At 37.5% G+C, this 288,358-nt stretch overlaps 1 protein-coding gene, 1 long non-coding RNA gene, 1 other non-coding gene and 1 pseudogene across 13 annotated transcripts; 2 read left to right on the top strand and 2 right to left on the bottom strand.

Moving 5' to 3' along the window:
• Nucleotides 1–120,913: 120,913 nt before the first annotated feature.
• Nucleotides 120,914–133,501, bottom strand: LOC118626027. Of its 2 annotated transcripts, none has more exons than XR_004958834.1 (6): nucleotides 133,428–133,501; nucleotides 131,606–131,704; nucleotides 128,820–128,972; nucleotides 128,454–128,515; nucleotides 124,760–124,917; nucleotides 120,914–121,081 (listed from the first exon to the last, which is right to left on the bottom strand). It is a non-coding gene; the product is annotated as an uncharacterized LOC118626027 (long non-coding RNA). The 2 variants fall into 2 exon arrangements; XR_004958835.1 differs by lacking the exon at nucleotides 120,914–121,081 and adding an exon at nucleotides 123,272–123,411.
• PKN2 (protein kinase N2) lies at nucleotides 132,838–258,560 on the top strand. 10 transcript variants are annotated; one of them, XM_036255203.1, is made up of 22 exons: nucleotides 132,838–133,224; nucleotides 183,190–183,490; nucleotides 199,572–199,726; nucleotides 208,895–209,012; nucleotides 209,327–209,472; nucleotides 209,565–209,778; nucleotides 218,738–218,923; nucleotides 220,429–220,538; nucleotides 235,778–235,921; nucleotides 236,229–236,304; nucleotides 237,042–237,216; nucleotides 237,432–237,558; nucleotides 238,433–238,563; nucleotides 238,647–238,722; nucleotides 238,801–238,892; nucleotides 240,591–240,767; nucleotides 243,695–243,757; nucleotides 245,221–245,297; nucleotides 251,959–252,101; nucleotides 255,398–255,505; nucleotides 255,715–255,795; nucleotides 255,883–258,560. In XM_036255203.1, the coding sequence occupies exons 1-22, from the start codon at nucleotides 133,180–133,182 to the stop codon at nucleotides 256,084–256,086; spliced, it is 2,949 nt and encodes a 982-aa protein (XP_036111096.1). In that variant the 5' UTR covers nucleotides 132,838–133,179; the 3' UTR covers nucleotides 256,087–258,560. The 10 variants fall into 10 exon arrangements, with proteins under 10 accessions (XP_036111096.1, XP_036111095.1, XP_036111098.1 ...); XM_036255202.1 differs by having other exon boundaries at nucleotides 133,165–133,224; nucleotides 199,572–199,741; XM_036255205.1 differs by lacking the exon at nucleotides 132,838–133,224 and adding an exon at nucleotides 153,919–153,940 and having other exon boundaries at nucleotides 199,572–199,741.
• LOC118627307 lies at nucleotides 158,744–158,849 on the top strand. Its single transcript, XR_004959071.1, has one exon. It is a non-coding gene; the product is annotated as a U6 spliceosomal RNA (small nuclear RNA).
• Nucleotides 168,208–168,824, bottom strand: LOC118626026 (annotated as a pseudogene).
• Nucleotides 258,561–288,358: the final 29,798 nt, after the last annotated feature.

Here is a 288,358-nt window from a genome sequence, read left to right as displayed (position 1 = left end):
TGTAGAAAGATCTACTAGGATTTCATTTGCCCACCTCCTGATTTAAATGTGAACATTATTATAAACGTCTCCGTACTCCTGTTTTATTAAGAAGCTCAGTGTTTTCTTGGCTGCCCCTTCAAACCAAGGTACTTGCTTCTTCTGGTACTCTGAAGCTTTATGATCCTGTAATCATAACAATTATGAGGGCATCTGATCACACTGTATATATTAATGACAAGACCTATCTGGCCACATGTCTTCACAGCTTACTGATTTCACTGATGAGAGCTGTGAGGCTGCCTCCTTGCAACTTGTATCTCAAGGTTATTAGCAAACCAGCTTTTTTTTTTTTAGCAGTTTGAAATTCATTTTGCAGTGAATTAGAAATACTGCATGTTGTAGAAAGAATGTACCAGTCACCTGCTCTGTTCTGCACCAGGAAAGGTGTGAAAACAGGTACAGGAGTTAATCATGTACCTAGAGTGAGGGCTTTCAAGTTCTTGCATGTGATTTTTTTTTATTCACTGCTTTGCTTAAAGAAAGAATGATAAAGTGCAGAGCTGAGTGTCATCCTCAAACTGCAGTTCAGGCCCTTGCTTCACAGGTCAAAGTCAAGGTAAAGCCAAGGTGAAGAAGCAGATAGGGGAGCTTAAACAGGCACCAGATGCCCAGAAGAATCTTCTGGGAACAGAGAGGGGCGGCAGGGAGAGGGAGAATTTCTTTTTTGCTGAGTTCTCTTTCATTCCGTTTGAACATGTTACCTGATGCTCATGTTACTTTAAACAAACAAATCAGAGTAACTAAACAGTATTTGTCCCCTCCGAGTACTGTGACAGCCCACGCTGATCCCAAAAGTCAGCACCAGCGACAGGCTCGGCCCCTTACTTCTTTCCTCCTGATCCCTTGTGAAGGCTCACTTCTCCCAGTCCTCGCGCTCAGCCAGCGTCCTTAGACTTTCACCCGTTCAAAGCGAGTTTCCAAGAAACTATTTAAATCATTGAATATAAATCAATGGTAATAGTTTTGCTTTCAAACACATACATTAAAATGCAATGTCAGACTGAAAGAAACCATTCAAATCTTCATTGTGAGAACAGTAGAAACAACTTTCCTTGGATTAAACCATTGCTTGGGGAAGACGGCTGGGTATGTTCTGCTTTGTGGGGGGAGGATGTTCCAGGAGGGAAGGGAAGGAGGGCTGAGATCATGAGCAGAAGGGTTAGCAAGTGTACGAAATGCTGTGCTGGAAAATGGCCCACAGGGCAGGCAGCCCGGCCTGACTGAGCGCAACTCTGGGCAAAAAACTAAGAACACAGAATCCTGCTCCTAGCCCCTCCTGATGCTGCTGGTGTCTGCTGGAGCCCTGAACATGAGGATATGCATAAAACTCTACCACTGAATGTCTTTGAAGTGGTACAGCAATGTCACCTAGTTGGACCCTAGCAGGGGTTAAAATATACTCTGCAGGGGTCTTTGAATGTTCTCCACGAGGTTGCCCTAACCTTCTTTAGCTGCCTGACTTTACCACTTCCCCTTCTCAGTGCCCTATTTTGAAACTTCAAGCCCCAAATTTCTTCTCCTATTCACACATACATGCATTAGAACACAGTAAGACAAAGGACAGCCTACTTGAGAATTAAATGGTTCACCTTTAGGTGGTTAGTAAGGCCAAACTCATTAATCTCCTATTTGCTGTTTTCCGCAGTATAATTATATGGCACCACCAGTGAAAGTGCTGGTTCAAGGCTGTGTTATGACTCCGTGGCTGCCTTTCATGCCCACGTCATTCTGCAGAGCAATTGGCATGAGAATACTAGCTCCTGCTACTGAACAGTACGTGTAAGATCTACTCTAAGACATCTGCTTTTGTGTCCAGCTGGGAAATTATTACATTAAGATGAAGCATAGTTGATACTTTTTTTTTTTCCAAAATGGAGATACCTTTACTGGTTTTTTTTGTTCTTGTTGTTTTAAAATAATAAATACCCACTTTACAAAAGTTTAACACTAAAGAACCATTCAAAGTTGTAACTGAAAGTCCTCTTTATAATCTTCCCTGACTGGCATATTCACTGTCACTGGTTTGATATATATCTTTAGAGATACCTGTTATGCACAAACATTAATAAAAGTATACTGTACATACTATGTCAGAACACTGTTTCAAGTGACAAAATCTAATTCATGCCAGTTTGAGCATGAAAGGTCTTACGTAACTAAAAAGTCCACTCAGTTTCAGGCATAGCTTGATCCAGGGACTCATATGCTATCACCAGGATCTGGTTTCTATGTATCTCTCACCCTTGCCGTTCTCCAGGTTGGTGTTACTCTGGGGCTCCATGTGTGTCCCCCAGTAGCTCCAGGATTGCCTGTCCTCAGGTTAGATTCTAGCAACAAAAGGCAGAGAATCTCTTCCTGCTGTTTCCTACACAAGTCTTGTGGTTTGTATGGATCAACATGGCTGAAATGTTCATCTCCAAACCAATCAGTAGGACCAGGAAAATGAAATATTCTGAGCTTGAGTCTCACATGCATCCCTGGAGCCAGATCTGAAATCAACTCCGTCTTAAACACATGGACTGAGGGGAAATGCGTCTGAAAAATCAGGGACTGTTCACAGAAGAGTAAATGAATGCTGATAAACAAAGGCAACAGATGCCCCCAATACCTTTGCTTCTTTTATCATTGGCATCAGGGCCAGTTACATAATTTGTGGGGCTTAATTCAAAAGGAAAATATGGAGCTCCTTGTTCAAAAAGCAGTAAAAACTTGGCGTTAATGGTACTACTATATACCTTACTATATACCAAGGGTGAGAGATACATAGAAACCAGATCCTGGTGATAGCATATGAGTCCCTGGATCAAGCTATGCCTGAAACTGAGTGGACTTTTTAGTTACGTAAGACCTTTCTGTTCTTCTTCTGCAGTCTCTCCTACAACTAGTCATGGTGTCTGTTTGGTTTTTTGTTTAGTTTTTTTTGTTTTTGTTTTTTTGCTATATAATGTTCTAAATAAAGACAATTAAAAATAAAATGTATTAACATGAATGTTACCATTCATCTTTATATTTTTCTGCATCAGTTTTAAATGGAAATATAAAACTCTTAACTCATAAATGGATCACCAACATTACAACATTTTGTAGCTTATGCTTGCATATCTACTTTTATTCTTAGCAGAACAGCAAAAACAAACTCAACTGTTTTAATTTCACCTCTTGGCCCTGAGTAGTGATGTACCTTCTACAATATTGTCTACCTTCAGCTTACTGGTGAGTTAGCAAAGACTTAAAGGAAAAGTAATTATGTGTTGTTCTTCTTTCATTTTACTTCTCTGTCTTCACTTTCAGCATCAGTGGTTGGCTATGAAAGAATACGATAGGGTTTCTTGGTCTTGCATGTTTCTTAAAATGCCATTAGCTTCTTTCTGCATTCAAAGCAAGTTCTGGTTTGAATAAAAAGCATGGCCTCTTGGAACTGTCAGGGACCTGCTTGTTCTGTCATAGATAAAACTCTCTTTGTGCTCGCTTTGAGGCTCACAAACTCCCACTGTCATGGGTTAACTGGAATTCTGTGTCCAGGAGCATAGACAATGTTATGGGCAAACAAGGTAGCAAAGAATACAAGACATGTATATTACATGTATCTTCTCTTCTCCTGCACATGCTTCATTGTCTCATCAAGTTTCACATACAAAACACAAATTCAAAAATACAGTTCTTAAGAATTCCAAGAGAGCAACAACTGAGTATTAAACCAAGCTCAGGACTCTTCTGAGAGTAGGCGTTTTTGCAACTGCACAGGTCACAGGCCCATGAAGCTGGCCCTGGGTCTCAATAACAGAATGAGACTATTTAAATAACCAAAAGTGATTGAAAATTCTATGAGAAGACTGAGATGTGGTTAAGGAAGCCAACTTCTGATAAAGAAAATGTTCCATAGACAGCACTGGTAATAGCTATTGGAAAAAAAATAAAAATCATTTCAAATACCTGCCCTGCAATTTATGACTACTCAATCAAACCTATTACACATGTAAAATTCATTCATTTTTAATGGTTATGTAGTATCTCCTTGTATGATTGCACTATAATTTATTTTAACAGGCCCATATTAACATTAGGTTCTTCCTAATTTTTCAGTGAGACATTTATGAATGTTCTTAAAAACTTATCCGATTATTTCCATAAGATAAATTTCTAGGAGTACAATTGCTGAATCAAACAAGATGCATGCCTTAAATTTGTTACACACAGCACCAAACTGCCTGTCAAAATGGTATGCAAGTTTATGCAGTAGCCGCATGTGAGAAAGCCTGTTTCCCCATAGCCAACCCCAATATTACCATTCTTTTTCATCCTCGGCAATCTGGATGATAAAAAATGATATCATTGCATAGTTCTTGAATCATGGCTGAGGATGAGCATCCTTTTTATACATATTGTTAAATTTCATTTTTAACATTTCTGAACATTCAAATTCCACTTAAGGTGCCCTGTCTCACACTTTATGAGAGATGAAGGAAAGGAAATGAATTGAAGCAATATGCTATTATTTCCTAACAAAATGAGGGATAAAAATAATAGCAGCCATTTATTAAGTGCTTGCTACATATCAATCATGTTATATATCTCATCTCTTTAAATATTCACAATCTCATTGAAACATAAAAATCAGAAGGACTATTATTATTCCAATTTTACAGAGGAGAAAATATAGGTTTGAAAAGTTAAGTGGCAAAACATTATTGGAATGTAGGTCTATCTAAAATCAAAGTCCTTACTTGGAAGAGCCTTCTATAAATTATATATCCCTAACCTCAATCTGATATCTCTAATTTTCACATGAATATGGCAAACTGTCCTTTATCTAGTTGAATTAGATCATAAAATAATCCTTAACCTCAGAATGACATTGTTTAATGCCCAGGAAACCCTGAGGATGTTAACCCAAAGGAAGAATGTTACCTAAACTCTATCTGTCTGGCCAGGAGCTGAAAGGCAACTAGGAAAGCTGAGTATGTATCATTCATCTTGAAGCCTCATAAAAGGAGGGAAATTATATTTGCAAGTCCAATTTCTGAATGTTTGCGGGAGCCTCGCAGGGACACCGCAGTGAGGAGTTGAAATGAGGGCCCTGAGAGGGGATGTGGATAATACAGTGTCTGAGGCTCTCCACTGCAGGGAATGTAAATGCTTTATACACTAATTCAATTACAGTTTCAGATTATGCAGGAAGACTGATTTAAGCAACAGCCCAAACCATTGTCCCATCACCCATACATACATGCAGGAGAACAGAGCTCAAAGAGCTGGATCAAACTTAACTCTGGATTTCTTGACTTTTATGGGCTTAAGTTGGAACTTTAATGTTTTATTAATGTCGAGTTTTTGGAGTTGGTATTCAAAATGTTTCAAGCAGAGATATGATGGGTCTCAAAGACCTAGAAATGTTCACAGTGGCAGGTCATGAAAAAGAAATCTACTATTTTAGATAAATTATCAACCACTCAAAAAACTCAATGGGATTGTTTTGCATAAATAATTAACCCTGCAAAAAAGTAAAAATATTTAACTTACAATTATTGATAAATGCATGACTAACGTATATAATTATGAGTTTTTGAAATTTCTTGTTCCAATGTATAACTAAATACTTTCTTAAATTGATCATCTTCAGAGAAAGGACAATAAAAACACATAAATTGTTTTGCTCAAAGCACAAAATAAATAAGCTAACCCTTATACATGCTTCGAAGAGTCAAGAAATTCTAGAGTGTCTTTCATATTAATTATACCTTATATTGATTCATGTAAGAAATCCCTTCAAAACCTTAAGACCCTAATTGTATGTGTGATTTTCTAGAAGGAAATTCAAAGGTGACACAAGGATATAACTTTCGGTAATAAAAACTTTTCTACCACACTGGTTATCTTCTATTTCAAAAGGTTTTGCCTTTGAAAATAAGTGAAATTTATGTAATATATTTTTTAAGGAGAAGAAAAGAGTGTCATTGAAAGTTAATTTCAGGATTCCAAAATGGCAGCAGAGTGAATGGAAGCTACAGAGATCATCTCCCAGGACCAAACTGGAATTACAACTAAAATAAAGACAAATCATCAAGGAAAAGCAACCGAAAAACAGCTTGTGAGAACCATATAACCAAGGACATTGACGAGATCCTGGTAGAATCGAGGAGGCATGAGAGGGGGGCTGGGAGCCCACGGACAGCAGCAGTCTTAGCTCTGAGCAGCACCCAAGAAACTCCACAGCACAGAGTTAGGACAGACGCTAAAATAGCCACAGCCACTCACCTTGGGCTCCGGCAGAGGGAGGGTGGACTGGACTGAAATTGAGAGGGAACACTCGGGATTTGGAGGGCACTCAGAGCTTTTGCTGCTTTGTGGCCACGCAGGATAGTGGTCATCTTACTCCTTCCCAGGGCTCTGGGGAGAGGCAGCAGCCCCTACCTTGAAGATTCAATCCCATCTGGTGGGCCATTAAAATGCAAATTGAGGCTCATTAACAACAAGCATCTGCCCCAACCTAGGGAAGTCCCCTTAATCTGAACACCTGAGGGAGTTTTTCATTCAACTGAGAACCCAATGCTCTTCAAGTAACCATGACTAATAGCCTCCAGGCAATAAGCTAGAGAATAACTGAACCATTCATGGGCTTGCAACTCTACCCAAGAAATTAAAATTTGATAGTGGTGTTTAACATGGATCCTTTCATGCTCACCCAAACCCAGTAGAGGGAGCCACAAACAGCAGAACACCAACACCCACAGGGAAAATTGGGCAGGCTCCAAAGCCCACCGTGATAGCCAAAATGGTGAAACAAAGACACAAAAGCCAAATGAAAGAACAAGAGACCTCTACTGAAGATGAGATAAATGAGGTGCAGTTAAGCAAGTTAACAGAGCTAGAATTCAGAGCCATGATCTTGAGGAAGCTCAACAGCATGAGTAAGGACATCAACACCATGAGTAAAGACATAGAAATGTTGAAAATCAACCAGTTGGAAATTAAAAACCACCAAGAAGAAACAAACAATGACATAGCAGAAATAAAGAACACATTGGAAGGTCTAAATAGCAGAATAGAGGAAGCTGAGGACCAGATCAGTGAATTAGAAGACAGGGTAGAAAAAATCAACCAATCAGAAAACCAAAAGGAAAAAAAAATTAAAATAACAGAAAGACAGCTTAAGAGAACTGTGGGGCAACTGGAAACATAATAACATTTGCATCATAGGAGTCCCCAAATAAGAAAATGAGCAAGGGTTACAGAATATATTTAAAGAAATAGTGACAGAAAACTTCCCTAATTTGGTGAAGGAAGAAGGCATTCAAGTTCAAGAAGCACAGAGAGCCCCAAGTAAGAAGAACCCAAATAGGCCCACACCAAGACACATAGTAATTAAAATGCCAAAAATTAAAGAGAAAGAAATAATCCTAAAGGCAGCATGAGATAAGCAACAGGTTACCTATAAAGGAACCCCCATAAGGCTTTCAGGTGACTTCTCAACAGAAACATTACAGGCCAGAGGAAATGGCATGAGGTAATCGAGGTCATGAAGAACAAGGCTGTCATTCAAAATAGAAGGTCAAATAAAAAGCTTCCCAGACAAAAAAAAAAAGGCTAAGGGAATATATTAGCACCAAACCAGCATAGCAAGAAATGTTAAAAGGACTGATGTAATTAGTAGAAGAAATAGGAAGAAAAATATAACCACACTAAACAAAAATGGGAATAAATAAGTACACATCATTAATCACCTTAAATGTAAATGGATTGAATGCTCCAATAAAAAGACACAGAATAGCTAATTGGATAAGAAAGCATGACTCATCTATATGTTGTTTAAAAGACATCACCTCACAACAAACAACTCACATAGGTTGAAAGGGAAGGGACGGAAAAAGCAAAAAAAAAAAAAAAAAAAGCTGGGGTAGCAATAGTCATATCTGATAAAAATAGATTTCAAAATGAAGGCCATAACTAGAGACAAAGAAGTCCACTAGATAATATTGAAAGGATTTATCCAACAGGAAAATATAACTTAATAAACATATATGCACCCAATATAGGAGCACCAAAATATATTAAAAATCTTCTGGAGGACTTCAAAGGAGAAATCAACAGCAATACAATCATAGAAGGGGACTTCAACACCGTGCTGTCATCACTGGATAGATCCTCCAGACAAAAAATTAGCAAGGAAACTGAGACTCTAAATGAAGCACTAGACCAAATGCATTTAATAGATAGCTATGGAGAATTACACCCCAAAACTAGAGAATTCACATTCTTCTCAGTACACATGAGACATTCTCAAAGGTAGACCACATGTTAGGACACAAACTAAGTCTCTACAAGTTCAAGAAGATTGAAATCATATCAAGCATCTTTTCAGATCATAATGGCATGAAACTAGAAATCAATTGCAACAAGAACATGCAAAGACATTGGAACACATGGAGGCTAAACAGCATGTTATTGAACAATGAATGGGTTACCGAGGAGATCAAGGAAGAAATTAAAAACTTCCTGGAAACCAATGAAAATGAACACACAACAACACAAAATCTATGGGATGCAGCAAAAGCAGTTCTGAGAGGGAAGTTCATAGCACTACAGGCCTACTTCAAGAAGCAAGAAAAATTTCTAATAGACTATCTAACCTCACAACTTAAAGATCTATAAAGCAAATAAAAAGAAAACCCCAGAGCAAGTAGAAGGAAGGAAATAGTAAAGATCAGAGAAGAAATAAATGACATGGAGACCAAAAAAAAAAAAACAATTCGAAGGACCAATGAAACAAAAAGCTGGTTCTTTGAAAAGATAAAAACAAGATTGATGGACCCTTTGCTAGACTCACCAAAAAACTAAGAGAGAGAACCCAAATACACAAAATCAGAAATAAAACAGGAGAAATAATAACTGACACCACAGAGATACAAAGGATAGTTAACAAATATTATGGACAATTATATGGCAATGAATTCAACAATCTAAGTAAAATGAACAAATTTCTAGAAACACATAGTCTTCCAAAACTGAATCGGGAAGAGATAGAAAACTTGAACAGACCAATAACAACAAAAGAAAATGAAGATGTAATCAAGACTCTCCAGCAAACAAAAACCCAGGCCTGGATGGCTTCACGGGGGAGTTTTACCGAACATTCAAAGAAGAACAAATACCCATTCTCCTCAAACTATTTCAAAAAATTCAAGAAGAAGGAAGACTTTCTAACTTGTTTTATGAGGCCAGCATAATTCTAATTTCAAAACCAGAAAAAGACATTACAAAGAAAGACAACTACAGGCCAATATACCTGATGAACATAGACACCAAAATCCTGAACAAAATACTAGCAAATCAAATCCAGCAATACATCAAAAAAAATTATTCACCATGATCAAGTAGGATTCATCCCAGGGATGCAAGGCTGGTACAATATTCGCAAATCAATAAATGTGACACACCACATAAACAAAATGAAGGATGAAAATCATATGATCATATCAAAAGATGCTGAAAAAGCATTCAACAAAACCCAGCACCCATTTCTGGTAAAAATGCTCAACAATCTGGGAATAGAGGGATCATATCTCAACATAATAAAGGGCATGTATGAAAGACCTACAGCCAACACCATACTCAATGGGCAGAAACTAAAAGCATTTCCCTTAAGAACAGGAACAAGACAGGGATGCCCACTTTCGCCACTCTTATTAAACATAGTACTGAAAGTCTTAGTCACAGCAATCAGACATGAAGTAAAAATAAAAAGGATCCAAATTGGAAAGGAGGAAGTGAAACTGTCATTATTTGCAGATGACATGATATTATACATAGAAAACCCTAAAGACTCCATCAAAAATCGACTAGACTTAACAAATGAATTTGGCAAAGTAGCAGAATACAAAATTAACATCAAGAAATCTATGGCATTCTTATACACCAATGATGAACTCACAAAAAGAGAAACTGAAAAAACAATCCCATTTACCACTACGGCAAAAAATTATGATACCTAGGAATAAACTTAACCAAAGAAGTAAAGGACCTATTTGCAGAAAACTACAAGACATTGAAAAAAGAAATAGAGGAAGATATAAAAATGTGGAAGCACATACCTTGTTCATGGATTGGAAGAATTAACATCATTAAAATGTCCATAATACCCAACGCAATCTATAGATTCAATGCAATCCCCTTCAAAATACCAACGACATATTTCACAGAACTAGAACAAATATTTCAAAAGTTCATATGGAACCAAAAAAGACCCCAAATAGCCACAACAATCTTGAAAAAGAAGGACAAAGTAGGTGAGATCACAATACCAGATATCACGTTATTCTACTAAGCTAGTATAATCAAAACAGCCTGGTACTGGCACAAGAACAGGCATATAGACCAGTGGAACAGAACAGAGAACCCAGAAATTGACCCAAGACATTATACTCAATTAATATGTGACAAAGGTGGCAAGAGCATACAATGAAGTAAAGACAGCCTCTTTAATAAATGGTGTTGGGAAAATTGGACAGCTACATGCAAAAAAGAAAAAAGAAATGAGACCATCAACTTACACCCTATACAAGAATAAACTCAAAATGGATAAAAGACTTAAATGTGATTCGTGAATCCATAAAAATCCTAGAAGAACATGTGGGTAACAAAATCTCAGACATCATACGCAGCAGAATTTTCACTGATACATCACCTAAGGCAACAGAAACAAAGGAGAAAATGAACACATGGGACTACATCAAACTAAAAACCTCCTGCAAAAGAAACAACCATCAAAATGGAAAGGGAACCCACTGTATGGGATAGCATAATTGCCAATGATACATCAGATTAGGGGTTAATTTCCAAAATATATAGAGTACTCATACAACTCAACAAAAGGATGACAAAGAATCCAGTTAAAAAATGGGCAGAGGAGCTAAATAGACACCTCTCCAAACAAGACACACAAATGGCCAAGAGACATATGAAGAAATGCTCAACATCACTAATCATCAGAGAGATGCAAATTAAAACAACAATGAGGTATCACCTCACACCTTTCAGAATAGCCGCCATCAACAAATCATCAAACAAGTGTTGGTGAGGGTGTGGAGAAAAGGGGACTCTAGTGCACTGCTGGTGGGAATGCAGACTGGTGTAGTCACTATGGAAAACAATATGGTGTTACCTCAAAAAAATTAAAAATTGAATTGCCATTTGACCCAGTGATCCCACTTCTAGGAATATACCCTAAGAAGCCTGAAACACCAATCAGAAAGAATATAAGTACCCCTATGTTCATAGCAGCACTATTTACAATAGCTAAGATCTGGAAACAGCCCAAGTGTCTATCAGTAGATGAATGGATAAAACAGCTGTGGTACATATAAACAATGGAATACTATGCAGCTGTAAGAAAGAAAGATCTCTTATCCTTTGAGATGACATGAAGGGACCTAGAAAGTATTGTCCTAAGCGAAACAAGCCAAGCAGAAAAATACAAATACCACATGATCTCACTTATTTGTGGAATATAATGAACATAAGTCTGAGGTATTGGGTAGACCCAGAGACGTGGAAGTAGGGTACAGACTGAGAAACCTCAGAAGAGGGAGTGGTGGGGGGAGGGAAGAGATAAACCACAGAATTTCTATGCATGTATGCATAACCAATGGACACAGACAACAAAGCCGAGGACAGGGTCGGGGGATGGGGAGGAGGGTGTCAATGGGGAAAAAAGGAGAAACATCTGTAACAAAAATAAAGTAAAAATAAAAAAAGAAAGAAAGTTAATTTTAGCTGTTTTGCATTTAAATAAATAAATGTATTTATGGTTTATGTCTTTTTAAAAAATATTATTTAGCCCTGGCTGGTTTGGCTTAGCAGTTAGAGGGTTGGCCCACAAACAGAGGAGTCACACGTTTGATTTCTGGTCAAGGGCATTTACCTGGGTTGCAGGTTTGATTTCCACCCCCCGCCCCCCAGTTGAGGTTGTGTAGGAGGCAATCAATTGATGTGTTTATTTTGCATTGATGTTTCTCTCTCTCTCTCTCTCTCTCTCTCTCTCCCTCCCCCCCTTCCTTCCCTTCCACTCTATCTAAAAAAACAATGGAAAAATATCATAGGATGAGCATTAACAAAAAATATATATATATAAAATTTAACAACATATTTCCCTTTTAAAAGACCAAGGATCAATATGCTGTGAAAATTTTAATCAGATTGTTAGCATTATGAGTCTTAACACTTTTTCTCAGTATTACTTCCATTTTGCCACCGTTTATCTGACTTGCTTCACCCCGTCCCAGTTCGTGTGCAATACTCACAGGTTTTACTGGGGAGATTTTTATTTTTCTGAAAACTGAAGATTTTGAGTAACATGTTTCCATATTTATAAATGTCTTGACTGTGAAAAGTAAAGTGAAAAGAGATTTAAGCTAGGCAAAAACACTGCTTATAAAACAGCCATTCAGGAATAATCATCTCAACTAAAGCAACTATTTGTACAAAGACAAAGGAGCCAAATTCTGTCCTTGGATGTGCACACACAGCTCCTATTAGCTTTAGAAAACAGCTACGTGAGTGTAGCCAGTGACAGTGTTTAGCCCAATTTGATCTAATTTATCCAGACCACTGCAGCCATGAAAGATAAAGACAGATTATAAGACATTTTGCATGTCAGTACAGCAGCAGGCTTCGTGTTTTTCCAGTCCCCAGGGGTTTCCTTCATCAGGCCAAATGTCAGTGATCACATCTGAGAAGTTTGAAAAGTATATAGATCAAATTTACTTGCAATGCTACTTCCCATAGCTGGCCGCCCTATCTCAGAGGATGCTACTTTTTCTGCGTTGGGGGCCAAACTCCATCAAATTAAATTAAAAAAAAAAAAAAAAAATACTCGGTCATATGCAAATGAAATTAAATGCCAAGACAAAAATTAAAGGACATTGATTTTAAACAGTTTTTTAAGATCAATCAAGAGATTGAGCCCTGGCCAGTTCGGCTCAGCGGTTAGAGCGTCGGCCTGCGGTCCGGAGAGACCCGGGTTCGGTTCCCGCTAAGGGCACGTATTTCGGTTGCAGTTGTCCCCGGCCCTGGTTGGTCGTGCGGGTGGCAGCCACTCGATGTGTCCCTTCACATCGATGTTTCTCTCTCTCTCTCCCTTCCTCTCTCTCCCTCCCACGCTATCTGTACAAAAAATGGAAAAATATCCTCGGGTGAGGATAAAAAAAAAAAAAAAAAAAGAGATTGAATGAATGAAGATGAAGGAACGAGCCAAAGAACACATATGCTTGACCCATAAACACAGATAACAGTGTGGTGATGGCCAGAGGGAAGGGGGAAGGGGGGGCTGGGTTAGGGCAGGCAAAGGGGGGAAAAGAAGGACATCCGTAATAGTGTCAACAATAAAAATAAAGTTAAAAAGAGATATTGAATGGATATGTTTTAGACAGTTAAAATGAGATTTTTTTTCCATTAATTTTCAGGTAGAGTGGAAGGGAAGGAGAAAGAGAGCGAGAAAAACATCCATATGAGAGAGATACGAGAGACACATCAGTTGGCTACCTCCCACATGACCCCAACTAGGCCAGGGATTGAACCTGTAACCCAGTCAGGTAAATGCCCTTGATAGGGAATCAAATCCAAGACCCTTCAGTCTGCGAGCCAACATTCTAACTGCTAAACCAAACCGCCCAGGGCAAGAGTGTTTATTAATAGTTTACTAAATTAAATTTTCCTCAGAAATTCTTATACCTATATACACGATAGTCTACAATGGCTAATTACTCTAGAATGGAGCCACAGATTACAGGATTGGCTTTGTCTACTGCAATGTTTAGAACATTGATGAAATAGGTGTTGATTCCCCTGCCAAACTGCTGTCTCTGTGCACTGTACATATCATGAATATCAGAGGACCATCCTTATTATAAAACATGATACACTTATCCAGCAATGAGACCACCAGCCTCCTCTTCTTTCTTTTATTGAAATTTTATACAGAAAAAAATAGTTTGGCGAACTACTTTGTAAACCCATGTCAAAAACCACACTGCCAACTGCACTCTGATTATTGCAGCTAATGGGTACCCTGGGAAATTTGCTCTTGGCGTAAAGACTTATTCAATACCTCTTAATTCTCTGGTACCTTTAGAATGCTTCCAGTCTGCTGCACATAACTGGGGGCCGGACCCAGGGCCTTTTACATAGGTAACATTTCTATCGATGTCAACAAAATGCTCGATATGAGTGTAAGATGTATCACTAAGCCATCTCAGAACTTCTCAGGATGTTTCAAGTACAGATTAAAAGAGGAAGAGAGTTTTATGAGCAATTTTTCAACTTTCACACAATGTGAACTGATATATTATGCAAATGTTCTACTACTTTTAGTGTTTGTGTGTGGAGGGCTGGAAGTACATGTGTGTGTGAATCACACAGTTACACTATGTGCCCAGACTAGTCAAGTTTAGTACATAGCAAGGAGCTTAGCTAAAAAAAGAAAACTGAACCTTTTAGCCAAAATATAGCAACTAAATGTGGTTTTCACTTATTCATACTCTGCTTCACTCTTTTCTGAAGATAACGAGTTCAACATGCCTTGTAAAATGCCAGGTGAACAGTAGGTTAATAATGATGATGGTGGTATGGAGGAAAAGGGATGGCACAGGAAGAATATTAACCTGTACCTTTCCTTCTTCCCTTAGGAGAAGTAACATCCAAGAACCTCTATGGTTCTTTGTTATTTCCTTCCCCTGAATTTGCAAGTTAGCTGGAAAAGTCAGCTCCCAGGATTTAACGCCAAAATTGGTCATCTTGATCATGAATAAACATAAGATAATGGTGTGTCGGATGCACTTGTGAAACAGGAACCAAGGTCAATGCAGGTGATACACAGGAGGCTCAGAATTCAAAGATATGGGGAGTCAGAAATAGCCTCAGGAAGTGAAGAGCTAGCAATCCAAAGTCAAACCAAAGAAGGCTGGAAGTCCAAAAAATTGGGTTATCTATGGAATGGGTGAGGTGTTCACTTCTCTGAGACATTAGCATCATCCCAAAGGGTTGTTTCTTCTCTGCTCTCTCCTGATCTTTGCTAGGCTTGAGTAGCTCTGGACCACAAACAGAGGAGTGAAAAGACTCTCCTGCTTGGTACAAGGACAAATGTGCTAACTTGACCAGTTTCCCCAAAACCACTCCAGTGAATTGTACAGTCTCAGAATCTGAGCCAGTCCTCTCAAAGTCATGATCGTGTAGAGTACAGACTGGATCTCAGTGGACAAATTACACAGCAAGTAAAATGGACACCTGCAATTTTCTTTCTTAACTCTATGGTTTAGGATCCATGTTCAGCATAGTTTTTGCCAATTTCTCAATCTGTGAATTGAAGGTAATAATAAATGTACTAAAGTGTTTTTGCACTTTTAGGGAAGAGTTTGAAAAGCATATTGAAGTTCTTTTCTATACAAAAACAATAATGGTAGAAATAATAGTCTCCATTGAGTGAAAACAGACCATTTACCAGATAATATGCTAGGTATTTGACACATGATTTCATATGTGCAGCAATTCTAGGATGTGGGTTTTATTTTCCCAGTTATAAATAAAAACAATTAAAGGTTCAGAGAAGATAAGAAACTTGCCGAAATTCATACAGCTGGTGACTCAAGATAGAGGTGGTAGAGCTGTTTGTTGTTCCTATATGAAAACTTCAAGTTTGTGCTTATCAGTTCCCAGGGTAATATAAACCCAGGGTTAATCCTCATCAAGTAGCATGCTGTTTTTATTCATATGGCCACTCCTTCTTACAGTCATCGGAAAGATTCCTAGTTCCACAAACATGGATTTGTCCCTTTTTCTCAGTATCTTCATGGATACATGTGTTTTTTGTTCCCCGTAATTAGGTATTGTGATTTCTTTGTTTCTATTTTTGTTTTTCTTGAAGAAGAAGGAGAAGGAGAAGGAAAAGAAGGAAAGAGGGGAAGGGAAAAGGGAGGGGAAGGGGGAGGAGGAGGAAGTAGAGAAGGAGGAGGAAGAAAAGGAGGAGGAGAAGGAGGAGGGGAAGGAAGAGGAGGAGGAGGAGAAGAAGAAATGGAGAAACACTCACATGTTTGTATCCTCAAATGAAGCAGAATTGAATTAGCAATAATGCTAGTGATGCACCTAATGGCTGACAATTTCCTCATTTTTATTCTCAAACAAGGTCAATGGCATTGGTGTTGTTTGCATTGTATGAAATAAAGACAAAGTCGGGAATTTGCTTTTATTTGATTGTCAAACTGATTTTTCAAAATTGGCCATTTGTATTCACACCTTGGTATTCTTTGGGAATTCATCAGGGGCCTCCGTTACACCAAACAGGGCAATAACCCAAAAGCAAAGAACTACTCACCATTCATTGTGTCACTAGATATGTTCCCAACATACCATACAACAAACTGAAACTCTGCCCGTTGAATTTTTAAAATCATCTTTGAAACTTTCTCCTTGGGCTTATTGTTTGTGAATTCTCCCTTTCACTTTGCCAAACTTTTTGAAAAATGAAAACTCACAAGCGTTTCATGAGAGTAACTCCCCAATCCTACCTACCTCTGTGGGCCTATCTCCCTGCTAAGTCAATTGGTCAGGACCATGTCTCCTCTGGGGTCTCTTCTTGAGCCCCAGAATTCAAGGCTGCTTTTCAGGAAGAAAGAAAAACTGGTGTGGGAAGCTCTCTAAGCACTTTGATCCACAGAAGAAATGACCACCTCTTATATCTCCTCTTTTGCCCTTTTACTCCTTTGTTCCAAAGTATGGGGCAACGAGGAGAAGCTCTGAGAAAACGAATCGGGTGTGCCTGACGCAGCCCTCTCTCCCTCGTGCATGGAATAGTGCCTGACAACCTGGTGGATACTTCTTACATACTTACTGAACACATGAAAAGTCATATCTGAATAAGGAGATTATCAGGAAATTTTGATTATCCAAAAAGCTGATTTTCCTCTCCTCATCATAACAAAATCACGTGATTGGTACGATTACAGGAGGCTCACGCCGCTTCCCCTTCCATTCCCCAGAGCTGAAAATCTTTGTCTAAATGTTTCAAGTCACAAAATTAGATTGTGTGCATCATTGGGATATTACCACCTAGGCATCTTGGCTACTAAACATCTGACCATTTTCCCGTTCATCACCGTAGTTTTAGATAGAAGAATGGAAAGATTAAATAACCAGTAATCCTAAAATTTTAATAGATAACAAGCTAGGCAGATAGATAGATAGATAGATAACAGATAAATAAAATAGATGGACACTTATCGAGAAAAATCATGCCAAACACTACTGATTAGTTCACAATATGACATTATAGTGATTTCTACTTATTCTATAATTTTTCCAATTTGAAAACAGGATGTGGCAGACATAATTTCTAAAATGGCCCCCAAAGACATCTTGCCCTAATCCCCAGACTATGAATATGGTTAAATATGACACCCATGAATATATTACATTACATGGTAAAAGAAACTGTAGATGTAATTAAGGTTACTAAACAGATGTATTTAAAATAGGGATATTATCCTGGATTATCCAAGTGGGCCCAATGCAAACACAAGAGAACAGAGTTAGAAGGAAAGTCAGAGAAATTCAAGGCATGAAAAGGACTTAACTAGCTATGGAAATTTCTTAAGTGTTCATCAACAGATAGATTAAAAATGTGATATATATAAATATCTATATAAATATAGATATGTATGTATATACAATGGAATATTATTCAACTTTTAAAAAAGACAAAAATCTTGTCATTGTCATGAACATAGATAAACCTGGAGGGTATTATGCTAAGAGAAACAAGGCAGAGAGAGAAACACAAAAACTGCACAGTATCACTTACATGTTGAATCTAAAAAATAAAAACCTCAAACTCATAGAAACAGAGTTAAAATAAATGGCCGTAAGGGACTGGGGGAGGGAGAAATAAGGAGAGGCTGGTAGAAGGGTACAAACTTTTAGTCATAAGGTGAATGAGGTGTGAGCAGTTCATGTATAACATGGTGACTATAGTTGATAACACCATATTGTAATACTGAAATTTGCTAAGGTAGTGAACTTAAATGTTCTCACACACAAAAAAATGTGAGGTGATGAATGTGTTAATTAACTCAGTGGGAGGAATCCTTTTGTAATGGGTATGTATACCAAATTATCACTTTGTGCACTTTAAATATCTTACAATTTTATTTGTCAATTACACCTCCGCAAAGCTTAAAAGGAAACAAAAAGTACTTGACTCACGTTGCTGGCATTGCTGGTTTGAAGAAGGAGGGGCCCTGTGAAAAGAAAGGCCAGTGGCCTTTAGCAGCCAATAGCAACCCCTGGCTGACGGCCGGCAGGGAAGTGGGCCTTCAGTCCTACGCTGCAAGGAACTGAATGTGGCCAGCGACCCAAATGAGCTTGGAAGCAGATTCTTCCCAGAGCTTTCATAGAAGAGCCCAAGTCAGCTAACATCTCAATTTCAGTTTAGGCATAGAACCCAAAAAAGCCTGCCTGGACTTCTGGTCTACAGGAACAGTGAGATAATACATTTGTGTTGTTATAAGCCTCTATGTTTGTGGCAATTTTTATAGTAGCAATTGAAAGCTAATAAAAAGACAATAGTGTGTTTTACTTCACATTATTTAAAAAATATATTCATAATGAGATTCAATGTAAGAAAAAGCTTCATTTGCAACTTTTACAAAAACTTTCAATAGGTGAAACCAGCTTCTATAGCGGTATAACAATGGGAGGGTGGCAGGTATGGTGAAAATAATGATAGCAATAAACTGAAGACAATGGCGGGGGATAGTTCAATCAATTACCACATCTTTCTCATTATTTCTTCTTCTTCTCACTAAAATCCATCACTTTTTTCACCGTTTTCTGTCTGCATTATGATTCTCCTGCACTGAGCCTTTTAACCTACCAACCTGCCACCACTCTTATCATCACCCAATTCATTATCTACTCAGCAACCAAAGTGATATTTCTAAAATGTGATTCTGATCATTTTACTTCTGTATAATATTTTTCAGAGCTTCTCATTGTCCTTACATAATTTTCAAACTCTTTACAATGCTTCATGTGGCCTTTGACGACCTGGCCCCTGCCTTTTCCAGCTCCATTTCTTACAATACACCCACCAAATCCTTTGCTACAAGCACACTGCGTATCTTGAAGTTATCTGAACGTTCATGTTCTTTTTCCTTTGGACCTTGGCATATACTGCTGCTTCCTCCTGGAATCCTCACCCTTGGCCCCATCCTACCTAGCTCCTAGTCATCCCTCAAGCCTCAGTTCACGAATAAGTACAGTCTTCTTTCACCCTATCGGCACAGGAATGAGCACTCTTCCATACATAGACTTTATTTATTTCCAGGTTTGTACTTGTCCGTTTACGGGTTTTTCTTTACCCTTACATTTTAGTGCCTTTGGGGGCAGAGCCCATGTATTATTCCTCATTGTATCCCAAAAATCAGAGCAGCAAGTATTTAGTAAAAATCTGAATACTGATTGGTGTTCTAGAAGCCAATGGGAGGAAGGCTTCGAAAAGTCAAAAAAGTCAACAGTGTTAAAAAGCTGAGAAAATGATGAAAATTAAAATGGGCCATTGGATCTAGTTATTAGGAAGTCATCCGTAATCTTAGTAAGACCAGGTGGTTCAATGGGATGAGAAGTGAGTGGGAGCTGAGGAATTAGAAATAGTGTTTTCAAAGTGCTTCATAGTATAGAAAAATGTCCGAGACCCCCTTGCCTAGCAGCAAGGATCAACCGTTGGCCCACCAGGTCTGATTGGGATCCAGGAGGTACATGCAAGCTAAATCTAGTGAAGCACACAAAACCAAAATTTGCAGACCCAGAAACATCTACCTAAAGGTGGTTTTAAGAATAAGAAAAAAAAGAATAAGGAAATAGAAAACAGCATGATGAGCTGAAAAGAAGAGTAAGTGGGCAAAAGCCCCCAGGTGACTACTTGGAATAAGAGTGACTTTCTTTTCTTTATCCCCAGTGCACAGAGAATGAGGAGAGGAGTTGCAGGTGGATGAGAGAGTTGGCTGCACATAAAGGCCAAGAGTGAAAAAGACAAGAATGAGTTAGGGAGGTTCAAGCAGTAGTAGATGGTGAAAACCAGACTTGATTGTGTCTGTAGGATGAATAGAGGGAGCCAGAGGGGAGGGAAAGAAAGAGATTGACATCTAGAGAAGAGGCCAACAGAGACAGACTCCAATGCACCTAACAGGCTAATATTAGAATGAAGGAAAAATTCTTTCTTCAAGACTGAGGAAGAAAGGGGTTAAAATATGTGTGTTTCTGTAGGTGAGTCTGCAGGTAGAAGCAAAGAAAGTCCAAAGAGACTGTTCAGAAACTTTTATATTTTCTGTAAATTCTAGAGAAAGTCTGAGAATGAGGAGGATGAGGAGAATGACACAAGTGTATCATTTTTTGTTTGAAACAGCTGCCTCAAGAGGAATTCTAGAAGAAGTGGACCAGGAACAAGTAAGAGGATTGCGCAGCTACATGGAGAACCCAGCTGAGGTCAGATCATTAGAGAATAATGGTATTTTCCTGAATTTTAATTTTCATACACATGTAGAAAATGTTGTCCTGTCTGTATATGTTCCCACTTCCATAAGAGAAAGAAACTGAGGTTAAAAGAAAGAAAACTCAATTGAATTTTTTAAATTAAGTTCTATACTATAATGGTTTTGTGGGTATTTGTAGTTCATTTCCAAATGTTGGAAAATCAAGCATTTTTGTAAATCACAACTGTATGTATTTTCTGCTTGTTTCTATTCATTTCTACCTTTTCACATTTGGTTTTAAAAAAATATATAGGTTGGGACACAGGGGACATCGGCCAACAGGGTTTGGTGGATCACATAGCCCCATGCAATTAAGGCGCCATTGTTAATTTTCAAATTGTCATAATCCATTTGAGAATTTAAGACAATTCAAAAAACAATTATGACTGAATGAAAAGTGAATTGGGCAATCAACTGAGATGAAATTCAGCCCAGAGAAACAAAACACTGAGAAAAACAAAACAAAACAAAACAAAAATGTAGAGTAAGGAAAGAATAAAAGGCATATGGAAGCGACTCCACGGATGGTCTTTAAAGACCAAGGTTACTTGACAAGAAGGTGGTTGCAAGTCGTGTTATATTGAATGAGATTTCGCTGTTTTGTTAAGTGCAGCAGATCTGGTTTTTCATGTTTAAGTGGCATAATGAAAATGTTGAAGCCTACCCAGATGCACTTAGATATAGCTCTGTGTTGTTTACCTAAGACTATCCTAAAGCGGCAAATAAACAAAACCAGTCCCCACAAACATTATGGAGCAGCTTGCAGCAAAACAGAATTGCGTCGGCTTGCTCTGATTCTATGAAGGAAGATTAATTTGTGAGGCAGCTAAGGGAATGATTATGCCCTAAATAAGCAAATTCAAATCATCACATCCTGTGATTTAATTTTTTTTATTTGAAATCAATGTAGGTAGCTGAATCACCTTTATCATCAACCAACTTCAAACCACCCTGGAAATACTGTGTGGAAGGCTACTCTAATGTGTCCTGAATGAATTAAAAGAAATTACTGCTCTCTGAAATCTTACATTTCACCCAAGCAAATAGTCCCATGTAGGGGAGTCGAATATTTTTGCATTATGGCAAAAATGTCATTTTCAATTCTTCTTACTAAACCTTTATTCTCCTCCACGTCATTTCCTCTTGTTCCAATCTTTAGTCTGTGCCTTTTTTAAGGCATTAGCCAAGATTTGTCTCCAGTCTGATGCTTTCCTTGGTAAATCACATCCCATCATGATCTTTTTCATAGTTTGAATTCCCTCTGATCTCATTCATTTATTCACTCACTGATTCATGCATCATTGTTCACATACCATATAGGAGTCCCATAGCATCGAGTTCTGCGTTCTCCATGCAATAAAAGTGCATATACTCTATGCCTCCTTAGGGCCCTGGACCTATGCTAGGCTCCATAAAGTTTATAGAAAGAAGCATATGTAAGTATCTGTTTCTCTGAAAAATATTTAAAGCAACTGGTTGTTTAAAACAAATTATAGTACAATAATATAGTCCACAAAATAAAAAGAAAAATCAAGTAATAAAAAGAAAAAATTATATCAAAAACTTCCTCTGAGCTTCTAACAGCTAAAAAGGGGAAATTAAATGGATCACAATGCTCTCATTCTCTAATAAAAGAAATGCTATCACTAAAAAAAGATTCTAAGTTGAACAAGGATGACAAAAACATGGTAATGTTGATAGTAATAAACACAACCTCAGAATCCTTCTTTGCACAGCATTCCAGTGAACAACTACACATTTATTGGAGCTACCACTCAAAATAAATCCTCTTGTATAATTTCTCACCATCTCCTGTACAAATGTTCTTTTTCCTCAAGAAATTTGCCATTTAAAAATAATAATAAAACATGCCTGCCTATAAAAATCGAAGAACATTTTAGAGTTAAACTGGGTGGTGCTGATGTCTTAAAATCTGTGTACCCCTGATAGCACTGAGTATTGGCCTTGCCCAGAATGAGCATAACGCAAACCTTTTCCTGGTGGTCTTATAACACAACACGGATTCAGAGAAGGAAGATTCTGGTAGTGAGAATTCTGCCTTGAAAAGGAGCTGAAGCTGAGCCTTGCAAGACAAGTGTTTGTTGAGTGAGTGAACTAAGATTTTGAATCAGTTAACCTCTTGAAGAGACTGCTTTAAATAAGTAAACCTATTGAATCTATACCCTTGCTTAGTGACTTTTTCATTGATGGTGCATTTTCCTGACAATCCTTTGTTCTTCTCATATTGAACCCTTTCTTCTTCTCTTTTCAGGCTTCGATACATTAAAAATCCATAGTTAACAACCCAATTTTATTAGCCTTTATCAGCCACCAACTCAAGAAGTTGGGGCAATTTTGTTGATGTCTTCAACTTTGTCTTCCTGAGATCCAAACAGGTTTTGTGTCATCTAAGGAAATAGAGGTTCCTTGTGAGGTAAAGATTTCAAGGAGCAAAAAGACTATTTTAATTGCATCCATAATCCACTGACAGCACCTATTAGATTTGTCTCCTAAATCATCCTTTAGTTTTCACCAAAAAAAGGAACTCATTCCCATTTCCCTCCTGTTGCTGGTAGTTAGAGGCTGCAATATGCAAAAACCTATATGCTATAAAACCCCTTAAATCAGTAAGTACTCAAAATTGTGTGCAAAATATGAATAAAATATTGATTTCATTAAAAATGTTAAGGACTACTTAATTCAAAAACATTTTATATGTTTGCATATTTATTTCTGAATTTGCATATTTGTTTGCATATAACTTATAAAGATGAATGTTAATTATACTTTAAAATCATTTATAAATTGTAACTAAGAATGTTGTATGAATTTTTAAAACTGCCAAATTCTCAAGTACCACTAATTATAAAGTGTCATGCAAAGTACACTAGAGCAGGCCTCATATTGAAAAAATATTGAGATCTTGACAAATAGAAAAAGCAGGATTATTAACTGTGCATGATGATTAAATGATACCTGAGGCAAGTGAAACGTTAGTGACACTCGGTGCTTTTCCAAAGCATCCATTTACCTGCACTGAATTATGATGAGAAACTCATGTTCCTAACTAGACAAATATTCTACTTGCTGCCTCCACATTATTCCACGTTTAAATGTGAGCTTCTGAGAATTAGTCTATATTTTAGCTATACGTATTCTGAAAATGACAAAACGTAAGTAAATAAGAATCACAATACACAGTAAGGCTACCTCAGCAGCTCCTGTGTCAAATGAGGTGAACTGAGAAGATCTGACTGTCACTAGTTGGATTTGTAAAATGTTTTCAAGTAATTTAAAAACATTTACAAAAGGTCAGATCTGAACCGGTGTCCAAAAAGAACCATTGAGAAGAATGAAATATCCTAGTAATTACACTGGACATGGAGATCTAACACTCTAGCCACTAAATTGGGCATGAAATTGGACTTCTTAAAAGTATAGTAGGTCTTACACTATAAGTCTCTAGATAATTTTCTGTATTTTTGATAAAACGTTTACCCCAAGCACAGATATGCCATAGATAGGAATTATGGCTCATGTATCACTTTTCCTAAATTAGTAACTACTGTAAGTCAATTTCTGTTTAAATGTTTTTAAAGAGTTACAGCATATTGAAAATTGTCGGACTCATTTTAGCTTATTCCAACACCTACAGTCTTGGCAGTAGAAAGACAATGTTACCATTTTCTCCTCCTCCACCACCACCATGCCCCTTGTCTCTATCAGTTTGGGGTTGATTTGAAAATGTCTTACTACAGGAAATAATTATGTTCAATTATTCCATGTTGTTATATTATCAGTGTCCTATCTGAACCCATACTAATATAATTAGAGATAAACTCGGCATCAAAATAACAAGTAGCTCTTAAAGTTCCTTGCTTGTTAAGTAGCATTTACTGTGCTGGCAGAACAGAACTTAGATCTTGAAAATAATTTGATACTAAAAGACAAAAGTAAACAAATTAGATTGTAAATTTGTTCTTTTCCTCTGGGTATTAATCATCCCTAGTAATCCTTGTATTGTTCTCTTCAAATCTGTGTTCATCAGAATTTAGGTTTTAAAAGAAAAAAGGAAAAAAATTGTCTCCCTCTGGTGGGGAATATAATAAGTTTTTCTTTTCTTCCTTTTTTTTTTTTTTGTAAATATTTCCCTATAGCCAATGTCAAATAAGTTTGAAAGTTTGATGATGCTCTGAAAGAGTATCCTTGAATAACCAGATTTTATCAGCTTTTGAACAGAGTTTATTATGTTTTGAACATGGCTATCACTCAGAAAATTCCGATTCAAATGTGATCTTTACTTCTTTCACTATTTTTTCTGAAGAAAATAAAAGAATAAAACAAGGAAAATATTAAACCAGCATCAAGAATTAAGAAAACTTGGCATTTACATGAAATACCCAGCATCTAAGAAGATTGGATTGCAAAAATTCACTTTAGAATCTGTAGTTTTGAACTCACACCTCTGAATGAGCAGTTTCAGAAGAGGAAGTTCTAGAACGCCACCTCTCCTTCCCCGAGATCATCTCTCAGGAGTCCCCTGGCCTTTCTCCTTTCTCTGTGACCCTGAAACTCTCCCCACAGCCTCCGTTATGTCACCTGTCGCCATAGGTTGTTTGTACATCAGTCTCTTCAGTAAAACTACGGGTCCCTCAGGCCTTAGGCCTCTCTGAGTCACCAGTGTTAAGTCTGGTATTCAGCACAAGGAAACACATCTGTACCATTCAGTGTGCAAAGCCTTGGTGTCAACCATGGACAAGACATACCTGGTACCTGCCTTTATAAAATAAAATCTAATGAGAAATAATGGGTTGACCTGAAGTACCTTTTAGCATAAAAACAATATATTAAATAGTAGCTACAAGTCACAAAAGCCTATGTAATCCTTTTTGTAGTTGAAATTAATTAAAATTTCTCTTAACGTTCTATAGCATTATTCTAATTGTAATGTGTAGAAAGAACTTTGAACTAGAAGTTTGTATCCCTTGATCCATTCACTCAACAAACATTTACTGAGTACCTACTATGTATCAGGCACTGTGTCAAACCATGGAAAGACATTCTGGTCAGGAAAGCCAGACAGTAAATGAGTAAAAAAAAAAAAAAAATGTAAAGTTGAATACAGCCTATAATTTGTGTTAGAGGGGGAAAACGTAAGGTGATGAGGATGGGGTATAGCAGTCAGGGTTCAAGCAGGTAATTGATTTTTATTTTATTTTATTTCTCTTCATTAGGGTAATTGAAGAGAATTTAATAAATGGACCATTTAAAAAGTGTGAGTGCCCAGCTGGTGTGGCTCAGTGGTTTAGCATCCACCCATACACTAAGAGGTTGCTGGTTCAATTCCCAGTCAGGGCACACGCCCATGTTATGGGCCCAATCTCCAGTAGGGGGCATGCAGCAGGCAGCCAAATGATGTTCTCTCTCATCGATGTTTCTATCTCTCTCTCCCTCTCCCTTCCTCTCGCTCTAAAATCAATAAAGAAAAAAAAAAATTTTTTTTTAAGTGCCAGCAACATTAAGGTGAACCACTAAGGGGCAGTGAAGTACCTTGGGACTGCTTAAAAGTGGGAGCCAATACCATCCCCAGGCCTGTAAAGACAAAGTTACCAGAACTAAAAGAGACAGCTATAGCTGAAGGAGGGTCTCCCAGCAGGAAACGTGGTTTTCAGTGGTGATCACAGCACCAGTGATGTGCAGTCCAGGCCAGCACGGTAAGAAATGCACTGCCCTCACGCTCCGCCTCTTGCCAGTTCCCTGCCTCCGAGTCTCCCGTTGGCCAAACCAAACCAGAAACCAGAGGGTGACAAGCCTACTGATTTTGTCCCTAAAGATAACTCCTGGTTGGGTGGAAAGAGGTTCTCGAGGGGCACACTTGAACATATTTATAGTCATTAACACATCCAACATTGGGAGAGGCGATATCAGAGCTAAAACCTGGATAAGTAGTTGCTGGTCGTGGTGATAGCGGTCGTAGTGCTTTTTAATGAAGACCACAGCCAAGTAGAGGTCTTGAGACAGGAAAAATCTTGGTGACCTAACTCTAGAACGAAGTAGATGTGTGGTCTTGTACCAGTCACTTGCTATTTTGGGACTACATCAATAAAATGAACAGGTTGGGCCATTCCGCTTGAACCATTTGTGATGCTCTAAATTTTGTAATTCCATTTCCTATTATTGTCCCTCATGCATCAATGGCATGAGTGTAAATTGAATGTTTATAAATTAGGGCCTGCCTAGATTTTCTGAGAGTTGACAGTCCCAGACATAAGGAAGAAGGAAAATTTTAAAACTGCCTATGCTGATCTTACAGGTGGAGTTTGGAGCAAAATCTCTGGCCCATATATAAAATCTGATTAGACCTGGCTCATTTCACAACCTAAACTGACACCTCTTCATGGAAAATACTTTAATTAAAATTATCCCAAACACATGATTTAGTCCCTTTAAAGATTTCACCAGAGTTTTTCCATTTTCCGTCAAAATTCTTTAAAAAATTACATTTTTAAAGTTAGTGAAAGAAAAATTCAATAACATGGGTCATCTTTTTTTTTTTTTTTTTTTGTAACTAATATATGTCAGGATTTTATTGTGACAGTCACAAGTGAAGTGCATTAAATTAAGTATTCCCATCTCAACTAACTCATTGGGTGAGAACAAGTTCATACACCAGTATGTGAATTGATCCACATGACTGTATCACTAAAATATGTAAATTAGCATAGCATTTATGTACCAACTAACTAAAAACTTGTAAACTAAAAACTTGTAGACTTTTCTTCTATGTCTTTTACCTTTGTCTTGTTCTTATGGAGCCTAGATTGCTGGAGTTCTATGTCACATGTCAGAATACAGTGGTAGAAGTAGCCCAAACTTTATTCATACATTTGCTTATTCAATATTGCCTTACTAAATACCAAGTGTCAAAGTTGGTGTTTGAATGGTAAAGAGCATTAAGTCGTCATTAAGTTACCCATCTAGTGGGAGTTGCCACCACCAGATGTCACTAACTCCACTCCTCCCTAATCATAGCCTCTGGGAGGCAGGGAACCGCCTCTATTTCTAAAAAGCTTCATATTCACCCACACTTACTAAAAAATAGGTACATTTTAGCATCTGTTAATTGAAAAATATATAATGACACAAGCTACTATAAACTCAGTAATCCTTCCAGTAAATTTGCATTTATTTATCATACCAGTATCTATAAAGGCATTTGAAAGAAAATGGTGCGTCCATTAAGGAGACATATAATTTTGCTCATCAACAATGTTTCATGCATGTATGAAATTGTGATCCTCTTGCCATGGAGCTGAAGTCCTCCCCCAGGAATCTACAGACTTCAGGTACAAAGATTCTCTGCTGAAGCCTGTGATGACCTTAAAGCCAGATTACAATCTTCATAGTCACAATGCACTTGCTGTCGCATGCCATGGGAATGACACCATGTTCACACAGTATTACCCTGTATGTCAGCCTCAAGCAGTGGGACTTTCTTTTCTCAAAAATCTCACAGAGTTTGTATGAAAACAGCTTTCAGATGTTTTAGTTATAGCCTCATCCACATCCAGCAACCTCTGACTCAGACACAAGTGGATACGGGCAGGAGGAAGGCTGGACTTGTAAAGGAAACACATCCTCCTACCACAAAGATGATGTTTTTTAAACAATGAATGTGTTTCTGATTCTCTGTTTTAACCAACATTATTCCTGCCCCCAAATGAGACTTCTTCATCCCTCAGATAAATGGACTCCCAATAGGTTCACTTCACTAGTTTGACAGATGTGCCCAGAGATGTCCAACTCTCCAATGAAAACACAGATTTATCTGCTACTAGGATATTCCTCCATGCTAGACAGTAGGTAACAAATACCAAATAGATGAGTTGACAGAAAAGAGAGAAGATAGTACCAATTATGAGGGAGGAAGAGCTCCCAGAAAGTGAATTTGATCTGTGCCTGAAAGAGTAAGAGAGAGGACATGCCATTTGTGGAAAATAGCATTCCCAAAGGAGCAGATGGAAGAAGAACTAAATGCCATGATGAAGACAGAGCCTTGTGGAAGTGATCTTTTACTCCTTCAAACCCTTTGGTGTGTTTTCTTTTACCCACATGATACTCATCACAGATTACCTTGGCATTGGTCCTTTATGTTCTTATCTCTTTCTCCTCTATTGGATTGTAATTAAATTCACACAGGGGACAGCAATGTGATAGAGTGGGAATAGTAAAGGATTTGTAGCCAGACAATTACATTCACACCCTAACACTTCCATGTATATAACCTCAGACAAGTCTCTCAATATCTCCTAGCCTCTGTTCTTATAAAATATGAATAGCAATGTCTACAGCTTAGAGCATGTCAAAGATTAAGGGAACTAAGCAAGGCATATGATGTCTAGTGTACATTAGATACTTTTCAAATATGTTTCTTCCCCAATCCCACTTCCATGCTTTGAATAATTTGCTTTGGTTTGTAACCTACATAAAATTTACTCCAAAATCATTTGTTAATCACCTTCAATATCTGGCACTGCTAGGGCCTAGGATCATAAGTGTATGTTCAACACAGGCCCTTGGACAAGAAGTTCAAGTTTAGTGAGTTATTCCTTCATGGACTTCATCATCATCCCTATGGAGGGACTTTTAAGGAAACAAGTTGATGATGTGGTGAATGCAGCCATTAAACCGGAATAATCCAAAAACATATTTTTAGAGCCAGGTAACTAATGGTTTGTCAATACTATGAAGGCTTTAGATAAAAATTAATACCACAGGTAAAATCAAGATCCTTAACAGAAATAAAAATCATGGAAGAATAGGTTTTATTCTATACTCACAAAATCATGTTTGATCTTACTAATGAATTGGTCATTTAAGTATGATATGGATGAATAGATTAAAAACTGGTGCAAGGGCATTACAAAACTCCTGTTTATATTCTTTTGTATAACCTCAGCAGCTTGGAAATGACAGCCCCAGAATGTGATCCCAGATGAGATAAATATTTAAGGTAGCACCATGCAAGCTAGATGCTTAGAGGAAAGAGGCCCAGTGATAACTCAGGGAGTGGCCACAAGTCCTTTCTCCAAGACAAAAGTTCTCACAATTCTAGGAAGAGCAGTACTAAGTGAGGTGGTTATCATGGACAAACACACAGAACAGCAGGAAGATATATGAAAACTCAAGCATGCCCTAGATAATCAAGATTAAGAGATTGTCTAATAAGAATTGAATTGGAGTGGCTCAAAAATAAATTATAAGTCAGTAAAATGAAAGAGAAACCCTCTCCCTCACACAATCACTAAGCCTCATTCTTTCTCCTCTGCCTCACTCTCTAGGATCTTGACCCACTTCTTTATTCTCTTCTATATCTATGTGGAAAGAATATATATATATATGTAATCCCTCATATTGGCCGGGCACTGTGCAGGCATTCCATATACAATATTATTTTGTCTTACAATTACCCAGGTAATTAAGTGTTGTTGTTATTAGCCTCAATTTACAAATGAGGAAATTTAAGGCTTAGAAAAAGTAAGGACCTGCCCAGATTCACACACAACTCACTGGAAGAGCCAGGATTTAAACTCAGGTCTGTCTGATGACAAAGTCTGCACTTCTTAAACTGCTCAAGTTTAATATGTTATCCCTCAAACAAGTACTTATATTTTATAAATTCATAAGTGTTTCTTCAAGGGTAATCTAGTCAACGCTTTTGGAAATGAAAACCCCTTTTAGGCCCAAAGGAAAAAATGTCAAATAGTAAGATTTCAGCTAACGTCCGGTGATAACTGGAGACTAGGGAGGTAAGAAGGACAGTAGAAAACCATCCTTGTTGAACACAAATTATACCCCATAGGTGCTAATGCAACCAAGACATAAGACTAGACATGAACAAGAAAGAAAATAGGCATGAACTTGCAACAGAGCCTCAAAGTTGTAAGGTTGAAGGAGAATGATAAGGTTCAAGCAAAAACTGTCTCCAATTTAACCTCAGGAGAGGGAAAAAAATGGGGATACACTTCAAAATAGGGATAAGAACTAGATATACTGGTGCTGGGTTTCCCTTCTCCCTAAACTACATCCCATGACTGTACTATACATGAATATAAATGTTTTCTAGGTCATTCCCAGTTTTAAGAAAAGGCAATTGACCATATCCTTTTCACCATTTTAATGTTGAGCTATTATAATCTCACATTCCAGTGGCCTTCTAACTGCATGGTTATAGTCTCCTTACACTTACTCTGAAATTGTTTTTCCATTGTTATCTTACATTATAGTCGCATCGTAATGTCATGTTTAAAGGTTCCCCATACACTTGTAATGAAATCGTTTTGCAGTTCAGAATGGCATCATATTGGCACTTTAAGCAGGGTATCCATCACCCTGTATTGATAGTTTTCACAACAAAACACCCTATTTTAGTGACTGTGAAAGTAAATAGCTGTTGCCAGTGATCTGTTCTTCCATTTCAAACTTAAATGGTCTCATCTGTTTTATTTTACCTTGCAATTTTCACACCCACTGTGGTATGGGCCAAATTTATACTGTTTGCTTTCAAATGAGGAGTGTCATTCCATTGGCTCATAAATGTTTATATGACAAGCCACTTATCTGTTTTGGTTTGGCCTTTGTGTCACAGATAATTCTTTACAGTCTGATAATCGATAGTTTGGCCACTACATTTGCAAGGCTTACTCATATTTTCCAATCAAACTACCTGAATAAAAGTGATGTATGTAGCTATGAAAACTTCATTACACAATAACAACATAGGAGATTTCCATTTTCAAATAGCCACACGTGAAATACTTGCGTAGTGTTTTAAGACAAAGGCTGAAAGACAGAAAATTTGAGAAGAAGAAATGTTCTGTTATTATAACTAATACAAAGAATCGGGTATTTTTTGTTTAATTTTTTTTTCAATGCCCTCATCACCCGGGGGTAGTTAAATTTTGAGAGGTTAACAATTTGGTTCAAATCACCATTTCAGAAATTAAATGTTACCTAACCCAAGTCTAATCTAAACTAACTCACACTTGGAAGTCGGCCAGAGCGGGCACAAGTCTCCTGACAATAGGCTTCACTTTTGAGATCTTTCTATTCTCTGCTGTTAACAGAGCCATTACTGCCTCCCCTACAGCGGTTTTGACATTTTTTTTCACAGGTCCAGCTAGAAGTCAGAGGAGCAAAAAGAATAAAAGTGATAAATTTTTACAGGACAAGATTTCTGCTAGCATTTTCAAACTCAAAGAAATTTGGCATTCAGTTGGAGCTGGGAGCAAAGCTCTAGCTAAGCCTTTATTTTATATAAAACGACTTCTCTGTCTTTAGGCGTTAACACAGATAATGCAGATGACGCAACCAGCAAATCCGTTGGACCCAAGTGTTAAATACTGTAAATCCACTTGTTTCAGGCATGTGTGCCTGAGCTAATGCTTGAATATATTTTCTGTCAAGAAGCAAGTGGAAGTAACTGAAGCAATGATTTTTTTTTAATTCTCCCACGAGGATATGTTTATTGATTTTAGAGAAAGGAAGGGAGACAGAGACAGAGAGACAGAGAAGAAACACTGATGTGAGAGAGACACATCCCTTTACGTGCCCTGACTGGGGATTGGAGGATCGAACTCACAACCTAGGTATGTGCCCTGTCTGGGAATCAAACCTGCAACCTTTTGGTGTAGAACAACATTCCAACCAACTGAGCTACCCAGCTAGGGAAGAAGCAATAGTTTTGGTTCTTGAATAACCCAAGGTACCCCAAAATATGATAATAAATTCTTCAAATATCCTCCCAAATTTTAATTTGCTTTATTTAAAAACCAAATAGTTGTGCTCCACAAGAGAATATGGTATAAATTGGGGGGGGGGGGGGGATGAGATGGGGTTAAGAATCATTCCAGAATGTCCAGTTTGAGTATCACCATCTCTGTTGTGAAGCCCTCCCAATTCTCATTTCAGAATTGCAATTGGAATGAATCCAAAGAGGAAAATGCATATTTGAAGGACCACACATGAAAAACTTGAGTGCTATTTTAAGATACAAGCTTAATTATAGGCATCTGAATGCTGCCTGGAAAAGAAATCAAATAACCTTGCAAAAGGGCTCTACTACTCTTTCATGTCTCTGAATTTCTGTGCCCTCTGCCTCTGAAAAGCATTTTATCTGCTTATAATCAGTTCCCTGTCTCATTCCTGGAAGTAACTGCTAATTTCAGGCCTTCTCCAATCTTCTCAGTTGAGACTCAACTGTGTATCTCACTCACAGCAGTTGACATCCCCTCCCTCCTCACTGGGAAAATTACATCCACAGGAGGACCCCACTGTAGCTGCCACAACCTACAAATGTATCTGTGGACACACACATTGACACTTTTCCTCTGGTCTCAGAAAATTAGGTGAGTTTTTCTTTAAGACTCATCTTCCTCTGGGACCTCATTTAATTTGTTGAATTCTGCCCTGGCCGGTTTGGTTCAGCGGTTAGAGCGTCCGCCTGCGGTCCAGAGAGACCCGGGTTCGGTTCCCGCTAAGGGCGCGTACCTCGGTTGCAGTTTGTCCCCGGCCCTGGTTGGTTGTGCGGGTGGCAGCCACTCGATGTGTTCCTTTCACATCGATGTTTCTCTCTCTCTCTGTTCCTCTCTCTCCCTCCCACTCTATCTGTACAAAAAATGGAAAAATGTCCTCGGGTGAGGATAAAAAAAAATAATAATAATAATTTGTTGAATTCTGTCTCACTTATATCTCAAGTCAAACTCCTCTCTCCCTACTGTCTCCTCTTCAGTCTATTAACATCTTCAAGCTGATCCCATCATTTGAAAAAAAAAAAACAAACAAACAAATTCTCTTGAGTCCGTCAGTCACTTGACCCCCATATCTCCTTCAACTATGGCCCAGCCTCTCTCACACCATAACTCCAGCTAAACCATCCAAAAAGGCAGTATCCATTCATTTCCATTCACAGCTGCATTGCAATATCTTTGAAACCCTCCCTTCTACTGAAACTTCTCAGTAGCCATCATTCTGTTTCATTGCTACACTGAATTGATAATTACTTTCTCATTAACGAAACTCAATCCTCTTTTGACATCAATTTTATCATCCTCTCCTAATGTTCTTCATAATACTCTGCCTATTCATTTTCTCCTTCTGACATGGACTCCTCTCTATCTACTCTTTTATTGGTGTTTCTTCACCTCTGGGTGCTGGTCCTCCTCTGCCCTTATATAACCTCTTCCATCCTTGTGGCTCCAAATAGCACATACAAGTTGATTTGTTCCTACCTCTAGCACTCACTTCTCCTCTAAATTTTTGATTCATACATAGAACTGCTTCCTAAACAACTCTTCCTTGTTGCCCTGTAGACATCATAAACAGCATGTCCAAAATGGCATTTATCATCTCCTGACTCCATCTCCTGTTCTCTTTCTACTTGCGTATCATCACAATCCCCTGAGACACCCAAACTGGAAACTTAGAAATGACCCCTGACTGCCCACTTCATTCTTAATTAACCAAGTATTTCTGAGTTAACTAAAAATTTATTGAACACCATACCTTCCCCCCTATTCCTACTGCTGCTCCCCTGTTTAAAACCCTGGTGATCAGAAACCAGTCTACTTAAGACTCCACATCTGCCTCCCTTTATTTAACCTTGTTACCCTAAAAGTATTTTCCACAAAACCACAAGAGTGATCTTCCTACAAGAATATCTAACCATATATCCTCTTTCTTAAAAATCCTTTAATGGCTACCTCAGCTCTAAAATATTTCCCAAGCTCCTCCACTTTTCATACTTTGCCTTAAAGACCTTGCCCCTGCTGACCTCTCCAGCTTCATCTCTCACTTCTCCCTGACTCATTTTATGGTCTACAAACAACAAATCCTTTACCGTTTCCCACAAATACCACACTGCTTCACAGATTCATGGCTTTGCTTTCATTCTAGGGAAAATACTCGGGGTCCTTTCTCTAGGTTGACTGTGATCTACAGAGGTTTTTCAGACAGCACACTCCATTTACCTCGGTGATTGTAGCATACCTGGGAAGTGAGAGACAGGAAATCTCTGTCTCTTATACATGTTCCTTACAAAGGAAACAGAGCCAGACCAGTGGGAGAACTGGAATATCATTCTAGATGCAATAGTAACTCTATTAGGGAACACTCCACAGCTCCTCATAGTGTTGCCTCTCCAGAAGACGTGTCTATTGCTCTTGGCTCAGGTGTTCCATCATTAGTGTGGCCCAGGTGTTTAGAGTGGTTCTACTTTACTGCTTTTGCCACAGCTAATCCATGTACTATCACCATATTTTGGCTTCTCTCTACTCTTCTCTCTAGCTCGCTGCCTTCTCTCTATATGTCTTTCTGTTTTTACCCGCATTTGCCTTATCATTTTTTGTATGACTCAAATTTAAACCTCTCATAAGAGAGGATCAGATTGATTGGTCAGACATCATTTGCATGGATACCATGGCTATCTGTTTGGGCCTCATTGTCCCCCTTGAACATTTCATAGGCCACTTTGTGTAAAGTGTCCTTTCCTGGGTGTGAGAGTCATACAGAGAAATTGTGAAGATTTCTGAAGTCAGTACCAAGAAAACTGTCAATACAAGTATTGCCTGAGACCTCTCAAAAAGAGGTAATATAACTGGCAGAAACTTTCCATGACTTAAAAATTTCACTTTTTAAATCCCTTACGATTATACCACTCTAATGCCACTCACCATTTATTGAGCAACTACTATGTGCTAAATACTTTACATACATTGTTTTTAATTCTTATAAAAGCAACGGAAAGACAGTGTTTTTGTAAGCATTAAAAGTCACTATTAACACCCGGCTAAGAATCAGCAAGGATAACTAGTGTGCTTGAGGTTACACAAATGACCTAATAAATGTAAGATCATTTGAATCCAAAAATGCCTGGCTCTGAGGCTAATACAATTCCATCAGTACCTGCTGCTTCTAGACTACGTTGCTCTGGCCTCTTGTCTCTAATTTATTACAGACCACACTGTGATACTACTACTTCAGAGCCCCTCTCATCCCTCAGCCACGTCGTTATACTACACAAGAATGAAGTTGTATCTTTTGACATGCGATAATCCAGTCTCACTGTCTAATATATGTGCGAACTTCCCTTCCAAATGTGTCTTTATCACGCTCAGTCAAGAATAGATCAAAGTTTAAGATTGGCAGGACGATGTCCTCATTAGCCCGGCTCTTCTCTCATTGAGAAGATGGCTTCAGTGTAGAAAAACCCAGAAGCACTTTTTCCTTTAGAATGTAGCTGTACATTAAATATACAAGTATGCTGACACCCAAGTAATTTTTAAAAAGAGAGAAATGAATGTGAAGTTTTAACTTCTGTTGGCTCAGTAAGGAGGATGGAAGAGTTCATATTTTTAATAAATTCAGATAAAATAAAAATTACAGTTGAAAAGAGTAGCAAATGTGTGTACCATAGTGGGAATGCAAATATTCCCTTCTTTTGTGTGTGTGTGTGGAGTTTTTAAAACTGAACAGCAAAAGGCCATGAATAACTAAACACAGCCCTGCTTAGCCTAGTTCAAATACCTCTCAGAAGTACTAAGTGGAGAGGAACCCATCCCGGAATCAGGATGCTATACAACTGAACATGACTGCCAACATTTTATTTCTACCCTTCTTTTCAAATTGTATTTACTTCCATAACTGTTTTCTTCCATTGAAGGTAAGAGCAATAATATTTCTTTTTTTTAAATAGCAATAATATTATAAAATAAAAATAGTCAACGTCTGCAAAAAAAAAGAAAAATTAAATTCTCAATGGAAACCAATCTTTATTTAACTTGTCCTAGAGCTGGCATCCCCAAATCACTACCTGGGAATAATAGCTTAAAATTTTTACATTAAATAAATGTAAAGCATTAGAACTGGTGCAAGGTACCATTATTTTGACATATTCTAATTTGAAAAGGGCAAATCAATTTAAACCATTTTTGTTTAAAATCAGCTCCTTAGGCTGTGTACTCATAGTGGTTGCCAAGTTTCAACCCAAAGCGAATGTTAAGGTCTATGTTATTAACCCTTGAAAAATGAGCTCTATCATGGAAACAATGACAGACCTGGGGACTACCAGGTGCAGCTGCTGAAGCTGACAGTCAGTCAAGTAAGAGTAATGCCTGGTTTCTTCATATGCAAATCACGTAATATGTGCTTACCCTTAAAGGGCAATGTCAGATTATTGTAAAAGTGTTTAGATATAAATACTTTTTTTTTTTAAGAAACCAAATTCATTTATACTGAACTCTCTATGGCTGACATACCATGATAAATCACCTCATTACACAAGAAGCCACAAATATGGCTACTGAGGATGAGTGTGATTGTAAATGAGACTGCTGAAACTCTACTGTGGCTCGCAATGACCCTCAATAAAATACCTGTAGATCATGGCAATAGTTTCCCTGGGAACTATCTAGAAATAATGAGCAGCTATTACCCCACACTTTAAATGTTATCCAAAAAAGTTTTCTAAGGGCTTGGGGTTTACTCCTTAATATGAAAATATTGGAAGATATATATATATAGCAATATCTGTGAGTGAAACAACTATAAGCCTTCTTCTGGATGGGATTACAAAATAATAGTCTGCTGGGGTGTTGAGGATATTCTAAATCTTTATTAATAGTCATTATAAGGAATGTGTGGGTGTGGATGTGTGCAATTACAGAGCTTATGTTTTGTGTACTTTATCCTATGTAAATTATTTCACAGTCTAAAAAAAAAAAGTTAAAAAGCAAAGCAAAACAAAGGCATTCTGACATCACTGAGTCATTTTTTTCAGTGATGACATAGGACGAGAGTTGCACACGCGAGCATTGATGTCCCTCCCCAAGCTGGGAACCCACGCCCCGCTCTGCAGCTCTAGTCTCCCAAGTCCTTTCACGTACTTCAGGTGCAAAGGCGTCAGGGCAGAATTCTTTCTGATATGGACTGATTATTCAAATCTGGAAATATTCATGTTAAAGTTAGATTTCCCCAAAAAAATGGTAGTGTCTGTATAGAGGAGTAAGAGAAGAAATTGCCTGAACATCTAGCAGAGGGAGTAAAAGGACAGAGAGGAGGGAAAAGGGAAATGTTCTGAAGGATGGTCAAAGCTGGAGATGAAAGATCTCTGGCTTTCCTAGCTCAGGAGTCCCCATAGGCTTCTTGATCCTTGCTTCATCAGTCCCCCCACTATTTATAACCTGCGCCTCTCACTTCTACCTCACCCCCTCTCAGCGGCTCAATCACCAGGCACTGGGCAGAAGGAACTGAGGGGTCCCCAGCTGTGCTGCCTGGCACAGGCAAGGGGTGCTGTAACGATAGCTCAGCTCATGTTTAAAAATCAAATCATCCATTTGGTTTTCTATTTATTTTCAAGTTAGGAATGTTTCTGGATCTTGGTAAAGAAAACCCCAAGCATATTTAATATCTGTGTTTATGCAGTACACGAACACCTGAGTATATGGTAAATGTAGTTTCAGTAGCACGCGTCATTCCTTATTTAATTCATCTAGCCTGACATAGTTGGTAAAAAGGAATGCAACAATAGTAACATTTCATTTAGGTCCCCTGGCATTCTTCATGAGGTACATTAAAAGGATATAATACATATTATAAATGTGGGAGCAGGTAGATACACAGACATGCATTTCACTCCAAGGTACATTAATAGATTGACAAATTCCATGTAGTAAATCTACGAGAACCAAAATACTCTGAGTTAAGACATCTGTACAGAGTTAGGTGCCAAATGAAATGCCACAATAAAAAAATTTCCTTTATGAGAATCATAGGATTTTTTAGGGCTAGAAGGAGGCTCTGAAATCATCTAGTAAAGCTTGTTCATTGACAGACCTCTAATCTGAGTTTGAGAAAGATTAAGTGATTTACAGAAGGTCACAGCTAGTTAGTGGAAAAGCCATAACTAGAATCTTCTTTCTCTAGGCACAGTGCTCCTTCCACTACATCATTAACACCAACTGCTTGTGAAGCAAAAAATACACAAGGGCTCACCATAACATCCTCCTGGGTTCATTTCAGTGTATCCGTGGATGTTCTGTGTCGTGTGCTCACAATCTGTGACACTTTTGCTAACATGGTCCATTGCTTTTCTTCTTGAAAACTGAGTCTGGAACCAAACTGCATTCTTTACACCCTAAGCACATAATATAGATCCATAGACCCTGTGAGTGTCGATAAAGTTATTGACTGAGTCAACTATTATACATTTATATTCCATATGAATATTCTCACGGAGCCCACTTTTCCAAGCAAGCAAGATCGAAAATATATTGATTTAATTTCTAGTTAGAAAGTACCTCCTTTCTAACTAGACCAAGCTAATCTGAACACTGAAATTAAAGAGAAGTAGTAGGGCTGAGAATGTCTCAGCACAGAGCTCAGAACCAGAACAGACAAATGCCAGGGCAGTAGGAAGGATGAGGAAGTGGTCATTCCAAGCTCCCAGCCCCAGAGCACATGGGGGGAGCCCCTGTCAAGCCATGTCTGCATAAAAGATTCCAAACTGAATCACAGATCTAAAAAGTTCTTCAGGCATAGTCTAATCTGAAAAAAAGTTTGAATTGAAACTGAAATACCTCGCCAAATATCTGACATGAGATCACTAAAGACTCAAGCTAAAGGCCAGAAAGAACATTAAAACAAAACATTCAGCACAGCCCCTGCCCAATTTGCCTTTGAGAAATTCAGCTGGAGGAACACAGACCCCAGATGACCTCTGTACAGCAGCATAAAAGTCAGAACCTGTATCTCAGCTGAAATGTTACATGAACTGAGCATTAGGGAGTAGGAACCAGCTTAGACAACACATTCTTAAAACAACTCTGACCCACAAAGACAGTGAATACCACACAGTAGGAGCAGGTTGCTAACTAATGCAATTATTACAAAATTCTATGTAAAAGACTAAACTTAGAAAATTATTCAGGAAACAGAGAAGACTAAAAGACAAGCCTAACACAGGACAGGTGGTCTTTTGTTCTTTTGTAGAAATGTGTAGCTGGAAACTACTAGCAGTACTGCTTGGACAGGAGTAAAATTCCTGTAGAGTGTTTTAAAAAAGGTAATGAACTTGTATGTGCCTCACTGAACAGGCCTGCTCTTAAATCCTCCCTAAAAAAAAAAATGAGATGAGATGGCTGGGGTGTTTTGTGAGCAATGTGAGCTTTGCCTGTAGCATAGTCAGGAATTTTAATTGCTGGCTCCAAAATTATGATTTCCACTAAGTAAAGTGAAGTGGAAAACAGTCCAGTACACACTCCACATCAATTTTTAATCGACCTTATTTTTGAGATTTCCCTTGTTAGGAGTAGATTTGGATGAAAGGAGTAAAAAAGAAACCTCAGATGACAAATGTCCAGCCCTGACAACCCAATCACACAAAAATTAAATGTCCATCTCTGTCACAGCTGGTAACCCCAGTCTGGCCTGGGGGAAATCCTCCATGTAGTTCAGAACAAATGTATTAGACGCTAATCAAAATCTAATGAATCCCTCAAGAAAGTGGTTTCCTTCGTTCACATCTATAAGAATTGTACTCAGTTCGGGGGAGGTATCTATCAGATGTTTTCTGGTATGACTATTGGTTTGTAAGTAACAGAATTAGACACCCCCGGGAAGACATTTCAGCTAAGTCCATTATTCAAATCTATGTCTTCACTCACCAAAGTGTCAAGGTGATGCATTTGTTGATCTGTCCCACAGTACATTTTATTACTGACACGTAGAGAGTGAAAAGACCAGAGGAGAAAATTTTGTTGGGCAGGGCAAAAAGGAAAAGGATCATTTTTGATTTCCAGACAAAGCCTGTCTGTAACTACTTGGTCTGACCAGCTCTGCCACTTTATTTTGAATTGTCTAAAAGGATGAAAAGGAAAAAACAAAAGAGAGGGGCTGATAAGGGCAAGTTGGGAATATTAATTAAACTTGAGGAAGGCCAGGGACATGAGAAGGGCAGAGAAATAAGAAATATATACCAAGAGAGTTATCATCACCATGAATTCGATTTGTCCTGAATCCCGATGCTTTTCCAGACCTCTCACCCTGACGAAGGACAGGCTCTTGCGGTAAAAAGTAGAAACTATCATAACTGTATCAAATATTTCTCCTAGGTACTAGGCACTTTACACTCATTATCTCTAAAGCTCATGGTCACCTGGCAGAAGGAGTTATTATCCCCAATATAGACGAGGAAACTGAGCTTCAGGGAGGGCAAAACCTTCCTGAAGGTCAACCACAGAGCTATTAAGCGGCAAATCAAAAGTCAAACTCAGAAGCTGAGCTGTTTCCCCTTACCACAATTGATTGACTCCTTTCCTATTTCCCTCTTTTTCTGGTCTTCTCAATCGCTTTTTTTCCTCCCAGGAAACTTCTATTGCTTACAGTTCCAACTTTAAGGCAAATTAAAAGCTACCTCATGCCAAAAGCATCCCTTCTCCAAACCATATCATCAGCAAAATAGGTAAAAATCACTTGGCTCTCTTACTTTGCAGATTATATCATTAGTCAAAGCAAAGTGGGGCAAATGCACATGGAAGCCACATAGTTTAGGGCTGCACCTCTCATGTATATTCAGCCTTTGCACAAAGACTTATTGTTCTCACCTTTCTTGGCAGATGGAAAAGTGCTGGGTTCCAACATCGCTTCAAGGTTTACAGTTGCTGGAAGGTCTCAGATGAAAATGAGGCAACATCCATATGGTTTCAGTTTTGTGCTGTGTTTGTATTTTTTTGTTTTGTTTTGTTTTTAACGGAGAAACCTACTACACAGCTCTGATTTAAAGTATGTGCATTAGCATTGTAAATGGTAAATGGTAATTAAAGGATTTATAACCATCTAGGGTCCTCTGACAACACACACTTATTCGTTACTATGTCAAAGTTTGATTTGTTCCCATGGGAATTTATAAGGAGAATTTGATTCTATGGTCCATTTGAAAGGTACATTTCAAAGGGGGTGAAGATATCCTTGAAAAAAAAATGTAGAAACTTAACTAGGTTGAAATGATGAATTTCTTTTTTAATTGCCTGTAATCTTTCTGAGAGAACTGTATTAGTAATCTTTGGTAAGAGTCATTTTGGTGTCCACATTTAGCACCATTGAGAACAATGTGATGATGTCTCTGAGCATCAGGGTAGGAGCAAGAATCTGGGAGCTGGAGACAGAAATAAAACAGTTTCCAATTCTAGCTCTGACTTAAAGTACATGATTTAAATTTCCTGAGGCTCAATTTCCTCCTGTGTACAGTGAGATCAATATATGTTGCTCAGGGTGGTTTTCAGGATTGAATAAGGTAAAGTACATAAAGCCCAAAAGAACGTCTTGACACATAGCAGGGTCAAACCCTGTTCCTCTCAATATTTTTTTTTCTAGATTCTAGTAACAGATTCATTCAGTGTTTCAACAAATTTTTTTTACATTTCTCCTAGGTAACAAGGCACAAGTCTAAGACTCTAAACACTAAAATGAGTAAGTTATTATCTCTTCTTATTCTTAAAGAACTTAGACTAGTGGAGGAGTATTCATATCTTACACAGATTTAGAAATGTTTCTTTAGTTAGACATTATGTGATAAAGAAAACTAATAACTAACATGTATTGAGCACTCTCATTGTGCCAAGCACTGTGCTCTATACTGTATAGTTTAATGCCTATAACCTCACTGTTATGGAAAGCATAAGTAAAGTGTTACGAAAATCTAGAGAAGGAAGTTATTATTAATACCAAGAAAGAATACCATGAAGGCTCTTTAAAAATATTTGCCATATGTGCCCTGGCCGGTTTGGCTCAGCAGTAGAGCACTGGCCTGTGGACCAATGAGTCTTAGGTTTGATTCTGGCCAAGGGCACGTACTTTGTTTGCGGTTCATCCACAGCCCTGGTCCAGGTTGTGCGGAAGGCAGCCAATAGATGTGTCTCTCTCAGATCAATGTTTCTCTCTCTCTTTCTCTCCCTCTCTCTCCCTCCCACTCTATCTGAAGATAAATAGAAAAATATCCTTGGGTGAGGATTAAAACATATATATATGTGTGTGTATGTGTGTGTATGCATATATATGTATATGTATATATGTGTGTATATATATGTATATATATTTGCAATATGTAAATCAGGTCTTGGAAGATGAGTAGGACTGTAATAGCCTGACGTGTTTAGCAGCCTGAGATGAGAAGCTATCCCAGGTGGAGGGAACAGCAAGTGCAAACACGATGATCATGAAAGTGCACCCTCAGTGTGTCCAGAAAACCCTGAGTGGCCACTGGATAAGGAGATGAGGCAGCAAAGATAGACTGTAGAGAGCACAGAGGCCATGCTATGGACTTCAGTTCCTTCTCCACTGGAGAACCTGGGAATTGCTTAATCAGATCTAACTTTTAAGAAGACCATGGCAGTGGGTAAGGCACATTAGGGAAAGGACTAACTAAATGGTGGGGCCTCATTCTGAGCCTGGAAGTGAGGGTCAAAACTGGATATGCTCACTGCTACAAGTGGGATAAACATGATTTTTTTCTAGTGGTATTGGTTCGTAGAGAGGAAAAGAAATAATTCCAGCTGTCATTGGCTGTCATTGTCTTCCAGAAGGTTCAGACTCCTAAACCTTAGATTTAAAGGGGCTTCTGGTATAAAATCCAATAGGCGAAGAAAGGGTGTTTAATAAAAGTTAAGACCCAAAGTCCAGCCAGTGGGGCTCACCAGTTGAGCATCAACCCATGCACCAAGAGGTCACCAGTTCGATTCCCGGTCAGGACACATGCCCAGGTTGTGGGCCCGATCCTCATTGCAGGGCATGCAGAAGGTAGCCAATCGATGTTCTCTTTCATTGATATTTCTATCTCTCTCTCCCTCTCACTTCCTCTCTCTCTAAAAATCAATAAAGGAAAAAAATTAAAATAAAAAGTTAAGACCCAAAGAGTAGATATGAGCCTCGTGTCGGCCTCAGGAAGATTTGTACTGATATTTTTTACATATCTGGCCTTTTTTAGCTACACATCCCAGTAGTAAAAGGCCAATCCAGCAACGCATCACCTCCTAAAGACTTGATAGCCTTTTCTGTTTCTTTTTTGCAGTGGGCACAAGGGTAGTGTGTACTGTTTACATGTTAAATGCCCTTAGCTCCTCAAGGAAAGCTGGTTTTTTCTCATCCTTGTTCTCCCAGCTCCTGCACAGAACGGGGTACCTAGAGGATGCTGTTTAACTCAACAAGTGGTTAATTATTTAATCAATCAATTTAAGTCAGGAGACAATAATAAGCTAAACCAGACCTTTTCTGGTTCTACTTATGTGGGACCTACTTGTTCAGCATTTTAGACAAAGGGAGCTCAGTAAGGAGCTGAAGTCCATTTCTAGGTAGTCCCTGCATGCCTTGGAGAAGCTATTTCCTCCTCTCAAATCCTATAATATGTATATGAAAGTACATAGTACAACAGGATCTTTGTTCCAAAATAGATATTTATTCCACTCCTGTGTGTCTTCTAAGCATAGAATATTGGCATTTGTGTGAATTGGTCTTTCCTAAACAGGTAAATGCCTGACATATGACATATATCTTTTTCGATAGATAGGCCTGTACGTGAAGTCTACAAGTTGTTGCAAAACTCGTTTTCCTCCTTGAGACTCCTGTCAGTCTATAATTGAGTCCCTTTTCTCTGGTTTCTCTCTGTCTTTACCTTTCATTTATTCCTGACCTCTCTGTATAGTGTCCCAGCTCTTTCCCCTTGACCCTGAACATGGGATTTCAGTCCAAGGATCCTATGCAGCTTTCTCACAACTGGGGCTGCACATGGCCCTTGACGTTTCAGGGTAACTGAGAAGATGAAGGAAAAAAAAAATCATTCCTAGTTAAAGCTCAGAATTAAATATGAAAAAGACAAATCTCTCTTTTGTTTGGTGACAAATGAAAGCAGGCCTCTGTTGTTGTGCTTAGAGTCTTTCTGCTTTGTTTTTTCATTTGTTTGTCTGTTTTAGAATATCTTGTCATCGTTGGTGGGTATGTGCGAGGACTCCAGAAAGTATGATTTAGAGTCCTGGCCCAAAGTGAGGTGGAGGAAAACATGCTGTCTTGATACAGTAGTATAAAGATATAAAGTAGCAAAAATAAAATAATTTTCATGATTTCATGATGGGATTTTATGTACTTAAAAATTACTCATCTAACAAATACTGCTCAATGGCTCTGCTATCAAACTAAGCTTAACCAGCTGGGACATATCATGAACAGTCCTGACATGCTTCAGTTGAAAACACGGGCTCTAACGAACATAATCTGGTGACAAAAAAAAACGGCTGGGGCACAGGGCACTTGGGATAAATTATGTGCCATGAAACATGACATTGCTTTTAATTTTACACTTACTGAATACTTTTTTTTTTTTTTTGGATAAAGGATGATTGCTGAATCATCTCCTTTTTAAAAGAACAAAACCAGAGAAAGTGGAGCTAAATTTCAACTGAAAAGATTTGGATTAAGCATGTAAACCAAAATTAATTTTATTTGAGCAAAAGGGAGCTGCAGCCTTGGAGACACAGATTCAGGGAGCAACCTAAATTGTGTTCCACATTTTACAGCAAAACTTCCTGCCAGGTGCTAATTATGCCTGTTTTATGCAAATTGTGCAGTTCTGATTGGACGGGATGGGTCTCAGTCCATTGGTAGAAAGAGGAAAGGAGGTTTTCCCTGCAGTTGTGGACTCAGTTGGCTTTAAAAAACTGGGCATAATATGGGAAGCAGAGTTCAGTCTGAGGTTCTTTCTAGTACACAGAGTACTTGAGAAGCCCCTGTCAGCAAATGACCACTAGGCTATTATTATTTATAAAGTGTGAGCCCTCATTGACCATGGGGAGCCTATCTCAGCAGATAAATTTCTCCTCAGAGTTCACATCAAATGAATTTTTCTCCTTAGGGTCCACAAGCATAACACAGAGTTTCAGGGCTGAATTTGAGGGTCCTTTAAAGATTAAGATAAAGAGAAGGGCTAGTCACAGAGAGATAGGACTTCAAGTCTTGTAAGTATGACGTGAGTGGAGAATGGATCGTAAGGAACAATGAAAGGAACACAGTTCCTTGGACACACCAGGCTTCTGTGCATTCCATTCTCACTACTTAAAATGCTTTCCCCACCCAGATCAGATGTCACTTTCTTGAAGTGACCTTCCTACCCCTCACCCTAGTTGTGGTATCAACTTCTTTGTGCCAACCCTTTTCTATAGCTCTGTTAATGCACTTATTATGCTGATCAGTATTTGTCTACACGTCAGCTTCCCTACTAGAAATATTATTCTGTTGAAAGAAGGCCAATGTCTTATTGATCTTTAAGAAAGTAAAATATCTGAAACATAACAAGCACATTTTTCACTTTGTGGAACTGAAGACACAAGAACTACATGTGCAAAATTACTAAGCAGTTCTTCTTGGAACATGTCTGGCACAGTCTGGGAAGTCACACAGATTTCATCCTCGCCACCCTTGCTCTTCTTTGGCAATTCCTTTCACTCCCCTGTTTTGTTTTGTTTTGTTTTGTTTTGTTTTTACCTTGGTGGGGGAGGGGTTATGATTACCAAATCTATATCTCTATCCCTGGACTTTTCTCCAAGTTCTAGACTCACATCTCCCACTCCCTGCTAAACATTTCTGCAAGAATAGTCTAGGAATACCTCAAAATTTCAATATACTCCAGCAAAACTTAGAATTCCTTTGTCCCAGATTTACTCATCTTGCTGTGTTCTCTGGGTTCATTTTCTCTGTATGACAGCTTCTCTACACAAGCTAAACATTTAGAATCAGCTTTTCTCCCACCCCCTCCATTATCTACCCTATTCGTTCAATCACCAAGTCCTTTCACTCTGCTTGTCTTTGTCTTTTGCTTGGGTCTTCGCTTTTCCACTTCTGCTGGATTACTTCAAGCTCTCAATGTATTTCTCCTGACTGGTGCAATAAACTACTAAAAGGCTTCCTGCTTCCAGACTTTTTAACCCAACTCCCATTATGCTGCAAATTACTTTCTTAAACAAATATATTTATGTCAGTTGCCAGTTCAGAAACATCACTGATGGCTCCCCACTGATCCAGTTCCTCCTCTGGCATGCTTCACAATCTCCTTTTCCTATTCATCCATCATTTTCTCATCCTACACCATAGTGCACATGCCACACACGCACACACACACACGCACACGCACACACACACATACAACTTAGCCATACCTAGATACTCCACAAACATTCCCTGTACTGCCCTGTCCCTAAGGTCTTTGCTCAGGTTTTCTACCTGGAAGGTCCTCCCCTCTCTCATTTCTCTCTTCTTTCTCCATGTCCCTCTTACTGTTTTACTCATCCTCCTAGGCCAGCATTTCTTTTTTTTTAATCAATTTATTTGTTTTATTATTTTTTTTTATTTTTTATTCTTTTGTTGCAGATGTTTCTCCTTTTTCCCCCACTAATTCCCCCCTCCTCCACCCTCCCTGCCCTGTTCCCAGCTTTGTTGTCCATGACCTTTGTTCATGCATACATGCATATAAATTCTGTGGTTTATCTCTCCCCACCCCCTTTTCTAGGAATTGTCAGTTTGTACCCCACTTCCACCTCTCTGGGACTACCCCATTCCTCAGACTGTTATGTTCATTATATTCCACAAATAAGTGAGATCGTATGATACTTGTCTTTCTCTGTTTGGCTTGTTTCACTTAGGATGATACTCTCCAGATCCCTCCATGTCATCTCAAAGGATAAGAGATCTTTCTTTCTTACAGCTGCATAGTACTCCATTGTGTATATGTACCACCGCTTTTTTATCTATTCGTCTACTGATGGACATTTGGGCTGTTCCAGATCTTAGCAATTGTAAATAGTGCTGCTACAAACATGGGGGTACATATATTCTTTCTGATTGGTGTTTCAGGCTTCTTAGGGTATTTCCTAGAAGTGGGATCACTGGGTCAAATGGCAGTTCAATTTTTAATTTTTTGAAGTAAGACCATATTGTTTTCCATAGTGGCTGCACCAGTCTGCATTCCCATAGGCCAGCATTTCTTAATCTGTACTCCACAGATCCTCAAAGGGCCCAGAAATAAAATTAAGGGGATTTGTGAACTTGGCTTAAAGAAAGATTAAATATTTATTTTTACTAACTTCTAACTGAAATGTAACAGTTCCTTCTGTTAGGAATATGGGCCACACACTGTAGAAATATTAGACAGAGATGTGACTTGGTAACAAATAAAAACCAGGTACATACATATCCCATTATGCTGCTGCAGATATCTTGAATTATAACTTACGCTCATTGCCACTTCAAAAGTACAATACTTATTACACTTGCAATGAGAATCTTTTATTTAATGCCTTAATAAAGAAATGTACTTATGATTTCACAATTTTTTGCTATTTTAACAATTATGTTTTAAGAAAACAAATTTCCATTATAATGTTTTATGTTTTATTTTAGACATTTCAGAACATTATTATGGAACAAGTCAATAAGTACAAAAATGGTGAAGGATGCCTCTCTGGGTTTCCTTCCTGTAAGAAATTTTCCCAGATCACCCCATCCCCACTTCACACAGTTTAAATTAATATCTCCCTCCACCTTGAACCCATCAACTAGTTGTAACTCCCTCTGAGGCACTCATCAACCTGCCATTCTTTGTGGTTATTCATTATTCATTTAGTAGGTTTTGAGGTCCTAAGGATAGGAACATTTATTTCCTCTTTTTGAGTCTCTTGTGTTCATGGTAGGTGATGAACCTGAGTTGCGCTGAACACATTGCTTTTTCAGGGACTGTTTTAGGTTGAAGGAATTCAAATTGAGAAAATAGACATGTTGTTGATGTATTTCTGTGGCTGAAGTAATCTTGCCAACTTGTAATTCAAACTGATCAGCTCTGTCTTCCTACCTGATTTCTGTGTCTCAGAACAAGACGGGGAAACATGGACAAGGACAGAAAAGGTGACTCGAGAAATTTTCCTTTAGTAATCCAGACACATGGCAATGAATGATGTATATATATGTATAGTTTTCTTTATAGCTCCATCACACAACTAACCGTTTAAATGAGTTTGATTTGAACACTCACAAGATAACAAGAAAACATTTGGAATACCGACCATTCAACAACCATCTATCCTTCAGTGTCAAAAATGTATTTTTGGAACAATGATTTTTATTGTTACTTGCTATTGCATGGCATAGGTCTTTGTGTGAGGATATAAAATAGTTCCTCCCAAAGGAAGGTGTTTTATGTTCAGTGATATCATATCCATAGCCTTAACAATGTGGCTTAAAGAAATAATGTACCATAACACAGTCATGGGACACTCACCTCTGAACAATTAACTGAAATTGATAAAAATGAACACCAGAAAAGTACCCTTTAGACAATCAGCCTCATTATATGATGACTAAAAGAAACAGAAGTTATACATGATAAAAAAAAAAACACATGAAAAAATGCCACAAAAGATTTAAATTGAATACAGAGATAAATATTACAAATATATGTTTAACACACAGTCAGGATTTGAGCCAATTTTATATTGTAGTCCTAGTACTCAGCCTAAGACATAACAAATGGCCTCCAAACTGTCTGCCAGGAATAGACATCTGCATGCTGATTTTTTTATAATTCATAGTTTATAGTTACTTGTGCAAGATCTCTGCTCTTCTTCTAATACTTTTAGCCATTTTAATGTTAAAAGTATTAACATTTATGTTAATAAATGCACTCCTCCTTCATATGATGACTAGCAAGGGTACTACTAATATTAGTAGTAATAATAATAAACAGTAGTAACAATAATAACAATTAATATTAATAATAAATAACCCGTATCTGCATAATGTTTTATAGCTGTCAATGTTATAGCTACTAATATTTTAGTTTAACTCTCGTAAGGACACTGTGGGGAAAAGAAGAGAGGTATTATACAGAATAGATAGAAGGACCAAAGCTAACAGAGGTTAAATACTTTGTCCCATTCCCCACAGCTTGTGAATAAGACAGTCAAAGCAACCAGGCCTACTTTGTCCAAATTCAGTTCTCTTCATGTTTACATCCAACCCAGAGAAGGGAAGATAATCAAATAATTCCATTTAGATTATTTATAAATCTAATTTCACCTCTTCATCAATCATTGTGGTTAAGGGCATGATTGACCACAGGTATGCAGTAGGCACTTAATCACCTGTTCACTTATTTGAGCAACAAATAATATTTTAGTGCCCTCATATTTGCAAAGCATATAAAATCAATTGGCAGGTCCAATGGCCCTTAAGCACTTAGGGTGTTTACATTACAAGGGAACTTAGATTGGTACATTTTTAATTTTTCAGGATAATTTTCAGAAAGGAGTCAGCAGGATAACTTTTTGGGCATCTGCTTCATTCTTGTATCTGTTCTGATTGCAAAGGGTAGAGGGTGAAGAGGAGACCACATGGAAAATAAAACACTGTTGTAGTGAACACTGTGGTGCCCCACCCAGATGCCGCATCCTCCCTTAATACTGAAGCACTCATTACCCCAAGTGCTGGAAATATTGGCAACGGGCAGCTTGGAGCTTCCCCGGATATTGCCCTCACCAGAAAAGAATCACTTCATCCAAAGCCATGCTCCCAGGGACAGCCTATATCTAATATCCAGTCTGTTCTCATTCAAAGGCCCAGCCTTACCTAGGGCCAACTGTGCTAGACTATCCCAGCCCCCCACCGCAGGTTGGCTACCCAACCCTGCTTTCTCTGTCACATGTGTTAATCCCATGGTACAAGAAAGAAGACTCCTAAATAGGATTGTGGAGTTGAATCAGCCACTGGGCAACTCACTGGTGGTTGATGGAGCATGGATAGCCCCTGACCTGTGCTAGTATGAAATTGTTAAAACTTCCATCATTGGGGAACTGAAATAATAATCAAGTGGAGGAGAATTCATGGTTCATGTAATATCTCATGCACTGGAGAAACATGAAGAAATACTAAGTATAAAGCTAATAGAATCAAAGGTTCTTTCTGGAATCACTCAATGCTTTTGGGAAAAGATAATAGAGGCTGAGGGTGATTAATCAGCAATTAAAAGCCAAATATCAAAGTCGGAGCACCTCTTTGCAGCATTTAAAAGAGACTCATCTCCTGAAGCCAAAAACAGGAAAGGCTGAGGACCAGGACCAGGACTTTATTACATAAGTAGCAGAGGTACAGAGAGGGTTGAATTCTCAGCTGCAGCAGGTCTGCCTTAGTGATTGGGAAGAAATGGGTCCCTGAAATATGGAATGACAAATCTTCAAAAATCACGAATTTCCAAGTTCTCCTGAACTCTCTGGACTTGAGGAAATTACCCACCCTCACTGTTAAAATCTAACACTCCTCCTGCCTGTGCTCGAAGATGCTTTAGAGGACTCTGTTTTGCAAGACAATGTGTGTCCCTTTGGAATATTTTCTCACCTTTTTCCCTTATTTACCCAACCATAACCTAGTATTAAGTCATAAAAAACCTAACTGAAGTTGTGTTCAGAGTGCTGGTGGGAAGGAGCTGCAGGATCTAGACAATGCATACCAGCGGGAGACAAGAAAGTGCTTGAGGGATGGATTCTGAGTGGACCCAAGGAAGGTGGAACATAACATTGGAGCAGTTACTAATCTGGCAGCCCTTTCTCTGGATTACATAGCAGGCAAGGATCCTGGAAAGTCAGGTTAACACTACCAGAATGACCATTTGAAATGTGAAGAAAACAATGGCTCATACTAATCTAGTAGAAATGCCACAATTGCAGTGACACAGAAAAAGAGGTCAAAGGCTTAGAAAAATGGACATGCTAGAATACAAATAGTAAGACCAGAAAAACCAGCAGCTGATTATGGCAGAGTGTGTTGTTTACCAAAGAATAAGAAATGCACTGGCTGGAGAAACACCAGCTTCACTGAGAATCTCAGTAGTAGCTGTCCCTTGTTGGCCAGAGCTATAAAACCAGACCCCTTCATAGCAGATAGAGTGATAATACCCCAAAGTAAGAGAAGCCAAATGGTGGAAGATACCCATCAAAAGAAAGGTGAACACAGCAGCAAGACTGCAATGGCAGCCTCGAGGGTCTGACTCACAGAGCACTGTAGAGATGATTAACAGAACATAGTATCCCAAGGGGCAAGACAGATGGGCAGCCAGGAAAGGTGCTGCTTACTGTACAATCAAAAAAAAAATCAGAGATGGATGATCGGGAGGCTGAAGGCACATAAAGAGTTGCAATCCTTTGCACAATTTCTGGAACTGAGCTAGTTTTCAGACCCAGAACTAACGGACTGAAGGAGATGCTTGTCTCTAGGAGGAAGGCTTCTGCAACACTATAGCAAGTACACATAGTAATGATTTCTCCATCTTTTTTCCAAAAAAGGACCTACAGTCATTTGCTTAGTAACTCCATACTGGAGACAGGGTAATACCAAATATTTTTGAAGATTGTTGGATCCAGGGCCCATGTTGACATTTATACCTAAGGACCCAAAGCATCATTGACAACTGCCTGTTAGGGTAGGAGTGTATGGAGACCAGGAAATGAAAAACATGTTCAGCTCACAGAAGGTCCACCGGGTCCACAGACCCACTCGTGGGTCCTCTAATGGGAACTTTCTTAGCACTTGGTACAATCCCAACATGGTTTATTGGCCAGTCATTGGCTGCCAAAAACAATAATTGCATCCTGAGGGGACTGGATACAATTGGTCCCACTCTGAAAAGACCTAAGGCCTTAGAGGTGCTGGTCCTCACCATATCTTCATTTAATTTGCCAGTCTGGTCCCTACAAAATCAAATATATACTAAAGGATTAATAGACTACCACAAACTTAACCCAACAGTAGCCCCAGTGTAGCTACTGTGCCAGGTATGTATCTTTGCTAGAGCAGATTGGCACAGCCTTAGGTACTTAGTATGCAGCCACTGATTTGGCTTATGTATTTCTCTCCATCTCTATCAAAAACAGTTCTCACAACAGTGTACATTCACGGTCTTGCCCCAGGCTATGCTAACTCTCTCACCCTACATCACAATATGGTCTAAAAGGACCTAGATGCTGGTCCATCTGGGCATGCTGCAGAACAGAACATCACCTTTGGTCTAGCATATCAGTGATAAGTAAATTGGACCAGAATATCACCACAGCAAGTATGTTGGAAGCTTTAGTAATAAACATGACACTCTGGTGGGTTAAGATAAATGCTACAAATATTAGATCTGCAATGTCAGCAAAATGTTGGCCTTGCTGTTGTCTGAGAGCATGCCAGCACATCTCCTCAAAATAAAGAAGAAACTATTGCATCTCCTAATTCATACCACAAAGAAATAAGCAGAATGTCAGGCAAGTCTTTGTGAAAGCCTACAGTATATTTCGCACTTGGACTATTGTTGTGACCTATACACAAGAAACATGGGAGAGAGACAGACCATGCTTCTTGCCCGGCCGGTATGGTTCAGTGGTTGAGCGTCGACCCATGCACCAAGAGGTCACCAGTTTGATTCCCGGTCAGGGCACATGCCCAGGTTGTGGGTCCAATCCCTAGTGGGGGACATGCAGGAGGCAGCCAATCGATGTTTTCTCTTATCAGCGTTTCTATCTCTCTCTCTCTCTCCCTTCCTCTCTCTCTAAAATCATTAAAGAAAAAATATTTTAAAAAGAAAGAAAGAAACATGGAAAGCTGCCAGGGCTGAATGCAGCCCAGAGCTGCCAGGGGCTCTGTAGCAGGCCCAGGTCAGTACAGGTTGACTTGCCACTTGGGCCAGAGGACACAGCAGATCTTATGGGTTTACAGGTATCTGTGGGGTGCCAGGAAGACAGTGTGTGGAGTTCATGGCAAATTCTAATGTGAGAGTCACAGAGAAGAATCCTGGGATTCTGGAGCAAAGCCACATCACCAGCAATGGAAAGTTAGACACCTTCTAAAACCACAGCTCTGGGCATTAGCAGCAATGGGTGCCTGACTGCAGGACAGCAGGAACCACGCTGTCAGGATTGCGCACCGTGAGTAGGGTTGGTTTGGCCTCAAGGCCACCTGAGCAGTGGGAGCTATGGTTCATCCCACTAACTTTCCTCTTGAAAGGTTTCACAAGGAAGAGTAGCCCACCAAAACCCTGAAGAACCTGTCTCTAGAACTTTACCAGCCACGTGGATCTGAGTGGCACAAGGAGCGGACCTTGGTGAACATTACAAAGTGCTGCCCAGATCATCCCCGAAGCACTCTTTCCCCAGCTGCCAAGTGTAAGTGATGGGCAGCTCATAGCTGGTTGTCCTCAGCGAAGGAGAACCCCCTCTGCCAAAGCAGTGCTCCCTTCCCAGGGAAACTTGAATCTAATGATTGCTCAATCCCCTTGGCTCAGGGCCATGTTAGCTCCAGAGTTCCTGATGGGCAAGCTGAGGTCTCTGTTGTGACAATTTCGGAGCTTTAATTTTTCCTCTACCCCATCCTGTAGTCTTCACTGCCCTGCGAGTGTGTTGACTTGAGAATGCTCCCAAGTAAACTTTCTGCATGCTGATCTTCTCAGAATTTTCTTCCCAGGGAATCCGACCTGTAGCACCTGTACTTCTAATGGGCAATCTTTCTTTGAAATACTCCCTTTAACAAGAAAAGCTTCTTATAACATGGGATTTGAGGAGAGTTTTGAAAAATAATACTCACACAGCTTCCCCTCATGGTCAACTCACAATTCAAAAATTCAATCTTTCCAACTGCCTTTGACAGACTCAAGTTAAAATTAAAAAGTCATCGAAAATATATAAATACCTATACTTTATATCTTTGCAGCTCTTTATTTAATAGCTGTTTTATTACTTTGCAAGCACATTTCCCCTTCTATAAAAACAAAATTATTGTAACATGTCTGTACCTTTCTTTTTTCATAAAAAGTATTGCCTTCTATTTCATTCAGACTTTAAGTCTCTCTGCTGTGAAATAATTACAAATTCCTAAACCTACAGTTGCCAATATTACCAATCTACAGGAGCAGACGTTAAACAGATAATGACGTAAGTGATCATGTAAATAACAGTTGTGGTAGGTGATCTGAAGGAACAGCTTAGATGTTGTATGCACACACAACCGAAGTCCCTAGCATCATCCGAGGTGCCTGGCATCCCTGGAGGCTGGTGTTTAAGCTGAAATCTAAAGAATAAATGAGATTAGCAACATGAAAAAGGGAAGAAGAGATGGATGGTGCAGACAAGAGAATAAGATATAATAGAATTTCAAGATGAATGGAGGAGATGGATATCTTCATTGGCGCTTCTTTCTTAGCCCTTCACAGTATGTTTCAAAATACTGAACATTTGGGCTTAAGGGGCCTCGTAAAGCTAAACAAAAGTATTTCATCGTCTTTGATTCCAAATGCAAAATGGTATGAGTCACTATATTCTTTTGAATGCAGGAAATGTCCCCATCGTGTTGGATTTTAGAATATTGCTGCCACAGACCACTTTGACCATTTTACATTTTCCCAACCACAGGCTTTAATTCCTTAATAGAAGAGTCCATTGTCTATATTCAGATTGAATGCCAAAGAATAAAGAATTTATATTATACAGATGTGGAGATGTTCCATCACATTTGCTTCTCTGGTTAAGAAGAGAATTCTATCCCACACACTGTATACACTATGTTTCTTAAGGACAAAAGTCACACAAAAACCAGGTCTTGCCTACCCCTGTATTCCCAGCATTCAGCACAGTACTTGATACACCATACATACTACATTTAATAAACCAGTTAAATCAAAGCTTTAATAATATTCACTTGTATTGAATCATAGATTCAAATAATAACAGTGATTAAGCAGAACAGGACAATATTTTATCAACTGCAAAATTTAAAGACTCTTTAAAACATTTATTAAAGAGCTAAGCTTAATTTAAAATAATTTTGTAAAAAGCATCCATGCAATCATTTGTAGATAAATATTGCTTTTGGGTACATGTGGTAATAACTACAGGAAATAGCCAATGCTTTCTCTTAACATTAATTTATCAAAATGAATCCAAGCTAGGAAAATTCATCCTGTTGATTCCTTAGCAGAGATTTCAATAAAGAACTCCTGACTACCATTCAGGGACTCATATAATTTCAGCATCCAGTTATGGCGGTGGAGGCTTATCATACCTGGATGGTATTTCAGCTCTTCACTAGCCTGTCCATCACTCCTCCGTCTGATGACAGGTGCATGTCTTCTCAAAGTGCCACCACACCTTTATGCCAGTTCTTTATCATTTTCCTTAAAGTAGGGAAACAACTGCTACATGATTTCCATCATTGTCCTGTCATCACATTCTCAGCAAGTTATTTGGGGGCCCAAGTGGCATTTTGTGCTACTACATATATTCTAGCAAAGTGTGATTCTCCTTTTTAGTGACAACGCAATATAGAAAAGGTATCACCGGAAAGATCACTATGGCATTATAATAAAAGGAGTTTGTATTTTAAGGGAACAGAGAAGACTCATTGCTAAAGTGACGGCAAACTTTCTTGGGAACAAAAACAAAAAGTAATTATGACCATGAGAACACTGTATGTTTACAGGCAGCACAGTTTCACAAAGTAAAAATCTTATGTCAAATATTAACCCTAAATGTGCATGTTCTTCAAATTAATTATTAACAAGTGATCTAGTAAGTAAGCAAGCAATGTTGATTTATTGCCCTTATGCTATAACAGTACAGTACAGCTTCTTAAAAGTTAAATAATGTTTTAAACCAGAATTCCAAGAATAAGCTTGCTGGTATTAAAATCATAGACAAAAATGCAAGAATAGAAGTTACCACAGATGGTCTGTGTCCCACTTAACAAAATGACCAATAACATTTTTCTCTCACACTCATACATATATAGTATGTATAATATATTGTACATATCTGTATGTGATATATGCATACTCACTTAATAATCAATTCACAAATTAAAAACATCAATTTAGGGTGTTCTGTTTTAAAACTCCAACATAACATACTTTTGATACTGGGGAATCTACTGTCACACAAGAACACTTACTGAAACACACATTTTTAACACCAGGGCAGAGCAGACAGCTTCGATTAGGAAGCCTGGAGGATGTTTCATTTGATTGCTCCAAAAGATGAAAGACAAGAAAGAAAAAGGATGAAACAATTTCAGGTGTTTTCAATGCATTTATCAAATCAGAATGAAATGCTTTTGACTATGGGTGTAGTGAGTCAGAAGGCATTCTCTAAACCAACAGGCAAAAACTTCTGTTCCACTGTGATTAATTCAATTTAATGAAATTATTCTTTTTAATCGCACATATTAGATATAAGAAGAAAAGGGAAGATGATAGAAAGGCAAGCAACAGCTAGTATATTTCATGAAAAGACAATAGCCACAATTTTTAACCTATTCATGTTAACATTTCTGCCTGACCTTGAATTTGACAAAATTCAATATAAAGACCTGGCTTATGAAAGGACTCAATTATAAGAGGTTATCTAAAGAGTGCTTAAACTGAGTCTCAAGATGAAATACTAACTGGTTTGTATTTATTTTGTAAACAACATGTTAACCTTGCTATTTGCAGTGCCAAAGACATCTTCCCAAGACTATAGAATCCCTGTGCTATAAATCTTTATAGATAAGCAGCTCATTCCTTGTTTGTCAAAGTGTGGTAGGAAGTTGTACCAGGAAAATCATATAGAAATGAATCAAATGCAATACTGTATATTACAGAAACAAAATATATTATAGCACATGCCATATACTTCATAATAATCCTTTATCCCCTAGAAACAAAACTGACATCACAGTAACCAACACTTATACCTCTGAGAATGGTCTTATAAACTAATAAAAAATAATAATAGTATTAATAATACCTTCCATGTGTTTATTGCTTTATTGTTTACAAACTTCTTTTGCCAGTGTTCTATCAGTTGATCTTTATAACAGCCCTGTGTGACAGATAAGGCATCTGAGATTTAGAGGGTGACCTGATTTGCCCAAGGTCGTATGGTTAATAAGAGGCAAATTTAGAATTCAAACTCAGTATGGTTTTTCTAGGACAATTGAACTGTTTCTCTGAAGTTATTGTGTCTGTTGGGGGATAAGAGATATGCAAAAAGAGAATATTGCAATGTCAACACTCATAAGATTTTATTTGATCCATTATAAAGAAATGGAAGGCCACAAATCTTTCAGACTTAATATTCTTTCAAATTATCTTCCATATATTTAAGGTTTTAATCAAGCACTGTTACATAGAATTTCTTATACAGTAGAAGCCTTCTTATCAAATGTCATCAGGGCCAATATTAGGTTGTTAATTGAAAAACATCAGTGAAAATAGGAAATAATTAATAATAAATCAAGTATTTTAGTTTGTTAAAACATTATATATAACATATATAAAATATTTGTTCACCTTTAAAAAAACAACAACATAGAGCCAAAGTGTTTTGTTTGAAAATGGACCCAGTGATCGTCATATCCTAAATATGTCTTATATCTATAATTTATCATACATAATTTTCAGTTTCAATTTATTCCATTTGAATCAAGAACTTAATTAGTTGAGGAGAAACTGGTTTTGCTTAGCCCCAAAATATCTCCTCCAAGACAGACAAAATTGCCGCTTGAACAACACCGGTTTGAACGGCTCAGGTCCACTAATATGTGAGTTTTATTCAATAAATATTGTAAATGTATTTTCTCTTCCTTAGCATTTTTTTTCTCTAGCTTTGTTTATTGTAAAAAACAGTACATAATACATAAAACATACAAAACATGTCAATCAACTGCTATGTTATTGGCAAGGCTTCTGGTCCACAGTGGGCTATTAGTAGATAAGTTTTTCTGGAGTCAAAAGTTAAATGCAGATTTTTGACTACATAGGACATGGTGCCCCTAACCCCTATGTTAGTCAAGGGTCAACTACAGTAACTAGAAAGGGAAAGACAGACATTTACAGAAGAGAAACTCAGCAGACACCATCTTAACCAATGATAACATCAGCAGCAGCAAGATATGGCAACATCACTGACCCTTTGATATGATACGCTGACAACGACAGAACATCATTAATTCATAACCTAATTCCAATCATGAGAAAGCGTGGGACAAACACAAATTGAGGGACATTCTACAAAATAACTGACCAGTTCTCTTTAAGTGTCATAGTCATAAAAGACAAGAAGAGATAGTGGAGCAGTTATAGATTGGAGAAGGTTAAGGAGAAATAACAGCTACATGCAATGTGAGATCCCGAGTTGCACGCTAAAACAGAAAAAGAAAATTAGTGGAAGAACTAGTAGAATTCAAATAAGGTCTTTAGTATAGTAAATAACATTGTGCCAATATTAAGTTCCTTGTTTTGTTGATTGTACTGTGGATAAATAGGATTCACACATTAGAGGAAGCTTGGTTAAAATGTACACAGGAACTCTATGTTCTATTTTTATGAACTTGTAAGTTCAAAATTAAAAGTTAAAAACAAGAAACAAACAAAAAACACTTGCAAAACAATCTGCTTGCAAATCAGTAAAAAGGCAGCCAAAACCCCAATATGAAAAATAAGCAAAAAGCAGGAATAAGCAAGATATTAAAGAAAAGGAAACAAATGGCAAATAGAGTAAACACGGAGAAAGAAAATTCTAACTCAGTAGTGAAACAAAGATATGCACATTAAAACAATGAGGCAGTTTGTCGCATTAGTGTTATGCATAAAACTCAGTGTTTTGTATATATTCTGTGTGTGAAAATATGGAGATAAATGCATTCATAATCACTACAGATGGAAGTGTAAATTGGTACACACTTCTTTGAGAGAAATTTATTTTTAATTTGTTTTTCTTTATTGATGTTAGAGAGGAAGGGAGAGGGAGAGAGAGCTAGAAACATCAATGAGAGAGAGATAGAAACATCAATAAGAGAGACCATCGATTGGCTGCATCCTGCATGCCCCCCTACTGGGGATTTGGCCAACAACTTGGGCATGGGCCCTGACTGGGAATAGAACCTGCAGCCTCTTGGTGCATGGGTCGACGCTCAACCACTGAGCCACACCAGTCGGGAAAGAAAAAATTTTAAATTAAATGTGTATATCCTTAGGACCAGCATTTCCATCTTATCAGAATTTATTTTAAAGAATTAATGTCAAGCATACAAAAAAACATTCATTACAGTGTTATTTATGGTTATGTAAAATTATAAACTACCTAAATGTTCATCAATGAGGAAAGGTTAAATTATTATGATGTAATAATACAATATTATTCAATAATTTAAAAATATAACCTAGATTTATATTCCTTGACATAAGCAGATATATATGGATTATTATTATGTAAAATATGGCTATAACATTTATGGTGATTATCAATTACAGTACAATTCATAGCATAAAATATTTATAGTATAAATACATAGAAAATGTGAGGGAAATATATTTATATTCCTGGTCTATTTGTATTTCCTTTTTCCATATTTGTATCTTCTACATTTTCTATAATTAATAAGAACTCCACCCTGGCTGGGTTTGCTCAGTGGTTAGAGCATCGGCCTGAGGACAAGAGAGTCCCAACTTCAGTTCCTGCTAAGGGCACATACCTCAGTTGCAGTTTGTCCCCAGACCCAGTTGGGGTCGTGCAGGTGGCAACCAGTCGATGTGTCTCTCTCACATGGATGTTTCTCTCTTCCTCCCTCTCTCCTTCCTGCTCTATCTGAAGATAAATGCAAAAATGTCCTCAGGTGAGGATAAAAAAGAAAAATAAAATAAAATAACTTAACAAGAATTCCTTTTGCAATAATTTTTTTTTAATTCATGGCCTATCCAAATATCATTTACTTTTCAGGAATGCGGTATCTGTGAGCAAGACCACTAGTTTCATTCAGGGAAGGAATGGAGAACCACCTGTGGGAGATGCCTGTACTTTCAGGAATTGTTACCAGGTGGTACACTGTTTTTCCAGCAGATATTCAGGACATTTCAATTTGTTTGCTCTACACACTTAGTGCTCTGACCCCCGAGATAATAACCCAGGCCCATTTTTTCTCTTTCATTTAAAAATTATTTTGTCTTCTCCCAAATCACTAGTAATTTAAAAGTTAATTGCTCCATTGCCTTACAGTAGGCACTCAAGAAATTCTTGTTGGGCAAATAACACAATTAAAAATAGAAATGACAGACTCATCCAAAATTGAACAGTTTTTTCACATCATCTTGTTATCTTTATAAACAAAGTCGACATGAAGACCTTTAACATAATATTCTGCACCGTGAAGCTAGAATCTACCAGAAGAAGAAAAAAAAGGAGAGGACCAGCATTTCCCAAACGTATTTTAATTTCTTTTTTTATGAAACATCTTTGAAGGAATGACATTCCGAGGAATATGATTTGGGAAATCATGTCCTCAACACTTGTCTGTCTTGTTTAATGTAATCACCTGAGTGTCAACCGAGCTGAAGTTTCAATCTTCTTCACTCCTTGTTGTGGACTTCATCTTGGTTGCTCTCATATTTCCCACACCTATCAAGTCCCATACTGGCACTTGCTAAAATGCCACCAGCCAGGTGCTGAAGTCTGTCAAATACAAACTCTCTGTACTTAAAGCTCTTCTCGCTGAGTGTTACCACTCTCATCACAGGTGTTGATTAAGTAGATCCCTTTTCTATTCACACCTGATTCCAGTCTGAACTAAACTCAGTTCAAAAGCAAGAACATGCTTATTCCCCAGACTCCAGTTCATGTGAGAATAGAAGCTCATTTCCCTGGAGTGCCTGAGAAATAGAGCTAAGTAAGTTAACTTACTACTCATCAAAGCACATTTTGAAATGTCCTCATTATCTAAAGAAAAGGAAAAGGGAACCAGGAAGATAGACATCCTTTATTAAACATAGTAGTGATAGTCTTATCACTACTAATAGATGGCTTACAGAAGCAAATACTATTGTCCAAATATTGGTTTGTCTCTTCCACTAGACTCTGGGCTCATTGGGAATGAAACATATGTATAGTTCACCTCAGTTCCCCCAATAACTAGCAGGGTATCTGGGACATCACTGGCCTTATTAAATATTTGAAGAATGAATAAATTAATTAATAAATGAATAGAGTGAGATGTTTGTTAGTAAATATTAGAAGGAGCAGCTTAGTTCTAATAATACCCAAATTACAAACCTATATTAATATATACTAACATTAAAATGGCTTTCTCATTCACTCAAAAAATGTTTATTAAGTACATACTATATTTCAGAAACTGTAGTGTGAATGCAAAGATAAATAAAAATATTCTGTCTTCAAGAAGTGCACAGTGTAATGGATAAAAATAACATATTTATGTAATGCTCCTTCAAATACTTCCATATTTGATATTCACAATACTCCAATGAGACTGATGTCTTCTATTTCTACATTTGAAATCTTTTAAGAGCCATATGTAGGTACAAAAATAGTATAAAGTATGAAAAGAGGTATTAAGTATAATGATATTGCAGCTTCTGTGTAGACACCACCCAATTTGAGAACAAAAACATTTAGGTCTTCTATGTCCCCTAAAAGGAAATGCAACTCTGAGTTTTCTCTCTCTCTTTCTCTTTTTATTTACATTTAATCATGTTTGTATTATTAAGCAATATGTAGTTTGCATGCTTTTGTATTTGTTCAAGTGGAAACATACTGAAAACTTACTATTTCCTCTCAATCTTATACTTTTGCTTTGTACATCTAAGTCTTAATCCGTCAAGGTTTTATTGTTTTATATGCAGTGTGAGATAGGTTTCCAATTTCACTTTTTCACATTCAGATAACTAATTTCCCAGTGTCACTTACTGAAAAGTTTATCTTTTCCTAACTAACTTGCAGTGTCATCTCAGTCATAAATAAAATTTCCATTTTTGTATTGCTCTATTGCTGGGCTGTCTTTTCTATTTTGTTGGTCAATTTGTATAGCTCTGTACCTAATTCTAGACCATCTGAAGAAATAGAGCTTTATGGTAAATTCTCAATTTTTAATAAGGAAGTCCTTCTACCTGTGCTTTTGTAGGAATGTCTTATTTATTCTTAATTATTTGCTCTTGGATAGAAATTTTAAAATCAGTTTGTCTTATCTCCTTTTTCCATGTAATTGGGTTGAAGCTCAAAGTGGCTCACAGTGAACTGAAGTGAAACCAATATTTGAATCCACACCACAACTCTGTTCATATATCATCCAGCATTTCAGGGGATAACTGCCCTTAAATATTCCCATCAATGGATAAACTCGTACAGCAATTTCAGAATATATCATGTAACTAACTCATCAGGAGATCCATCAACATTTAATGTTCTTTAAAAGAAGGGGTTCTGTGGGTGCATTCTGAAGTTCTTTAATGGATAGTTATGGCAAGACTGCTAGATGTTCACTCGACATCCATTCCTTCTCCCATTGGTCCACTCTGATTGGGAGCTGAGGGCAACTGCCCAGCTAACAAAAAATTAAATTTCCCAGCTTTCGTTATAGATAGATGTACACATGGGCAGAGGTATCCATGTATCACAGTTCTGGCCAAGGAGCTATAAGTAGGTATTTGGGGGCAGGAAAAAGAAAATACCTTAAAGAAGGAGAGGATAGACTGGGTGGGCAGTCCCTTTCCATCCTTTGAGCCCTTTGTTCTTTCTCCATGGGCCTGCACTTGCATTTGACCACAAAGGAAAAGCTAAAAGAAACTGCAAAGATCTCTGAGACCTGATAACCTTGAACCTTTGTACCATCCCTACCTTCCTCCAGACTTTTTTTTTCATGAAATTAAGATAAACTCCTGTCTGACTCAAGTCACCATTATTGAGTTTTCTGTTTCAAACAGCCTGCTTTAATCCCTACTTGATGAAAGAGTAATCATATTAGACATTTGCGCTAAAATTGTATCTGCTTATATTTATCTCTTCCATAGTATACACTACAAAATGTTAGGACTTCAACCAGCCATTAAATTACACCTTTCTTCCAAAGCACAAAAAGGTTCCACCTTCAGGTCCTCCTGCTATTCATGCTCATGCTGAAATGGGTTAGCCACCTGTTGAAGTGAGAATGCATTCCCCATGTAAACTTCCAACATTACTCCCCTTCAATTTCTCTCATGCTGGATTTTGACGTGTATGACTCTACTTTAATAAACACATACCAGCACTTCAAGTACTTTCAAAAGAATCATAGCCTCTTAGAGGTAGGCAGAATAGTAGAAGGCATTTAGCCCAGCTTCCTTTGCAATGCGTAGAAGCACAGATGTGTGTCATTCTACAGACACTGACCATCTGGCAAGGCATTGTGCTAAACTTTGTAAGGAATTCAGACATTAAGATATAGCCCTTGTTCTGAAAGGGTTTATAATGTAATAAAGAAATCAGACCTAGTTGATGATTCAGCTTGCTGAGGTTGGGACTCAAATACCCGGGATAAGAGATTGAGTGCCCAGGTCAGTGGGAACCTGTTTATTTTTACCAGGAAAAGAAGAATTCTGGCAACATCTTTGCTCATCTCAGACATCAGAGAGTACCTAATTCCTTAATTTTATATGTAGGATCTCTGTTCTCTTTTATCCTTATTTGCCTTATTTTGCATAATCAGTCATCCCCTTCCATTAAACTTGTAAGTTCCCAATTTCTTTTGAAAAAGAGGATAAGACTAATTTATGTGCTATAGTAAAAAGACACTTTGTTTTTAAATCACAAATATTGGTTTCAAGACACATTAAGCTCTGCGATCTTTAGCAAGTCATTTAACCTCTGTGAATGCCATGAATTTCCCCCCATCGCCTGAGGTTAAAGCCACTTACCAGGCAGAGTTCTTATGAGAATCAAATGATAAAAACATGAATTCAACAATTCATTGCAGGTCTAACATGAACAAACACTATATTCCAGAATAGTGAGCAAAAAAAGACACTCTCCACAAATGGTTATTATATAGTGGGTGAAAAAAAAAGATATATAGTATCAATGGTGAGCGTGTTCATAAGAAAAATAAAGTCAATATATAATTATCATTATCATTGAAGATTGGAAATTAGAGGGTAGGAGGTACCTTTTCAATAGGCTTAACAGAGAGGAGTATCATTTGGGCAAAGTCCTGAATAAACAGAGGGAATGGCCATGCCGATATCTGGAGGAAGATTATTTCAAGCAGAGACAAAGAAAGAAAGATTATTTCAAGCAACGGCCAAGAGGCAGAGTATGTTTGGCCAGACAAGAGCTCAGCGGAGATCTAGCACTTCATAGTTCCTTTGCAGCAGCGGTATTTCCAGTTGTCTGCTCTGCAGTACAGTTGTACCATCTCTTCACTTCCCTTACTCTGCGGTCTGTGGACCATGCCAGAAACTCTCTCTCTCTCTTCTAGGTTCCCGTAACTCAAGCACTCTGTCTTTCTCTTCTTTTGCTTTTAGCCTAAGCCTAGATTCTTCCCACAAAAGAGCTAAATATGTGTCGAGCACTATCCCTAAAGAGTTTGTGTGTTTTAACTTATTTGATCCTCACAAAAATTCTAGAATTCTTTTAAAATTTTTAATGATTTCTTCATTTTAAACTCTTTTCTAATGTATTAAATGTTTAATTTTTCTTAAATATTTAAAATCTGAGGGTTTTATTGTATCCCAAATGTGGAAACAGTTTCAAGAGGTTAATATGGTCAAGTGCCATGGCTAATCAGAGGCTGAGTTGGAACTTGAACCCAGGCCATCTCACATTTATGTCCATTAAGTTAACCACTATTCTAGGCTGCATCCTTGTTAATTGAAGAAGAACCCTGCAAGCCTACTGATGAATAGGTTCAAAATAGCCTCGTTCAAAGAAAATCTATTTTCCTAAAGGAATGATTCTCAACCCAGCCTTCCAGAACTTCTAGGGCATCCACACCCATCCATTTACTCAACCTTTGTTGAGCTCCAGTTAGGCTCAAGGATAATTCTGGGGAGAAAACAAGCTGTTAAGAAAGGCCCCAGTGCTATGAGTCGAAGGAATATCAAAAACCCTGAAAATGGAATCCATCTGCCCTGCATTAAGAGCACAGGGCGCCATACAAATAGAATAACAAAATAATTATAAATAAACCTTTACTACCAGGGTACCTTAATTGTAAAGAGAGGTAGGAAATCACCTCTTTAAAGAAGAGGCAGAGTCTAAAGTAGTCTGGCTTTGTTGTAATTAGGTCCTATTTACTCTCCCCAAGACAGTTCTTTCTACACTAGATTTTCAAGTACCCCATCACAAGAATTAAAAGACATTGGGTCCAAACATGTTCTTTATTGTTTAAGGGTTTCCATCTATTTGGATTTTTACTTCTTGGGATATGAGAGGCCCCAAACCTAATTTGAAAAACCCATGAAAACTTAAAATACCATTAACTGACAATGAACCTACTTTTTCATTTCCTGCCTCCCTTGCCCTTATTAAAGTGTCACCTTTCTCTTTTCCTGTCTTCCTACGAGAGCTCTGTGTGCCTATGTGGTGAGTGACTTGCAAGCACCAGACTACATTGGTGCTGTTCTTTTGCTCCACAGAAGATTGAGTCCTGTTCTTCAACTGCAGGCTGGCAAAGCCAAAAGCACACCGAATATCACATTCTGCCAGCCAGCAACAAATTTTATGCACTTTGAATGATCCCTAATGATTTGGGGGGAGAAAATCCCAACTAACACAATCAGCACTTTGGGATAGAATTTTCACGATAATAAAAAGCGTTCTATGTCTGTACTGTTCAATACAGTAGCCATTAACAATGGTGATAGAGCATTTGAAATGTGACCAGTGTGACAGAGGAACTGAATTTTTAATTTTATTCCACTGTAATTAATTTACATTTTAAAATCCACATTTGGTTGGTGGCTACCAGACTGTTCAGCATGAACAAATAAGAGGAAGATATCCTATTATTTTAAAATAGTCTTAATGGCATTGATTGCTAAAAGTTTTTAACTGACTTTTTTCATAGAACAATAATTTCATAATCCCATTTTAGGACTTCTGTTGCTAATAAAAAGTGGCAGTAATTTGATTTGTTATAAAATTGCATTTTCTTCTTGAGTGGCAATTGCAGATCTTATAGCTTAATTAATGCCACAGAGCTAAACGCCTTAATTTAAAGCATTTACATTTATTAGTGCAACATTTTGGGCACGTAGGTCTTAGTATTCAAGATGAGACTCCACCTAAAGGCAGGAAAAAAACATTTCCACTTATTAATGAATGAATAGATAAACAAAGTGTGGGATAGTCATACAGTAGAATGTTATTCACCTTTAAAAAGGAAGGAAATTCTGATACATGCATGAATGAACCTTGAAGATTTTATGCTAAATGAAATAAGGCAATCACAAAAGACAAATACTGTATGATTCCACTTATATGAGGTACCCAGAGAAGTCACAATTATAAAGACATGAAGTAGAATCGTGGTTGCCAGGGGCTGGAGAAAGGAGTAATGGACTGTGCTTGTTTAATGGCTACAGAGTTTCAGTGGGAAAGAAGAAAAGGTCTGGAGATGGATGGTGGTGATAATTGCACAAAAATGTGAATGTACTTAATGTCATAGAACTATACACTATAAAATGGTTAAAATGATAAATCTTACGTTGTATGTATTTTTACCACAATAAGAAATTTTCTAATAATTCTAAGAAAGTAAAAAATGTTTCAAATGAGGAACTCTTACAGAGCAAATCACACATTACAAGGTAGTTAACTCTCAGTCTAACCAAAGCTCATGAAGAAAAAGAAGAGCTCAGATTCTGAAAACGCGGACATTCTGCTTAACTTGAGATTCTGTGACTGGGTGATTTTTACCTTTTGTCTCAGAAAAATCTTCATCAGTAGGATTTGGCCTACACAAATATTGAACTGCCTGAGTACACACCACTGACAGCAAGTGGGTAAGAGACAGTCTGGTCTCACTTACAGACTTCCGAGGAAAGAATGGACAAACCACACAGTCCACAAACTGACAGTGTGGAGGACAGAGCTCTCATCACAGCACCTGTTCGATTGTGTAGGTAAAGGTCATGTTAGTGCTGCTCACAGGTGCAACTCGAAGACCCAAAACACGCCTTTATGTAGTAGACATTCAATAAATTTACTGATTGAATAAATAAGTGAAAATAAGAAATGACTGAAAGGAGTGAATGAATAAATAGATAGCAAAGGATTCCAATTTGAGCCTAAACTGGATCCCCACATATTCGGCCTGGTCAGGAAAACCAATGGGACATTTTACCTGAATTCTATTTACGTGTGAGACTGAGAAATAATTCTGCTAAGGGAAGTGTCAAGCATATAAGCTTGATTCAATAACAATGTTTCCATCATCAGAGAATAGAAGCATGATTTTGAGCACATTGAAGTTATTCAGAATTGTCTTCCATCCCAACATGTGCAGTCTAGCTGGAAGAAGAAAGCCATGTGGGAAAAGCTAGATTCACTAAAATGTTTATAACGTGTTGAAAGCCCTCATTAGGTCTGCAATAAGACCAAAGATTGGGGGTGGGAAGAGATTTATAAGGTAGCAGATGGCTGGTGGCTTTACCTGGCACCAATGACTATAGCATTAATGCAGGCATAAGGCTGCACCTACAGCTGTGGAGAGAAAGTTTTGAGAGTGACTGAAACTCGTACTTGACACAGACTTCAGTGCCCTTAAAATGGACACCAGTGAAAACATCATTTGTGAGATGCCTACATATAGTTTCATGGATTTCCAAGTTTTCCATAGTTAAAGTCTAAAATGATGCTCACAAGTATGAAATACATCCTAAAGATTTTTCAGAAATATTTTGGGAAATCCTGGACATGGATGAAGGTAAAAGCTCAATAATTATTTTTTGTTACTGTCATTGTGCCCTTAGGTTAATATTAACAGAGGATGATGTATTTACACTTGAACCTTGTGGCAGAGAATGTTATGGTGTCATTCTTGAGACACAAAGCCATCAAGAAAAAAAAAGAAAAGAATGGACCACTTCCTAGTCTTCTTTGTAGTTTTGGTGACCATGTGACTCAATTCTAGCCATAAATGTGAGCAGTACTAAGATACTCCCACCCCCACCCCAGGGGATATTTGACAAGTCTGAAGTCATTTTTGATTGTCACAACTTAAGGGAAGAGAGATGTTACTGGTAACCAGAGGATAGAGGCCAGATATGCTGCTAAACTTCTTCTAAAGCATGGGACATCCTCACACAACAAAGAACTACCTGGCCCAGAATGTCAACAGTAACAATGTTGACAAATTCTGACCTAAAGGGAAGAGCCACACCCTCCCCTTCTTTGCCCCTTCTATCAGGTTGTAATTGAGACACAGGCATGATGCATGTTGGATCCCAGAGATGGAAGCAACGCCCTGGAGATGAAAGAGCAAGATGTGAGCCTGGTCCTTCATAATTTCACAGTGCACCGCCGCCATACCATCTCAGACTTTAATGACAGCAAAAAAAAACTTCTATCTTGTTTAATATTTTGAATCTCTGTTACATGCACCTAAAACTATTCTAACCAATACAGAAGTTAAACTTGACTGAGAGTCCTCTTAAGTGAAATGCCAAAAAAAAGAGAGAAGGAAAAATAACAAGGGTGGCAAAAATATTTTCTTTGAGGAACTTCCAGTCAAGATGGTGGTATAGGTAAACATCACATCGTGTCCTCCCACAACCACATCAAAGTTACAACTAAACTACAGAACAACTATCATTCAAAACTGCCTAAAATCAAGCTGAATGGAAGTCCTACAGCTACAAAATTAAAGAAGAAGCCACATAGAGACTGCAATCAATTACAACAGAAGTCCACATGAGGGCCTGGAGCGCCCAGCTGGGAGATCAGGGAGGCTGTGCCACTGGAACCTGCAGGATACTTACTACGTGAGACCACCCTAGGAAGCGCAGGAGACATACCAACTCTACCTAATGCATATAAACAAACACAGGGAGGCAGCCAAAATGAGGAGACAAAGAAACAGGTCCCAAATGAAGGATCAGAACAAAATTCCAGGAAAAGAACTAAGTGAAATGGAGATAAGCAACCTAACAGCTGCAGAGTTCAAAACACTGCTTATAAGGATGCTCAATGAACTTAGTGAGAACATCAGTGAACTTAGTGAGGACCTCAAGAGCATAAAAAGGACCAGTCAGAAATGAAGGAGGCACTAACTGAAATAAAGAATAATTTACACAGCCCTGGCCGGTTTGGCTCAGCGGTTAGAGCATCCGCCTGCGGTCCGGAGAGACCCCGGTTCGGTTCCCGCTAAGGGCATGTACCTCGGTTGCAGTTTGTCCCCGGCCCTGGTTGGTTGTGCGGGTGGCAGCCACTCGATGTGACCCTTCACATCGATGTTTCTCTCTCTCTCTCTTCCTCTCTCTCCCTCCCGCTCTATCTGAACAAAAAATGGAAAAATGTCCTCGGGTGAGGATAAAAAAAAAAAAAAAAAAAGAATAATTTACACAGATTCAATAGTAGAGTAGGTAAAGCCAAGAAGCAAACCATAGATTTGGAATATAAGGAAGCAAAAAAACACCCAATCAGAACAGTAAAAAGAAAAAAGAATCCAAAAAAAAGTGAGCGTAGTGTAAGGAGCCTCTGGGACAACCTCAAGCGTGCCAACAGTCACATCATGGGGGTGCCAGAGGAGAAGAGGGAGAACAAGAAATCGAAAACCTATTTGAAACAATAATGACAGAAAACTTCCCTAGCTTGGTAAAAGAAACAGACATACAAGTCCAGGAAGCACAGATAGTCCCAAACAAGATGAATCCCAAGAGGCCCACACCAAGACACATCATCATCAAAATGCAAAAGAGACAAAGAGAGAATCTTAAAAAGCAGCAAGAGAAAAGCAATTAGTTACCTACAAGGGAGTTCCCATAAGACTGTCAGCTGATTTCTCAAAAGAAACTTTGCAGACCAGGAGGGAGTGGCAAGAAATATTTAAAGTGATGAAAAGCAAGAACCTACAACCAAGATTACTCTATCCTGCAAAGCTGTCATTTAGAATCCATGGCCATATAAAAAGTTTCACAGACAAGAAAAAGCTAAAAGAGTTCATCACCACCAAACTATTATTATGTAAAATATTAAAGGGTCTTCTTAAAGAAAAAGAAGATCAAAAATATGAACAAACAAAATGGCAATAAATACATATCTATCAACAATTGAATCTACAAACAAATATAAACAAGCAGAACAGACACATTCTCATAGATACAGAGAACATTTTGTTGGTTGCCAGATGGGAGGGGGGTTGGAAGAATTGGTGAAAGAGTTGAAGGGATTAAGAAGTACAAATTGGGCCCTGGCCGGTTTGGCTCAGCGGTTTGAGCGTCCGCCTGCGGTCCTGAGAGACCCGGGTTCAGTTCCCGCTAAGGGCATGTACCTCGGTTGCAGTTTGTCCCCAGCCCTGGTCGGTTGTGCGGGTGGCAGCCACTCGATGTGTCCCTTTCACATCGATGTTTCTCTCTCTCTCTGTTCCTCTCTCTCCCTCCCACTCTACCTGAACAAAAAATGGAAAAATGTCCTCGGGAGAGGATTAAAAAAAACAAACAAACAAACAAAAAAAAGAAGTACAAATTGGTTGTTAGACTGACAAACTTCAAAGGGAAGGGGGGTGGGAGTGGAAAGATATAAACCAAAGAACTTATGTGCATATATGCATAACCAATGGACACAGACAACAGTGTGGGAAAAGGCAGGAGGAGGGCAGGAGGAGGGGGGAGGGGATTAATAGGGGAAAAAGAAGGAACATCTATAACACATTCAACAATAAAGATGTGTGTGTGTGTGTGTGTGTGTGTGTGTGTGTGTGTTCTTTGCTATTTAGTATCAATTTCCCCATTCATCCACTAGCAGAATTGGGAGGGGGGATATCTTCTCTTCCAAGTCAGCTGGATGGGAATCATCCCACTCCCCACCTCCATGGAGGACCCTATTGACTTAAGCAAAACCTCAACCCCAAGTCCTTGGCCTTGGTGACTGACTTTAAGAAAAAAGGTTTTCACCCAGCCAGTGTGCCTCAGTGATTGAGCATCAACCCATGCACCAAGAGGTCACCAGTTCAATTCCAGGTCAAGGCAAATGCCCAGGTTGTGGGCCCAATCCCCAGTTGGGGGGCATGCAGGAGGCAGCCCATCAATGTTCCCTCTCATTGATGTTTCTATCTCTCTCTCCTCCCTCCCTCTCTCTCTAAAATCAATAAAGAAAAATAATTGAATAAATAAAATAAAATAAAATAAAACTCAAACTTTCTTTAAAAAAGAAATAAAGGCTGCCACCATCTTGTCTCATTAAAGAAGGAACCCAGAGATGGAGCTGACACACAAAGAAAGAAAGTGTTGAGAATTGATGAGAAACCCAGCATTTGATCCCCTTAGATCTACCTTCATCTATGACAAGCCTTACCTCCAATACATGAGGCAATAATGCTTTGCTTACACAAATTTGAGCTAGGTATTCTGTGACTTGCAACTGAAAGGTTCCTAAAAGATACAAAAAGTTTTATGGTAGAAAACAAATCTGCTAAGAGAAGGTTCACTCTTAGGACCTTTTCATTTCACTGGAGGGTTTGGACATCATCTGCAAAGATTGCTGTTGCAGGAAAACAATTACAACAGAACTTTCGCCATTGTCTGAGGTATATGTACTAGGGGAAGTGGATGTAAAGAGATCTGAATCATTAATGTTTCTCTGTGTAATATATATCTCTTAGACTTTAGAAGTAGCACTACTACCTTCACACATGACATTCCTGCTTTTCTTGACCATACCTAACCCAGGTATTCAATAATCAGACTAAAGAAGGATTTTTTTCTTTTATGTTGTTCTTCTTATCATTGGTTGTTAGTCAAGGCTGGAGTTGCTTAGCAATCATTCTGATTATGCTTTACTGTTCAATTTCCCTAGGAATCATAAGCTGTCAGTCCTAGGTAAATAGAAGTTTGTATGTGGATTTCTTATAATTCCATTTTATTCGTCTTTTTCTTAATCCTCAGTTTCTATCTTTAGTCCAGATTTCTCTCTTTCTCAACCATTGCCTTGGAACTTATTTTGAGCTCAACTATCAACATCAAGAGAACTTCAGAAGATAATTATGCTTTCTAGACCCATTTATTTTAATAATAGAATGTCAGAAAGGAGCTATTGCAGGTAATATTGACAATTTCAGATTAGAAGACTTGATCACTTAAGTCAGGTAACAGTTTGTATGTGTGTTAAGAGTCTTAGTTGCCTTGTTGTCTTGTATTGTTAAAGGTAGTATTCAGGCTCTGCAGTTGTTCTTGATCTTTGTGTATTATAGTGGTCATATTTCTCCCTATTCTACTATGAGGAGACCATTCCCAGGGCTAGCCTATATTCCATTTAATAGCTGCAACTGAATGGTTGGATAACCTAGGGAACGGTACCTAACCTCTCTGAGACCCAGTTTTCTCTTCTTTAAAATGAAAACAGAGAGAAATATTCTTATCTGAGTTATTAATTATCTGATCACTGTAGTGTTTCCATTCAAACTGCCATGTTATAAAAACCAAAATCCTTGAAAACTTAGTAATCCACTGCCCAAAGCTTTGTTTGTAAAAAAAAAAAAAAAAAGACAAAGAGAGCTGCCAGGGATGGTACAACTGAATCTAAGACTTGATGCCAAAGAACAGCTGCAAATAGGTGAGCCCCACACCTTTCACACTTCAGATACTCTATGGAACTAGCTACTACATTGTTCATAAACAATCTGAGTGGAAATGTCTTACATTGCAGGACAGCTACCTGGACATTTGTGTTGAACTGCACTGCCCTTGTCTCAGGGCCTTTGCACACAATGTTCTCTCTACTCGTAACATTCAACCACCTCTCTTTGCCCTGCTATTACCCATACTTCCCATGAGACCGAAAATAGTTCCCATGAGAACTAAAGCATTAGTTCTCAGCCTGGACATCACTTTTTTGTAGAAAACCTTTCCTACCCACCACTCTACCTAATCTAACCATCCCACCGTTCCCTTCTCAATTACAGACTTTATCAAATTTAAATCACCTATTTACTATTTACACAAGAGTGCAAATATTAAGTGCTTGATAAAGACTTGTTGAAGAAAGAGAGGAAAATCAGATGGATGAATAGTTGAATAGTAAGAAGGATAAATAGATTGATACAGTAAATCTCCGCATGATTGCCTTTTGCAAATCTGAAAGATGACTGGCCCGCCTATGATTGCAAAACATTTTTAGTTTTCAAAGGATTTTTCACATCTATCACTATATATACCTTCTGAGCAAGAAAGAAAACAGCAGAAAAAAAAATCTCTTTTAAAATATAAGTGTAAAGATTGTTTAAAAGATAAGAAAGTTCAGAGAATTTAAAATGACTTAAGAAAATATAGCTGGATAGAAATCTGGGTTTCTAAACCCTAACTCTATATTTGTTTTGTTAATCCACACTCCTTTCAAAGTTTTGACACTCAGGGCTCAAGTACTAAGGAAGGCCACTTGAGAAAGCCAAGTGGTGTGGTTCGCCATACTCAACAAGAAGTTATGCTACTGCCATCTTAAAATCTTCAATTTGCATTAGTAAAAATAAAGATATAATCAAGGATATCATCAAGAAAATAAACTTTATTATTTGAATATGACCAACCTATAAATGTATATGATTGCTTAGATTGTACATAATGGCCATTGGTTTTGCATAATGTTTTGTAAGGGACTGTGGATTGCAGTTTTGATTAATTATACTGATTCTCTGACTTAGAATCAAACTGCGAGCTATATAATTTTTAGATCTTTTTTGTGAGCTTAATAAGCCAGCCTTCTTTGGAGGTCTTGAAAATGACTTTCAAAATGTGAAATTAGTTTTCTTTCTAATCCCTAGAGACTAATGCAGTGAATTTCATCCTGCAATGTTGATTAAAAAATGCTGAAATGAGTCATGATGTAATAGTAATTTCTTTGTCCAAATCAAGCCCCATCAACTACATCTAACACTGGTTCAGTCTATAAAAACCAGTCCATTCTTCCTGATGCTGAAGATTAATTTTGGCATGGAGACATAAAAGAAATCTCATAACTTTAAGTATATTTATTAGTCAGTCAATTTTTTTTTTTAAGGAAATGGTGGTAAAGGATCTTAGGCAATTTGGCAGCTTATACAATAACATAGTAGCAGAAAACAAGAAATATTATGAGAACTGCAGAAAAACCAATATGGCTGAAATACTTGTAAGAAAATGAAGAAGCTTTTACTCTCTTAGCAACTTGTAGAATAACTCCCCTGGGAGTGTAACACTAAAGTTTTAAAGAAAGATTTTAACAAGCTACTTGGGATGAGAGGTGAGACCTTAGGGACATATTCAAGCTAACAATGATGGCAATATGCAAGAATGGAATCTAGAAATAGAAGGACACTTTGTTTTGTTGAGTCTTTGGGTAGAGTTGGGAATGTACATTTATAAACAGAAGCTGAGGCAAAGCCAAACTATTCAATCTAACAATCTAAGGAGATGAATGTAAAGAGCTTGGGGGGCAGGGGGGAGAGAGTAGGTCCAGGAAGACAGGTTTACCTTGGGGCAAAAGCAAAGACCAAAGCAAAAAAGTCCCAGCAGTGCCACCACTGAGAAGAAACTGTGTAGAAAAAAATGTCAAATGGTCAAACGGTAAACTGAGTGTTGTTACTCCACCACATGTGATAGGATATCCTCTTCATCTCCCCGGTGAATTTCATGCTTCTCACTGAGACTGCAGTGAAAGCAGATTTGGGAAAGAGGATGTGAGGACATAAAGAATTCTATGTCCACGTGGGTGTGAAGGCTGCCTTTGTGGAGGGGACAGCTGGCATCTGGGCTCACAAGCAATGTCAGGGGGAAGGGAGAAGGGGATGGATCTAGAAAAATAAGCAGGACGGTTTTATGAGAAGCCATGTGAGCCCTCTTGAAAAGTATGCCCCTTATCTTAGGGTAAGTAGGAAATAGCTTTATATTTTTAAGAAGAATGACATCCTCTGATTTAGTTTAGAAAGATTGCTCTGGCAACAATTCCAAGAGGAATATAGGGGAAGCAATGATAGAGGCAAAGGGAAAGCTAAAAAGCTTCACGGAGCTCTGGCTTGTACTGGTTAAAGGGGCAGTGAAGCCCTGGCCAGTTTGGCTCAGCGGTTAGAGCGTTGGCCTGCGGTCTGGAGAGACCCGGGTTCGGTTCCCGCTAAGGGCACGTGCTTCGGTTGCAGTTTGTCCCCGGCCTTGGTTGGTCGTACGGGTGGCAGCCACTCGATGTGTCCCTTCACGTCGATGTTTCTCTCTCTCTCTCCCTTCCTCTCTCTCCCTCCCACTCTAGCTGTACAAAAAAATGGAAAAAATATCCTCGGGTGAGGATTAAAAAAAAAAAATTTAAAAAAATAAAAAAATAAAAAAAAAGGGGCAGTGAAGACAGAGGGAGCAGGGCAAGCTAGTTAGAATCCATGGGTCTTGATGATTGATTGGATGCCAAAGAAAGGGTGACCAACCTTCCTGGTTTACCCAGGGCTGAAAGGTTTCCCCAGACATGAGATTTTTTTTCTTTACTGAATTTTTTGTTTTAGAGAGAAAGGGGAAGGGTGAGGGAGAGAGATAGAAATATCAATGAGAGGAGGAGCATGGCCACTTCCTGCATGCTCCCCACTGGGGATCAAGCCCAGGACGTGGGCATGTGCCCTGACTGGGAATCAAACTGGGAACCTCTTGGTGCATGGGTCAGTGCTCAACCACTGAGCCACACCAGCTGGGCTCCTCAGACATGAGACTTTTAGTTTTAAAAGTGGGACAAACCAGTCCCGTTTTCATAGGATTGCAAGAATTCCATGGATGTGGGATGTAAAACTAAGAAAATTCTAGGGAAACTAGGATAAATCACTAACTCTAATTGGGTTAATGTTGTGGGTGAGGAAGGACAGCATTTAATATCTACCTGACTTGGGAATGGAGGTACCAGTCACTGAGACAGGGAAGGCAAGAATTAAAAGATTCAGGTCAGAATAGAATGCTGAATTTCATCTTTGGATATGTTGAGCGAGTGTCAAGCCTATAGGACATCAACAAGGATATTTAGTATGACAGATCCTTTTTAAAAGTTGGTATACAAATAGATTCAAAATATAATTTTGAAGTTACTGCATATATATGGCACTTGAAGTGATGTGAATGAATAAGACTGCCCAGGGAAGGGAAGGGAAGGGAAGGGAAGGGAAGGGAAGGGAAGGGAAGGGAAGGGAGGGGAGGGGAGGGGAGGGGGAGGGGGAGGGGGAGGGGAAGGGAAGGGAAGGGGAAGGGGAAGGGGAAGGGGAAGGAAGAGAAGGGAAGGAAAAGGGAAAGAAGGAAAGGGAAGAAAAGGGAAGGGAAGGGAAGGGAAGGGAAGGGAAGGGAAGGGAAGGGAAGGGAAGGGAAGGGAAGGGAAGGGAAGGGAAGGGAAGGGAAGGGGAGAGGATATAAGAAAAAGGAAGGGAAGGGGAGAGAAGGGAGGAAATGGAAGGAACTAAAGACAGAACCCTGGAAAACATCAATATGCACAGGATATATAAAGGTGACTAAGATGGAGTAGCTATGACAGCAAAACAAAAACCAAGGGTGCATTGTCTAGAATTCAGGGTAAGACAATGTTGGAAGAAGGAGGTGAGGTCAGTGTCAATGCAAGCAGATCAAGTAAGATAGAAGCTGAAATTATCCTTTGGCTTTAACAACAAGGTCATTATTAACCATTGGTCAAAGCAATTTTAGAGAAATGGTAGAGAGGAGTTAAGCTGAGAAATAAATGGCAGACAAGAAAACAGAGATAGGGCCCCAGGATGGGCTACGTGTGCGTAACAAAGACTGGGAAGAAGAGCTTCAGCTTCCTGGGTTCAGTCAACTCCCAGCCGCGCCAGGCCCTTCCAGCTTCCACATGTATGGGACTCATTTCCCATCTAGTTTCATGAGGAGCCACACAGGTCCTCATCCAAGAAGACACTCAGCAGGACTTCCGGTCAAGATGGCGGCGTAGGTAAACACGGTATCACATCCTCCCACAACCACATCAAAGTTACAACTAAACTACAGAACAATCATCTTTCAAAACCGCCTAAAATCAAGCTGAATGAAAGTCCTACAACTACGAAGTTAAAGAAGCAGCCACATCCAGACTGGTAGGAGGGGCAGAGGCAGACGGGCTGGTCCCACACCCATGTGTGGCGGATAAAAATCAGGAGGACACCTCAGCTGGGAAGGTCCTCCCTGAGGACTGAGGAGTCCCTGTCCCACACCAGGCACCACACTCAGGTTTCCAGTGCCCGGAAGAGAAGTCCCCATAACTTCTGGCTGGAAAAACCAGCGGGAACTGAGGCTCAGGGAGGCTGAGGCGGCTGGAGCCCCAGGCAGCTCCTTAAAGGGCCCACGCACGGACTTTTTGGACTCTCTCCCTCTAAGCTTGGAGGGGAGGCAGCTCGAGGGGCACCAGAGACATACAGGGAAGAACTGAGCTGTTTGGCACTGGAGCGAGGGCTGGAGAGGGGGCTTTCTCTGGGACAAATGTGCTGTCAGAGGCCTTTGTTCCTTTGGTGAGCACTTCCCTTGGGCGGCAGACAGTCGCCATATCTGGGACTCCAGCAACCTGGCTCACACTGGTTGCCCTGCCCTGGTGATTCCCTGAGGCCCTGCCCCACCCAACTTTCAGGCCCACCCAAGCTGTTGCCAGTTGTTTAACCATAGGATTGGCCTGTCTTGCATCCTGCTTCAGATTTTCCTAAATTTTTTCAAACAAGCAGCATCTAGTCTCAACTAGTCCATGCCACTCCTTAAGTAATATATAGAAACAAACACAGGGAGGCAGCCAAAATGAGGAGACAAAGAAACAGGTCCCAAATGAAAGAACAGAAAAAATCTCCAGGAAAAGAACTAAGTGAAATGGAGATAAGCAACCTACTAGATGCTGAGTTCAAAATATTGTTTATAAGGATGCTCAATGAACTTAGTGAGAACCTCAGCGAACTTAGTGAGGGCCTCAAGAGCATAAAAAAGGACCAGTCAGAAATGAAGGAGGCACTAACTGAAATAAAGAATAATTTACACAGATTCAATAGCAGAGTAGGTAAAGCCAAGAAGCAAACCATAGATTTGGAATATAAGGAAGCAAAAAAACATCCAATCAGAACAGCAAAAAGAAAAAAGAATCCACAAAAATGAAGATAGTGTAAGGAGCCTCTGGGACAACTTCAAGCGTGCCAACATTTGCATCTTAGGGGTGCCAGAAGGACAAGAGGGAGAACAAGAAATTGAAAACCTGTTTGAAACAATAATGGCAGAAAACTTTCCTAACTTGGTGAAGGAAACAGACATACAAGTCCAGGAAGCACAGAGAGTCCCAAACAAGATGAACCCCAAGAGGCCCACACCAAGACACACCATCATCAAAATGCAAAAGGTTCAAGACAAGGAGAGAATCTTAAAAGCAGCAAGAGAAAAGCAGTTAGTTATATACAAGGGAGTTCCCATAAGGCTGTCAGCTGATTTCTCAAAAGAAACTTTGCAGGCCAGAAGAAAGTGGCAAGAAATATTCAGAGTGATGAAAAGCAAGAACCTACCACCAAGATTACTCTATCCTGCAAAGCTGTCATTTAGATTCGATGGCCATATAAAGAGTTTCCCAGACAAGAAAAAGTTAAAGGAGTTCATCAGCACCAAACCATTATTATATGAAATGTTGAAGGGTCTTTTTGAAGAAAAAGATAAAATATATAAACAAACAGAATGGCAATGAATACATATCTATCGACAATGGAATCTACAAACAAAATGAACAGGCAAAACAGAAACATTCTCATAGATAGAGAGAACATTTTGTTGGTTGCCAGATGGGAGGGGGTTTGAGGGAATGGGTGAAAAAGGTGAAGATATTAAGAAGAACAAATTGGTTGCTAGACTGACAAACCTCAAAGAGAAGGGGGGTTGGGGGTTGGGAAGAAATAACCAAAGAACTTATATGCATAACCAAGGGACACAGACAACAGTGTGAGAAAAGGGGGGAGGGGGGGAGGGGGATGGGAGTGGGGAGGAGGGGGTCAATAGGGGAAAAATGAGAAATATCTGTAGTACATTCAACAATAAAGATAAAAAAATACAGAGATAAAAGTTAAAAGAAAAATCTCGTTCAAAATGTTTCAAGGGAAGAAAGATATAAGTGGAATAGACAGATGGAGGGAGATGTGAGGTTGATAAAAGGTTTTTATGATGGATACCTTAGCCCAGGTTTCTAGGAAACAGAGCCTGAAATAAAGATTAAAACACTATTCTTTGTGGTATGTAAGCCCAGGAAAGTAAGGGTAAGAAAAAGGGGTGTGGGGAGCCTAGGAGAGATTCAAAGCAATGTGCCGGCTGCATTGAAGCACTGTCATTTCATAATGATTCACAAAGAAACAGCAGTTTCTCAGCAGGTATACCTGCAAGCCTTGGGATTCTCAGCAGGTATGTCTGAGGGCCTTGGGTTTCTCAGCAGGTATATCTGAGGGCCTTGGGTTTCTCAGCAGGTATATCTGAAGGCCTTGGGTTTCTCAGCAGGTATATCTACAAGCCTTTTTGAAGGGCTATCAAAGAAATCACATCTCAGGTAGTCTGCAGACCAGGCAAGGGTTAGAAATTTATTTTGTCCTTTCTTACTCTTAACTCTCACTGGTCAATATTTATCCCATAGGCAACTGACTCCTCCACACTTCCAGGCTACATCATCTGGTCCCTTAGCAGTTGTCAGGAGGTCAAATTCCATGACTGTTGAGTAGTTTTAAATCCAATCTGAATGAAACATTAAGGGTACTCTGGAACAAAGGGTTCAGTGTGGGGGCCATGAGGGCCATGCAGGCCCAAGGCTCCAAGTCAGACTGCAGCCAGCTCAGAGAACTCTGCAAAGGTGCCAGCAATGGCAGTGGTAACAGCACAGTCGGGAAAGCAGGGTCTTTGTAAAGAAAGTAATCAGGAGAATCTAACGAGGTACCCCATGTTTGTTTTCAAATTAATAGAAGAGGCTTGACATATTTCAATGTTATTGGAATGGAATCAATAGAGAAGAGGTTTAAAGTGCAGGAGTAAAGGAATTGCATTGACAGAGAGGCTTGGGTGCTAATGGAAAAAAATAGGTGGAGATACAGGTAATTTCATAGGAAAGGTGAAAGTGTTATCAGAGAAATATGTGGATGGTCTTTCTTTGTTGCTAGTGGGAGTGGGGTTCTTGGGGTTCTGCAGGAATAAGCATTTCCAGAGGCCTCCATGGGAGGATGAGATATAGCAGAAAGCTTTATTTTTGCAGAATTACATTCCTTCAGTAAAGCTAGCAGAGTCACCGTCCAAAGTTTCTGTTCCATGTTGGAATTGGGTCCAGTAAACCACAGGTTAGTTGCAGTCCTTTAGTCAATTTTGCATGGAGTCCATATTACTGTGGGCAAATGCAGGGGAGCCAAGAGAGTGCATCCTCTACAACAAGAGTCCCAAGAGAGCCAGAAGCCAAGACAGCAAGAGCCCAAGAAAGCAAACTCCTTTATTTAAGATATTAAATATCTCAAATCTTCCTGCACTTGCAGTGGCCACATCTACTCTGTCCCCAGGTGTGACTGACAGGCAAGCACCTTCCCTATGTTACCCAGACTTCATGGGGCACGTATTTATTCTCTGCCTGTCCAGCCCTTTCCCCCAGTGATCTGTGGGGACTAGACTGGTGGTTCCCTGGGGAGTGTTAAGCTGCAGCTTCCCAGCAAAGCTCCACACATGGCCTTCCTTTGCTCCCTTTCTGTTATTAATAACTGGGTTCAGTACACCAGTATCAAAAATATAATGTAGATTTCCCACATAAGCTTTCTTAAATTCCCTCAGTCTTGGGATATATTTACTACATGCTCACCTCCCTGATACTATTTGAGCTGGATGCCAAGAGAAAATTTACACCATAGTCCACTGACCTTGATCTAGCTTGCCTCTGCCTTTAAAGATCATATGTAACCCGAGATCTTGTGTTCTTTGGGGCAAAAGACAGAGCTATAAGGTGGAATAAGCAATTACAATCAAACATTACCAGAAAATTAACAACCCAGGTAATGTCATGAAAGAATAGGGAATGGCACACTGCAATCCCCTCAGAAGACCCCCTTGAAAAGTAACTGAAAGAGCCAGAAGTGTGCCACAACATAGGCTTTCAGAGCTTCTGTCAGACCTGGGTGCTGCTTTCACTTAGTCATCTATTGCCTGTATCATCCAAAATTAGTTAAGGTTTATAAGTCTTGGTGTCCTCATCTGCAACATGGAGATGAGAATAATTGTTTCCAATACTTAGGGTTTGTGTATTAAATAATATGTGATAAGAAAACAGTCAACATAGCACCTGGAACATGCTAGGCATTATTATTTATGGACCCTAAAGCTATGCTATATATTGGAAACACCATGACAAACAAGTCACAGATCCCTGAACTGGATAATCTCTCCAAGGAGTGAAGAAATATCCAGCCAAACTGGAATTATAACTAAAATAAAGACAAGTTGTTGGGGAAAAGCAACAGAAAAGCAGCTGGATATGACCCATATAAACAAGGACAAGAAAAAAAGGACACTGAATCAAGCCTGGTAGATCTGCAGAGGTGCAAGAGGGCAGGCTGGGAGCCCATGGACAGCAGCTGTTTTAGCTATGAGCAGCTCCCTCAGGGTTAAAATCCCAAGCTGGCTCCACAGCAAAGAGGGCCAGAACAGAGCACTAAATTAGCTACAGCCACTCACCTTGGGCTCTGGCAAAAGGAGGGCAAACTGGACAGGAACTGTGTGGACACTTGGAAGCTTGGAGAGCTGGGGGGCATTGGGAGTTTTGTACTGAATCACTCCTTCACAGGATAGCAGTCATATTACTCAAAGAGCCCATTCCCAGAATCCCAGGGAGAAGCAAAAGACCCTCCCTCAGAAATTTAATTCCACCCACCTGGGCCAGAGAAATGCAAATTGGGGCTCATTAAACCAGCATCTGCCCCACCCTCTGAAAACCCTCTTACCCTGGACACCTGAGAGAGTTTTTCATTCTGTTGAGGGCTACAAATCAAGTCTCATCAAGTAACTGAGACTAATAGCCTCCAGGCAAAAAACTAGAGGATAACTGAAACTTTCCTTGGCTTGCAAATCTACCCAGGAAAGTAAGACTTGACAGTGGTGTTTAACCTGGGTCCTCCACACTCATCCAAACCTAGTAGAAGAAGCCACAATCAGCAGAACACCAACACCTACAAGAAAATTTGGCAGGCTCCAAAACACACTGAGATAGCTAAAATGGTGAAACAAAGAAAAAAAAATCCCAATGAAAAAGGAGAGAACTCTACTGAAGTTGAGATAAATGAAATGCAGTTAAGCAAGTTATCAGAGGTAGAGTTCAGAGTGATGATAATGAGGAAGTTCAACAGCATGAGTAAGTTCAACACCATGAGTAAAGATATAGAAACATTGAAAACCAACCAATTGGAAATGAAGAATGACATAGTAGAAATAAAGAACAGATTTAAAGGAATAAACAGCAGAGTAGAGAAACCCAAGGATTGGATCAGTGAATTAGAACACAGGGTAGAAAAAAATCAACCAATCAGAAAATCAAAAAGAAAAATCAATTAAAAAACAGAAAGACAGCTTAAGAGAACGGCGGGACAACTGGAAATGTAACAACATTTGCAACATAGGAGTTCCAGAAAAGAAGAAAATGAACAAGGGTTAGAGAATATATTTGAATAAATAGTGACAAAAAACTTCTCTAACTTGGTGAAGGAAGAAGGCATTCAAGTTCAAGAAGCACAGAGAGCCCCAAGTAAGAAGAACCCAAACAGGCCCACACCAAGACACATAATAATTAAAATGCCAAAAATTAAAGAAAAAGAAATAATCCTAAAGGCAGCAAGAGATAAGCAACAGGTTACCTACAAAGGAACCCCCATAAGGCTATCAGCTGACTTCTCAACAGAAACACTACAGGCCAGAAGGGAATGGCATGAAGTAATCAAGGTCATGAAAGACAAGGATCTGAATCCAAGACTACTCTATTCAGCAAGGGTACCATTCAAAATAGAAGGTGAAATAAGAGTGTTCCAGACAAAAAAAAAAAGCTAAGGGAATATATTAACACCAAACCAGCATTGCAAGAAAATTTAAAAGACTGCTGTAATTAGTAGAAGAAATAGGAAGAAAAATGTAACCACAATAAACAAAAATGGCAATGAATAAGTACATATCAATGATAACCTTAACTGTAAATGGATTGAATGCTCTGATTAATAAAAAAAAAAAGAAACACAGAGTAGCTGATTGGAAAAGAAGGCATGACTCATATATATGTTGTTTACAAGAGACCCATCTCACAACAAAAGACTCACATAGGTTGAAAGTGAAGGGATGGGAAAAAAATCTTTCAAGCAAATAGGGGGGAAAAAAAGCTGGGGTAGCAATATTCATATCTGATAAAATAGATTTCAAAATGAAGGCCATAACTAGAGACAAAGAGGGCCACTACATAAAATTTGAAAGAATCTATCCAACAGGAAGATATAACCTTAGTAAATATATATGCACCCAATATAGGAGCACCAAACTTTATTAAAAATCTTCTGGAGAACTTCAAACGACAAATTGACAGCAATACAATCATAGCAGGGGACTGCAACACCCCGCTGACACCACTGGATAGATCCTCTAGACAAAAAATTAATAAGAAAACAGAGACTCTAAATGATACACTAGATCAAATGGATTTAATATATATCTACAGAGAATTACACCCCAAAACTACAGAATTCATATTCTTCTCAAGTGCACATGGGACATTTTCAAATATAGACCACGTTAGGACACAGAATAAGTCTCTACAGGTTCAAGAACATTAAAATCATATCAAGCATCTTCTCAGATCACAATGGAATGGAACTAGAAATTAAATACAACAAAAACACACAAAGACATTTGAACACATGTAGGCTAAATAGCATGTTATTAAAGAATAAATGGGTCACTAAGGGTTCAAGGAAGAAGTTGAAAAATTCCTGGAAACCAATGAAAATGAACACACAACAACACAAAATTTATGGGCTGCAGTGAAAGTAGTCTTAAGGGGGAAGTTCATAGCACTACAGGCCTACTACAAGAAACAAGATAAATTTCTAATTGACTATCTAATCTCACAACTTAAAGAACTAGGAAACAAACAAAAAGAAAACCCCAGAGCAAGAAGGAAAGAAATAGTAAAGATCAGAGCAGAAATAAATGACAGAGAGACCACAAAAACAATTCAAAAGATCAATGAAACAAAGAGCTGGTTCTTTGAAAAGATGAACAAGAGTGATGGCCCCTTAGCAAGACTCACCAGAAACAGAGAGAATCCAAATACACAAAATCAGAATTGAAAGAGAAGTAACAACTGACACCATAGAAATACAAAAGATCGTTAACAAATACTATGAACAATTATACAGCAGCAAATTGGACAATCTAAGTGAAATGGACAAATTTTTAGAAATACTTAGTCTCCCAAAACTGAATTGGGAAAAGATAGAAAACTTGAACAGACCAATAACAACTAAGGAAATTGAAGATGTAATCAAAACTCTCCCAGCACACAAAAGCCCAGGCCTGGAAGGCTTCACGGGGAGTTTTACCAAATATTCAAAGAAGAACTAACACCCATACTCCTCAAACTATTCCAAAAAATTCAGGAAGAAGGAAGACTTCCAAACTTGTTTTATGAGGCCAGCATAATTCTAATTCCAAAACCAGATAAAGACACTACAAAGAAAGAAAACTGCCAGCCAATATCTCTGATAAACATAGATGCCAAAATCCTTAACAAAATATTAGCAAATAGGATTAAGCAATACATTAAAAAAAATTGTTCACCATGACCAAGTGGGATTCATCCCAGGGATGCAAGGCTGGTACAGTATTTGCAAATCAGTAAATGTGATACACCACATAAACAAAATGAAAGATAAAAACCATACAATCATATCAATAGACGCTGAGAAAGCATTCAACAAAATCCAGCACCCATTTCTGATAAAAACGCTCAGCAATCTGGGAATAGAAGGATCATATCTCAACATAATAAAGGCCATATAAGGAAGACCTACAGCCAACATCATACTCAATGGGCAAAAAATAAAAGCATTTTTCTTAAGAACAGGAAAAGACAATTTGCCCACTTTCACCACTCTTATTTAACATAGTACTGGAAGTCTTAGCCACAGTAATCAGACAGGAAGAAAAAATAAAAGGGATCCAAACTGGAAAGGAGAAAGTGAAACTGTCATTATTCACAGATGACATGATAGTGTACATAGAAAATCCTCAAGACTCCATCAAAAATCTACTAGAGTTAATAAACAAATTTGGCAAGGTAGCAGGATACAAAATTAATATCAACAAATTGATGGCATTCTTATACACCAATAACAAACTCACAGAAAGAGAAATTTTTTAAAAAATTCTATTTACCACTGCGGCAAAAAATTAAGATTCCTGGAATTAAACTTAACCAAAGAAGTAAAGGACCTATTTTCAGAAAACCACAGGACATTGAAAAAAGAAATAGAGGAAGATATAAAATAGTGGAAGCATATACCTTGTTCATGGATTGGAAGAATTAACATCATTAAAATGTCTATATTACACCCAAAGCAATCTATAGATTCAATGCAATCCCCATCAAAATCCCAACGACGTATTTCACAGAACTAGAACAAATACTTCAAAAGTTCATTTGGAACCAAAAAAGACCCAGAATAGCCACAGCAATCTTGAAAAGGGACAAAGTAGGAGGAATCACAATACTGGATATCAGGTTATACTACAATGCCATTGCAATCAAAACAGCCTGATACTGGCACAAGAATATATATATAGATCAATGGAACAGAACAGAGAACCCGGAAACTGACCCAAGTCATTATGCTCAATTAATATTTGACAAAGGTAGAAAGCGCATACAGTGGAGTAAGGACAGCCTCTTTAATAAATGGTGTTGGGAAAAGTGGACAGCTACATGCAAAAAAATGAAACTAGACCACCAAGTTACACCATACACAAGAATAAACTCAAAATGAATAAAGGGCTTAAATATGACCCATGAATCCATAAGAATCCTAGAAGAAAATCTAGGGAACAAAATTTCAGACATCATACGCAGCAGAATTTTCACTGATACATCCCCTAAGGCAACAGAAATAAAGGAAAAAATGAACACATGAGACTACATCAAACACAAAAGCTTCTGCACAGCAAAAGAAACAACCATCAAAATGGAAAGGGAATCCACTCTATGGGAGAGCATAATTGCCAATGATACATCAGATAAGGGGTTAATTTCCAAAATATATAGAGTACTCATACAACTCAACAAAAGGAAGACAAAGAAATCAATTAAAAAATGGGCAGAGGACCAAAATAGACACCTCTCCAAACAAGACATGCAAATGGCCAAGAAACATATGAAGAAATGCTCAACGTTACTAATCATCAAAGAGATGAAAATTAAAACAACTATGAGGTATCACCTCACACCTGCCAGAATGGCTGCCATCAACAAATCATCAAACAAGTGCTGGTGAGGGTGTGGAGAAAAGGGGACTCTAGTACACTGCTGGTGGGAATGCAGACCTGTGCAGCCACTATGGAAAACAATATGGTGTTTCCTCAAAAAATTAAAAATTTGTCTGCCATTTGACGCAGTGATCCCACTTTTGGAATTTACCCTAAGAAGCCTGAAACATCAATCAGAAAGAATATATGTACCCCTATGTTCATAGCAGCACTATTTACAATCGCTAAGATCTGGAAACAGCCCGTGTCCATCAGTAGATGAGTGGATAAAAAAGCTGTGGTACATAGGCACAATGAAATTCCATGCAGCTGTAAGAAAGAAAGGTCTCTTATTCTTTGAGAGGGCATGGAGGGACCTCGATAGTATTATGCTAACTGAAATAAGCCAATCAGGGAAAGACAAATATCACATGATCTCACTTATTTGTGGAATATAATGAACAAAACAAGCTGATGAACAAAATAGACCCAGAGACATACAAAGTAGTATAGTTCAAACCGATAAACCTCAGAGGAGGAGGACAGGGGGGATGAATGAGATAAACCAAAATCTTATATGCATGTATGTGTAACCAATGGACACAGACTACAATGCTAGGGATGGGGGGAGATGGGGAGGAGGGTGTGTGAGTGGAGAAAGGAGAAACATCTGCAACAAAAATAAATTAATAAAAATTGGGGGGGAAATGCCTAATAATCACAATAAACAATATTTTAATAAAACAAAAATCAACCCTTTCTTAATATCAGATATCCACTCAGTATTTACATGATTTCAATTGTCCTATAACTTTTCTACTAGCTTGCTTAAATCCAGATAAAAAATATCACACAGTGTGATTTTTTTCTTTGACATTTTTGGGTTGAAGACATTAAGTTACTTCCTTGTAGAGTTTCCCACATTCTGTGTTTTGCTGATTCTATCCCTATGCTCTCATTTAACATGTTCCCTGTTTATTCATGTATTAGTTGTGTATCTCTATATAATAAATTGCCTCAAAACTTTTTAAAAAAAGGAAGGAAGGAAGGAAGGAACAAAGGAAGGAAGAAGGGAGGGAGGGAGGGAGGAGGGAGGGAGGGAGGGAGGGAGGGAGGGATGGAGGGAGGGAATGAGGAAGGAAGGAAGGAAGGAAGGAAGGAAGGAAGGAAGGAAGGAAGGAAGGAAAGAAGCATCGATGAGAAAGAACTTTGATAGGCCGCCTCCTGCATGTCCTGCACTGGGGATTTGGCCTAGGACCTGGGCATGTGCCCTGACCAGGAATTGAACTAGTGAGCTCTTGGTGCATGGGTCGATGCTCACCCACTGAGCCACACCTGCCAGGCTAAAATACAGTTTTAAATACAATTTAACAATTACAGAATGCTAGAAATAACACATTTTATTTATTCAATAATAGACATTCTTTAGTCTGTAATACATGTTTAAGAGGAAAAAAAGAATATTACTCTTTCATTTCCATCTTATAATGATGATAAAAGGAAAGAGGGGCGAAGTTTCTCTTTGTCTGCTTCATGCAGGTGTGGGGTTGTTGTGGACTCCTAAAAAGAATTTGTTAGATAACTTCTTGGGGAATGGGGCCATAGGGTCCTTTAACCTGTGCTAGAACAAATTGTCCAACAGTCTGGTTGACTAAAATTTGCAGTCGATTTTGTACAAACCTAGTAGTCAGGTGCAAGAGGCAGGGTCTGAAAAGCAAGAATAAGAGGACTGATACTAAGGGCCCTATGAAGGGGAGTAGCCAGGTTAGTTTAGGCAGGGCTGCTTCTATACTCGTCCAGATAGACTGGACTAGGTGATCCTGACTGACTGGGAATTATCTAGAATTCGCTGTGTCTTCTCCTCAACCTGGCCAATTGAGTTAACACAGAAGCAACAAGATGTATTTGCTATCATGCATACACTTTCTTCTTTGGCCAGTAAATAGTCTAGAGCAGCGGTTCTCAACCTGTGGGTCGTGACCCCTTTGGGGGTCAAACGACCCTTTCACGGGAGTCTCCTAAGACATAACAGTAGCAAAATTACAGTTATGAAGTAGCAACAAAAATAATTTTATGGTTGGGGGTCACCACAACATGAGGAACTGTGTTAAAGGGTCGGGGCATTAGGAAGGTTGAGAACCACTGGTCAAGAGCGATGTGGTTATCTATTACCATGCAGGCAAGAGAGTAGAGGGATTTTGAGAGAATTTTGAAATTTTCACCTGTATCTCTACCTATATTTGCCATGGTAGTGGATATGTTTTTTGCTGTTAAGGCATTAAAAGTAATTCCTCCCATGAGACCCATAGTGGTAATTGCAGCTATGACTCCTGCTGTGAGGAGACCAACTCCCCTTTTTGCCCTATGATGGCTTCTAGGCTCAGGGCTTGATGAGGTTGAATTAGGGATGAAGGAATGGATTAAGGTATTGGCTGGGGTGACATATCTACTGCCCATAAGCCACTCTGTTTTGCTGGGTTTAGGCATTGAATAGAAATCCCTCACCTGGGGGCAGAAATGTTAATTGCACCTAAAAACATCATTCCCGCTGGTAAGCAAAGTGGTCCAGCCGTATTTGGGCCTAGGGAGGTCTTTGACAGACCCACAGTAAGGCTCAAATGATGAAACCATGATAGAGGGAGGAGAGGGCTAGTGCCACCGGCAGAACTGCTCCCTGGATAGTGACTACTTTTCCTGGTATGATTTTTTTGGTATTGCATCACGTCCCTCTGAGCTTGCACAGTTAAACTCCAACCGCAGGAGTTAGACACATCAAGAATAGTCAGATTACAGGTACCTCTCATAAGGTTAGAGTGAGAGATATTACACGTGGGTGCCTGCTTTCGTGGTCTGTATTCATATTGAGAATCAAGATCGAGGGAGCTTTCGCCCTTCTGCTCCATGGGAAGTTTCTCCTCCCTGAGCTCGCCTTAGGACACCTGCATTACTGATTGGCAGGTATACCGTTCCAGTCAAACTCCCTACCTAGCACTGTCCCCAGAGTGGGTCGCGCCCAGCCGGCGCCACTGTGCACTTAGCGCCAGAAGCGAGAGTCCCTCGGGACTCGCCTGCCCTCATCAGTGAAAAAATGATAAGAGAAGTGGTATTTCACTGGCGGCCGAAGGACGGGTGCCTGAGGGTTTATGTTAGGAGAGGAAGCAGATTCTTGGAGGAGACAAAGTAAAGAATGAGAGTAGTTGGTGGGGGAGAGAAGGAGTAAAGGTTAAAGCAGCATGGCGTTTAGATAGAATGTCTCGCCCTAACAAGGGAGTAGGGCAGGCTGGTAACTAAAAGAGACTGGAGAAAGATACAAGGGCCTAAAGAACAAGCGAGTGTCTGGGTTACCCTGGGTTGTGATATTTGGCCATCAATTCCCACAACTGAAACCCCAGAGCATTGAAGAGGTCCCCTGAACTGGGGGAGGGCAGAGTAGGTTGCCCCGGTATCAATTAAAAATGAAATCGCCCTACCTATCAGAGTTACCCAAGGCTCGGAGTTAGAGATGACGGTCAGGGCATCTATTCCTGGGCACCTTCAGTCTTCAGCCACGAGGGCAATCAGATCAAGGCCCGGAATGTCCGATCCGCCAGCCAGAGGAAGGGATGAGGACCGATCTGCACAGTCTGTCCGCAGTCCAACTTCCAGTGGGGTCCTCCACATTGAGGACATGGCTTAGGTGGTGGTCAGGGATTGGGGCATTACCTCACCCAATCGCCAGTCTGATTGCATTTAAAGCAGCGATTCAGGGGTCCACTCTGCTGATTCTGGTGATCACCCTTCTTCTGTCCTCTGAGGGGGGTTTGCTGACCCCTTCGATTAGTGGCGCCTCTGATGGGAGAGGCAAGATTTGGAATTCTGCTATTCTTTGCTCTTTAGCCTCTTCATTGCGATTATTAAAAACCTTAAAGGCAAGATTTACAAGTTCCCATTGAGGGGTTTAAGGGCCATCTTAAAGTTTTTGTGACTTTCTCCTAATGTCTGGGGCCAGCTGAGAATTAAATCTCAGGTTTAAAATGGCAGTCCCTTCTGGGCTAGAAGGATCTAAGTTAGTATATCTCCTCATAGCCTGTGTAAGGCAGGATGGAAAGGTTGCAGGGTTTTCATTTCTTTCCTGGATTATTTCAGACAGTTTTTCATAGTTAACCACTTTGTGTGAGGCTTTTTTAAGTCCCTCAATGAGACATGTTACCATATGGTCCCTGGCTTTCCTACCTGCCCCATTGTCCTGATAATTCCACCTGGGGTCCTGGCAGGGACTGCTTTGGTCTCTACCAGGTCAGTGGGGGCCTGTCGTCTCAGATTATCGGCATGGTTCTGGGCATTAATTCAGACACGATTTTAATCTTCCAGATTAAGGGTGGAACAGAAAATCACATGCATGAATATCATTCCAAGTTAGATCATAGGACTGGGTAAAGTACTTGAATTCCTGGGTATAATTGGTGGGGTCCTCAGTAAAGGATCCTAGTCTTTTATTTATTTGGGACAAATCTGAGAGAAAGAAGGGACATGAATACTGACAATCCCTTTAGCTCCCACTACTTCCCTCAGGGGGCATTCTAAAACGGGGCCCGAGGTAGGGGACAGACAGGGACCAAAGGTGGTTCCCGATCGCGTGAGTGAGGGAGTTGTTTGCTATGGTTGAGGAGTCGGAGCTGGAGTAGGAGGTTCAGGGTGGGGTCGGGGCCCATAGAAGGGCTAGAGGAGGCCCGGCTGGAGGGGCTGAGGGAGGAAGTGGAGTGAAATCGCTGGGTCAAAGGAGGAAACAGGAGAAGTTAGTGCATTGTCTTTAGGGGGAGGATTAGGGTTGAGTAGGAAGATTTGGGAGGGAGAGCAAGAGTCGCATAAAGAGCTCTGGCCGGTTCAGGTCGGCGGTTAGAGCGTCGGCCTACAGTCCAGAGAGACCCGGTTCGGTTCCCGCTAAGGGCATGTACGTCGGTTGTGGTTTGTCCCCGGCCCTGGTTGGGTCGTGTAGTTTGCATCCACTCGATGTGTCCCTTTCACGTTGATGTTTCTCTCTCTCTCTCTCCCTCCCACTCTATCTGAACAAAAATATGAAAAAATGTCCTCAGGTGAGGATTTAAAAAAAAAAGAGTCGCATAAAGAGGTGTGTGTTCTTAGTGCAAAAAAGGCCTGGGTATAAGGACCTCAGACCATTTTCCTTGCGTTCTATATAAATTGTCTAGGTCCAAAGTGCTGTTCTCGGGCTATTGTGACCCATTGTCGAGTTTGTACTGAGGCCACGCAGTGTTGCAGCAAAAAAATGAGTCGCTTGGGACATAAGTCCTGAGCAAGCCCTAGGGTCTGTAGATCTTTTATGAGACATCCTAAGGGTGTTGTATGAGGGATGGCAGACAGCATTTTCTGTGTTACAGTGTGAGATGTAGTGGCCTAGCGGTCTGACGGATACACTAGTGGAAGAAGACAGCGTCTCCCCTTCTCCCCCAGAACAGAGATACGTGCAACTCACTGATATTAGGTGTCCCTAGATATACGGTAAGCTGAGGGAACCTGATTACCGAGGAGGTATCCCGACCAGCGCTGGATTTCGGGAGGGTCGATCACACAGATGTGACCAAGAGACCTGGCTCTATGTCCCGGACGGGGATAACAGGACAGCCCGAAGAATCAGACCAGTAGGTAAAAACACTCACCAGCGAATTAGTGTCCAGTGCTGATGCTTGATCGGCAGGAAAGGTTGGAGGTCCAGAATCCAGCTGAGGATGTGATCGATCCTGGTCCGAAAAGAGGCTGGGAGGACTCTGGGATCCCGCGGTTTTCCCCTATTCGGGATCCTCACAGTCCTCCCGGGTTTGGCACCAAATACACGGTCTGAGCCGGGGGGAGAACACGTCCACAATGCAAGGCCAATGTAGAGCAAAACGGCTTTGTTGCATGCACCTGGGGGCAGGTGGGTTGAGCCCAAAAAGGGGTCAGCCTCGAATAACAGAATAACAGAGTAACAGTTGGGGTGTAGGTTATATACTCCTTCTAGCTTCCGGCAGTTCCTGCTGACTACTCTGCCTGGCCCATTGTCCACTTTGCAGTTGGACTGGTCTGGTATCTCGTCCTGCATCTGCTGGGTGATTCATTGTTATGCGGATAATCTGGATAATCCATACTCAACAGAAGGCTGAGCAAAGGTCATGCAAGCAACACATTTTTCACAGTTTCTGCCTTTTGTAAGCTTTTACCTTTACTCTTTAAAATGTTACTAACCCTTTCACATCCAAAAAAAAAAGATACCCTCATTATCATTTGAAATTGTAATTGGTTGAAGAATTTTATGTTCCATGACAGGATGCATTACAGTCCCTCCAGGCTTTTACTTATACCTGATTTTAGTAAAGGGCAAATCGTTTATACTTCTCTTTTTCAAGATACAGGCTTAGCCTTGGCCAGTTTGGCTCAGCAATTAGAGCGTCGCTGGTGGACCAGTGAGTCACGTGTTGGATTCCAGCCAAGGGCACGTACCTGGGTTGCAATTTTCCCCGGCCCTGGTTGGGGTAGTGCGGGAGGCAGCCAATCGATGTGTCCTTTTCACGTCAATGTTTCTCTCTGTCTCTCTCTCTCTCCCTCCCACTCTATCTGAACAAAAATGGAAAAAAAGTCCTCGGGAGAGGATAAAATTTAAAAAAAAAGAAACAAGCTTATACTATTTCTACAAATCAATTATCAGGAGACTGGAAGCTCTGCTGCCCAGGATACAAAGAATTATGCAAATCAGCGCAAAGAACAGCATTGAGCTAGGAACGCCTTATTTTCTGAAGGTTTCCAGGGTGCTCACTTTGCAAGTCACCTCAAGGAGAAGGTATATGTATATTCTTTTCTTTTAATTTATTTTTTTTAATGTTATTTATTGATTTGAGAGAAAGAGGAAGGGAGAAAAAGAAAGAAAAGCATCAGTTTGTTGTTCCATTTATTTATGCATTCATTGGTTGACTCTTGTATGTGCCCTGACCAAGGATCAAACCCGTAACTTTGGTGTATGGGGACAACACTCTAATCAACTGAGCTACCAAGCCAGGACTGTATGTTCTTTGTATACCTGAAGGACAAGTAGGGGAGAGATTTCTTTTCCTTTTCAATTTTATTAGATGAAGATGTTGGCGATCCTAGAAGTTCTATCAGAAAAGCCCCAAATTCTAAATGGCACCCTGGTCATAATATTACCAATGGAAAGTATGACCTGGAAAAAAGAGATTGTAAGACAAAATCTTCTGAGGAGATTCCATACCAAGACACAAAACAATCCCTTTCAATCATCTACAATCTGAGTAACAAAAAGACCTTCTCTTTCCCCAAAATGTCCTCATCCCAGGAGAAGGTACTGGCTGGGACACTGAAATATTTCTACCCAATTCTCTCCTTTATGCTTCATATTCTCAAGAAAATTGAAGGAAAGATGGAATAGGAAGAAGACACAAATATATGGCTGGAAGTTCAGTGTATTAAAGGCAGTATATTAAACTCATATAGGGGCACCAGGTCTGGGTGGCTCAGTGGTTGAGCATCGACCCATGCACAAAGAGGTCACCAGCTCGATTCCCAGTCAGGGCACATGCCCAGGTTGTAGGCCTAATCCCCAGTGTGGGGCATGCAGGAGGCGGCCAATTGATGTTCTCTCTCATCAATGTTTCTCGCTCTCGCTCCCTCTCCCTCTCCCTTCCTCTCTCTCTAAAATCAATAAGAAGAAAAAATAATAATAAACTCATATAGGAGCACAAAAAAATGAACTTTTATTTTCTGGTGAAAGACTCAAAACTAAATTCTAGAGTTTTTTTTTTTTTCTCCTTTTTCTCAATTCTCTGAAGTGGCTTGCCAGATCCAGCAATGTTCTCCATCCCCACTCTAAAGTATAAGCCTTACGTCCAAGGACACTGCACACTCCTGGTTAGTAAATAGTGTTTTACCACCTTTACACCTTCTCTTCCCATCAGCTAAGTTGTATGCTTATCAACAATCATTTTATGGTATGTTTTGATGATTCTAATTGCTTTACTGAGTTAAAAACTTTGTCAAGTGATGAAGTATATGTGAGAAAGAGATGTTTTTAATAAAATTTAAGCTGAGTGTTTTGGTAAAGACTAGAAAAAGGCAGTTGTTTAAAAAACTGCTATCAAAGTAATATAGGTAAGACAAGAATAAAAGATTGGAAAAAAAATTAAAATCTCAAGGGATACTGCACTAAGGTTGCTTTGCAAGTATCCTTTGGCTTTTGAGAAACCAAAACTGAAAATCATAGACAATGCATTATGGTTATGGTTGAAGCAAAGAAACAAACAAATAAAAACTTAGAACATCAATCAGTGAATTCTCATTTCAACAGTCAAATAAAGCCCTAGCCCACCATCAAAATGTTGGCGTACGTAGGTACATCTTTGGGTTTTATTGTAGAATAAAATGCTAATGGATATACCGTTTTTAATGATTTCTCACTTTAATGGACTCTTTAAAGTGATTACCATTCTCAGGAGCTTCACACCATCCACTACTTCCACGCTCATGCTTCCCAAAGGCTGCCCAATAAACTAAAATCTGTGGTCTTCACAAATTCTACATCATTTTATCTAAGTAATTTTCTAATTTGATTTCTAGTCATATGCCTTATATTTAGTCCAACTAGACTTATTAGTCTCTGAACAGAAACTCTAATTTCAAGCTCATGCCAGTCTCTTGAATTGGAAGAAAGGGAGAGAGGGTGGTGGGAAAGGAATTGGAAGGAAGGAAGGAAGGAAGGAAGGAAGGAAGGAAGGGAGGGAGGGAGGGAGGGAGGGAGGGAGGGAGGGAGGGAGGAAGGAAGGGAGGGAGGAAGGAAGGAAGGGAGAAATGGAGGAAGGGAGGAAGGATTATCTGGGTGAGGATTATCCAGTGACAGGTTTGAGGTGGCGAGTTCTAGCTACCCCACTTACTACATATATCAAGATCTATATTGCCCTGGCCCATTTGGCTCAGTGGTTAGAGTGTCGGCCTGTGGACCAAAGAGTCCTGGGTTCGGTTCTCGCTAAGGGCATGTACCTCAGTTGTACTTTGTCCCTGGCCCCAGTGGGGGTCGTGTGGGTGGCAAACACTCGATGTGTCTCTCTCACATCGATGTTTCTCTCTCTCTTTCTCCCTCTTTCCCTCCCACTCTATCTGAAGATGAATGCAAAAATATCCTCAGGTGAGGATAAAAAAAAAAATCTATAAATTCACAGTAATGTACTCAAGTGTTATTAAATGTGGCAAGTATAGGGAACACATCAACACAAAAGAGTATAAATAAAATCAATCATGTGGAGAAAGCAGAATTTGAAAACAGTATAAGTGTAAGTAGCTAACCTGAAAAGGGCAGATGTAAATTTTGAGTGCTCCGAAGCGCTAATGTTCCTTTGAAAATTTTATTCTCTAAATTTGTTTAAGTTCACAGTAAAAAAGAAATTTATAAACATTTCCAAAATGTTCTACAAGATGAGATTAGTTATTACGTGAATTAGGAGAAACAAGTATTCTGGGTTGGGTGCTAGTTGAGCCCTAGCCTGAGAGTTCTAGAATATCCAACAGACTATGTGATTTTAAAATAATATCTACAATAAAAAATATATTGAAGCTTTTTAATCTCTTCACTTCTTCCTCACTACTGACCCCAATAGGGAATTAATTCTTTGATAATTTTTCCATTATTTTGCATTACTTTTCTGTCTGTAATTTCATTGATTCAATAACGTGTTTTGTTTTGTTTTTTAAGTGAAAAAAAGTATAAAATCTCTAAGCTAGGGAAGACCTTGAGTGATTATCTTCCATTTCCCTACTTTTAGACAGCTTCACAATAATGCTATCTCAGGCAGATGAAGAGCTATATTATTTTTCAAACCTTTAGAGGAGAAGAGTCTACGGTCTCCCAACATTTACAACTTTCACTGTCAGAAATTCTTTCATATATAATCTAAGTCTCTCATGCTGCTGTTGAAATCAGTTTCCACTCAGCAGAGCTGAGTCGATATTGAAAACAGCTGGTCTTCAGCCTCGATGTAGAAATTCTTCATTTGCTGTCACTGTAATGTAATGAGATTTGAAATTTCTGTATAGCTGTGAGTTAGTCCTTAGCTCATATCCTTCTCCAAGCTGATTAACCCCGGTTTCCCAGCCTACCCAGGCAGCTCATTCACACTCCTATCTGTCCTCCCACATCACTTTGTAAGTATCTTTATTAGAACATTATCACAACTTAGTGTTTGCATGATTCTCCCCACTCCTCCTCCTGTCTTGAGTTCCTGTCTCTGTGATTGATTCATAATAGATCTTCAATAAATGACAATTGAATGAATCAATGAAATGACATCCAGATAAACCATTTTATTCTAACCATTCAGCCATGGTTGTGGCTGTCTTCTGTTAAGTTTCTTTTGATAACAAGTAACATAAACCAACTCTAGTAGTTTGAGCAAAAACAAGGAACAAATTGCAAGAATACTGGAATAGCTTACAAAATCTATGGAAGAATTACACCAAAGCTCAGAAAGGGTAGGAACTAGGGTCATTTCATGTATTTCTTCTGCAGGAGGTATTCCACCCAGAGTGCCACAGTGTGTCTCGGCCGCCAACAACTTCCAATAACACGGTTGCTCTTCTGGAAACATTTCCAGTTTATGAAAGAAATAAGCTGATTAGAGCAACTTAGGTCAGATACAGACCTGAACGAAGAAGCCATAGTCCGGGGGACCCTTTCCTAACATTGAGACAGTTGTCAGGGTGGGGGCGAGGAGAGGACATATCTGTGCACACTGGGAACTCCTCAAGAAAGGAGAACCCTGTATTGTGGAGTCAACACAATGATGCTGCTCGTTAGCAATAATCACTGATCCCTCAGGCCTGCTGTCACTGTTGAGGTCTTATGCAGATGTCACAGAGCTGAATAAATAAAGTGGTTCAACCATACATTTTTTTTTTTTTTTTGCATGACTATTTTTCTTTAGGCCTTCTGGTACCAAGAGTTAAGAAGATAACAGCTTGTCTTACTGAGTTGAGTAAATTTCCTTTGAACTATGGATCAGTGCTTGAGCTAATGACAAATATTATCACAAGATTTACAGCACACAGAAAAATCGTTCTTTCTGAAACTCGGGATACTTTATATGTCATTGGATTGGTACCAGACTCATATATGAGACACCAAATAGCAAGAAACAAAGAAGTAGTGGCCAAGGCCCCAAATGTGCTTCCAAATGGCTCCGCCTGCCTGCAGCATAATGTCTTGAACTTCTGATGAGGACAAATGACTCTGGAGAAAGAGAGAAGAAAAAATGAGTCTGCTACACAATAATAACACTTTGCAATAATTTAGCAGTTTTCAATTTAAGTCAGATTCTTTCATATCACTTATCCCATTTGTAGTTGAATTAAATACCTGCAAATAATGGGAAATAGACCATTTTTTTTCCCTAGCTCTCCCACGAGAGGAGTCAATTTCCTCGCTTCTTGCATAGGGACCGACCTTAAGACTTGATTTGACTGAATGTGGAGGAAGTTATATCATGTGAATTACAAGCCTAGGCCTCAAGAGACCTTGTGAACATGCCAAATAAGAGGATAATAAACCATGTGGAAATGTCTAAATTTTGGGGTGTTTGCTACATAGAAATAGATAACCCATATATCACCAAAACACACAGCTAATTTCAGACTGTAATAAGAGAATAGGAATCCAATAAGTCATTTACATAAAATATATATTAAAATGTATCTCTTGACTTTTATTTGTTGTGACAGAAATCTATAACCATATATATATATATATATATATATATATCCCATTAAATTTATAAGCAAGTTAAGCTTGCTTTCCTAACATTTTGAAATAATGTTCATACTTAGAATTTGGTTACTCTAGAATCATTCTTCCCCAGGTTATTTAAGACATTCAGGCAGTCTATAAAAGCTTTAGGATGTAAGACCATTTTCAAAAATTCTTGCTACTCTGTTTGCATCATTTACTTTGAGAATTTAATTTATGTTTTATACGTTTCCAGTTCTGTTCTCTTGGGCAAGTTATCTGAAAGTTAACTGGGTAGTTGAAATCTCTGGACCGTCTCCCTGGATATGGAGATGCGGCTTTGTTCCACCTCATCTTCCTGACTCCCGATATGGAGATCTGTCACAGACCCTGCTGTGAGATCTTCTTTATTCTGCTCTGCTTTTATCTTTACCCCGAGACTTTCAAGAATTCTTCTTTGTTCCTCCTATTTCCATAGTTACTTTAGTATTTGAATATCTTCCTGTGTCTCACCCTGCTGGGGAAAGAAGTTTATGGATGCTTAGTTTGAATATGGAGTGAGAGCAGGGTACTTAATAATTAGCCCAGAGGCCAGCGTAGACATTCCCACCGTGGGCCATATCATATACCCTTCTGTACTCATTAGTTTCACTATGTTTTCGATAATATTCTGCTTCTCAGAGACTAAATGAGTCACAGTTTCTTACCTTAAAAAAATCATATTCATTTTGTATGGTTCCCCCTTTTGTTCATTTTTAATCTAATACCTTTATCGTCCTTATGTCAGTTTCAGTTTCTCATTTTCTTTTCTCCCATGATGATTATTTGGTTTTCTATACCTTGCTTACTCTACTCCCCTTTTTCTAAGTCTAGCCTCTCTTTTTACCTGAGAAAAGTGACAGTAATCACCCTGATAAACAGTAGGTAAAAACTAAAGTCTATGGAACAAGATTTAGAACATTATTTTAAGACATTTTTGCAATTCCTACTATTTCTCCAAGTACCATTACACCACAGAACCAGGTGACTATTCACATTCACCACTTGCCCTTCTAAAAGCAATAATGTTTGGGGGTGGGGTACTCCACAAAAAGACTGGGACATTATTGACTAAAATTATCAAAAAGAATTGTTCTTATAGAGTTTACATGGGGAGGAGGGGGGAGAAAGAAAGACAAACATTTAATCCCATTCTTCAAAAAGCACTTATTGAGCACCTTAGTAATACAGTTTATATCTGCATGTCTCAGTTTCCAATACGCTTCAGGTAAAGTATCTCATATGTGAATTAGGTAGGCAGATAATAAATGAGCTGCACATGAAACATTTTAACTTTAATACACGACATACATGTATGAAAAACTTATTTGCATTTTACACATAAGCAAATGGGGGTCAAAGTTGAGACACCTGCCTCATCCAATATGCCTAGTCTCCTGACCACTATAAACCTTTGCACCAACCACACTCTCTTCCTGCAGGTCTACTCCATGCAAGGTAAAGAAATATTTGGAATTCCCTGACTTGAAAAAGCTTACAAATGTGTTAGGAAAAAATATCATTCAAATAAAAAAACAAATAGCATTTATTATTATTATCATCATTATTGTTATTATTATTAACTGCTTACCTTTGCTAGGCATTGTTTTATTACATGCAATAATTCATTTCATCCTCTCCGCAATCTTGGCATGTTACATTATTATTATCTTACGTAGAATAGAAATAATCAGGGCACAGAGAGGTTTAGTAACTCGACTGTCACCAGGATAATGAAAAGTATCACCAGGATTTGAAGTCAGTTGCCTGGTTCCGGAGTTTATAAGTTAGACTACAATACTCTACTGCCTCTCTACCAAACAGTACATAAAATGCACTCTGTGTTCATGATATAGTGAGTATGGTAAAGTGTCAGGGAAATTCATATTGGGGAGGAGAAGGAAAGACATTTGTCTCACCAATAAACTAGCATAGAAAAGAAATTTGGGGTAAGGTTTATTTAACTGGAAGAAGCTAAGAGAATATCATGGATAGAAAAGAAAAAGGAAGTCTGTACTTGGCATTTTCCAGATCTGCCAAGGGAGCCATTCTGACTGAAGCAGAGGATTTGGGTAAGGGCGCAGAGGGAATGAAGCCTGGGGTGGTAGGTATGAATAAACTGTGGCTGTCTACAATGAAAAGCTAAGCTTGGACTCGGTCATAAACAATGGGAAATCACGCAACCTTTTCAGTAAGAGACTCGAGTCCTCAAAGATGTGTTTTTCTGTGATACACAGATAGATTAGGAAGAGGGAGATACAGATCTGAGGAGGAGAGTTAAGTAACTCTTACAATAGTCCTGGGTTGCATGAGGTAACAAGATGATGTGGAGAAGAAGGAAAGGACAGACATATTGACAAGAGGATTCACAAGTGTTGGTGACCCACAGGTTGGGGGAAATGAGGTGGGGGGTGGGGAGGACTGATTTCAAATATGTCTAGATGCTTCCAGGCATGTGTGAATGAGAAAATAATAAGTCCATTTATAGAATCAGGGTTGTTCAGAAAGGAGATGATTTTGAGACACATTCGATTTGGACATACTAGATTTGGGGTGACAGAATGACATACAAGGGAAATATCCAGGAGTCAATTAACAGATACAGGGTGGGGCAAAAGTAGGCTTTCAGTTGTTTGTATGGATAATAATACAATAATTAATAAGTAATAATACAAGAATAAACTCTGTGTGTCATGTACTCACAACTGTAAACCTACGTTTGCCCCACCCTGTATTCATTGAGCCCCTACTTGGTGTTAAGGCAATTGCTAGAGCTTAGGGATACTGACGTGACAAGACAGACAAGATGCCTACACTCATGGAGCTTGGAGTGCAGCCACAATTAGGTAGGTTCGAAGAAAGGGCAGAACGGAAGTGAAGATTTAGAAGCCAACAAATTTGAAGCAACTAGAGCCAGGATGCTGGTCTATTCCCTCTCTCCCCCTCTCCCTCTCTCCCTCTCCCCCTCTGTGGAGCTCTTTCTTTATTTTTAACCTTCTAAGAGATGCAGTTATTTCTATTTAGTCTCTCACCCCATCAAATGAATTACTATGAAGAGTTGTTTTTCTTCACAGAGAATTAAAAATATTTACTTGGGAACCCCATAGCTGCAGGGAGGTATTCCAAGGCCATGGTTAAGTTTGTTGCAGATAGAAATGATCAGACTCCTAGTCACAGCCAGCATCCAAAAGAAGAAAAGGAGGGGAAAAAAAAAAAAAAAAAACAGGTAAAAGAAAAATTTTTTAAATTCTACAGTGATCTGTTTGCTGATAAATGAGCTATGGTTCCTGGTATTGGTCACGTAGCCCCCAGGCCAATGACAAATATTTGCAGCTTATATCTGTGCATGTCATTGGGCTTGGGGCTTAGTTTCAGAGCAGAGAAACCAGGACGTTGGCTGTTTTTACTGTATAGGTCAGAGGTTACAAACTGGTCTAAGGCTAGATGTTGTTTATACGCCTGTTTTGTTTGGCCTGCACAGTGTTCTTTTAGCCAACTATAAGCCAACATTTAAAATTCAGGTTTTGGGGGGGGGTGGGAAGAGATAAACCACAGAACTTATATGCATGTATGCATGACCAATGGACATGGACAACTAAGCTGGGGATGGGGCGGAGGTGAGGTGGGGTGGGGGGTGCCAATGGGGTAAAAAGGTAAAATATCTGTAACAAAAAAATAAATAAAAAATTCATATAAAAATAAAATAAAATAAAATTCAGGTTTTGAATGTAAAGGTTATACACAAAGTTTGAGACTTCCAGATGCTCTTGAAAAATTCGAGTGTCTGTCAACACTGGCTTAGATTTTCTGTCTGACAATATTGTGCTGGAGTACTGGACTTTGGGACACAGCCCCTACTCTCACACAATAAATTCTGTTCTCCGTATGGCAGCTGGAGTATTTTAATTGTAGCCTCTCAAATGTGTAGTTTCGTAAAGGCACTTACCTGCAAGAGATAGTACTCAAAAGAACTGTGGCCCCATTCCAAGCGACATAGTATGAGGAATAAATGGAGTTGTCCAATCACCAATAGGAGCTCTTTCAGGAGAAGGGGCTTTGGCCACTAACAGTGACACCTTGAGCAAGTAATTTATATTTTCTGAAACTTAGCTTCCTAATTTGTAAAATGAAACTAATAGGATTTACACCACCACCACCACCCCCCTGCCAAAGTATTGATGTCATTTAATAAGATCATAATATGTAAAATTCTTGGTACAGTGCCTAGCATTTAATAGATACTAAGTAAATGGTAATAATTCTAATAGTGGGTATTCTTTTCTGAGGCAATCACAAACTTCAGGTGCAACTGCAACCAGGTTTCTCTGTATATTTTATTCATGGATGTTAATTGGGAATCTACTATGGATCTAGCTCTGTGCAAGACATCCTAAATATATAAAGAATAAACACAGTCGTGTCCTTGTATAATTTCCTGGTAAGAAGTAAAAGGGATAGAGAAAAATATATTAACAGGAAAAAAAGCTTCTGATATAGACAATACTATCTCGGAAGAAATATTGGAAATAAAAGACTGGGAAGAAGCAAAGAAAATTCAAGACTGGAGTCAAGAAGAGAGTATACAGAAAAATGTCCCATGAGGTGAAAATTAAAGAATAAGTCTTAGATTATGTTGAATTTGAAATTTCCAGAAAGATGCATTTCATGATCCACAGAATAATGAATATTCACAAATAATAACTGTCACAACTAACTCATATATCACTTACTACATACCAGGCACTATTCTAAGTGCTTGATGCATAGTCACTCATTTGCAGAACAACTTTTGAGATAGATTCTCTGATTTCCTTTTTTACAAATAAATAAACAAGGACCCACAGGGGTCAATAATTTGTTTAGGTTACTCTACTATTAAATGGTGAAGTTAAGATTTAAAACTAGGCACTTCTGGCTCCTCAGTCCATGCTCTGAAGGGAATCTGCAATGAAATCCTGGAAGAAGGGAGGTATTTCCATGGCAGACACTTTTCCAGTGTGTCTTGTTCCTGGAATGTGTATGTAAATAGCTTCAGGGAATCTGCCCCTCCACTCTCTCTGAGAGGAAAATTAAGGCTTTGGTCATGCCCGGGAGCGAGCACACCATCTCTGCTTTCCAGAGGAGAGCTCAGATTCTGGAGAAAAGCTGAATTTGGAAAGGGAAATGACTGACCACGAAAATAATGGTGGAGAGTATACTTGGATTACACTTGAGAGATTGCAGTGAAGAGTCTGCCAGAGAGGGAACACATCACTGAGTCAGGGGAGCAAGCGATTCCCAGCGGCTTGCCAAATGGACACTGGACTACCGGGCACAATTCAACTACACTCCAAATCAACATCAAGAAATCCATGAATATGCAAAACATCAATAATGATGCTAGGAAAATGGTATTGAGTACTTATTTTGTATCAGACAGTTCTATGTGCTTTCCATGTAATACTGAATTTGACCTCATAACTCTACAAGACGGGCAGTATTAGTTTCCTTTTTTAAAAATTTTTTTTCTTTATTGATTTTTAGAGAGAGAGGAAGGGAGAGGGAGAGAGAGATAGAAACACCAATGAGAGAGAACATCGATTGGTCGCCTCCTCCCACTGGGGATCGGGCCCATAACCTGGGCATGTTGTGGGAATCAAACCAGCAACCTCTTGGTGCATGGGTCGATGCTCAACCACTGAGCCACACAGGCCAGGCGTAGTTGCATTTCATAGATGAAGAAACTGAGACACAAAGACCACATAGCTAATATGTGCTGGTGCCAGAATTTGAACCCAGGTAGCCTGACACAGAGCCCTTGTTAACCATAACTTATTACATTCAGGAACACATGTAATCTTGAATTCTAAATATCTTTTTAAAAGATTAATATTTTTCACACAACTCAGAGCACTTTTCAGGCCTTATTAAGTTATATGAAGCCTAATTTTTTTATTGTACTTTCAGGATGATATGTGGATTTCAAATATAGGTATATATGTAAATATCAATGTTGATATTAGTTTCTAGACAGATTGAAGAAGAAATACACATTTGAAATTTCAGTTGGTTAGAAAATGTCTTTAAGTCTATTTAGATTCATTAAGTAATGACAATTATTCTTAGGTGCAGTAATTTTCTGTTAATTTAAGTGGCACAATAAAATAGTCTATTAAGTACCCTTTTCTACTTATCACAACAAAATCTGAATAAAATCATCACGAAACACTAAAATGTCTTCACTAACGTCATATAACAGTTCACCACTAGATGGGGCAACTAAATTTTAAATTTTTCATTCATGGCAAACTAAGTTTGTTTTGAAAATAGTCCTGATTTTAGGTCACTTATTTCTTAACTATTGTCTTTTCTTTGTTTTTGTTTTTAAATCAGATGTTTATTATAACTTCTGGAAAATGTAATTAAAGCATCGCTATTCATGCACTTGATGCTAGTGTACTTGTGAGAAAAGACTGACCATAAACAAATAAGAGTTCAGAATTTCAAGCAAAATAAATAGAAAACTCAACTTAAACAGATTTAATATGCTGAAAAACTACAATCTGCACTCTGTTACCAAACAATGTGACCCATCCAGTCAAACCAAGCAAAAAATACCTCTGACTCAAGAGAATAAGTGTCACATAGTTTGTGTATATATAGCCTCGTGCATATATGGTTACATGTTTGAATTATACAGTACAAGTCCTGGCTGGAGAAGCCAGACTGGTGTTTGATAGTGTGGCATAAGAAAACAACATTGTAGGGTCAGTGCTATCTGAGTAAATGCAGGAGTTTTTCTCGGCCATGTGCAACATTCTCTTCCCACTGAAAACTGGAGCACTTATCCATTCGTTTAATAAATATTTATTGAGAGGCTGTTATGTGCTGAGCATCATAATCTCCACTCACTTTCACCCCAGAGACAGAAGCCTTGTCTCAGAATAAGGCCAAGGTCAAATGTGCCCTGGGAATTTCAACATTACATGGATCTGTTCTGGAAAAACAAGAAAGAAGGCTAGCTAAATAAATGAAACCACTGCTGAAGCTCGTGAAAACTGGGGTGATGGAAGAAGAAATTGCACTGAATGGGGAGACATTTCCTTTATCCACTAATGACCAAGGGTGTCACCAGTTCCTGAACACAGAATGATAGAGATCAACATCAGAACCACACAGAATAGGAATGTTTGTTCCGAGCATTATTATGTTTAATACAGCTACTCACAACTTGTATGCTTACATCTCAAGCGGAGCCATTTTCGCTTTATGTTTTTGTTGTTTATTATAAAGACTAGAGTTAAGGGATACTTTTGTCAAACATTAAAATTCTCGGTCTAGACCAATAATCAGAGTCAAGATTCTGTTGATCAGAAGCAGCAGGTCAGGGAAACAACCCTTCTTAACAGAATGATGCCTCATTAAAGCTTCTTTCTACCTGAACACGTCAGCTGCACTAATAAACACTTTCCTCATGGCCTAGTTGGTTAGGCATTCACTCAAAGACCATTTAATGTTATCTTATTCAGAGTTCAAATAAGCCTGATTATCTGGTTTTGTTTGTTTGTTTGTTTGTTTGTTTGTTTTTAATCCTCATCCAAGGATATTTTTCCATTTATCACCAGATAGAACATGAGAGAGAGAGAGACACACATTGACTGGTTGCCTCCTGCATGACCCTGGCTAGTCTGGGGACCCAACCGCAATCAAGGTACATGCCCTTGACCAGAGTCAAACCCACGACTCTCTGGTCCTCTGGCTGACGTTCCAACTGCTGAGCCAAACCAGCCAGGGCCTGATTATCTGGTTTTTAAATCTTTGGCGGATTTGAAATAACAAATGAGAAAGATAATGACAGTAACAAACATTTGTCAGCACCCTTTATTTTCCAGGCATTGTTCTAAGCAGTATTTGTTAACCTAAACCCATGACAACCTCATGGGGTAGGTACATGGTTACCCACCTTTTCGTATATGAGGAAATCAAAGGACACAGAAGTTAAAGAAATTGCCCAGTGTTCATACTTTAATGTACCAGATCTGAGCTTTCCACCCAAACAGCCTGGCTCCAGACTCACTCTCAAGACCACCGGCTCTTCTGTGAAGACGGCTGTTAACTGACACGCAGCAAGAAGTGATCGCTGCTCAGGTGACAGCAAGGGAAGAGAGCTGTGTGAACGACAGCTGAACAGATCTAAAATGTATAACAATCTGGGGTCATTTAAAACACCAACAGACCAAAATTATTTTTATTTTACAATTTTTTTTTTCAGGTACAGTTGACAGGTACTATTAGTTTCAGGCATACAACATAGTGATTAGACGTTTACAGACTTTATGAAGTGATAGGTCTAATACCATCTGGCACCATACGTAATTAGTACAATATTATGGGCTATATCCCCTATGCTGTACCTGACATCCCCATGACTATTTTATAACTGCCAATCTGTACTTCTTAATCCCTTTAACTCAAACTGTTCTTAAATTGCATATTTTTCTGGATTCTTCGGGACACTTCAGATTTTTAGTATTTATTTTCATAATCCCCATAGGGACAGAAAATTTTCCCACTGTTTTCCCTAATTTTCTATTTAAAAAAATAGTTACTGCCCTGGCCCGTTTGGCTCAGCGGTTAAAGCGTCGGCCTGTGGTCCAGAGAGACCCGGGTTCGGTTCCTGCTAAGGGCGCGTACCTCGGTTGCAGTTTGTCACCCGCCCTGGTTGGGTCGTGCGGGTGGCAGCCACTCGATGTGTCCCTTTCACGTCGGTCTCTCTCTCTCTCTCTCTCTCTCTCTCTCTCTCTCCTTCCCACTCTAGCGGAACAAAACTGGAAAAATGTCCTCGGGTGAGGATAAAAAAAAAGTTACTATACTCAAACCTTACTTAGCAGTAAGTACAGTCTACCGATGCATTTACTGCTTCTCAGAGTTCAGTGTCTGAATGCACCAGTATCCTGGGAAGAGATGTCATGGGTCCAAATTCTGCAAGAGTCGTTTGTGCTCCAGCTACTAGGGACCATAATATAGGGACCAGGATTTCTAGGAATGGGAGGCTGGTGTTTGATCAGATGCCCTCTGCTGAGGGGAAAATTTAGAGAGGAGGTCCCATAAATCCGTTAAGATGGCCGGGCGTGCGTCCCACCCCACCAGGAGCGGTAGAGTTACTGGATGTGTGGTGTGTATACTAAGAAACGAGTTCGCACAGCCAGTCCTGTGGCTTGCCCAGACCACATGTCTTGGATGAGGAGAGGTGGAAGTTGTGATAATAACAGACCTACCCACACCTACTGGGTAAGGGGACATAAGAGAATACAAGTGTACCACTGCTGGCTCCCCTGGGATCAACATCGTGGGCCAACTTTTCAAGGTGAGTCTACCTTTCTTCCACGAAAGGAAACACAGAACGCCTTTTGTGAGCTTTGTCAACTTCCTACAGAAAGACGAAAATAGTTCAGTATATACACAGTGCTGAGAGACAGTGGGGCGGGTACAAAGGTGGGTCCAGGTTTTATAATGGCTGATGCTAATACAATTTGGGAGTACCTTTTAAGAAAAGGAATACAAAGTTATGAACACAAAACAGTTAGGTTCTTATTAACCAGGTTCACACTAATAAATTTAATAAAAAGGAAGAAAACAATTAGGTTCATTGATGAATATTCATGTAGAATGAGAAAAGAAATTACAACTAATTACAAATTTTGAAAGCTGACAAATACCATGAAGATCCCCAAATCCAGAAACATAACAATATTTTGCTATTTCATTTGATGACATATCTATATATTTTTCAGCTGTATGTTCTCTGTTAACATCTTTAAGTGATAATGATTTTGCAATATTTTCTTTAGGTGGAATTGAAAGATAATTCATCTTTCCTCTAGAATGGTTGATCAAAATTTTTTCATTACTGACAGATTAGAAAAGTTTCTTTTAGCTTCACAGTTCACTACTCCCAAAGTCGTTTTTAAAACAATTGTCAAATTTGGAAAATATCAAGTTTTTAGCACTAATCACCTGTAAGATTTCAGGGCAATTCAAGTTTTCTTGGCAGGGACTGACAGTAAGGTGCTCTCTGAATTTACAACACAACCATATTGCTGGGGTCTTGGAAGTAGCCCAGACAGGTGGTAGATCCTAAAGTTTCAGTTTCAATAACTTCATGATAAACCCACGTATGGGTGCGTGAACAATTTCTAATTCAGATTGGAGATCCAACAGAAAGCTCAGTAGAGAATATACTGTGGAGGCAATGGAAGCTGGATACCTACAGAGGAGCACTCCCAGAAATGGCCATTTTAAGACGTTTGTATCACTTCCTATCTCAACAATTAATCCGCAGAAACAACTTAGTGGCTTCTGCTGAGGATAAATCTCTGCACCTGCAAACAAAGGTAGCCTGGCATGAACTTGGACCACATCAGTCAGTACTGAGACTGGCCTGAGCTATTACAGAGTGTTGCCCAAAGGGAAAACATAGACTTCCTATTTTCTTTTCCAAGGTCTGGCTCCTTTATAGAGTGGTAATAAAAATTCAGAAGACAGGAAGAATGCACCATAATAGGTGGTTTTTAAAAATCATGACTTGCCCTGGCCGGTTTGGCTCAGTGGTTGGAGCGTCAGCCTGTCGACCAGAGAGTCCCGGGTTCAGTTCCTGCTAGGCCCTAGTGGCTAGGGGAATGTATCAAAAATAAATAAATAAAAATAAAATAAAATAAAAATCATGACTTTACTTCATTTAGAGATCCAGGAAAAATGGCATTGAAATTGATGGTGTTTGCATGTCCCACCTGATAAAACAGTGTATGGGCTTTGGAATTAGGGCTTTGGAATCAAGGGGGTGTAGAATCAGATCTCATCACCAATTTTCAAACTTTATTAATTCCTGCTAACCTTGTTTTATCTATACCTCCAACCCACACTCAATCCTCTTCATCTCCAAGTGATTCTAAAAACAAATTCCAGAATTCGTAACTGTTCCTTTGTAAATATTCTAGAATATATCTCTAAGAGAAAGAATTTGTCTTAATCAGCTTGCACTGCAATACGAAAATAGTGCTTCTCACAGTTCTGAAGGCTGCCAAGTCCAAGATCAGGGAGCCAGCACAGTCAGGTTCTGGTGAGGGCCCTCCTCCGGAGGTAGACTGCTGGTTTCTAGTTGTATCCTCTTATGGTGGAGAACAGAAAGAGAAAGCAAGCTCTCTGCTAGCTCTCATAAGGGCAGCACTAATCCCATCACGAGAACTCCACCCTCATGACTTCATCTGACCCTAATTACCTCCCAAAAGCCCCATCTTTTCATCTATCACGTGGGGGTTGAAGGTAGGGTTTTTTGGGTTTTTTTTATCCTCACCCGAGGACATTTTTCCATTTTTTGTTCAGGTAGAGTGGGAGGGAGAGAGAGGAACAGAGAGAGAGAGAAACATCGACGTGAAAGGAACACATCGAGTGGCTGCCACCCGCACGACTGACCAGGGCCAGGGACAAACGGCAACCGAGGCACGCGCCCTTAGCAGGAACCGAACCCGGGTCTCTCTGGACCGCAGGCCGACGCTCTAACCGCTGAACCAAACCGGCCAGGGCGAAGGTAGGCTTTTAATATATCAATTTGAGGTTCACAAACATTCAGTTCATAAAAGGACTCTTTTTTTAATTTTTTTTCCCCCTTTATTGATTTTGGAGAAAGAGGAAGTGAGAGGGAGAGATAGAAACATCGATGAGAGAGAACATTGATTGGCTGCCTCCTGCATGCCCCCCACTGGGGATCGAGCCCACAACCTGGGCATGTGTCCTGACCGGGAATCAAACCAGTGACCTCTTGGTGCATGGGTCAATGCTCAACCACTGAGCCACACCGGCTGGACCATAAAAGGACTCTTTAACAAAATTTAATAACCATAATATGACTATCACATTTTTAAAGTTAATATTAATGTTGAAATATCAAGAAACATCTAGGCATATACTTCCTCTATTGATGCAAAACAATCCTGAAAACTAAAAAAATTAAAACAACAAAACAAACAATGAACTGACAGCGAAAAGGGCTCCGTGTAAATCTCAGTTTTTGCCCTGTACATGATCAGGGCAAATTCAAGTTATCCTTCTGGACTTTGATTTATCCACTTTACTCTCATTTCTCATCACTGTTACAAAGAGCAAGTTACTTAACTACTCTGAGATTTAATATGTCATCTATAAAATGAGAATAATAACCATTTGAAAGGTTGTCACAAACACAGAAGAAGACAACAGGCAAAGTACCTGGCACACAATCACTCAAAAAGAGATGAGCTTCTTTTTCCTTGTTGAATCCCAAATTCAACTTAAAGCAATTCTTCCACATTTAATCATGTATAAGCCATACTCTGATTTTCTCTTGCCTGTATTCAAAACAACCTGGATACAGAAGTGGCTTAGGTTGTGTGTAATCCAAGGCTCAAAAGATGGGTTGACTTCCCCAAAGTGCACAGCTGTGAAGTGGCAGAACCAGAATGTGGAGAGAAAAAGCTCCTTATTCCCATGTCCTTTTGAACTTGTAATAGCAAATAATAGTTAAGTTTTACACAAAGTATTCTTTTCACAGTGTCAGGAACATAGACAATAGTCTTAAGGAAAATATCCATCTACAATGGTTATAAATTTTAAGTTTTTTTTGAACTAATGGAGAAATCTAAGCTATCTCAAAACTTCGTCTGTCAGTTCAGGATACCAGAGGTTTCATTTTTATTGTGTAAAAAAGAGTAATGTGAAGGTTGTTTTTAAAAAACAAACAAACAAAGTACAATGAAACTAAAATGTCTAATTTGTTACATATGTATTTAAAGTATTTTTTTAAGCCAAATGATTATTTGCCTTAAATAAGCACATTTGAAATCTATCAATGAGACCTCACAATGATTTTTAATTTCTGAACAAGAATGCCCATACTTTCTCATAAAGTGAAACTAGAAACTATTGCCTGCAAGAAGCACTACAGCCTGACCAAATGCTCACTATAATCAGTGTTTCTGTTGCAGTCTGGGTGGTAGGTGGCATGATGACCTGCAAACACCCTTGATTTTGTGTAGTTAGAGCACAAAAAGTTGCAAAGTTGCTGTGGCTTCTCAACAACAGTTCCTCCACCAGGAGCACAAGTTCAGACTCCAGTACTCATTTGCTCAACTCACTCAAACATAATGCCTTCTGGGTGAACACTAAGTATTCCCTGGCTGTGACCTTTGGAAAAATTATTTTAGAGCTCAGTAGTTTTGTATTTTCCTTTTATTATTATTATTATTATTAATCGTCACCTGAAGATATTTTTCCATTCATCTTCAGATAGAGTGGGAGGGAGAAAGAGAGAGAAACATTGATGTGAGAGAGACACATCGATTGGTTGCCTCCTGCATAACCCTGTTCAGGGCCAGGGACTGAACCAAAACCGAGGTCTGTGCCCTTGGCCAGAATTGAACCCATGACTCTTTGGTCTGTGGGCCACGCTCCAACCGCTGAGCCAAACCAGCCAGGGCTGTATTTTTCTTTATATGGGTCTTACACCTTTCTTCTTAAGATTGTTCTAGGTATTTTATATAGTTTGCTGCAACTGTGGGTGAAATTCCCCCTTTAGATCTTCCCTCATATTTACTGGCATATTAGTAACTTCTTGTGAGCTAGTGTGGACCTGGGTGAAAGGACAGAAGGATGTTCCCAAACAGCTCAGAATAGACAGCCATCATCCATTAGGCAACATCAGAATTCAAAATGACCTCGGACCATTAGAGAAGTGTGAGAAACAAACAAATTAGTAGTGAGTACGGGCAGGTACCACACGAAATAACAATGACAAACCAAAAATAAGTCAGAGAGGTACTTTTGCTATATAAAAGCACGTCAGCAAAATACGTAGGGTCAAAGTGGATAACTAGCTGACCATGACGAGCCATGAAGCACTGCCCTCCTTCCTGACCTGCGAATCGGCCTCTGGTAGGTAAGGAGCATCAGGCCCGTGTCCGCTGTGTTCAGTGCTAGTGGAACCTCTATCAGGACACATGCTGATTCTGACAGCCACCACCAGAGCAATGCGGAGATCTTAGAACCTAAGTAGGCAAGAGAACTAAAACGATGTGTATAAAGTAAAAAAAAAAAAAAGATTAGAAAGTGGAATTATAAAAAAGATAAAGGCCCTTTAATGACCGGACAGTAACCAACAGTAGCTATGTACACTGATGGCCAAACAAGACAAAACAGGCTTAACCTGCAACTTGAAGTCATGCCATAAACGGCAATGTTTTCACACAGCAGATTTAGTAATCATTAAAATGGCTGTCAAATTTTCTGCTCTAAAAGTGTAACATAGTAAAATTTTTCTCCTGTGCTGCTCGGTTCTATAAAACTGACAACTTAAGTGATCTCAGGCTGCTTTTGAAGATGCTAGTGGCTAAGTTATCCACGGCTAAGAAAGTAAACAATTCACCATATTTCTGAATACAAACAAAAGGGCTTTATAGCCCAGCTAGCGAGTGGCTGGGAAAGATTAGAATGTTTATCTTACAGTGCTCAGTGGGAGAAGGACACAGGGTGTTTATTATATCCAGCAACCATCCAGATCTAGTCTGTGCTGCCTGCTGTGTTTCATAGAAAAAGACAAGGAGAAGCAACTTCGAAGTACTGAAGGATCTTGTTGGATCAAATACAAAGCTATCTCTTAACCAGCTCACACAACAGGCAAAGAGACTCCCAGCAGCTAAGAACCAAGTCTCTAAAATGTTCAAACTAATACAGGTAGAGAGGGACAAATTCACTTAAAAGAGGTTTGGGAACATCGTATGTGAGTTTAAGGTTAGTATAACCTCTTAGAGAAAACATTAAGCACTGGTGGGGAGAGACAACAGCAGTGCTAAAGATTATAGTAGAGCCTAAAGAATTACTCCATGTTGCATAAAAAGAAGAGAGTATATTTTTTTTATACTCAAGCTACCCTAGGTCAGTACTGACATTTTTATTCTCCTTCTAGACCTCCATGATGACCATTACCCAGTTTTTGGTACTTACCAGTATATTTTTCCTTTCCCACAATCCTATATGTTCTTTCTTTTGTAATATGCTCTCTGAGATTTATTTTACAATTCATTACATTTATATTAATGACCGCTTCCTATCATCACAAAGGGAAGTTAATCTCTTGCAAATGTGCAGACATATCTTCTGATACCATTATAATTAACCTAGTTTTAATAACAGGAAAGAAGCAAAAGAGAGGCCAAATATCATAGACATGTCATTTGGGCAGCTTTGCTAGGAAGCTATAACTTTGCACTGAGTCCAGCGGAGGGAAGATAGACAGATGCCCAGTAAAGTTGGGGGGACTAGCAAAGATACTTGTCTGTCAGTCACACCTGGGAACAGGTCATTGGCCAGAATAGGTGTGGCAACTGCAAGGGCATGAAATTTGGGACATTTAATCGCCTAAACAAAGTTCTCTCTCTTGATTTCTCTTGTATTCTCGGTTCTCTCATTGCAGGGGACATGCTCTCTTGGCTCCCTTGCATTGGCCCACATGGCCCACAGCCATGTGGCTCTCACACACAAGGACTAATGGACTACAACTAGCCTAATGCTGAATTGGACCTGGCTGCAACATGGAACGGAAACTCTGAACACTGACTTAGTTTTTAGCTCTACTAAATCCCCAACTACACGTCTTCTATAAGTGGACTAAGGAAAATGGGACTTTGGAAACCCTGAGATGTAATTCCACACAAATAAAAATGGTTCATCCACCCATGTGAGTCTCAGAAAATTCTTTTTCTTGGGGTATCATAAGGACTCCACCCCCAGCATCCAGTGGGAAAGGGGATACTGCCACTTCCCTGATAACATATCTACAATGCTGACTCTTTAATGTAAAGGTGACTCTTCCTAAATTGGCTGTTTCATTCTTTTCCCACTTTACCTATGTCATTTCTTGACCCATAAGTTCTACACTAGCAGTGCGCAGCAGTGATACTAGGTAAGACTGGATGAGAAATTAGAAATTCATGCGGAAGAGTCCGTTGAATGCTTACAGAAGTAAACTGTATCTAGAATACCTATAGTACAGGGGCTTACGTTGGTGTGGGTTGGGATACAGTTAAAACTGTATTCAAGTTCCCATCGAATACAGGGAAATAATACTTTTTTTCTTTTTATTTCATTTTTCAAACTTTTCAAGAGATGTGCTCAGAATATCAGGTTGATGCTGACGTGACATAGAGAAAGTCTTCCGGTTTTTGCTTCCTGCTCAGAATGGATCTATAATGGATAAATTACAGAACAAGTCAATGTGTCTTTTCTTCATGGGTAACAGTGGCACAATTTTGCTTATGTTCACAGGGAGTCCTTGGTTTGGTGTGGTTTAGGCTTTAATAGTTTTCAAAACATATTATAAAAGCTCCAAATTTTATAGTTAATAAACAGTAACAAGATAATATTTTAGGGCAATTTTATTTATTTATTTATTTTTTATTTTTTTATCCCCACCCGAGGACATTTCTACATGTATCTTCAGATAGAGCGGGAGGGAGAGAGAGAGGAAGAGAGAGAGAGAGAAACATCGATGTGAGAGAGACACATCGAGTGGTTGCCACCCACATAACCCCAACCGGGGCTGGGGACAAACTGCAACGGAGGTATGTCCCCTTAGCAGGAACTGAACCTGGGACTCTCTGGTCCGCAGGCCAATGTTCTAACAGCTGAGCCAAACCAGCCAGGGCTTTAGGGTGATTTTAAAATGATAAAAATAGTGTGATATTTGATAGTTCAATGAAATCTAAACCAATTGGATTTGAGTCATGAGCTTTGGTTTATAATTTTCAGACTTTTGAAAAACAAACAACAAATGTGATTAGATAAAGCTAATATTTATGCCCAAACTCAAATATAAAAATGCTCTCTGAGAATATATTTCACACATTTTGTAAGTCAAGATAAAAAGCAAAGGGTTTTGCACACAGTTTGACCTCAAGTCAATCATATTTGTTCCTTCACTCTCCTACTATGAGTCAGGAAATTCTACATGTCATACGCTGCTGATACAAAGATAAACACTATGCATTTCTTGTCTTCCAGAAGTTCACAGCCCAGTTGAATAAGCATGTAAACAAAATAATCATAGGACAATGATAGTGCTATTACTGAAGGCTGTATAAAGTACTCTACTACATAAGAGGACTCACTAGCTGTGCCCACACAGGGGTGGAGTCTCAGAGGTTTAACAGAAGATAAGAGAGCACAGAGTGTGAAGGTCCATTGGGGTTGACACCAAAGGCAGGAATAGCAAGAAATTATTACTCTGAAAAGTTAAACCAGATCACAAAGGGCCTTGTATATCCTGCAAATGGATTAGACTTTATCTGGGAGGTCATTGGGAGCAACCTTAGAAGAAGTGACAAAATCTGATTTACATTTCTACTCCCAATGGCAATGTGAAAGATGGATTGCAGAAAAAGTGAGGCTAAAGACAGGAAAGCCTTTTAGGGGGCTATTTCAAAAGCTCAGAAGAGATGACAAGCATCTAAGGGAGAACCCTGAGGCAATGGCAAATGAGGATTAGGAGAAGAAAACTAATCCCAGTCATGTTTGAAAAGTAGGTGACACATGACTAGGTGACCAATTAGATGAGAAGTAAAACATAGAACTGGGGACAATTCCACAGTTTCTGGTTTAACCAGTGAGGTAGCTTGTGGTGCCATTAACTGAAGTAGACAATGTAGAAGGAAAAGCAGATTTAGAGAAACCAATAAAAATTAACTCGGTTGGAGATATTTGGGGTTTGAGGTAGGAATACTTGGTTGTTCATTAGAAATATTGTGTTGATTAGGTAAAATATTTGAGCAGGGTACATATTAGTATAGGAGTAGGTGACAGCCTAATTACTGGGAACTGATGAGTTGGCCCAATACACCTGCGTGATAAATCAACCACAGCCCTGTTGGTAACTGTGGCATTATAGTGGTTTTATAGAGATGTGTTCTCAGCACTCTCCCCTTTGAATGACAGAATTTCTGAGGATGGCAATACTTTAGGTACTACTGTTTAAACTTTAGTGTGTACAAGAACATCCAGTAAGCTTGCTAGAATGAACAGGCCTAGACTCCATGCCCCCCCCCCCCCAAAAAAAAACTTTGACTCTGGTGTTATGGAAGGGGACTCAGAAATCTGTATGTTTAAAAAAGCAAGTCCCGGTGTTTCTTGTATATAATAAATTTTGAGTTCTTTTTGAAGATCTATTTTTTTTTTTAAGAAGAAAAAAGTAATCAGAATTTTACATATGTGAATTTTGCCTCAAAAAGTAGCATGTGTTTAACTTGAATCAGATTGTTTCTTTTGGTTTTAAAGTTCATGATTTTAGTCACATCCTAGAGATGATTTTTTTCTGGAAAAATTTATAACAAATACATTTGCCTGCTTTCCATTGTAACAGTGTATTTCCCTATGCTTAACAAGGGAAAAAATCTAAATTTAAAAACAAAATAAGCAGTGAAAAGCAACTGGTTTACCAATTTGAAAATGACTAATTATAATGTTGGAGTCATTATGCTTAAAGGGAAGGGTCCTGGACTGAAATTCAAAAACCTGTCGTACTTGACATTAGTACTGACTTTGAGGAAGTCCTCTGAAATCTCTGGGCCTTCATTTCCCCGTTTATCACAAGAAGGAATTAGGCTGGAAAAGCCTCATAAGGTTCTGGATAAGATTGATGTGTCGTCCTTTAACTTGTATATTTGGTTGAACCAAATGAAAATGATGATATTTAGCAATTTTGACCTATAAAAAATGGAAATTTCATGTTTCAACATATCTGGGATGGAGCTGACCCATCAGGCACGACCAGTCCAAGAGGTCCATACAATTCCATCTCACAGTCAGCTTGCTTTATTTTCTCCAACAACTGCATAGTTTTTCTTTATGGCCACAAGCACACCCACTTTTACATCCTTCAGGCTCTGTGATTTCAAAGGGCAATAACCTTTTTTACCTCTAAAATGAAAAATCCTGGAGGACTCAGATTGACACAGCTTGGATTATACCCTCACCTCAGTCAAACGCTGCAGTGAGTACTATTATTCGCTGGAAATAGATCACCTTCCTACCCCAGTGACCAGAGAATAAGAATAGTGTGAATGGTAGCTTTTAGTCCTATAAAGGAGGTGAACAGAATAGATATCCTCTACCTGTTTCTACGTCTCTGGGTGTGTTGTGACTTAAAATATACTTTATTCATTGAAAGGAGACATGATTCACCTAAACCAGATTTGGATTCAAATCTTTGTGGCTTGGGGAATTATTTTCCTCATTTGAATCTATTTTCTGATCTGAAAATTGTATTATAAATACCGTGAAAGGTTATTATGATTATAGGATATCATGTGCACAAAACTTCTTTAAAAAATGTAAAGCACTAAAGAAGTTAAGGACTTTCATTCCATGAGCATTTATTGAGTGCCTACTGTTTTCTTTTTATGAGCTTTCTTAGATGTCGGGAATATAAAGATGAATATAATATTTTTGTAACATCATATAGGATCAGGATAACATCTGTATGTAAATAAGTTCAGTACATCATAACTTTTAAAAAATCTTTATTGTTGAAAATATTACAGATGCCCCCTCCCCCCATCATTGATCTCCTCCTCCCTGTCATTATAACTTTTTAATATTTGACAATTGAGTCAGAGAGTACAGTTTAACAAATGCAGGGATAGTCTATATATTTTAGAATAGAGATATTACCCAAAACTTAAGTGTAAATTAAAAGTTTGCTTTTACACTTCTCTAGTAATTCATAAGGAAGGTCAAGTTAGGTTAAGGGATCTAAGGTTAAGTTAGAATTTCGAATCAAAGATGGTGTTGCCAGAGATGTGGGCTCTGGCTACAAGATTTGTACTTAAAAACAAAAACAAAAACAAAACAGAAGGAATCTAGGCAGTCAGGTGTAGATGCTAGCTCCAAATAATGGGGGCAGGAGGGAGGTGTCTAAGACAAAGTGTTTGAGAGAAGCCAGAAAAGAATTTGTGGCTAATGTGGATAAACAGATCCTGGAAGCAGAAAATGGTGCAGCCATTTTTGTGGGTATAGGTCATTCGAACAACCTGTGATTTGTGAGAATACTTAGTATGAGATATTGTGAACCCATGAGATATATTGGATACCCAGACTAGAGAAGTGGCCTTAGGAAAAAAACAAAAGGGATGAATGTAGAAAACATTAATGAAGTAATAAAAAGACAAGACTTGGCAATTGACCATGAATGAGGTGAGAGGCAGTAGAGAGGTGGGAAGCAAAAGCAATTATCTTTGGGCTGAGAAGAATAAAAATATTCTTCATAGAAATAAGGCAACCTGGCAGTGACACTATTTTAAGGGGAAAGATAATGTGTTTGGCTCTAGATAGTTTGAGTTTGAGGTGAATGTTAAATACTCAAGTGGAAATATCCGAAATATTCCATAGATAATAGGAGATATGAGGCTGAAGTTAATGAGAGAGGTCAAAGCTAGAATTCTAGATTGGAAGTTATCTCTCAGTGATGTAAGCGGAAGCTGGAAGAGTAGATGTGATCGCTAACGGAGGTGCCCCAAAGACTAACTGTAAGGATGTCTTTTCCCTTGACTGGAGGGAGACATTAAATTATTGCTGTGGACTAGTGATCATTTATTGCCTGTCATCTGAAACACAACAAACCAGGGATACTTGGTTTGAATTTCACAGTTAAATTACTTCAATTAAAAAATTTAAATATACAGAGTAAGAATAGTTGAATACTAGAGAATTGCTCCTAACTTGTATTATAAACTAAATCTAGTATCAGGTCCATTACAATATTGTCAGTCAATACTGAACGACTAGGTGGTTTTCACATAATTTTCCCTTAAACTTATTTGAGGTATGTTTTTCCAAGAATAATTTCAAGATCCTATCTGAATTTTCTCAATTTTATAGATTGTTAGACTAATAAAATATGCCTTTTCAAACATAGTGTTAAAGACCTTAGTACACTGTGTGATCCAAAATACCTGTGCTAATGTTTAGCTGTATAAAGAACATTATGCAAATGTTTAACAGAATAAGGAAGTAGGGTATCATTATTAATAATGATTTGTGAATATAATTAGAAATGAGTGATTAGAAAAAATACCACAGTAATAAAGAGTATATTTCAAAAGTAGTACACCGGGGATATGAAAATAAGCCCTTTATATGTCCTTTACATACCAGTAGAACATGCATATGATATTCCTGCTTATGAAAATGATTTAAAATGAAAAGATAGGGATAAAAGAGTCATAATGGTTTCCTAACTCCTCTAAGTACTTTTAATATATTCTATCTATTATACAAATTTAAATAGACTAGTGATCAAATAAAATATATTCCCAGAGGAAGCCTGGAATTTACATAATGGTTTCCCAAATCCTATTTTTCCAGTAACTGCCTCATGCTTTTTGTTTAGTCCCCGTACATGTGTTCTGTCTCAACCCATTAATGAATGGATTCTGGTGTTCAGAGTTGTATGAATGAGTGTTAACAATAGAGAGCATAGATTCTGGAACCAGACAACTTTAAATCCTGGTTCTTCTGCCTCTCAAGCTTTGAAGCCTTGGGCAGTTCACTCAACCTCTCTGAGTTCAGTTTTCTCACCAATAAAATTAACCAGTAGTATGTACTTACTTTATAGGATTGTTGGGAGAATAAAATATAAAGCATCTAGAAGAGTACTTGACATAATGTTTATTATAAAGTGTTGACATAAGAAATGTATTTGATCCATGCAAATACACACACACACAACACATGAGTTAGGTTTGTTGTACGAGATGGTTGGGTCCAGTAAGTACACTGACCAATGCAAACAGGTGGACAGAAAGGTCCAGTAAGTACACTGACCAATGCAAACAGGTGGACAGAAAGAGAATCTTCACTCCAGTATCAGGGAGTTAACTTGGAACTTAGAGCTGGTATAGGTCCTCTGGAGGAAGATAAAATTGAACCTGCGTTTTATTTAACTTCTAAGTTCTACTATTGCTTTATCCTCTTTGATTCTTTGTTCTTGACTGTTTTACTCTTTGTGGTTCAATTAAACAGATGCCAGTACTGTCAGAGAAATACAAAATAGTGCAACAAGGTAAAAACACTAAAAAGGAAATTGCAGAGGCAATTTGAACTAAAGCTAGAGTTCAAATCTTAAATACATTGCCTGCCTGAAATGGAAATGAACTTTCTTTTCTGTACTTTGGCTGATCATGTTGATCAGATCCATAGAAGAATTCAAATTAAGAAGCAAATGAAACCCTAAACATTCCCTTAATATTTAAGAAAATTAAATTTGGATTACATGTAAACAAATTAACAACTGCTGGACAGAGAGAATTGAATAAGTCATCCAATTAATCTAATTCTAATATATACATCCATCTGAAAATTCTATTTTCAATTTCTAAATGTAGTAAACAGGTATTCTATTTTTAAAGTTGAAGTGGAGAAATGACTTAAATTTGACTGAAAAATGCACAGATCTAACAAAAGGAAGAATTTTAAGACTAATTCCTGGGGGAATTGGATTTTTCTTTTGAAAATTTTAAGGTTAGGACTGTTTTCTTGGGATGAGTTATTAGGTACAAACCATCTTAGAATTAAAGATTTTTTAAAAGTATATATATAGCCCTGGCCAGGAAACTCAATTGGTTGGAGTGTCATCCCAATATGCAAAGGTTGCAAGTTTGATCCCCAGACAGAGCACAGAAAAGAATCAACCAATAAATTCGTAAATAAATGGCCAACTAATCAATGTTTCTTTCTCTGTCCACCCCTTCCTCTTTCTCTCTGAAATCAATCAATAAATAAATAAAGGAAAAAAAGAATATGTATGCATGTATATACACATAATCCAAACCCTAAAATGAATTGATGCGATAACTGTGTGACATTACCCTTATTCTACATGTCTTACTCGACCAATCCATTTCAAGTAATTTCTAACTATGTGTGGTAAAGAGGAGGTAAGTAAGGGAGGACAGGGAGCCTATACCAGGGGGTAAAATGATGGTGTATTGAGAAGCATATTTTGCCATTTATAGATATAACTGCCACTTGTCTACATGCTATTCTCCATCAGAGACCACATCAGTATCACAGCAAGTGTAGAGGAAATGAATATGTAGAAAATCCTCACTATCACACTTCAAATCTTTCCCAGGAATGTCTTATCTTTCATTCATTAACACTGCCTTAGGCAAAGAATATCTTTGTATGAACTGCCTACAAATAACAAATCAAATCTTTAACACTTCAAGTTAGCTTTATTTTTCATAAAAGTCTTTATAGCTTCTGGCTTCACTTTCCTTTCAAAGAAAAATACATGAGTTGACTTTATCATTATAGTTAAGAAATTTAAATTCTTTCAGCATATAAGTGATAGGGCAAAGCCCAATAGAGATTAACTTTCACCTGGTACTAGGTTAAGTGAAATAGGTGTTAATAAAAAAAGATTCATCAGAGCTGCTATTACTAGAGTTGTTAGTCAACATCACGAAAAAGTGGGAGGAGTAAAATTCATTAGAAGGTTAATAGTTTTAGAAAGGCAGCTCAAAAGTGGAAATTAGAGGTAATGTAAAATCTGTTAATCAGCAGACTCTAAGAAATTATTTGCTTTATCATTCTGTTAACTAGACTCATATAATGCTAAACCAAGAAGTTGAAATGAGAAAATCCAGCTCATCTACTGGTTATATTAAACAAATATAGCTCTATTTTTATATTGCACAGTTATACCCAAATGATGTCCACATAGTGACTTTTGACATATTATAATCACAGCCTAAATGATATCTGCAAAAAAATTGAAAGTAAAAAATGAGCATTTATTTTCTTTTGATAAATCTGTTTTTGTCTTTATTCACACATTGATGAATATATTATAGTGAATTTCAAATTTTAATAAGGTTTGATCAGTATCAAAGATTATAGTATAGTTGACTAATGTAACATTTTATTAACTGTCTCAGTAGAAAGTGTTTTTGAATTGTGTTTCAAGTCAGGAAGGAATGTATTTCTTAGGTGAATAGTTATTTACTCCAAATACAAACTTTATCAGCATAAGAAAATAAAGAGGGTACTGATGATATAGGCAAGCCATTACCAATATTTATGAAGAATTTCTTTAAAAAATATATTTTTATTGATAATTTGAGAGAGTGGAAGGGAGAGGGAGAGAGAGAGCAAAACATCGACCTGCTGCCTCCTGCATGTCCCTTACTGGGGATCGAGCCTGCAACCTGGGCATGTGCCCTGACTTGGAATCAAACTGGCAACCTTTCTCGAACCAGCAACCTTTCTCGAACTGGCAACCTTTCAGTGCCCAGGATGATGCCAAACCAATTGAGCCGCACCAGCCAGGGCTGAAGAATTACTAAGACAAATGTAACCTATAACAAAATTAAAAGCATGTCATATTCTTTTGAGTAAAAGCCCTTAAAATATGGTTTATACCTACAGTAGGTGGTAATAATATCACTATATCTACAATACTACATATTTTAATAAAAACCCAATTTATAAGGTCAGTAATTTTTATTTTTTGTTTTAGCACATGAAAAATAGAAAGTGTTTTTCTACGTGGCAAATAAACTCATAAGAAAACTCTTGAGTATCTTCTCTGCAGCCCCAATTTCAAGTCAATAGATTAAATGTCCACATTGTTTGCAACTAAGTCACAGCTGTCTAAATTGCTTCAGAAATGTTCAGCAGATTGCTTTATAGCAGGATAACACTGTTTGAACCATGGTTTCTTGAATACATCTTGCTGAGAGCTTATCTCATTCAAGTGATGAAGGCAGCTGAAGCATGGTGTTTGAATCATCCACATTTTGCTCTAATAAAGAAGAACTTTAGGAAGCTGTAGTTGTTACAGGCAACACAGTAAAGCAATTGAAATGTGAATCTCATATTTTACACCATTCAAACTGCTTGCATATGTATGTGTGTGGTGATAAGATACTTTAAAAATAAAATTTCATTTGGTGAAAGGCTTACAGTAAAACTGTAAAAGCAATACACAGATCATGTGAATTACCAGCATATAAAAATAAATATGCAAATGACTGTAATACTTGTTTCCAAAATAGTATCTTTAATAAGAAACCCTTCATAAGAATCTTTATAAAGTGACATAGTTTAAAGTTGTTATCAGTGCTTATAACTAGCTGTTATTTTTAATTAGAACTTACACATCTTTTCAGCCATACCTTAATAAGCTATATGTATGAACATGATAAATGGTTACATGTATGCTTTAATTATAAATTAAAAAATTATCAAGCAAGTTCTCATCAAGTACTTTCTACTCATAATAAGCTTTACATATATACTAGATTCTGTGAAGATTATAGAAGTCTGATATACTATTTTATTTTCACTCAAGAAGTAAATAATTATAAAAGGTCAACTTTGTAATTGATCAGTTTAGAGAATCTAAATTAGCTATTACAGAAGAATTCTATCAATGGCAAATTTGAGAAGAGGGCTTATCTAAATATCCAGCTTGGAATGTATGTTCCAGTTATCTATTGCCATGAATACCTATTGCTCTCCAACCCTTAAAACAAACAAACCATTTTATTGTGCTTATACACAGTATGGTTTGGGAATTTGGATGGGGGCATATATGGGGTTGTTTGTTGTTTTCCATGAGGTCTGTGGCCTCAAATAGGATGATTCCAACAGCTGGTGACTTGAATGAATGGGGCCTGGAATCGCTGGGATTGGAATATTTACCAAGATTGTGTCTTCACTCGCCTGTCTGGTGCCTGGGCTGGGATGAACTGAAGGCTAGCTGGTACTATTGACAAGAACACCAACATACAGCCTTTCGGTGAGGCTTTGGCTTCTCACAGAATGGTGGCGGGATTTCAGAAAGCTCCAGCTGAGAGGGACTATTCGAAGAGAGCAATCATTTTAGTGTGGGAAAGCTTGCTAGGAGTGTCAAAGAACTTAGTCTTTTTTTCTTAACTGATAACAATGAATATATTTATTCAAGGCCCTAGAGAATGTGGTGGTTACAGATTGGAAGCTTATATTTTAAAGCCTGAGAAGCAGAACACTTTGGTGATTGCAAAAATCATTGACCTATAAAGATATGTGATAGATACTGTGAACTGTCCATCAAAATCTACCCTGTCCCTCTTCTTCACTAAAAGAGTTGTGGCTAGGCTCGACTAGTCAAAGAGCACATTTCTCAGCCTCATTTGAATTTAGATGTGGTCAGATGATGACATTCTCACAACAGAATTGGGGCAGAATATGTGTGTTAACTTTGAGTCTGGGCCTTAACACGTAGGACTTATGAACCCCAGGCTCTTTTTCACTTCCCACAAAATAGATCTTGGAGTTCTCTGACCCAGCTTCAATCATGCAGTTAAGAATGACACCATCACCCTGGCTGGTTTGGCTCAGCAGTTAGAGCGTTGGCCTGCGGTCCGCAGAGACCCGGGTTTGGTTGCCGCTAAGGGTACGTACGTACCTCGGTTGCAGTTTGTCCCCGGCCCTGGTTGGTCGTGCGGGTGGCAGCCACTCGATGTGTCCCTTTCACGTCGATGTTTCTCTCTCTCTCTCTTCCTCTCTCTCCCTCCCACTCTATCTGAACAAAAAAAAAAAAGAATGACACCATCGTGGATGGTAGACCAGTAAGATAAAAGAACGTGGGTCCCTAGATGACCTCATGGAGCAGAGCCAGTCTAATCACTGGGATTGCTAACCTTGTGCAAACCTTGTGAGGAGTAACACATTTGTGTTCTTTAAACCATACTGTTTGGTGTCTGTTTTAAAAAAAAGTTTAGCTTCACCCTAATTCAGATGGTAAATATGCATTACTGAATAACAGCTGGGAGCTTAAGAAATGATAGAAGGAAAAGCCACCTCCCTGTTGTTCCAAATGCATTAAAATGCTTGGTATGGTATGGCCAATATTGAATTCTGTGTACCTACTGATATGTGTGTGTGTGTGTGTGTGTGTGTGTGTGTATGTCATTTTACAGTTGTAGAAGAGCTTTCCTCTAGAGCAGCAGTTCACAACCTGTGGGTCGCGACCCTTTGGGGGTCGAATGACCCTTTCACAGGAGTTTCCAATGGTCTTAGGCACCGAGACATCGCTCCTCTATCCGTCACCAGGCAAGTCCGCCCACGTGCAGATACACCCATATACACGAGGAACTGTATTAAAGAGTCGCAGCATAGGAAATATGAGAACCACTGCTCTAGAGGAAGCACTAGTAGCAAAATATTCATGTTTTACATAAAATTTTTCATATCTATATTCCTTTTCCATATTGACAAGAATAGCCAACATTTCTCATGTACCACACCAATGTTTCACTTGAAAAGCCCAGCAGCTTGTAATTATTTTGGCATGGTAGTAGATCCTAAACTCTGGAAACAAAGAGATCACACTCCGATATTTACATGCACAGAAACTGTACTAATCCAGAATCATTAGAGGCAGCCATATAAGTTAGAACAGCAGTTCTCAAGGTGGGGTTCAGAGAATCTGCAAAGTCAGACCTATTTTCATAATAATATTAAGATGTCACTTGCTTTTCCTCTCTTATTCTCCAGAGGCTGTGAGACATGGGATGAGGTCATCACTCTGTTGGCTAATAAAATGAGCTTGAATATTCTTGTGTTTTAAAAATTCTTCAGTTTTAACTTCTAATACAGTAAACATCAGAAGATATAACTTATATAACCAAAAACTCTTTGGAGTTTTAAATATTTTTTTAAGAGTATCAAGGGGTAATGAGGGTTAGAATAAAAAGTTTAACTTCTCAATGGTGGTTAAAATATACTTCCTTTTTCATTACTTCAAATACATAAAATTCAAAATATTATCATTCACTTGGTTATGTACTAAGCTTGAAAAATGGTGTTTTCTGGTGTCCCTTTCAGAACATGTACATTTTGAGGAGAAATTTCCAAACCATCTTATTTGGAATAACAGTTGAGAGTCCGAAGAATCTAAGTATGGTTAAACTGTAACAGCCTGGGAAAGGAGCGGGATTTCTTGTTAATCTACTAATGGGGGGGGGGGGGGGGGGAGAGGTAGTCTCAGATTCAAGACAAAAGGCATCACATCCTATAGTGTCACCTCTGTTAAGTCTTTGGTACCAAGTTAATGAATTCATAAATTCTGGAGGAGAGTGGTACTGGGGTAACTGGTCATGAGTTGAGCAGAACCAAGGGACACAGGCAGTGGGGAACTGTTTGTGGAGGGAGAGAAAAGGAGGCAAGCATGTGTAAAGAACCCATTGGAGAAACTGAAAAGCTGGATTAGGGAAACAGAGGCTCTTGACTTTAGAGGCCACAAAAGTGGGCATTTAAGGCTAGCTAACCTAATTTTCTGAGGGACAGTTATCCTAAAATATTTCTGGAATACATATAGTACCACACCCACAGACAACATCTGCTCTTAAGAGATATCCTACTAGGCCACATAAGATTTATGTAACCTTGTTAGTGGCTTTAAGTCTAGTGGGAGAACAAGACTGTGTTCAAGACTACACAAGGAAACGTAAGTGTCCAAACAGACTTATCAACAAAATGCCTTGGAAGGTTCATACTGGGTTTACTATATACTTATTGTTTATAATTTGTATATTTGTAGTGTTACAATCTTTTAGGAATCACAAGTAGATTGACATAGAGGGAGTCATTGAATGGAGACAGCACTAATTAAATTGTATTGCTGGTCCTATCTGCTTCTACCCGATAGCCACTCTTTCTATGATTCTCACTTTGGCTGAATGGCTTAGTTAGAGCCCTTTGCTTGAGAACACACACACACACACACACACACACACACACACACACACACACCGATTTGCTTAAGCAAAAAAGACATTAGGGGAACACAGGGAACCTAGAAAGAAACAGAGTATAGAGCAGCTGAACTTCCCACAGGCTGAAACCAGTAAATGATAAGACATCAGGAACCAACTCTGCTACATTTCTTCCACTACCCTGGTGCCACATTGTCTCTCACCTTTGCTTCTCTTTGCACATCAGTACACCCTCTTATCTTTTAAATCTTATCTTTTCCAGTTTCAGGATCCTAAAGTACTATCTTTTTTTTTTTTTCCTGACCTGGAAAACTGAAATGACCTTCTAATATTCTCTCACCCCCAATCTAATCTTGATTACTTCTAATCTGTTGTTTTGTTCACCATGACCAGATTCATTTTTTAAAAATGGAAAATTTATTTCACAGTTTTTCTTTGTCCCTAGGATAAACATCAAATTCTTAAACATGGTGTGGAAATGGATGATTATACCTCCATTCAGTGCCCTTTTTGGTTTCCTTCTCTGTTGAAGGATTACATAGCCCTGCCCCTTGTTGCTTTCAGGCATGGCAAAGGTCTGGCTGATGAAAATGGAAAGAAATGTAAGCACTTGCTTTAAGAACCAGTGGGTGACTTACCACTTTTCTTTTCCTTCTGCCATGACAATGGCAATATTCCAGATAGAGACTGCTCTGTCAGCCTGAGTCCAGTGTGCAGATGACATGGAGTAGAGTCAAGGTGGGCATGTTGCATGAGAGATAAGTAAATCTTACCGTGGGCCACTGAGATTTTTTTGAATCACTTGTTACTGATCATAACCTATCCTATCCTGATACACATTGTTTATAAGCTCTTGCTTATTGCTCCATCTCTTTGCTATAGCCCCACTAGCCTTTCAGTACTTATACAAGATGCTCCCTCCCGTCTTAGATCATTTATCTATGTTATTCTCTCCCCTTGGAAAGTCTTTGACACCTGTTTTTGCTCAGTTAATATTTACTCACCAATGAGATTTCAACTTAACTGTGAAGTACTCAGGAAAGGATAGCCTGATCTGTGTTCAAAGTATCCTGAATTCACCTTCTGTCATTATGTCTCTTTAAACTATAAATTCCATGAAGGCAGAGACCACGCATCCCTTGGTCAGCACTGTATTTCTAGTAACAGAAAGAACTTTTTTACTTTTCAAAGAGTTGTTTTTTCTGCATCTTTGTAAATATGGAAGAAAATGGCCATTCTAGCCCCAGAACCATAACACCTCCCACTCCAGGGCCACCGACTGATCAGCATTCCAGTGTTCTATTTCCAGACTCTTAGAAACAGAACCTGATTGGGTTCGTGTTCTCTCATGGTCCACTCAGTGGTTACTGAAAGATCTGTCAATCAGAATCAACATGGCTACAAAGACGTGTCCTCTGGGAATAGGGGAAATTCTCAGTCAAGGGGATGTGGTCTGAGAAATCTCAGAAAGTATCTGCTACAGTCACTACAAATGACTCTACTCTTCTGTACTTTTTAAAAATATTCTCAAAATTATCCTCATAGAGCACTCAAGGGGACAATCCCTACAAGGGATTTCTTAAGAAAAGAGTGGTGATCAAGTAGTTCTAACTCTGTCCCTCTGAGTTTGGCCTCTCCTTTGGTAGTGATGGACTTTGATCACCACTGCCACTTCACTGTAATCCCTTGGGTGTAGAGGTTTACTCTTCTTTTTACACTATCTTAAAAAAACAAACAAACAAACAAACAAAAACAGACAAAAATCTCTTCGATTCTCCAAAAAGCTTTTGGGATAAGCTAGAAATAAAAAAAAAAAAAAAAAAAAAAAAAAGTACTACCCTGGCCAGGTGGCTCAGTTGGATGGAGCATCATCCTATACATCAAAAGGCTGCAGGTTCAATTCCTGGTCAAGGAACATACCTGGGTTTCAGGTTCAATCTCTAGTCGGGATGAGTATGGGAGGCAAAGATCAATGTTTCTCTTTCATATCAATGTTTCTCTCTCTCTCTCTTTTCCCCTCTCTCTAAAATCAATAAACATATTCTCAGATGAGGATAAAAATCAACACTTTACTAATATTAAGGAAGAAAAAAAGGGATATAAAAAAATGCATGGTGCCCTGGCCGGTTTGGCTCAGCGGTTAGAGAGTCGGCCTGCGGTCCAGGGAGACCCAGGTTCGGTTCCCGCTAATGGCACCTACCTCGGTTGCGGTTTGTCCCTCGCCCTGGTTGGGCTATGCGGGTGGCAGCCACTCGATGTGTCCCTTTCACGTCGATGTTTCTCTTTCTCTCTCTCTCCCTCCCACTCTATCTGTACAAAAAATTGAAAAATGTCCTCAGGTGAGAATTAAAAAAAAAAAATGCATGGCAATAAAAGAGTGTGACTCACAAAGTAAAGTTTTTTGACCCTTTCTCCAGCTATACAGATCTTTTCTTTCATTTTTTAAATTAAAAAAAAAAATTTTTTTTTAATCCTTACCCAAGGATATTTTTCATTTATTTTCAGATAGGGTGGGAGGGGGAGAATGAGGGAGAAACATCAATGTGAGAGAGACACATCGGTTGGTTGCCTCCCGCACCACCCAGACCAGGGCCGGGGACTAAACTGCAACTGAGGTACGTGCCCTTGACCAGAAGCGAACCTGCAAGTCTGGATGAGTGCTGACACTAACTGGTGAGCCAAATTGGCCAGGGCTTTTTTCATTTTAAAAAGCAAAATAGAAGATAACACTTTCTATCTAATTTTTGTTAATTGAAACTATTTCTATATGTTGATTTCTAATTTTTAAAGACCTATAAAATATCTATTAAAAATGTTTAAAAGATTTCTGCATAGTGATACAATCCAGATATATTTGAGGTCTTTAGCTTTTTATATGTACATGCATAAAAAAAAACCTTTCATCTTTTTTTATTGGTAATATAAATTAGAACACAACTTCAGGTGATCTATACTTGGGTTTCCCTAAAAGTATTTGCAAATAGGGACTGAATATAAGTCATCTGAATCAACATGATATGGATTTCCATGAAACCTTTCTCAAGTGTGCTTCATTCTGATAAGTATGTTACACGTACTATTACTTCCCCCACCCTGCCCCTGAACGAAGACTGTAAGATGGGTAGTAGCTTTTAGTTTAAATTAAACTAATTTATTGTTTAAACCATTATATTATTTTTCTCTATTTATAATAATTAGTTCGAAAATTCCATGGTGCTAAAAATGTGTTTTCTGTCTTTTATCTAAATTTATTTTTAAAAGGAATGCTCACTGACTGTATTTCTAGGTCCTTACACAGGTAATTTTAAATTCCATCATTGTTAAGTGCCTACTATGTGAGTGTCCGCCATCAAATCCATTCTGGAATAAGGCAAGGCAAAAATAAACAAAATACATCTGCATGCATTTAATGCTACTGAATTGTACACTTACAATTGTAAAGATGGTAAGTTTTGTTATGCATATTTAATCAAACAGAAATTATTTATGTATATATATCTGAATGCAGTGTTCCCCCTAACATTTCATGCCTACCATTTAAAACTGCATTACAGTGGTTTGGACAAAAGTGTTTCTCTAACAGACTCAATCACTTCAAGGAGAAGAACTCTTTTTTAATCCTCGTTGTTAACTCCAGGGCCTAGAACACTCTGTCTGGCTTTTGTTACCAGGGAGAACATTTGTAATCTGGCTTTTCCAAGTGTTGTCATTTCATATATTTTAATTACTGTCTTCAACCAAGGCAATGCATTAAACATATAAGTAGCTGTAAAATTTTTTAAATACACACCAGAAAAATTCTTTATCACACATCATGAGTTGGAGTTCAGAAAATGTGGTCACAGAACTCTAGACCTTCAACAAATGTTTGTCAAATTCATGCATGATACTTGAGAAGACAAAAAGATAAACATTTAATGCCAGCATCAGTCCAACAGATCTTACACAGTGTAAGACAAGTACATCATGGTACACATAATTCTTAAGAAGTATGCCAACCAAGCCATTATTGAAGAGGCTATCAAACTAATAATCCCCACCCCTTTCTCCAAGTAGCTTTTAACAAGGCCATTGTATTTCGGCCTCAAATAATCTAAAGTAGGCAGTTGCCTAGAATATCCATTCACTGCTCAGACAAAACAAAAGCTACCTTTTGGCCACATTCCTGAATACTATACAGTCACTTTTTAAACCCATATTTACATATTTAGCTATGTTACTAATAGGTTAGCTTGGATGTTTACTACACCAAGGAGAGTTGGCTTTTTTCCATTCGTGGGGTTTATCCCGCCCCACCTCCTTCAGTTGAAATTCAGTTAAAACAATTCAAGAAGCCAGCTAACTAAATTCTAAACTCTGTTCCACAGACAAAACCATAGTTCAGCGCTCAGGAAAAGGTCTCTCTCAACGACTGGGCGTTAAAAATCGCCAAACGCTTACATTTCTTAAAAAGTACAGACCACACCCCAGCTGAGCCCTGTGCACCTTACTGGCCCGAAAGGCGCGCTGTGGGTGGGAGGGAGCAAAAGGCAAGATGAATAGCCCGGGTGGATGGGGGAGCGGGGGAATAATCTATAAAGTTCGAGTTCGGAAACCCTTTGTATTGTGGAGGTTAGAAAGGGGACCGTTGACGTTAAGCCTGAACTTCAGCAGGAAAAGAGAAAGTGGCCTGGGGGAATAAAGCAAACAAAACACAGCCAGTAGGTTTCCAAGACGAGCGTTCGCAGTGGGGGCCGCTGAACCCAGCAGGAGGACGGGCGTGTGTGTTCCTTCCTCCTCCCGCCTCCCGAGACGCGAGCCCAGCTCTTTCCCCTCATTTTCACCCCGTCGGGGTCCAATGGCCGCCCCCACCTCGGAGCCGGGTCGGAAGCCGCTCCGCCCCACTCGGGGTCCCCTCCGCCCCACCTTTCCCGCCCGGCGGGAGGCACCGACCCGGCCGTCACGTGTCCTAGCAGCCGCCAAGTGAGGCCGCTTTTGCGACGCAGTGACAGCTAAATGGTGCGACAGGAGGAGCTTGCAGCCGCGGCCGCTGCGCCCCGCACCGAGAGGCTTGAGGCGGCTCCAGGCGTCGCCCTGAGGGAGCGACTGAGCGGACGGAGCCGGGCGCAGGAGGGCGGCGGCGGCGGCGGGCGGGCGGCGAGGGGGAGCCCGCTATGAGTGCCCTCGCTCCCCGCCGCTTTCCATGAACCGGGCGAAATAAGCCGCGCCTCCAGCAGGGGCTGCGCCTCCATGAATCCCTAGGTTTTTTTTTTTTTTTTTTTTTCCTTTCTCTCCCCGCTCCTCACCCCCTCCCCGGGTCCCGTCCCGCCTTCTCCCTGCGCGAGCGGCGGTCGCGTCCAGGTGCGGAGTCCAGAGCGCAGTGCAATGGCGTCCAACCCCGAACGGGAGATTCTGCTCACGGAGTTCCAGGTAAGGGCCGCGGCCCGGTGCACCGCGCTGGCGGAGCGAGAGGGGGCTCCGCCGCGGGCTCGGGGCCGATGGGAGCCCCGCGCCGCCGCGCCCCTAGCCCGCTAAGTGCGGAAACTTGGGGATGTCACTCGGGAGCCGCTTCCTTCGGGAGCCGGACCCTGCCCAGCCCAGAGTCCTGGTTTGCCACCGCTTTCATGACCTACCAGAGGGACCCCGTCTCTGCCTGCAGCCGGAGCCTGCTCGCTCCCGGTCCCCGGAGCGGCCAGCTCAGCGCCCCTCCCCGGTGTCAGAGCCGCGGGCTGCCGCCCCCGCCGCCCCCTCCCTGCGCGGCGGCCCCGCCCCGCCGTTCGCTGGTACTCGCCGCTCTCCCTGCTTTGAATGACTCCCAAGCTGCTCTCTCGTCCCTCCTCTTCCCTCCGACTTCGCACAAAGAGCGCCCCCATAACTTCCAGCCCCCGGACAAGTTGTGTGTGTGTGTGTTTCTTTTGAACGTATCTCACGAAATGCTGGCTTTAATTCACCAGCCCACTTCAGGTGACTGTGTTTCTTTCCTCTAATGGGAGGGCTGCGTTTTTTTTTTTTTTTCTTTTTTACGCAGTGCTATCTGTGGACCCCCTTCTGAGCTACTCCGTGCTCAGTTTCGGAAGCTTGCAGGCTGATGCTTTTCAGACTTTCATTTTCCCTCCCGTTGGAACAGCAGAGAAAAAGCTACAGAAGTTGTTTACAAATGAGAAAGCAGTCGACTAAGGGGAAATGCTAGGCACCACATGCCTGCAGGAGATGAGAACAAATTGAGTCCCTTAATTACTTAGCCCATGTCGAGTAGCGATATTATTGTTTCCCTTTTACAGCTAAATATTTGATGATGCAGGCACGATTTTGTTTTTCGGTGTCTATGATGTACAGGGGTACCTATGCTACCCTGTTGGGTTTATTTTTCATTACTTGGGAGTTTTCCAGAGATGTTTACCTCTGGATTAAAATGTCATGCCTATTTTTTGACTTAAACTTATTTTTATTTGTTTTAATGTAGTTGTCTTCTATAAAAGAAGAAAAAATGTATACTTATATTTCTTTAGTGCATTGGGCAGTTAAATTTTTTTTTAAGGACTGAGTTTAGTCACTGCAGAATTGATTCTTGATGTTATCTAAATTAACTATTGCAACTGCTTCTAATTTTTTTGCCTTTCAAATATATTTATCGCTAAATCTCTGCACAAGCTTGGTTTTTTGTGCAGGGTGTAAGCTTAAAAGTTTTGTTATAATACTTGACATTTCCTCCACAAAAATAGAGATTTCAGCAAGGTATAATAATGAACTGTTGCAAATTTGGAATCCTTTGGAAGTGCAAAGCTGAATATATCATTGAACATGTTGCTATATAATATTTTAATTACTCTTAGCTTTTTATAAGGACGACTTAAGCATACCACTTGCTAAATGAGTGGAATTTATTGTTTTATTAATTTACATGAACTTTTAAAATGAAGTTTGTTTGAGGCACAATCGGAAATGCATTCCATTGCCTAGTCTTGAAATATGACTAGATTCCAGTTCAGAAAAGGTCATGAAAATGACAGGAACATTTTTCTTTGAATGGAGTGGCTTCAGAATTATAAAGTATTTGGCATCCTTATTTTTATTTTATAGAAAGTTGGCAAAGTAGACACTTATTTTGATACTGGACCTGAAAACATTTTCATGTGTATTGAAATATATAACATTTGGGGACTTTTAATGAGATCAGTTCTGAAAATAACAAGGAAGCAAGTTAGAGAAATAAGAAATTTTTAATATGACTATTTAAAACATAGGACCAAAGTAAGGAAACATCTAAGGTTAGACTTTTAAATAAACTAAAATGTAACCCCTCCAGAAAAAAGAATAGGTTTTATTAAGTGTTACCTTATAGCTGTCATATATATCCAGCACATTTTTTTAGTGTATTGGACTCCCATTTCCAGTGCATTTGAACTTGATCATATTTATTAAAATAATTGAGAATTTATTTATATCAGTAAATGGTGATAAAATTTACTGATAAGTAAGATAAATGGTGATAAAATTTGTCTCACCAAGCATATTCATTTATTCAAACATTTTATTATTTCATTGGGTCAAGAAACTGGTATAGAGTAGCTAAATGTTTATCAAACTTGCTGGTAGATCCAGTTTTTTTTTAAAGCTTGTAAGTTTGAATTTACATTAAAAAGTTATTTAGTATGATGTTTGTAATACTTCTCTGTTAAACTATATTGAGTATTTAAATAGTAATTTATGTTCCAAGTTTTTTGTTTTGTTTTTGTTTTTTTTATTCTTCACCTGAAGATATTTTTCCATTTATCATCAAACAGAGTGAGAGGGAGGGAGAGAGTGACAGAGAGAAACATGGATGTGATGGAGCCACATCGACTGTTGCCTCCCACACCACCCGACCAGGACTGGGACAGACCGCAACCAAGGTACCTGCCCTTGGCTGGAATTGAACTCAGGATTCATTGGTCCACAGGCTGACGCTCTAACCGCTGAGCCAAGCCAGCCAAGGCTATGTTCCAAGTTTTAAGACTTATGTTTAGTAGTTAAAAACTTACTTTGCCACATCTTGTCTCAGGAATACTTGTTTCACTCTGAAAGTTACATGTTGCCTACTTTTAAAGAAATTGATATTTATTTAGAAACATTATATACCCAACATTTTAAAATTATTTTTCAAATTATATTGCAGCATTTGAAATACTTTGCTATTTGACCTGGAGTTGGATTATCATAACCTTTGGTTGTGGAAAGACAAAACAAAGAAAGTATAAAACCACAGTACTTTGTCTTGTTAATTACTATAATATTTCTACAGAGTAATGTTTAAAGTACACATAAATTTTGTTGGCTAGAAACTTCAAAGTGTAAGGAACAATATTTATTTGCTATAGTAAAAAATAAATTAGGCTATTTAAAAATATAAAATTAATTGACAATTTATAATTTTTATTTTTTATAGCAAACTTCTGTGTTCTCTCTCTCTCTCTTGTTTAAATTTGAAATGTAGTGGGAAACTTAATGCAATAGTTTGTGAGGCCAAAGAAATTAAAGTTTATTTTCAAGGAAACTGGATTAATGAAACTATAAAGAATCTTAAAATGAAACTGTTGGCAAATTTTATAGAATGCAGAACCACATATTGAGTAACATACTAATAAAGTTACCTCGTCAGTGAATGGAGATTCATCTTTATCAAAATGTCTGATTAAGTGCTGGGAATCTGAAATTCCATTCTCAGCAGAGTTTATTTAGGTAGAGGTGATTTGTTCAAGTGGAGTTTGTCAGCCTTAAATTATAGGGATTCATTACAAGAAACATTTATTGAGTACCTATCAAAGCTATATTGAAAGATTATAGATGACAAGATATGGTTTTCACTTTCTAGAAGAGAGTACAAATAACATTTATTGATTATTTACTGTATGTCAGACATTGTAGTTGGTACCCTGTATACCTTATTTACTTTACAGTAGTTCAGTTAGGTGGGTGGGTGCTACTTCCATTTTACAGATCAAGAAATTAAGTTCAGGGATGTTCAGTAAATTGTTTATGGTCACGCTATAAGTCTGAGTTTGAATGCAGATCTATATGTTTACCCACTACACTATTCTTGGCTGCCACAGTTCTGTGGACCCATAAATGTCTTGCATTTCACTGTGTAAACTTTCTAAAAATTGGCCGAAAACTTAACAAGAGTTAACTTTAATATAAACTTCATACTAGTTAGGCTCCTTTATAACAAGGAAAAATGATTTTCACATTCCTCCTATTTGGTAGTCTATAATTTAGCAGTGCTTTATTATTGTGAATAAGGTGTGATATTCTGCAAAGAATAACGGTACCAATAACTTCTGCGAGTTTTCTTCATTTAAAAATTACTGTTTCTGATGTAAGTTGTTAAATGTTTGCCAAAAACCTTCTAAAGATTTTACATTTCTCTGCAGACTATCCATAAAATAAACTTTGCTTTAAAAATTTAAGCTTATGACCCTGGCCGATTTGGCTCAACAGTTAGAGCCTTGGCCTGTGGACTAAAGAGTCATGGGTTCAATTCCTATGAAGGGCACGTGCCTTGGTTGTGGCTCGGTCCCCAGCCCCGGTCGGGGTCATGCATGAGGCAACCAATCGATGTTTCTCTCTTTCTCTCTCTTTCTCCTCCTCCCACTCTATCTGAAGATAAATGGAAAAATATCCTCAAGTGAGGATTTAAAAAATATTTAAGCTTATGCATAGCCCAACTATGTGTTTGGCACTTTGTAGTTATTTAATACATTGATGAGAAAAAAGGCTCCATTTTTTACCTAGGATGAGAAATGTCTTGACTGTTCTAAGAGAAGTTGATTATAATCATTGAAATAAGAAATTATTTTGCTTTCTGTAATTTACATTTCTAATCTCTTATCTTAAAAATATGTCCTTGACAAGTTCAAAAGGGATTTCTGCACTAGTTATATTACATATACATATAGCACATTGCTATTTTATTCATTTGATGAGAAATTAGGAGGTGGTATCTAATTTTGCAGTGATATTGGAAAGGGGGAGGTCTCTGTGTTGGGAGGATTAAAATTTTAGGGTGGGTTGGAAGAATGTAGTATGATAAAATAGGCAGGATGGTTACAAGATTTTACAATTTTTTCGAGTTATACATGTTCATTGTAGAAAATGTAGCAAAGCACAAAAGAAAAGAAAATGTTCTCATAGTTCTCAGAGATAACTGACAAACTTTTCCAACATATAAGCCCCATGGGATTTAAGTCTGTTTCCTCTTTTCCTCCCCTTTTTATTGAGATATATTTAATATACAACATTGTGTAATTTTAAGATGTTCAACGTATTGATTTGATAGTTTTCATCCCTTTATCTCATTTTACTTACTAGAATTTTTAAAGAGAAATTAGATTCATTGAGTTTTAATATTGAAATTGCTGTAGGTTGAAAAAAAATGCCACTAGTTCTTAATATGCAGATCTAACTAGCTTTAATGATTTTTTTTTATCTCAAAATATTTTGATTTTGAGTCATTATTTTGAGATAGTTGAAAAGTAAGTGGTGAGTACAGTATGGCCTTAATAATAGGCAATGATACATAGCATCAACTCTAACAATAAATCAATACAATGTGGTTTTCAGCTTAGATTTGATTATTGGTACTTTTAAAGAAATCTGCATACTTTATTGAATAAGGCATATCTTTAAATGCCAACTTTTTATTGACTATGTGGGTAAACATCTCTGCTGAAACTGGTGTTACAACGTGATGACTCAAATGGATCATGTTTTTCTGTCATTTCTAATTAGTATTATAGAAATTAGTTCTAGTCTCCTACAACTCCTACTATTCATATTTGATTAATGTTTAAATACAGGTAGGTAGGGGCACCTTCTAGGCATTCTCTGTTTACCCCAAGGCTTTACATCTGATTCCTTGAGTTCTCCTTTTCTGCTTTTCAGATTTGGCAACAGTTAATTTTCATGCCTTTTATCAGTTTATTCCTATGTATTATACTTTTCAACAAGTGGGAAGAGTAGAGTAATAGTTTATAGACATGAGAATAATGTTACTTCCAGAAGTATACATGATATTTGAATAGAATAGTTAATTCTGTATCATTTCCTAGGTAAATGTATTGGGTTGAACAGTTGTCAAATGTCTGTTCAATTTCAAAAACCAGTTTCACTCTAATTAGAGTATGAAAAAATCATGACATATAATACAATTAACTTTATTATTTTTTATTTTTATTTTTTTAATTCTCACCCAAGGATATTTTTGCATTTATCTTCAGATAGAGTGTGAGGGAGACAGGGGGGAAAAGAGAGACAGAAAGAAACATCGATGTGAGAGAGACACACCAACTGGTTGCCACCCACACGACCCCAACCAGGGCCGGGGACAAACTGCAATCGAGGTACATGCCCTTAGCGGGAACCGAACTTGGGACTCTCTGGTCCGCAGGCCAACGCTCTAACCGCTGAGCCAAACAAGCCAGGGCTAATATGGTTAACTTTTGATATACAGCAGAGTTCAAATTTGGCAGCAAAGTTGAAACTAGTTAAAAGCTTTAAAAATATATTTAAAATTCTGAATGGGAAAAACATACTAATGAAAAAGTAACTTAACATTTCTTAGAAAAACCGAATAAAGAACATTTATTTTGATACCTGTCTAGTTTCTCTTAATTTTACCTAATGGAATCTTATTTGAAACTAGCTCTATTGTCACAGTTTTTCACACTCTCAAAAATTAAATTTGTATAACATTATGTGCATAAATATTGTCTGTAAAAAATAGAGAACAGGAAAGCCTAGGAGGAGTGTGTTTGATGATAATAAATACCTTAGATTGGACGGTAAATGTTAGTGTCACATTATAAAAATGAATTGGTATACAAGAATTACATAATGTATACCATTATTGGGATTTTTTTTATTTTAGAAACTTGGCAGTGATTACTTTTTCTCATTGGTTTAAACTTTACCACCCTGGCTTACAAAGACCTTAATTTATTGAAAAGTTGTTATGGCAGCATTTGGAATTTATTTTTGATTACAGAATACATATTTACAACCAAATACACGTGAATAACATATCTTTAAACATTAATCATTGTTTTCCCTTTCTTATAGTTACTACCTTAGTGATTCTCTACAGAGGTGCTTGTGCCTGTTTCAGAATTTTTACTGAACAAATTTCATTAAATTTTTGGATTTTTTTCCTTATATTAAACCCTAGTAGGTACACTGCATTGGATTAATCCTCATCTCTTTATCTCTCTACCTATCCATCTATCTGTCATTATAATAAGCACCTATGTACTACCACTCATTCTCCATCTCCCTCCAAAAGCTAGGAACTCTCCCTACATGTGGTTATTCTCCTTTCCATCTTGCCACCTCCACCTTCTTGTCAACCAAGGTAATCATCACCTTAAATTCTGTGTTCATTGTCTTATTTTCTTTGTATATTTTTGTTTGGTATATAATTCTGAAAGATACATCTCTTATTTTAGTTGTTTTTATATAATTTTATAGAATATGATCTTTCCAACCCTGCTTTTTAAAAACCTGTTGCTGATTTATCTATATTATTGCATATTGCTATGGTCACTTATTTTAATTGCTGTATAATATTTCATTGAGTAAACTATTCACCAACTCTCTCCTTGTTAGATATCTGGATATTTATCCACTCACTCTCCCTTGTTGGTCATTAGTTATTTTCTGGTTTTTGTAACTGGGAACAGAGCTACAATGGACATTCTGTGCACTTTTTTATTGTATACATCTGTTTCTCTTGACTATATACCTAGAGGTAATATTGCTTCCTGACAGGATAGGTGAATACCCAACTCTAAGAGGTGATGCCCCTTCCAATGTGATTGAGCCAATATATACTCATATCAACAATGTATGAGATAAAATAGATCCTTTGGTTATCCATCCTCTTTGACATTTGATACTGTCTTTTAATTTTTACAAGTCAGAATAGTGTAATATACTGTATTCTTGTGGTCTTGATTTGCATTTTCCTGATCACTGATGTAGAACATTTGTTTTTACATTTATTGGTCTTTTTTGTTTTCAGTTAAATTCCTATTAATGTCTCTTGCTGATTTTTCTGTATTTTCTCATTGATTTTTAAGAATTCTTTATATTCACATTAATCTTTTGTGTATATTGTGAATGTCTTTTCTCAGTTTCTAACTTGTCTTTTCACTTTTTTAGGGAATTTGTGGGAGGGACAGTTTTAAATGTTTTACCTTTATGGCAAATATTCAGAATCATTTATATCATTGTAATCAGCAAGCCTGCACTTAATATCTCTTCTAGATTTGTTATAGAAATGGTAAAGTTACCGAGTTTATGATCCGTGAATTCAGTTATGCAAATGAACAACCGTAGAAAGTTGTGTAAAATATTGCATCACTTAACATATACTATACACTCTGTGTTAATTGACTCAATTAAAGAGTGAATTTAGAAGCAAAGAAATAGTGAAAATTCTATATGTAAATAGTTCATGACCTGCTCATTTTTCCCTTTCTATTTCTTTTCAATGAAAAATACTTATTATTAATTTTAATATACTTTCACTTCAAGGACATTCCAAGTATAGAATTATATGTGAATTGGTTATTCTCTTATGTGTATAGCTTGTCAATAAAGTTCTGGAGTTGGTCAGATATAATATTGGATATAAAACAAAATATTATTCTTCTCTTGCAGAATTTACTGGTATTGACAAACCTGAAGTCCTGTATGGAGTTTTTGTCATTGCTGTGGTGTCTTTTGATGATAAATTTTCATTTTAGTCAAAATTGTTAATCTTTTCTTTTCTTTTATTTGCTGTTTAAGAAATCATTACTTGCCCTGACCTAGTGTGCCTCAGTGGATAGGCAGGGTTCGATTCCCATTCAAGGGTACATACCTGGATTACAGGTTCAATCCCCAGCCCTGGTCAGGGTGCATGCAGGAGGCAACCCCAATCCATGTGTCTCTCTCACATCAGTGTTTCCCTCTCTCCCCCTTTTTCCCCCTCTCTTCTCCTCCTTCTCCCTCCCTTTCCCTCCAACTCTCTAAAATTCAGTGGAAAAAATATCCTCAGGTGAGGATTAACAACAACAAAAAGTAAGAAAGAAATTGTTCCTTACTCTGGGTCTAACAGATAGTCACCAGATTTTCTACTAAGAGTTTGAAATTTTATTTTTCACAATTAATACATTCGGAGTTGATTTTTGAATGTGGAGTAAAATAAAGGTCTGAGTTATTTTATAATTTTTAAAGTATTTTTAAATTTATTTTTAATTTAAAATTTTTTAAAATTATTTTTAAAGCATTAAAGTATTTTGAAATGTATATCAATCTTATAATGTAAATTTAAAATAGAACACTCATGTTCTCGGACAGAAATATTTCTGAATAGCCTTACTTAATTTTTGCAAGTTAGAAGTTAAGATTCCGTCATACTACATCATATACTAAACTATACCTGAAGTTATTTTTACATAAATCATTAGTAGTTCATCTTTCTCTTATAATACCAATTTGTGTATTCTTCTATTTTTTGTTTCATCTCCTGAAGCTGTGGGTCAGTAAGAGCCTTGACTTAACCTCTTGTTAATTCCCTTCACATTCCCCAGTTGTGCCTCAAACCTTTTATATTTTCTTAAGTAATCCAACCAGTTCTTCCTTTTTAGTCTTCAGCAAATCACTCACTGCTTCTATTGAATGACATAGTCTTCAATGATGGGAGTTTCTTCGACTTCTCTTTTTATTTTAAGATTTCTTGGCATTTTAAGCCATTTTTTTTTTTAAATCTAATTTTAAGAAAAAGTTGTTTGATCTTGCTAAGGGTATACTTTACTGGACTTCTGCTTTCTTTGACTATTGTTTTACACTTTTGCAGAATGAGCTTTCATTCTCCCTTGACTTTTTGCCTAGAGATAAGTTTACATCTCTCTCTTTCTTCTTTATTTGTATTAGTATACTTTTTCTTTAATATTGTTGGCCCCTCAGACTTCTTTCATTTGATCATCACAGTCCTTTAAAGAAATTTCTTAGTTGTATTTATTTTCTACCATTTATTTCTTAACTTACTCAAATATGACTTCTCCCCCATTATTCTGTTGACATTATTTTTTAAAAAGCATCGTTGACCTCTCGCTCATTCCAGTCCTTGGAGGCAATTTGTACTGCTTCAGGTTCCTGAAAGTCTCTGTTTAAATTAAGCTTCATGAACTCTGCACAATATTGGTTACTTTTCATTCATCATATCTGTCTTTATTTGCTACTAGTGCTTTCTTTTAATAACTCCTTTTTTAGTTTAAATGTTCTGCCCTTTTAGCCATTTTTCTCTAATACTTCATATTAACCACCAGAATTAATCACCCTTGTTTTGTCTTAGGATTGCAGAGAATAGAAACCCATTTAAATTAACTTAAGAAGAAATTGGAGCCCTGGCTGGTTTGGCTCAGCAGTTAGAATGTTGGCCCGCAGACCAGAGTCCCAGGTTCGGTTCCTGCTAGGGGCATGTATCTCAGTTGCACTTTGTCCCCGGGCCGGTTGGGGTCGTGTGGGTGGCAACCACTCGATGTGTCTCTCACTTTGATGTTTCTTTCTCTCTCTCTTCCTCCCCCTCTATCTGAGGATAAATGCAAAAATGTCCTCAGGTGAGGATTAAAAAAATGAAATAATGAAATAAACTGGATTTAATGGAAAGCTACAGGGACATCTCACTTAATCAAGGGTAGGATATATGGCCAGGTCTCATGAGGACTAAATAGGAAAGTAGAGGCTTTCTTTCTCTGTATGGCTACATGTTCTTTATGTATATATACTCCTTTATATTTCTTCTGTATTATTTTCAAAAATTTTTTTCTTTATTGATTTTAGAGAGAGGGAGAGAGATAAAAACATCGATGATAGAGAATATCAATTGGCAGCCTCCTGCATGCCTCCCACTGGGGATTTAGCCCACAAACGGGCATGTGCCCTGACTGGGAATCAAACCAGCGACCTCTTGGTGCACGAGTCGTTGCTCAACCACTGAGTCACACCGGCCAGGCTTCCTCTATATTATTGATTCTCCTTTCATGTTGTCCCCAAGTGGCATTCCTTACTTCTAAATTTACCTTAATCTACAAGTCCAATGCATAGAGCTAACTGACTCGCTTGTTCTGTGCCACAATTCTAAATTCTTGAATGAAAAATCTGATTGACACTATACAGAACATGTACCCCTTATCTAGTCAACTATGGCAATGGAAGAATGGAGTTCTCTGTATCAATATGTACTGTATGGCCACAAAGACTCTACTGTGGTGAGCTAGGGATAGGGGCTGTTTTCTGAGAAGGGAGTTTAGGTTAAGAAAGCACTTTAACACTCTTAGTATTGGGCCTAAATACATTCACATAGATTTATGAGGAAAAGGATGACCTCTTTTGTTTTTCTTATCTGCATTAATTTTATCCTTCTTTCTTGTGCATGAGTTACTAATGGTAGTCTTCTCATCACTACCCTAGTTTTTTTCTTGATATGTTCTTTATAACCTGAGAGCTGTACTTTTACTACACCGTTCCTTTAAAATAAAGTTAGTCATATCTTCTAAGGAAGCTAGAAATAACTGTATACAATTAACAAATAACAGTACATTTTGGGGCTTTGTTTTTCTTGCTTAATATGTGACTTGTTAAGGCTCGCTCTATTGCCAGTGTCTAAAACCAAACCAAACAACAAAACACTACAATTCAGGTTTTACAACTACTTTTTCTAGCCTAGTGACTTCTTAAAAGAGCTCCAGCTAGATCCTTCCTGTACAAGTAAAATGCTTAGTTCTTGGCCATGATGTAGTAATGTAGTACAACTTGAATCATGGGGTTACTGTAACTTTTTCTCAGTAAATCTGATGTTTCCATCTCTGAGAAGCACTTTATTTCCTCTGTTAGTGACTTTGATTTCCAGTTAGCTATGCTATTAGCAGTACATACTTATTTGGTTAAATTGTGATGCTTTAAAAAAATTTAATTGTGGTAAAATACACATCATTACTATTTTAACTGTTTCTAAGTGGCATTAAGTACATTCACCATATTGTGCAGCCCTCTCCACCATCTATCTCCAGAACTCTTTCCATCTTGTAAAGCTGAGACTCTGTACCCATTTATTACTAACTCCTCTATATACCCCTCTCCCCAGGTCCTGTCAAACACTTTTCTACTTTCTGTCTCTATTAATTTGAAATGTAAGTGGAATCATAGAGCATATGTTCTTTTGTGACTGGTTTACTTCACTTAGTATGTGTCATCAAGGTTCATTGATGTTGTAAAATGTGTCAGACTTTCCTTCCTTTTTAAACCTGAATAATCCATTTTACTACATTTTGTTCATCTGCTCATCTGTTGATGGACACTTGGGTGGCTCTTGTGATGTTTTTCCTTATCAGTATAGCACCATTGCAGATTATTATACCTAGTCATGATCATTTGCTGGTCTGTAACCAATATTCCATACAGTAGCCACTAGCCACGTATAGCTTTTAAGTTTTAAATTAAACGAAATTTAAAAGTTAATTCTTCAGTCACTCTAGCCACATTTTAAGTGCTCAATAGCCACATGTGCCTAGTGGCTGCCATATTGAACAGCATTTATATATAGAGAACATTTCCATAATTACAGAAAGTTCTATTGAACAGTGCCAGATAATTAATGCACAGGTCTATTTCCATATCTTGAATTTAGAGAAGGCAGAAATGTCCCTTGTGGGCTATAGAAACATCTTATTTACATTTGAATAAAGAAATTTATTAGTTTTGTTTATAAAGTAACTATGTCTGTTTAAATATGTCTTTTCATTGAGTCCAGAGGATTTTGTTCCTGCTCTGACTGGAAATATTTTGTAATGGATGAATTTTTAATAAACTGATTTTCAAGTGAAGTAAATGATAATCAGTGTCTTAGTAATTTAATACATTAAAATATGTAAATCTTTATGTTTATATGCATCAAGATTTACAGAAAAATAATTTTGAAGTCACATTTTATATCTATCATTCTCTTAGTTAGGAGCATATGTGTTAAATTATATATTTTTTTAAGAGATGGAGTTTGATCTTAGGGTGTAGAACACAGCAAATGATAATTAGTAGTAATTTGGCCAGTTTTTTCATGTTGAGATCTTAAAACAACTTATCCTATGAATGCTATATTCTTATTTTATTGAAATATAATTAACTTATAACATTGCATTGGTTTTAAAAATGCAAAATAATGATTTGAAACGTATATATTGTGAAATGATTACCACAATTAGTTAACATCATTACTCCATATAGTTACAAATTTCTGGAGAGAGAGGAAGGTAAGAGAAAGAGAAACATTGATCTGCTGCCTCCTGTCTGAACTCCCACCTGGGTTGAACCCACAACCTTTTGGTGAGGCTCCAACCAACTGAGCCACCCAGTCTATCTCCTAAGCTATTTTCAAATATAATGTACACTATTGTTAACTAGAAATTCAGTATTTTTTGGCATTTTAAATACCACTGAGATTAGATGAAACCTTTTTTTTCTCTGACAGCCCCAATTGTCAGCTTTAGGGAACTGTAGGGGCAAGTGTGTGTGTGTGTGTGTGTGTGTGTGTGTGTAGCATTGTCTTTATCATTTTGGATTAATTGTATGTTTTTATGAATACCAGTTTGTTAACCTTTTAAAATTATTTTTTAAAAGATATCACAAGATATTTTTAATGCTGAATTTTGAACCAGCTGGCTATGTTTAGAATTATTTTACCTTGTTGAATAATTGCTTGAGCTTAAGAATTCATTTAAGTCTAGCATTTTTAAAAAACTAATTACACAAACTGTTAATTTCTTGGGTATATAATTTGGAAAACTTTAAGTTGAAAGAATAAAATTTCTCATTTCTAAGAATAATGGTTTATGTATTTCTTTTCAAAAGTAAATAGGACCTTGACCGGTTTGGCTCAGCGTAGAGCGTTGCCCGCAGACCAATGAGTCTCGGGTTCGATTCTGGTCAAGGACATGTACCTCGGTTGCAGTTTGTCCCTGACCCTGGTCGGGTTGTGTGAGAGGCGGCCAGTCTGTGTGTCTCTCTGACATTGATGTTTCTCCCTCTTTCTCCCTCCCTCCCACTCTATTTAAAAATTAAGATAAATAAATAGGAAATTGATCTAATCTGATTTTTTAAAAATCTAATGATCCAGCTTCAGTGGTTGAACGACGTCCCATGGACCAAGAGGTCACTGGTTTGATTCACTGTCAGGGCATATGCCCAGGTTCCCGGCTTGATCCCCAGTGGGGGTCATGCAGGAGGCAGCCGATGAATGTATCTCTCTCATCTATGTTTCTATCTTTCTCTGCCTCTCTTTTCCTCTCTGTAAAAATCAATTTAAAAAAAATCTAATGAATTTTTCCATATTAAAACTTTTGACCGTTATTGCACTAATTTAAAAATCGTTTTCAGCCCTGGCCAGTTTGCCTCAGCAGTTAGAACGTCCGTTCTCGGATCAAAGGGTCAAGGGTTCAATTCTGGTCAAGGACACATACCTGGGTTGCAGATTCGATCCCCCATCCCAGTTTGGGGCATGCAGGAGGCAACCAGTTGATGTGTCTTTCTCACAATGATGTCTGTCTGTCTCTCTCTCCCCTTTTTCTCCCCCTCTGTCCCTCCATCCCTTCCTCCCTTTCACTCTATCTAAAAAACAAGGGGAAAATATCCTCAAGTGAGGATTAACAAAAAAAAGTAAATGAATAAAAACAATTATCAGTTTGAACTAATAGTAAGGAATAAGAAATTAGCCTGTTTATTCTGATTTTATGGAAAAAGAAAGGAGTGATATTGATAATAAGCAGTCTGGAATAAGCAACTTTTTAGGCTTAATTATTGGAGCTGAGCTAAGAAAAGATATTAGTTTATATTCCAGCTCTTTGTAAAACAGGAACTTTTGTTTTTCTGTTACTAACTTGGCTTACTACAGTTACAGTTAATGAGCTGGTATAATGAGAAGTGGCTGAAGGCTGAGGAAAATCGATTTAAAAAAAAAATTTAGTATATATGTACATAGCATTAAAAAATACCTTCAAGCCCTGGCTGGTTTGGCTCAGCAGTTAGAGCGTCCGCCTGCAGACCGGAGAGTCCCAGGTTCAGTTCCACTAGGGGCGCGTACCTTGGTTGCAGTTTGTCCCCGGCCCCGTTGGGGTCGTGTGGATGGCAACCACTCAATGTGTCTCTCCCACATTGATGTTTCTCTCTCTCTCCCTCTCTCTCCCGCTGTATCTGAGGATGAATGCAAGAATGTCCTCAGGTGATGATTTAAAAAAAACCTTCAATAATTAAGAGAGTTAGATTTAAATGAAATTTTTCTCTCACTGTAGATTTTTCTATTATTTTCAAATAGCAGGAAAAAAACAACAACCAGAAACGGCAGACACTGAATGCGGGAAAAGATTACCAAAGCAGAATTTCACAGTTCATTAGTTGAATACTAACATTTTATTGTTATTTGATGATACTTGCAACAAGTTGTTTTTTTGTTTTTGTTTTTTTTGTTTTTTCATATCTAGGCAAGGATGTAATCCATTAATTCAGTCAACAGGAATGCCTATTTGTATACCCGCTATTGTAATCAAATATGACTATATAAATTGTGGTAATATAGTGAAGTTCAAACAGACACTAGCATTTAAGTAGTCCCTAGAGACACTTTTACAAATTAATTTCAATTTGACTTTGGGTGATGGAAACACAGTACAATGTACAGATCTTGTATCATAGAAATGTACACTGAAACCTATATGAGCCTATTAACCAATGACACCCCAATTAATTTAATTTAAGAAAATCACACACTTTTAAATATGTATACAATGTTTATTTGTTTGTTATGCCCTAATAAAGCCGTGGAAAAATGAAGTTTAAAAAAATAAAATAAATTTCAAAAATTGCATTAAGGTGTTTATTTGAGAGTCAACCTGACAGATCAGTTCTTACTATACAGACATTACCAACTAGACACCAATGAAAGTTCTTATTCAAAACCTTTCATTTGTGCCCCAGCTGGTTTGGCTCAGTGGTAGAGCATCAGCCCGTGAACCAAAGAGTCGCAGGTTCGGTTCTGGTCAAGGGCACGTACCTCGGTAACAGTTTGATTCCCAGCCCTGGTTGGGGTCGTGGGGGGGGCGCAGCCAATCAATGTATCTCTTTCACATCGATCTCCCCCTCCCTCGTCTCTCCCTCTTTCTTCCTCTCTCCCCATTCTCCCCCCCACTCTATCTGAAGATAAAAATGGAAAAAAGTTTCCTCGGGTGAGCATTTAAAAACAGAGAAAAAATTAATTTGTTTAAAAAGCAATTTACTTAAGGACTTGCATTATTGAAAGCGTTCTGTATAAAAATGGAGCCATACAATTTTAAGTACACTACCTACAACTTTAGAAAACAAATCAAAATTAATCCTTATTTTACTTGGTAAAACATCATTTTTAGCCCTGGCCAGGTAGCTCAGTTAGTTAGAACATTGTCCCAATATGCCAAGATCGTGGTTCAACCTCACCTACAAGAAGCAGCCAGTGAATTCATAAATAAGTGGGGCAACAAATCTCAATCTCTCTCTCCTCTCTCTTTCTCTCTGTAAATCAATATATAAAATTAATAAAATAATTTTTAGCCCGGCTAGTGTGGCTTAGTGGAGTGAGCATCATCCCATGGACTGACAGGTTTGGGTTCAATTCCCCATCAGGACATGCCCAGGTTGTGGGCTCAATCCCCAGTAGGGGATGTGCAGGAGGCAGCCAATCAATGCTTCTCTCTCACATTGATGTTTCTCTCTCTCCCCTCCTCTCTCTAAAAACCAATCAATAAAAACATATTTAAAAAATAAATTAAAAAATAATTTTTAAATGTACATAGAGTATAGATGAGAGGTCACAATTAACATACCTTCAAGGGCCTAGGCAAGTAACAAATTAGTGAGGCAGGTGAGTGTAATGGACATTCATACATTGCGGGCTTGGCATAGATGGGTAAGCAGACATAAAAGCATCTGCTGGCACCCATTTCTCAGCTATACTCATTTGTTTCCATGTGGGCCCTTATTGCCTTTGATTGGGAAATATGTTCTAAATATTTAAACATTTGTTCAAATTCTTAACAGACTTAACAAAATAAGACATGTTGGTAGGACCATCTCTGCCACTACGGTCATTTGCTTTATTAAATCTAATATTGAGGTGCCTACCATATTCAGGTACTATACAAAAAAAATTGGACATGGCCACTTCCCTTTAGAAGTGCGTCCTGGGATGACAGAAATGTTATGTATGCTTTCAGTAAATATCCAGTATGATAGCCACTAGCCACATGTAAATTGGGGCTAGTGCAACCAAGGAACTGATTTTTTAGTTTAACTTACATTTAAATATGCACAGCCACACGTGGTTAGTGACTAGGGAGTGATAGTGGCACTCCAGAAACTAAATTCAGTAGCTAAGTCAATCATGAGAAGTTACTAGCTCAAGATTTAAATTACATTTCAGAACTGCAATGGAAAGGAAGGCTTGCGATCACACAATTTCTAAGTGAATTGCACAGGCAGTTGCTATAGGGCTTCAAAGGAGGAGAGTGGTCACTTTGATAGCTTTAGAGAGGAGGTAAAATTTAAACTGGCTCAAGGGATACGTAGAATTTTATGAAGAGTTCAGAAAGATGTGCCAGGAGAGTGAGATAATGGGAACTAAATGCACGAAGGCGGGGAAAAGTAACAAAAACTTTCTGGTTTTTATTCAGAAAGTTGACCCAAATTATGTCCTTTTTGTTTTTTTGTTTTTTTTTATATTTTGACAGGCAAATCATTTAATAATTGAAGTTGGTCTTGATGTATTGCTGGTTCTAAACTTTGGTCAATAGCTTAAGAAATAAGGCATTGTATTGTTTTTTGTTTTTTTTTATCCTCACTCGAGGACACTTTTTCATTCTTTGTTCAGATAGAGCAGGAGGGAGAGAGAGAGAGAGAAACATCGATGTGAAAGGGACACATCGGGTGGCTGCCACCCGCACGACCAACCAGGGCCAGGGACAAACTGCAACCAAGGTACATGCCCTTAGCGGGAACCGAACCCGGGTCTCTCCGGACCGCAGGCTGACGCTTTAACCGCTGAGCCAAACCGGCCAGGGCTGTACTGTTTTTATTCTTTCAGATGAACAGAAAGAAAAGATACAAAGAATGTAACTTCTAAAAAATAGCCGACTTTATGTCATAGTAACTCTTTTTATTTGGAATATACATATTTTGCCACCTTAAAGTTTTTTAATCAGTCATGTGCTTTTTTTCTGTTATGATGAAAGATAATTTAACTCAAAGATATACAGGGAAAGCAAATGAAAGCTCTCAAGTGCATAGTTTTCATAAAGTTTCCTATTTTTAGTTGAAAACTCTTTTTAATAGTTGCTGGATCTTTGGGGGAATTACATGTAATTCGCAGCATGGTGTTTGAAATAGTTTGTATTCTGTTTATTTATATGCCAATTTAAAGGAATGACTGTTTAGCTGGGGAAATCTTTGGCTAATGACTTAGCAATATTCTGTGTAAAAAATGTTCTGTGAATTAAAATATGCTAAAGTCCCTGTCAAAATATTTCTTTATGAGACGAGAGCATTTCCCTCATTACCTTGTGTAGAAATAGCACTACCTCTCACTCTACCTTCCAGTTCCCATTTCTTCCCTCTGCTTCCTTGGTTTACTTGGGTAGATTAAATGAAATAAAGCATTTATTTTATGTGGCTTATACTTGATAGGTACTCAGGAAATAGTCTTGTCTAACCTTTTTCATTCAAGATGAACAACCAAATTCTTGTCTATTAAAATTTATAGTGAAAAATTAAAAAAAAAAAGAAGCCCAGCCAGTGTGGCTCAGTGGTTGAGCATCAACCCATGCACTAAGGTTGCCGGTTTGATTCCTGGTCAGGGTACATGCCCAGGTTGTGGGCTAAATCCCCCGTGGGGGGCATGCAGGAGGTGGCCAATCAATGTTCCCTTTTATCTATGTTTCTCTTTCCCTCTTCTTCTCTCTCTCTAAGAAAAAAAAAAAATTATGTATAGTAAGAGATACTTTAAAAGTGGTGATTGTGGCCCTGGCTGGTTTGGTTCAGCTGTTAGAGCGTCGGGCCATGGACCAGAGAGGCCTGGGTTCCCATCCCGCTAAGGGCACGTACCTTGGTTGCAGTTTGTCCCCGGCCCCAGTTGGGGTCGTGTGGATGGCAGCCACACCACGTGTCTCTCTCAGGTCGATGCTTCTCTCTCTTCCTTCCTCCCTCTCTCTCTCCCACTCTATCTCAAGATAAACGCAAACATGTCCTCTGGTGAGGATTAAAAAAAAAAAGTGGTGATTGTTCTTTGTTTTTTGTTTTAATCCTCACCCAAGGACATTTTTGCATTTATCTTCAGATAGAGCAGGAGGGAGAGAAGGGGGAAGAGAGAGAGAGAAACATCGATGTGAGACACATCAATTGGTTGCCACCCACACAACCCCAGCCGGGGCTGGGGACAAACTGCAACCGAGGTAGTGCCCTTTAGCGGGAACCAAACCCTGGACTCTGGTCTGCGGGCTGATGCTCTGACCGCTGAGCCAAACCAGCCATGGCAAAAAGTAGTGATTGGTTTAATTTATATTAATGTTACTTACACTCATATATTACAATAAATGCTAAAGTATGCAAATAGTTTTATAATTTAAATCACTATTTTATCATCAATAGTTATTTTAATTACCAGTTATTGAATACCTGTTATGTGATAGGAATCTGCTGAACATCTCACCCTTTTTATTTTACTAATCTTCACAATAGCCCTAAGAGATATTGGTTAATTTTCTTTATTTACATGTAAAAAGAAGGCTGAGGCATAGAGAAGTAAAGTTACTTGCTCATGTTACATAGCAAGTTAGCTCAACTAGATTTTGATATTAGGTCTATCTAAATCCAACCCAGTGTTCATTTCACTGTATATTTTATTTTTAATATTTTAAACAATTATAGGGATTTTTTTGTGTGTTTTGTAATGAACATTTTCCCCATTACAGAATGTGATTTGATTTACTATTGAGTTCTGATAACAGCATAATGTGATAAAAGCCTGGGCTACTAGTTATAGATCCTTAATAGATCCAATAAATAATTGAGATGGTCACATATCAATTTAACCTAATCTCATTTTACAGATGAAAAAATGAGACCCAGAGAGGTTAAGTGATTTGTCTGCCACCACTAAGTAAGGTAACTGGGACTGGAACCCTGATATCCTAACTCTAATAGAGTATGATTTTCAGGAGCAACCTCAAATTTAATAAAAGGAAAATATAATCATGTGTGCAGTAAGAAAATAACAGAATTAAAATTCACCTTTATTGAAATATAATTGACATACAATAAACTGCACATATTTAAAATATACTGTTCTATAGGGTTTGACATACCTCTACACCTGTGAAACCATCACTGCAATCAACATAGTGAACCTTTCTTATGCCCAGAGTTTCTTTGTAGCCTTTGTAATCTCACCCTCTTGCTATTACCTCTTATCTCCCAATTCCCAGTCAACCAATTTCCGTTTTCTGTAACTATGGATTCATTTGTATTTTCTAGAGTTTTACATGGCAGTAATCTTAGAGTATGTACTTTTTTTTTTGCATAGTTTTTACTCTACTTAGTGGTTTTGAAATTCCTCTATGCTACTGGACATACCAATGATTTGTTCTTTTTATTGCTGAGTAATATTCCATTGTATAAACTTGTTTATCCATCTACCTATTCATAGATATTTGGATTATTGCCAGGTTTTTTAGCTATTATAAATAAGGCTGCCGTGAATGTTTGTATTGAAAGTTTTTGTTTTGTTTGGTTTTTTTTTTGTTAATGAATTTATGCTTCATTAAAACATGTAAAAAGAACTATTTTAATTGCATCTTCCTGATTATAACAAGGGTTTAGTATATTTTCCTTTGTTTATTATACCATTCTGAATTATTTTGTTATTAATTACCTGGTTATATTTTTCTAACCAAAATATTGAGGGAAAGCAACTCTAATATTTCACATTTCTTTATCCCAGAGTGCTCTAAACAATGGCAGAAGTAATCCATGTATAATTCACATTTTAATTACTAAGGTACTTGGGTCTATAATTTTTTTTAATGCATTTTTACTTATTTTGTGTATTTGAAAAAAGGCCACCCTATTAGACAGTATCAAATAGTGTGTGGAAACAAAACTGATTGCTGTTTGGTTATATTCAGTATCATGACTAACACTAATGCTGGTTGTTAACGTGGGCGGGGGGTGGGGGGACTCAAATTATTTATTATTGTATTTCCTTGCTACATAATGCCTTAGCGACATTCTGTAGATCTGCAGTGATAGCCTACCTGTTATCCTCTACCTATGGTTTTTGTGGTTCAACCTGTCTAGCCTGTAGTTCTTGTGTTAATGTGAATAGAAATAAGGAAACTAGTTATGAGTATTAACTGGTTCTCTGTAGGTTTTTATCTAACCCCACCCATAATGGAACATCATTTTACAAACTTTGTTTCATTTAGTAGTAAAGAATAAGATAGCTGGAAGTCTTATGTGACTAATTTATCTTTTTATGGGGTGCTGGTTATACCAGGGGAAAGTTGGTTCTTCATTTTGCAGTATGTGACCTGACATATTGATACTATAACAAGTCATACTTCAAAATTACCAATTCTAAATTGATTAAAATGTACTTTTGTTTTATTAAATATTCAGTCATATTATAATGTTTCATCAGTGAGGAATGAAGTATTTTTTCCAAATAAATTAGTCTTAATCCTTTAAACATATAAAACACTGATTTTTGTTTTTGTTTTGTTTTTTGTACATGCCCCTAGCAGGAACCAAACCCAGGACTCTCTGGTCCGCATGCCAACACTCCAACCGCTGAGCCAAACCGGCCAGGGCTAAAACACTGATTTTTAACATTGTTTTTGGAAATTACATTCATGTGAACCACTTTTTGCTGCTTGATTTACGTAATATACACAGAAAATTTGATTTTTTTCTTGAAGTATGGTTGTGCTCATTCCTGTACCAAATAGTAGTTAGTATGCTTTTTTTTCTACTTTTTCTCTCGGGTATTACTTTTCACTATGTTAGTTTTGAGCAGCCATTTGTTTCTCCATTCATTCAACAAATTATTAATTGGCACCTTCTGTATTTATAGTGTAAGTCTAGGGCATAGTCATAGAGTAATGATCAAAATATTGAATAGTGATTAAATTTGCTTCCTTCTGTCAGGGAACTTAAAATATGGACGGGGGGATGGAAATTATGTAATTATACAAGAATATTGGGACTTTCAGGGACCCTTAAGTAACCACACTTTGAGACCCGTTGAACTAGAATAATGAAGGGAGAAAAGCTACAAGCTGAAGTTTTTTGTTGAATTAAAAATGGATGTAATGTAAAATGAGTTAAAATTGGAACCTATTACTATTTTAGAAAAAAACAATTGAAATACACTTTAAAAATTTGCTATGGATCTTATAGCAAAGCAGTGACAGAACCATGACTAGAATTTAGATTTTCTTAATCATAGGCTCTTTCTATTTTTCTTTGTCTTTCTCTCTTCCTCTTTCCTCTCCACCCCTCCCCTCCCTTCCTTTCCCCTCTCTGTCACCTTTAATATCCCATCTTAGCTTAATCATTCTAGATATTTTTGGTTGTGAAATATGTTTCTGTGTTGGAGGCATGTGAGAGCCTGAGATTTGTACATGTTATCTTTTAAAATAGATATAATTTTAAATATTTTTATTGAGATTTTTTTTACCAATAATAATTTTAGTAATATCAACTGTGAGATATGATTGGCTGAAAAAATGATTTTTATATTCATGAAGTGACTAAATTATAGGTATTTAAATTATTACTTTGGATATCCAATGCATTGTAGTAAGAATCTCTTTAGAATGCTTCTAAGACACTTTACAATTGTAGATAAACATGTGATCATTTATACAGGCTGGGATAAAAGTCGGTTTCAGTTGTGACTATGCAAAATACAGAATTCAATAAAGCTATTGTAATAATCATAACCTGTGTGTCGTTTTTCTATTCAAACTACTGTAAACCTACTTTTGCTACTCCCTGTATTTGTCAGTAAGTAGGACTCTTCACAAGTTTCAAACCTATAGGAGTAAAATGAGGTTTGAGGAATAGTAATCAAACTTTGAGGATGGAGGAACTATATTTTATACAACTTTCTTTTATTGCAATGGGGAGAAATTAGTTTTAGCCTACTTCTTTTTCCTAAGCTTTTGTAATTCTGCTAGGATGAGCAAGTTTTTGTGGTACATTATTGGTTTAAAATTATTTCTGTTTTACATCTATAAGTGATATTTTATGAGTTTAAAATAACATTTTAAAAATTAACTTGATCTATAGTTTTAAAACGAGTTATATTTAGTAGATATGTTTCTGTGTACTTAAAACCAAATTATCATTATATCTGATCAGACTGTTGTAGGCTACTTCTACCCCTTCCCATGTGTGTTTTCATAGTGCCTCATTGAATATCACTTTTGTAGTAGGAATGTGCTTGCAAATATGATTATTATGTACTATTATAAAATTGCCGAGAGAACTAAGAACACCATATTCTGAATTAAGAGTGTAACTTGGATGATTCCTTCATAATGGTAATAACCAGGGTTTGCTATAAGTTATTTAAAAAAAAATTAACATACTATAAAATGCAAAGTTTTAAATTAAGATTGTAGGTCAAAATACAATTAAGACAGCAAGTGCAAACTTCACTTGACTGTTAATACATTTGTTCCATTTTAATGTTTTATTCTGATATGTTAATATTTGTGGACACCAGCTGTATAATATGAGAAAAATGAATGGTACATTACTAAAATGTAATTAATAACTAAGAAACTTAAATTTTTAGAAATTATAAAAGAAGCTTGTACATTATGTTGAACATACATTTAAGTATATACTTAATATTTCTTATATATTGAAATATACCTAGGAACATGGCATTTCTATTTAAAAATCCTTAACATGTTTTCAAGAAAATGTACTCTCAGAGTAGAATAATTTTAAGAGGTTGAGAGGCCATTACTTCACCTGTAGTGTGAAATTCCTGACAGAGGCCTTTTGTACATTAAATGACCTGGGAATTCTACAGCCTTCCGCAACTACTTTCCCAATAATGAAATCCAGTAGCTTTACTATTAGATAGTTCTCTCTTTTTAAACATTTTTTTTTATCATTTCTTTCTCATTTTATTATATAACATTATAGGCATACCAAAAGGTACATAGAGAGTAATAAAACAAAACACCATTCCTTATATTCATCACCAGCTAAAGAAACATTGCAATATAATTGAATGAAGCTTCCTGGATATCTCTCGCTGGCATTTCTTCCCCTCCTTATCTTCCACCCTCAACTAGTATAGGAAATCTGGCATTTATCATTTCCACGCTAGAAATTATTATTTTTTCTTTATTGATTTTAGAGAGAGAGGAAGGGAGAAGGAGAGATAGAAACATCAATGAGAGAGAGAATCATTGCTGAGAGAGAACATTGATTGTCTGCCTCCTGCATGACCCCCACTGGGGATCAGGCCCACAACCTGGGCATGTGCCCTGACCAGGAATTGAACTGGCGACCTCCTGGTACATGGGTCAGCACTCAACCACTGAGCCACACCGGCAGGGCTAGAAATTATTTCTTGATGAAATCTGTAGCTCTTGATAAAACCCTAATGGTAATTATACATTTTTTCTTGTGTCATTGGCAGACATGAAAACCAATATGAAGGGCAGTGGGAAACCTTGCCTTTATTTTCATACATCATATTTCTGTCAAATTGCCAGAAGTATAACATTTTATCACTAGTTTTTAACTTGTTTCAACCAGTCACTTGGTTCTTTTATTGTTTCTATTTGTAAACAGCCATTACTTGTCTTGCACTTGACTACTAATTTTACTTCCTCAGGGACTGTTTTTGTATTGTCTATATAGTTTCATTGTTATCTTTCCCACCTTCTCTGAGTAACTGACTAGTTGCTTTCTATTTCTTCAGTCTAACCAGCAAAATAAAACATTTAATGAGAATCCCAAGCCTGATTCCTTTTTTCCTGCCTTTTCCTCTCTCCTTCCATATCTATCTGTCTATGCATTCATCTATCTATTTATTATCTTAATTTGGTTGCCTTTTATTATATACTTGCACAAAACAAGAAAAGCACCTCTGGGCTTTTCCTTTGTAATCTTTTCTCTTACTATCTCTTTATTAAAGCCCCCAAATACTCATCATTAATTGTGCTTGTAATACATCTGCTGCTATGTTATCTGTTTTGTTTATGCTTAGTTATTTAAAAAACATTTAACACTTTAGCACATTAGAGGTTTTTGTGATAAATCAGATCTGCTCTAAACTAAGCATGACATAACAGAATTGATTTTAGCTTAATCTTTTCTTTATTTTGATATCTTGCTATCCTTTGCACACTGTTTGGCTGTATTTGGCAATAATGATAAATAATGTTGACTCTCCTGGTAATTGAATAAGTGGTAAATACCAGATACACTGATAAAGATTTTTATGTTTTGCTAACTTAATCATTTTATAGTCCTTTCAGACAAAACCTTTGTTCTTAATTATTCTGGTGTACTTGTAGGTTTCATTTTTTTATTAGAGCCTTCTTGGGTTTCTGTTTTACAAAGTCTCTATCTCTGCCTATCACTTCCCTACCTTCCAGCCTCTATCTTACTGTCATCTTCACAACCAGAATTTCCACATATTTCCAGAATGCCCCTAGGAGATAATAAAGTCCCTTTTAAGAAGCTGTGGATAGGCGAAGTGACTTTTTAGTTCACATTTAGAGAGGAAAGAAAATTATTATAAATCGCCCTTTAAAAACTTTTTACCCTTGTGCTTGCTTCAGCAGCACATATACTAAAATGGAAACGATACAGAGAAGATTAGCATGGCCCTGCGCAAAGATGACACGCAAATTCATGAAGCGTTCCATATTTTTTACCTAAGACAACAGAAACAAAGGAGAAAATGAACACATAGGACTACATCAAACTCAAAAGCTTCTGCACAGCGAAAGATACAATCATCAAAATGGAAAGGCAACCCACTGTGTGGGAGAGCATAATTGCCAATGATATATCAGATAAGGGGTTAATTTCCAATATATACAGCGTGCTCATACAACTCAACAAAAGGAAGACAAAGAACCCAATTAAAAAATGGGCAGAGGAACTAGACACCTCTCCAAACAGGACATACAAATGGCTAAGAGACATATGAAGAAATGCTCAACATCACTAATCATCAGAGAGATGCAAATTAAAACAACAATGAGGTATCACCTCATATCTGTCAGAATGGCCGCCATCAACAAATCATCAAACAAGTGCTGGCGAGGGTGTGGAGAAAAGGGGACTCTAGTACACTGCTGGTGGGAATGCAGACTGGTGCAACCACTATGGAAAACAATATAGTGTTACTTCAAAAAATTAAAAATTGAACTTCCATTTGACCCAGTGATCCCACTTCTAGGAATATACCTTAAGAAGCCTGAAACACTAGTCAGAAAGAATTATGTACCCCCATGTTCGTAGCAGTACTATTTATAATAGCTAAGATCTGGAAACAGCCCAAATGTCCATCAGTAGACGAATGGATAACAAAGCTGTGGTAGATATACACAATGGAGTACTATGCAGTTGTAAGAAAGAAAGATCTTTTATCCTTTGAGACGACATGGAGGGACCTGGAAAGTATTATCCTAAGCGAAACAAGCCAAATAGAGAAAAACAAGTATCATATGATCTCACTTATTTGTGGAGTATAATGAACATAACAGTCTGAGGAATGGGGTAGTCCCTGAGAAGTAGAAGTGGGGTACAGACTGACAATCCCCAGAAGAGGTGTGGTGGGGGAGAGATAAACCACAGAACGTATATGCATGAACAATGGACATGGACAACAAAGCTGGGGACAGGGCGGGGAGGGAAAAAGAGGGGGTATCAGTGGGGGGAAAAGGAGAAACATCTGTAACAAAAATTAATAAAAATAAAAAATACATAAAACTTTTTACTCTTTGTTTTTAAAAGTGTCGATTACAGTATTATGGTCAGTAATAGGTATGAAACAAGTATCATTTTTTCTTATATTAGGATATAGAACACAAAACAGGGTTTGTATGTTTTATATTCTGGGAAGTTCAGGAATGGGGAACGTTCAGAATGATGAAGCTCTCCTGCTTACCTTCAGAGGTATAAGAACAGATGGAATCTAGGCACTAAAGAAGTTTCATCCAGAACTCTGCTTAATATAATTTTTGACACTTAATTTTTAACATGGTTAATTTTGTGTAAAGGAGGTATTCTAGGAATGTAATTAATCAAGGTCTTATTGTATGGTTTTTTTTTTTTAATATGGTATATTTTCCTAAAAAGCCTTTTTTGCATATTAGGCTCCTAATAAATAGCTGATAGCTAAAAGTAACTAGTTAATGGAAAACTAGGCTTACATGGGTTCTTAATGTGGGGTGCTTGGGTGGACTTTGGGATCTGTGAAACCTGAGACTTGCCATTCTGTGTGTGTGTGTGTGTGTGTGTGTGTGTGTGTGTGTAACACATGGAATATTCTGAGAGTTTATTGCTTTTATTAGGATTCCAGAGTAGATCTGTAATCTCTGTCTCCCACACCTACCCAAAGTCCACATATAGAAAAATAGTTTAAGAATCACTGCTGGGGGAAAATTGATAAAATTGATCAGTGGGATTAGAGATGCTCCTAGAGTTATTGGTAGCTCTAGTACCTATCACTTGATAATAAACCCTCTGGTTTATAATACTGACAAGGTAAAATTATAGAATTTAGAATATGAAGATAAAATAAAGGAAAATGAAGTAGTCATTAAAAGAACAATTACAAAATTTAGATTTTACTCATTGTATACTTTTCTTTTGTCCTTGAACAGGCATGTGACTTAATTGAAAAGAACAATGACTTGTGACAGAAAGCCCTTTCCATGTTATAAATGTGAAGATTGTCTTGATTTTTGACTCTGGCTGTTTATGTTTCCTAGTACCTTCTTTTTCTTTTTGCCTCATTTTCTGTAACTAAAGCTTTTTTGGGTGGTAGGGGGAGTAAGTCGCTATGGGTTTAGATATGAGAGATGGCTATTCTACTTGTGAAATTTGAAGTACATTATTTATTTTTTAAATTTCTTTAAAATATTTATTGATTAGCTATAATGTGCCAGACACTGCTGGGGACACAGTAGTGAACAAGACATATAGATACTGCCTTTGCGCTTACAAAGCTCGCCTTATTATCAAGCAGGGAAGGCAAAGTAAAGTATAAGGAATACTGATAAGAAATATGATAGGAACATGCAGAGGTACTATGGATCACCTCACAGGAGTACCTAAGCAATGATTGTAAGTGATACTGTGATTTTAATTTGGTGGTGTCCACATGGTCATTGTGAGAACATAGAAGTACAACTGATTTTTAAGTGTTCTATATCCTGTGATATTGCTAAACTCTTTTATTCTAGAGATTTCTGGTAAATTTCTTGATATTTCCTAATGGGGACAGTTTTATTTTTCCTTTCCAATATGTATGCTTTATTATCTTATTAAAAAGCCTGATACTGTGTTGAATAAGAGCCCTGAGAGCAGACATCTGCATCCTGATCCTGACCTTAAGAGAAAGCATTTTTTCTTTCACCATTACAGATGATTTAGCTATAAAGTAGGCGCTCCTTATCAAGTTGAGAAATCCTCCTGTAGTCCTAGTTCACCGAGAGTTTTTTCATCACAAATGCCTGTTGAATTTTGTCAGTTGTTTTTTCTGCATCAGTTGATATTATCATATGATTTTAAATCTTTATTCTGTTGATATGGTGAATTATGTTGATGGATTTTTTAATATCGAACCAGTCTTCCATACCTGGAGTAAACCCTCCTGGGTTGTAATGTATAATTGTCTTCATTACTGGATTCAATTTACTTATATTTTGTTGAGGATTTTTACATCTAAATTCATAGGAGATATTGGTCTTTGTATTCATTTCCTATATCTGAGTAATGTTGATCTCAACATTACGATCTCGAGTTATGATGTAGTCCCTCTTATTTTTTGGAAAAGCTTATGTAATAGTTATAGGACAATTCAGATTATGTATTTCATATTGGGTGAGTTTTGGTGGTTTGTCCTTTTTTAGGAGTTCGTTCATTTCATTTAAGTTGTTCATTCATATGTGTATTACGTTTAGTGTTCCCTTATTCTTTTAATGGCTATAATATTTATAGTTATATTGTCTGTTTTATTACTGATATACTTTGTGTCTTTTCATTTTATATTTGTTAATCTTGCTAGGGGTTAATCAATTTTATTGATCTTTTCAAACAGTCAACTTTTGTTGCATCAATTTTTTTTATTCTCTGTTATTTTCAGTTTCAGTGATTTTTACTTTTATTTTTATTGTTTCCATCTTTTGCCTCTTCCAGTTTATTTTGCTTTTCTATTTTTAGTTACTTGAGTTGGGAGTTTACCTACATTCCACAGATTTTGATACATGGCATTTTCATTTTTATTCAGTTTTTTGTGTTTTTTTTTTTGTTATGTTTTTTTATTTCCTTGGGGACTTACCCTTTGAACTGTAGGTTATTTAAAAGTGTGCTTTTAAAATTCTAATTGTTTGGAAATTTTCTTATTGACTTTCTGTTACTGACTAGTTTAATTACTTTATGGTCAGTGAATACATTCTGTATGTTTAAATTCTTTTAAATTTATTTAATTTTGTTTTAAGACCCAGTCTCTGGTCTGTCATGATGAATATTTCATGAGCGCTTTAACAGAATATGTATTCTGTTCTTGTTAGGTGGAATGTTCCATAAATGTTGATTAAAGCCTCTTTTTAATGATGTTGTTTAGTTCTTTTTGTTGTTGGTTTTCTCTCTGATAGTTCTGTCTTGCAGAAAGAGGAGTGTTGAAGTCCCCAACTATAATTGTATATTTTTCTATTTTTTCTCAGTTCTATCAGTTTTTGTTTCTTATTTTTTAAAATTATCTTGTTTCCACATTTAGGATTGCTATGTCTTATTTGTGGAGGGATCCTTTTATTAGGATCCCTAGTTATTTTTCCCTAGTTATTCACTTTGCAGTCCACTTTTGCTGACATTGATATAGCTACTTCTGCTTTTATTTTTTATTATTTATAAAAATCATATCTTTTTTTTTTTTTTCCAGTTTGCCTCTGCCATGATATTCAAAGTCAAGGTCTAGAAGATAGCAGATACAGTTAGGTCATATTTTTTCAAACCACTGTGCCAATCTGCTTTGTTTCTTGTTTTTTAAAGGCAGATTTGCTTTATTTTTGTGACAATCTGTTTTTAACTTTTATATTTAGATCATTAACATTTAAAATAATTATTGATAGTAAGAGCTTAAATCTGTTTGATTATTATTTCTTTTGTTTTTACCTATACTTTCCCTTTTCTTGCCTACCTGTGGGCTACTTGAACATCTTAGAATTCCATGTTGATTTATTTGTATGTTTTTGATTATGTCACCAGTTTTTATAAGTGGTTTCTTTGAGTATTACAAAAATATGATGTGTCACATATTAGAAACTGTTACATTGACATTTTACCACTTCGAGTGACGTATATAAATCACTTCTATACAGATATCTTTACTCTCCTAATTTAAAAATTATAATTTTTACTTCCTGTACATTGAATACATCTAAAAACTAATAAGGAGAATGTTATTTAATCTTCTTTCTTTCTGAAGTTACAGACTCCTTCAGTTATCATTTCTTTCTAGTTTTTCAGAACTTCTTATAGCCATTCTTTAATAATAGGACTGCTGATTTCTCTTAGAGTTTGAGAATGTCTTCATTTCCCTTTCATTCCTGATGGGTATTACTAGGTGTCACTGGGATTAGAATTTGAGATTGACAGTTCTTTGCTTTCAGCATTTAAAATGTTATACTACTTTTCCTCTGGCTTTTGTAGTTTCTGTTGAGAAATGTATAATTTCTCTCTAGTTGCTTTCAAAAATGTTTTCTTTGTCTGTAGATTTCATAACTTTGATTTGTTGCATCCTAGCTTTCTTTGGAGGTCATTGCATATATCCTTTTTGGGATTTGCTTAGCTTTTGAATCTATAGGTTATATGCCTTTTGTCAAAATTTGGTAGTTAGCTATTATTTTTTCAAATATTTTTTAGACACATTGTTTTCTGTTTTCCTTTTGGGACTTCAGTGACACAGATGTCATATGTCAGATCTTTTGTTAATACTCTATAGATGTGTGTGCTATATTCCGTTTTTCAGATTATTTCCTTTCTGTTGTTCAGATTGGTTTAGTTTTATCATCTGTTTTCAAGTTTAATGATATTTTTTTGTCTGTTATCTCCAATCTATTTAGCCCACCCAGTGAGCTTTTTACTTTAGTTATTCAATTTTTCTGTTCTCTAATTCCTCGATTCGTCTTTATATCTTCTGTTATTTGCTGATATTATCTTTTCATTTTTTTAAAATAATGTTTATAATTGTTTATTGAAATCCTAGTCAGTTTTTTCAACATCTGAGTCACCTCAGTGTTGGCATATATTTATGTTTTTCCATTGAGTCTGTCATTTTCCTTGTTCTTGGGTGAGTGATTTTTTAAAAAATTGTATCCTGGACATTTTGGCTATTATGAGAACCTGTATCCTATTTAAATCTTCATTTTAGCAAGTACTCTTGCTAAAGATTGTGGCTTACTTTTGTGGGCTCTGGTTTCAATGATAACTTACTTTCAGAGCCTTTGCAGTATTATTCTGATTTGCTTTGTGTACTTACCTGAAAAGCTACTCTGAAAACCTGGGATTCATGATATACTTTAATTCTCAAATCTTTTGCATATTAATTTAGTCATCTTAATGTGTGGGTTAGTTCTGCCAAGTCCTGGTTCTGCCAGGACTTTTCATGTAGACTTAAAGAATTCTTTTCTCCAGTTCTCTCCAAGATCCTTCTACTTCTCTACTCTCTTACTGGAGTAGTGAGGTGCATTGTCTTTCCCTGCTGGATAGGAGTAGAATTGTTGACTTGGTCCCCACTTGGTTTTCACTGACAACACACCATTGGAGGAGGGCATTGCCACATCAGACTACTTGCTGCTGCTGCTAGCTGGGGGGCAAACCCCCCAGAATTCTTTTTATTGTCTGATATCATGTGATAAGAGAAAGCTTAAGTCAGACTAACTCAAGCCCAAAGGGATTGGTTAGCATTTTGACAAAAATTTAGGGGTGTACAGTGTTTGCTTTAAGCATGATTGGCTTTAGATGCTCAGTCTGTGTCCTCTGATCTTTTTCTCTTTTAAGTCTCATCTTTACTTCTTTCTTGGTTAGCTTTGTTTTCTGGCTATCTGTGGTAAGAAAAGTACTTCTCTTCATCAGTAGATTTAGATTTTTACCGTCTTTGCAACGTGTTCTCAGAAGGACTTGCCTATCAATCCCTTAAAAGGAGATCTGAATAGGCCTACTTTAGTCGAAGCATGATTACTCCTAAACAGATCACTGAATCAGAGGAGTGGATGCTCTTGCCCACATGCAGCTTAGAAGCAAGTCTATTTTAGAAAGTAATGACTTAGAGCCCAGCTGGTGTGGCTCAGTAGATTGAGTGTTGTCACATACACCAAAGGTCACTGGTTTGATTCCTAGTCAGGGTACATGCCCGATGTTACAGGCTTGATCCCAGGTTTGGAGAAGGGCATAGAGGAGGCAGGTGATAGATGTTTCTCTCTCATCAATGTGTCTATCTCTTCCTCTCCTAAAAAAAAAATCAATAAAAACATATTTTAAAATATAATAAAAATAAAAGGTTTCATCCTCAACTCTTCTTTAAAAAACATAAGTTAAAATGAAAACTAATGACTTTTGCTCTGGCCAGTGTGGCTCAGTGGTTGGGCCTTCTGCAACAAGAGGTCACAGGTTCAATTCCCAGTCAGGGCACATGCCTAGGTTTCAGGCTTGATCCCTAGTAGGGGATTTGCAGGAGACAGCCAATCAGTGTTTCGCTCTCATTGATATTTCTCTCTCCTTCTCCGTTTCCCTTTCTCTATCTCTGAAATCAACAGAAACATTTTTTTTTAAAGAAAGGAAAAAAAATAGTAGTGCCTTTATATTTTGTTGGGGTTTCTGTTCATGTTTTATTTTTATTGTTGACAGTATTACAGATGTACCCCATCTTTCCTCCATTTGTTCCCCTTCATGCAACTCCCATCCCACCCCAGGCCTTCACTACACTGTTATCTGTATCCATGGGCTACGCATATATGCTTGTATATGTTCTTTAGTTAATCTCTTCTTGTCCCCGCTTCTCCCCTCTGAGATCTGTCAGTCTGTTCCATGTATCCATGCCTCTTGACCTATTTTGTTCGTCAGTTTATTTTTATTCATTAGATACTGCGTATGAGTGAGACCATGTGATATTTGTCTTTCTCTGTCAGACCTATTACACTTAGCCTACTAATCTCCAGGTCCATTCATGCTGTCACAAAGGATAAGAGATCCTTCTTTTTTATAGACATGTAGTACTCCATTGTGTAAATGCACCACAGCTTTTTTTATCCATTTATCTCCTGATGGGCACTTCAGCTGTTTCCACATCTTAGCTATTATAAATAATACTGCTGTGAACATAGGGGTGCATATATTCTTTCTGATTGGTGTTTCAGTATTCTTAGGATATAGTCCCAAAATGGGATCTCTGGGTCAAAAGGCAGTTTCATTTTTAATTTTTCTATCAGTCTACATTCCCACCAGCAGTGTACTAGAGTTCCCTTTTCTTCATATCCTTGCCAGCACTTTTTTTATTTATTGATAGAAGCCATTCTGACCGGTGTGAGGTGATACCTCATTATAGTTTAAATTTGCATTCCTCTGATTAGTGATGTGCATTTTTTTCATGTCTATTGGCCATTGTTATGTCCTCTTTGGAGGAGTGTTTATTCAGGTCCTTTGCTCTTTTTCTTTTCTTTTTTTAAATATGTTTTTATTGATTTTTTTAGAGAAAGACAGAAACATCCATGTGAGAAACATTGATTGGCTGCCTCCTGCATGGCCCCTACTGGGGATCAAGCCCACAACTTGGGCATGTGCCCTGACCAGGAATTAAACTGGGACCTCTCAGTCCATTGGACAACGTTCAGTCCACTGAGCCACACAAGCTGGGTCCTTTGCCCTTTTTTTTTTTTTTTTTTAATGTTTTCTGGGATTTACTGATTTGTATTTAAAAGGAACTGTTAGCAAAGGGTCACCAAAAATAATCTGAACAAGCAGGAAAATACAGTTAATACGGAAATACTGCTAATTCCAGGACATGGTTTAACTGATACAACATTATCTCTTAGATCCTGTCATTGATATAAAACTTGATTGTTTTTTACTTTTCTAAACACATAGTGGTATAATTGACAATATTCAATCAGTTCTGTACTTTCATGAACGTATAAAAATTAAAATACCACCCTGGCCGGTTTAGCTCAGCGGTTAGAGCGTCGGCCTGTGGTCTGGAGAGACCCAGGTTCGGTTCCCGCTAAGGGCATGTACTTCGGTTGCAGTTTGTCCCCGGCCCTGGTTGGTCGTGCGGATGGCAGCCACTCGATGTGTCCCTTTCATGTCGATGTTTCTCTCTCTCTCTCTCTTCCTCTCTCTCCCTCCCACTCTATCCCTCCCACTCTATCTGTACAAAAAATGGAAAAATGTCCTCAGATGAGGATAAAAAAAAAAAAATTAAAATACCAATTAAAAACTAATATATAGCCCTGGCCGGTTTGTCTCAGTGGTTAGAGCATCGGCCTGTGGTCCAGAGAGACCCGGGTTCGGTTCCCACTAAGGGCATGTACCTCTGTTGCAGTTTGTTCCCGGCCCTGGTTGGGTCATGCAGGTGGCAACCACTCGATGTGTCCCTTTCACGTCGATGTTTCTCTCTCTCTCCCACTCTATCTGAACAAAATATGGAAAAATGTCCTTGGGTGCAGACAAAAAAAACACAAACGAATATATATTTTCCTTAAATGTTTTTACAGTTACAATTTCAATATTTTCATTTAATAGTGGTGTGATTTAAGAGATTTTTCATTCACAAGTCAAATAACAGTCCACCCAAATGGAACTGATAGTCTTTAGGCTCATAGTGAAAACAAAGAGTTCAGGAATGCAGCAACTGACATTTCAAAAATACAAAACAGATAAAATTCTTAGATACATGCAATAAGCTCTGCTGAGCAGCCGGCCACAGAACTAGAACATTGGGTAACTTTACTGATGATTTCAGTAGGACTCCAGATGTTCCTAAACGCAACTTGAACTCTCATCTTAAGCTTTGTATTTTGCTTTTCCAGTTTCACTCATAACACAAACATGATTCAAGTTCCTAAAGTATAGTCAAGGGCATATCCTACAACTAACTTGTCTGGAATTTGAAATCCAACAAAGTCTGGTCTATATCCAACAGTTCAGGGGGTCTTTTTTACCAGCAAGCTTGTGACCTTGACCATCTTCGGATTATGTGCTTGACCAAGGAAAGCAAGGTTTGCATTGTTTTGCCAGTGGCAGTTATATCTTCAACAATCAAGACATTCTTTCCAGTTAAAGTTGAGAGATCATCTCCACCAATTATTTTTATGTCCCCTGTTGATTGGTCATTACAGTAGCTCTTCAGTCTGATAAAATCTACAGTCATAAGAATAGATCTATCACTATTTCTGTTCATTGCTTTGATGTAATCCAGTAGGTCAGCAAAGAATTTATACCCTCCCTTGAGCACACAGAGGGCTACAATGTGATGGCCTCCCATCTCCTTCATCCCGTCTCAAGCAAGCCGTTTGGTCCTGTCCATAATTATCCAAATCCTCAGGATAATGACAAAATAAATCTAGGTCATAACCTGGTTCATCATCACTAATCACTATGCTGGGGCTGCGAGTCGCCATAATGAAGATGGCAGAAGCGCTGGTGGAGCTTTTGCCCATTTGTTAATTGGATTGTTTGTCTTCCTTGTGTTGAGTTGTGTAAGTTCTTCATATATTTTGGAGATTAACCCCTTACCAGAATGTATCATTAGCCAGTATGTTCTCCCATACATTGGGTAGTTTCATTGATGGTTTCTTTTGCTATACAGAAGCTTCTTCGTTTGATGTAGTCCCATATGTTTATTTTTTTCCTTTATTTATACTTAATCTAAGAGACATACTGGCATAAATATTGTTCCAAGAGATGTCTGAGATTTTATTGCTTATGTTTTTTCCTAGGATATTTATGATTTCGTGGCTTACATTTAAGTTTTTTACGTATTTTGAGTTTATTCTTGTGTATGGTGTAAGTTGGTGGTCTAGTTTCTTTTTTTCTTGCATGTACTTGTCCAGTTTTTTCAGCACCATTTTTTGAAGAAACTGTTTTTACTCCATTGTGTGCTCCTGCCTCATTTGTCAGATATTAATTGACCAGAGACTTTGGTTGATTTTCGAGCTCTCTGATCTGTTCCACTGATCTATATGCCTCTTCTTATGCCAGTACCAGGCTGTTTTGATTAAAATGGCCTTGTTGTATAGTTTACTATCCAGCATTTTGATACTTCTCACTTTGTTCTTCCTCAGGATTGCTGAGGCTGTTCTAAATCTGTGAAATATGACGTTGTTATTTTAATATGGATTGCATTGAATTTATAGATTGCTTTGGGTAGTATGGACATTTTAATGTAGTTAATTCTTCCAATCCATGAACATGGTATATGCTTTTACTTCATTATATCTTCCTCTGTTTTTTTTTTTTTTTTCAATGTCCTGTAGTTTTCTGAGTACAGGTCTTTTACCTCCTTGGTTAAGTGTACACCTAGGTATCTGTTGTTGTTGTTGCCATGGTAAATGGGATTGTTGTTCTGGTTTCTCTTTCTGAGAGTTAATTATTAGTTTATAAAAATGCCATCAATTTCTGGAAGTTAATTTTGTATCCTGCTACTTTGCTGAATTTATTTGTTAAATTTAGTAGATTTTGGTGGAATCTTTAGGGTTTACGTACAATATCGTGTCATCTTCGAATAATGACACTTTTATTTCCTCCTTTCCAATTTGGATGCTTTTTATTTTTTCTTGTCTGATTCACGTGGCTAGGAATTCTAGCACTAAGTTGAATAAGAGTGGTGAAAGCAGACATCCCTGTCTTGTTCCTGATCATGAAGGAAATACTTTTACTTTTTGCCCATCGAGTATGATGTTGGCTGTAGGTTTGTCATATATGGCCGTTATTATGTTGAGGTAAGATCCCCCCAGTCTTAATTTGCTGAGTGTCTTTATCATAAATGGGTGCTGGATTTTGTTGAAAGCTTTTTCTGTGTCTATTGATATGATCATGTGATTTTTCTCTTTCATTTTGTTTGTGATGTGTCATGTTTATTGATTTGTAAATATTGTATCCCTGGAATAAATCCCACTTGGTTGTGGTGTATGATCTTTTTACTGTATTGCTAGATCTGATTTGCTAATATTTTGTTGAGGACTTTAGCATTTATGTTCATCAGGGATATTGGTCTGTAATACTTTTTCTTTGTAGTGTCTTTCTCTAGTTTTGGAATTAGGTAATGCTGGCCTCATAAAAAGAGCTTGGAAGTCTTCCTTCCTTTTGAATTTTTGGAATAGTTTGAGGAGGATAGGTGTTAGCTCATTCTTTGAATGTTTGATAAAACATTATGAAGACATTTGGTCCAGGACTTTTGTTTTCTGGGAGTTTTTTTTTTTATTATCACTTCAATTTTATTCATTGTTATTGGTCTATTCCGGTTGATTTTTTCTGATTAAATTTTGAAAAATTGTATGTTTCTAGGAATTTGTCCACTTCACCCAGGTTTTCGCATTTGTTGGCATAGTTTTTTCATAGTGTTTTCTTACAGTCCTTTGTATTTCTGTGGTGTCAGTTGTTACTTCGCCTCTTTCGATTCTGATTTTATTGATTTGGGTCCTCTCTCTTTGTTTCTTGATGAGTCTGGCTAAAGGTTCATCAATCTTGTTTATCTTTTCAAAGAACCAACTCTTAGTTGCATTGATATTATGTATTGTTTTTTTAGTCTTTATATCATTTATTTCCACTCTGGTCTTTATTATTTTCTTCCTTCTACTTTCTCTTGGCGTTTTTTATTGTTACCTTTGTAATTCTTTCAGTTGTAAGGTTAGGTTGTTAGTTTGAGCTTTTTCTTGTTTCTTGAGGTAGGCTGTAATGTTCTGTACTTCCCTCTTAGGACTGCTTTCACTATGTCCCATAGATTTTAGGTTGTTGTGTGTTCATTTCCATTTGATTCCAGAATGATTTAGATTTCTTACTTGATCTTGTTGGTAATGCATTTAATAGCATGCTATTTAGCCTCCATGTATTTGAATATTTTTGAGATTTTGTTTTTTATATATTAGTTGATTTCTAGTTTCATGCCATTGGATTCAAGCAGATGCTTGATATGAATTCAATCTTCTTGAACTTGTTGAGACATATTTTGTGTCCTAACATGTGGTCTAGTTTGAGAATCTTTCATGTCACTTGAGAAAAATATATATTCTGCCACTTTGGGATGAAGTGTTTTGTAAACATCAATTAAATCCACCAAATCTAATGTGTTAAAGGTCTCTGTTTCTGTGTTGACTTTTTTATTGTCTGGAAAATCTAGATATGAGATGTCAATGGGGGGTGTTAAAGTACCCAACTATGACTATATTGCTATCTATCTCTCTCTTAAAATTCACCAAGAATTTTAAAAATACATTAAAATACATTTAAAATGTATTTGGTGCTTCTGTATTGGGTACCTATGTGTTTACAAGGGTTATAGTTTCTTGCTGGATCTATCCTTTTAGTATTATGCAGTAGCCCTCTTTGTCCCTTGTCATGGCCTTTGTTTTAAAGTTTATTTTGTCAGATATGAATATTGCTACCCTAGTTTTTATTTTGTCCATTAGCATGGCATATATTTTTCCATCTCTTTACTTTCAGTCTATGTGAATCTTTTGTTCTGAGGTGGATCTCCTGTACACAGCATATATATGGGTCATGTTTTCTTATCCACTCAACTACCCTATGTCTTTGGATTGGATCATTTAATCCATTTACATTTAATGTTATTATTGATAGGTGCTTATTGCCATATTTTTCTTTATACCTGTGTTCTTCTCTCTCTCGATTTCTTCTTAAAGTAGTCCCCTTAACATTTCTTGCAATGCTAGTTTGGTGGTAATGTACTCCTTTAACCTTTTTTTTTTTTTTTTTTGCCAAGTAAATCTTTATTTTTCCTTCAATTTTAGATAATAGTCTTGCTGGATAAAGTAGTCTTGGATTCAGGTCCTTGCTTTGAATACTTCATGCCAACGCCTTCTGGCCTGAAGTGTTTCTGTTAAGAAATCAGTTCACTGTCTAATGGGAACTCCTTTGTAGGTAACTTTCCATCTCTCTGTTGCTCCCTTGAATATTATTTCTTTGTCTTTCACAGTTGACATTTTAATTATGATGTGTCTTGTTATGTGTCTCTTTGTGTTTGTGTTGATTGGGACTCTCTGTGCTTCCTGAACTTGTGTGACTTTTTCCTTCACCAGGTTAGGGAAGTTTTCTTTTATTATTATTTTTTTAAATGTATTTATTGATATATTAGAGAGACAGAGGAAGGAAGAGGGAGAGAGAGAGATGGAAACATCGATTAGAGAGAATGTCGATTGGCTGCCTCCTGCATGTCCCTCACTGGGGATTTGGCCCACAACGTGGGCATGTGCCCTGATCGGGAAACAAACCAGTGACCTCTTGGTGCACGAGTCGATGTTCAACCACTGAGCCACACCGGCTGGACTGTCATTATTTTTTTAAACAGGTTTTCTAGTCCTTGCTCACTTTCTTCTCCTTATGGTACCCCTATGATGCGGATTTTGTTATGTTTCATGTTGTCCCAAAGTTCTGTTAAACTGTTTTCCTGCTTTTTAATTCTTTGTTCTGTTTGCTGCTCTAATTGTGTGTTTATTCCTATCTTGTCTTTCAAGTCACTGATTAGATCCTCTGCTTCATTCAATCCACTTTTAATACCTTCAAGTGTATTCTTGATGTCATATTTGGTATTCTTCATTTCTGACTTATTCTTGTTCATGGTTTCAATTATGTTTTTCATGCTGTTTGGTTCCCACTAAGTTCCTTATAATTCTAAGTTCCTTGAGCATCCTTATTATCATTACTTTGAACTCTAAATGTGATAAATTGCTTGTCTACATTTTATTTAGATTTTTTTATGGGGATTCCTCCTTTTATTTCATTTGGGGGTTGTTTCTTTGTCTCCCCATTTTATCTGTCTCTTTGTGTTTGTTTCCATGTATTTGCTAGAACTGCTGTGCCTCCCAGTCTTCTTGTGGTGGCCTTATGTAGTGAGTGTCCTGTAGGACCCAGTGATGCTGTCTCCTTGAAATCCTGAGCTGGATACTCTAGGAATGTCCCTTGTGTGGATTATGTGAGCCCTTCTATTGTAATTAGGTCTTGATTTCTATTGGCTAACTAACTGTGAGGCTCAATTCTGACCATATCATGTAAGTTGTACAGGTGCAACAGCCAGATGAAGAGACATAGAACAACATCCTAAACAGAGGAGCATCTGTCTCAGTGGCCTGGCTCAGTGGCCTGGTTTGTTTTTTTGAGGAACAGATTGTTGTTGCCACTTACATTCTTCTCAAAGTGACTGTGGGGGCAGGGCAAAAAGTGGGAAAGAATAAATTTTTCTTTTTTAATATGATAATGTGATTAACATCCCTATTCCTCAAATTAGGTTGTTACACTCTTTACTCTCGGTGTCAACACAAAGTAATTAATCACTGTAATTTATCATCTGCAGTAGCCTCTGTATCACATATCTGTTACAGTATAGCAAACTAATCTTAAGATTCTGTGGGTACAGTAGGTTTTTCTACGACTGGTCTTGTCTACACTCACTTATGCAGCTGCATTTAGCTGGTAGCTAAGCTAGACTGGAATGTCCTCCATGGCCTCACTCACATGTCTGATACCTCCACTGGAATGGCTGGAACAGCTGGACTGCTTTGTTTCTCCTCCACATGGCCTCTCTCCATATGGTTTCTCTCATCTTCCAGGGCCCCTCTCTCTAGCAGAATAATCTGGACTTCTTTAAATAGAAGGTGGGTTTTCAAGAGCAAAACAGAAACTTTATGTTCTTTTGGGGCCTGCCCTTAGAGCTCCCTGCCCATCAGAATGTCACTTCCATTACACTTTCAGTCAGAGGAAATCAAAAGGTGAGCCTCAAGTCATTATAGAAGGAGGCTACCTGATGATGTGAATGCAGGAAGATAGGAATTGTTGAGGCCATTTTGTAACAATCTACCATAGCTTCATAATGTGTTTCCCTGCTTTTCTCTGTCCCCCTTACATCTGTGTTAATGCAGGAGTTCATACTATAGCAGTGCTTTGCCTAAGCCCTACTTCATTTCACTCAGAGTAAAAGCTAGAGTCTTTTTTTTTTCTTTATTAATTTTAGAGAGAGAGGAAGGGAGAGGGAGAGAAAGCTAGAAACATCAATGAGAGAGAACATAGATTGGCTGCCTCCTGCATGCCCCCCCACTGGGGATTTGGCCCACAACCTGGGCATGTGCCCTGACCAGGAATCAAACCGACGACCTCTTAGTGTATGGGTCGACGCTCAACCACTGACCCGCACTGGCCGGGCAAAACCAAAGTCTTTATATTGGCCTATAAGACCTATATGATCCTTAGTTTCATAGGGATTTATACTTCATCTAAAACAAGAAGTCTAAAATATGTAGTCCAGGACTTGTGTAGTTTCAATAAAGCCATCAGGGTCCCAGGCTCTTTCTGTCTGCCTTGCCATCCCTAGTGTGTTGGGTTTTGTCCTATCCCCTCACCCCTCCTTTTTTGCCACAGGATGGCACCCAACATTATCTGCTTCAGTGCTGACTATGTGCCAGCAACTGTACTGTTGCTGTGAGAGCATACTTTTACTTCTCAGTCCTGGATATAGCCGTTATGAGACTTAGAAATAATACAGTCAGGGTAGTTGTAATAATTCCATTTTTATAGATAAGGAAATTGAAACTTTAACATGGTTGCATTGTCAGAATTTAAACATGGTCAGCCTGGCTCCAAATGCTTAGTTCTTTGCATCATACTACATTGTAACTGAGCCTTCTGTAAACACACACGCATGCACGCACGCACACACGCACACACACACACAGTATGACTTAGATTTGTGTAAAATTTTGCTGCTGCTTCAGATTATTTGGTTTTCATGTCTGTCTTCCTTTATAAATTGAATACCTGAAAGAAAGCAGGATTGTGCCAATTCCATTGCCTACCGTTCAGTGAATGTTTTGACTAAATGAAGTTTTAAAAAACTCAAAGTTAGGAAAGCCAAACATCATCTTGCAGATGAGCAAACAGGTACAGAAAGAAGGAATAACATTCTTGGGTTCCATGGCTAATGACAGAGAACTGATGTTAGAACTGGTTTCTTGCTTTCTGGTGAGAACATTCTCTCTTGAGATACAAAAGACTGGATTAGGGCAAAGTTAGAGTAAGAGGAAATACCCCTGCTTTAATGCACATAATATCCATTAATTAATGCAAATCTTAATTAGGTGAAGATATATTTCACATATAGAGAATTGGACACTGCAAAGATCTCTTCTAAGAAAGCATTGTTAATTAAAAGAACACCAAACTAGGAATCAAGAAACTAGTATGCTGAACCCAGCCAAGTTCCTGACATTTCTTTGTGACCTTAGGCAAGTTGCTTAGCTGCTTTGAACCTGTTTTCCTTAAAACTAAAATCGAGGGAGTCAGGCTATATAATTTTTGAAATCTCTTCTAGCTGAAACAGTATGTGAATCACTGTACCCAGTGAGTTTTTATAGGTTCTCTAACATTTCCTGGCATTTATCAGGTCAGACTGTTTTATATTTCTATCATATAGAGAAAGTAACAGCTTTTTCACTTCTCCTCTGGGAACTTGGCCAATGAGGAGTAAACATCCTTTCCTCTCTCTCCCTAAATGAAGTACTGGGTCATAAGTGACAGACTTTTTCCCTTTGTTCTTTGAATCCAATCCTGTTCTTATTTTAGTGTTTTTCTTCACTGTGAATTTGTTGAAATGTAATAAATTGAAAACGTCAATTTATGTTTTAGTCTACAGATCAAAATTTTATATTATAAAATGAAAATAGTGGTACTTATCAAATACATATTAACACATTTGTGTATTTGAAATACTTGGCTGGCACATGATGTGATCTAATTAGAGTGGAATGTGTAGTCTCATACCTTGCAGTAGAACTGTATTGACTTGAAATAACCTAGTTAAATAGCAAATATACTGTAGATTATAAGATAGCGTTATACGCTTTTACATTGCCAAAATTGAAATAAAGCAAAAGTTACTTTTGGTCTATTTTAAGTAATGTATTTTTCTCTTTATTAGGCAGTATATATATTCACTGCTTTAAAAAAAAATGAGGAAAGAGAATATTTTAAAAAACAAAGTGAATTATTGTTAATATTTTAATCTCCTTCCTTCCAGTCTCCCCCCTCTCCTATTCTTATTTTAAACATATCTTGAAATAAAATTGTGTGTACATAGCAGCAATATATAGGGCTGGACACACTACTATGGAATAATAAAGGGCATAAATAAGAGAAACCTTTTCTTATCCTCTAGACTGTTTGAAATTCGTTCTCTTTTCTGTAAGTCAGTTTAAAGCCCTTCAATTTGTAAGCTTTATGAGGCAGTCTGTCTCTGACCAACCGTATCTTGCACATATTATTGATCAATTTAAAATATATTTAATTGGCTAGTCTGTATAGTAATCCATTTCTAATTGTGTTTTTAACTTATATTTCTAGAATTAGAATTACTGGGTTAAAGGGAATCGCTATTTTTAAGTTTCTTTTTTTTTTAATTGTTGAAAATATTACAGATGGCTCCCCCTTTTTCCCCCATTGATCCCCCTCCTCCCCTCTCTCACTCCCTCCAAACTAATGCATATATGCATATAAATTCTTTGGTTTATCTCTTTCCATCCCTCTGAGGTGAGTCAGTCTGTTCCCTACTTTCATGAGTCTGGATCTGTTTTGACCGACAGCTTATTTTGTTCACGATAAACCATAAATAAGTGAGATCATGTGGTACTTGTCTTTTTTTGACTGGCTTGTTTCACTCAGCATGATACTCTCCAGGTCCCTCCATGTTGTCTCAAAGGGTAAGAGATTTTTCTGTCCTTCAGCTACATAGTATTCCATTGTGTAAATGTACCACGACTTTTTTGTCCACTCACTCATCTAATGATGGACAACTTAGGCTGTTTCTAGATCTTAGCTATCGTAAATAGCACTGCTATGAACATAGGGGTGCATATATTCTTTCTGATTGGTGTTTCAGGCTTCTTAGGATATATTCCTAGAAGTGGAATCACTAGGTCACATGGCAGTTTTATTTTTAATTTTTTGAGGAAGCACCGTATTGTTTTCCATACATAGTAGCTGTGCCAGCCTGCATTCCCACCAGCAGTGTACAAGAGTCCCCTTTTCTCCACACCCTCGCCAGCACTTGTTTGAGGATTTGTTGATGGCAGCCATTCTGGCAGGTATGAGGTGATGTCTAAAAGTCATTTTAATTCGCATATCTCTGATGATTAGTGATGCTGAACATTTTTTCATGTTTCCTGGCCATTTGTATGTCCTTTAAGTTTCTTTTAACATATTTTTAACTTCTATAAAGGCTTATGGCTTACAACAGGATTGTTGTCTATTTAAGAGGCAAAAATAATACAGTCTCTTTCTTCACAACACACTATTTCTTTAATATAAATTAACGTACATGATTAGTGAGTAGGGTAATTATGTAAGTATAATGTGGATTCTGGGTTAGTTCATCTGTAATTTCCCCAGGATGTTAATATTTTGAAGCTTGTTTATTTTGGTTTTTTGGGGTAATTTTAGAGAAAACCTTAGCAATGCATGAAGACTTTAAGATAAAAGCTGAAAATCCTATAGGAATGTGATAGTTTGGGGTCTCTTTTGTGAGTGAAGTAAAGTCTTCTGTTCACCTAATTGTCATTCATTTGTAGATAAAAATGTCGCTTCTGTTTACTTTTGTTGTTGTCATTATATTTACTTATCTTATTTGCAACTTGATGTGACCTTCCAGCATGATGATTTTTTTTTCTTAATTGGTTTTAGTGAGAAAGGAAGGGAAAGAGAAAGAAAGATAGAAACATTGATGAAAGAGAACATCGATTGGCCGCCTCCTGCATGCCCCCCACTAGGGATTGGACCTACAACCTGGGCATGTGCCCTGACCAGGAATCGAACCAGTGACCTCTTGGTGCTTGGGTCCATGCTCAACCACTGAGCCATACCAGTCGGGTGCAGCCTGAGGATTTATATCATTCTTCGGTTCTGGAAAATTATCATCCATTTATTTCTTCATGTACTGCTTCTCCTCATTTTCTTTATTTTCTTACTCTGGGCTCCTACTAGATGGATCTTGGTTCTTCTCGTTTTATTTTCGACGCTTTTTAATTTCTCACATCTCTGTGTGATGAATTCAGAGTACTTTTCTCAGTTATCTATTTGCCAGGATACTAATTTATTATCTTGGTCTATTCTGCTATTTAACCTATCCACTAAGTTTTTTATTTATTTTTGTTCCTTTGAACTCCATCTAATTTTTACTCTTTGTTTCTTCCTCATTGAGGTAGGTTCTCTTTCTTGTATTTATTTAGTGTACTTGAAATCTACTTAGGTGAAATTATTTCGATTGTTCTATAAATCATGAGGGTATTAATTCCACTAATGGTTCCTTGTGTTCATATTTGACCCACCTGATTAAAGGACTGCATTTAAGGATATGGATGATATAAAATTTAAAGTACATTAGAAATAGGTTGTTAGGATTAATCAAGAAAAGCTTGAAATGTCTTTCAACAGATATTCTGTGATCATGAATTTAGATTATTAATGAAAGGAATATGACAAAAGAAACATGGTAAAATAATGTAAACAACACAGTGTTTAATTTGACTAGAATGGAATGGCTATGCTTGTGGTTTCAATGATAAATGGTATAAGAATTATGGGGTTTCTTTTATACATAGATAATTGGTGTAGGATCAGGAATACTCGTTAAAGTTGTTTTATGCTTAGGATATGATTAATATTAGTTCTTTTTATATCTTTTATCTCTAAACTTTCTGAGCATATTAATGAATTTTAAAGGGAGTTTATGATTAAAAGTTGGTTCTAATTTTGTTTTAGAGTTGAAAGGGGTACTAACTACTATTTACTTTTGGAGAAGGAATGAAATTTTATAGAGTAGGAAAGAGTTGTGAATCGTGGATGAAAGTGTTATGCTTGTAAACATAAATCAATGCAATATAGATGATGTAGACAGTTACTACTGCCTGTAATAGAACGTATTCAGACAAAGATTGTCACTGAAGATTTTCACTGGTTAGATAGCTATTTATATTCCTTGGGTTAAATTATCTTTCCTATATCAAGAATATTATTTCAATGCCTCGCACTGATTCCTGGCATTTCTGGATATAACTTTTTTTTTTAGGATAGAGACAGTAATTAGGTGGAATATTAATAGGTGGAATATCTCATTTCAGTTGTTCCAAATGCAAGAAAATTACATTTTTCAATAACTTCCAGTTTATTGCAACTGAAAATTTTAGGAAAGGAGTAATAGAAAGTACTGTAACTTTTTCTATCTGCTCTCATTGTTTTTTGGGGTTTTTTTTTTGTCCTTTTTTAAATCTTAAATTACTGATTATATTGTATTGTATCTCCTGCTCCTTTCCAGGAGGTGTTTGAGCCATGTCACAACAGAAGATGGGAGTAAAAATATGGTTAATAAAAATTCAGGTCTATGAAAAGGAAGAGGGAAAGTACACATACTAACTGCATGTGGTACATATTTAGTTTTAGCTAATACAGTTGCTGTGATTGAACATCAGTTTTGCCCTTGAGCTTCTTGGAGTAGGAGTTCTCTTTATCAGAAATAGGAAAGCATGACTTTCTTAGCAGTGACAGATTTTCCTAAATTCTAAAAGAACAATATTAAATAGTATAATAGACAAATCATTAAGAAAACAAAACCAAACTACTCTACCAAGCATAAGCCCTGCTCTCAAATTGCTCATAGTCTTTGGGGTGGTCATATAAGAAAAAGAAAAATTGTTTAAATAGGATCCATACTATCAGCATATAGGAGAGACGTTTAATCCAAATTCTAAGAAAAAAATGTCAAGGCAGGAAATTCTTTCCCAGGAAGAATTGTGAACTCGGAAAAAGTAAAAGTTACCTGAGCAAAGAAGAGATTAGGAAGAGATAGTTGAAGAAAGAAGAAAAAGTAGTGTATCCTAAAGGTGCAGCATGCATATGTACTAGCTGAACCAAGAGAGATTGTCTTTGTCTGTGAACTTCTGTAATTTGATTCGAATTTAGGAAGCAAATTGAAAACTAATGGGAGTTGGAGCAGGCAAGGGCCTTTAAAGGGTTTACTCAAGAACGAGCCATTTTAATATAGTAGTGTGGTTTTGTTGTTGTTTTTTGACAACCTTTAAATCTTAATACCATGATTCTCAAATTAAGCAACAAAGCTCTCTGGGGTGCCTCAGCAAACTCTCAGGATGCTGCAGTATATTTTAAATGTTTTAGGGAAACACAGTGACACTGTGTTGGATACCACGTGAACTAACTGGAGTCAGTTAAGTTTCAGTATTAGCCCTGGCCGGTTTGGCTCAGCGGTCAGAGCATTGGCCTGCGGTCGAGAGAGACCCGGGTTCAGTTCCTGCTAAGGGCACGTACCTCGGTTGCAGTTGTCTCTGGCCCTGGTTGGGTTGTGCGGGTGGCAGCCACTCAATGTGTCCCTTTCACATCGATGTTTCTCTCTCTCGCTCTCTTCTTCTCTCTCCCTCCCACTCTGTCTGAACAAAAAATGAAAAATGTCCTCGGGTGAGGATAAAAAAAAAGTTTCAGCATTAGATCATTCTACATTTCTGCCCTGGTCGGTTTGGCTCAGCGCTTAGAGCGTTGGCCCGCGGACCGGAGAGTCCTGGGTTTGGTTCCCGCTAAGGGGACGTACCTCGGTTACAGTTTGTCCCCGCCCCGGTTGGGGTCGTGTGGGTGGCAACCACTTGATGTGTCTCTCTCACATTGATGTTTCTCTCTCACTTTCTCCCTCTCTCTCTATCTGAAGATGAATGCAAAAATGTCCTGGGGTAAGGATTAAAAAAAAGATTATTCTACATTTTCTTTTTACGATGGAACAGGAAATAAAGGTGGGAATATCCAATCTGATTTTAAGATTTGAGACATTGTGAAGGTACTCAACAGGCAGACACATTCCATTAATAACTGTGGTTATTAAAGAATGAAATAAAAATATAAATTTTTTTTTGAGTTTGTAACTCTTCAAAAAGTTACTAACTCATAAGTATTCATTAAGTTATTTGGAGCTTACTACTTAATAAATAGTATTATTAGGTATTCCTTTTGGCTTATGGGGCATAAGGAAAAAATTACTGAAACACTAAGGTCACCAGGAAGCCAGAAATTTAGGGGACCTCTTTGGCTTAGTACATAATATTAAAGAACAAATTTGTGAAAGCAATTTATGTGATGTGTTCTAAGTTTATAAGAATAGAAAGAAATATATTTAGAGGAATGCAGTTGAAATTTTTCAACTAAGCATTGTTTGCCTGGGTCCACTTTACCTAAAGCTAGACACCAGAAATTTGGGGTTTTATTTTTGGTCAGTAGTCTAATGTGCTGGTGTTTTGATAACTAACTAAAGGTGTATTCAGAGACTTTGGAAACTGAATAGATGGATGATAGAACTTATATTCTATTAAAGACAGTAAAAAACCTAGACATTTCGGTCCAGGTAGAAGATCTTTCTGTATCCATATAGATAAGAATCACATTTAAGGCCAAAAGGTATAGATCACCTGTCCTAGAAATTCTTAGACTAAGAGCCATAGAACATGGGATTTTCTTTGTTCTACTGTGTTTTCTGTTGTTTGTTTTAGTTTTTTGGTCAAAGTTTCAAAGGGTTCTTGGCCCTAAAAAGGTTAAGAAAAGATTTATGGATCAACTACTTCATTTTTTGCATAGTATGCCTATTGGCACAGGTTTTTTAGAGGTTATGAATTAGATGTAAAAAGTATTTGCATCAAGAATTTAAAAAGAACTTAATTATATGGATGTGATGAAGTCCCAGAGAAATTAAAGAAAATGTTATTAGTTATGTCTGTGGTTTAAAAGGTACATAGAGGGTGCATAATGAAATGTAAGTCTCTCTTTTTAATGTCCTTCACAAACTCAATTTCTCTTCCAAAAAGTGAACATCTCTAGTTTCTTGTGTTTCAGAAGTTAATAATTTTAAAACCAAGACTATTATAGTAGTGGAGTTTAAAAGACTGAATGATACATAGATAGCTAGAAAATAACTTTGGTTCTTCTTAGATGTAGATTATATGTGCTTACCTGATTTAATTTTCAATTTAAGATGAAATAACTAGTACTATGTATTGTCTTAGCTTCTGTCAGTAGGACATAATTTAGATATATTTTCTGGTGGGTCAACCAAATTACATGAAATATACAAATAGAGTTCTGAATATAGCCTTCCCAAGACTTAATGCATGTAATTCATTAAAAAGTGGTCAAAAGGATATAACTTTATTTTTCCCAATATTCATTTATTTTTTAGAGGTTTCTTATAGAAAATGAAATGGAATTTTATTTCATATGGAACTTAATAATTTTCACTTATTAAGTGCCTACATGGGCCAAGAATTATGTGTAGAGCTTCACATTCAATATTTTGAATTATCACAATATCTCTGAAAGTGGCCAATATTACTATTATTATTTAGATTTTATAGGTAATTAAACCGAGTATTTGAAAGGTTAAATAACTTGCCCAAGATTAACATTGTTGGCATTAGATCTATCTTGGAGACATAGGATATCGAAAATCTATTTTTATACAACTTTTGTGTGTAGATATGTTGTATTTATTTTAGAATAAATTTGTTAGGTAATGCTATTTAGTGAGTGGGCAGTTTTTGAATTTAGGATTTTGTATTGTTATAGTAAAGGTAAATAAGTAGCATGTTGCTTATTGAGGAAAGAACTAAATATACTTAATAAAGGATCGCTTTATGTATAGTATTATTCTTTTGCTGTGCATTTTACTAAGAAGCTAGCTTTCCTAGACTCTCACATATGTATATTTATTTTTTTCTGTAGGGAGATTCCCGAAGTCCTCCATTTTCTGAGAATGTGAGTGCTGTTCAAAAATTAGACTTTTCAGATACAATGGTGCAACAGAAATTGGATGATATCAAAGATCGAATCAAGAGAGAAATAAGGAAAGAACTGAAAATTAAAGAAGGAGCTGAAAATCTGAGGAAAGTCACAACAGATAAAAAAAGTTTGGCTTATGTGGACAACATTTTGAAAAAATCAAATAAAAAATTAGAAGAACTACATCACAAGCTACAGGAACTAAATGCACATATTGTTGTATCAGATACAGAAGATGTTACAGGTATATATATTTTTTTTCTTCTCTTTTTTTATTTGATGTGTATATAGTATACTAATGAGAAATGTATTATTTTTTTTAAATAGTAAGCTCTGTGATGTATACTTTCTGTTTTTTCTGAAAGTACAGGATCTGTATTTTCTCTTACAGTTAAGGTCTTGTTTATATTCTATTCAAAAGTCTATTGAATTGATGGATATGAAAATTGAATCATTTATTTAGAGATGAATAACTCTGCTGTCTACTCTCTTACCCTGTCAGTAAGATAGTACTTAGAGTTAATTTCCAGTATTAATGTTTTGTATTGAGTCAGCCACATGCTCTTACCTGATTCATCCTTGTGATCAGTAGTGCGAGTTTGCCAGATGACTTTTTAAAGTTAAAAATGCATTCTGTGACCAAGAGCTATTTTTATTCTTTGCAATGTAATTAATCAAACCTATGACCTTGTTTCTTTGTGCTTTTTTTTTTTTTTTTTTTTTTTTTAATCCTCACCCGAGGACATTTTTCCATTTTTTGTACAGACAGAGTGGGAGGGAGAGAGAGGAAGAGAGAGAGAGGGAAACATCGATGTGAAAGGGACACATCGAGTGGCTGCCACCCGCACGACCAACCAGGGCCGGGGACAAACTGCAACCAAGGTACATGCCCTTAGCGGGAACCGAACCCGGGTCTCTCCGGACCGCAGGTGGACGCTCTAACCGCTGAGCCAAACCGGCCAGGGCTCTTTGTGCTTTTAAGTAATAGAATTAACAGCTAAACCACCAGCATATTGTTTAAAAAAGAAGAAAGTTTAGAAAGCCAAACATTACTTTTTTTCTTAAACATAGAAAGTAAAAGGAAAATATAATCCATAAGTCCAACAGAAGAACATAATTTCTGAACGGCAGAATTAACAAATGTTCATGCTGGAAAATTTTTTAGTGCTATAGAAAATAAAAAGAGAAAAACTACCTCTCTCCATGCTGGGCATTCTCTCTAAAAGTAGCATTACTTTTTGTTGAGTATCCTTCTAGAACAAAATGTCTATCTTTGTATCAGTATTCATCCATTCATATATACATTCTTTCTAAAACTTTTTGCTTAAAAAAATAATGCACATTTGATCTAATAGTTTTTTCTTTGCAAAGATGATGTTTTGAGCAAGGTGTTTAATCTTTATTCTTTGCAAATGTAATTAATCAAACCTATGACCTTGTTTCTTTGTGCTTTTAAGTAATAGAATTAACAGCTAAACCACCAGCATATTGTTTAAAAAAGAAGAAAGTTTAGAAAGCCAAACATTACTTTTTTTCTTAAACATAGAAAGTAATTTCAGTTTCGTCATTTGCAAAGAAAAGGAATGGTATATGTAGTGTAGTAATATATCTAGCATTGTAGAAATTTTAGAAGAAATGGTGATCAGGTAATAAGACATATCAGATATAAATAAAATTAAATTTAATTAAGAAAATACATAAATTTTACTAAGAATTTCAAATTACCAACCTCAAAAGTTGCATAAAATAGTTTTGATATTAGTGTATTTGACAGAACTTGTTTTAAACATGCATAAATTCAACATTTGGAACTTACCTTAGGGATTTCATTTGACAAACTTTCTATGTAGAAATGTTAACTTTATAAGAATAATTGAATCTTGAAAATGAAAGAAATCGTAGAGAAACCAACCTTATATTAAAGCTTAAAGAATCTCTAAGATGTGAGTCACAAAGCTAATTAAAAAAACCTCATCAACTCCTCAGCTAGCATTCTCTTACCCACACATTCAATAATTACTTATAAATGGAAATTTGTTTTATGAAAATCCTTTTTTTAGCAACATTATATAAACTTAGAAGTGGCCTGTTCTGTTGGAACTCTGCTGAGCTCTACATAGTTTGCCCATTACTTCTTTAGGAAAGCTCTAAAATAAGAAACGACGCTTGAGTTTTAAGCTCTGTTTATTTAGAGAAAACATTTTCCTCCTCACAGAATACCCATAACTACCTTGTAAATGGAATATAGAGGAGTTTTTGCCACACAAAAGGGACTTGCTCCTTTAAAATTTTTATGGTGCTGAAGTATAAAGTATATATGATAAAATGCACATATTTTAAATTTATATGATGAGTTTTAACAAATGTATATACTCAGGTCACCTTCACTACAACCAATGATCCTGAACATTTTTATCACTTTAATGGTTCTCTTGTATACATACTTCTCAGTCTCTCTCCAGTCCCTACCTCTGGCTTAGGCAACCACTGGTCTACCTTTTATCACTTTAGATTAAATTTGTCTTTCCTAGAGTTTCATATAAAGAAATGACCTTTAGTCTTACTATCAAATTTCTTTTCTCCCTCAAAAGCCAATTTTGATGTCACTGTGAAACTTTCCTTGACTGTCTCCAATTATCTTATCCATTCTGCTTTGTCCATTCATTGTTGTATTGTACTTGTTATATCACTTACTAAACTGTCTGCTCCTTGATGGCAGGGATATGTTTCATCCACCTGTTTTCAGGATTTCTCATAGAACCTGAAACATTCTAGATATTTAGTTGTGAATCTCAAAGCACACACACACACACACACACACACACACACACACACCCAAGCAAGTAAAAATACTGTATAAGTTGTAATTAATATCAAAACATACTTTATCATGGTACTTTAAAAAATATAACTTGCGGCGGGGGGGGGGGGGGAGCCTTAAAATAAAAGTTGTTTCAGGATAAAGAAATCCAAACGTTTCTTTACTGATCATTTAGAATATTGACTTTTCAGATAATTTCAGGGCAAATATTATATGAAATATTTACTTTTTACTGTGACTTTTTAATATTCAGTTTATTAGGAATAAACTTAACAAGTTGGTTAAAACGTGAATTTATTTGAAATAAATAATTCTTGGAAGTGCAGGTATCCAGAGGTGTATAAAAAATAAATTAAAAAAAATAGTTATCTTTGCAAGTGGTATATTATTTTTACTGTATTACTGATTTGACAGCATTATAAGCAACAACAGAGGATTAAAGGTAGTTCAACATTAACTTTAGGTCAGATTGCCATAAAATTTCATGTTTTTATATTGTGTACTAAGGTAAATAAAATTATTTATTTTAGATTAGGTGTGATAAAGAAGATTTAAGTACTTTGCTTTCAGTTCTATAAAGTACAGATATTCCCCAGTTTACAGTAGTTCAGCTTATGACATTTCAGCTTTGCAGTGGTGCAATAGCAATATACATTCAGTAGAAACTGTTCTTTGAATTTTGAATTTTGATGTCTTCCTGCAATATGCTGTATGATACTCTTGTGATTCTGGACTGCTATAGTGAGCCACAACGCCTAGTCCACCACATGATCACATGGGTATGCAACCAACTCTCTATAGTACACTGTGTTGCTAGCGTTTTTTGGATATTGTGTATTGCGTTTTGTGTCTTTTTTTCCCTCACCCGAGGACATTTTTTTCCATTTTTTGTACAGATAGAGTGGGAGGGAGAGAGAGGAAGAGAGAGAGAGGGAAACATCGATGTGAAAGGGACACATCGAGTGGCTGCCACCCGCACGACCAACCAGGGCCGGGGACAAACTGCAACCGAGGCACGTGCCCTTAGCGGGAACCGAACCCGGGTCTCTCCGGACTGCAGGCGGACGCTCTAACCGCTGAGCCAAACTGGCCAGGGCGCATTTTGTGTCTTTGGATCCCATGGTGTCTACAGAAATACCCATGTGAGTCTCCTGCTTCTGGTGAGCAGAAGAAGAAGGCAGTTGCTCTTGAGATGAAACTCAAGATAATTGCCCAACTGTAAGCTAATGTACTTGTTCTGAGCACATTTAAAGTAGGCTAGGCTGAGCTGTGATGTTCATAGGTTAGGTGTATTAAATGCAATTTGATTTAGGATATTTTTCAATTTATGATGGGTTTATCAGGATGTAACCCCATTATTAATTGAGGAGCATGTATATGTGGATTAATAGCAGAAGTGTTTGCTAATCCCTGTAGTCTTGGGGGGTTTATGTAAGCAGAATCAGTGACTCAGAAAGAGGGACAAATTTTAAGTCTGCATTGTATAAATGATTACTACATAAGTAGTTAGAAAGATTGCTGTTACTTCATATCTGCTATAATCGACTCTATCACTCTTTAGTTCTTATTTATAAAATAAGGGTGTTTATCAGATGAACTTCAAAACTTTTACTATAAAACTCTCTGAAATATTATTTGGTATACTGTCAAGATTTGATCTTTTGGGACTGTTATTTGTATTTACTTTTTAAGAGTAGTAAGAAATGAGTTCTATGAAGTGGAGTGGTAATCTAAGCCTTAGTTGGCACCTGAGGCTCCAAAAGGAAATACTTGGGAAAAAAGTAGTTTCCTGATTCTTGGACTCTTTTGTATCTTCTAAACAAGAAGATACAAATATTTCTCATATTTTATTAAGTACAGCTAATCATTTGTGTAGTATAAGATAAGCCCCTCTATTTTCATCTTATTTCTTTTTGTTATTATCTCTTCTTGTTGCCATCTTTTCAGACCTAACCAAACTTAGATTGATTTTTACCTACTGAAGTAGTGAATGTTTTCTTTAATATCTAGAATATCCAACAGAGAAATATTAATTTAATATAAAACTAATAGTATTGGGATTTGGGGAATCAACCTTGGAAATTCTTTTAAATTCTGAAGATATAATTATATTGAGGGAGTTTTCTTTCTTAATGACCAAAGTGCAGTTTATGAAGTCTTTCTTGAATGAACAGAAATGAGACTGTTGGCCTGTTCACCTAAATGTGGCATAGAAATTATAGTTGTATTTTATATGCATTAAAATATAAGTGGATGCCCAACTGGTATGACCCAGTGGTTGAAGCGTTGGCCTGTGGACCAGAGTTGCGAGTGGGTTTGATTTCGGTCAAGGGCATGTACCTTGGTTGCAGTTCAGTCGCGCCCTGGTCGGGATTGTGCAGGAGGCACCCAGTCGATGTGTCTCTCTCTCACCAGTGTTTTTCTCTCTCTCCTTCCCACTCTATCTGAAGATAAATGGAAAAATATCCTTCAGTGACGATTTTTTTAGAAAACTATAGAATCTTTGATCTGGTTTGTTTTGTAATTTCTACCTATTCTTTATTTCTGATCGAAATTCTCATTTTGAGGTAAATATATTTTGTATTAAGTTGTGAATTTTTTTTTTAATCCCCACCCGAAAATGTTTATTGATTTGAGAAAGGGGGGAAGGAGGGGAGAGAGAGAGAGAGAGAGAAATATCAATGGTTGCCTCTTGTACATGCCCCAATATCCAGGACCTAACCTAAAACCTAGGTATGTGCCCCAACCGGGTTCCAACACATGACCTTTTTTTGGTGTACAAGAAGGTGCTCCAACCAACCAAGCCACCTTGCCATGCCAAGTTATGAACTTTTAAGGAAAGGGTTGCCATTGATGACTGTGATCATTAATTAGCAAGTCACTTTTAACACCCCTGGATTTGTTTTCTTATCTTTAAAATCATGATATTAAATGATCTGTGGATCCCTAACACTTGAATTCTTTGATGATGTATTTTTTTAATTGATTTTAGAGAGAGAAATGTCGATGTGAGAGAGAAACATCATATTGTTTGGTTGCCTGCCATAGGTGCCCCAGCCGGGGATTGAACCTGCAGCCTGGATATGTGCCCTGACTGGGAATCGAATTTGCCACCTTTTAGTGCGTGGGACGATGCCCCAACCAACTTAGCAACGCTGGCCAGGGCTGATGATACACTTTTTAAAAAGTTAATGCACAGTAATATTGGTTCTTTTTTGGAATACTATTCCATGAATTTTCATATATGTATAGGTTTCTCTATACACCACTACAGTTAGGAAAAGTAATAGTGCTATCCCTTTGTAGTCACACTCTCTCTGCACTTCATATCCCTGGCTACCACTGGTCTGTTCTCTGTCAGTGTCGTTTGCTTTTCAAGAGTATCCTATAAATGGAATCATAAAGTACATAACATTTTGAGACTGACTTTTTTTCACTCGGCATATTGCTTTTTGATATTCATCCAGGTTTTTGCATTTATCAAAAATTCACTCCTTTTATATTGAAGAGTAGTAGTACATTGTATAGATGTACCACAGTTTGTTTATCCATTCACCAAGAACATTAGGGTTGTTTCCCAGTTTTTGGCAATTTTCAGCACTGCCGATACAACTACCCATGAATAGGTTTTGGTGTGAACATATTTTCACTTCACTTTGGTACATACTTAAAAGTGGGATTGCTAAGTCATATCGCATTTTTTATTCTAGAGAATTCTAGTTTTTCACATCCTCTTTAGCAATTATTAATATATATTTTTTATCAGTCTAACAAGTGTGTAGTGGTTGGTGATATACATGATTGTAATGAGAGGGAGGAAAGAAGAAAAATAAAGTAGCACCATCTTACGGAGAATTTATAAAATAACTATGTAGGCCCTGGGTACAGAGTTATGTACAGAATAAAGAGGTCTTTTCTGCCATTAGGTATAATGTGCACTTTTCAAACGTTAAGATTTAATATAACAGATACAAGCAGTTCTGAATTTTTGTATTGATTTGTTGTTCACTCATTTATGCATTCATTGCTTGATTCTTGTTTGTGCCCTGACTAGGGATCAAACCCGCAACCTTGGCTTATTGGGACAATGCTCTAACCAACTGAGCAAACTGGCCAGGTCCAGTCCTAAAAATTTTAATACTTAACTTGCTTATTTTACCTTAAACCCAAAAAAAATGTTATAACTCACTATTTTATCCAAGCTTCTTTTGGTAAAATAAAGCTAAACCAGAGGTTGTGCTAGCTATACAGTATTTCAGCAAAATTACTTCAGCTGGTGACATCTGACAGAGGTCATCCTGAGTATGCAAAATAACTTTATTAATCATCCATTAATAATAAGTGAACATTCATTATAATCTGAGCAGTTCTAGATGGCTTTATACGGTAAGTATATCTGGTTAAACAATAATATTAGATTTTAGGGGAAATATAAAGTTAGTATAATTGTAACACATGGCAAGATGCTGGAGAAGTTAATTTTTAAAATACCAATTTGTAAGTATCAAGTGAAAAGCAAAATGTTGACCAATGAATGGTAACTAAGAGACTTACAGGTGCAAGTTTGTGAAGGAAATAGATAAACTAGTACTTCAGCATGGTACTTCTTTTACTAGTTTAGCTTTGGCTAGGTTTACTTAAACTATATTTCCTTTTTTTTAATGCAGTAAATAGTCTTCATCCAGAAGCAGACAGTCTGGCTGTATAAGTACCACTTCATGCATATTGAGCAAGCATTGGGAATCAGCTGGCTATAAAATAAAGACCAAAGGTTATGTGATCCAAGATCTCATCCCAGCTAGAGCATTGCATAGTTGTGTGGTTGTATACCAACTTGCAACCCGTCAGGCCTTGTTTTTCTTATTTGCGACCAGTCAGAGGTAGAATCTGTAGGATATGATGATTTGGCATACAGACTTACTTGGAGAGCTTAAGTAAAAAGCAAGGGAGGCATCTATAGTAAAAGTCAGATTTTAGTTATGGATTACTAGAGTCATGCCATTAACAGGACAGAAAATTTAGAAGTAGTGTTTCAGGAAAGAAAAGTTCTATTTTAAATACAATGAGAAGAAAAGCCCATAGGAAGTTTAAGTAATATACATAAGGTTATATATATAAGACTATAAACTACCAGATGAAGTCCAGAAAACCGATTTTGGCTTCAGCTAGCACTTTGGAAGTACCAGAAAATATGATGTGGTTAATTCCAGTCTGTTTAACTCCACTTCATTTATATGTCATTGCTATTTATATTCTAGTTCTGTTATTTTATCTTTATTCCACAAATTAGATCTAATTGTTATTGCTTTATATAGTCATTAGTTTACAGTTACCTACATGTTTATCATTTTTTTTGTCTATTTCTTCATACTTCTCAGATCTTCCTTCTAGAACTTTGTTTCTTTTTCTTTCTGAAGGTATATACTGTAAAGATTTTTCCCTGATATACAATTCTATGTTGACATTTATTTTCTCTCAGCACTTGGAAACTGTTATTTCACAGTCTTCCACTGTTGTTGAGGAGGAGGCTAGTGGTTGAGGCCATGTTGATAATGTCATTTCTCCCTAGCTTCTTTTAAGATACTCAGTCTGCAGTGTTCTGCTCTTTGAAAATAATTGTGTAGATTTTCTTTCATTTGATGCTTGGAATTTGTGGTGTTTCCTGAATCTGAGATTTGTGTATTTCACTGATTATGGGAAATTCTTAGCCCTTTTTTTTGAGTATTGCACTTTCTGTATGCCCTCTGTTCTTTCATTTTGGTATTCGTTAGATGAGCGACAATGTCTTCAAGTCTATATCCATTTCTCTAATACTCTTCTTACCTATGTCCAGTTTGCTCTTGATCACATATATTGTATTTCTAATATATATTTTTTAATACTGGAAGTTCTATTTTGTTCATCTTGGTAATTTTTATAGTCTCAGTCATTCTTTTGATACTCCTTATATTTAGTTTTGCATATTAAATACACTTTCACATTCTGTGTAAGATAATGACAATAAGTAAAATCTTTGCCATACTACTCCTATAGTTTTTTCTTTTTCATGATGATTTTTTTTTTCTGTATTGATTTTTAGAGAGAGAGAGGAACGGGGGGAGAGAGAGAGAGATAGAAACATCAATGAGAGAGAACATCGATTGGCCGCCTCCTGCATGCCCCCCGTTGGGGATCGGGCCCACAACCTGGGCATGTCCCCTGAACAGGAATTGAACCGGCGACCTCTTGGTGCATGGGCTGATGCTCAACCACTGACCCTCACTGGCTGGGCTCATGGTGATTTTTTTTTTTTTTTCTATCTGAGCTTTGTGATTTCTACAGTGTATATTTTCACTGGAACTTTCTCTGTGGGAATTCTTTTAGGTCTGGATATAAAGTACCTTCTTTCAGAGAGGATGTGTATTTGTTTTTATAAGATGCCTTGGAAGCATTACCAACCTGAGACCAATTAAAATAAAATTTAAACTAAAGTTCTTTTTTGGTGAGGGGAGCTCACATAGATAATATGATTTCCTATCTCTAAACTGTATGAGAACAATAGGAATTTTAAAAGAATATGCATTCCATCTCCCCCTAGGCATCCCAAGCCAAAAACAAGTCAAGAAATAATTTAGCCATCATAGATGGCACAGTTTGAGGTTCCTGTCTTAAATTAGGTTTTTCCTGATCTGTTTGCCCACTTTGTAAAGTTCTCAGGCCTTTTCTTGGGCTCTTATTAAAATCCAAATTCTATTCCACCAGTATGATGAGAACCTAGCGAGTCTCTTTTTATCAGAAAAGCAAAAGCATTCCCAGAAGCAGAAAGCTAGAGATGTCTAGTTTTCCTGCTTAACCTGTTACTTACTTTAAGCAAAAGAGAAGGGCATTGAGCATGGGGTTTTAAGTTAGCTTGTAATGTCAGGCACTTAAAGTTTTCAAATATTGTGTACATTCTTCTACAACTCTAATTTATTTGAGGTGTTTTGTAGCACTTTGAATTGTATTGGTAATTGTAATCTTTTCTTTATTTTTGATGAAATTAATAGTTTCTTACAATGTTTACTGTTTTACCTAATTTTCAGATTTATTGACATATCTGTAGTAACATTCCCTCTTTCATTACTAGCATTAATATGTTCTTCATTTTTCTTCCTTGATCACTTTTCTTGTCATATATTCAGCTCCCTTCACCAAAAAAAAAAAATTTTTTTTTTGCTATACTCATTCTTTCTTTCACATGTTTCTATTTTGTTAATCTCTGTCCTTATCTTTTATTACTTTTTTCTCTCTCATTCTTGGAATTAGTTGGCTTTTTTTTTTTTAAAGGCTGCCATTTTAAAAAATCTTAACAAGGCTGATGCTTAGCACTTTAGATTTATTCTCTTTTCTAATATATTCATTCAAAGTTTATGATTATCCTCTAAGTATGCTTTAGCTGTATCACAAAAGTTTCGATATGTAAATTTTTTAAAAAAATTTTATTAACAGTATGATCAGTATATAACATTGTGTAAATTTAAGGCATACAACATGCATACATTTATATGTTGCTATATGATTATTGCTGTAGCATTAGCCAACTCCTTTATCATGTCAAGTATATGTCATTTCTTTCTTGGGATGGGAACAATTAAGATGTAGTCTCTTAGCATCTTTGAAACTTATAATAAGTATTATTGTCTATAATCACTATGCTTTGCATTAGCTCTCCAGGACTTATTTATACCCAGTTTGTATGTTTAAACAGCATATCCCAATTTCCCCATCCTCCAGCCTCTGGTAAAGTGGCTACACCAGTTTACATTTTCATTAGTGTTATACAAGGGTTCCCTTATATGTACAGTCTCTAAGCACTTGCTGTCTCCTGATGATACCATTAAGTTCCTCTGCCCATTTTGTCTCTTATTAGATAGATGCTTTACAAATATTTTCTCTCATTCTGTATATTGCTTTATAATTTTGTTGATTATTTTTTTGCTGTGAAGAAGCCTTTAAGTTTGATAAACATTGAGGTTATTTTTGCTTTTATTGCTTTTGGTGTCATATTTAAAAAATCATTGCTGAAGCCAGTGTTGAGGCTTTCTTCCCTAAACTTGCTTCAGGAATTAATGGTATCCCGAATGTCTTTGATCCATCCTGAGTTACTGAAGTCTGTCTATTACCAGATGCTAAGGTGGGCAATATTTCTCCCATGACCCTTAGCCTTTGGTATGATGTTGATATTATCTGAAATTTTAATCAGTTTGAAATATTTTCTCATTTTTATGTCTTCTTCATCCTATGAGGTAACTTAAAAGTATGTTTCTGGGTTATTAAACATATGAGGATTTTCTAGTTGTCTTTTATTTATTGATTGCTTGATTGATGATATTATATTATATTATGATTCTATTATGGTCCCTTAAAATTTGCTGAGATTTGTTTTATGGCTATATAAATCAAATTTTTAAAATGTTATGTGTGTGCCCTGGCCGGTTGGGCTCAGCAGTTAGAGCCAGTTAGAGCATGGCTCTTGTACTGAAGGGTTGCAGGTTTAATCCCTGGACCCAGTTGGGGTCGTATGGGAGGCAACCAGTCGATGTGTCGCTCTCATCTCTCTCTGTCTCTGTCTCTCTTTCTCTTTCTCTCTTTCAGCCTGTGGTCCAGAGAGACCCGGGTTCGGTTCCCGCTAAGGGCGCGCACCTTGGTTGCAGTTTGTCCCCGGCCTTGGTTGGGTTGTGCGGGTGGCAACCACTCAATGTGTCCCTTTCACGTCAATGTTTCTCTCTCTCTCCTTCCTACTCTGTCTGAACAAAAAATGGGAAAATGTCCTCAGGTGAGGATAAATTATAATAATAATTGAGAATAAATCCCAGCACTCAAGATACTTATAGTCTCAGAGGAGAAACAGTCATAAAAATAAATCATTGTAATACTATATTATATATGGTTCAATGGAGGGATGAAAATGTACTTTGAAGACATGTTAAAGCCCTGCCCAGTTTGGTTCAGCGGTTGGAGCATTGGCCTGCAGAACAGATTTGGTTTGGTTCCAGGTTTGGTTCCCACTAAGGGCACGCACCTTGGTTGCAGTTTGTCCCCGGCCCTGGTTAGGGTTGTGTGGGTGGTAACCAGTCGATGTGTCTCTCTCACATCAATATTTCTCTCTCTTTCTCCCTCTCACTCTATCTGAAGATAAATGCAAAAATGTCCTCGGGTGAGGAAAAAAGGACATGTTAAAAAGGGCACCTGATCAGATTGGGGATGATTAGAGGTTTCCTGAAGAAAGTAAAGCCTAAGATTAGTTAAAAATAGTATAAAGGAAGTCAAGTGTATTATATTTTTCAGAAGTAGAGAAATATAGATTTTTTTTTTTTAACTGAACATTGAATTTGACAGGAAATTAGTAATGGACAGTTAACTTCGAGCTAGTCAGCATAAGGCCTTTAATGCCTAACTAGGAAGGTGGGACTTCATTTGGGGCTTCTTTAATCTAGTAATATAAATATTATATTAAAGGCTTTTTGTTGAATTGGTATGACACACATTTTAGAATTGTATGATAATATTTAGAAAGTTAAAAGTATGAACAATTATTGTAATATACCTCTCTCCCTACCCCACCCCAAAAGCTGGAGCAAATGGAAATTTGTCATTAGTCTTAATCATGAGGTATAGGGGTTTTTTTGTTTGTTTTTTAATCCTGACCTGAGGATATTTTTTCTATTGCTTTTTAGATAGAGTGGGAGGGAGGGAGGAGAGAGAGAGAGAGAGAAACATCAATGTGAGAGAGACACATCAACTGGCCTCCTCCCACATGACCCTGACAGAGGCTGGGGATTGTACCTGCAACTGAGGCATTTGCCCCTGACCAGGAATTGAACCCTTGACTTTTTGGTCCACAAACCACTGTTGTAACTGCTGGGCCAAATTGGCCAGGGCTTGTGGTATAGTTTTAAGTGGCAAAGTATGTGCTTAAGAGTAGATTTAACATTTGTTCTTATCATTTAGAGGCAGTTCTTAGAGTAGAAAACTAATTTCATCTTACAGAATTCTTTTAAATTGCTTGTTTTGCATGAAGAGGACATTAATTGAGAGTTCTAGTTACCTGTTTTGAAATGTTTCACTATGAAGAAAAATGTTTAATAAATATACTGGCAACTATATGTTTTATATGCTGTAACTTACCATACTTTTAAGAAAGAAAACTGGAGAGAAGAAAAGTAGGAAATTAAAAGGGAAAATAGGTGAAATCTGAGGAAAACAGCAAAGTGGTTTTCTAATTTGTAAATGAGTAAAAAGTGGGCTTTGTAAAACAAGATATATCCAAGGTTAAATTTCTGCCTCGACGCATATACTGTTGTGACCTTTGCAAATTGCTTAACCTCTCTGAGCTTCTGAGGGCTTTTTATTTGTAGAATGAGGTTATATTACAAAACTTTGTACATTCTTTTGAAGATTAAATGAGCAGAAATACAGCTACTTAAATGAGCCCTGACATGTAATTTTATTGAGCCCTAAACATTGGTCTAAGACTATGCAGGCTTTATCTTCACAATAACCCCTAATTTGTGGCTGAGAAAACTACAACACAGAAATGTTAAGTAAGTATATGATCAAGACCACACCAATAAGTAGCAGCCACAGGATTCTAACCAAGACATTTTAACCTTAAGAACCATTGCCATTCATTGTATTTCTTATGTTCTTGTAATCCATAGGACACAAGATAAAAAGTGTTTCCATAAAAAGTGTTAGATACTATAATATTATTACAAATTCACAGACTATTAGAATCAATAGATATTTAATGTAATAGCACAACCTGCTTTAATGTGCAAGATATATATATCTTATATAGCATCTTTAGTAGATTGCAATCTAGTTTATATGTAAATGCTTCCAGAGACAAGGAATCTTATTAATATTAAGCCAAACCGTCTCACTGTTAGATAACTCAAAATGTAAGGAATTTGTCTTTATCCTCTGATGAAATTTTTGTCCTCACTGCTTTTACCCATTTGTTCTAATTCTCTGCCCTATGGGGAAATAGTAAGTGGACAGCTTCTTTTATAGACAAATGTTTAAATGTTTAGGCAAGAATTCCTCTTTCTCATCCTAGGCTAAACACCATCAACTATCCAACAACACATAGCTGTACTCTTTTCAGTTGAGGGCCTCCTACTCTGAATGCATTCCAGTTCTTCAAAAAAATGTGCTTATTATAAATTATATACCAAATTTTTTGTGACTTTGATTTATTAAAAGGGTCATATATCATTTATGTAATAAAAAAAAGGAAGAAAACCTATTCATAGATCTGAATACACTTAACTTCAGTCATTGCTATAATGTGCAGTTATTAGTTTATGAGTTCAACAGAGATATACTTACGCTTCCTACTATGACTACTATTAATTAATGTTTATTGAATATTTACTATTCCATTTTTAAAGCTTTTTATATATAACTTAATCACAATAACCCTGTGAGATAGATGCTTTTTCACTATTTAATAGATGAGGAAAATGAGGCACAGTGCTGTTTGTTAAGTTACCCCATATTGCATAGTTTGTACGGATTATCAGGACCAATTGATATATATAAACTTAGTTTGGGCTGTTTTAACAAAATACCATAGACTGGGTAGCTTAAAAAACAGAAATTTATTTCTCAGAGTTTTGGAAGCTGGGAACTTGGGAGATCAAGGTGCTAGCATGTGGCATCTTCTCACTGTGTCCTGACGTGACTAAGAGAGACTGCCCTCAATATCTAGTTACTTCCCAAAAGACTCACCTCCAAATACCATCGCATTGCAGCTTCAACATGTGAATTTTGGGGAAACACAAACACTCTGTCCATAGTAATATGTTATGTAGTTATTTTATTGTGAGCCTTTCTGAAATCTTATCTACCTTATATATCATTTTTCTATAAGAATATATCACTTAGAAAATCAACTTTTGGAGCATCCCACTTGTTATTTGGGGAATTCAGTTAGAATAGAAACCTTTCTTGATGAATTACAGCTAATAACTTTGTGACTTTGCCTGTCTCCTGATGTGTAAAATGTAGAACATGTCTCTCAAAAGGTTAACTATTAATATTCATACATACTCGTACATATATTTGTGTGTATAATTATATTGTCATATATTTAAGTTTGCACATATATTTTAAGTACACACAGGTTAATGTAATTGTTTACAAGGTTTTTAAATGACAAAAGCAGCATGACACAGCAGTTACTAAGGTTGACTTTGGAATGGAACTGAGTTACTAGATGTTTGAGCTAGAGCAAGTTTCTTAATCTCTCTGTGCCCTAGTTTTCTCTTCTGTAATATGGGTGTAATGTTTTTTATAGGGCTGTTTATGAGGATTAATGGGTTTATAAAGCACTTAGATCAGGACTTAACACCTTGTAAAGTAGTATATTAATGATGAAATAGTATTATATTACATCAATATCTAGCATAGCACCTGTATTTTTATAAGTTAATGAACAAATTATGCTTAAATGTTTCTGAACTAGTGAATTTTTTAAAGGCATATGAAACCAAATATGAAACATATTCATTAAAATCAGTAAATCACATCATCTTTTATTGCAGAGGAGAGAAGGCAATCCAGAAGAATAAAGGTTAATAACTTACAGTTTAGGCAATTTTCCAGTGATTACCAAATTATTATAACTAAACCAGGTCTGGTACCCTAGTCTTCTGGTTTTTTTTGTTTGTTTTTCTCTTTTTTTTCTTCTTTTTTTAAAAAAAAATAAGCAAGGGACCTAGTAGGGATAAAACACAAAATAATGAACTTCAATGTGTAGAATTTTAGTTACATGGCAGAATTATTAGAAGTGTTTCAACAATAATGGATTACCCAAAATAATTAGAGGATTCAATTTAAAGTTTTTGTTTTAAAATAGAAGCACCACAGCATGTTTTATGAGAAGCCATGGACTTGAATTTTTGGTCTTCCTACACCCCTCTACCATCAGTGTGATATCAATCAATATCCTTGAAACATTTTTCCATTCTACCGAACATTCTCATAGTATAAAAAATGTGAAGGCTTTTTATGTGTATGCTTTGGTTACTACTAATTAATGCTAGCATTGTATTTGAAGTACCCTTAGTTCTGTTTACAAAGAATCACTTCAGTGGAATTTGTGTAATATTAGAATATGCTTTGTTCTCAACTATTTAGGTAATAAGTTGGGAATTTACTTTAGTTTAATTTTTTAATAGACTAGTCAAATTGATTTAATTTAAAAATAATAGTGTTGGATAAACTTTGGGTAGTGATCTAATTCAACTTCAGTTTCAACATAATCACTTCTACAGTATACCTGACAAATGGTCCTGCAACTCTACTTAAATATTTTTTTGGCTTGAATTTTTATATTATCTGGAAGCATAAGGAAATAATATTTAGGTGCTGTCAAGCTTATGTCAAACCCTATAATTCATTATTCTTTGAAAATGTTAACTTCCAATTTTAAGCATCAATTAGTCCTAGTAATTTTTAAATGCTATTGAATTTACAGATTGCCCAAGGACTCCAGACACTCCCAGTAGTGACCCTCGTTGTTCAACTAGCAATAACAGATTGATGGCCTTACAAAAACAATTGGATATAGAGCTTAAAGTAAAACAGGGTGCAGAAAACATGATACAGATGTATTCAAATGGATCTTCAAAGGTAGGTACAATAAATGTAAGTGTATACAGTCAGTTCTCATTATTCTCAGATTCCATAAGTGTGATTTCACCTACCCAATAAAATTTATTTGTAACCCCTACAACAGTACTTGAGACACTTTCACAGTTATTCATGGACATGTACAGGGGGGTAATAAATTTGAATTATATGATGCGCATGTTCACAGAGATGTGCTGCAAGAATTTTTAAACATGCAATACTATTTAGTCAGGGGCACTGACCTACTTTCCCTTAGATTGTTGAATTAAAAAATGAAAACAGCCAACACAACAATAGTTTTCTTGTTGACTGAATCAAAATTATACCTATTTTTATGTCAGATCAGCAAAAAGTATATTTTTGGGTGTGCTACAGAATTTTAGTAATTAGTGTGTGTGTGTGTGCCATGAGATCAAAAAGGGTTAAATTTGCTGCTGTAAACAAATACACTGTAAAACAATTTAGAAACAAATGGTTTGTAAAATAGCTTACTTCCACCTAAACCAATCAAGAAACAGTTTTGACTACATGAATAAAGGGTACACAGGAGCTCTCCATATTTGCAACTTTACTGGAAATCTAAAATTGTTCTAAAACATAAAGTTTATTTTAAAGCATTTAGGCTCACTACATACAGGTTTTTAGAAAAGGACAAATGAAAAGATAGGACATTCTAGCATTAGTGATTGTTTGGACTAGACCTGTGGGTTCTTGGGGAATCTGATATGGGCATATAACAACTAATTGTAAATCAGTGTTGTAGGGAGCAATTGTCACTAATGCAAATGCGTCCTTGTTCTGATGTATAGTGTGGAAGAAAAAATGTTAGGAACCACTGAAGCAGACTATCATAAAGGCTCTTTCCAAATCTGAGGTTCTATAGTTGCATAATTTCCAAAAGGTATTAGAAAGGTGGATAAAATCCACCTTTGTACTCTCAACTCATTTACTTCAAAGATTCTTTGATGTGCCAATCAGTGTTTCTTATATATTTTAATAGATATTTCTTAAGTAATTGCAGAATGAAAGTTTAGGCGTTTGTTTTATTTGGAAAGAATTTGAAATCGGGATGGGGGAAATCTTTGCTTAAAACCATGCACTATACCTATCCACCCAAATTAAATTTGGGAAGATCTGGGAAAGAAAGAAATGTGTATATGTTTTAAATTAGATTTTTAAATATTAATTATGAAAATTAGGTTATATATACTATTTCAAAAGAACTTTTAAATTATTTTTAGAGAAATATATTTATACTTGATACATATATGATATACTTGATAGCGTATTATTTCACTAACTGAACATTTCTTATGGGGTTGTAGATTTGGTTTTCTGTGTTGTTATTTTTAGTATTGACTTTTAGTTATTATTTTTTTATCTTTATCAAGTGTTACTTTGGACTTCTTTTTAAGACAAATACTGTTTTTGGAACTGTGAATGCAACATATTATGTGGAGTGTTTTAAAATTAAAATAACCCAGCTACCACTCTCTGGAGTAAGGTCTTTAAATTTAGGGTTGATAGATTAGTTTGAGAGCTTCTTGTACCCTTTGAGGTTACAGGAGAAGTAAGTGTGTATGTTGATAAATGAATGAGAGGGCCATAGATTTCACTGTATTCTTAAAGTGACCTATAATACCTGTCCACCCACCACAAATTGAGCAGGATTATGGACACATTTTTTTTAAAAAAGTGAAACAGCCCTGGCCTATGTGGCTCAGCTATTAGCGCGTTGGCCCCAAGGGCTGAAGGGTCGCAGTTTAATGCCCAGTCGAGGGCATGAACCTGGGTTGCAAGTTTGATCCCCAGCCCTGGTCAGGGTACATACGTGAGGCAACCAATCTATGTGTCTCTCACATTGATGTTTTTATATATATATATATATATATATATATATTTTTTTTTTTTTTTCTCCCTCTCCCTCTCCCTCTCTCTCTTTCACTCTCTCTAGAAATCAATGGAAAAAATATCCTCGGGTGAGGATTTAAAAAAAAAAAACTAAAACAAATAAGATAACCACAGGTTTAAAATGAACAGGGCTATGAGCAGCCTATTAAAACAAATAAGTCATTCTCTAATAGCTTTTATCTTTAATTAGAAGATTCATTTATTTGAGAATGGCTCAAGTGGAGGTCTAGAACAGCTGCTGTAGTTTCTGAGTTAGGCCAGCTAGTTATTTCTGTCTAGATTTGGTTTTAACTATTTATTTATTTATTTATTTATTATTTTTGTTTGTTTTTGTTTTTATTTTTTATCTTTAAACTTCTCAAAGTGTCATAGTATATATACTCTTATGAGATTAGGGACAATTGTAAATTGAAATTATATGGGGTGTTAATTTATTCACTAAGGACTGACAGTTTGATAGCTATTATGCTGAGCTATGGAATATGAATATAATAAAGATAGTGCTTTACATATAGTACCTACTGTGTGTCACTATCTAAAAAGGAAGTATCATGTGAATAATTACAATATATGATTTCTGTATATACAAGTTACTTTAGAAGCACAGTAGAGAAAAATCACTTAACTTTAGTCAGTGCCCCTAACTAAATAGTCAGGTATTGCATGTTTTAAAAATTCTTGTGGCAGACTGGTTGAAATTGCTGCTTTACAGTGTAAGAGATTACATAAGAAGGTAGAGTGTCGCCTTGTTCATATGTCAGAAGGAATCATTAAAGTTGTCGTATAAGATTTTAAGTATGTTCTGAAGTTTAAGAAGGAATTACTTTCTAGGGATGGTGGTCTGGGTAAACCCAGTATATACAGGGTAAGGATCTGTGGAATACCATGGTGTGTTCTAAGAAATGGAAGTGCTTTCATATGACTATAGCAGAGGATCTCAACTTATTTCTTCTCCGACATATCTGAGGGTAGGTAGAATGCGCTTATAACAGTAACAGTCATCAACTCTAGCAGTCATTTTCAATGAAAGACCATGTGCTTATTGGAGAACAAATCTGAATCTCCAGAAAGGCACCTTGTATATGAGAAAAGTCCTCTAGGTGATTTCAACAGGACTTTTTATTTTGTTCTCTTCTAGTAGAGCTTTTTCAAGTGAGTGAGGTATAATGAGAAGTGTAGCATAATTAAACGACAAACCAGATTATAAAGTACTGGGTACAGCCCTGACCGGGTTTGCTCAGTGGTTAGAGTGTCAACCCATGAACCAAAGGGTTTGATTCCCAGTCAAGGGCACAAACCTGAGTTGCAGTTTTGATCCCTGGCCCCAGTCGAGTTTGTGTAGGAGGCAACCAATTGATGTCTCTCTCTCTCTCTCTCTCTCTCTCTCTCTCTCTCTCTCTCTCTTTCCCCCTTCTTCCCTCCCTCCCTTCTTCCTCCTCCCTCCCTTCCACTCTGTCTTAAAAATGGGAAAACAACAACAAAAGTACTTGGTACAAAATTAAGCAGCTGAGATTTAGATTATAAAGTACTTTGGACAAAATTAAGCAATTGAGATTCTATCTTATATGTGGAGTTGCTGGAAGACTTGGCTGAGAAAATACGTGAGCAGATTTAAAGTTTAGAAAGTTCACATCCATCTTCTTCAAACTTGAAGAATTAGAAAAGATCAAGCCTACAGGCAGCAAGTTTAAGTAGGCTTTTGTAGTAGTTCAGGTTAAGCATGCTTCATCCCTCTTGTAACAGCAACAAAAACAAAGAAGGTAGGGTCAAAGTTATTTAGATAGAATAAATATTTGGTGTCTAGATATGAGGAAGAAGGCAGAGTCAAAAATGATCCTTAGCCCTGGCCAGTTTGGCTTACTGGTAGAGCGTCGTCGGCCTGCAGACCAATGAGTCACAGGTTCGATTCCTGCCAAGGACATGTACCTTGGTTGTGGTTCGTCCCTGGCCCTGGTCGGGTTGTGCAGGAGGCAACCAGTCGATGGGTCCCTCTCATGTCAATGTTTTTCTCTCCCTCTCTCTCACTCCCACTCTATCTGAAGATAAATAGAAAAATACCCTCGGGAGAAGATTTTTTAAAAAAAAGATTCTCAGATCGGTTATGTGGACAGACTGGTGAATGGGGGTGCCCTTCACAACAATGGTAATTCAGGATGGGGAGCATATTTAGAGACATGGATGATTAATTCAGTTGGGCAGTAAACATACATCTTTAGAATTCTGATTATTGAATTCTATATGACAAAATTATTACCATAGTACATGTTATAGTGAGAGTTGTTTTTTTGAAAGCTGAGTCAGATATTTTTGTACTTCTGTTTAAAACCCTCCAATAATTTTCTAGCATGCTTAGAACGAAATCAGAGTCCTCACTGTGACTCTGCAAGTTCATACATGATTTACCCCTCACTGCCTTCTGATCTTTTCTAAAACACTTTCATTCTTTCTTCTTACACTGTACTGTAGCTATATTGGCTTCTTTGGATACCTTGAACAAACTAAGCATGTTCTTACCTCGGGGCCTTTGTCTCTGCCTAATTATCTCTTTTCCCAAGAACTTTCATGGCTTTCTGTTTCTCACTTCATTACAATCTCTGCTCAGATGTTACCTTTTTAGCAAGCTCTGTTGAACTATCCTATGCAAAACAGCAACCCAGTCTCTCCTTATCCCTGGCACTGCACTAACACTACCTGAGGTTACAATTTACACAGTAATTTCTTTATCATCTGTTATCAACAGAATGTAAATTTCATTGGTTTTCAGAATAATCTCTGAGAGCTTGATAAAGCATGTTGAAGAGATGTTTCCCATTCATATAGTCAGTTGACAAACCAAGTTATTTATTAAAACTTGGGGTTCTTTTTTGCCTTATCACTTTTTTTTTAATGCTCCTGAGTCTTTTCATCTTTCTCATTTGAAAATCCAGACCTCCCTCTCCCCAATCTTCCAATCTTTACATATTCCAATCTTATCTACATTAATAGCCCACGAAACCTTTCTGGATTCCTTCAGTTAAAATTGATCTTATCTGTCTTGGCCAAGTGGCTCACTAGGTTGGAGCATTGTCCAGTATACCAAAAAAAATTGCAGGTTCATTTTTGGTCAGGGCACATACCTAGGTTACTGATTCAGTCCCTAGTCAGGGCACATATGAGAGGCAACTGATGGATGTTTCTCTTTCTCTCTCCCCCCGTCCCTCTACTCCCTCTCTGTTTCTGTTTTTTTCTCTACTCCCACCCCTTCCTTGCTCTCTAAAAACAATAATCACATTCTCTGGTGAAGATTAAAAAGGAAAAAAACTGATCCTATCTTCCTTTGAATTTTTCTTTGGCTACTTTTAACATTTTGATACATATAATAATCATAGCTATTCAATCAAACTAAGTTTTATAGGGTAACTTCATAACTGATTAATTTGATTACTTATCAGATTAATTAATTAAGTTGATAATTTTCATTGGATGTGACCACATTTAACACATACAAAGTAAGCCATAAACATGTGATGGAAAATTAAAGATAGTGTTGGTTTATTTATGCATTTCTGAAAGCAGTGTGTGTGACTTGCAGAATAGTTTGTTATGAAATGAAAAATATTGTGTTACTTGAAAATATAAAATTTTCCTTTATATTTATAATTGTAAAATATTGTACATTGGAAATATAACTATCAGACGTTGTAGAGTGCTAAGTAACATTAACTACTTTATTAGGTTGAACCATATAAATTTGCTGTTCAAAATTAGTTAGATATTGGCATTTTCATGTGTTTCAACCTAATGTATGTAAAAATCTTTCCAAAGTCTTAGCATAAAAGCCAGTATTTCTCTAATACATAAACCAGTTCATGTACTCTCAACCTACCTTATCTCTTCCCTTGAACATACTAGGTGCTCAGTAAAAAATAGAGTGAATGCCTGAAAGCATAAAACTGACAATAAAGCCCTGGCCGGTTTGGCTCAGCAGTTAGAGCTTTGGCCTGCGGTCCAGAGAGACCTGGGTTCAGTTCCCGCTAAGGGCGCGTACCTCGGTTGCAGTTTGTCCCCAGCCCTGGTTGTCGTGCGGGTGGCGACCACTTGATGTGTCCCATTCACGTCAATGTTTCTCTCTCTCTCTCTCTCTCTCTCTCTCTCTCTCTCTCTCTCTCTCTTCCTCTCTCTCCCTCCCACTCTATCTGAACAAAAAATGGAAAAAAATGTCCTTGGGTGAGGATTAAAAAAAAAATTTTTTTTAAACTGACAATAAAAATTCATTGAATGCCTGAAAGCATAAGACTAACATGTAGTAACTGTAAATCCAAACTCAGTTTTAAATGCCTCATCATACTTTGACATTTGTGGAGATCTTCAGAAATCTGTATGGGCAAATTCACTCACTTCTAAAATGAAATACAAATGCTCTTCCTTGTGTGTTGAATTAAAATAGTTAAGAAAGGAGTATTTCCAAAAAAGTAAGTGACAGGACTACTGTCTTTTCATATAGTGATAAAATAATAAGAGTAGATTAGTTTAAAAGTATGGTATTATACATTTTACTTAATGTTTATATTTTTACATTAGAACTTTATTAAAATAAGATAATCGTGATTTTTATTGCTCTAGAAGTGAACATTTTAATGCCAGTCATGCGCTAGGCAATATAATTTTAGTTTTATCTAATGCCCACAAAAGCTGTAAATTTTAGAATGGGTTGCAAAACATTTGTCCCAATTAGGAGCTTTGGAATACTGAGTTTTTTCTCTTACTCTGATCTGGTCTCAAACAAAAGTTAATTGTAGTTTTCAGTTTCTCTGCTATCCCTAGTACTGGATAGGAGGAGGAATTGAAGTAAGAGAAAGGTATTTTCATTTTAAATTTGGAAGGTGAATAGGTATGTTCATAAAAACATATATAAGCCATAGACAAACACCAAATTCAAGATAGTATCCTTACTAGTAAAGCATAATTAACAAATGTTGTGTGTGTGTGTACATTTCTTCATGCTATAAATAATATTTAAGGGACGTAGTAAACTATTTCAGTTTATTTCCTTAGTGTGAAATCTAAATACTTTATTTAATAAAGAACAAAATCTGACTAAAAGTTTCTTCTTAAATGACTGAACTTGGAAGCAGGAAAGAAATGGAAGAAACATTTATAAATTTGCAAATTGCTTTTTACTCCACTGTGTGTCAACCCAGTTTGGTGTTTGACATAATATATATTCAGCTTACTTTTTTTCCCTTATATAATAGCAATTTTATCTCTCTCACCACATATATCTTTTTTTTTTTTATCCTCACCCGAGGACATTTTTCCATTTTTTTGTTCAGGTAGAGTGGGAGGGAGAGAGAGGAACAGAGGGAGAGAGAGAAACATCGATGTGAAGGGACACATCGAGTGGCTACCACCCGCACGACCGACCAGGGCCGGGGACAAACTGCCACCGAGGTACATGCCCTTAGCGGGAACCGAACCCGGGTCTCTCAGGACCGCAGGCCAACGCTCTAACCGCTGAACCAAACCGGCCAGGGCTCTCACCACATATATCTTCATCTTCCCCTTTGTTCAGTGTCGTAGTATGCTGTGTGTTTGATTTATTGAAACGATACTGTATCTGATGCTTATCTCTTAGCTTCCAATCTTGAGTCTCCTGAACAATATAGGTTGATTGTATGCTATTTTATTTCAAAATTTATACTAACTGCCTTAGTAGTGACAAAAGTAAGGATGCTTAAACAATATTCAAAAAGTGGCCTTTCTTGTGAAATAAGTGCTTCCTTATGCTCAGTTTTATTTACCATTTCTTTTTTTGTGTGAATTGAAGCCTACTAGACTTTGACAACTAATGTAACTGTCAAAACAGGAGATAGCATTAACTTCTATCACTTGTTTCATACAAAACTTCTGAAAAAAATTTCCTGTATCAGTTTTCTATGGCTGCTGTAACAAATTACTACAAATGTAATGGCTTAAAACAACACGAATTTATTGTTACAACTTTGAAACAGAGAATTCTGAAATTCAGTTCTTCTCACCTACTCCCTCATCTGCCTTCTTCCACATTTAAGAATCCTTGTCATTACATTGGACCCATCTGGATAATGCACAATAATCTCTATATTTAGAGATTGGGTTATTATGACCTAATTCAATCTGCTATCTTAATTCCCCTTTTGCCATGTAAGGTAAGATTCACAAGGTTCCAGGATATGTACATTTATGGGTGGGTTATTATTTTGTCTACTACACTTCTTAAAATGGTAAGCTTTTTGTGATTGTCAGTAATATTCCCTGTTACTAGAACTAAACTCAGGTACAACAAGAATGCTATTTCACTTAATTCTTGAAGTCTTAAGAGATGACAAGTTTATTCACTGTGATTTGCACCCTAGCTTTATTGAGAAGGTCTCATTTTTTTACATTCAGGAGTTTTTAGGGACCTTTCTCATTATCACCAGTGTTGACAAATGCTGTTTACTATTTTGTTCTCAAAATTTAAAGGAACACAAATACTGTCTATGATGAACTATTTTTATTTATTTATTTTAAAATCCTCACCCGAGGATATTTTTCCATTTATTTTCAGACAGACTGAGAGGGAGGGAGCAAGGCAGGGAGAGAGAGAGAGAGAGAGAGAAAGAGAGAGAAAAGCATCCATGTGAGAGAGACACATCGACTGGTTGCCTCCTGTATAACACCAGCCAACGCCAACCAGGACAGGGCACCAAACCACAACCGAGGTACATGCCCTTGACCAAAATCAAACCCACTACTCTTTGGTTCTTGGTCCGATGCTTCAAACACTGAGCCAAACCGGCCAGGGCTGATGAACTACTTTTAAAATGTGCCAACATATGTGAAGCTCCATGAAAATTTAATGTAATGAAAGAAGAGATTTTCTAAAAATTTCAGGCTTAATCACTGAGACAGTCTACATACAGTGCTTCTGAGTATGGTTTAGGAAAATTCTCTGTATTTTGTGTAAAGCAAAGAAAGAAAATTACAAATGTGAATTTGGATTTTTAAAACACTAGTAAGACTTATTTGCTTTCTCTTAAATTGTTTTAACTAACGGAGTTGTGTTTCTCTTTATCACCCTATCTGCTTGATGGCTTTTTTAAATAAAGGTGTCAATAAGTACGTATATTATCGTGCTCATGGTGTTATTTTAATTCTTGTTCTTCACTTGCTGATATCAGTTGATATTATTTAGAATCTGTGAAAATGTTTTCTGTCTCTTTATCTGCTTACCTTTTCAAACTTAATTTTTAATAGGATCGGAAACTCCATGGCACAGCTCAGCAACTGCTCCAGGACAGCAAGACAAAAATAGAAGTGATACGAATGCAGATTCTTCAGGCAGTCCAGACCAATGAATTGGCTTTTGACAATGGTGATGGAATAGAGATAAACTGTCATTCTTATTATTGTGGGCAATATGATGCTAAGTAACTTTGTGTAAGAAAGACACAGTGGTTTAAAATTGAGGAGGCGGCATTATATTTTTTTTATCTTGAACTTTTAATCTTTGAGTTTTGGTATAAAAATGACTATATCAGTATTATATCTATTAAGTATTCAATGTTTTAAGGACATTTTTTAATGTAAGAATTTTTTTTTTTTTACTGATGAGTTTTAATCACTACATATTAGAAAGTAAAATAAATGGTTCAATTAAGTTTTGTTTTGTTTTTTTTCCTCCTCTAGCAAAACCTGTCATAAGTCCTCTTGAACTTCGGATGGAAGAATTAAGGCATCATTTTAGGATAGAGTTTGCAGTAGCAGAAGGTGCAAAGAATGTAATGAAATTACTTGGCTCAGGAAAAGTAACAGACAGAAAAGCACTTTCAGAAGTAATTTTAAATAAAAATTTTAACTTATTGAATACATTACTTAAAGAATGTAGTTATTTAAGTTACAACAATTGTCTTTTTTCCTGTTCAAGGCTCAAGCAAGATTTAATGAATCAAGTCAGAAGTTGGACCTTTTAAAGTATTCATTAGAACAACGATTAAATGAACTTCCCAAGAATCATCCCAAAAGCAGTATCATTATTGAGGAGCTTTCACTTGTTACATCACCAACACTAAGTCCACGTCAGAGTATGATATCTACACAAAATCAATATAGTACACTATCCAAACCAGCAGCACTAACAGGTATGTAGCACATATCTTCTGATTATTTTTGGTGCTTTTTTGCCTACATCTGGTCCTGGTTTAATAAATGAATAAAAATCTGTGCACAGATTTTTTTTAAATATTGTGGTAAGATACACATACCATATTTTAACCATTTAAAAATATACAATTCAGGGCTGTTTAGTATATTTATAGTATTGTGTACCTATCACCACTATCTAGTTACAGAGCATTTTCATTACCCCAGAAGGAAACCCCATACCCACCGACTAGTCACTTCCCATATCCCTTTCCCTCCGCTACTCTTGGCTTCTGTCTCCCATGGATTTGTGTGTTCTAGATATGTCTTTTAAACAAAATGATATTATTTGTGGCCTTCTGTGTCTAGCCTTTTTCATTTAGTGTACTGTTTCAAGGTTTGTGCTTATAGCATGTATCAGTACTTCATTCTTTTTATGGTTTAATATTCCATTGTATGGGTTTATACCAGATTTTATTTTTTCATCAATCATGAACTATCTAAGGTTGTTTCCACCTTTTTACTATTGTGAACAGTGTTGCTATGAACATTTTTGTACAGGTTTTTGTTTGAACACCTGTTTTCATTTATTTTGGATATATTCCTAGCAACACGAGGTCATATGGTAATTTTACATTTATAATTTTGAGGAACTGTCAAACAGTTTTCCACAGTGGCTGCATCGTTTTACATTCTCCACAGCAATATCTGAACGTTTGGTTTCTTTACATCCTCATCAACACTTCTTTTTTATTGCTGTTCTAGTAGGTTCATTATTGAATGTGGGTAGTGAGGTCTCCTTTAAATTGCATAAATGTTTGCTTTATATATTTTCAGGCTCTGTTGTTAAATGTGCATATGTTTATAACTTTTATATCTTGATGGATTTATTTTACTCTTTTATCAAAATCAAATTTCTTATTTGTTTTCTGTAACAATTTTGGAGTTAAAGTCTATTTTGTATATTAATATAACTTCCTCAGCTCTCTTTTGGTTATTATTTGCATTGAATATGTTTTTTTACCCTTTCAATCTGTTTGTGTCTTTGGATCTAAAATGAGTCTTTTTTAGGCAGCATGTAATTGGATCATGTTTCTTTCTGTCCTTTCTGCCCATCTCTGCCTTATACTTGAATAGTTGAATCCATGTATATTTGAGGTAATTACTAATAAGGTACAATTCTGATGCAAACTAAACAGGTCAGATTTCATAAATGAATGCCACAGTCCCCCACAAGACTACACTTCTTTCAGAGACAAGCTGCAAGCTTGGAGTTTCCTTAAGCACCCTCACTTCTGACTAACTGGCTTTAAATTCTGGAGTTTCCACTGCCACCTCAGGTTCAGTAATTTTGTAGAGCAATTCACAGAACTCGGGAAAGGTCTGCCTTTACATTCACATTTTCTTATAAAAGATAGTAAAAACAAAAACAAAGGATACATAGAAGTCTAGAAGGGTTCCAGATGCAAAGCTTTCTTGTCCTCAGCATGCATCTCTCTCTCAGTACATCATTTTCTGTCAAAAACCAGGAATCTCACTTTAGCTGTGAGTATCCAGAGGTTTTACTGGGGCTTCATTCTGTAGGAGTAACTAATTGAATCACTGGCTGCTTGTTTGAACTCAGTCTTCAGCCCCTCATCCATCTCTGAAGGTCAGGAGGTCAAGCGGATATGTGGCTCAAAGCACCAGCCCTCTTATCATGGAGTGGGTCTTTTCAGTGTAACCAGCCCCCCATCCTGAAACTGGTCACTTTATTAGCATAAACTTATGTGTGGTTTGAGGGGCTCACCATGAATAACAAATACACTGTTATCACCAGGGAAATTACAAGGGTTTAGAGGCTCCTTTCCAGGAAATAGGGACAGAAAGCAGCCAAATTCCTTTTTTTTTTTCAAATCCTCATTTGGGAATATTTTCCCACTTATCTTCAGATAGAATGGGAGGGAAGAAAGAAGAGGAAAAGAGAGAGAGAGAGAAACATCTCACCCAAGGATATTTTTCCATTTATCTTCACATAGGGAGGGAGGGAGGGAGGAAGAGAGAGACAGAGAGAGGGAGAGAGAAAGAAGGAGAAAGAAAAGGAGAAACACTGATGTTGACTGGTTGCCTCCCGAACAACCCTAACCAGGGCCATGGACCGAAGCACAACCGAGGCATGTTCCCTTGACCAGTGACTAGAATCGAATCCGTTACTCTTTGGTCCGCGGACCAACATTCTAACTGCTGAACCAAACTGGCCAGGGCCAAATTCTTTATTATACAACAAAAGGGCTTGCTTCTGTCATTTTGTGATTTGTTTTCTACAAGTCTTAGTCATTTTTTTCCTGAATTTCTCTCATACTACATTTTTTGTGTTTGAATTTTTCTAGCTTACCTTATTAAATTCCCCCTTTTTCCCTTTTCTGTATATTTTTAAGATATTTTCTTAGTGGTTATCCTGGTTATTAATTTATCATCCTAAATTTAGAACAATCATGTTTGAATTGATACCAATTTATCTTCAATAGCCTACAAAAATTCTGATCCTATATAGCTGTTTCTCCTTTTCTTTATGTTGTCACAGATTATGTCGTTATACATTGTGTCCAATTGCATAGATTATAATTATTATATCAATGCATTTGTCTTTGAAGTCATAAAGGAAACAAACCAAAAATAGAGTAACATGGCTTTTATATTTACCTACAAAGTTAGTTTTACTGGTGTTATTATTTTTTCTGATTTTAAGTTACTGTGTAGTGTTCTTTCATTTTAATCTGAATGATTAGCATTTCTTCTGGGCAAGTCTACTTATGACAAACTCCCTTAACCTCTGTTTATCCGACAATCTCTTGTTTTTTTGTTTTTGAAGTCTAGTTTTGCCATATGTAGAATTCTTAGTTAACAAGTTTTTTTTTGTTTTTTTCTTTTAGCACTTTAAAAATGGCATCCCGGTTTCTTCTGGCCTTTATGCTTGCTGATGAAAAATAGGCTTTTAATCTTATTGAGAATTTCTTGTAAGTGATGAGTTGCTTCTCTTGCTACTTTCAGGATTCCCCTTTGCCTTTGTTTTTACACAGTTTGATTATAATATTTCTCAAAGTGGTCATCTCTTTTGAATTTATCGTACTTGGATTCTTTGAGCTTCCTCGTGTGTATATCCCTGTCTTTTATCAGATTTAGGAAGTATTCAGCCATCATTTCTTCACATATTCTTTTTGCAACTTTCTCTTCTCTCTTTCTGAGAAGCCCATAACACATATGTTTTTATTCTTGATGTTATCCCAGAGGTTGCTTAATCTCTGCTTCCCTTTTTTATTTATTTTTTACAGAAACAGATGTTTATTGATGTACATTTTGGGAGCCCAGACACCAGATATAAACATAAAACAAGTATTAGCTTTCATGGATATCAGAAAGTATAAGCATGAGGCAAGCGTCAGGAACCAGAGCCCTCCCACCAACAAGTTCCCATGAGCCTAGTCCACAAACATGAATCATGTCTCTCTGGTTTGAACCACCAAGGCTCTCCCAAAAACCTGGCTTTAGTAGAGCTCAAAAAGAAGCTCTATTAAAAGTCCTTAAGTAATCAAATCAGGCGTCAAATGGGTTAGGTCAGTTGCAAACCATTTGAATTCCATTAAGTTTTACCCCGTTCTATTTTGTTTTAGTTTAATTTTGTTTTAATTCATTGTTGTTGAGAGTGTTACAGAATTCCCCCTTTTTGCCCCCCTCAACCCAGCTCCTGTCCTACCACAGGCCTTCACCACACTATTGTCTATTGCCTTGGACTATGCATATATTTATATAACTTCTTTGGTTAATCTCTTCCCTCTCCCTCTTCTCCCTTCCCTCTGAGATCTGTTAGTCTGTTCCATGCTTCCATGTCTCTGGACCTATTTTGTTCATCACTTTATTCTGTTCATTATATTCCACATATAAGTGAGATCATGTGATATTTATCTTTCTGTGACTGGCTTAGTTCACTTGGCATAATGATCTCCAGGTTCATCCATGTTGTCTCAAAGAGTAAGAGATTTTTCTTTTTTACAGCTTGAAAGCAAAATGTGGACAAGGGAGCACTACTATACTTGGTAAAGGTTTTACAATAATAAAGCAAGAACTATACTTATTATCTAAGTTTCACTATCTTATGGTTCAATATGGAATACATTTATATTCAAGAACTTCTGAATGATTGATTAAAATATGGTTTTCAAGTATTTGAAAATTAATATTTCTAGAAAAGGAATAAAGCCATGTTTTAGAAAATCAGCGGATATGGCTAGAATTTTTTTTCCTTTTCTATTCTGGTTGGCTCCTCTCCCCACCTCTAACCTTTTTTCAGTTCTTTTCCTTCTTTATTCCCTTAGTGAACTTTACTCAAAGTGATGTAAATTGCCAATCTAAAAGAAGTATCTTAATTCTTAAGACATTTTGTTTTGTTTTTTTAATTTCGTTAAGTTCCTACTGGACCCGAAACTAAATATGGGGTGACTAGGAGGAGAAATGGTATTGGTATTAATAAAGGAGTAGACCTGATGAAGGATTAGCATGCATACGTGGTGGGAACATTTACTATCCTGAGTTTTTCACTGAATACTATTATTAATGGTTTGTCTCATGTACTCTGGTTTATTTGTGGTTGTATGATTATAATACTGAAATTTACATATTTGTTGCTACTTTGATATAACATATAATTGAATCTTCCAGGTCAACATTTTGAGATGTTTGATAGTTTTTATAAAAGATTTCCTCAGAATTAAAAGAATGCTACTCGTACCAAGATGAAATGCTGAATTAGGAAAATGTAATTTTTTTATATAAAGTAGTTTTCCCAGAAAGTTAAAAGAAATAAAAAAGTGTTTACTTGTTCTAATGAAACTCATAGGTACTGCTTAGGAAAATAAACATTTACTTCTTGGATTTGCTTGTTTTTAAAGTTTCATATTGTGGCTTATAAAAGTTTAAAAAAATGTAATTTTAAGCTATTTTTAATATGGTTATATGAAATTGCAATTGTATTACCTCATAAAAGAAAGAAACTTCTAGATGCTTAATAAAGATCGTAAATCCCTCCAGATTTTTTTCTCTAAATGAAAGCAGGTGTTGAGCATTGTTAGTTCCTAATATTGAAATTACTAAAATATTTAATAAGCTACCAGGGTTTGAGGTAGTAACCAGATGTTTTCAGTTTCCCCAGGATTACTTTTACAGCTGAGCATTTACACTGAAAATGAGCTAAGTTTGCCAATTTAACAACAAAAAAGCAAATAAAACATACAAATACAAGTTGTTTCTTTTGAACTAAAATTAAAGTGGAATCCATTATACTTAATCTACCTTAACACTTTACAGTTAGGTAAGATTTGCATAGCCTAGCCAAACATAAGATTGAAGCTTCGTCTATCCCACTTTTAGCAGCTTTATTGAGACATAATTTATATACCATAGAATTCACCAATTTTAAGTATACAATTTTCTGATTTTTAGTAAAGGTAATATAGTTATGCCACAATCATCAACATCCAGTTATTAGAACATACAGGACATACAATAAACTACATATATTTAAAGCTATAATTTGAGAAGTTTTGTCATATTTTTATATCAAAGGAATCACACTATATACTGTTTTTTGTTTTTTTTTTTTGCTGGGGGGTAATCTGTCCTTTTTCACTGTGAATAATTATTTTGATTTTCATCTATATTGTGTGTATCAGTAGTTTTTTTCTATTTATTATTGGTACTTAATTGTGTGAATATAATAAAATTTATCCATTTGCCTGCAGTTGATATTTGGGTTGTTTTCATTTTGTACTTTTTCAAATATAGCTGTTAATAGCATCCATGTACAGTGTTTGTGTAAACAGATTTCAGGTCAGTTGAGTAAATACGTAGGAATGGTATGGCTAGAACATATGGCAGTCTCTTTATTCACTTTTATATCTGAAAGTCTTCATTTTTGAAAGATACTTACAGTGGGTTTAAAATTCTAATATCACAGTTTGTTTGTTTAATTTTTCCCTTAGTACTTTAAAAATATTCTGTCTTACTTTCATTGTTTCTAGTGAATAATCTGCTGGCATCCTAAACTTTGTGTATAACATCTTTTTCTGTGATTGCTTAAAATATTTTCTCTTTATAACCTGTTTTAAGAAATTTGACTATTCTAAAAAAAAGAAAGAAAGAAAGAAATTTGACTATTCTAAGCTTTAGTGTGATTCACTTATCTTTCTTTTGCTTGGTGTTCATTGAACTTCTTAGATATTTCTTGAGTTTATAGTTTTCAGAAATATGGAGAATTTTCAGCTACTATTTTTTCAAAAGTATTTTCTGTCTCTCTTTTGCTCTTCATCAGACACTTGTTATTATACATGTACTAGGCCACTTGAAGTTAAACTCACAGTTCACATGTGCGTTGTTATGGGGTGTTTCCCCCAGGTCTTTCCTTTCTGTCTCCTGTATTTTATCATTTCCTGTGCTATAACTTCAAGTTCACTAGTTTTTTCTTTTGCAGTGTATAATCTGCTACTGATCCCATCCAGTTTTTTTTCCTCTAAATTTCAGAAATTGTGGTTTTCATCTCTAAAAATTTGTTTTAGGTCTCCTAATTTTTTTTTCTATGTCTCTGTTCAACTTTTTGAACAGATGGAATATAATTATAATAACTGTGTGAATATTAATCCTAACATTTATGTCATATTTAGATTGTCTTTCTCATTTGATGTTTTTATTATAGTTCCTAGTTTTCTGTTTATTTGCTTGCCTGATGTGATAGGCAGAATTTTAAGAATGACCCCTGAACACCTCCCCCATGAATATAATGGGACATCACTTCTGTGGTAATATATGGCATGGGGGATTTTGCTTATGTGATTAAGGTTACTATTAATCAGTTGACTTTGAGCTAAGGTAAAGGGCAATTATCTGGGTAGACCTAATATAATCACATGAACTCCTTAAAAGCAGAGAATTTGCAGACACTTATTGCAAAGAAGAAATCAGAGAAGTCTAAATTATGAAAAGGGTTTTATGTGCCATTCATTGCTGGCTCGAAAATGGAGGGGGCCACATGAGGAGGAATGCAGGTGCCACTAGAACTTGAAAACATTCCCTAGTTGTTACCCAGCAAGACAATAGAGCCCCCAGACCTATGACTGCAAGGAACTGGATTCTGCCAACAACCTGCATGAGTTTGGAAGCAGATTTTTCTTGCGATCTTCCAGATAAGAGCTGGACCAGCAGACATGATTTCAACCTTGTGAGTTCTTTAGCAGATGCAGACTAGCCCATCCAGACTCTGACTCACAGAAATGTAAGATAATAAATGGGTGTTGTTTCAAACTACTAAGTGGTAATTGAAAATGCAGCAGTAGAAAACAAATACAGTTGGTAATCTCTTAGATGCCATTTTGAATTTTAGCTTGTTGGGTGCTGGATATTTGTGTAATTCTGTAAATATTCTTAAGCTTTGTTCTAGGTTACAGGTAAATTACCAGTTTGATCTTTGGAGGATTGCTTTTTTTTTTTTTTTTTTGAGAGAAAGAAGGGAGAGAGAGAGACATCCATTGACTGCCTCCTGTACGCCCCCTACTGGGGAACAAGCCTGCAACCTGGGCATGTTTCCTGACCAGGAATTGAACCAGGACCTTAGTCCATGATGGAATGACAATTACTACACTGAGCCACACTGGCCTGGCTGGGGATTGCTTTTGAGATTTGTTAAATGGGACCAGAGCATTGCTTAGTCAAAGGGTAATTATTTTCTACTACTGAGTCAAGACTGAATACTTGATTAGAGGACCGTCAGCTGTCTTCTATGAACTCTGGTTGCCTTGGTCATTTCGGTCTCAGTTTTGTCTCTTTAACTTAGGTAGTCCACTTGGCTCCACCTGAGATTATCCCTCCCTGCACTGTGTCCTGGATATTCTCAAGGCAGTAAGCTGAATCAATCTTAGGACTCATCTCATTTGTTTACCATCTCTTGGGGATCACTGTTCTTCATTGCCTGATTTCCATTTATTTAATACTGTTTTTTCAAATATTTTGTCTAATTTTGTTAGTTGTTTGAGTTGAAGACAAATCCAGGCTTTTTTTACTCTGTTAAATGCCCTTTGGTTACTTGTAGATATTTAAAAACTTTATATATAATTAAGTTTTAATCATTAAGTTTAATGGGACAGCTTTTACCATGAAATACTCCTTCTAAAGTGTTATGCTATGTGCAATATCTAAAATTTTAATACTAAAGCACCATTTTTCAATCTTAGTACACTAAGTCTAGCCCAAATGATGACAAAACCATATCTCCAGGTGCCCTAACTCAGTTCCTCATTTTCATTTTGAACACCATTAGTATTTATTTGCCTAAGGAAATTGCAGTTATTTTGTGCTTAGATAATTACAACCCATAATTGTTTGACTAAATTATTAGAATGGAGAGATAATGTTATTTTACATCTTCACATAAAACAAACTCATTTATTTATGCAAAAGAAACCTGTTAAGCCCTTTTCTGTGTTAACTACACCACTATTAAACACAGCTGTTATTCACATAGTCAGATTTCTCATTTTTGTATGTTTATTTTAATAGGCATATTATTTAGCTTTATGTTTTCTCTCCCACATGTTCTATCCAAATAATTCTTTAATTTTTCCATATAATTATAGAAGTGAGATATAAAGGAAGTTTATGTAACTTGTTTTATGCTCTATAGACAGTATTAGAAGGTGCTGTTCTTTCTATAAAATTTCTTGTAGTTGCCTTAAGATTTTTCAATAGGTTTCTCCAATTAAAATAGAACAGATGTTATCTCACAAATCCTCTGGGGATCTGGGGAGTTTGCTACTTTAGCAGGTCTCTCTCCCCACTCTGTCCCCCCCCCCCCCCCTGTTTCTAAATAGATAACAAAGTCATAGTTTTATATATTAAGGATTTCTGTTCTTACGTGATTTTTTTTAATGCTAATAGGTACTTTGGAAGTTCGTCTTATGGGCTGTCAAGATATCCTAGAAAATGTCCCTGGACGGTCAAAAGCAACATCGGTTGCACTACCTGGTTGGAGTCCAAGTGAAACCAGATCATCTTTCATGAGCAGAACGAGCAAAAGTAAAAGTGGAAGTAGTCGAAATCTCCTAAAAACCGATGACTTATCCAGTTCAGTAACAAGATTTTTTTAAAATTATATAACAAATTAAAGGGCCTAAACAAAGGACTTAGCACTGGGGACAGGATAGAATGGGGAGAGTCATAGATAGATAAAAATACTTTTAAATTATGACTTTCATAATCTAATTTTAAAATATTAAAAGATATAATGACAAGAAAATGATAAAGGCAACCATCTTTATTTATTGAACACATATTAGAAAACTGAATGACATATAGCACTAATTCTTGTGGAAGAATGAAATGTTGAGCATCACTCTCTCTGCCAAACTAAAAGTATACAGGGGCTATGGGACTTATCACCTCTTGATTCTTTTAATGGTATATTGACACTTCTAAACTAACATTGAACTTTTGATAACTAACCTCTGGATCAGATATCTTTGCTAAGATAGTGGCCCAGTAGCCCAGTAATCTACTGAAATGGGGGAGCAGGTGAAGGTAGTAGAAGTAAACTACAACAGGTTTATGAAGCATTTTAGAGATGTTCTAAAGTATAATTATAGCCCTGGTGAGGTAACTCAGTTAGTTAGATTGTTGTCCTAATATGTCAAGGTTGCAGGTTCTATCTGCAGTTAAGGCACATACCAGAATCAACCAATGAAAACATAAATAAGTGGAACAACAAATTGATGTTTCTTTCTCTTTCTCTCTCTCTCTTTCTCCCTCTCTCTCTCTCCCTCTCTCCCTCCCTCTCTCCCTTCCTCCTCCCTCTCTCCTTCCTCCTCCCTCTCAAATCAATAAATAAAAACTTAAAAAATAAAATATAAAATGATACAAATGTATAAGTAGGAAGAAAGGCACATGACATTTCAACCTAGTACAGAATGCAATGGTGAATACGTCTTTGCTTTCCTATAGATAGAGAGAAACTTTAGGAAAAATGTAAAACTAAAACAATGTCTAAAGTAACAAACTCTAAATAGCAAATATAGAGGAGGAAAAACTGGATAATTGCTATTGATATATAGTTAACCATCAAACAACATGATTTAAGCAATACTAGGTCTGCTTATCTGCAGATCCTTTTCAAAAATATGTACAGTACTATAAAAGTACTTCCTGTTATGATTTTTAAACATTTTTTTTCTAGCTTACTTTATTGTAAGAATACAGTATATAATACATTTAATATACAAAGTATGTGTTAACTAACTGTTTATGTTATCCACATTGTTCAAAGGTCAATTCCACAAATGTATGCACACACATTGTGGCAAACACCTAGTGGTCACTTGTTCACCCTTTCAACTAATGTAAATAAAATAGATAGTAGTTGATATTTTTGTATTTGTCAAACACAGGATAATAGGAAAGTCTAGTAGTAGTGTGTGTATGTATGAAACTAGCTATTTAAGATTCAAAAGCTTCAGTATTGAGTAAGAAAAACTTTATTTTCAAAGGATTGGAAGACTTTTGTTTCTAATAAATGGTGGTACTTCTATTGTAAAGGTTTTAAAATATTTAAGCAAGTTTATAAATTGTAATTACAGATGATGTCTGCGCAGTTTTGAAGCTAGATAATACTGTGGTCGGTCAAACTAGCTGGAAACCCATTTCCAATCAGTCATGGGACCAGAAGTTTACACTGGAACTAGACAGGGTAAGATGAGAAACTTTTTACTTGAATTTTTATTATATTCATTTTAAATGTAAAATTTATGTTTCATAAGACTTTGAGATGTTTTATTTTTAACAGAATTGAAGAACCTAGTATTTTTGAGATTTGTCATTTGGTGAGTTATACCTAAATCTATCTACCTTAATATAGAGGTGAATATCAGATTGCTGTTGTAGCTTTCATTTGTACAGTGATTTGAAAATGTGTAGTTTGTATTAACCTGAAAGATCTACAACCAGGTGAGATTCATATTGAAAAATATTTACATAATGCACTCTCTAATCACTAAGGTGATTCTTCTTACCCATCATTTGTAGGTTATATTATCAAAGCTGGATTTGAAATAAACTATTATGCTTAGTCATCCACCCTTCCCTGTGTCTCAGCGGCTTTCGTAAATGTGAATGGCTAGAATGCAATCTGTAGCCATAGAGGTCTCCAGTACATTTAAATTCATGATGAGCCCTGGCTGCTATGGTTGTGGGTTCTATCCATGGTCAGGGCACATACCAGAATCAACCAATGAAAACAAAGATTTGATAACTATCTTTTAAAGTTAAAAGGAACATGTGCAAAAAGAATTAGACTAAGGATAGCAGGAGATTTCAGTTTCGGTGTGTCAGCTCTAATTGATTGGTAGTGATTTTCTGGAGCTCATTAAGATTTACTGGATGCATTCTGGGTTTCAGAGAAAATTATACTGATCAAGTAGCAGTGTTTGCCAAATGCTTGGAGAAGGGGCAAATGGTAAGCTGTAGTACATGTTCCATCCTTGCATTGACTATACTTTGTGGCTGTGGAGGACAAAGCAAAAGACAGATTTTATTTTAGTACAAAGAATAATAATGTTAAAAGAAATGAAATGAGCTGTTATAGGAAATGGTAAATTATCTCTTAATAAAGTTGAGTGACTAATTTATAAGAGAGACTTTAAGAGAATTCTTATATCATAAAGTTTACTCTTCTAAGGTGTTTTTTCAATTCTGATATTTTCTCTTTCAGATCAGGAGGAGAAATAGCATTTTACATTCTATAAATTAGCTGTTTAAATAGTTAGACCAATATAATTCAGTCAAGCCCACCAGAGAGAGAAATACAGTTGAGGTTGTCAGTGTGTATATATATATAATCTTCATGTCTTCATATATTTGCATCTTCTTTCTAAACTTTTTGAATACATACAAATATTTATGACCATAAAATGTTTCTTTCTGTTTCCTTCCATTCATTTTTAATGTAGGTTTGCTATAACATTGGCTTTGAAGCCAGAGAGACTGGATTCATTGTCCATCTGCTAATTATTAGCTATTTGATAGTAGACAAGTTAAATAACCTTATTTCTAGACACTTGTTTCACCATCTCTAAAATGGGGATCAAATACAATCCTCACAGGACTGTTAGGAAGAAAAAAACTAAGGTACTATTATAAAATGCTTTGCATTGCTTGGTTTTAGCCACTCAGTGATTTAATTCTTTCTTTTAGCCCTAGGCTTTGACAAAGGGCTAAAATTGTCAGTCTAATAGAACATGTTAGGTAATGGGGAATTAATTGGCTGAATATCATTTTTTGTTCATTTCAAAACCTATTTAAAGTAATTATAGGATTTTTGAGGAGTGATATGATCAGAATAAAACTTAAGAAAGATAAGTATTGTTAGAGGGAAAATGGCTGGTTAGATTTCTCTTGTAATCAGGTTATTATATTAGAGTAATATGTTTAAACTAGAACTTAAAAGTAGTTAAATGTCTTGTGATCATTTTATAGTTAAGGAATCTAAGAACCAGAGTGGTTAGTTACATAATAATAAATTTCAGAGCTGGTACTAGATTTTCAGTGTCCTAAATGGATGCTCTTTCCCTTATGGTATCTTGAATGAGATAGGTAACAGCAGCACAGAGGAGGAAACAGCAGATGATGAAGACCTAGAAGAGAGCAAATAGTTTAAAATTACACAAACTGCACTGTTAGAGAACTAGAAAGACTGATAACTGTTGATTGGTTATTCTTTACTTGCTATTGTAATTTTCACCTATAATTGTTTTTCTACTCCATTCTTCCTCCCTTTGACACTTGGAAGACACTGCATGGCTAAATAAAGCTATTCACCCCCCAGGCCAGCTAGACCTTTTAGGTTCTTGATATGCCTGTGACTTTTCTCTGATTTGATTGTAAACTTCTTTGACAGAAAACATATTCCTTATTGTGCCAACTCCTTGTTTACATAGTACATTTTACTTTTTCATGTGCTGTTTACTCTTTTATCTCTTATATTTATAGACTTTTTTATCCTCACCCAAGGACATTTTTGCATTTATATTTAGATAGAGCGGGAGGGAGAGAGGGAGGAAGAGAGAGAAACATCTATGTGAGAGAGACACACATCGAGTGGTTCCCACCCACACGACTCCAGCTGGGCCCAGGGACAAACTGCAACCGAGATACGTGGCCTTAGTGGGAACCGAACACAGGTCTCTCTGGTCTGCGGGCCAACGCTCCTAACTGCTGAGCCAAACCGGCCAGGGCTTATAGACTATTTGTAGAAAATTATTATAGATGCATTTATAAAAAATGTTATTTTAAACTGTCTGACATGTTCATGCCCAATGTTTTGCCTCAGATGTCAAGTTTCTTTTCTATGTCATTCCAAGGAACTAAGTTGTCTGTACTGGTTCTGTCCTTCCCAAAATACAAAGATTTATAGGTCTTTTTAGAGTTCTGAGATACTCTACAGGTGATATAGATCGAGAATGATCTAGAAAAGTTCAAATTATGTTCCTGGGAGTTCAGGGCTCTGCAGAATGGTCTCAGGCTACACCAGAGACTTTTTAAATTGAACTTCTTCCTAAAATGTCATTTGGAATTTTCCACTCAGGAAAAGAAAAAACAGGTTTGAAAATTGCTGATGTCATACAGTCCCCTCATTGTACAAATAATTAAGGAAATTATATCCTGGGGGTTAAATAATTAGCCTAAGGCAGCGATTTTCAAACCATGTGCCTCAGCACACTGGTGCACCGCAAAAAATTTTAAAGCGTGAAGTACCTTACTATTTAGTCAGGGGCAATGACATCTTTTCTTTTCCCTGAGATTGATAAAAAAAAAAATGTCCACGGCCAACACAACGATAGCTGTCTGGTGTGAAGGAATCAAAAGTATACCTATTTCTTTTGTCAGATTGGCAAAAGGTATAATATATTTTTTAGTATGCCACAGAGTTTTAGTAATTAGTTAATGTGTGCCATGCAGTGAAACAGGTTGAAAATCACTGGCCTATAGTATAATCCAGGATTTTTTTTTAAATATATGTTTATTGATTTTTTAGACAGAGACGAAGGGAGGGGGGAGAGAGGTAGAAACATCAGTGAGAGAGAAACATCCATCAGCTGCCTCCTACATGCTCCTTACTGGGGATCAAGCCCACAACCTGGGCATGTGTCCTGACCAAGTCGAACCAGCGACCTCTTGGTGCATGCATGGTACTACACTCAGTCCACTGAGTCACACCAGCCAGGCTTAATCTACGATTCTTGAAGTCTACAGACTGTTAGTTCTGTGTTCTTTCTGTACTTACCAGGTTACCCTATTTATATTTTCGTATAAAATTTGGTCTTTATTAATGTTTATTAGAAACACAGTAGCTATGTAATTTCTCACTTTTCTTGAGTTCTCCCAGCTGTCCTATTATAAAAATGTTTAATTCTCTCATGAGAATTTGAAATAAAAGACAAGAGGGTACACTGAGCCCATCCTTATATCTAACCTTTTCCTGTTCACATTTTATTTTTATTAACCTTACCACTGTAAGAGAACAATCTTTATTACTGTTAGAAACAGGATGGGCCCTGTCCTTAGAACTGAAACTTAGAAAGAAAATTTTATCAGGAATCAATGCGGTTAAGAGCAGAGTAATAGAGAATGTTCCTAATAAATGGAAAAGGAGGAAGAGAGAACATAGAGAGAGAGAGAGAGAGCCAGTAAAAAGGTAGTAGGATTACCAGATTGGAAGTAACAGTGGGGCTAAAGGATCCCTGGGTGTTGAGGTACTCAAGAGAGTGAGCTAGTGTTAGATGAAGGTCAGAGAGAACGATGCAGACAGCCGAGACTGGAAAGATTGCATTTATTGGTGTGGCAGTGAGAGAGGCTGGAGTCTGGGATACAGGACAAGCTTACAGAAGAACTCAAGGGATTCTTACTGCCTATTGGTTTCAAATTTTTAGAAATTATCTATACTACATTAATGAAGGTTAAAAATTAACTCTCTTAAATCACCCACATTCATATCCTCATCTATATTACTGAAACAATCTGATATTTGTGAGTGTGGTTGGGTGTGCAGCAAAATTGTGGGCCCCAGCCCATGTAAAACTTAAGTCATAGGGCGAACACACTGTATACTTTCATTTAAAAGCCTGAGTCTCAAGAAAAAAGGAATGAAAGCTTTCTATCAGATAATTGCTGATGGGGCATGGGTAGGAAGGTCAAGGTAGAAACCTAGGAGAAAAGTGAAAATGATTCCTCATAGAAACTATTACAGTAAGAAAGACGCTTTCCTCTCTATGAAAGAATAAAAATGCATGCAGCATCTTTTTAATGGGGAGTAGAGCATCTTAATATAGAACAAGTCATAGAATAGGAATACACAGACATTTTCATTTCCTCCATGTATGAGCTGTCTGACATTGAGCATGTTTAATTTGAGACACTGTTTTTTAACTTTTAATTGGGCTATAATAACATATACATGTTTTACCTCTCTTCTGCTGATTCCAAATTCTACTACTATCAAATGATGTCATATCCTTCTTTGAAGGCTATGTGAGTCCTCTGAGATAATGAACCACACATGTAATTATCTATTTTTTTTTCTCATCTCTATCGCCTCTTGACCATTGGAAACTCCAATATTCCTTAAGGACTTTGGTTCTTCACTCTAGCACTTGCCATTGTTATGAGGGATGTAATATATAAACAACCTATTTAACCTCTCATTAGTTCAGAATTTTTTGAGCACTTCAAACCCAGTATACCTTTATTTCTTATCATTTTAGCAATGAATTGTTCTGAAATCTTAAATTCAATATGCCAAATTTTCACAAACTCTTACTTCCGTAAATGAGATAACTACACAAAGCACCTAGATTAATGCCTTATAGGTAGATATGGTTCTGTAGTAAATGGTAACTCATATTATTGTTGTTGTTCCTCTGGCTCTTTATTTCATTACCACTAAGCTATATGTTTGATCAAATATTTTCATTTTCTTGATTCTATTTACTCTATAAAACCAGTGTTACCTGAACCATTTTCTTACTGATGCCCGTACAACACCTTTCAACTTTGTTTGTCTTTATACCACATCTACTATGGAACCCCCCAATAGCAAATCAGTTCTACCATCTGAATGCTGCTGAAATGAATCACACCTATTAATATAAGTTTTAATTTCTAACCTCAGCTAGACTTAAAAAATTGTCCCACTTTTCAGACCTTTACTCCATTACTGGCAACTTTTCTCTCACCCATCTCTTTAAGTAAATTCTGCCTCACCTCGGCCCCTTGGCTTCTTCTTTTTTGGTCATAATTGTTTTATTGTATTTTTTTTTTTTTCTTTACCTTTTTAAAAATCTTCCCGAGGATATTTTTCCATTTATCTTCAGATAGAGTGGGAGGGAGGGGGAGAGAGAGGAGAGAGAGAGACATCCATGGGAGACCGGACACATGAATTGGTTGCCTCTCACATGCTCCCCAACTGGGAATCGAACCCACTGCCTTTTGGTGTACAGGACAACACTCCAACCAACTGAGCCTAACTGGCCAGTACAGGATTCTCTTTGACCTTTGCCATTTTAATTATGATATGTCTTGGTGTGGGACCTCTTTGGTTTCATTTTGTTTGGGACTCTGTGCTTCCTAGACTTGTATGTCTATTTTCTTCACCAGGTCAGAGAAGTTTTTAGTCATTACTTCTTCAAATAGGTTTTCTTTTTTCTTTTTAAACTTATCTTTATTGTTGAATGTATTACAGATGTCCCTCCCTTTTTCCCCCTTGACCCCCTCCTTCCCACTCTCATCCCCCTCCTGCCTTCCCCACACTATTGTCTGTGTGTAATGGTTATGCATATATGCATGTAAGTTCTTTGGTTTCTGTCTTGCCACCCCACCTACCCCTTTCCCTTTGAGGTTCATCAGTCTAACAACTACTTTGTACTTTCTAATCCCTTTTTCACCCGACGCCCTGCCATCTGGCAACCAACAAAAAGTTCTCTGTATCTATGAATCTGTTACTGTTCTGCTTGCTCATTTTGTCTGTAGATTCATTTGTTGATAGATACGTATTTATTACCATCTCATTGATCATATTTTTTTATCTTATTCTTCAAGAAGACCCATCAGCATTTCATATAATACTGGTTTGGTGGTGATGAACTCCTTTAGCTTTTTTTTTTTTTTTTAATCCTCACCCGAGGACATTTTTCCACTTTTTTTTTTTTTTTGCACAGATAGAGTGGGAGGGAGAGAGAGGAAGAGAGAGAGAGAGAGAGACATCGACGTGAAAGGGACACATCGAGTGGCTGCCACCCGCACGACCAACCAGGGCCGGGGACAAACTGCAACCGAGGTACATGCCCTTAGCGGGAACCGAACCCGGGTCTCTCTGGACCGCAGGCCGATGCTCTAACCGCTGAGCCAAACCGGCCAGGGCTCCTTTAGCTTTTTCTTGTCTGGGAAGCTCTTTATTTGTCCATAGATTCTAAATGATACCTTTGCAGGATAGAGTGATCTTGGTTGTGGGTCCTTGTTTTTCATCACTTTAAATATTTTTTGCCACTCCCTTCTGGCCTGCAAAGTTTCTTTTGAGAAATCGGCTGACAGCCTTATGGGAACTCCATTATAAATAACTAAGTGCTTTTCTCTTGCTGCTTTTAAGATTCTCACTTTGTCTTTAACTTTTTGCATTTTGATGATGATGTGTCTTTGTGTGGACCTCTTTGGGTTCATCTTGTTTGGGATTCTGTGCTTACTGGACTTGTATGTCTACTTCCTTCATCAAATTATGGAAGTTTTCTGTCATTACTTTTTCAAATAGGTTTTTAATTTTTGCCCTCTCTTGTCTCCTTCTGGCACTCCCATGATATCATATGTTGGCATGCTTGAAGTTGTCCCACAGGCTCCTTATACTATCCTCATTTTTTTGGATTGTTTTTTCTTTTTGCTGTTCTGAGAGAGACACATCGAGTGGTAGCCACCCGTATAACCCCATCTGGAGCGGTGACAAACTGCAACTGAGGTACGTACCCTTAGCAAGAACCGAACCTGGTACTCTCTGGTCCTTGGGCTAACACTCTAACCGCTGAGCCAAACTGGCCAGGGCTGTAAGTTACTCTTTATTTCAGTTAGTGCATCCTTCATTTCTGGCTGGTCCTTTTTTATGCTCTTGAGGTCCTCACTAAGTTCCTTGACGTTCTAATGAAGTTTCTTGAAATTCTCACTAAGTTCATTGAGTATCTTTATAAGCAGTGTTTTGAACTCTGCATCTGTTAGATTGCTTATCTCCATTTCGTTTAGTTCTTTTTCTGGGGTTTTGTTCTGTTCTTTCATTTGGGACATGTTTCTTTGTCTCCTCATTTGGCTGCCTCCCTGTGTTTCTGTGTATATGGTAGAGTTGCTATGTCCCCTAAGCTTCCTAGGGTGGCCTGTTGTGGTAGGTGTCCTATAGGTTTCAGTGGCACAGCCTCCCTGGTCATCCCAGCTGTGCCCTCAAGGTGCACTTCTCATGTGGACTTTACACCTTTATGTTGTAATTGAGTCTTAATTGCTGTTGGCACATCAATGGGAGGGTTTTACTCAGGCTGATCAGCTGCAAGGACTGGCTGTGCCCACTAACTACTGGCCTCTGACTACCTTTGATAATCTGTGCAGGGGCCCACCATGCAGAGCAAGACTTACTTCAGCAGGGCTCTGGTACCTACTGAATCCATTCCTTGAGTGTGTCACTTGAGGAGGTGGTTGGGTGGTGGCGTTTCAGTGTGGTCTGAAGCTGTCCACTGGGTGTGCTGGCTCTGGGGCAAGGTCAGCCACTGCCTGTGTTCTACCCGGGGCCACCAGACATAAGCTACAAAGCATTCTGTCGGGCAAAGCCAAGCTGTGAACCAAGGCTGGAATGCCAGGCCTGGGGCCACCTAGAGGTATAGTGCTCGCTGTGCCCAGATGCTGCTTGTTTGACAGAATTTAGGAAAATCTGAAGCAGGAATCAAAACAGACAAATCCTGTGGTAAAGCCACTGGAAACAGGTTGGGTAGGCCCAAAAGTTGGGTGGGGCAGGGCCTCAGGAAATTACCAGGGTAGGGCAAACAGTGTGAGCCAGGTTGCTGGAATCCCATATATGGCGTCCTTTTGCTGGCCTCATGGGGGAAGACCAACATGTTTGTCTGGGAGAAAGTTGCCTCTCCAGCCCTCACCCTGATGTCAAACAACTCAGTTTTTCCCTGTATGTCTCTGGTGCCTTTCAAGCTACCTCCCCCATGCTGGAGCCCGGAGGGAGTGGGTCCGAGTAAATTCATGCACAGGCCCTCCAGCAGCCTCAGCCTCCCACTGGCTTTTACAGCCATAAGTTATGGGGACTTCTCTTTATGGCACTGGAACCCTGAGCTGGGGAGCCTGGTATATGGGACAGGGACCCCTCATTCCTCAGGGAGGACCTTCACAACGAAGGTATCCCTCCTGATTTTTATCTGCCACACATGGGTGTGGGACCATCCCATCCACACCTTTAATTTCATGGTTGTAGCACTTCCATTCGGCTTGATTTCAGGCTGTTCTGAATGAGGATTGTTCTGTAGTTTAGTTGTAATTTTGATGTGGTTGTGGGAAGAGGCATGTATTGCATTTACCTGCGCCACCATCTTGACCAGAAGTCCCTCTTCAAATAGGTTTTCAATCCTTTGCTCTCTCTTCTTTCCTTGTACCCCTATAATGCAGATGTTGTTATGCTTCATGTTCTCCCAGAGTTGCCTTAGACTATCTTTATTTTTTAAATTCATTTTTTGTTTTGCAGCTCTGATTGGGAATTTCTGCTACTGTCTCTTTCATATCACTGATTTCTGTTATCTTCTTTATCTAGCCTGCTATTGATTCCTTCTAGTGTAGTCTTCATTTCAGATACTGTATTTTTTATTTCTGACTGGTACTTTTTTATGGTTTTTCTGTACTTTTTTATGTTTACTATCTCTTTGCTTAAGTTCTCACTGAATTCATCCATTCTTCTTCTAAGTTCCTTGACCATCATTGTAATCAGTGTTTTGAACTCTGTATCTGGCAACTGACTTGCCTGTATTTTGCCTAATCCTATTTCTCAGTATTTCTCTTCTTTCATTTGAGGCATGCATCTTTGTTTCCCCATTTGGCACTAAAATTTCTGCAGTGGTAGATTATGAACAAGACACATTACATAATATCTCATGTAATCCTCTCAATAATCCTATGAGATGTGTACAGTTATCATAACTGTTTTGGAATTACTGAGTTTCAGCCCACACAGCTAGAAAGAATTGGGACCCAACACAAGTGTCTGACACCCAAGCCAAGCCAATCTGAAGCCAAAGCCTATGTTCTTTATAATAGTAGGGTAACTTGTCTCTTTGTTTTCGATCCATCCATCTGCCATGGTAGATTTTCTTAAGTGCATATCATCATCATCATCATCACTGACATTTACTGAAGATTGACTATGTGCTGAGCTTGTTTTAACTTTTATTCTCATACAACCCTAGGACATTGATGGCAGTATTATATATATTTTACAGATGAGCAAACTGAGGCTGACAAAGGATAAGCAACTTGCCCAGGGTCTCAAAACTAGGAAGTGGTTAGTATAGTGCTTAACTTGATACATTCTTTTCCCTCTGAATACTGTGTCCTCTCCTCCTTTAATCTTGTGATTCATCTCTCAAAACCCAATTTGAGTAATTCTGATTTTTTTTTTCTGATCTTTCTACTACCTTTCCCTTAGAAAAAAAATTGGTTAGCTCTCTCTTTTGTGTTACTGTGCCTATTGTCTCTGTTGTTGCATTTACATTGTTTTCTTTGTATCTCCATCACGGTACTTAGTATATGTATTCATTAAACGTTAATGGAAATAATGAAAATAGTTTATTCAAAAATAATTTAAAAGCTAAAATTTTTCCTCAGTTTCTTTTTCCCCACACTTCAGCATACTGAAAGAGCAGTGACATCTCTAATTGGTACAGTGATTCCCAAGTAGATTTTCGAATAGACACACTTTAGAATCTAAGGAGGGGGAAGATGTATAATTGAAAATGTTTGCTTTCTTACCTACTCCCATCCTCCCCCAGACAGTTGAATCTAATTTAATTCTCCATGCCTCAACTGTTATTAGAAGATTAGTGCTCTAAAACAGTATAGACATTTTAGCTTTTTCTACCTCTCTGATCTTCAAGGCCTGCATTTAGCACTGTGAGAAACACAAGGAATGTTCTTTCCTTAAGGGAACTTATGGTATAATAGGTTCAAAACAAAACAGTTTTAGGCAAAATAAAAACTATTAAATTGTGTTTCAGAAGCTTAGGGAAGTATTTGCCCAATATGAGTTTGTGTCAAAAATAATCTCAAACTGACAAATCTCAGCGAGAAGGGGGGTGGCAAGAGATTAACCAAATAATTTACAAGAATATATGCATAACCCAGGGGCACAGACAATAGTGTGGTGAAGACCGGGGGCAGGGGGTTAGATGGGGGAGATAAGAGGGGGACCTCTGTAATACTTTCAACAATAAAGATAAATTTAAAAAATAATCTCATAAATGGATCATTAGTTACAGAATATAAAATAAATGTTTAAAATATTTAAATAAATCATAGAAAAATAAGAAAGCATGAGCAAAGAATGAGTAATGAACCAAGAAGACTAGGTGAGTTGTGTTTTTGATTAATCTTCACCTGAAGATATTTTTCCACTGATTTTTTTTTTTTTTTTTTTTTAAGAGAGAGTGGAAGGGAAGAAAGGAGAGAGAGAGGGAAACATTGATGTGAGAAAGACATATTGATTGGTTGCCTCCCACATGACCCTGACTGGGGCTGGGGATTGAAACTGCAACCCAGGTACATGCCCTTGACCGTGATCAAACCTGTGACCTTTCGGTCTGAGGATCAATGCTCTATTCACTGAGCCAAACTGTCTAGGGCTAGACAAAGTTTTTTATTTTAAGAAATAAATTCAATTACAGACATCTGAGATATGCTTCAGAATAATTTAGGGAAAGGTGGTGATGAAACATGATTTACCATTGGTTGATAAATTGTTAAAGCTGGGTGAGAAAGAGAACTAAATAAAACATGAAAATAGGAAATTGAAAACAAAGTGAATGGGTTAAATAACAAAAGGCAGTTTGTTGTGTGGAAGATAGAGCTAAAGAAGTTACCGAGTACAACACAGGTAGAGATGAAAAATAAGAACAAGAGGCTAAGAAACATAAAGAGCAGAATGGGAATGACTAATACACTAAGTAGATTTAAAGAACGAGGGAATGGAGAGAATGAGGCAGTGGCTAAGTCCAAAGTAGTAATGGCCTAGAATTTTTCATAATGGATGACAAACAGGTATCTTCAGATTTGAGAACAGGAGTCCCTAGGAGGATAAATAAAAAGTTATCTTGACCTGGATGGTTTGGCTCAGTGGCTAGAGTGTCAGCCCACAGACCAAAGGATGGAGGGTTTGATTCCCGGTCAAGAGCATGTACAGGTTCAATCCCTGGCCCCAGTTGGGGTCATGTGGGAGGCCACCAATCTATGTGCCTCTCTCACATCGATGGTTCTCTCTCCCTCTCCCTCCCTTCCTCTTTCTCACTCTATCTAAAAAGAAATGTAAAAATATCCTCGAGTGAGTATAAATAAAAAGTTATCTACATCTAAAAACTCAAGGAAAAACATATGGGCTGGATTTAGTCAAGAATGCCTTTATGGAGGAGATGAACGTTATATTGGCCTTGAAAAAAGAATTTGAACTGGTTCAGGAAAGAATAGTATGAAGTTTTAATGACCGTGTAGGTTTGGTTGGGGAATAAGATACAAGATTGAAATAGGAACTAAATATGTAAAGACATAGGCAGAAAAGTTTATAATAGGTTTGGAAAATAGGCAGTGTTTTGAATTTTTTATAGGATGTGAACTGATATAGGAGGCAGTTATACGTAACTTTATAGCACTGAATAGTTTGTATCATAATTTGTTTACTTCTCTCTTTCCATGTAAGGGAGCAGAGTCAACTATGTCTATAGGAGGCAGTCTCCTCTTCTTTCTATATTTCTCACCCTGCCAAAAGATCCTAAGGTTTTTCTCTTGTCACATTTGTTTCAGCTAGAGAATCACCCTCATGACTCCTGAACTAAAAATATGTTACTGTTTTCTAAGGTGGTGGCTTTCTCTTTGCCTCTTGGGGATTTCAGTGGCCTCTTCCCTATCCTACTCTTTGCCCTGGAGGATGATAGTTGCAAACTTGAATTACTGAGCTCTGTCTGACTTACAACATGAGGCACTGTTAGGAGATCAAAGGACAGGAGGAGAGGGAAGTCTGGGTGTTTGTTTTCCTCTCTCCTTCCCTGTTTTCACAACAGTGTTCATCTGTAGCTATAGTTCCTGTTGGACTATTCCTTTTCCAAGATCTAGTTCTCATTGGATTCTGGTAACTGTTGCCTCTTGCCAGTTCAGGCTAAGGGTGGTAATGTATTTCTACTGTTGCTAGTCCTCAGATACTTCCTGTCCTTTCTTGGTTCCTTCACCTTAATTGCACCTCCATATATAGCCAACTTTTTTGTTTGTTTTTTGTTGGGGTTTTTTTTTTTTTTTTGGTACGTGCCCCTAACGAGAACCAAACCCGGAACTCTCTGGTCTGCAGGCCAACGCTCCAACCGCTGAGCCAAACTGGCCAGGGCCATATATAGCCAAGTTTTAAAACTGAAACTCCTTGTTGCTGGGACCTTAATTCATATATTTTCAAGCCTGTTATTCTGAGAATCCCATTGAAGAGTAATTAATAGAAGAATTAGGAGACCAATTAATGTGAAATCTGCTATGGGCACCTTTATAAAACCTTACTTTCCTTGACTCTTGAATTTTTGATGTTTTCAGTAATTTTCTCTATTTTAGTGCTTCAGAAATTTTGCTTTTTGCCCTTCTTTTGTTTTCAGTAGTAGAGCGTAGCTCTCATTTTAATCTATCAAAGATTCCCAAACTTTCTCAATGCACAGAATCCTCAATGTCCTAGTAAATTTATTTTATTTTTTATCCTCACCCGAGGACACTTTTGCATTTATCTTCAGATAGAGCAGGGGGAGGGGGGGAGAAACATCAGTGTCAGAGACACATCGATTGGCTGCCACCCACACAGCCCCATTGGGGCTGGAGACAAACTGCAACCAAGGTACGTACCCTTAGCAGGAACCAAATCCAGGACTCTGACCCGCAGACCAACGCTCTAACCGCTGACCCAAACTGGCCAGGGCCCAGTAAATGTTTTACAGTGTGTCTCTGGGCCAGAAGTTAATTCTAGTAGTTAATTCCATTTATTAAGAAGTAGTTACTAACTAAAGAGGTTTTATACAAAGGAAACCATCAAGAAAACGAAAACAAACAATCCAGTCAAAAAATGGGTGGAGAAACTGACTAAACCAGCAGGTACATGAAAAGGTGCTCAACATCACTAATCATCAGGGAAATGCAATCAAAACCACAATGAGCTGGCCAGGATGCTCAGTTCCTTGGAGCTTTGTTTGTCACATACACTGAGATACTTGGGTTCAATTCCCATTCAGGGAGCATACCCAGGTTGCAGATTCAATCCCCAGTCAGGTTTGTATATGTGTGGAAGTCAGCCTATCAGTGTCTCTCTCTCTCTCTGTCTGCCTCCTCTCTCTCAAATCATTAAAAATATATCCTCGGCTGAGGATTAAAAAAAAAGTAGTATGTATCAGAGAGAAGAAATGAGGTAGGAGGCCCTGGGTTTACATATTCACTGCCATAGATATTTCTTTCTAATTCTTTTCCTGATTGGCTATGAGACTCTCTGGCACAATGTGTCTTGTATTCATTTGCATCACCTAGTTCTACTATTTAAAGTCAAAAGATTTTTTATTATGTATACTAAGAACTTATATAAGAGGCATCATTTCATAAATTTAAAATTATCATATGAAAGAAGTAATTTATTACTTTGTTGAGCCTAAAGGGAAAAACATTTATCTCTTTTTGTGGATTGTCTGAAAAATCCTGAAAAACAAAATAATAGAAAAGTCTGGTGCTTTATCATTAAAATTTGTATAGATTATAACATGTATGTAGAGGTCAGTTTATGGCTTGATTCCCCAACTTATAAACTGTGTTCTTCAAACACATTTAATAATTGATTGTTAAAACCGTAAATACATTTTCCCATGTTAAAACTGTAAATGTTTTCCCATGTGTTATTTTTAATGACTACAGAGTATTCCCCCATATGGATATGGTATGATATACTTAAGTTGCCCCTGGTTTTTGGACATTCAAATTATTGCTTATTTGCTTTCATTGATGTTATAATAAATGAATATCTTTTTGTATAAAACATAGTCTGAATTTCCCTTTTTCCCCCTACCTACAACAGGCCCCTGCTGGTCACTGGTCCTATTACCCGAAGGCATTCTTTAAGGTTAAGGGATCTAATATACATAAAGTGCTTAGCGCAGTGTGTGGCACACTGTGAGCACAGAATAAATACAGTCCACAGCCATTCCCTGACTCAACATTGATACAGGAAATAAGAAGGTTTGAAGTGGTTTTTTGAGGCAGGCACAGAGGTCTTTTAGCAGTAGCACAGCAAGTGATGCCAAGTGGAGGAGGAAAATCTGAAAGATTGAGCTGTAAGATTGGAAAGAGTTTCTGTAGTCATCCATTTGTGTTAATTTTTCCCAGTTGTATATTCTTTTTATAAATGGAATATCTTAGCTGGAGAATGTTGGAATATGAATTTCTTCCTTTGAGTTAAAATATATACATTTGTAAAGTATTATAAGAGAGAAATGTTGGAAAGCACTCTTTAAAATAGTGCAATCATTGTGTTATCTTTGTCTATTGTATTTGTATTTTATATTTTTTGTGATATTGTATTCAAGTGTGTGTCCAATGATGTCTTCTCTGTTTCCTTTTTATTTTATTTTTTAATTATTCTAGTCACGTGAACTGGAAATTTCGGTTTATTGGCGTGATTGGCGATCTCTGTGTGCTGTAAAATTTCTGAGGTTAGAAGATTTTTTAGACAACCAACGGCATGGCATGTGTCTCTATTTGGAACCACAGGGTACTTTATTTGCAGAGGTAATGAATATATTTTATTAAATGTGCATAACTACAATTGAAATTATATATGTAGTCAGCATGATATAGAAGTGGAAAGAGTATTAGGCTGAACAACAGACAACTTAAAATCTTGGCTCAGTTCTGCCAATGAAAAGGTATATTACCTTAAGACAAGTAATTTATCCTTTCTAGATCTGGTTTCTCAGAGGGGGGTGGACTACATTATAGCAAAGATCTCTTAAGTTTTCACTTAGAAGTGTAGTTAATTTCATGAACCATAAATCCAATACTGTATTCATATCAACTTGAATTTTCTTCACTGCAGGTTACCTTTTTTAATCCAGTTATTGAAAGAAGACCAAAACTCCAAAGACAAAAGAAAATTTTTTCAAAACAACAAGGTAATTACTGAGAAATCAAATGCCAGGTATTTTGGTGTTTTCTTAAATAAAGGAAATCTGTATGCTATCTATTTTTGTTTTTTATTTTTCTTTTATTTGTTCACTTATTTCAAACATATTTTTAAGTAGAGAGACTAGTGCAGTGTACCACCAATCACTCAGCTTCCACAGCAGTCAGCTCCTGGCCAGTTTTGTTTTATCTATGTCTCATTCTCTCACTTCTTCCTCAGATTATTTGAGGCAAACTCAGATATCATACTGTTTTATTTTTAAATATTACTGTTAATATCTCTAAAAGATAAGAAATTTTATTAGCCCTGGCTGATGTGGCTCAGTTGGTTGGGCGTCATCCCGTGCACTGAGAGGTCGAAGGTTCAAGTCCTGTTCAGGGCACATGCCTGGGTTACAGCTCGATCCCCAGTAGGGGGCAGCCACTTGATGTTCTCTCTCACCCTTCCTCTCTCTAAAAATCATTAAAAACATATTTTTTTAAAAAGAATTTTTATTAAACCTTAACCACAGTACTAGATTTTTTTAAAAACTTTCTACTTATTTATCTTTAAAACTATTTTTTTGCTATTTGGCACTAGCCTTTATAACAAAAAGTTAACTATTTTTTCTAGTGGCACCTCTTGTTTGTTCTTAAATTATCCAATCAATATGATTTTTTAATTATAGCTTTTGGTAATATATAAAAAAATTACTTGTTCTATTTTCTTTATTTACAATATCTACAGGCAAAACATTCCTCAGAGCTCCTCAAATGAATATTAATATTGCTACTTGGGGAAGGCTAGTGAGAAGAGCTATTCCTACAGTAAATCATTCTGGCACCTTCAGCCCTCAAGCGCCTGTGCCTGCTGCAGTGCCAGTGGTCGATGTACGCATCCCTGAACTAGCACCTCCAGCCACGTATGTGTCTTAAGATTTTTAAGCAGCACTTTCATGAAATAATTTTTGTGACATTCGTATCTATTGATTACAGTGGACCTAGTTAAAGTCTAATTTTTTCCAAATAGTATTTTGAAATTAATGTTCTGCTTACTTTTAAAAATTAAAATTGTTTGCTATAATTATAAAGCTATTTTATTTTGATAACTGTTTTTGGTTAATTTATCTTCTATAAGTGATTCTACAGTAACCAAATTGGACTTTGATCTTGAACCTGAACCTCCTCCAGCCCCACCACGTGATTCTTCCCTTGGAGAAATAGATGAATCTGCTGAATTAAGAGATTTGGATGCACCAGGACAGGCAAGGCATTTTTAAACTTGTATTTTCACCATGTGAATTATCAGTAAAAGCATCATAGTCTGTGAGGTGTACATTTCTAAAAATGGTCTGTGCCCTTGCTGCTGTGGCTCAGTTGGTTGGAGTTGTTGTTCCTTGTACCAAAGGGTCACAGTTTCTTCCTCTCTCCCCTTCTCCCCCCCACCCCCAAAAGCAGTGAGCATATCCTCAGGTGAGGACTTAAAAAATTGTCTGTTTTTGTGTTCTTATGAGTGAAACATAAAAACCTCTGGGTTTTCATGGGCCAGTAGAGATAAAATAGGGTTCTTAAGCTAGGAGGAGCATAAGAAATGGTTGATATTAGATGATATATTGCCTGAAACACTTTTCCTCTTCTGGCTTGGTTTCTGAATATGCGTTGAAGACGACAGTAATGTGTTCGTTTTCCACATATTTTAGATAAGTGCAATATAGACTTAATAACCTTAGAATGAATATTCAGTATCTGAATTACACTTTTCTCGTTAATATTTATGCCCTGGCCAGTTTTGCTCAGCGGTTAGAGCATCGGCCCACAGACCAGAGAGACCTGGGTTCGGTTCCCGCGAAGGGCATATACCTCGGTTTGTCCCTGGCCCCAGTTGGGGTTGTGTGGGTGGCAACCAGTTTATGTGTCCCTCTCACATCGAAGTTTCTATCTCTCTCTTCCTCCCTCTCTCTCCCTCTCTCCCTCCCGCTCTATCTGAAGATCAATGCAAAAATATCCTCAGGTGAGGATTAAAAATATATATATCTATATTTATATTGACTTTTGACATTTTTACTTTAACTTTATCCTTACCAAATAAGTTGTTTTCTTGAATATTTCTGTGATTTAATGAGTATTAATATTTTACAGGACTCAGAAATTGTTTTTGATATTGAAAATGACAGAAATAATATACGTCCAAAATCTCAATCTGAATTTGAACCTGATATTCCTCAATCAGGCCTGGAATACAGTGGTGTTCGAGAACTGGAGGATAGAAGGTAAAGAATATATATACAGCTTTGCTACTACATGTTTAGTCCCATACTTTTGCCTTATTTTTAACTGACATTACTGTTTTCAGATCTCAACAGGTGTTTCAGTTTAATCTACAAGACTTCAGATGCTGTGCTGTCTTGGGTAGAGGACATTTTGGAAAGGTAATCTCTTAATATTTCTTGGAATACCTACAAAAGTAGTAACTCAAATGGGAAATAATTATTTTAATCTCATTTCAGGTGCTTTTGGCTGAATATAAACACACAAATGAGATGTTTGCTATTAAAGCCTTAAAGAAAGGAGATATTGTAGCTCGAGATGAAGTAGACAGGTTAGTTTTTTAAAAATAAAAGTGTTTATTTTTCTGAAGTTGTGGCTTAATGTCATGAAAATCGATGTATATATTGCAACAGCAAAACTTTCTATTTTTGTAATGTGTTAAGAAACTAAATATAAATAACTTAATGTATTTATATTTGACATAAGGTCAGCATTAATTAAATATTGTTCTTCTTTTGGAGCCAACTTCTTTTTTCCCTTATGATAATTTAAAATTTTTTTTATTTTATTTATCCTCACCTGAGGACATTTTTCGATATTTTATTTAGATAGAGTGGGAGGGAGGGAGGGGGAGAGAGAGAGAGAGAGAGAGAGAGAGAGAGAGAAACATCGACGTGAAAGGGACACATCGAGTGGTTGCCACCCACACAACCCAACCAAGGCCGGGGACAAACTGCAACCGAGGTACATGCCCTTAGCGGGAACCGAACCTGGGTCTCTCCAGACCGCAGGCCAACGCTCTAACCACTGAGCCATACCGGCCAGGGGATACAAAGGAAAGATGGTGAAATGTTTAAACTAATTCTATTAAGTTTTTTACGCTTGGAAACGTTAAAGTATTTATAGGAAATTATGAAATTAGAATTGTTATTATCTGTGGTTGGTTGAGGCTATTTCCCGTTTCACCTTACAGAAGTCTTAAAATGTTATTTACAGACAATTTGCAGTTAACAGAATAATTAATATATTCTACTTTTTAAAATACATCCATATCTATTTTTTTCCTATGATTTTTTAAATGATATTTTTGACCATAGCATCCAACTTTTTGGATTTAATAACTGTAAATTGATATGTATACATCTACATATACAATTATTAAAGTGCAAGGACTTTGGGGATAATATCATAATTAGGTTAGAAAATATACTTTTAAAAGGCTATTTTAAATAGGGTGATTAAGTGTGGAAATAAGTTAATTCCAAGTTGTATTTGAACATTTGACCTAGTTTTCTTCTACTTAAGTTTTAAGTCAAGTTGATTTTCAGGGAGAGGAGGAATGGTAATTTTTGCTATTTAGGCAAAATTAACGTTTCAGAGTCAGCAATTTTGAACAGTCCTTTCTAGCAGCTTGTAAAAGTTGTGATTGCTATAGACTTTAGAGACATTATACCACTCTCAAGGAGCTTCTTGAATCATGTTATAGAATTTTCCATGTAGCCTATTATCCAATCAGCCTTCTAGATTCTAACTTTATGCAGCATATCTTTATTTCACATATTATATGATAAAATATTTGAATCCTATAGCTTATGAATTAAAAATACTATCTTTGAAATTACCTTGGTCATAAACTTTGTATTTTTAAAATTACACTTTAGGTTGCTAAACTCTCTGACCAGTTCCTGATGAATTTTTACAGTTTACCTTAATCAAGCCTTTTTTGTTTATTAACTAACCACTAGCCATATATATGTGCTCCTCTAATACTATCAGTGTGAACTCTATAATCTTTATCATGCAAATCATATATTTTGGTTTGCATTAATGTATTTCAATTCATTATAAATGTCAAGTAGACCAAATTTTGAAAGCATTTGTAGCAAAATGAAGACACATTTTATGGTTTTTAAATTAAATAGTTAAGAACTTTGCTTATTTTAGAGTTTGGTAATTTTTTTAAAATGTTGTTTCCAACTAGAACCTAACGGGGGGGAAAAACGATTGATTTTTAAATGTTTTCTTACAGCCTGATGTGTGAAAAAAGAATTTTTGAAACTGTGAATAGTGTAAGGCATCCATTTTTGGTGAACCTTTTTGCATGCTTCCAAACCAAAGAGCATGTTTGCTTTGTAATGGAATATGCTGCCGGTGGGGACCTAATGATGCACATTCATACTGATGTCTTTTCTGAACCAAGAGCTGTGTGAGTATGCTTTAGACATTTCTCTGAATTTTCATGGCTAATTTTTGTGGGGGAAGGAAAACCCTCTGAATTAATTTTTATTTCCCAAATGGAAACTATATCTCTGCAAGGACTGTTAGAATTCCTCGCTTACTTTTTGCCTTATATAAATGCATCTATTTTACTTTGTTGTCCATGTTGAAATGTCCTGGACTACCCTAAATCATAGTTGATAATTTAGATTTAAAATTTAGGTTCCTTTTAATAAAATTTTTGCTTTTTTTAAAGGTTTTATTTTATTTTAATTTTTTAGAGAGAGAGAGAGAAACATCGATGTGAGAGTGAAACATTCTGCTGCCTCATGCATGCGCCCTATCAGGGATTAAATCCGAAACCTGGGCACATGTCCTTACTGGAAATAGAACCGGCATTGGACGGTGCCCAACCAACTGTGTCACTATGGCCAGGACTAAAATGTTTGCTTTTTTTTTTTATATTACATTGTCTCCATGGGGAATGCCATTATGACCATGGCTTTAAATACCAGCTATACTTAGAGTGTATTGTTAAGTGATAGAGAAAATATCCATGTGTTGCTTGTATACTTAAGAATTGATTCTCCTAAGTGTCTTCTAATTAGCTATTTTATACTGAAGACAGACCTACATTTTTAAACTTACCTAGCTCCTCATTCAGTATGCCTACCATGTATCAGGCATTATGCTAGGCATTTAGTATAAACAGTGAAAAAGACACACATGGTCCTGTTTCTCAAGAATTAACATTCTAGCCCTGGCCAGGGTGGTTCAGCAGTTAGAGTGTTGCCCAGAGGACCTAAGTGTTGAGGAATCGATTCTAATCAAGTGCACATACCTGGATTGAAGGTTGATCCCCAGCCCATCTGGGTTGCATGACCAATGATGTTTCTCTCCTCCCTTCCCTCCCTTCCACTCTCTAAAAATCAGTGGAAAAATACCCTTGGGTAAAGATTTATAACAACAAGCCCGGCCAGTGTGGCTCAGTGGATTTAGCAAAGTCCCATGGGCTGAGAAGTCCGGTTTGATTCCCGGTCAGGGCACATGCCCGGGTTGTGACTTGATCGCCAGTGTGGGGCGTGCAGAAGGCAGCCAATCAATGTTTGTCTCTCACATCGATGTTTCTATCTCTCTCTAAAAAAAAGTCAATAAAAACATATTTTATTTATATTTATTTTTTATCCTCACCCGAGGACATTTTTCCATTTTTTGTTCAGGTAAAGTGGGAGGGAGAGAGAGAGAAAGAAACATCTATGTGAAAGGAACACATCGCGTGGCTGCCTCCCGCATGACTGACCAGAGCTGGGGATAAACTGCAACCGAGGTACGCGCCCTTAGCGGGAACCAAACCCAGGTCTCTCAGGACCGCAGGCCGACGCTTTAACCACTGAGCCAAACCGGCCAGGGCTAAAAACATATTTTAAAAAACAAAAGTAGCCCTGATCAGTTTGGCTCGGCAGTTAGAGCATCAGCCCATAGACCAATGAGTTGGGGGTTTGATTTCAGAAGGTCAAGGGCATGTAACTCTGTTGCAGTTCTTCCCAGGCTCTGGTTGGGATCATGTGGGAGGCAACCAGTCATGTGTCTCTCTCACATTGGTATTTCCCCTCCCCCCCAACTCTATCTGAAGATAAATAGAAAAATATCCTCCGGTGAGGATTAAAAAAAAATTAACATTCTAGCTGGAGGCAAAGTTTTTCTAAGATCCAAACCCATTTATGTAATTTCTAGACTCTTCACCTGCCCCGTGGCAATTCAGAGTCAGCACATCTAAAGCCAAACTAATTTTTCCAACAAGACTTGGGCTACTTCTGTATTTCTTTACCTATACATTACACTAAAAAGGAAACCTTAAGAGTCATTTTAAGCTCTGTCCTCTCTTTTATCCTCTATAGCTAGTGAGACACTATGTCCTGTCATGCTAGTTTGAAATTTTCTCTTTTTCTTTTTTGAAATTTTCTTGTTAAGTCCATCTCTTAGTCTTTTGTTGGCACTATAGTGGAGGTTCTCACAATCTTTCATCTGTACTGTCATGATGGATATCTACCTACTTTTACTCCAGCCTTCATACTACTATCAGCAAGATCTTCTAACATGAATTTTATCATCCTGTACTGATGAAAATAATTTGATTTTCTCTCACAAAGAGAAAAAATTTCAGTATCCATAAGACATTCAAGGTCCGTCAGTTTGACCTCAGGCTATCTTTTCCTCCTCCTTTCCCATTACTTCCTCCTCATTCTTTACTTCAGCCACAGTAAACTTATTATTGGTTTCAAATATGGTATGCCTCTTCACCTCTATTTCTTTCCCTCTTAAGGGATTTCCTATATTTCCCCTATGAAAGTTCTTTCACACTGTCCTTCTGCCCTTATGGCATATTATAATTTCTGTAGGAGAACCAGGTCAAGTGTCTACTGTAAGGACTACAGAGGAAACCATCAGGCAAAGTTAATGGCTTCCATTGTAGAGGTTATTGTTTTTTGTTTTGTTTTTTAAATATGTTTGTATTGATTTTTTTTTTTAAGAGAGAGAGAAAGGGAGAGGGGGAGAGAGAAACATCAATGTGAGAGAGAAACATCAATTGGTTGGTTGCCTTCCATATGCACCCTGACTGGGGATCAAACCCACACTCTGGGTATGTGACCTGACTACAATTGAATTGGCGACCTTTTGGTGTACAGGACAATGCTCTAACCAACTGAGACACACCAGCCAGGGCATTTTTTTTTTTTTTTTAATTTTACCCCTAATATTTACCACATTTCTTACTATGTCTGGCATATAGTAAAGACTAAATAAAAATTTGTGAAATTAGTTAACTGTAGAATTCTGCATTGAAGCATGAAAGTATAAACTAGGATTCCAGGGCAGTGGAATTTATTAAACTTTTAAATTTAATTCTTCAAACAGATTTTATGCTGCATGTGTAGTTCTTGGATTGCAGTATTTACATGAACACAAAATTGTTTATAGGTAAGTAAAGTTTTGATACTTTCCAATGGTTAACTTTGGTGTAATTTAGAATTAAAGATAAGGATATTTTGTGTTTAATCAACTATTTAATTTTCTCTTTCATATGATAAGTGTCCTCTCAAAAAGTTAAATTCCAGTCTTGGAAGACATGGTTAACACAATAATTACGTGATGAATCTCTTTGTTCCTGAACCTCTGCCCCATTATATAATTACAGTAGTCAAATTATGACTTGGCCTCTGATAGTACGATTCACCAACAGGTGTCCTGGTGAATATTTTACATTTAACTGATCCGCTGCAGAAAACTTCTGTAAACTAGTACTACTCAAAATTTTTCCATGGTAAGATCAGTAGCCTGTGCTAGAGTGTAAAACATCACCCTGCTGCCTTCATTGTGTCTTACTGTCAATGAAACAGAGTACATTGGTGATGTAGCTGATTTATGTCTGGTGCAAGCTCCTTATCAAATTGCAGAACTGTAACAAATAGTTCATGGTTCAGCAGGTCGTCTGTGGGCCACACTTTGAATAGCATTGCTCTTGACCAGTGATTTTCAGCTTTTTTCATCTCATGGTACACATAAACTCATTACTAAAATTCTGCAGCACATCAAAAAATATATATTTTGCCGATCTGACAAAAAAAAAAAAAAAACATAGGTATATTTTTGATGTTTTCACACTGGATGGCTATTGTTGTGTTGGCTGTTGTCATTTTTTTATTTGAAAATCTAAGGGTAAAGAGGTAGTGCCCCTGACTAAATAGTCAGATATTGCATGTTTTAAAGTTCTTGTGACACACCGATGGAAAATCACTGCTCTAGACCAGACAGATTATGGAAAGGCCTGTCAGAATTAGTAAACTGTAAACATCAGTTTATTCAAGCTTCTAACAATATTTTCAAGGTAAGGGTGTCCTTGTGGTCCTGTTTTACTCACAGGATAAAATGTTTTCAACTTAATTTGTTATCAGTTAGTATGGGTAGATAGAGAATAGCTTTCTCTTTCTTTATTTTGAATTCTTCTCTTAGAAAGTTAAACCTACCTCCTGATACCTTATTTATACTGTTAGACATTTCTTTTTTATGTATGATGTATAAGAAAACTTCAAACTTAATTCAAGTCAGATTATCACAAATAACAAATTAATAAAATCTGAGTTAGATACTTAAACTCCTTTCATGGTTTAAAATGTATATTTAAATAAATAAAACATTCTTTATTAAATACATTCTTCCTTTTCTATATAACAGGAGGATTATTAAAAAATATATTATGTAGAGTAATGAACTTTTCAAAAGGAAGAAAAATGAATGTATGTCATATAGTATTTAAATCTCAGATCATAACTTGAAAAAGTTTTTAATAAGAGAAAGTACAGCTCCTAGTAAAATGATTTTTTACTACATTATCTACTGATCTTATTGATTATTTTTTCATTTGCATTTTTTATCCTGAACAGAGATTTGAAATTGGATAACTTATTGCTAGATACAGAGGGATTTGTGAAAATTGCTGATTTTGGTCTTTGCAAAGAAGGTAATCAGACATCTTAAAGTTACTTTTGTAGTAGATTACTATTTCTTTATATAGCAGTAATTTTCAAGTTTGTTTACAAAAAGTAGAATGTATTTTTAACTTTAATTTATTCTTTATTAAAACATTACAGTTTATTCAGATAACCTAATTATCACATTATTAAGAATTCTGTGGGTATGAGTAAAGTTAGGTTTTCAGAAATCATAGTATAAAACAAAGATTCTCTTTATATGATTAATAATTCTGTCACTGTTCTATAAAAACATTGTTTAAGCAGCAAAGTTTTCACTATTCTGGGACTGTATAGAGTGAATTACATAGGCCTAATCACTTCTCTTCATCTTCTTAAAACTTAACATTTTTAAATAGGAATACATACACACACACACACACACACACACACACACACGAATCCTTTCTGAATACTCAAAAGTAAATAAGTAAACAGGAAATTTGAATCAGGGGTAGCATAAGAAAGTATACAGAGCTTGGGCTTTGGCACCAGAAAATCTTGGGTTTGAATCCGGTTCTGCCACTTATTTGCTCTGTGTCTTTGGAGGAGTTACTTTTAACCTCACTGAGTGTTTTCTTAGTCATAAAATAAATATAATTCTCCCTGTCCAAGAGTGTTATGGGAATTGGAGATCAGTATTTGGCACAGTGCTTACTTAACATAGTAAATAGGTATTCTTTCTTATCTTTACATGTAATACATTGTAATGAACATTGTCTGTCTGCCCCTCTACATTGGTAGCTTCTTATTTCTTATTCAGCTTTGTTTCCATAGCACATAGTATAGTGCTTGGCACATCTTAACTATTCAGTGAATGTTCAGTTAATAAGTAGATGAATGAATGAATGAATGACCTTTGTAAGTATATATTTGTTAGTTACCCACTAACCTTCTAATTACTGAATTCAATACAAGTTTTTCTTTTTCCCTCTTACTGGATTTCTCTGAATTGGACACTGTTGATTTAAATGCTTTTGTTCTTCAAAGTCTGCCCTTAGTCCATTTCTCTTCACTGCTAGTTTTTAACTATCATCTGTATATTAATAATTCCCAAATCTATCATTTCTCTTCCTGACATATATTTTCAACTGTCCACTAAACAGCTCTACCTGAATAGTCAGTAGGTATCCTTGCTATACAAATAATAGTTTCTTTTCCTCAGATAATCTAGTTTACAGTTGATAGTGCTCTGTCTCCCATTTTGAAACTGTGGAATTATCCTGGACTCTGTCATCTTTTCTGCTCTAGTTAATAATAAAATTGTGCTCATATCTACCTCCTTAATACATCTTAAATGTTTTATTTCCCATCTAATACTGCCAACCATCATTTTGTTTTGACAAGACTACTTTAATAGACTCTTAACCTTTCATGTGTCTAGTCTTTTTCTCCCTCAAATCAATCAGCCATGTAATTGCCAAAATACAAACCTAACCATGGCACACCCCTGCTAAAAATCCTTCCGTGGCTAAGATGTGATATACAGTGCCTTCCTGCTCTGCTTGCCAACCTCCAGCCAGATCTCTTGCCGCTGTCTGCCTAGTACTTTCTGCTTCAGCAGCAATGAACTGCTTACAGTCTCTCTCCACCACTGTCTCCCACCCCAGCTCCATTTGCTGACTAATGTCTGCTCATCTTTCAGACTCAGCTCAGGTGTCACCAGTTTATATAAGTTACCTGAGACTCCTCTCCTCCTATTCCAACCCTAAGTCAGCTTGAAGAGTCCTCTTTTTAAGTGTTTCTAAAATATCTTTTACCATATCATTATAAAATTCTCAATATATATTTGTTTCCTGTAAAGATTCTTAAAGACAAGAATTGTGTCTTTCTCTAATTTTTATGTCCCGACACGTGTCATGGATGCCTAGAATATAATAGGTACTCAGAAGATATGTATTCAATAATTAGACTAAGTATGTATTTCTTCATTTTCATAAAAATATTTAGTACATTATGATAATAATACCTAGCAATTTTTGAGCACTTACTGTGTGCCAAGCACTTTGCCAAATGCTTCGTATCCAGTTAAATTGTAACAGCCTTATGAAGGGAGATAATACAGGTGAGGAAACTAGGCCTTGAGCTGAGACAACTTTTCCATGCTCTCATGGCTCACAAGTGGCAGAGCTGGTATTTAAGCCCAGATCTTTATGACTCCAGAGCCTGATGTTAACTGCTTACATAAAGTTTTACCAATTTGAAGTCTTAGATAATTGGGCCTATTTTCAACTTCCTTTAAATCTATCAGGACAAGACAATCTATCAGAATGAATGAAATATAATAACTATTACCATAAGTGACATATATGCATTATATTAAAATATCACAGATTTATATTACCATTTAAAAACTAAGGGAAGAAATTAGAATAGGTTTATGCTTAAAGTATGACATATGTAATATACTGTAGTTGTGTGATCAGCGTGCAGAATAAAAATCAAATTAGTTCAGTTTAGATCTTTGTTAACTTTTTCCTAATCTTGGCCAAGAAATATAAAGAGTTATATAGATACTATATCAGCTCTTTTTTTTTTCCACCTGAAACACTTTTATTTATTTATTTATTTTTTTAATCTTTATTATTGAATGTATTACAGATGTTCCTCATTTTTCCCCCATTGACAGCCTCCTCCTGACTCCCTCCTGCCTCCTGCCTTTTCCCACACTGTTGTCTGTGTCCACTGGTTATGCATATATGCATATAAGTTCTTTGGTTTATTTTTTCCCACCCCCAACCCTCTTTCCCTTTGAGGTTTGTCAGTCTAGCAACCCATTTGTACTTCTTAATCCCTTCACGTTTTTCACCTATTCCCCCATCCCTCCTCCCATCTGGCAACCAACAAAATGTTCTCTATATCTACGAGAATATTTCTGTTCTGCTTTTTCATTTTGTTTGTATATTCGATTGTTGGTAGCTATGTATTCATTGCCATTTTGTTTGTTCATATTTTTTTATCTTTTTCTTCAAGAAGATTCTTCAACATTTCATATAATAATGGTTTGGTGGTGATGAACTCCTTTAGCTTTTGCTTGTCTGGGAAACTCTTTATATGGCCATCGATTCTAAATGACAGCTTTGCAGGATAGAGTAATCTTGGTTGTAGGTTCTTGCTTTTCATCACTCTGAATATTTCTTGCCACTTTCTTCTGGCCTGCAAAGTTTTTTTTTGAGAAATCAGCTTTCTTATGGGAACTCCCTTGTAGGTAACTAACTGCTTTTCTCTTGCTGCTTTTAAGATTCTCTCTTTGGCCCTGGCTGGTTTGGTTCAGCGGTTAGAGCATCAGCCTGCAGTCCAGAGAGACCGGGGTTTGGTTCTCGCTAAGGGCACATACCTCGATTGCAGGGCCCTGGTTGGCTCATACGGAAGGCAGCCACTCAATGTGTCCCTTTTACGTCAATGTTTCTCTTTCTCTTCCTCTTCCTCTCTCTTCCTCCCACTCTATCTGAACAAATATGGAAAAATGTTCTTGGGTGAGGATTACAAAAAAAAAGATTCTTTGTCTTGAACCTTTTCCATTTTGATGATGACGTGTCTTGGTGTGGGCCTCTTGGGGTTCATCTTTTTTGGACTCTCTGTGCTTCCTGGACATGTATGTCTGTTTCCTTCACCAAGTTAGGGAAGTTTTCTGTCATTATTGTTTCAAATAGGTTTTTGATTTCTTGTTCTCTCTCTTCTTCTAGTCACCCTCAAGATGCGAATGTTGGGACACTTGATGTCCCGGAAGCTCCTTACACTATCCTCATTCTTTTAGATTCTTTTTTCTTTTTGCTGTTCTAATTGGGTGTTTTTTGCTTCCTTATATTCCAAATCGATGATTTGCTTCTTGGCTTTACCTACTCTACTATTGAATCTGTGTAAATTATTCTTTATTTCAGTTAATGCCGCCTTCATTTCTGACTGGTCCTTTTTTATGCTTTTCAGGCCCTCACTAAGTTCACTGAGGTTCTCACTAAGTTCATTGAGCATCCTTATAAGGAGTATTTTGAACTCAGCATCTGTTAGGTTGCTTATCTCCATTTCACTTAGTTCTTTTCCTGGGGTTTTGTTCTGTTCTTTCATTTGGGACCTGTTTCTTTGTCTCCTCATTTTGGCTTCCTCCCTGTGTTTGTTTCTGTGTATTACTTAATGTGAGGGGCTAGCTGAGACCAGATGCTGCTTATTTGAAACAATTTAGGCAAATCACCCTGGCCAGTTTGGCTCAGCGGTTAGAGCATCAGCCTGCAGTCTGAGAGACCCGGGTTTGGTTCCCGCTAAGGGCACGTACCTCAATTACAGTTTGTCCCCGGCCCTGGTTGGGTCATGTAGGTGGCAGCCACTCAATGTGTCCCTTTCACATCAATGTTTCTCTCTCTCTTCCTCTTGTCCCCGGCCCTGGTTGGGTCATGTAGGTGGCAGCCACTCAATGTGTCCCTTTCACATCAATGTTTCTCTCTTCCTCTCTCTCTCTCCCGCTCTATCTGAACAAAAAAAAAAAGAATTTAGGAAAATCTGAAGCAGGATCCAAGACAGGCCAATCCTATGGTTAAACAACTGGCAACAGCTTGGGTGGGCCTGAAAGTTGGGCGGGGCGGGCCTCAGGGAATCACAGGACGGGGCAACCAGTGTGAGCCAAGTTGCTGGAGTCCCAGATCTGGTGGCAGTATACCGCCCCAGGGAAGGGCTCACCAAAGGAACAAAGGCCTTGCTCCAATGCCAAACAGCTCACTTCTTCCCCATATGTTTCTGGCGCCCCTAAAGCTGCCTCCCCTCCAACTTTAGAGGGAGTGAGTTCGATAAGTCTGTGCGTGGGCCCTTTAAGAGGAGCTACCTGGGCTCTAGCTGCTTCAGCCTCCCTGAGCCTCAGTTCCCACTGGTTTTCCAGCCAGAAGTTATGGGGATTCTCTTCCTGGCACTAAAACTCTAAGTGGGGCACCTGGTGTGGGACGGGGACCCCTTAGTCCTCAGGGAGGACCTTCCCAGCCAAGATAGCCTCCTGATTTTTATCCGCCACACATGGGTGTGGGACCAGGTTGTCTGCCTCCGCCCCTCCTACCAGTCTCCATGAGGCTGCTTCTTTAATTCTGTAGTTGTAGGACTTCCATTCAGCTTAATTTCAGGCGGTTTTGAATGATGGTTGTTATGTAGTTGAGTTGTAACTTTGATGTGGTTGTGGGAGGACACGATACCGCGCTTACCTATGCTGCCATCCTGACCAGAAGTCCCTATATCAACTCTTTTTTACAAATAACATTTGAAAAAAAAAAACACAATCTGACCAATGTTAAAGAAATTATGCACACAAAAAATTCTCCCACCCTTATGTGTTAATATATTTAATTATGCCCTTCATGTCTTGGTCTTTAGACTTGCAAATTTATTTGAGATTTCAGTCATTATAAATGCATACATTTTTATATTTAGAATTGAGGTCTTTTTGTTCAAGTTCTTTTATAAGAAGACACTTATGAGTTTTTAAAAACACTTTGTAATACAATGACACATTATCTTCAATATATAGAATGTATATTTGATTTAATTATGAGGAACATATATTTGAAAATTAGCTAGCTAAAAATACTAATTACCATATCTCTATTATGTAACACATTTGGTGAACCCTTGATTTTCCAAGGGTTTGCTTTGTGGTATTTTTCAAACTATACTTAATGTTATTTTTATAATGAAGCAGATAAGCTTACTAAAAAAGATTTCATTGAAAAGATGATCAAAATTGAAGCTCACAATCAGTTCCTTTTGTTTTAACTTCTTAGTATCACTTGTAATGACAAGAAAGAGAAAATAAGTAAAGTATGAAAGTTTTATATTTGTCCAGTAATTAAATAGTAAAGTTGCTATTGCACAATTTTCTATATACCAATCTTTAACATTTTCTTTAAAAGTCATTGGTATAGCCCTGGCCGGTTTGGCTCAGCGGTTAGAGCGTCGGCCTGCGGTCCTGAGAGACCCGGGTTCGGTTCCCGCTAAGGGCATGTACCTCGGTTGCAGTGTGTCCCCGGCCCTGGTTGGTTGTGCGGGTGGCAGCCACTCGATGTGTCCCTTTCACATCGATGTTTCTCTCTCTCTCTCTCTCTGTTCCTCTCTCTCCCTCCCACTCTACCTGAACAAAAAATGGAAAAATGTCCTCGGGTGAGGATTAAAAAAAAAAAATAATAAAAAAAATAAAATAAAATAAAAGTCATTGGTATAGATCTGGCTGGTTTTGCTCAGCGATTAGAGCGTCGGCCTACAGACCAAAGGGTCACAGGTTTAATTCCCGGTCAGGGGCACATGCCTGGTTGCAGGTTCAGTTCTTGGCCCCAGTTGGGTTCCTGCACGATGCAACCAATTGATATGTCTCTCTCTCTTTCCCCCTCCTTCTCTCCCTCTCTCCCTCCATCCCTCCCTCCTTCTCCTCCACTCTTATCTAAAAATCATTGGAAAAATATCCTCAGGGTGAGGATTAACAAAAAATAAAAAATATAGATAAAAGTCTTTGTTACATCTTGAGTTTGGTCACCATGCACTAATGTGCAACATTAATTTTGCTTTCTAAGGATATTTTCTGGTTTTTACTATATATATATATATATATATATATATATATATATATATATATATTTTTTTTTTTTTTTTACTTAACAAATATTTAAATTTTAACTTTTTCAGGAATGGGATATGGAGATAGAACAAGCACATTTTGTGGCACGCCTGAATTTCTTGCCCCGGAAGTATTAACAGAAACATCATATACAAGGGCTGTAGATTGGTGGGGGCTTGGTGTACTTATATATGAGATGCTTGTTGGAGAGGTAAGCAGTATAAAATAGGTGAGAAAGAAAAGAGGAAAGATGACTGAAAGAATAAAGCATGTCATATATAAAACTAGTATTATTAGTTTATTATAAGACTTAATATGTCTCCTGCATAAGTGGAACTTGTTTTATAAATATTTATAAATGTACTAATAATTACCTATGATTCTTTATTACCTTCACTGTCTTTTTTAGATTTTTATGTTATCTGTGGAATGCATTAGCTGTGTTTTAAAAATAGTTTCTTATATTTTGGTATTGCTATAGTTTTATGATTCTAAGTTATAATAATATAACTAATCATTTCATAGGGAATAGAATAGACTAACAGGAAAACTAATTAAAGGAATGTCCTCTATACCTGTAAAGAAAAGTCAGCTATACCTTAGTCAGAAATAAATGTTATTTTCAAAATCAGTATAGAAGAAGAAAAGATTAAATTTTTTCTTACTGTTTTCTTTAAATTAACGTGAAATAAATTTCTGGGGATAACTTAGTTGTACACAGAAATTTTTACCCCTTAGGAAATAGAGAATTATATCTACTAAATAAAGCAGTAATATGAAGCTAATCTATTTTGTTATAAATTACTGGAAATGCTAAATTAGGGTGGAATTTGAAAAGCATCAATATTTAGACAACTAATTGAAATTACCCTCCATAATAAAGATGACATACAAAGAATGTGAGTTATTGCAAAATAATACAGAATTAAAAGCCAGTTGATTCTGTTTCCTACTATTCTGACTAGAGAATTTAGCAGTAAACAAGCAAGAAAGTTTCTGTTCCATATTTTTAAAAATAGCTTCTAATTAATTAAGCTCTTAATTGCTAGGAAATAAAAGATAATGGAGCCAACTAACTATTCCTTCAGAATTGCTTTTTGAAATTTTATTTATCTTTAGCACCTCCATAAGTGGGTAGCTGGGAAAAGAACTAAACTGAAAATTCATCTGTATGCTTTATAATTTTATGGTATTGGTGAAATTTTAGTAATAGTTTTGTTTAACTCTGGTAAGAGTGAGGTTTGGCTAAAGTTTATGTCTAATTTCTCTATTACAAATAATTGAAAACTCACTGGATATATCATGCATATTCAAATTTGTATTTGAAATTTGTATTTGCATTTGTACAAGTTTTGAGGACGAACGACCCCAGGAATAACGAATGTACCAAGTCTCCTTTCCCTGTGCCAAATGGGGTATCAGAGAAGTAACCTTGGTTATTGTAATTAGATGCTTGACATCTGAACAAACTATTGCATTTTTACAAGTGTTTAAAACACATTGGTTAGTGTTTTGTTGTTAACTTATAATCTATTTGAAAAAACAAGGAACTTTAACATCTTAGCAAATGTGAAGATAGATCTTTGCTATTCAGAGACTTACACAGTGACAGTTTTAAACACCAAATTGGCTGGTCAAACAGGAGACAAAAGTGCTTTGTATTACCACTTAAAATTCTGATTTAGAATCCTTGTGAAATAGAATTTTTTCTGACTTATCTTGATTCCAGAAAGAAATGATATTATCCCATAGAATAGGTATTTGATTTATGTATTTTGAATGAGTGAAGGAATAAACTAAAGTTTTGATAACGGAAAAATTTGAAATTATCTTAGATATGAGCAATAGGTTGGGCAGCTTAGCTTTAGGAAGTTAGGTTCTGAATTCATTTTCACTGATTTCTCAGGTCAAAGATCTCTCTCTTTCCATTGATATTACTTGCTGCTTGGTTCTTATTCTTTAATACCTTATAGGAAGCACGCAATCAATTCTAAGCCATCTGAAATTCTGAGGTAATAAACTATATTATATAGGCACATTTTCAACATGGTTGAGAGTTTATCCCTTTATATATCAAATTATTATACTGAATGTAATTTAACTACTTTTCTATGACTCAGAGTCATTAGTCATTATGAGTAATAATTTTAATACTCTGATGCTTACTGAAATGTCCCAAGATTTGTTCTGTTGTGTATAGAGCTTTAAATATGCCTGGAAATAGGTGGTTTTTTATTTCCTTTTAGTTTAGTTTTGTTGTCAACTGCTTCTTAGTACAGTCATTATGCCTGAAAAATTTCTAATTGTGTTTTGTGACGATTTAATATGGCTGAAATTCAAAGCATATCAATATCTGATCTATTTTCACAAACTACTTTCCTCTATAGTAACACTTTTTTTTTTTTTTTCTTTATTGATTTTAGAAAGAGAGGAAGGGAAAGGGAGAGGAAAAGATAAAAATATCAGTGAGAGAGAACTTCGATTGGCTGCCTCCAGCATGCCCCCCACTGGGGATTGAGCCCACAACCTGGGCATGTGCCCTGACCAGTAATCGAACGAGCAACCTCCTGGTGCATGGGTTGACACTCAACCACTTCGGTATTTCCACAGTATTGAGCTTCTTAAAGTTGTTTATTACCTCAATATTTCCCACTGTCTAGTAGGCACTTAAAATATTTACTGTCTGGCCAGATAAATGAATAAATGAATGAAATAAAATGGAATGGAATTGCCCTGGCCAGTTTGGCTCTGCAGTTAGAGCGAGGGCCCGTGGACCAAAAAGAGTCCCAGGTTCCATTCCAGTCAAGGGCACATACCTCAGTTGCAGTTCATCCGTGGCCCTGGTTGGGGTCGTGCGGGAGGCAACCAGTCGATATGTCTCTCTCACATCGATGTTTCACTCTCTCCCTCCCTCCCATTCTATCTGAAGATAAATGGAAAAATATCCTATGGTGAGGATTAAAAAAAAAATTTTAATTTAAAAAAAAAATGGAATTCCCAGCCAGTGTGGCTCAGTGGTTGAGAGTTGACCCATGAACCAAGAGGTCACTAGTTTGATTGTCACTCAGGGCATATGCCCAGGTTGTGGGCCAAATCCTGGTGGAGGGCATGGAGGAGGCGGCCAGTAGATGTTTTCTTTCATTGATGTTTCTATCTCTCCCTCTCCCTTCCTCTCTCTCTAAAATCAATAAAGAAAAAAAAAATTTTTTTTTAATGGAATGGAGTGAAATGAAAAAGTATATTAAATGATTTAACCAAATTTGCTAAGGTCTGCGAAGTAGATTTGAGGAAGATTTCAGTAAGAGTGTATATGGTGAATCCTCTGGGTAATAGATATGTATCTGTTGTGGCTTCTTCTTGTCTTTGTTTGTGTGGTGTTTTGCTGGGTGTTTTAAATTTATGTTTTTGTTTTTTTTTTTTACTGATTGGTTCTTGATTGTGCTTTGAATGGATGATAATTTTACCATATTGAAAATTATTTTGACTTCTCAAAAATATTTCTTCTAGTCTCCCTTTCCTGGTGATGATGAAGAGGAGGTTTTTGACAGTATTGTAAATGATGAAGTAAGGTATCCAAGGTTCTTATCTACAGAAGCCATTTCAATAATGAGAAGGGTAAGAATTAATGATTTATAAACTACTTCAATTGTTTATATTGAAGGGCACTTCCTAGTAGAACTCTAGAAGTTGTTTTTAGTTCATAGATACATGGCTTAGACAAACAAATACCAAAAAAAAAAAAATCTAAATCCTGGCAGGTTGTGGGATGTGGGAATCTTTATCAATGAAGTTGCTGGTTTCATTCTAACCTTATGTTGTGTTAGCTGTTAAGAAGGAACCCTGAAAGGCGCCTTGGAGCCGGTGAGAAAGACGCAGAGGATGTGAAAAAGCACCCGTTTTTCCGGGTAAGTTTGAAAGTTTAGAATTGTTTCTGAAACTGTAGCAATTAGGAGTAGGAAACTGAATTGGTCATTTTATATTTTGTAATCCAGCTAATTGATTGGAGTGCTCTGATGGACAAAAAAGTAAAGCCGCCATTTGTACCTACCATTAGAGGACGGGAAGATGTCAGTAACTTTGATGATGAATTTACCTCAGAAGCACCTATTCTGACTCCACCTCGAGAACCAAGGATACTTTCAGAAGAGGAGCAAGAAATGTTCAGAGATTTTGACTACATTGCTGATTGGTGTTAACTTCTTAGACACTGTGAAACCAAGCAGACTGACTACAAGATGACCTCTTAAAAATAGCGACTCTTCATTTGCTCTCTGTGCCACCAGTAGCTTCCGAGTCTATCTTTTTTAAATACATGAAGATTTGTTTAAAGTACTTCTAATACCTTCTTGAAAAGTAGCTTCTTGATGTATTTTCATTGTAAATCTGAGCACTGGAAACAGTTTCATGGAGTTTAAGCTGAATGAACATCGGCCGTGAAAATCTATCACATATGAACACTTTTGGATCAATAGTCTTTTAAAAAAAAAAAAAGGAAAAAAAAATGCCCTCTGTTGTCCCTAGTCTGGCCATGTGCCTGCCTTAAGTGGAAGGAAAATGAATCAATTAACTTCACTTAGCTGTATTTTTTAAGTGAAAAAAAAGGGCTTGGGATGCTATTACTGTTCACACATAGTATGATTCTGTTTGAATAAGGCAAAAAGCTCTTATTTTTTTAAAGAAATAACATATCAAAAAAAGTAGTTGTAGTTTGTGCACATTTTTAGGCTTTTTTAAATTAAATGAATTGATGTCTTGTTTTATAAATTTTTTATATTTATTAGGAGAAAATTTTTATTGCCTTATCTTTACCAACCATGTAACAGAACCTCATAGCTTTTCAACAGAGCTACTTGCCAAACTTGTTTTTTATTAAACCATGGTGAAATGAACAGGAACAACTAAACATCAGCATTTACTTAAAATCTTAAGAATGAGAACTTCTGGTTAGTCTCAACCAAGATACTGTGTTACCTGTATGCATTCCCAAAGTCTAGACACTCAGTATGTTCAGTCATACCTTCTTCCAAAATCAGTGAACCTGATTACTGCGTTTTAATTTTCATTGTACATTTATCAATCTAATTCATCTTGTTCTTGTGTCTACTGTAGAAGGGAACTATATCTTTGTTAAAACATAGGGGTTATCATTGTATACATGCTGTGAACATGTATATGTGCAAGTTGTAATGTATTCTATGTTGTAGGTTTATTATTTAATTTCACCACTTCATCACTTTTGTACAGTGGCCAAGCAGACACCTCAAACTCCAGCATTTGTTAAGTGCATTTGTACATTTTAGGCCACTGGATCCAGATTTTATATTGGCAGTTACTAAGGGCAAAAGCAATATATTGTAACAGAATGTATAAATATTTTTGATAAAACAGTCTATATTTTATAAAAATTATTATAACACTAAAGCTGTACCTCAAAAGTCTCAAAAATAATTTGATCAAGTACTTTTTACAACTCTTCAGAGGATCCTTTTGTGGCTTTTTTAATGCTCTTATAGGAAAGTCTTTTGGTAAGCCATGACTTTTCTACTTGCCTGGAGTTTTTTGGGTTTTTTTAATTTGTTTGTTCATTTGTTTTTCCCTTCTAGTCCATGACTTCATTGTTTTTCTTTAGTTCAATAATAACATCTTTGATTCTGTGCTTAGCATTAGGGTCATCATACCTCAGGAATTGTAAGTTGTTAACTGAACATTCTGAATTAACCATTTAAACACAGTGATCTCATGTCTTAAAAATTGATCAAGTTTAAATCATGAGAAACATGAAAGCACATTTGTTTATAGAGAGTTGAGCTAAAAACGTTATAAATATTTCAGCCTTTCCAGAATGTGTTGGCATGTTTTTGTTGTACTCTGAGAACAATTAAAATTGTTCAGAGATAATTCATGTTTCCTTTCAAATTGATTATTACCCAAGATCTTTTGGGGGATAATCTAGAAGGAGCAATATGTTATTTCAAGTTATTTTTAAATGCCAGTTAATTTTTGGTAAAGGACAATAGAGGATCTTAGCTTAATTGTCTGGCTTTAATTTAAACAGTATTAACACAACATTAAAAGAAACACTATAAATACTTTTGAGGTACAGTCTTTTCACTTTTTCTGGTTCTCAAATATGCATAAAAAGCAATGTCTAAAATAGGCTTTTAGCATTAAAAACTGACATAGCGTTTTTGTAACTACACAATGTACAGAAATTTTTTTTAATTGAAGCCAATCACTAAAAAATTAGAGGGCAGGGTATATTCACACCATTAAGCTGAAGAAAGCACTAATTTTTTTCTGTAGTTTTAAAAATATATATATTTTAGTCAGATTTAAAATTTTTAAACTCTATAGAGTGTAAATATATTTTGCTATTACTGTATGTGTAAGTGACTGCTCGAGCACTTTGTGAGGAAATTAGAAGATTTTAGAATGGTACACTATGCATTCAAATGAAATGTGCCTTTAACTATGTCATTCTAAGAAAAAAGTGTTTTGCAGTCATAAATTACCACAAATGCACAAATTAAAGTTTAAATAGATTGTAATTTCTAATTTTGGTTGTAAGTATTATTTCTTTTTGGAAATTTCCTATTGATCAAAATATGCATCAGCTTTACTGTATTCAAGATCTCAAAGACTTTAATTTTAGTTAGCCTTTTTGCAAGTACTTTTTGTACTGGGCTAGGGCAAAATCATGAAGATTCACAGCAAATTGTTCTCTTCACTGGTAACAATGGGAAAACTTTGCATCTTACCCCTGTAAGGTCAATAGCATCTTTTGTTCAGTGGGTATTAATGTTTGGAATGTCTTCAGTGTACTAGAAACTGAGGGTAGAAAGTAGGGGTGGGGTGTAGCGCCAGAGTCTTCTCAAATAAAGAACAGTGTGCATTAATGCTAAAATCCAAGCACTGTATTATATGTACTTTTTTCTTCATTGAGGTCAATTTAAGACCTGACCTTTCAGAAGATAGGTTAATGTAAACAATTCTGCCCTTTTATAGTCATTCAAAAATAACAAATTAAATATTTTAGAACTGTAAAATGATCCAGCTGCTCCTGTAATACAAACTGGGGTCATAATGGAAATTGCTACTACATGTTGTCTAGGTGAATGCTGCATTATAGATTCAAATCGAGCATAATTTTTACAGGTGCTGCTGCTCTTACCAAAAAACGGGGTGAGTATGAGAAACCTGAAAGAACAAATAATCTTAATTGAGCATTCTTCTTTACCTTCTAGCTATATTTTGAAGTCTAGTGTTTGTCTAAGATATTAGCCTTGTATATATGTGTATGCATGTGTGTATATATATACATATATATTTATAAGCATGTATAGATACATAACATAAACATGTATATAAATATATACATATATTAATAGAGGTAAGCTTTTAAGTAACTTCTAAGTGTCAAAAACCTTTCATAATTTTCACTTCTAGTATTACAACTAAGTAGAATCTGTAAGACCTCCACAATTTGAAGCATTTCTGGTCTCATTGAAAGTAGGAGTGGTCTCCAGCAGACCTTCACTCCAAAAGCACATAGACTTGAGCATGAATCTGGACAAGCTAAGGCTTCAGCACCAGGAGTTAGGGAGTGCCCAAGCACAAAAGTGAGACTGCTCAGAGTTTGGGACTGGAAGCTGAGTCTACATAGTAGGCCGGAGGAATAAGAAGTTGGAGAGGGTAAAAGGATAACAGGGAGGTGGTTTTGCAAATGCAGAACCCCAGAAGAAATGGGGTTGTCCAGGGTGGATTCCTCTTGCAACACCATTATGAGGACAGCCTTGCAACAGCAATAGAACTTACATTTTGTGCTAAAAGCCTCAAGTTCTGGTTTGCAGGTCACTCTCTTTCTCCAGAAGAATCAAATACTTTCTGAAGGAAAGCTTCTCCAGCACGGGAACAAAGGCCTTTCACAAATTGAGGTTAAGTAAATACACTGTCAGAAATCACCAAGCGCATACGAGGTAACAAGCAAACCTGAATGAGAGCCAACAAAAATAATAAACTTAGACATCTTCCAAAAGATTTCAAATATTAGAATTTTCAGATAGAATATATAAAATAGTTATGTATAAAACGTTTGTATACCTAATATTAGTAGGATCAACACCTTAAATGAAATTTTAAAGAAATTAAAAAACATTTAAAAAATCGAAAATGAAAGATATAATTAATCAAATTTGAAACTCAATGGAAGGGTTAACAGCAAATTAGATACCTGAAGAGAAAACGGGAGAACTAGAAGATAGGTCTAAGACAGAACCAAGACTCATGAGGAAAGAATGAAAGAAAGGCCAATTGGCCAGAGCTGAAAAACATTCAGGAAGTACAATATATATAATAAAATAAATAAGTTTATACATAGAACCACTGTAGTGAAATTGCAGACCACCAAACAGAACATCTAGGAATTACCTGGAGAGAAAGTACTAGTTGTCTAAAGGAAAGACTGACAGCTGATTTCTCAGTAGCTACAGTGGAAGCAGTAGAATATTATCTTAAGAGCATTAGAAAACAAAATGTCAACCTGGAATTGTGTAAGTAGAAAGTAAAAAATTTTAAGAATGAAAGCAAATTAAAAAAAGGGTTGATTATTAAGGTTCTTATTCTAAAGGAAGTGCTTCAACAAGAAGGAAAATTATCCCAGAATGATGATTTAAGATACAAAAAGGCATATTAACAAATAAAGTGGTAAACACTTACGTAACTCTCAACCAAATCAATAGCTAGAAGATTTTGTTCTGAATAGCAATAGTAAATAATTTGAGACAGGGAAGGACAGAGCTAAAGTAGTCTTGTATTGTTGGGGTGTCAATTTATTGATTCGCTTTAGTTAAATATACATCATAAAATGTCAAGAAGATTCACTTAAAGAATGTAGTGCCTATAAATTCCAAACCAAAAGCTAAGATGGCAGAAATAAATTCAAATGTATTAGTATTCACAATGTAAATGGAGACTTACTGGTAAAAAGCAAGGTCTAGATTTTGGAAAGAAAATCTGGTTTTCTAATATTTGCAAAAAGATAACATCTAAAATAATAAGTAGAGAAGTTGAAAGTAAAAGTATGAGGAAAAATATATGATGCAAAATGCTAAAATCAAGCTAAAGCTCCACTTACTATTAAACAAAGTCGATTTTAGGCCTGTCGTGAAAAAGTATTACCAAGAGTAGAGTATTTCTGCCTAATGATAAAAGATTCAGTTAGCCAAAAAGATGTGATAATCCTAAGCATGTATGTTTATAATAAAAGTCTCTAAATCATAAAGAAAAAATTGTTAGAACTACTTAAACTAGCAAATACTCAGGGGTGGAAGATTTCAACTTGGTTACGTTATTGGACAAATAATTTTTTTAATCAGCAAAGGTATAGAATGTTTGAACAAAACAATAAGCTTTGTCCCGTGGACATAAATAGAATTCTGCATCCAGCAATTAAGAGATTCCACATTCTTTTCAAGCCTACGGGGAATATTTTAAAATATTTTAAATAATAGACCAAAAGAAGAAATAATAGTGGTAATCAAATACTGAATAACTAAATAATAGTAAAAATATTACATACCAAAAGTTGGGATACAGCAAAAGTGGTTTTTCCAAGGAACTTTATAAACAAAATGCTTATTAGAAAAAGAAGGGTTAAAATTTTATCAAAATTGTGCACAGCAAAGGAAACAGCCATCAAAATGGAAAGGGAGCCCTGGCCGGTTTGGCTCAGCAGTTAAAGCATCGGCCTGTGGTCCAGAGAGACCCGGGTTTGGTTCCCGCTAAGGGCACGTACCTAGGTTGCAGTTTGTCCCCGGCTCTGGTTGGGCCGTGTAGGAGGCAGCCAGTTGATGTGTCCCTTTCATGTTGATGTTTCTCTCTCTCTCTCTCTCTCTTCCTTTCTCTCCCTCCCACTCTCTGAACAAGAAATGGGAAAATGTCCTTGGGTGAGGATAAAAAAAAAATGGAAAGCGAACCCACTGTATGGGAGAGCATAATTGCCAATGATACATCAGATAAGGGGTTAATTTCCAAAATATATAGAGTGCTCATACAACTCAACAAAAGGAAGACAAAGAACCCAATTTAAAAATGGGCAGAGGGCGCCCTGGCCGGTTTGGCTCAGCGGTTAGAGCGTTGGCCTGCGGTCCTGAGAGACCCGGGTTCAGTTCCCGCTAAGGGCGCGTACCTCGGTTGCAGTTTGTCCCCAGCCCTGGTCGGTTGTGCAGGTGGCAGCCACTCAATGTGTTCCTTTCACATCGATGTTTCTCTCTCTCTCTGTTCCTCTCTCTCCCTCCCACTCTACCTGAACAAAAAATGGAAAAATGTCCTCGGGTGAGGATTAAAAAAAAAAAAAAAAATGGGCAGAGGAACTAAATATACACCTCTCCAAACAAGACATACAGATGGTTACGAGACATGAAGAAATGCTCAACATCACTAATCATCAGAGAGATGCAAATTAAAACAACAATGAGGTATCACCTCACACCTGTCAGAATGGCCGCCATCAACAAATCATCAAACAACAAATGTTAGCGAGGGTATGGAAAAGAGGACTCTAGTACACTGCTGGTGGGAATGCAGACTGGTGCAGCCACTATGGAAAACACTATGGTGTTACCTCAAATAATTAAAAATTGAACTTCCATTTGACCCAGTGATCCCACTTCTAGGAATATACCTTAAGAAGCCTGAAACACCAATCAGATAGAATATATGTACCCCCATGTTCATAGCATTATTTATAATAGCTAAGATCTGGAAACAGCCCAAGTGTCCATCAGTAAATGAATGGATAAAACAGTTGTGGTACATATACACAATGGAGTACTATGTAGCTGTAAGAAAGAAAGATAAAGATCTCTTATCCTTTGAGACTACATGGAGGGACCTGGAAAGTATTATCCTAAGCGAAACAAGCCAATCAGAGGAAGACAAATATCACATGATCTCACTTATTTGTGGAATATAATGAACATAACAGTCTGAGGAACAGGGTAGACCCAGAGACGTGGAAGTAGGGTACAGACTGACAATCCTCAGAAGAGAGCGTAGGAGGGAGGGAAGAGATAAACCACAAAACTTACATGCATGTTCGCGTAACCCATGGACATGGACAACAAAGCTGGGGACGGGGTGAGGGGGATGGGGAAGAGGGTGTCAATGGGGAAAGAAACATTTGTAACAAAAGAATTAATAAAATAATAATATATAGACAGATCAATGACACAGTAATAGGTAGTCCAGAAATACATGTATATAGGCATTTATTCTATTGTAAATGTGGCATTTCAGAAAGAACAGATTATTTAATAAATGGTGTTTGAACAACAAAAAAAAATTATCAAAGTTGTTTAGTTAAGTTAGAAAAAGAATAAAAACAAAGTAAACTATAAAAATAATGTAACAGAAATAAAAGTTATTTCCTTGAAAATGCTAACAAAATAGACACAGCTCTGAAAAGATGAAAAATGAAAGAAGCCTGGCCGGTGTGGCTCAGTGGAGGTCTCCAATTCAATTCCCGGTCAGGGCACATGCCCAGGTTGTGGGCCTGATCCCCAGTGGGGGGCATGCAGGAGGCGGCCAGTCAGTATTCTCTCTCATCAATGTTTCTATCTCTCTCTTTCTAAAATCAATAAAGGAAAAAGAGAAATGAAAGAAGGCATAAATAAATTCTATTATAAGTGAAAAAAGACAGCAATGATTTTTAAAAATAAAATATGCTATCAACATTATGCATTAATAAATTTGTAAAGCTTCAAATAGGGGAGATCATTGTTGAACAATAAAAGAACACTAACCTAGAAAGATGTTAAAGACTAAATAAACTTAAAACTATTAAAAAAATAGAAGCAGAAGTTACAATTTTTTCCACAAAGAAAACACATAGTCGAGTATTTTTGAGATAATGGGGGAAAATTATATCCTAACTCATTTTATTAAGTCATCATAATCTAGATAACAAAACATACAAGTAGAGTATGTTACTAGCAAATTTCACTCATGAATATTGATACAAAGATACTAAACAAAATGTTACTAAATCAGGTTCAGTGATATATAAAAAACACCATACATTATTAGTAAATTGGGCGTATCCTAGGACGGCTTAATATTAGAAAATCTCTAATTGTCATTTGCCATATTATCAGATTAAAGGAGAAGTAATAGATTTAGAAAAAGCTGAACACATTCTTGTGTGTAAAAAAAAAAGTATGGGTAGGAGTTCCTTAAACTGATAAGTAGTATCTATATTGAACAAAAAAAGAAAAACAGAAATCAAAGGCATCATCCCATGTGAGGAAACATTGGAAGCATGTCCTTTAAAATGTGGATGCCTGTGACAGGATTTAATGCCTGTCACTACTTTTCAACATTGAACTGTTCTACTCTCAGTAATATAAGGATTAAAAGTAGAAAATAAAATGGGTATTTGCAGATCACATGATTGTCTACCTCGAAAACTCGAAAGACTGCAATTTCCTGGCAATCATATTTTACCCACAATGCTGCTTATAAGATGATACTACAGAAGTTAGTGATGTGTCTCTGCACTGTCATCAAACAATTAGAATATGTAGTATTTTTTAAATACAACTTTTACAATATCAGCAAAACTTACCTAGAAGTAAATCTAGCAAAAGATGTTCAATACCTGTAAAAAAATTATTTAGTGGGAGACATTTAACCTGAGTAAATGTGGAAATATCCCATCTTACGAATCGGGTTGGTTCTCAAATTGCTCTGTAGATTGCAGCTCCAGTCAGAATCCCAGTAATGTTTTTCAGAACTTTACATGCTTATTCTACAATTTATATAGAAGAGCAGAAGGTCAAGAATAGTTGAGTCCTGGCCAGTTTGGCTCAGCGGTTAGAGCATCAGCCCATGGGTTCGAATCCGGTCAAGGGCACGTACCTGGGTGGCAGGTTCAATCCCCTGCCCAGTCAGGGTCGGCTCATGCAGGAGGAAACCAATCAATGTTTCTCTCTTGCCCTCCCTCCCTCCCACTCTATCTAAAAAAAAAAAAAAAAAAAAAAAAAAAAAAAAAAAAAAAGAATAGTTAAGGAATTTCTGAAGAACAAAGAGGAGAGGGAATTTGTCCTATCAGATATCAAGAATTATAAAGGTGATGCAATTATTGTAGTATTGGTACATATGACAGATGGACCAGTAGAGGGCAAGGGACTGCATTCCACCTATCTGAAGCTCTGGGAATTCAAAGAAGTGATGTAGTGCAGTGCAGAAAGAAGAAAATGTTTCATAAATAGAGCTAGGAAAATTGTTTATCCAAATGGAAAGGGGGAAAGAAAGCTAATTTCTGTTTCACATCATACATCAAAATTTCAAATGAATTAAAAACATGTCAAAAGCAAAACTTAAAACATTGGAAATATGTATATAACAAGAAAACACTAGCCCTGGCCAGTTTGGCTCAGCAGTTGAGCGTCGGCCTGCAGACCAGAGAGTCCCGGGTTCGGATCCCTCTGGGGGCACATACCACAAAAGATATAAAGTTAGAGCCTGATTTAATTTAAAAAACAAACAAACAAACACTAAAATGCAAGAAATTTTATGAAATCAATAAAATTAGGAACCTCTGCTTATTAAAAGACAAAGTAAAAAGACAAGGCACAAATGATTATTAGTCACGTGAAAGAACAATGACATTAAAATGTTTTAAAACTCAAGGAAAAGAAAGTGGAAAAGTCAAAAGATATGAATAGACATTTCACACAGGCAATACACATGCCCAATTTCAAGTCATCAGAAACTACAAGATCATGCTGAGATAAAAGTTGCACATATTTAATTGGCAAAAATGTTAAATTCTGACCATATCAAGTGGTGTGGTAATGGAATGAAACAATGAGATCTCATATAAATTGCTGTGGGTAGTGTAAAGAAATACAGCCACTTTGGAAAAACAATTTGATGTCTTTTAAGTTGAATATTTACATACCGTGGTACCCAGCAAGTGCACTTGAGTGCTGTATCCCAAATAAACTATACATATGCACCTTGAGTCATGAACAAGAATGTTCTTAGTACTACAATAGCAAAACCTGGAAACAATCCAAATGCTCATGAATGGAAGAAAACATTTAATAAAATATGGCATATTTACACCGTGAAATGTATAGCAATGGGAATAATTGCAGCTAAACAGAATCATACGAAAGAAGAAAATGTGTGATAGAAGCCCATCAAGACTATTTACAGCATGATTAACTTTTTAAAAATTTGAGCCAAACTAAACAAAAGTAATGAATCATTGAATTTTTTTTTCTTTTTTAAGCAAGGGAATGTTAAACAGAAATTAAAATAGTGATTATCATAACAACAAAAGAAATCGAAGATGTAATCAAGACTCTTCCAGCAAACAAAAGCCAGGCCTGGACGGCTTCAGGAGGAAATTTTACCGAACATTCAAGGAAGAACTAACACCCATTATCCTCAAACTATTTTTAAAAATTCAAGAAGAAAGACTTCCAAACTCATTTTATGAGGCCAGCATTACCCTAATTCCAAAACCAGAAAAAGACACTACAAAGAAAGAAAAATACAGACCAATATCCCTGATGAACATAGATGCCAAAATCCTGAACAAAATACTAGCAAATCGAATCCAGCAATACATCAAAAAAATTATTCACCATGACCAAGTGGGATTCATCCCAGCGATGCAAGGCTGGTACAATATTCGCAAATCAATAAATGTGATACACCACATAAACAAAATGAAAGATAAATATCATATGACCATATCAATAGATGCTAAAAAAGCATTCGACAAAATTCAGCACCCATTTCTGATAAAAACGCTCAGCAGTCTGGGTATAGAGGGATCAGATCATATCTCAACATAAAAAAGGCCATATTTGAAAGACCTACAGCCAACATCATATTCAATGGGCAAAAATTAAAAGCATTTTTCTTAAGAACAGGAACAAGACAAGGATGCCCACTTTCGCCAGTCTTATTTAACATAGTACTGGAAGTCTTAGCCATGGCAATCAGGAAGAAAAAATAGAAGGGATTCAAATGGGAAAAGAGGAAGTGAAACTGTCATTATTTGCAGATGACATGATACTATACATAGAAAACCCCAAAGACCCCATCAAAATTTACTAGACTTAATAAATGAATTTGGCAAAGTAGCAGGATACAAAATTAACGTCAAGAAATCTGCCCTGGCCAGTTTGGCTCAGCGGTTAGAGCGTCGGCCTGCGGTCCTGAGAGACCTGGGTTCGGTTCCCGCTAGGGGCACGTACCTCGGTTGCAGTTTGTCCCCGGCCCTGGTTGGTTGTGCGGGTGGCAACCACTCGATGTGTCCCTTCACATCGATGTTTCTCTCTCTCTGTTCCTCTCTCTCTCTCCCACTCTACCTGAACAAAAAATGGAAAAATGTCCTCAGGTGAGGATAAAAAAAAAAAGAAATCGATGGCATTCTTGTACACCAATGATGAACTCACAGAAAGAGAAACTAAAAAAAAATCCCATTTACCATCACACCAAAAAAATTAAGATACCTAGAATAAACTTAACCAAAGAAGTAAAGTACCTATTTGCAGAAAAATACAGGACATTGAAAAAAGAAATACAGAAAGATATAAAAAAGTGGAAGCACATACCTTGTTCATAGATTACAAGAATTAACATCATTAAAATGTTCATACTACCCAAAGTAATCTATAGATTCAATGCAATCCCCATCAAAATGCCAACGACAGCCCTGGCCAGTTTTGCTCAGTGGTTAGAGCATTGGCCTGTGATCTGGAGAGACTCGGGTTTGGTTCCCGCTAAGGGAACGTACTTCAGTTGCAGTTTGTCCCTGGCCTTGGTTAGGTCGTGTGGGTGGCAACCACTCGATGTGTCCCTTTCACGTCGATGTTTCTCTCTCCCCCTCCCACTCGATCTGAACAAAATATCAAAAAATGTCCTCGGGTGAGGATTAAAAAAAAAAAATACCAACAACATACTTCACAGAACTAGAACAAATACTTCAAAAGTTTACATGGAACCAAAAAAGACCCTGAATAGCCACAGCAATCTTGAAAAAGAAGAACAAAGTTGGAGGGATCACATTACCAGATTTCAGCTTACACTACAAAGCCACTGTAATCAAAACAGCCTGGTACTGGCACAAGAACAGGCATATAGACCAGTGGAACAGAACAGAGAACCCATAAATGGACCCAAGGCAATATGCTCAATTAATATTTGACAAAGGGGGCAAGAGCATACAGTGGAGTAAAGACAGCCTCTTTAATAAATGGTGTTGGAAAATTGGACAGCTACATGCAAAAAAAAAAAAAAAAAGAAAAGAAACTAGACCATCAACTTACACCATACACAAGAATAAACTCAAAATGGATAAAAGACTTAAATGTGACTTATGAATCCATAAAATTCCTAGAAGAAACTGTAGGCAACAAAATTTCAGACATCATACGCAGCAGAATTTTCACTGAAACATCACCTAACACAACAGAAACAAAGGAGAAAATGAACACATGGGACTACATCAAACTCAAAAGCTTCTGCACAGCAAAAGAAACAGCCACCAAAATGGAAAGGCAGCCCACTCTATGGGAGAGCATAATTGCCAACGATACATCAGATAAGGGGTTAATTTCCAAAATACATAGAGCGTTCATACAACTCTACAAAAGGAAGACAACCAAATTAAAAAATGGGCAGATGAAGTAGACACCCCTCCAAACAGGGCATACAAATGGCTAAGAGACATATGAAGAAATGCTCAACATCACTAATCATCAGAGAGATGCAAATTAAAACAACAACGAGGTATCACCTCACACCTGTCAGAGGCCTGCGGTCCAGAGAGACCCGGGTTGGTTCCCGCTAAGGGTGCGTATCTCGGTTCCAGTTTGTCCGCGGCCCTGGTTGGTCATGAGGATGGCAGCCACTCCATGTGTCCCTTTTACGTCGATGTTTCTCTCTCTCCCTCCCACTCTATCTGAACATTAAAAAAAAAAAAAAAAAAATGTCCTCGGGTGAGCATTAAAAAAAAGAAGAAGAAAGAAAGTCTTATCCTTTGAGATGACATGGAGGGACCTGGAAAGTGTTATCCTAAGCGAAACAAGCCAAACAGAAAAAGACAAGTATCATATGATCTCACTTATTTGTGGAATATGATGAACATAACAGTCTGAGGAACGGGGTAGTCCCAGAGACATGGAAGTGGGGTACAGACTGACAATCCGCTGAAGAGGGGGTGGGGGGGTGAGATAAACCACAGAACTTATATGCATGTATGCATGAACAATGGACATGGACAACAAAGCTTGGACAGGGCGGGGAGGGAGGGGGAGGGGGAATCAGTGGGGGGAAAAGGAGAAACATCTGTAACAAAAATAAATTAATTAAAAAATAATAAATAAATAAAATAGTGATTATCAGATCACGAGGTGGAAGAATACAATAGTGGTAAAATACATTGGTAGGTAGAGTTATTGATAGTATTTTTGGTCTTCAGATTAGGTGGTGATTTCATCAGTAGTCATTATATTAATAATAAGTAAATAATGTATCACTCACCCTCTTCAGTCCTCTCTTTTCTCCTTTCCCAGCTTAAATTTCCATATCCATCATTACCACCCACTTATATATTCTCAGCTCACTGTTCTTGTCTTGCTTCTTTGTACAACTTTGTTTAAAAACCTCACTCCAACCACTGTTAGATCTATTTCTGCATCCAAACTGCTATAGGTACTAAAACTCATCACTACCACAAAATGAGCAAATACTAAATTTCTCTAATCTAGTGGTTCTCAACCTTTAGCCAGTGTTAGAATCACATGATGAACTTGTTCATCTGCCCCCCCCCCCGCCCCCCAGTTTCTGATTCCGTAGGTCTGGAGTCGGGCCTGGGATTTACACTTCCAGTAAGTTTCCAGGTAATCTTGATGTTTCTGTTCTGGCCATAAAACAAGTCTCTTTTAAAAGATTTTGAAATTTAAATCGCTTTATCAACATCTGAAATTTGAACAGTTTCACAATTATAACATGTTTATGTGGGAATTGTCTTGCAGCAGATGGCATTGTTGCCAAGGTAGTAAAAAGGAGTAGAATGTGTATTTCACCATGCTAGTTATTAGGTCATTAGAAAGGAAGTCAAGCTATTTACATAATAAGCAAAAGTCCAGGAAATAGACAAGACTTTCCCTGTTACGTATCCATATCTGTGCCTTGCTTGAAAAATATAAAAGTAGTCACGTTATTCTTGCTAAAGTGAGCAAGAGTTAAAGTCATAGAAGGAATAATCAGACTAATGTACTAATGTTTTTATGTAATTGTAAACTCTAAAAACACTTCCTTTCTTTTGTGAAGCAGTCAGTGCCAAAAGAAATACTCAGTAACATTTTCGTAATTCAGCAGCACGTGGAGAAGTTCAAAATGTGTGAATCTGCATATAACTAAAGTTTAGTTTAATCTTATGCAATGAAGAGAGAAACCAAAGAACTTATATATGCATATGTGCATAACCAATAGACTCAGACAATAGTGTGAGGAAGGCAGGAGGGGGGCGGGCTTGGGGAGGAGGGGGTCATGGGAAAAAAGGGGACATCTGTAATATATTCAACAATAATGATAAGTTTTTAAAAATTAAATAAAGCAACATTTGCATATAATCATAATTTTCCTTGAAAATTCTTTAAAGTTACTCAGAAAAGTATAGTCAACTTCAACTGGCTTCTTACCAGAATAAAGAAAGATTGAAAAGTTCATTTTCTCACTATGTGTAACCAACTATATAGGCACACATTTGCTGTTTGTCTTCCAACAGTTAATGTAAGTTTAACATATATTTTATCTTTACTAAAGTCTTTTTTTGTATTTATTGACTTTTTAGAGAGAGAGGAAGGGAGAGAGAGAGACAGAAACACAAATTAACAAATTTACAAATTCCACTTATTTATGCATTCATTGGTTGATTCTTGTATGTGCCCTGACCGGGGATCAAACTCATAACTTTGGTGTATCGGGACAATCCTCTAACCTGCTGAGCTGCTCAACCAGGGCTTCGCCAAAATCTTGTAACAAAGTTAGCTCATCCTATTCTGGGGTATTGGATCATTGGACACCATGGCTCAACATTTTTCCTTTTCCAAATTTTATTTTGCTATAATTGACGTGTAATGTGTAAGTTTAAAGTGTACAACATGTTGATTTGATACATTTAGATATTGCAATATGATTACTGTAGCATTAGCAAACATCTCTATCTTGTCATTTTGTTTTCGGTGTGATGGGAACAATTAAGATCTAGTTTGTTAACCACTGTGAAGTTTGCTGTGCTGTGCACTCGATCTACAGCACTGTTTATCTACCGGTTGCAAGTGTGTACCCTTAAACAGCACCTCCCCAATTTCCCCACCCCCGGTGCCTAGTAACCACCATTCTTCTCTCTGTTTTTGTGGGATTGGCTTTTTTAGATTTCACATGTAAGTAATATCATACAGTATTTGACTTTCTGTCTGCTTATCTCAGCATAAAGCCTTCAAGATATCCATGTTGTCACAAATGGCAGGGTATTCTTTCTCATGGCTGAGTAACATTCCTGTGTGGGTGTGCACACGCGTGTTCTCACATCTTGATTTAGATATCCACTGACAGGCACTGAGGTTGCTTCTATGTCTTGGCTGTTGTGAATGATGCTGCGAGGGAGTGCATATATTTCTTCGATATCTGGGTTTCATTTCCATTGGCTATATATATAGCCAGGAGTGAAATTGCTAGATCATGTGGTAGTTCTATTTCTGTTTACTTACTTATATTTGACAAACCTCCATAACATTTCCCATTGTGGCTGAACCAGTTTACATTTCCACCAACAGTGCGCAAGGGTTCCCTTTTCACCACATCCTCACTAACACTTGTTATCTCTTGTGGTCATGGTAGCCGTTCCAACAGGTGTGAGTCATACCGTAGTGTGGCTTTGCTTTGCATTTTCATGATGATTAGTGATGTTAACCATCTTTTCATGTGCCTTTTAGCCATGTGTCTTTGGAGAAATGTCTATTTTAGTTCCTCTGACCATTTTTTATTGGATTGCTTGATATTTTTGATTCTGAGTGTGTGAGTTTTTTAAATATATTTTGGATACCACCCTTTTATCTGAGCTATGTTTTGTGAATATTATATTCCATTCTGTAGGTTGCCTCTTTCCATTTTGTTGGCTGTTTTGCTGCGCACAAGCTTTTTCGTTAGATGTTGTCTCACTTGTGTTTGCTTTTGTTGCTTGTGGTGTCATATCTGAAAACAATTGCCCAGACCAATGTCAAGGAACTTCTTTTTATGTTTACTTCTAGGAGTTTTATGGTATCAAGTCTTATGTTTAAGTCTTTAAGCCATATCTAGTTATTTTGTGTGTGGTAGATGATAGGGGTGCAATGTTATTTTTCTGCATGTGGCTGTCCAGTTTTCCTAACGCCATATATTGAAGAGACTGTCTTCCCATTGTGTATTCTTGGTTCCTGTGTTATCAATCAATTAATTAATTTATGTATATATGGGTTTATTTCTGGGTTCTCTATTCTGTTCAAAGAAAGTTCAAAGAAGTTAAGTTTTATAGTATCAAAAGTATAAGAAAATTAATTGCTACTTTGTCCAAAGGAGTAGTATTCCAGTTTATTATATACTGTTTGGCCAGCTCTTGAAATCAAGATCCGATGTTTAGTCATTTATTAAATATGTATTGATCCCCAGGCACTGGTCACCAGGCATTGTGCTTGTGGCAGACAAGGCTCCATAGAGCCTATAGTTCAGTAGGAGTACATCTAAGTCACTTAGCAATGATATTAGTGTGATCAAGACTCCCCCAGGGAGCCCAGCCAGTGTGGCTCAGAGGACTGAGCGTCTGAGACGGTCCCTGTTGAATTCTGAGAGGTCCCTGTTGGATTCCCAGTCAAGGCACATGCCCGGGTTTTGGGCTTGATCCCCAGTGCGGGGGGCGGGGGGTGGGGGCGTGCAGGAGGCAGCCGATCGATGTACTCTCTCGCATCCATGTTTTTATCTCTCTCTAAAAAACTCAATAAAAACATTAAAACAAAACAAAAGACTCCTCTAGGGAGAAGACAAGGTGCTCTGGGTGCACATAGAAATCCAGGCTGGGGTGTCAGCGCAGGCTTCCTGGGGGTCTTGGTGTTAAGTTGACACCAGATACAATTCAGCGAAGAGCAGAGGGAGCCAAAAAGGGTTCTAAGTGGGGGAGGAACAGATGAAAGAACCTGACATTTTTGAGGAAATGGGACTTCACTGTTGCTGGAGTATGTGTATAAACTGCAAAGGAGTAGGTGGGTAGAGATGAGGAAAGGTCACGTGCAGATGTAGGCACTGTTCAGAAGGAGTTATTTCTCACAGCGCACATCTAAGTTGTGTGGGGCTGGAAGTGTGTACACTTCTGTGGCTCCTCGAAGAAATCCATGATAAAATGTTCATGGCTTTTGTATTCAGAGCCTTGGAAGGGGCCTGTGCAGGGCACCTCAGGTTTCATTAGCTTTCTGATAAGTCACCTCTGCCCCAGAGCCCCTGAACCATCAGCGGGAAGAGAGGTGATGAGATTTGCCATGTGGAGAATGGGTCGCAGGGTCCAAGACTGAAGGCAGGGGCACGCGCCTGGAGCCTCGGCGATTGTGGGATGACGTGGGCTGGGATGTGGCACTTAGCAGTAAGAAACGCAGGTGGTATGCTACTCAGGCGGTAGAAACCAAGGACTGGACAGACTCTGTGTGCCCTCAGAGACCGTATACTGACCACGTTAAGGGACTGTTTCCCCACCAGTGTGATTTCCGCCCATCCTTCGAGGGCCTTGCAGGTAAAAAGTTATTGGGTTTTTTTTTGTTTGTTTGTTGTGCTTTGTGCCCTGCTCTTTCCACACAGGCAGAGGGAGTGTTTCTTCGACCCCTTGGCCTCTGCACACCTCTGTCCTGCCCCCCTGCATGAGCGTCTTACCTTCTGTATCCTGCATCTCCAGGGTCTACTGAGTGGAGAATGAATGAATGGCTGCTTTGTTCTCTACAAAGATGTTAGAATAATTTAAAATAATAAGTTTTTTAAATTATATATATTTATATATATAATAACCTGACATATCTATGTGCGACATGGCTGGGCCGGTTGAGGAAGCCATACTAAAGGATGTTCGGCATTAGCCCCTTCCCACACAGGCATTAGACTAAGGAAGAAAGCATGAGGAAATGGAGCAAGAAACACAAAAATGATAGACAATTACAAGTGACAATCCAGGAGTCTGGGGGCCAAGGAACCCAGGGATCCTGCTCTGTCCATTCCTTCCTCCCCAGTGTGTCCCTATCCAAGCTGAATGACAGCCCGAGAAGTGAGTGGCCGGTCAGGAGAGAAGGGCTGGGGCACCCCAGCCCCGCACATGCACATCCCCAAGTCCGTCAGTCATTCTCGCTGGGCCGAATGTTTGGCCCTGTCAGCATCTGTGAGAGGGCAAGAGAGGATACAGAGTCCTCTCAACAGTTAGTTCCCCTCTGACCCTTTGTCATAACTAGCAGGTCGCCTTCCGTAAGAGTCAGGCCAACCTCGGAGCAGGCTGGCCAGCCGCCAGCCCTTTCCTCCACCTGCTCCTGCAGCAGCATTGCTTCTCACCACGCAGGAGCTGGGCACTGGGCTCTAGGAAGGCAGAGGTGTCCGTGTTCCTCCTCTCTCCTTCCCCGCCTTCCCCAGCATGAATGGTCTCCGAAGAACCTGCTGCTCCAGCCCTGCTGTAGTACTAAGCCCCCCAGGCTAGCTCAGTTCATCCCTTTTCTTCTTGTCCCCCTAACAATACACCTGGCATCGGATGGCATCAGAAATGCGGGACTCAGCCTGCGCGTGACTGAGCCCCACGGCCCAGCTGCCGGGGCCGCCTGCTTAGCCAGGAAAGTGGGTTGGGGCACAGGCAAGAGCTTCCATGGCTGGCTTCTTAGAATTTTTTTCTTGACCCTATGACCATGATAAGTATGAGGCTCTCTTGCCTGAATTCATACCCCACCCCCACCCCACAATCTCCACTTCCTCTTTCTCCAGGTAGTCTTCAGATGGTTTCCCGGTGTAGGCTGCTCACCCATGGGCCTTCCTCATTAGTTTCACAATGAATGGCAGAGTTTTTCAGCCGGTAGTTACAGAATTTAAAAATCAGAATTAATCTTATCCATACACAAGTCTACTTCACAGATGAGGAAATAAGAAATCCTGAGACACTGAATGACTTGACCAAGGTTACATGTTCCTTCTACGTGGAATTAGACCCGAACTCAGATCTCTTGGCTCCTATCCCATGATACTTGCAAAGGCCACATGCTCGGAGAGAGAAAAGCTGCCCATTTTATATAACGTGTTCAATCTTTGCATTAAGAGCCAGAGCAAACTGTAAGAAATACCGACTAAGGGAGGTTAAAAGTGGGCACTGGAGTTTCAGGCAAGCAAATCAGGGTTTCTTTTTGAGGATTCTCTAAACCTGCCATAATGGAAACATGAAGCAACAGCAGCCTAAGGGACAAAACACTTAGAAGCACAGAAAAGAGATCTCATTCAATCTGCCTTTCTCAACAATGTCAGCTTAGCTTTGGATGTTAAACCTGCCCAAGGCTCAGCCAATTTCGAGGTATTCTCTTCCCAAAAAAGAAGCCATGTCTCCCCACACTCTTGTATGGAAGAAAAAGAGTTCGCAGTATTACCCGATCCTAGTCTCCTTGGTCTGGGTCTTACCTGGGCTACAGTAAGGGGGCGGAAATCTCACTTTAACCAAAGAAATGAACTCAGATCCTCTCTTCAACACACGTTACCTTCTCGGCAGCCCCCAGCTGAATCCAGTCGGCTGGCTAGCAAGCTGAGGACTTCTCTCACTGAGAAGGGGCTGGGGCCCCTTCCGTCCCTGCCTGTGATGCAGAGAAGTCCAGTGGGTGAGGAAGCAGAGAGGAGGGGCCCTGGTTACCCCTCAAACTTGCTGGTGACGAGCGAGGTGGGGATGTGGTCACCAGTCACCAGGTTCTTGTCTGCCCTGCACGTGGCAGCTGCTCATTCCTCATCTTGGCTGTGGCCATGCTGTCTTCTCGGGTCAAAGCACGTTTGCCCTTTCTGGAGTCTCTTCAGGAGGCAGTCGGAGCCCCGGGCGTCTGTCCTCGGCTGGGATATTTGGCCTTCAGCCTCGCCCCCGCAGCTCCCTCCGGGAGAATACCTTCTTCCTCCTGCGGTCCCGTTTCTCCTCGGAGCCTCCTCCGCGAGTTCTCCTCCTCCTGTTCCTGAGACCCGGCGGGACCAGGACTGGAGTGTAGGGGGCCGGGAGGTCAAACAAAGAAGACAAGGGGGAGGAGAAATGGGGACAACCTACGCTGCTCCTTCGCTCCTGTCACTTAAAATAGTAAGTTCTGATTAGTGGTTGGGATCCAACCTAAGGTCAGCGGTTGAGAGGAAGTGCGAGTGCGCTGCAGACAGCGGAGCTGTCCCTCCGACCACAGAACCCTTCCTTACTTCAAGTTCAGTGCTTCCTGGTCCGCAGAGACCTTGCACAACCATGCTGTCACCTGCAAGGTGGAAGCGTTTTGAAAAGCTGCACATGGAGGTAGCAAGGGGCCTGGGACTAGTCCTCACTTTGCTAATATCTAGTAGTGTGACCCAGGACAGGTTATTTCACCTTATTAGTGATGTGTGAGCATTCCACCCTAGTGTTTTCATCGGTAAAATGAAGGAGTTAGAGTAGGTCATTCATTTTTATCTTCCTTTTCAAACAAGCTCTTCAGTGTTGCTCCAACACATAGTCAGAGCAGAAGCCCGCTGGTGCTATCTCTGGGGTCTCTATAGAAGCTCTGGCCCTCAGCATGATGCCCGGGCTGCTTAGCAGACCCTGCGTTTCAGAGCTGCCTTGAATATCCACCATCTCCAACGTGCAGATGGAAGGAAATGGTGAGAGACTCAAAGTCAGGGTAAAAATATGTTATCAGGGCCAAAATCTGGGTCCCTGGTGTGAACTGAAGAGCAGACCACCACCCCTCAGGTCAGCAAATTCGAACAGTGGGAAAAGCCATTTGCACAGCAGATATCTGTTGGGCGGCAGCAATGTAGGAGGAGGTTGAAAGTTCTTAGCCCATCGGTAACTTGTCTCAAAGCCATAGATAGGGCTGGAAGGGACCACAGAGGAAATAAGGTCATTCCAGAGGAATCTCTGACAGATCAGCAAGTCTGATAAAATACATTCAGTGAAGTATTCAAAATGATCCGCGTGTTCATCTGGAAGCTCCATATAACTTTTACACCCTGGGCCTGCCTTTTAGAACAACATGGAACACACTAGCCTTTCTAACATCTCTCAGAGCACCAGACTCCGTTGTTGTTTTCACTTGGTCCCCTGTGTCAACTTAAAGCAAACTGTCCTTTGGCAAAATCTTCAATTCAGCATAACATCACTTCTACTTGTTCGTTCTTGCTCTTGTTAAGTACTTTGCATACCCATGATATTCCCTCTTTCTCAAAAAAACATTTATCATTTCAAATAACGGCTACGCCAGTCGTAGGCTGTTGCGGATCCGATAAAGAGCATGAGAACCGTTCTCAGAGCCTGCAGAGGAAAAGAAAAGCTTCACGCTCACCATTTCCCTCCTCCTTTTGCACTAGGTGCAAGATTGAGCATGGCAGTGAAATGCCAGCGAGGGTTAAGAATTGAAGTTTATGCTTGTGAAGATGTGGGGGCTGCTAGGGCCTGCAGAGCCACTGAATGATGCTTTTGCAGTGACACCTTGAAATCTTGAGGTCCCGATGCAAGGAGTGTGCGTGTGTAAATATCTGGGAGGAGGGAAGGGAAGAGGGAACCTTTCAGTAGCTCCACAGTTGGCAGATGAGATTAAAACTCCAGCAACGGGAAAAGTCAAGTCCATCGACAATGGGAAATATTGGCTTGGGGCAGGGAGGCCTCGGGGCTGCATCACAACCAGACTGGTAACAGGCTGACCCCCTCAGCTGTTCATCTGGATAATTAAAGTAAATCGTGCACCTGTGATACAAAATTAGCTCAGAAACCAAAGACAACCATGGGTAAAGTACATTCGTTGCTTTGAACACAAAGGCTTACTATCAAGAGGCATCTAGTTTAAGAAGCATTTAGTTTGGAAGAACTAAAGAACAATTTTTATAGCTATTAACTCCTTGACACCCGGGTTGATTTCAAAATAATGTAAAAACTTACTCTGAAGTGCTTTCCCCGAGAAGCCAAGATAACAAGTATTGCATTGAACAATTCTGTTAATTTAGTCATTGGACAGAATTGTATTTGGAAGCTACGACTAAAGTTGGTCTGAGGCAGCCTGCTCCGAAATAAGTTTCAATAGTATGGTTCCGTGGAGAAGCGCACCGGGTTCAGTGGTCAGGAGACCTGAGTTAGTCCCATCTCTTGCTGCTGGGTGAAGTTGGACAGATCTTTTTGTTTCTCTAAGCTTCTCTGATCTACAAAATGGGAGTATTGGACCAGAGGGCTCAGACTTAGATTTCAGGAAACACAGTCACATCCTTGAACTCGTAGTGTAATAGTAGAGATTGTCAATGAAGGTGGCTTCCAGTGACAGTTTTAAATACGTGGGTGGGAGGGGCCACATTAACCAAGATTTCAGCTGCTTAAAAGTGCTAGCAGGCACAGGAAGGATCACTCTGTCTCCATAGAAATTACCTCGTGTGGCTCACTAATAGTCCTAACTTGTTTGCATGGGGGCCCGGACAGAAACTGGCTTCCACTTCTGTCTTCAACAGCCCTGAACGCGGTGGGTGTCCGCCTCTGTGTCAGGAGATTTTTGCACCTCAAGAGATAAGTAACAGTTGTGACCAGTCACAGGTTTGGAATGTATTATTCTGAAAGTGCAGTAGTTCTCTCTGCGTTTGTGGAAGACGTATTCCAAGAACTCCAGTGGATGCCTGAAACCTCAGTACCAAATTCTACATATGCCTTGATTTTGTCTATACATACACACCTATGATGAAGTTTAATTATAAATTAGGCACAGTAAGAGATGAACAACCATACGCATAAAATGGAGCAATTATAACACTGTACTGTAATAAGAGTTATGTGAATGGGATCTCTCTCAAAATGTCGTACTGTAACCATCCCTTACTTGCAGTAAACGGTGGCTCAATGCCATCAATCAGAACATGTTTCCTATTCACGTCTCCCACAAATTTGATGCCTTTTTCATCTTAACTAAGCACTTATCGTGCATTGTGGCCACAACTCATGCAGTGCGAGGTGCCACCGCAACACTTAGCACAATTTCTCTTTCCTCTTCACAATTTCAGAGAGACACAGTTCCTTCTTACCATCGATCTTTCCCAGCTCAGCATGTAATGTTTTTCTCTCTTTATTAGGTCAAGGCGGTCACCTTTTCACTTCACGGAAGCACCTCATGGCTTCTCTTTGGCAAATCCACATCGCCAGCATCACTGCTCTTGTGCTCAGGGGTCATTAAGTAAAATAAAAGTTACTTGACCACAAATACTGCAATACCGCAATAGGCGATCTGATTAAAAACAAAAAAATAAAGGAGCTGGACAAATAAGGACGAGGTCTTTTTCAGGTGGAAAGAGAGCACTAAAGGGGGCTGAGCCCCAAAAGTACAATTGCTATTGATTCTCCCTTCCCACCTGATGAAAATGTTCAGCACTCCGATTACATGACAACCCCAAGCGGCCATTAACAATACATCGGATTCCAAACACACCTCCCTGTGGGGAACACTCAGACTGTGAGGCGGGGGAGGGAGGAAGGAGGAATACGTAGCGCGGCCACTACCGCCCCCTGTAGGCATTTTCCCTCGTTCAGTATCTGGAACTGAGTTGAATTGGTGAAACCACATGGGTACTTAGGGAGAATGTAGAGTAACTAGCGTTCTACTTCCTTTATTTTTTAGAAATACCTACAAGAATATAAGGTCCATTCCCTGAAAGAAGAAAATATACCCACTGCCCTGATTAATCGTTAAAATCATTTCTGCTGATTTAAGCTTTTTAAATGTATAGCAACAAAAAATAGACTAAAATGTTCACATATCCGAGTGGGAGAGGCTAGGATTTTCTCCCACTTTATGCTTATCTGCATTTCTCTAGTTATCTAATGTTTTTGTAATCAAGAAAATGGAAAAACTAAACAAATATTACTGAGTCACAAGTGTATTTTAAAAATAAAGTGTAACAGTTGGAAAGAAAAAAATTACTAAAATACTGGTGGTTATTTCTGGATGGCTATGAGTATTTTCATTATGTATTTTCCAAATGTTCTCTTTTTTAAAAACTTGTTATTTTTTTTTTATTGAGGTAACATTGGTTGGTAACATTATATAGATTTCAAGGACACAGCATTATACTTTAATACTTATATAAACTATAGCATACTTACCACCAAAAGTCTGGTTTCCCTCTGTTACCATATATTTGACCACCTTTACTCATTTCCCTTTCCCTGAACCCCCTTCCTCTCCGGTAACCACCATTCTGTTGTCTGTATCTATGAGTTTGTTTTTGTTTTGTTAATTCATTCATTACTTTTTTTTTTAATCCTCACCTGAGGACATTTTTTTTTTTTTTTTTCATTTATCTTCAGATAGAGCAGGAAGGAGAGAGGAAAAAAGAGAGGGAGAGAGAAACATTGAAGTGAGAGAGACACATCGAGTGGTTGCCACCCACACAACCCCAACCAGGGCCAGGGACAAACTGCAACTGAGGTACATGCCCTTAGGGGGAACCGAACCCGGGACTCTCTGGTCCATGGGCCGACGCTTTAACCACTGAGCCAAACCAGCCAGGGCTTATTACTTTTTAAAAAATCCTCTCCCCAGGATATTTTTCTATTAATTTTTAGATAGAGTGGGAGAGAGGGAGGGAGAGGAGAGAGAAATATTGATGTGAGAGAAACACATCGATTGGTTGCCTCCTGCACAACCCCAACAGGGACCGGACATCGACCATGCAACTGAGGTACATGCCCTTCACCGGGAATCAAACCCACAACTCTTTGGTCTGCGGGCTGACACTCTAACTGCTAAACCAAACCGGCCAGGGCTCGTTACTTTTTTTGTTTTATATTTCACGTATGAATGATATAGTATGGTTTTTGTTCTTTTTTCATCTGATTTATTTTACTTAGCATAATACCTTCAACATCCATCCATGTCACATATGACAATATTTCATCTTTTCTATGGTTGAGTAATATTCTATTGTATACATATATCACATCTTCTTTATTCATTCTGCTATTGATGGATAGTTGTTTCCATGTTTTGGCCATTGTAAATTATGCTGTGATGAACATAGGAACACATACATCTTTTTGAATTTATGTTTTTATATTCTTCAGATAAATACACAGAAGATGACTTGCTGGATCATATGGTAATTCTATTCTTAGTTTATTGGGGAGTAGCCATACTAGGTTCCATAGTGGCTGCACCAAATTACAATCCCACTGACAGTGTATGATGGTTCCCTTTTCTCCACATTTTGTACAACACTTGTTTTTCTACAAACAAGTTAATTTCCTGTCTTTTTTTTTTATCTTCATTGTTGAATGTATTACAGATGTTCCTCATTTTTCCCCCATTGACCCCCTCCTCCCCACTCCCGCCCCCCTCCCACCTTTTCCCACACTATTGTCTTTGTCCATTGGTTATGCATATAAGTTCTTTGGTTTATTTCTTCCCACCCCCCAACCCCTTTCCCTTTGAGGTTTGTCAGTCTAGCAATGAATTTGTAGTTCTTTTTTTTTTAATCCTCACTCGAGGACATTTTTCCATTTTTTGTTCAGGTAGAGTGGGAGAGAAAGAGAGGAAGAGAAAGAGAAGCATCGACGTGAAAGAGACACATCAAGTGGCTGCCACCCGCATGACCAACCAGGGTCGGGGACAAACTGCAACAGAGGCACGCGCCCTTAGCGGGAACCTAACCCGGGTCTCTCTGGACCACAGGCTGACGCTCCAACCGCTGAGCCAAACCGGCCAGGGTGAATTTGTGCTTCTTAATCCCTTTACCGTTTTCACCCATTCCCCCAAACCCCCTCCCATCTGGCAACCAACAAAACGTTCTCTGTATCTATGAGAATGTTTCTGTTTTGCCTATTCATTTTGTTTGTAGATTCCATTGTCAACAGATATGTATTCATTGCCATTTTGTTCATATATTTTATCTTTTTCTTCAAAAAGACCATCATTTCATATAATAACGGCTTGGGGGTGATGAACTCCTTTAACTTTTTCTTGTCTGGAAAACTCTTTATATGGCCATCGATTCTAAATGACAGCTTTGCAGGATAGAGTAATCTTGGTGGTAGGTACTTGCTTTTCATCACTCTGAATATTTCTTGCCACTCCCTTCTGGCCTGCAAAGTTTCTTTTGAGAAATCAGCTGAAAGCCTATGGGAACTCCCTTGTAGGTAACTAACTTCTTTTCTCTTGTTGCTTTTAAGATTCTCTCTTTGTCTTGAACCTTTTGCATTTTGATGATGATGTGTCTTGGTGTGGGCCTCTTGGGGTTCATCTTGTTTGGGACTCTCTGTGCTTCCTGGACTTGTATGTCTGTTTCCTTCACCAAGTTAGGAAAGTTTTCTGCCATTATTGTTTCAAACAGGTTTTCGATTTCTTGTTCTCTCTCTTCTCCTTCTGGCACCCCCAAGATGCGAATGTTGGCACGCTTGAAGTTGTCCCAGAGGCTCCTTACACTATCATTTTTTTGGATTCCTTTTTCTTTTTGCTGTTTTGATTGGGTGTTTTTTGCTTCCTTATATTCCAAATCAATGGTTTGCTTCTTGGATTTACATACTCTACTATTGAATCTGTGTAAATTATTCTTTATTTCAGTTAATGCCTCCTTCATTTCTGACTGTGCCTCCATCATTTCTGACTGGTCCTTTTTTATGCTCTTGAGGCCCTCACTAAGTTCACTGAGCATCCTTATAAGCAGTATTTTGAACTCAGCATCTGTTAGGTTGCTTATCTTCATTTTGCTTAGTTCTTTTATTTGGGGTTTTGTTCTGTTCTTTCATTTGGGACCTGTTTCTTTGTCTCCTCATTTTGGCTGCCTCCCTGTGTTTGTTTCTGTGTATTACTTAATGAGAGGTATGGGGCTATCTGAGACTAGATGCTGCTTGTTTGAAAGAATTTAGGAAAACCTCAAGGAGGATCCAAGACAGGCCAATCCTATGGTTAAGCAAGTGGCAGCAGCTTGGGTGGGCCTGAAAGTTGGGTGGGGCGGGGCCTCAGGGAATCACCACGGCGGGGCTACCAGTGTGAGCCAGGTTGCTAGAGTCCCAGATATGGCGGCTGTCTGCCGCCCCGGGAAGGGCTCACCAAAGGAACAAAGGCCTCTGACAGCACGTTTGTCCCGGAGAAAGCCCCCTCTCCAGCCCTCACTCCAATGCCAAACAGCTCAGTTCTTCCCTGTATGTCTCTGGTGCCCCTCGAGCTGCCTCCCCTCCAAGCTCAGAGGGAGAGAGTCCGATAAGTCCGTGCGCGGGCCCTTTAAGGAGCTGCCTGGGGCTCCAGCCGCCTCAGCCTCCCTGAGCCTCAGTTCCCACTGGTTTTCCAGCCAGAAGTTATGGGGACTCTCTTCCTGGCACTGGAACCCTGAGCAGGGTGTCTGGTGTGGGACGGGGACCCCTCAGTCCTCAGGGAGGACCTTCCCAGCTGAGGTGTCCTCCTGATTTTTATCCGCCACATGTGGGTGTGGGACCAGCCCGTCCCCTCCGCCCCTCCTACCAGTCTGGATGTGGCTGCTGCTTTAATTCCGTAGTTGTAGGACTTCCATTCAGCTTGATTTCAGGCGGTTTTGAATGATGGTTGTTCTGTAGTTTAGTTGTAACTTTGATGTGGTTGTGGCAGGACATGATACCACGTTTACCTACGCCGCCATCCTGACCAGAAGTCAGCAATTTCTTGTCTTTTTGATAATAGCCATTCTAATCGATGGAAGGTCACATCCCATGGTTTGGATTTGCATTTCCCTAAAAATTAGTGATGTTGAATATCTTTTCATATTCTTTTTTTCTTTATCCTCACCCGAGGACAGTTTTCCATTTCTTGTTCAGGCAGGGCGGGAGGGAGAGAGAGGGAGAGAGAGAAAGAGAGAGAAATATCGACGTGAAAAGGACACATCAAGTGGCTGCCACCTCACAACCCAACCAGGGCCGAGGACAAACTGCAACCAAGGTACGTGCCCCTAGTGGGAACTGAACCCCCGTCTCTCTGGACTGCAAGCCAATGCTCCAACTGCTGAGCCAAACCGGCTAGGGCTCTTTTCATATTCTTGTTGGCCATGTATATGCCTTCTTTGGAAGAATATTTAAACAGATCCTCTGGCCATTTTTTAATTGGATTGGTTGGGGTTTTTTGTTGCTGAGTTGTGTGAGTTCTTTACGTATTTTGGATATTAACCCCTTATGAGATATGATTTGTAAATATTTTTCCCACTTGGTTGGTTGCTTTTTTGTTCTGGTGGTTGTTTCCCTTGGCTTCCAGAAGCTTTCTAGTTTGATATAGTCCCGTTTGATTATTTTTTACTTTTGTTTCTCTTGCCTTTGGAGTCAAATTCTCAAAAACTACCACTGACACCAATATCCAAAAAGCTTAGTACCTATGTTTTCTTCTATGTATTTTATTGTTACATTCAAGTCTTTGATCCATTTTGAGTTAATTTTTATCTGTGGTATAAAATAGTAGTCTAATTTTATTCTTTTGCATGTGTCTGTCCAATTTTCCCAACAGTAAAGTTTGTATATTTCTGCCCTGGCCGGTTTGGCTCAGCGGTTAGAGCAGACCAAAGAGTCGCAGGTTTGATTCCAGTCAAGGGCACGTACCTTGGTTGCGGTTCCTTCCTGGCCCTGGTCAGGGGCATACTGGAGGCGGCCAGTCGATGTGTCTCTCTCACATCCATGTTTCTCTCTCTCTCCCTCCCACTGTATCTGAAGATAAAGAAAAATATCCTTGGGTGAGGATGAAAAAAAAAAAGGTTGTATATTTCTAAGAAATTGTCCATTTTTTTTCTAGGTTGTCGCATTTGGTGGCATGTAACCTTTCATAGTATTCTTTCATAATCATTTGTATTTTTGTGGTAGTGTTCTAACTTGTCTTTCAGTTCTCATTTTATTTATTTGAGTCTTCCTTTTTCCTTAACGAGTCTAGTAAAGGTTTGTCCATTTTGTTTATCTTTTCACAGAACCAGCTTTGTTTTATCCATTTTTCTGTTGTCTTTTTATTTTCTACTTTCTTTATTTCTGCTCTGTTTTTTATTTTCTTCTGTTGTTTTGGGGCTTCCCTTGTTCTTCTTTTTCTAGTTTCTTAAGGTATAATGTTAGTTTCTATTGATTTTGTTTGTTTGTTTGTTTGTTTCTTGAGTCCTATTTTGCTATAGACTTCTCTCTTTACTGCATGCCAAATATTTTGGTATATCATATTTTCATTTGTCTTTATCTGTCTTTTGATTTCTTTTTTTATTTCCTCATTGACCCAATAGTTGTTCAGTAGCATGTTATTTAAAATTCACTGAGATTTGTTTTGTGTCCCAGTATACGGTCTATCCTTGAGAATGTTCCATGTGAACTTGAGAAGAATGTGTATTCTGTCACTTTGGGATGGGAAGTTCTATATCTATTACGTCCACCTGGTCTAATGTCAGTTAAGGCTGATGTTTCCTTGTTGACTTTCCGTCTGGATGATCTATCTATTGATGTATGTGGGGTGTTAACGTGTCCCACTCTTATTGTGTGGCTGTCTATTTTTCTCTTTAGATCTATTAATAATTGCTTTGTATATTTTGGTCCTCCTAGGTTGAGTGCATATATATTACTAAATGATATGTCTTCTTGATGAATTGTCCTGTTTATCATTATAAAATGTTCATCTTTGTCTCTTGTTACCTTTTTTGTCCTGAAATTTATTTTGTCTGATGTAAGTATGGCTACACCCGCTTTCCTCTGGATACTACACCCTTGTAGCATCATTTTTCACCCCTTCACTTTGAGCCTGTGTTGGATTTGTCGCTGAGAGGCAGCTCCTGAAAGCAGCATTGAGTTGAGGCTTTTTTAACTGCTCTATACCTTTTGATTGGTGAGTTCAGTCCACCCACATTTAGTGACTGTTGACGTATGAGGACTTACTACTTCTATTTTATCTGTTGTTTTCTGTTTGCTCTGTATCTCCACAATTTCTTTTCCCTTGTGTTTCTGTGTGCTATTTTAGTTTGGTGGTTTCCTATGTTTTCCTCTTTTTTAATAGTTTATGTCTCAGGCCCTAGATTTTTGTGCTGTGGTTACCATGAGGTTTGTATAAAAATGTCTCATATATAAAATAATCCTTTTTATTTTGATAATATCTCCATTTATCTATACAAGTTACATCTTTTTTCTTCTCCACTTTTGTCTTTCATGTTTGGTTTTTTTTTAAAGATATGTTTGTATTTATTTTAGAGAGAGGGAAGGAGAGAAACATCGATGAGGGAGAGAAACATCAATTGGCTGCCTCCTGCATGCCCCCTACTGGGGATCGAGCCCACAACCTGGACATGTTCCCTGACCTGGAATGGAACAGGGACCTCTCAAATGCATGGGATGAGGCTCAACCAACAGCCACATTGGCCAGGGCTCCCTTTTTGTTCTGTCACAAAATATCCCTTTTTATGTTGTGAATTCATCGCCAAATTGCAGTAGCAAGTTATTTTTAATGCTTTTCCCCCTTTAACCTTTACATTATAATAAAATGTTCAATGCTCTCTTATCAAATAGTTGGTTTTCTGCTTGTTTGTCACTTTACTCAAAGTTCGTGTACTTGAGTCTTTTCTTGGGGGGTGGGTAAAAGAGCTATTTTCAACATTTCTTGAAGGCAGGTCTTGTGGAGGTAAATTCTCTCTGTTTATGTTCAAGAGGGCTTTTATTTCCGTTTCATATCTAAGGATAACTTTAGGGAATATATTGTTGGCTGGCAGTTTCTATCTTTTAATATTTTGAATATATGATTCAAATTTATCCTGCCTTGTAGAATTTCTTTTGAGAAATCTGATGATAACCTACCTATCTGATGAGTTTCCTTTGTAGGTTACTGTGTACCCTGCCACCACCCCCTCCCCCCCAGCTTCTTGAGAATTCTGTGTCATTAACTTTTGGAGGTCTTTCTGTGTTGAGATAATTAGATGTTCTGTTAGCTTCTTGTACGTGAATGTCCTGTTCTTCCTACATTTAGGAAGTTTTCATCAATTGTTTCTCTGAATACGCTTTCTGTTCCCTTCTCCCTCTCTTCTCCTTTGGGGTAGCTTATATTGGTTGTTCATGTTGCTTGATGTGTTGTTCTGCCCTTTCTAATGAAGACAGATAATTTTGATAGTTTCTTTTTTTAAATATTTTTTTATTGATTTTTTAGAGAGGAAGGGAGAGAGAAACATCAATGAGAGAAAAACATCAATTGGCTGCCTCCTGCATGCACCCCACTGGGAATCGAGCCCAAAACCTGGGCATGTGCCCTGACCGGGACTCAAACCTGCAACCTCTGGGTGCGCGGGATGATGCTCAGCTCACTGAGTCACACCGGCTGGGTGAGTTATTTCTAAGAAATCTTAGTTCTCCCTCCTCTTCCACCTGAATTATTTCTACATTTCTACCTTTGAGCTTGCCAGTTCTCCATATGGTCTGTTCTATTTCCAGTGATCTCTGATGTGTTCATCTCATTTATTGAGTGTTTCAGCTCCAGAATTTGTTTAAAAAAATTTTTTTTCTTTATTGATTTTAGAGAGAGGAAGGGAGAGGGAGAGATAGAAACATCGATGAGAGGAAACATCGACTGGCCGCCTCCTGCATGCTCCTCACTGGGGATCGGGCCCACAACCTGGGCATGTGTTTTGACTGGGAATCCAACCCATGACCTCTTGGTGCATAGGTCGATGCTCAACCACTGAGCCAAATATAGTTGTTTTTTTTTATCCTCACCCGAGGACATTTTTCGATATTTTGTTCAGATAGAGTGGAAGAGAGAGAGAGAGAGAAACATCGACGTGAAAGGGACACATCAAGTGGTCGCCACCCACAGGACCCAACCAGGGCCGGGACAAACTGCAACCGAGGTACTTGCCCTTAGCGGGAACCGAACCTGGGTCTCTCTGGACCGCAGGCCGACGCTCTAACCGCTGAGCCAAACCGGCCAGGGCCTTTTTATAGTTTAAATCTCATTGCTAAAATACTCCTCTGTTCATTAATTTTATTCCTGAACTCACTGAACTGCATTTCTGACTTTTCTTGTACAGTCAGACCTCCTTTATCGCGGTTAATCAGTTCCACACTCTACCGCGATCAATGAATTTCTGCCAAGTAGGATTCTTTATTTATACAGTCGTCCCTCGCCACTTCGCACTTGGACTTCCGTGGCTTCATTCTATCGCAGGTTTTTACTATACTATACTATACTATACTATACTATACTATAC

This window comes from Molossus molossus, unplaced genomic scaffold (assembly GCF_014108415.1).
Source record: "Molossus molossus isolate mMolMol1 unplaced genomic scaffold, mMolMol1.p scaffold_m16_p_12, whole genome shotgun sequence".
Taxonomy (NCBI): domain Eukaryota; kingdom Metazoa; phylum Chordata; class Mammalia; order Chiroptera; family Molossidae; genus Molossus; species Molossus molossus.
The sequence above is the reverse complement of the archived record's forward strand: the minus strand, read 5'-3'. Positions and strand labels throughout refer to the sequence as shown.

What these genes read in the sequence shown, in the direction of transcription:
- PKN2 (XM_036255200.1), top strand. Translation starts at nt 181,137, where the DNA reads ATGCAAAAATGTCCTGGGGTAAGGATTAAAAAAAAGATTATTCTACAT. An exon ending in GTAGAGGACATTTTGGAAAG is followed by an intron (nt 238,723 to 238,800) that starts GTAATCTCTTAA and finishes ATCTCATTTCAG; the next exon opens with GTGCTTTTGGCTGAATATAA. An exon ending in TTTTGGTCTTTGCAAAGAAG is followed by an intron (nt 245,298 to 251,958) that starts GTAATCAGACAT and finishes TAACTTTTTCAG; the next exon opens with GAATGGGATATGGAGATAGA.